This window comes from Mytilus galloprovincialis, chromosome 10 (assembly GCF_965363235.1).
Source record: "Mytilus galloprovincialis chromosome 10, xbMytGall1.hap1.1, whole genome shotgun sequence".
Classification (NCBI taxonomy): domain Eukaryota; kingdom Metazoa; phylum Mollusca; class Bivalvia; order Mytilida; family Mytilidae; genus Mytilus; species Mytilus galloprovincialis.
In genome coordinates, this window is record NC_134847.1 from 64,406,427 (window position 1) to 64,694,784 (window position 288,358).

Here is a 288,358-nt window from a genome sequence, read left to right on the forward strand (position 1 = left end):
GGTCATCTTACCTTGATTTTATTTTAAGTTTGGTCTTATTTGTGTAACCATAAGTATATTTTATGAATAGAATCATTGAAAAATGAACAATCTGCTTGTCAGTTGTCAATTGACCTTATAAATGGTTCAGTGATTAGTTTTTGTGTGGAGGTTAGTTTATTTTGCTACTTTGAGTAATGGGGAACTATATTAACAGTAAACAGATTTACTGTATGTCATAAATTTCTGTGTATCAGGTGTCGCCTTACCTTGAACTCTGTGATTTATGTCCAATTTACTGCTATGATCAGTTCTTCAGTTACTTGAAGATGAAGTTAAGATATATCTAGTATAAAAGTATAGCATTCCTGTCTGTCAAATAGGCTCAACTGACTCAATCTACGTTTTTATGGTTCATTCATCAATGATTTTTTATACCCCCGCTTTTAAAAAAGGGGGGGTATACTGTTTTACCTCTGTCTGTCAGTCCGTCCGTCAGTCCGTCCGTCCGTCCGTCCATCAGTCCGTCCGTCAGTCAGTCCGTCCCATGAAACTTTCGTCACATTTTTCTCAGGAACTACACATCCACCCTTTCTGTAATTTGGTATCAACATTTATATATGTCAGCCATACCGTGTGATGCGTTTTCAGATTCATCACTTGACAACTTCCTGTTTACCGAACACTTGTCTGATTTTACACATGATAGCCAAGTTGAAAATTTTCGTCACATTTTTCTCAGGAACTACAATACAAGGATTTCTGAAATTTGGTTTCAGGATTTATATAAGTCAGCTATACCGTGTGATGCGTTTTCAGATTCATCACTCTACAACTTCCTGTTTACCGAACACTTGTATGATTTTACACATGATAGCCAAGTTGAAAATTTTCGTCACATTTTTCTCAGGAACTACAATACAAGGATTTCTGAAATTTGGTTTCAGGATTTATATAAGTCAGCTATACCGTGTGATGCGTTTTCAGATTCATCACTCGACAACTTCCTGTTTACCGAACACTTGTATGATTTTACACATGATAACCAAGTTAAAAATTTTCGTCACATTTTTCTCAGGAACTACAATACAAGGATTTCTGAAATTTGGTTTCAGGATTTTTATAAGTCAGCTATACCGTGTGATGCGTTTTCAGATTCATCACTCGACAACTTCCTGTTTACCGAACACTTGCATATTTTTACACTATTAATATTATCCACTTGCGGCGGGGGTATCATCAGTGAGCAGTAGCTCGCAGTTTCACTTGTTTTTTATAATTTTAACAAGAATTTATCTGAATATTCTTCTCTTCACACAAGAATTGATTTCAACAAATATTGATGTCTGCAGAAGTTCATGTTTATTCATTGGCATGAATTAAAATGTTTTAAGTATTAAAGTTTAAACTGGAGGCAAAAGACTTCAGGATCAAGGCAGTGTTAAGAAACCTGTAATTCAGTGGTTGTCTTTGGTCAATGTCTGCCATATTTGTTTTTCATGTATTGTTTTGTCATAAATCAGTTCTGTTGTTTGAATTGTTCACATTTTGTTATGTTGGGCATTTTATTGTTGTCTATATGGTAATAATTAATTTTGGATGTTACATGTCTTCTGATTGGCTGACGTTATTTTGTTATCAGCCCATAAACATAATTTAGTCATGTGACTGTGACGTCATCAACATTTATTCATGGTTTTCTAAGGTTTAAATGGAATTGAGAATTAAATTATAAGAAATGACTTTAATATTTTTTCTGTCTATTCAAATAACATAAAAAATGTGGTGCACACTGTTAAAAAACTCGCTACGCGCGTTATTCAGTGTGCATCAAATTTTTTAAGTTATTTTTTCATAGACAGAAAAAATATTACAGTCATTCCTTAAAGGGTTTTACTCATTGCTGAAGGTGGTACAGTGATCTATTATTGCTGACATCCACACTATTTGGACATTGGTTTATAGTTATCTGATTGATACACATACTACATTTATTAAGGCTGTTACAATGTACATTAATGCATCTGCTTTATGGTGAATTAACACTTTGTGCAGCAACATTCATGACTTTAACACCATATATTATAGGTAAGTATTCTTATCAAATACATAATGCAATATATTAGTCATACATATCTAGAAAAAAAGAATAATATACCGATCTTCTATTGTTCTATAAACAGCTAAACTGATTCAATCTAGAAATGAGAGAATTATATTGTATTCTTCATTTGTTCTATAGGTAGCAAAACTGATTCAATTGAACCTTGCTTTATAACTTCCCAGACTCTATATAACATTCGGAATTGGTTTACCAGTAGTAACATTCTCAGAGGTTGACTAGACTTGGTTTGTCATATACATGTATGCAGATATTAAACTGATGTTTTAATGAACTACTGTTTAAGAAAAAATCATGGTTTGCAGGTCTTCTTCTCTTGAATGCATTTTTACTGGATTTCCTAAGAAAAATATTGGTTATTAATTTGATGATGTATGACAGATTGGTTGCTCGTAATCTCCCAAAAGTACAATAACTTGAAAATGCTTTGACAAACCCTTTTCAAATATAGATATGTTGTTTCCTTCCTGTGATAAAATGAAGGTCAAGTTTGATTTTCACGATTTAGCTTTAGCATTGTTGAGTTGTAGACCTTTAAGTTGCAAAAAGTGATCCCGTTTTGGGGTCCAGATTTGCAAATATTATTTTCATGCAGAAAAATATTGTTTTCTGTCAATCTGACAGTCTCTTCTTAACTGTGTTGTGACAAAGTTAAACTTTGTTTAAAGTATAACGAATGAAGTGTGACTGAATGGGCAACTAGAAATCTTGAATTTCAGTTTGAAGAAAAAAATTTGAACCATATGAAACAAATGTGATATGGCTCCACATATCAGGGAGTCACTCCGTATTTGGGTCATAAGGTCCCTTCAAGGTCAGCAACTAGAGAAAGCAAAGTTTATGGTTTCCAGATAGTATCTTTTGTAATGTACATCCAACTTTTACTGGAATGTGTTTTGTAATGACCTAAATGATGGATAAGTAACCCATAGATGTTGGTGTCAATAAGTCAAAGGTTGGGGTAACAACAGCCTCTTATTAACTCAAATATAAACATCCGTTTGTTCGTCCTTCTGTCCATCTGTGCTTCCGCCCGTTCATCCCACTTCAGGTTAAAGTTTTTGGTCAAGGTAGTTTTTGATGAAGTTGAAGTCCAATCAACTTGAAACTCAGTTCAAATGTGCCATACGATATGATCTTTCTAATTTTAATGCCAAATTAGTGTTTTGACTCCAATTTCATGGTTCACTGAACATTGAAAATGATAGTACAAGTTTCAGGTTAAAGTTTTTTTTTCAAGGTAGTTTTTGATGAAGTTAAAGTCACATCTACTTGAAACTTAGTACACATGTTCCCTATGATATGATCTTTCTAATTTTAATTCCAAATTCAAATTTTGACCCCAATTTTACAGTCCACTGAACATAGAAAATTATAGTGCGAGTGGGGCATCCGTGTACTATGGACACATTCTTGTCTATTCTCATATTGTGTCTATACTGCAATCTCTTTGAAGGTTATATTATCTCATGGGAGTTATTTCCCTTAATGGACAATTTTTCACTATTAAAAAGTTTGAGTTTTGCATGTAATCTTCAAAACTAAAAATAGCAATCAATAAAGGTTAAGGAGTAATGGTCAGTAATATGTTTGAAATAAGCTTATCTTTGAGTTGCAATTGCATGTTTGTACTCTTAAGTTGTACAATAACTATATCAAGAAGTCAATAACCATTTGTCTTTGAATAATCTAAAAGAAAGTATAAGCCAAATAATCGTCACCTAAATTATTTTAACATGTTTTCTTGTTTAACAATGGTTTTATGAAAAGTTAAAGTAATTAATTAGACGTCCTTTTGGATTTGTTGGCACAGTAAAGTGCGAACTCACAACGAAATTCTCTTAAAGTATAGTTTTTTATTCTAGATATAGCCATGCCATTTGGAAGCAAACAATGGAAGTTAATTACACACTAATCAGATTACAATTGAAAAATGAGAAACTGTTAGAGACGAGAATGTTGTTTGAATTTCCCTTGTGATCTGTGATACCATCAGTGGCTAAAGGCTTCTTCTTTTATCAATTTCTATGAAAAATGTTATTAGGATTGATATGTGTTAAAATATGTTTTTCTTTATTAAAACAGATCTTAATTAAAGCTCATCTGACTTATAAAGGTCAAGATTGAGCTCATATTCACATCACATGGCGTCTGCTATCTATTGTTGGCTGTCTTTGTCTTTTATTTTCTTCACATTTGCATTATCTATGAAATAAGAGACTAAATTTGAATCTATCTTTGCAGGATTATTGTGATCATTGTTTGAAAAATCCTTCATATTATATCTCATATCCTTTTGATGTAGGCTAAATTTAAGTGGCAAGAAATATTGAATTCTGATTTGGAAAGTGCATGCAACTACAGTAACATTTTTACAAAACTTTATAAAACTTTTAACTCTCACTTTGATAAATTTTCAGATTGTGCACTGATCAGTTAGCATACATGACTGCAATGATGTAACATAGGATCAACAACTCATAAAACTATTAAGATTGAGAAAGAGGAAACCCTTCCAAAATTTGTGAGAAACTTAGTGCTCCAAAAGCAGATTCAGTGGCAAGTTTTAGGAAAACCTTGACCTTAATAAATACTTTGCTATCTGTAACACCTCAGTTTATGTGTTATCTTAATGGAAAGGCATGTAGAATCTGCTATGTTATATCTGTCAATTAACGATTTAAGAAAATTAATGTTTTCATTACAGATTTGTAGTAATTAGTTTTTGACATGATGTAAATGTTGTATAATTATTGTTGACAATTTCAAATGGTTTCCTTTTACTCTAACCACTTAATAGCCGATTGAATGCAATGTATTGATAAAAATTGGTAGAAAATTAAATCAAACAAGAAATAATAATCACAATAGCCTTGTAAGAAATGTATTTTTGCCTTAATGTTCAATTATTTTTCTGAAAAAATATTATTTTATGTGATTTTAACTGATAACTCAGAAATTAAGTTAATCCAGAGTTCAGCTTTCATCTGTTACGTAATATATAATTTTCTTTTTTTCAGATACTTTCAAGAAACAGATTTTGGCATGGAGAAAAAGGATTGTACCATGTAAATAGATATCTCTTAAGGTTATTATAAGTTGATTGATTACATGATTGAATGATTATGTTTAGCTCCACTGTCAACATGGTTGACTATATCCTGGGGGCCAACTTTTATCGATGGAGTAATCTTGAAGGAAAACACAACCATCAACAGGAAAACTGCCATTTTAGTCATTATGTAAGAAGTTGAATTCACTTCTCATGTGAAGGCTACAACTCACTATCAATTGGCAGACTGACAGGCTAGTGATCACTATAGATGAATCCCTTAGACCACTCAGCATTTAGGCCCATAGTAATTTTAAGTACTAAGGGATATCATATGACAAAAAAGGGGTGCTAGGTAAACTTCTATAACACAGTGAAACAAAAAAATTATATGTAATGAATTTGTATTCTTGAAGGTATTTATACCCTTCATTATCTATTAGTAGGTATAAGATAGCAGTAAGCCAGTAAACTGTCAGATTTAAAGTAGTCTTTCTTAGCAGTGATTTATTAATTCACTTGTGTATTATATTATGTTTGCATTTTAACCTGTTAGGGTTTCATTTTTTGTAATCAAGTTTATCAATGTTTGCTTTATGGCCAGTGGCAAATACGTCATGCTTGTTCGTGATAAAATTATCAATGAACTGAAATAGCTGTTGGCTGGTCAAAATCCTGAACTGTAAGCATTATAATGGTCTATGTAAGATATTTAGTTTGTAGCATAAGCCAATAACTGGTCTAATTATCCATTAAATGAGGATAGAATTTATTTGATATAATGACTTTATAGTATACTAACAGAAGGTTAAAGGTTTTAAATTCTTATGTGCAAAATTGTTACTTTATTATTGAATAAATAACACACAATGATGAAAGAAATGGGTGTACATGGATTGTTATAAAAAGATGAAAGGTACACTGAATGATGGAAAATGTCTTCAGTTCTCAATGAATTTTTAAAAGTACAGTAGGAAAATATTTCAGTGTTCTTGTTGTATGCACCTTTAAATATATGGCTGAACATTAATTTAATGTACTTTGCAAAATTAGTTTCTATAATTGCTGCATAATAAGCCCATCATGATACATATGAACATTAAAACAAGGAGATTTGGTATGAACAATAAGCAACTATCTATAGACCAATGTGAAGTTTATTCTTGTTTGTCAATTCAGTTCTAAGATTAACAAAAGAAACCACTTGGAAATACCCTTAACATCTAATGAACCTAACTTTCAACGTTCCATGACAAAAAACGTGAAATCTAAATCTAAAGAGGCCCTTTATTACGACTCTAAGGATAACAGTATACTACATTTTCTTATTATAGAGAAAAGATTGCTATATCCTCGAATTATAAATGTTATAACAAGTCAAAAAATAAATAGCTTAGAGAATTCAAAGTATCGGTGTGTTTCTCCTTCTATATGTCACAATCATATAAGTAATCTTCTAGTACATTACAGTCATATAGCTGCAGGGTTCAGCAATAGGAAGAAAGTACATTTTAAATCAGCAATGAAGAAATTATTTCCATTCTTATTGCGTTGATAATATGAAGATTTAATGCAAGTCATTGACCTTATTATCCCATCTTGGGATCTGAATGATGTAATAGGTGTATTCAAATATGTACTTAAAATTGTAATTAAATTTCCTTTTCAAAACTTTTCAGTTACATTGACATCTTTAAACCAATTAGATAGAATTTGTTATATCAATTTGCCTATTGCCATTAATATTAAAGACAACCTATGCTTTTCTCCTTGTGTTGTAATTCTGTTATATTATTCTGAAATGTAATTTTGTTTAAGAGTTGATTTGGAAAATATTTTGCAAAATACATTTTTTCTAGAAGCTTGATATAAACTTAAACCAATAAATTTTGTAACTATTATATCCACCCACGTTAAAATGACAATAAGGATCAGTTACCAATTTAAGTTTTTTTTACTATTAACTTGAAAACTTTAATAGATAGATAGAAACAATAACAGCAGAAATGATATGCAGTAGAAAATTTATTAAAAAAGCTAAAAGGCTAAACCAATTTAATCAACTCTTTATTTGAGTTATTGCCCTTAAACAAATGACAATTTTTGTTGAATTTTATAACTTTCCAATTTTTTTAAAAACTGTAATACAGCAAAAATTATCAGCAATATTTGATCTTATCAAATGTCAAAGGAGTGCAACCATTATAAATATTTTCATAGGAGTTATTGCCCTTTTAAAAATGACATTTTTGTTAAGTTTTTAACTTTCCCATTAAAAAATGTAATAGATAGACAGAAAATTGTCCACAGCAAAAATTATCAGCAATATTAGATCTAATCAAATGTCTCAGGAGTGCAACCATTTAAAACATTTCTATATGAGTTATTACCCTTAAATGACATTTTTGTTGAATTTTATAACTTTCCTATTTTCTTGTAAACTTTAATAGCTAAAATGAAACAGTTTAGGCTAGTTTAAACAGCAAAATAATATCAGTATTACAAGATGTACAAAAATGTCATATGCTTGAAACCATTATAGATTAATAATAGGAGTTATCATGTCATTATATGACCATTTTGACAAATTTAAGTGTTTTTGTTTCAAAAAGAATTTACTATTTGACAAAATTACTGTGTCAGTTTTATATTGTTTGATGTACATTTTTGTAGATCTAGGTGCAAGGATCTATCTCTATATACAACTACAATACAGGTTTCTACTTTCTATGAGTTTTTGTTAGAACTATATCCGTTCTATCTCCACACTTCCCATTGAATGATGACATAGCTTCTTCAGTTTCTAAGGGGCCTTGGTGGCCCGAGTTGTCTAAGTAGTTACTACTGTAATCACTAGCCAGTCAACACTAAGGTTGTGAGTTCGAACCCCAATCGTGCAGGTGCACTCGACTCCAATCTTAAATTTGACCAGGATTGTCAGTTTTCCTATCGAAGGTCAGTGTTTTTCTCCCAGCATTCCTGCTTCCTCCACCAATAAAACTGACCGCCATGAAATAGCCTAAATGCGGTGCTTAAAAGTGGCATTAAAACACCAAAAATCTCTCAATCAATCTTCAACTTGCTGGACACTGGAAGTTCCGAGAACAATATTGATATTGTATTCTCCCTCCAATATCCTCAGATACTGTAACTTGACTGTTAAGTGTTCTCCCCCTATTGTAGTTATTTAAAATTCTATACCAATTGCAATTTTTTTTTATTCCAAACTATTACTGTAAACTGGTCAGAAATTTTAACATACTGCATTAGAAAGCCAGTCAAGTCATCAATGTGCAAGATGATAAAAAAAAATCATACGATCCTATAAGATTTATTATTCACTTTAAAAGTGTTTTAAAAATAATGTTAAAAATGTCTATACATCCTGTTGTCATATGTAAAGAGCCATATCAAAAGTGATAAGTAGTAAATCTTGAATTATTTAAAAATGTCCAAACTTAGCTTAAATACAATTTTGTGTTTAAAAAGTTCTCTACATTCATATGAATCAAATATTAGTTTGAATTAAAACAAATTCATTAAAATATGTGAAGTAACAAAATGTTTATAAAAATTAATACATTTATTTCAGAAATTGGTATTGGATGTTTGCCTCCTGGTATACTATGACTGAAATCAGGGACCTTCTTAAGGCAAGGAAGAGGATTAAGCTTTCTAAGTATGTAAAAACTACAGGATATTTAAAGCATATACTATTCAAATCTATGAGCTAAAAAATTAGAATAGAAATTGGAAATGTGTCACAGAGACAACAACCCAACCAAAGAGCTGAAAACAGCACCAATGAGTCTTCTTCACAGCGAGTTAACCAACACTCAAAGGCAGACTTCAGCTGGCCATAAACCAAATGTGAGTCTGTCTGTTATATATATATGTTTTTCATTCAATTATCTTGCTTTTGATTTAATGGATTTGTTTCTGGTAATTTTTTAGGTTATCTTTCAGCATAGGTCTTTGCTTTGCGGTGAAAATCCTGTTTGTTCATTTACTAGTATTTTGGTCTACAGTGCATGGTTGTTCCACTGGCACATATAATGGATAGTAGTTTGAAAATATAAACAAAAAGTTTTTGCAGAAAAGATATCTCAAAATTCACAGGAATTAGGTTTGTAATAAGAAGTTAACGAGTGTTTGATTGATTAATTGTTGCTCTAAGTATTTTAATGAACACCTTCAATTATGGTTGAGTTTATTTAGATGCATACCTGCCAACTGTCACTATTTGCGGGGGATTTCCCCCATGGAGGCTCCCAAGTGGAAATTTTGTAAGAGCAATTTTGTCCACTATTTTAAAGAAAACAATTAATTAACAATGGCTATGAGCTTGTTAAAGCATGAAGAAACCAAAAAAACACATTAAAATATATTTGAAGGCCCCCTTGAAGGTTTTGTAGGACTATAAGAATCATCTTTCATGTAAAACCCCCATGGGCATTTTGAAAAGTTGGCAGGTATGAGATGCTTAAGAGTTGTCTCCCTGGCACCAAGTCAGTTATATTTGATAAAAACAAATTAATATATGTCATATATGATTAATAGTATTGATGCTAAAGTTGAAGTTTTATATACTTTTATGCAAGGTTTAAGCATAACGATTTTGGTTTTCTGCAGGCTGAAAGAAAAAAGTTCAAATTAATTGGTTTGTACTTGGTTTTGTTGTCATTGATTTTCTTGGGGCTTTATTTGTCTGATTGGACATTTTCTTATTCATCCAATCAAGGAAATGTCTAAGGGGACACTTGTCTTTTGTCAAAAGGTGGACTTACGTTAAATAAAAAGAGTAATTTATGTCACTATTTTTCTGTTCTCCCATCACAATATGTAAAACAAGACTCGTAAAATATCAAAAAGTAATGGTGTTCTTCCTCCCATATTTAAACAAGGACATTTAGAAAGATCAGAATGATTAATACGGACATGTTAAATGAATTTACAGATACATCGATACACTATAAAAAAAGATAAATGGGGATTGGTTTGCTATGTAACCTTTTCTACTTTATATTATTGTAGAATAATGCTTTCAAGTTGTGTCTGTAAAGGAAATGAATTGTAGGGGTTGGTTCTGTTGTGACAATGATCATACATTTATTGTCACACGTAATGAGGTAAATTTAATGTTTCTTAAAGGCCATTATAAGTTGGTCCTCGAACGCAGTTTACACACTACTTATACAACAATAAAATAAAGACCTTTTTACTTTTATACATAGAAAGTACAAAAGGTTAAACAGTAAAATATGTAAATTGTCTGCTGATAATTTTATAACTTAGTTACAGAATTTGGTAGTTTATGCAATACTTTTCATGGTATTTATTTTCTTTCAAGGTTTGTGAATCTCACCAGGCATTCATAATTTCAGCACCAATAAAAACTGACTGCTACGAACTAGCACAATAGTGGTGAAACACTAATCAATCAATCAATCAATCATTATAATATATATTTTTTATAATTTTTTTTACAGTGTCCCGTGTTGTAGTGTCACTGTGTGGATAGCTGTTTTATTGCCATTTGTACCAGATATCCATTGAACAAGTCTTATGCAAGATATGTTAAGAAAGCTGAGATGCTACCATTTATCAGGTAAATATTGTGTGTCTTATTTTAACTATGTTTGAGGATGACATTTTACTTGGAAATTAGCCCTACCATTAACATTTCACAATCAATTTAAATGCACTTTACTTGGCTGTGAAACATGTAAAATGAAAACATTGATAATATAACTGCCTTTTCTACTGTGTACACCCAGAACAAAACCTCCAATGGAAATAATCATATATGCATGTACTGTTCAAGGCTCTCCTTTATAGCCAATTAATGTTTCAAACTTAGTCACAGTGCTGACATCAATAAAATTGTCCTCAATATCTAGAATTCTTTAAAAAGTTTAATACCTAAATATTAAAAAAAATATATAGATACAAATAATAAATAATTGTACATTCATTATTTAATATGAAAAAAAAAATGTATAGGTACAAAAAAATTGTACATTAATTATTTTATATTAATATAACTTTCAATGTATAAATTTATCAAAGGAAAGTATCAATGATCAAGATCACGTAGATATTTTATTCTCGTAAACACTTCATATTATTATGATATAAATATAAAAGCTAGTAATATCCTGACAGAAATTGATATTTTCTCAAGTTTGTAGATGATTTAGTTTCCAACTAATACAGTTGTATGTATATATATGGATGAGTGACTTATCTAATATCCTATCTCCTGTATTGTAATATACAAAAGATTAATCACTTCTTCTCTAGATACATTTCTTTGACCTATCATATTGGATTCTGGTCATCATAAAATCTTATATGATACATCTACGTAATTGTATATTCTGTAACAAGGTTTTACTTATTTAGGATAATACTATTGGAAGCTTCAATTTGAAATCGGCCAGTTAAAGGGGAAAGGATGTTTGACCGAGAAAAAAGAGAATAAACTTAGATATGTACCATAGGAGAAATGTCAATTTTAAAGGTCCAATGTTATAAGTAACAACAGTTTGAGTGTCTTTTTTTTTGGTGTTTAATGTGTATTAAAATCATATCGTAATTGATGTACATTGTATTTTAATCTCTTATCATGCATTCACAAGATTTCTACAAATTTTGTAATATGTGTGCTGTAGGCATTTTAACACAAAATTTACTTAATGTGTTCAATTAGATACATTGTACAAAACTGTGAAACATGATACCCACAGCAAAGAGGCTCACAGAACCTTCTTACATAACATAAAAGATTATACAATTCTTTAAATTAAGTTTAATAGTCTGCTTAATGATAAATCTGAATCAAATGAATAGTTGACTCAAGTTCAAAGCCTATGTCTGATTAGTTGGACCAAACAAGATAAATAGTGGGAGAATTAAGTTTTTAAAACTCACTCTACTAACTTTTTTGTTCCAAATCAGGTAAATATTTTACAAATTTTTCTCCTTTAAATAATTGTTCGTGAAAGCAGATCTTTGAATGTCTTTTCTCTTAAATGTACTCTGAACTTGTCTTACTTTGGGTTGAAATGGAGCTTGGAGGAAAGAAACTGTTATATTGTTGCTGATTGTAATGAGTGGCTATTCATCCAGTGCAAATTAGATGCATAGTCAGGAGGAAAACATGTTAAAATGATATGAATATGATTTTTTTTCAAAATAGTACATTGACCTTATGATTTTTTTCTTTCAGTGTTGGGTTACTGTGTCATTGACATTTACTCCACATTTAATCTTTTATTTATACCTAACTGCCTTATTTGTATCCTTCAATTTAACTCCCATTAACAATCAAGATATTATTCTTTGAACTATAGCAGGAGCTTAATATGTCACAGGATAACATTATAAGAAACTGATAGTATATTGACATTTCAAAAGAAATGAAGCTACTTACATAAAAAAGAACTAGGTCATAATGCTATTTCCAGAAAAACTTCTATTTTTTTCTTTTAGAATGTTAGATTTCTATTTAGTTTTTATAATGAATTCACAGCATGAGAAAACACCTTGATAGCTTACAGTAATATCTACATATTGTCAAATGAAGCAAATAATTGTCAAACTTCCAAAAACATCGTCATTTTAAACATTTTTTTCTTGTTGTTTATAAGTGTAACAGTACTGACAGGTACTAAAATAATGGTGTGTTTTATCATTGAGGTATTATCTAAAGATATTTTCATTTATTTAAAAATATTTGCATGGTCTTACTAATTCAAACAGAAGTTTTGCTGTACATTCATGGTAGGATCTCACCTCTTACACAATAGAAAATGGGTTCCATCCATGACCTAGTAAAACCAGTGTTGGACTACTGGGTATTTATAATTTGCTATTGAAGACAACAGCTAATAATTTTTAAAAGCTTTATGATTTCTTGTAGAGGTCCACACATATGATCTCTCAAAAGCCTTATGAGATATTGAGGTCCACAGCTATGATCTCTCAAAAGCCTTATGAGATATTGAGGTCCACAGCTATGATCTCTCAAAAGCCTTATGAGATATTGAGGTCCACAGCTATGATCTCTCAAAAGCCTTATGAGCTATTGAGGTCCACACATATGATCTCTCAAAAGCCTTATGAGATATTGAGGTCCACACATATGATCTCTCAAAAGCCTTATGAGATATTGAGGTCCACAGCTATGATCTCTCAAAATACTTATGAGATATTGAGGTCCACAGCTATGATCTCTCAAAAGCCTTATGAGATATTGAGGTCCACACATATGATCTCTCAAAAGCCTTATGAGATATTGAGGTCCACAGCTATGATCTCTTCAAAGCCTTATGAGATATTGAGGTCCACACATATGATCTCTCAAAAGCCTTATGAGATATTGAGGTCCACAGCTATGATCTCTCAAAAGCCTTATGAGATTTTGAGGTCCACACATATGATCTCTCAGAAGCCTTATGAGATATTGAGGTCCACAGCTATGATCTCTCAAAAGCCTTATGAGATATTGAGGTCCACACATGATCTCTCAAAAGCCTTATGAGATAGTGAGGTCCACAGCTATGATCTCTCAAAAGCCTAATGAGATATTGAGGTCCACAGCTATGATCTATCAGAAGCTAAATGAGGTATGGGTTCCACAGATTTGATCTCTCAAAAGCTTTATGGTGTATTTAGGTCCACAACTATGATCTCTCAAAAACTTCATGATGTTTTGAGGTCCAAAACTGTTATCTCAAAAGCGTTATTAGGTACTGAGGTCCAGAGCTATAATCTCTCAAAAGCTTTTTGAGGTATTGAGGTCCATAGCTTTGATTTTTTAAAAGTTTTTTTTTATGTATTGAGGTCCATAGCTATGATCTCTCAAAAGCTTTATAAGGTATTGAGGTCCACTGCTTTGATCTCTCAAAAGTCTTATGAGGTATTGAGTCCCACAGCTATATGCTCTCTTGAAAGCTTTATGAGGTACTGAGGTCCACAGCTATGCTCTTTTGAAAGCTTTATGAGGTTTTGAGGTCCACTGCTTTGATCTCTCAAAAGTCTTATGAGGTATTGAGGTCCACAGCTATGCTTTCTTGAAAGCTTTATAAGGTATTGAGGTCCACTGCTTTGATCTCTCTAAAGTCTTATGAGGTATTGAGGTCCACAGCTATGCTCTCTTGAAAGCTTTATGGGGTATTGAGGTCCACAGCTTTGATCTCTCTAAATCTTTATGAGGTATTGAGGTCCACAGCTTTGATCTCTCTAAATCTTTATGAGGTATTGAGGTCCACAGCTTTGATCTCATTGATTTATTATTGATGGTAGTATAGTACTAGTATTAGTCTACCACAGTAAAGTATACGACAATTTTTATCAAAGATAACTGGTTACATGCTTAAAAAGTTGCATTGTTTTAGTGTTATATAATATAAAACATTTTTTAGCTCACCTGGCCCAAAGGGCCAAGTGAGCTTTTCCCATCACTTGGTGTCCGGCGTCCGGCGTCCGGCGTCGGCGTCCGGCGTCGTCGTCCGGCGTCGTTAACTTTTACAAAAATCTCCTCCTCTGAAACTACTGGGTCAAATTTAACCAAACTTGGCCACAATTATCATTGGGGTATCTAGTTTAAAAAATATGTGGCTAAAAATAGAACATAGGGGTAAAATGCAGTTTTTGGCTTATAACTCAAAAACCAAAGCATTTAGAGCAAATCTGACATGGGGTAAAATTGTTTATCAGGTCAAAATCAATCTGCCCTGAAATTTTCAGATGGATCGAACAACCAATTGTTAGGTTGCTGCCCCTGAATTGGTAATTTTAAGGAAATTTTGCCGTTTTTGTTATTATCTTGAATATTATTATAGATAGAGATAAACTGTAAACAGCAATAATGTGCAGCAAAGTAAGACCTAAAAATAAGTCAAACATGACTAAAATGGTCAATTGACCCCCTAAGGAGTTATTGCCCTATAGATAGAGATAAACTGTAAACAGCAATAATGTACAGCAAAGTAAGACCTAAAAATAAGTCAACATGACTAAAATGGTCAATTGACCCCCTAAGGAGTTATTACCCTTTATAGTAAATTTTTAACAATTTCCATAAAATTTGTAAATTTTTACTAACATTTTCCACTGAAACTACTGGGCCAAGTTCATTATAGATAGAGATAATTGTAAGCAGCAAGACTGTTTAGTAAAGTAAGATGTACAAACACATCACCATCACCAAAACACAATTTTGTCATGAATCCATCTGCTTCCTTTGTTTAATATTCAAATAGACCAAGGTGAGCGACACAGGCTCTTTAGAGCCTCTAGTTTAATTTGCATTTCATGTTTCTGCAGATTGTTTGAAATTAACATTTCCTGAAATTGTTTAAATAAATCTTTGTTATTTTTTGTCCATTTATCAACGAATGCAATAATTAATACATGCAGCAATATCAGAATTTACAGTTTTGTGTTTGGTTCATCAAATAAATTTAACATCTGATTACACCTGGCTAAATAGGGGTGGGTGAGTTCAATCAAAAATGAATTACTGTCTTGATATATTTATTGTTCAAATTGCAATTTATGATAAATTCCACCGAGGAAGCTCATGAATAAAAGATCTATCTTCAGTAACATTGATTAAAATTTTGAAATTTTGAAATTATATTAGAAATTTCCTGACATGCAAACCATATTGTGATGTCTAAATGAATTAACATGATCTAAATAGTTTTTCATCCCATTTGGGATTTGTCTTTGAATTATTTCTTACTATGTCTGCACAATTGTATATTTTCATGATACATATGGGAAAAAGTTATTCAGAATAACTTGGCATTTTTTACCTTAGGCAGCAACCATGGTTTTTTTTTCTGTGCAAACTTTTTTTTTCGCCTGCGGCGAAAAACAATCTATTTTTTTCGCGACAAGTCGAAAACAATTTTTTTCTTTCAATTTTAGCATTACATATAGTGGCAGCTGAGGGTGAAACAAACATTTTTTTTTTCTCAGAATCAAAAACAAATTATTTTTTTCTCCAAAAACTGGAAACAAACTTTTTTTTCCAAAAAAAACCATAGCCCCCCCCAGAAAATCAAATGGTTGCTGCCTTAGATTTCCAATTTCAAAGTTGAATAAACTCTCTAGAGTGACTATCAGAAGCCAGGTAAACTCCCTTTGAAAAAGAAAAAAAAGATACCGTTTTTGTACCAGTATATAATTCAAAAGATATTTTCCTAGAAATTTTAAAGGGTTTGCCAAGTCTGTATACAAACTTATAGAAAATTTGGACTTTGTTTAACATTTAGTTCATTGTTAACCTAAGGTTTTACCAATGAAATCCACAAAACTTGATACCCATATATGATAATCCACAGTAGATATATATATCTCCTCCCATTGAGGCTTTCCAGGTAAAGTTAAAATGAATGTCACAGAAGGTGAGACATAGGGATGCTGACCTTGACCTCATCTCATGTATTTGTAATCAATGCAATGTAAAGTATTTGTAACTAATATAAAAAAGAAGATGTGGTATGATTGCCAATGAGACAACTATCCACAAAAGACCAAAATGACACAGAAATTAACAACTATAGGTCACCGTACGGCCTTCAACAATGAGCAAAGCCCATACCGCATAGTCAGGATGAAATATCATGCCTGCTTTTATAATAAGTAAAAGACTTTAGAATAAAGGTTCTACTACAAGTATAACATAAACTTATCAGTATCAATAATATGAAAAGATGAGGCATTTTCTCAGATACTATGAGAATTAGGTCAATACTATGGTGTAGGAAATGATTGTAAGGTGAACATGTCAGTCTGGCAGGGTTCATCTGACCTTAACTTCATGTTGATAGTTCATTGTTCAGTGTTAAATTATCAGGTCTGGTTTTTCAAATATCAATAACAATAGATTGACAAAAGCTGGTGTATAGAATAATCCATTTTATTTTCACGGTTCGTTGGTTAACTTTAAGGGTCTGTGAGGTTAGCTTTGTACGTTAGATACTATAAGCAATAACCCATCTATATTTTGTGTTTGGAATGATAATGTAAGGTGGTCATGTCCTTTCTGTAAGAGTCTACATGATCTGAATGAGACAAATAACCAGATTTGTACTAACAAGAGCAACACGACAGGTGCTACATGTGGACTTTTTCCAAATCACCAGAAATCACCCCCTTGTTTTTGGTTGGATGTGTTGCTTGGTCTTTGGTTTTCTTTGTTGTGTTTTGTGTACTGTTGTTTGTCTGTTTACGTTTTTAGCCATTGTGTGTTGTCAATTTATATTCAACTTATGAGTTCGAATGTCCCTTTGATATCTTCGACCTCTCTTTAACTAATTTTCAAACAAAGTTTTCCTTGCTATTTACAGAAATTATAAGCAATAGGTAAACTATATTTGGTGTATGAAATTAAAGTAAAGTGTCCGTCTGCAAGGATCATCTTCCCTTTACCTCATCTTTTCATATTATTGATATTGATAAGTTTATGTAATACTTGTAGTAGAACCTTTATTCTAAAGTCTTTTACTTATTATAATTAAAGCAGGCAAGATATTTCATCCTGTGACCTCTTGCATAAAATATACAGTGAACAATTACAGGTGACAAATACTTATGTAGGTTTTTGTAATTGGAAATCACTTTTGATTTGTACATATAATATGTTTCTCTATTTATGTGCAGATATCATCAGACAAGAGATTTGTATAATGAATTTATGAATACAATAATATCTAATAATATCTCTCGAGTCTATGGTAGATTCAATTATTAGTTAAAATAATTTATTTCCGTCTGGTCTGTACATATCATATTTTTATTAAATGTTCCTATATGTTTGTCACTATTAGTAATCTTTAAAAAATAGTCAAGAAATTATGACTCAATGTTTAAAATTGCTCTAAGGCTGATAAGAAAGTATCTAGAATGATATGATACTATTATTTGAACAAACACCCCAAAAAAGATAATTACATTTAATCAATTGATTGAAGAATAACATTGATGATGAGGAGAAAATGCAGGAAATGATTCCATACAAAAGGTAATATCTATGATCTTTTGTAATAAAAAATCAACTAAGAATTAAAATTAATTAAAACTACTATAAATTACCAACCATTCAATAAAGATATCAAAGTTTTTCACAAGTTATTATGAATGTCAACTGTTTTATTACATATTATTTCTATGTAGCAACAGCTGCCCCAGATTTTTCTCCTGGGTTTTACTTCATATTTACATTTTCTCCAATGATAAAGTGTAACATGTGCTAATAAGATGTTTTCAAATTAGCATACATATATTGGTTCAATTAGACAATCTTGTATCTAATGTCAAAATGAGAAATAAGCAAATACTTATGATATATTGAGAAAAGATTTGTATCAAAATTGTATAGGTTACTATCTGTTTTAGCAATCGACTGTAGATTGCAGTGAAGACGTTCCTCTGTGATACACTTACACAATAACACTTCTGTGTTTAGTAGGAAATAGAATGAATTCTGTGTTGATTTGTTTCTACGCTGGGACATTGTGGTGACATAATACAATCGGAGAATCTTCTGTCTCGTTTTCTAAGTTAAGAATTGGTTTGACTTACGAGTAGTAAGAGGATTACAATAAAAGTGACTATCAATAGTATTGATCTGATAGAGCTAAATGTCTACAAGACGTTCCTCATGTAGTGTATTACGATATTTCTTGGTTTCTTGGCGAGGAGAATGTTTTTAGTGTAAGAACAGAATTATTTTTTAGGTCAGTGGTCCCATCTGCTGTCAAAAGGAATCAAGGACTATTGATAGTAGGAATCATGGATCAGACCAATCATTAATCGGTGGGTTTTTAGTTAATGATGTCCTGTCACTGACGTTGATAAGCTTTGATTACAATACCTGAAGGATTAATACAATAAACATTCAATTGATCTGATTTCCTGAAAGGGTGAAAGGTAAGTCACTTTTAAAATAGTTTCTATTCAATATTAAAAAAATGGAATTTTTATTTAATGATTATTTATCAAATATTTGCTCATGTTATTTTTTAAATGAATGACATAAAATCAATGTGTTTAATTGTGGCTGAAGAGGAATGTGTGTAGGAAAAATGTGCAAATAATGTCATCTATTTAGGTTATTAATGGGATCAATCTTTATATCCTTTTCATTAAATCATTTTTTGTTCAGTTTTAATTGATTTAAGAAAGAATTTCTTATACTGATTATTTATCTTGTAATGTATGAAAATGAAAATTAATTTAAGTCTAATATTGAATCAAGGAGAAATTTGTCCAGAGTAAAGGTTGTTAAGTGTATGACAGAAAAAAAAAGTTTTTTAACGTGAAATATATTGAAAAACCCAATCTTTAAGACTGATATTTTGGAATTATTGATTCGTACATAAGAAATCGAAGCATTCTTAAAGAATAGAATACATTCAAATATTTTTAATCAATTTTATTCAAATAATTTTAAGTCTGAAACCATTAAGCAGTATGCTGTGATTTATGGTTTTGAAAATTAAATTATATCCTCTTAAGTTTTACCATAAAACAATGGAGAGTGGGAAAGAAAATAAATGTTGTATTGAATTTTGAATTAAAACAACAAGTCTGTTTATTGTTCTGGGTAAGTGATCTATCAATATTGGCAGAAAATAGCTTTTCTAAAGTGAACAAAGCAAATCAGATTTCTAATCAAACATTAGTTGTTATCAAGCAGCCATATTACCTTGCACTGGCTAGCATAGCACTTTGATACTTCAAGAGGAAGATATTACTTGTTAAATCAAAACTATAGTGATTAGTATTTGGTTTTGAAATATTAGATAATGCTAGATGTTTCCCATATTTTATCAACATGATGTATATTTTACAGTTTTAGAAGAAAAAAAGAGTTAATCAATGAATTAAAGATTTGATTTACATTAAAGGTTGTTTTCATTAGCTCATCTTGTATCATGGACAGAAAAGGTGTCTTATTTTTTTAATTTTTTTAATTCATATTTTTTTATTGTTAATATTCCCACACAAAAAATATGAAAATAAGGAGATGTGTGTTCAAATGAAGTGTATGCAAGCAGTTATAACAATTTACATATGTAGTGTATCATTCATAGGAATATAGAAATTAAGGTTAAATTTATTGTATAGAGCAAACATGAGGTGAAAGGTCAAAGTATCTTGCAAACTGAAAAACCATGAGGTCAATTCCAAGTGATACATGTTAATTGAACATGTGATTTCTCACAATTATTTATTATAGAAATTAGCATTTAGGCATTTAGTTTAGAATTGGTTACTAAATATCTTGAAATGTCAGTTAGATCAAAAAGGGCCTTTTTTTTACTATTGCAATTGTACCAGCTCTGCTCTCATTCAGTAATTATTTTTTTTATCGTCAAAAGGGGTAATTTTGGAGCTTTAGTTTTATTTTTGAAAGCATTTTTTTCCATTTTATCATTTAAAACAGTCGTTTGGCTAGATCTTAATACAGCTTGATATAGGATGAAATAGCTCAAGCCTCAGTTTGTAAGCATTTTTTTTTCATTACATCATAAGTTTAAGGATACTTAATATTGTTAATTTTTCTCCATTTGTACAGTTCATTGACTCCGAGTCTCAGTTAAGCTTTGATTGAACAATGGCCGTTGAATGTATCGTTTCACAAAAATTGTCATGATAGAGACATTGTATCTAGAAATTTACTTTAGATTGAACAATTTCTCTTTTCTCTGTCAATGGCATCATTTATAAGAACGATGATTTTGGATTATGTTGTTCCGTGAACCAAGAAAGTAATTACAGTATCTTCTGTAAGAGGAATGCCTTGAAGCGCTGGTGATCTGCTATTTCAATCGTTCATCGATTCAATCTTATCTACAGAATATTTTAGTTCTGCTTTCAGTTTGGATCTTTACATTTTTTTTTTAACAGAGTGCATAATTTTATTGAAGCTTTTAATGATTTTATTTGTCTTTATCACATTGAGATTTGAAGTCATCGTTTTTTACTAAATAATAGGTTCTTAAACTCAGCTTGCTTCTCATATTATTTTCTTCAAACTTTTAAAGACAGACAAATTTGATAAATGATTCTTATTTTATTCCAACATTGTTTGCCTTTATAAAAATATAATATATGCCAATACATATAATTAACATCACCAGGAGCTGTTAATTATGTGTATAGGCATATACTATATTTTTATGCTTTTACATTTTCCCCACTGAAACACATAATTAATAGGGTTTTTACTAATGAAAGCTCTATTCGGAGCTAATGTGTTTAGAGACCTCTTATGTCAGTACACCTTTCCTATATTACCTATCTGATTGTTTGCTTTTATACCTGAAAACATGGTCACCTTTTTTCAAACCAATATAATTGATAAAATTTCTTTCCTAAAACACTTTTAGATAGACAAGTGAAATTTTGAAGGAGTGTAAGCACTGAATGTAATTTCCTACTGATATTGATGATTTGGTCTTGTCCTTACAGTTTATTTGAACTAATTTCTGGACAAAAAAATTAAGCTATAGATATTACAAATCCACATTATCAAAATTTTGAAAAAATAGATATCTTTTCTGTAATTTTTAGAATGCTTGCAGTTCAGGTTTTTTTTTTTTTGGTGTTTCATTTTTTTTTGGGAGGGGGGGGGGGGCTAGTGTTTTATTATTATCAAATTATGAAAATATTAATACTTATAAGATTTATCTTGTAACTTCATACTGGTGTAAACATAACACCATGTCTCACAAAACAAATTTATGCAATAATACAATGTAAACTGTACAGACAGTGCATGTAAGAGGTAAAACTTTAATCCAATCATGTATCAAAGGTAAAATGATAAAATGATTGCCTTTTAATTTTTTATTCAAGATTTCCCAAAACATAAATTTACAGGGTTCATCCTGGATCAGCCCCTGACACACCCCTTTTTATACGACCGCAAAATTTGAAAAATTTTTCGTCGTATATTGCTATCACGTTGGCGTCGTCGTCGTCGTCGTCCGAATACTTTTAGTTTTCGCACTCTAACTTTAGTAAAAGTGAATAGAAATCTATGAAATTTTAACACAAGGTTTATGACCACAAAAGGAAGGTTGGGATTGATTTTGGGAGTTTTAGTCCCAACATTTTAGGAATTAGGGGCCAAAAAGGGCCCAAATAAGCATTTTCTTGGTTTTCGCACTATAACTTTAGTTTAAGTAAATAGAAATCTATGAAATTTTGACATAAGGTTTATGACCACAAAAGAAAGGTTGGGATTGATTTTGGGAGTTTTGGTTCCAACAGTTTAGGAATTAGGGGCCAAAAAAGGGCCCAAATAAGCATTATTCTTGGTTTTCGCACAATAACTTTAGTTTAAGTAAATAGAAATCAATGAAATTTAAACACAATGTTTATGACCACAAAAGGAAGGTTGGTATTGATTTTGGGAGTTTAGGTCCCAACAGTTTAGGAATTAGGGGCCAAAAAGGGACCCAAATAAGCATTTTTTTTGGTTTTCGCACCATAACTTTAGTATAAGTAAATAGAAATCTATGAAATTTAAACACAAGGTTTATGACCATAAAAGGAAGGTTTGGTTTGATTTTGGGAGTTTTGGTCCCAACAGTTTAGGAATAAAGGGCCCAAAGGGTCCAGATTTAAACTTTGTTTGATTTTATCAAAAATTGAATAATTGGGGTTCTTTGATATGCCGAATCTAACTGTGTATGTAGATTCTTAATTTTTGGTCCCGTTTTCAAATTGGTCTACGTTAAGGTCCAAAGGGTCCAAAATTAAACTTAGTTTGATTTTAACAAAAATTGAATCCTTGGGGTTCTTTGATATGCTGAATCTAAAAATGTACTTAGATTTTTTATTATTGGCCCAGTTTTCAAGTTGGTCCAAATCGGGGTCCAAAATTAAACTTTGTTTGATTTCATCAAAAATTGAATAATTGTGGTTCTTTGATATGCCAAATCTAACTGTGTATGTAGATTCTTAATTTTTGGTCCCGTTTTCAAATTGGTTTACATTAACGTCCAAAGGGTCCAAAATTAAACTAAGTTTGATTTTAACAAAAATTAAATTTTTGGGCTTATTTGATATGCTTTATCTAAATATGTACTTTGATTTTTGATTATGGGCCCAGTTTTCAAGTTGGTCCAAATCAGGATTCCATATCAAGTATTGTGCAATAGCAAGAAATTTTCAATTGCACAGTATTGCACAATAGCAAGAAATATCTAATTGCACAATATTGTGCAATAGCAATTAATTTTCAATTGGAGTTATCTTTCTTTGTATAGAATAGTAGTTGATAATATATGTTGGAAATTTACCAGACATGACTATGATGTCATTTTCTATTTTTATTTGCCAATAACTTTATGTAAATAACTTCATTGGAAATTTGCCAATATAAAATGTTGCTGATGAAGCTTTTTTTCCTTATCTTATCTAAAATGTTTTTAGATAATGTATGTTGGACATTTGCCAGACATGACTATGATGTCATTTTCTATTTTTATTTGCCAATAACTTTATGTAAATAACTTCATTGGAAATTTGCCAATATAAAATGTTGCTGATGAAGTTTTTTTTATTGTTTTATACAATAAACAATGTATATTCACTTTTACTACCAACCAATCTTTACCATTCAGTGATAACAAGCACTTTATTTTACATTTTAATATCTTATGATGTATTTAAAAGAGTAGTTATTGTTGCAAACTCCATTAGAAATTTGAATTGATATCAGTTTTGGAAAAAGGGAAACGGGGATGTGAAAAAAAAGGGGGGGGGTTTAATTTTTCTCATTTCAGATTTCATCAATAAAAAGAAAATTTCTTCAAACATTTTTTTGAGAGGATTAATATTCAACAGCATAGTGAATTGCTCAAAGGCAAAAAAAAAACTTTTAAGTTCATTAGACCACATTCATTCTGTGTCAGAAACCTATGCTGTGTCAACTATTTAATTTTAGATTTAAAAAGTTTGAAGAAATCTTTAATTGATTTGTAAAATTTTGACATTTGTTTTGTGTAAAAAAAAAACATATAATGTCAAAAATTTGATCACAATCCAAATTCAGAGCTGTATCACGCTTGAATGTTTTGTCCATACTTGCCCCAACTGTTCAGGGTTCGACCTCTGCGGTCGTATAAAGCTGCGCCCTGCGGAGCACCTGGTTAAAATATATTAAAGTGCAACAATATCAAATGCCATATAAACCATTTCATCTGCGTAATTTATTTATAATTATAATACAAAATAATCCCCTCTACCCTTTAAGCTGCAGATGACTGCATTATTACACATGTTACAGTAAATACAAAAACTCATTGTTCATACTGCAGTGATCTGCCATTTATTATACAGAGAAAATATGTTTAAAAATAGCAACAACAACAACATCATTTTCTTGTGGTTAATCATAAAGAAAATTGACAAGAAAAAATGCCTTGGTACACATCTGTCATCATAAGCTGTTTCCATACAGTTATGTACAGGTACTGGAGTTCATTTATTATACACAGTCGGTATCCTTTGCTCTGTTTTAAATAAATAATCAACATGCACAATATTACATAATTCAATCACAGATTCCCAACATCTGAAGGATACACCTGGGACAGGTGTCTTTTTGTTTTCCAGTTTGGTACACACATGAATATTAATCTTACTTCCCGTAGCTGGCTTAGGTTTGCTGAATGTTGCATATGTAAATTTTGATCAGATGGGTTTTGAATTAAGAATTCATTATATTTGCTTATCAACTTGACTTGTTTATTTGTTTTATAAATTAAATTCAATGAAATTCATGTACCTTCAAATTGAAGAGTTTTTAAATCAGAGCCGTGTAGTGATTGCATATCATACCTGTAGCCAGGGGGGTTCGGGGGGGGGGGGGGGATTCGACGAACCCCCCCTTGAAAACAAATAAGCCCTGTTAAAGTCAATGTTTTGTTCGAATTGTGACTGTTAAAGTCAATTTTGTGAGTCCAAATAACCCGCCCTTGGAAAGTCCTGGCTACGGGCCTGCATATGTCTGTCTGTTTGCTCATCATTCATCTGTCCATCAGAAATTCTGCAACTCCCCCTACAGCGGTGAATTTAGTTCACAGGTTAAACATGAACTTTGATATCTATTCTTATTCTTATTCAAATGGGGGGAGTGTTGATATTTTTCTCAAATTTTCGATCGACAAAATTTTTCTAGTTAACCTACTTTGGTCAATCCTTTTACTTTTGGTATATAATCAACTCCATTGGTTGTTCGTCCAATTGTGTAAAATTGTGAATATATCTTGATGGATTTTTTCCTTTACAGTGAATAATAATTATATTATTTGATTATGTTAGTCTCTGGACAGTTTCTTATGTATGTTTATTTACATTTGATGTTCATTTTAGTATATGCAGTTTGGCTGAGAATTGTGATGGATAAAGGTTCTTATTATATAAACTTAAGTTTACATCTATGTTATTTCTTTTGACTGCAGATAAACCAGTAAAGTCTCAGTATGGTAAAATATGATTGTTTTATAACTGATTGTTTGCCACTGAAGATGCAGGTTAAAATACAGACTCTCAAAATATAGGGAGAAAATCGGAATACTAGTAATAAGAAGTGTCATTTTTATGTCTGATATACATATCTGCATGATGTCTGATATACATATTTGCATGATGTCTGGTATACATATCTGCATGCAGATTTTTGTAAAATTTAAATGATTAAATTCACATTTTTTACCATTCTTTAAAAATCGAAAACTAAATGCACACAATAATTTCTGAATTGACATTACAAGTTCTCAACAGTTGAGGGAATGTGAAACTTATCCAACAAGTTACATAATTATAAATGTAATTATTACAAACAAATGTGGATACATGTGACTTTTGTGGTTTCAAGAGTTCTCTTACCTGTTTACGGGTAAAAAAGTGGCTTCTATGTTGGCCCTGATAGCGTTGCTAAGCAACTGAGGTAAAAGTTTGGCCCTCATTGGCTCTTGAAGTTAACAGTTGGGCCTTCTAGCAATGGGGGTAATAGTTGACCCTGGTTGCCCCACAGAGTCAACAGTTGGGCCTTGTAGCCATGGAAGTAATAGTTGGCCCTGGTTGCCCCACAGAGTCAACAGTTGAGCCTTGTAGCCATGGAGGTAATAGTTGGCCCTGGTTGCCCTACAGAGTCAACAGTTGGGCCTTGTCGCCATGGAAGTAATAGTTGGCCCTGGTTGCCCCACAGAGTCAACAGTTGTGCCTTGTAGTCATGGAGGTAATAGTTGGCCCTGGTTGCCCCACAGAGTCAACAGTTGTGCCTTGTAGCCATGGAGGTAATAGTTGACCCTGGTTACCCCACAGGGTCAACAGTTGGGCCTTGTAGCCATGGAGGTAATAGTTGACCCTGGTTGCCCCACAGAGTCAACAGTTGGGCCTTGGAGCCATGGAAGTAATAGTTGACCCTGGTTGCCCCACAGAGTCAACAGTTGGGCCTTGTAGCCATGGAGGTAATAGTTGACCCTGGTTGCCCCACAGAGTTAACAGTTTGACCTTGTAGCCATGGAGGTAATAGTTGACCCTGGTTGCCCCACAGAGTCAACAGTTGGGCCTTGTAGCCATGGAAGTAATAGTTGGCCCTGGTTGCCCCACAGAGTCAACAGTTGGGCCTTGTAGCCATGGAGGTAATAGTTGGCCCTGGTTGCCCCACAGAGTCAACAGTTGTGCCTTGTAGCCATGGAGGTAATAGTTGACCCTGGTTGCCCCACAGAGTCAACAGTTGGGCCTTGTAGCAATGGGGGTTATAGTTGACCCTGGTTGCCCCACAGAGTCAAGTTGTGCCTTGTAGCCATGGAAGTAATAGTTGGCCCTGGTTGCCCCACAGAGTTAACAGTTGTGCCTTGTAGCCATGGCGGTAATAGTTGACCCTGGTTACACCACATGGTCAACAGTTGGCCTTGTAGCCATGAAGATAACAAGTGTTGATATGTATACTCAAATAAAGTAAATGTGGGTCATGTGTCAATGTGACACCAACTGGACAACACAAAAAATACACAAAAGATAACAATTAAATTTACCCATTAACAAGTGTCTCCTTATTATTTCTTTACTGTATAAAAGAAATATTTCTGTAAGATGAGTTGGTTGTTGATATACTCAAAACCTGGGAATGGTTTTGCAACAAATGCTTGCTTTAAAGATCTGTTTTATACTACTATTATCAGCTTGTAAAATTGCAGAAAATGTTGTAGGGTAGTAAAATTTTAGTTGTAATAGATATTTTACCTTGAATATTATACTAATATGAAATATTGACCTTAACATATTTCATTTGAATATGATTTCCACTGAACATTATGAACAACTATATCATATTTTATATTAATACTGGTTTGCATTATTTATCATCAATGGGAAATGTTTGATTGAAATATTAGACATCTCCTTTGATTTCATGGAAATGGTAATATGTTCTATGGAGTATGTTATACAACTGATTTCCTTTGAAAAAAAAAATCCTTAAAGAAAGTATGTTTGTTAATGATAAATGGATTTGATTTTGAGCCTGACATACTGTACATATACATGTATATGCATGCCTATGGTCGAAGGCCATACATTGACCTCTAGATTTTTATATATTTTTTTTATGTCATTAGGTTGCTGTCATAAACTATACATTTATAGAACATTTCTTTTCTTTCTATTTGCCTATTTCCCACTCCATGATGTATTCCAGTAAGAAATTTGTTAGCTGTTTGATTCTAACCATGCAGTTGCAAAAAAGTCCCAAAGACAGTAAAGAGAAACTCATAAAGCTCGAAAGACCTTTTTTATCTTCTTAGTGGAAGAGGGATTTTTGTTTTAAGACAGCTGTTATAGTATTAAACGTAACACAAACATTCCCATATTTTTTTTTCATAAAAAACATAGTTGTTCTATCCCAAGGACCTAGCTTATGAGGATTTATCATACATGGCTTCATACATTAAATTCCAACACTGCAATTTTCTCCAACCCTATAAAAAAACTTGATTCTTTGGATGGTTCCTTAAAAGAAAACTGAAAGCATTTTGATAAATTAAGTTCAAATCTTTACAATGTGCTCAAATAAATTCCTGGGAAAGTATTTATATATCTGTTTTAAAAGTGAAATGTATTTTAGATAGAAGAAATGGACAAAATGTCTGATGGAAAATTTTAATGGCTTTTCACAGCATTAACATTTACAGTAAAAGCTATCAATCACATAATTTTATTGCTAGATTTATTTCTGTGAAAAACCTATTGTCTGTAAAGAATTTCTATTTTATCTGGTCTACTGTATTTAGTAAGTTTGGTTACCATACTGGTATCCATCAAGGGATTGTATAAGTGTTGATAAAGTTCTCAGCTGTGAAATTGATATTTTTTCCTGGTCATTCTACTTAAGATAGTTCTAAGGCTGTTAGACAAGGTTAATCGGCAGAAGAATTACATAGAAAACATACCCATTGATTGTAAACTCCCTCAAGACTATGTCCGAATAGAGGTGAGAAATCATTAAAATGTTTTCACTAGCAGTCATGTTGGGAATCCCAAAAGAACAATTTATATGTTGTTCACATGTTATTAAAATCTGTTCAAACATGTGTTTGACTACACACTGAAAAAATACATTTCATAACTTAGAATTTACATTATTATATGTCTTATTTCTTGACGAGTGTTATTTTATTTTTAGAATCATTGGCCAATGCTAAGTTTTTTTTACTGATAAGCTTCTGTTTTCTAAATAGTTGTCAATTTACTATATTTAATGTATGGAATAATTGTAAGGTAAACATTGTAGTCCAGCAGAGTTCACCTGACTTTGACCTCATTTTCATGGTTCATTGGTTAATGTTAAGTTTATGTAGTTAGATATGTTTCTAAGATACCATTAGTAAAAGGGTCATTATATTTGGTATGAAAAATCAAAATAATAAGTTTTGGCATGATTGCCACTAAGACAACTATCCAGATTTAGTGACCAAAGATAAATGGTTTTGGAAAAATTGAAGGTCACCATATAGCCTTCAACAATAAACAAAACACATTAATTTGAAATTATAAGATGTTGTATGAGACAATTGTTTTGCTTTTTGTTATGTGCTAGCTATAGGCTTGTCTTGAGAACGTCTGACGACTTTCTTTGATATTTATTTTGTGAGATATTGTGCAGGAGTATCCCATTTGGTATTCAGTGTACTAATATTCATTATGGGCATGATGTCTTTATTCTTCAGTACTTAGCCTTTAGAAACTACAGTCTGACATTATCATTTACATATGATGAATACAAAGATTAATTTTTTAATGCTTTGTTCTATGAAACCTATATGATATTGTTGATGTTTTACAATGTTCAAAGAAAGATCTTTCTTTTGTACATACTATCTCCTACAGGCTTGTTTTTCAATACATGTATCTTTATCTATAAGAAATTCGAATATAAACAAAATGTGTAAGCTGATATTACACTACAAATGTGATTTGAATTAATAATTGTAAAATAAAGAATTCTGGTTTATCATTAATACCAGCTAGCTATAGCTTTCAGTTATCTTATTTTAATCTGTTGTCGTACATGTGCGCTTTGATAAACTTTTGCAATATTAACCTCTTTCATCAGTTTTTGCCATCAGTTTGGGTCTTTCATCTGCTGTCCATTGTCTTTAGAGGTATCTTTTAAAAAAAAGTCCTCTGAAATTGCTCAATGGATTGAAACAAAAGTGTGTCTGCTTCTTCAATAAGATTTCTACTTTGAAAGTTATGATTTTTGCTCAGATTGATCAGCCATGTTCATATCTTGAAAAACTATAGCAATTAGTGAAATACAAACCAGGGTAAAAATCGCAAGCTTTATTAACCTTATATTTCAGAAAATTTTGAAAACTTTAGAGCTTTTTTGGAGTTATTGCCCCTGAAATGTTAATTTTTATAGTTCTTGCCTGTTGTTTGAAAACCTGAAGGCTCAGCTAGGATAAAAGCAGCAAACTAAAAAAAAAAAAAACATGGCAAGTTCTGTGAACCATGAAAAGATCTGAAAATTAGTTCAGGAGTTAATGGTCTGAGACCACAATTGTCGTCCCTTGATTTTCGTTGTTCACGAATATAGTCCCTGGTGTTGACAGTGGGTTACTTGCCATTATTTTTTTTACCCCTTCCAAATTTATTTTTCCATGTTTAATGCCTCAAATTGCCAGAAGTGGGGTGAAATTACACTGTAAAAAAATTTGGGTCCAGAATTTTAAAGGAAAGTAGTGATTTGGTCCAGTCGAAAAATGTTAAAAATTAGCACTTCAGAAGCTGTCAAAAGATTTCAAGATGCCCTAAACAAAAAATTGTCCATATTTTGAGTTAGAGCCGATGAAGTTTTCTATAATTTTGTCCCAAAAGTAGTACAACACACTGTAAAAATTTCATTGAGAAAGCGCAGGTGGGATTTTTTTAATTTTCATTTATGTTCTAAAAGAAATGCACTACGAAATAATTGTGGTCTTGGACCTATAATGCCTCTTGAAATTTTGAATGGTGTATTTTCTCATATAGGTACCATTTTATTGTGTCTGCATTATAATTCAATTAACTTAGGGTTGAAATCGAGCTTGATAAGGTTTTGTGTATTTTTTGGCAGAAATTGCTTTTTATTTCAATCTTAATATGGATTGATGGTAATGTATTTGTTGTAGAAAAAAAAGTTAAACTGATTTTCCACCAATCTGCTCCAGGGTCATTTTTCAAACTAACAAATGAGATTTTGAGTGATTTTAATCATCAAGTCCTGAAATTCATTTCATCAAAAGCTCTCCAAGGCATGATCCCATGAAAAATACAATATTTTAGTATGACTTTTATTTATTTTGTTTTTTTTTTGGCTTTGATCTTTCCGTTGATATAATTTGAGGCACTAAGGGGAAATAGCAATCTCATGAAAGGAACTTGCAATCTGAAAAAAAATGTCAATGTGTATTACAAATTTGATAAAAGATATGACGAAACATTGTTTAGAAACATATTTAAAAGCAATATTCGTTGTTTGAAAACTTGAGAATTTCTGAGGATCCTGGTGTTACCTCAGCTAGATCGTAATGTCAAATCCATTCACCATTCATCTTGTTAGTTTCATTTGGCCTGTCCAGTATTAATCTTACTCATGATCTAACTGTCCATGATACGTTAATTTAGAATGTCCAGTTAATTAAATAAAAACCAGTATTGAACCTATAGGTTCCTTTCATCGGACGGCCAAAATTGGATTATGAACGACTTTGCTTTCATAACCACATTTATTTTATGTGGTCAATTTTGTTCAGTTACATCAATAAGGTCCTGATATGAAGTCCTTAGGTCTATAATTAGGTATGAGTTTATTTGACTGGAAGATATCATAATAGATTCTAAGTATTGAAAAAATTGAAAAATTGACTGGATGTTTTTAGGGCCGGTAAAGTAATTTGATGTGTAAATAATTAAGGGAAGGAATGGGATTTAGTTCTATATTTTAAACATTCAGAAAGTTTTTACAAAGAAAAACCGCTAGGATACTTATCAAACTAGTTCTGTATTTTTGTAAATTCAGAAAGTTTTTACAAAGAAAAACCGCTAGGATACTTATCGAAAAACGGTAAATGTAAGCTAACATTTCAAATTCCTACTGCATTATTTGTATCCAGCATTTCCATTAATCCCATTTAGTTAGAAATACATAAATATTAAGATGTAGACAAATATCAATTAGTCTTCTAACTATAGATTACCATTACCTTCATTCCATGTTTCTATGATTAAATAGATGAAATTTTTTATTTGGTATAAAATTTTAAATTAATGATGCAGTAAGATGTACATGTATATGATTAGGCACTACAAAAATATTTATCAATATTAAAAAAATTGCACTATTTACAGTTTTATCAAATTTGGTCCAGATAATCTTAATGCAAAATAAAACAAAATGGCGTTTTAAAAAATAGGGGTCCATGCACTCGTTTTCAAATTAAATCAGTTTGAATGATAAAAATCAGTCGAAAAACGTTTTTTTTTCCCGATAAGTCACTGTTTGACGTCGCGAAAATAAAAATTTACGTTAGCAACGTCATTACCTCCCCTGTAACTGTATCGTATGCCCTTAAGACTTAAAAAGTTATCAATGGATATTGAAGAGTACATATTAGTCAACTGTAGTTGACCTTGCTGAAAGGGGTAAACTCTTCAAAATTTGTTAAAAAAAACAGCACTTAAAGCTCTCCTCATTGATAATTTTGATATTTGTTTAGGTATAAAATGTACTTGAAATATATTTCAGCTTTGTTTTAAATTAGCCAAATTGGTTTCTTTATGAAGGAGGAATTAAGCTGTCTAGGTGATAATTTTCTAATAAAAAAAATTTTAAATTTTATATGTGTGATGCCAAACAAAATAATTACAAAAGGAGGAGAGAAAACTCCTCATGCTGTTTTAAAAATTAATACCAAGCTAATTTAATGAAACTTAGATTTTTTTTAGCGGAAATTCATTTCAAAAGTAACTTTTTCATGTATAACTTTCTCCAAAAATAACCTTTCTTGTAACCACTAGTCAAAAATTGCCAAATTTTACATTAATTCTTACACTGTTACAAGGTAAACCCATCAAAACTCATTAATAAGGTCTAATAGAATTGGCAAAATTCATATTGGTGTGCCAATTAAATTAATTTTCTTATTTTGTTGATTAAATGGAGAAAATTAATATTAGTCGCTCAATGTAAATTAGATGGAATAAACATGTTTTAAATTAATAGTTAACAACAACCGTACCTCTTAGTTTTTCTGCTGATGATTTATATAATAGTTCTTTATTGAACAATTATCTATTAAGCAGGAAGAATATGAAAACAGAAATAAGACGATATTGAAAATTCTGATGAAATTGATTATTTTATATATGAACAGCTGACAAAAATACAGACATTGATGAATTCTATCTGTTTGTAAGAGTGTTTGAAAGCACTTGAGCTAATTGTAAAAAGAAAGATTGTAAAGGTTTACTATTGTTTACTACTAATTACCATTGCACATTGTTACAGTACTTACTATGTTTATATTGGATGTTGATGAAAATCCTTACAAATACTAATATATCCGATACTATATATCTTCGCTATTGTACAATTTTTCACCATTATTCAGCAATGGTGGTAAAATGTAGGTTTTTTGCAGTTATTTCCGATTAGCTAGCATTGCTTGTCTTCATAGTTGAATGTCGGTCAGTTTTTATATCAGTTAATTATCTGGTAAATTCAAAGGGAAAAAGATGAAAGGCTAACTTTAGACCATAAATAGTCAGTAGTTTTCATCATTTTAAAGAAATAAAAGGAGTAATACATCAAAGAGACAGAAACCCAAAGACAAAAATAAGCAAAAGACATCAAGCTGCAACATACAGTCTCAATCAATAGACAGGTGTCTTTCAATATGTGGACTTAAAATCTTCTTGAGTTTATAAAGGTAGTGAATACAATAAAAAAATCTTCTAACAAATGATCTGTATGACAAAAACATTTAAAATATTACAGAGAATGACTGCTAAGAAGACTCCTAAATTTGGACAGGTACATGAATGTGTGGCAGCGTTAAGCTTTTTTTTGTGATCTTCAACCTCTTGACAAGGTGAATAACAAACATGAGAATGTATAAATGAATATAAAATAAGATCAGAAAAAAAGTTCTGAATTGTAAAATAATGGTAAAATTGATGACAAAAAAAACAATTTCATCAACTAATTATATCTAATAAAGATAACTGACATTTTTGTTTACTCACTATTAAAAAAAAACATTATTTTAAAAGATAATTGTATAATAGATTTCAAATACAAAAAACAATCAATAAACTGTACCAAAAAGAATCCCTGCAGATTTGTTTATTGACTATTAAAAAAACTTGTTTACCAATCAACAAATTAATGTACCAAATGAGGAATTTGTCCATGGCAGTCTTTGTTAATAACTACTTGTTGTCCTATTAACATTACCACCTCACTGATCTGTGGTAGCATTGTTTGCCTTGAAACCTAGTGTTCTTGGGTTTGAACCCTGCCAGGTCACAAAAGAATTTAAAATTTAGTATTTGTTGCTTCTACAGTAAGCACACAGCATTTAGGAGTAAGGGAAATGATTGGTTGGCTCAGAGTCAGAATAATCCAACTCAGCATGTTGGTCTAGTACAAAGCAGGGTTAACATTCATATTATATTAACATATTCATGGCCTGCATATGCATTTTATTTCCCTCTAAACCTAAAACATATATCCCACCATCATCATCATCATCATTCTATAAAAAAAATGTGTTTTCTGCAGATCTTTGGGTGACATTAGTACAACTTTGAGCATGACATATATTCTAAAGCTAATTATAAAATAAAAAGATGTGGTATGATTGGCAATTAGACACCACTCCAACAGAGACCAAATGATACAGAAGTTAACAAAATTAGGTCACTGTTAGACTAAAGACTGAGTTGACCATTAGTTATATTTTTTAAGTTTCATTGTGTATTTGTGTTGTTGTCTTATTGACATATTTCTCACATGTTTTATTCACATATATATACCCTGTCACAATATTTCATGTTCAATTTGTTGCCTGTATCCTAATTATATTGTAATAATACAGTTATATATAACATGGCTGCAGCCTGTTGACTAGACTTTCACTGTCAGTCTTCATTAAAGCACCGTTATAAAGACTGGTATTGTGATAATGAGCCATGATGTAAAGCTAGTTATTAAGTTGGAGAAAAATCTCAATTCCAAAATTAGATACTGTACTTTGAATCTCCTTGTTTGTTTGTGAAAAAAATTGTTATTGTTTAAAGTGTACAATGAATTGTTATCTGATTTGATTTAAAATACTCTGAATTTGAAATGTTTGCATGCATTTGTTATTGAAATTGTTGAAAAACAAACAAAAAGGCTAGATTGATTATTGTGTTTTTAGGAGATGCTTAATATACAAATAATGCTATTGGTATTAAATTAATGCTAACCTATCCTGATGGAATTTTCACATTAATAAAAACATTGCAACTTTATCTTGATTTACAGTATAAACTAGTGGTACCTGCCATTCATAGATACATTTCTGACTAAATGTATAGAAAATATTTTCCATTGTCATCCCTGTACATCCAGAGGCAAATTAGTAAGGGGATGGGGATAGTGTGGGGGCAAGGTGTTCTGTAAGGCCCTTCTTTTTGTGGGAAAAATTTGGTTGATATATCATATATGACACTGAAGCATGGCTAGAGCGACCCCCTCTCATGCAGTCAGTGGGCCCCCTCTTGTTATCATTGTAATTATTGTTTTTACACCTGCACATGAAGTGCAAACTTCTAGGTAAAAAACCTACTCCAAGGCTGAGATTTCATATGATGACTATTATTGTTTAGGTTGCTTCATACAAGGAAGTTCTTCATGGTTGTCATAAATTCCTCTCTTTGTAATATTTGCTATCTCTATCATGATTTGGTGCAAACTTTTTGAATTTTTTAATCAATGAATGTGACATTATGACCTTTTGTTTGCTTAGGAACTGCAAATTGTTTTAATCACTTTTAAAGTTCATGTTACTTCCAGATCTTTTGTTTTACTTAAATTTTAGTCTCCTCAGTTTTTTTCTGTACAGTGTTTTTGCATAATAGACTAATGGTTTTTGTCCTGTGGGTATATTTCTTGTTTTATTAATTTTGTAGTGAAAATCACATGCATGTAAGTTAAAACTTACATTGACTATAAAAACCCATGTTTTATTTATAATTTCCTGAATGTAAATTTGATGGTTAACCAGTTATTTTTGCAAGGGTTCTTTTTATAATTAACAGAGTGACATGTTTTAGCCAGAGGGGAGCAATTAAAGTCTCTTAGGAGCCTCTAGTTTGTATTCAGATTTTGATTAAAACCTCGACAACTCCATGGAATATGCAAATAGGCACTGTGCATACTGTGTTTGCTCTGGGATAGTTACAAATCAATATAATTACATACATTCTTTTAATTCCAGATTACAGTCTGAGGTCATGTTGTGCTTTTGTATTTTCATTCATTTGCTTTTAATGCTTCAGTTATTCTTATGCATCAGTGTTATGAAAGTTGTCCTTATAGCATTGTATAGTGTTGATTATCAATATTTAGAGTAGAATAATACATAACAAACATTAAGCAAAAAAAAACCTAGTATTTTAAAGTGTAACAACAGCTGGTAGTCACTTGAAGTTTATAGCTTTGTTAAAGAAAGTTGTTTATTGATCAGTATTGAAATATGTTCTCATTGCCTGGTGAGAAACCTTCAATCAAGTTTGGCCTTCGTGTTTAAACATAGTTTGCCTAGTTATACAATGACTGAATTTCCGAAGCTTATCTACAGTTTCTTCGTTTTAATTTCACTTAATTAACTTGATAATAATTAATGAAGGAAATGATAAAGTCGTAAAATATTTGATTATAATTTGTGTTTTAGAAGTAGTGCTATGGATATGGTAGAGATCTAACTTTACGGACGTAAAACAGACATTGGGAGATATTCCTGGATGTTTTTACTTTTACTGTAAGTTCTCTTTATATTTAATACTTCCTATTAGATGCCATGCTATCTTATGTTTAATTTGTTTAAACCTTAATTACTTATTTACATGAATACTCATGAATGTTTGATATTTCCAACTTCATATACTGAACAACTGAAAATATTCACCATTATCATAATTTATTATAGTTTTAGTGTTATAAAAATCAAATGATTTGATTGCTTAAAGAAATAAATGAATGTGTTAAATAAATTTACACTAAGTTGTTGCCAATAAGGAATTTTAACTTCAGACTTAATTAAAAGAAGTTTTCCAATACTGAAAAAAAGTTTATTTAACCCATCAATGAAAAATATAGTACTGCTATGAAATTGAAATTTTCTACTTGTTAGCTAAATTGACATAGACTTTGAGCAAATAAAATTATATGTAAAGTATAAAAAGGAGGAAACTTTCATTGATGCACTTTTTAGATAACGAAGTGTTGTTGATAAGCTAGAGAGATAAGAGAATGCATAAAGAGTTGAAGACAGATCGAATTGTACTATTAGATCAGATTTTATAATAAACTTAATAAATTCATAAGTATACATTGATGAATGATAAAGATATAAAAATAATTGTGTTAACTACTAAAGATCTGTATTATTTCCAAAAAGATTTTAGATATATAAAATCAATATTAATTGCAAACATTTATCCTTTAAAAGAATAAATATGGTGAACAATGATATTAAAATGACAAGTGATTTGAAGTTTTTCAAGACTTTTTGACTGATATTGAGGTTTTTGTTTCCAATTCTTTTTTGCTTAGCGCACTGCTATTGCAAACACCTAGTAATTGAATTTGCTAAAACTCCTGTTCCCTTAAATTAGAAAAATTCAAGTAATGTCATATCTATCAAGAAAAACAGTGTCAGAACTTTGAAAAATAGATTTATTCCCAAATGAAGGTGACATTTTGGTGCGAATAAGAATCTGAATTGTAGACAAATTTGTCTGACTGCAGTCATATATTTCAATGAAATGAAATTTGTCTACTGTTTTTTTAGAAAATCATGTTATTTCTAATTCTTTTTTTCAACTTTGAACATTGAAAGACTAACACCATCATACGACAAAAGACTTTAAAGACAGTGTAATTGAATTTTACTATACAATTTACCTAAACACTTTCTCTCCAGAGGCAAATTTTACTAAAGTAAAAGTCTTTTAAGATATAATTATAAAACATAAATTTTGGCTTGTGATTGGATTATATTCATTACTGGATTTCCTCTGTGGTAGATTATCTCTTTTAGACTGAAGCCAGACCATAATTCCGATCGTAAAATCAGCATCAATTTGTTCCTTGTCTTATGCAGACCTTTAGTGTCTCTACAACAGTAACCATACAAGGAAATTACAAAGGACAAGATAAGCTCTTTATGATATATGTAATTAAATTTTCAGTAGATTTATGCTCCTCCTTTGGCTTTGACATAATAAAAATAAAAGCTAAAGTGATATTTATGTCCCATGGATTAATTGGATCCTGTCTATTCAGCCTGTTTATAGATTTCAATAGGATGGTCCTGTGGCATTGGAAAATTATCAGTGATCAATTTCCTTAAAAATCTTACCAGAAATTTTACTCGTAAGTTACGAACATTTCAGTATAATGACCAATTTTAGTCTAAATATTATTTGCTTAAATCAGCTTTTGGTTTTTTTTTAAATCCAGACTTAGGATTAGATGATATTTATTGTATGATTTATATTGCTACAGAATATTATATGCTTCTGAGCAATCTGAGGTCTGAATATACTATTAGCTAATTACGTGAGGGTTTGGCGCCATCTAACATTTTTTACCCTGCCTCTTAAATTTCTATTTGTGTCTGTCCTAAGTTAGGAGCCTGTAATTCAGTGGTTGTCATTGTATATCATGTTTGTTTTGTTTGTTTGTTTATTGTTTGCATTGTTTTTACATTTGTAATTTCTGGGCTATTTATAGCTTTTGACGCAGTATGGGTTTTTGCTCAATGTTGTAGGTCATATATATGATTACCTTTAGTTGTCAACTTCAACATCATTTGGTCTCTGATGGAGAATTGTCTCATTGGCAAGAATACAAAATCTTCTTTTTCTTTTATATTAGCTTTGAACTTTTAATTTCATGTCATATGAAGCATTTAATACTATCCTTATATTTCAGTATTTTATGGCAGTTTGAAAGAGTATAAGTGAATACATTATGGTAGCAAAACATATAAAATGGTATGTTGACCTCTTAGTGTTCTTGTCTGGTTTTTATCTCATCTGTGACAACAGTCCATTTTGAGGCCACTTTGTCAAAGTAAAAGAAGCTTTGATAGCCTGAATTTGTGCAAAATGATGGTTGAAAGATGATCTTTTGTACAATATGTGAATTTGATACCACATTTGGTCATGCAATTGTCAATGTAGAAGGTACCTATTGATTTTGAGGTCACTATGTCTATGCTCAAGGTCAGCGTAGAAAGAGGGATACTGAAATTGGTCTTAAATTTTGATTTCGGAACCATGTTAAACTTTCACCAAACTTACTTGAAAATAGCCCGTGGATAGGAAACCCTAATGTTTCAGTAAGTCAAAGGTGAAGGTTACAGTGTCTATGACTGAAACTTTGGGAAAAGTCTCATTTTAGGAAATAGTAAATGTCTGTTGAGATTAAGATTTTTTTCTGATTTTTGACGAATGATGCTGGTGAAAAAGGTCCTCATTGATTTTGAGGTCATTGCAGCAATTGATAGACTAAAAAGTAGGCAAAATGTTGGATTTCTTTTGAACCATGTGTCCAACCTTCTTTCAAATTTGATTATAAAGACATCTTTACTGAATTTTGGGGTCTAAAGGTAAAAGATCATAGTCTTACCAATGTTTTTGTAAAATCATATGCATTGGGGAAGACAATATCCTTTTGATCATTTTAGTTTTGAGGTCTTTTGTCTAAGAAAAAGTTCACAGTTTACAGCATCATATAAGAGCATGAAATTTGGAAAATTAATGTTTTGTAATGTAAAATATTTTGTCTGTTTCTTTTACTCAATCATTTCAACTAGGCTGAAATTTGAATTATTAAACAGCTACATACATGTACTTTAAAGTTCACTGGTATCAAAATTTAAATATCGGTTATAAAAAATGTGTTTTACAGAGTCCACTGAGTGAATATTATAAAGGTAGAAAATGAGTTGTTAGTTTATTCGATCTTCACTATTATATGCAATCTTTATGGTCAGAATATGCAAATTTTAATTGTAACAGTTGTGATTTGTAATAACAGAAAACTAATGTGTACTGTGTTCACTTGAAGCAGCTGCAGGTTAACAATTGAAGGGTAAGGAGAAGAAGATTTTATACTTTTTGTAAAAATTCTTGATTTACTGAATCATCCTTTTGTTATATATATAAGTTACTGTCAACATCATTTATATGCAGCTTAATACTGTCTAGGTACACACTGTGTAAATATTCTCTATCACATGTGTCTTCATGTTATTTTTTCTAAACTATAGACACCTTTGTGAAATTTATTTTTGTGTATAGATATAACCAACATGAAGACACAATTATAGAGGACACTCAAAAACACATTTCAAAAAGGAAGTTAATTAGGTCATTAGTTCTCTCGTTTGAATTGATTTCCATTTGTCATTTTCAGGACCTTTTATAGCAGACTAAATAGTAAGGGTTTTGCTCATGTTTTAAGGCCTTACAATGACCTGTAGTTGTTAATTTCAGTGTCATTTTGGTCTCTTGTGTAGAGTTGTCTCATTTGCAATCATTCCACATCATCTTTTTTATATAACAATTCATCACAAACACAAATACACATTTCATAGAGGTTTATGTTTCCTTTAAACTTTGGTATCTATTTATAAAAATGAACAAATAAGATAATACTATTGCAGGAAGCTTTATACATCTGAATTTTCCTAAGGGTACATTTTTTCTCTAATAAATTTCCTCTTAGTAATTCAGACATATTCCTCATTCTGACATAACCCATACAGCAACAAACGCAAGTAGCTGGAATCCTTATTTAATTCTGAGCTTGTCAAATTTAATTCTCACCAGACTTGCCATGGATTAATCTTGGCATGCCTGAAACCATTGACGATGTCAACACTGAGAAATGACAAATCGTTGATTTATAAACAGGTTTTATTGGCTCTCATCATTGATTTCAGTTTACATGATAAATTACTAATTGGCAGATTACATTAAGAAAGTGCCGAGAAGAGATAAGGAAATATTTAACTTCCAACTTCACTGTCATCATTTATTTTTTCTAAAATAAAAGAAATTACAGAACTTTGACTCCCATTATATTGGAATCATAGTTTTCTTTTTGAAAGTTTTACCAGAAACAATTGAAGTTATCTCCCCTTTTTTCATAGAAAGCACAAGAGGTTTAAATTGATATACATGTGTAATGAACAATCTTCTGAGTGTGAAAAATACATTTGTGTTTTGGTTTCCTTTTATCTTAAAAATGCTAGTCTCTTACACATATTTTCTTGAAATTGTTGGTTAGTCAATCTGAAAGAGGAACTTTAACCAATTAGCTGAATTTAGGCTTGAATATATTTACTTTAAAACACAGACAGCCTTCAACACTGAGCAAAACATAAATGCTACATAAGGCCATGGCAAGACAAAATGTTAAACAACTCCAGAGAGAGTAATTGCCAGATTTAATGCTAATAGCAACAAACCAAAAATAAATAAGGCAGACAGCAACCAACAACAAAGTTCCCTATTTGTTTGAAGATTTTAAATTTGTATGAAAGATTTGTTATACCAATTACACAGTCATGTTTTATACGAGAGAGAGTAATAGCCATTTGAAATGTAAAATAGTCTTGAAAATGCTGTTTCACCTATATGTTTATAGATATCATTGAAACTCATATAATATATAGAGGATATTTAAAAATTTATAAGTCAAGATATTAAAAATAAATTGATGCCACTTGATATATTTGTGACAGTTATGACCATTAGAAGCATGAGGCAAATTAATATAAGATCTGTGAGTTCTTATTTTTATGATTTGTTTGTGGATTTCATTGAAATTTATTAGAAAAATTTGAATATCAAACAACCCCTGGATTTTTAAATGAGCACATCTTTAAAGATTTTTATGAGAGTTATATATGCCCATTAGAAAAGTAAAATTCACATTGAATAGTTTAGTGGGCACTCTCAGGATAATATTTGTTGAAAGACTTCAATCAAATTGATATAAAGATTTTTCCTCAAGTTTGAAACTGATTTGATGCGGTACAATTTTCCTAGAAGTCTTTTAGCTCTCTGAATTGTAAAAAACATGGAAAATAATGGTTGTCACATATCATTTATTCTTTTGTTCATTGTTTTATATACTTGTGTTGTGATTTGCACTACTGTCACAGGAGACTGAGAATGTTCAGGAACCCTGTTAACATATGTAACCCTGCCACATTCTGTATGTGCCTGTCCCTAGTCAAGAGCCTGTAATTCTTTGTTTTTGTTTATAGTTTTGTTCATTAATCAGGCCTTTGACTTTTCAGGCCTTTTATAACTTGCTACATGGTGTTGTCTTGCTCATTGTTAAAGACTATACAGTGAGTTATAGTTACTTAGTTCTATATGTCATTTGGTGTCTGTTGGAACAAGTTGTCTCATTGGCAGTCATAGCACATCCTCATATTTTTAGATTTGTGTATGCATTTCAGTGAATTTTTGTTTCAAATATTGATATTATTAGTGTATTCTACTGTGGATTCATTATTATTCGTTGGATACCAATTCTCATGGGTTTCGTTGGTAGAAGTGAACCACAAACTTAAATGTTCAACACATAGCATATTTTCATTATGCTTTGTATGCAGAGATTGGCAAAACCACGAAATCAAGTACCCACGAATATACAAGTTTTCAGCAATCCACGAAAATAAATACCCATGAAAATAAATGAATCCACAGTAATTATGTTTGTAAATGATAATCCTTCAAAAAATTTCTATAACTTGTGGTTTTCCATTTGTATGTCCATCCAACATTTCTTAAAGGATGTGGGGTAAATTATGGTAACAGTATTACTGTCTATAGTTGAGAAATAAGTTTTGATTTTTATCAATTAAATTCATACTTTTTGCACACATACACATGTTAAGTTACTGGCAAGGGTAACATTGGCCTTCATTAAGGATACAATGGTAATAAAGCAGGATTTCTCAACTGGGATCAATCTAATAAAAAACTAAGGAAACAACCATTATGTTTATCAATAAAGAGGTTTTATTTCAAAATCACATGCAAATAGTCTGTTAGAAAAAACTGAACACTTGTACATTAAATTATTTTGACCTGTTGGAGCTCTATTTGAGGAGTTTTGCGGGAAAAAATATGGAAATTGGATATTTGATTTTTTTTATTGTGATAGATATATACTAATAATTCAGTCCTTGTTGTGCTACATTTAGAGCAGGAAATTTGTTAATGTTTATATATACATGTACATGCATAGCTTACTTAATGAACTTTAACAGTCAAAATGTTGTGTGATATACAAACTAGGAATTTGAGCCACTTTTCATGATTGATTGATTGATAGATTGTTGGTGTTTAAAGTCACATTCAACACTTTTGGCTATATCATGACACTCACATTTTATTGGTGGAGGAAGCTGGAGAACTCTGAAAGAACCATTAACATTTGTCAGGAAAACAGACATTCCTAGTCAATTGTAAGAATCTATCTCATGTGGGTTCCAACTCACAACCGCACTGTTAACAGGCTAGTGATAGAGAAGATGACCTACTTACACCACTCAGCCACCAAGCCCCCATTCAGTTTTCATATGAATGGCAGATATGTGTAAAGGTTTTGATATAAAGCAGCTTAGAAAAGGAAAGACATAAGCATGATTTTGTGTTACAAATGCAAATTCTTATAGTTTTACCTGAATATCAATATGACTGAATTTCAAACAAAATTTCTGATTTATCATACAGTAACAAAAATACCTGGTATTACAAATAAAAGAACTATGATCATTCTGTATGAAATTAATTATTTGTAAGCTGAAAATAATGTAATTTAGAATAAATAAGTTATACAACAGACTAATACTCAAGTTTAATGTTGTTTTGAGCTGCAGAGATTTCTGCTTGTGCCAAGAATCTGGAAGATACATCAAAATAGTATGCCATAACTACTTGGATGGCAAGGTTGTAGTTCAGCAGTATAAATTGTTCTCCTCTGTAATTAAACTGGCAATTTCATGCTCTGTGATGAGTCTTTGTGTAATACAAATTATTTGTTCTCTTATTCAGTCTTTTAGCTTTGATTACTTTCCTTATAAATATGATACCAGACTATTTTGTAAACCAATTGATTTATTTCTATAGTATGCAAATTCATCAAATCGTTTTTCAGCTTTTTCTTGCAATTGATCTTGAAGAATTTGATCATCTGAGATGAACATGTGTGATTGTAAAATTTGCGTTAATGTGATATGATGTTCGGATGTAGAAACTCTGTGTATTTCATTCTTAAACATGGATTATTTTGATTGACAACATAAAAACAATGGTGTAACATTTAAATTAGAATTTTAAGGTAATTTTATTCTCTTTTCCTATTTTGAAGAGCTATGACAATAAATCAAGTGACCATTTTTTGTATTTTATTGCCGATTTCTTGTACTAACTCTATAATTTACATTGTATTTTGCAGCTGAGGAACATTTGATCAATAAAATGTTGTAATTGGCATTTACTATTCAAAAAGCTTTTTCAACCATCACAAGAATCTAATCTTCAAGTTTCATAACTGAAGAATATAAAATGTCACTTGATTTAGGAGAGCAAATCTTTTATTGTTTGTCTTTAAATTTTAATGCATAAGCAGATACCTCAATGAAGTTGATACAGGTTTCAACAGCTATGGTTAAAAAGTGTCTCTCAAATTATAGCTTTATTCTAAGCTTAATTTGTGATGTTTTTTAAAAGATTTTAAAAGGAAGTTGGTAGCATACAAAAGAACTTCCTACGTTTCATGTAAGTTTTTTCGATTTTATGTGAATTTTGAATTTAGTTAAATATACTTACCTGTTACTTATACTATTGACTACATTTTAAGTTTAAGAATGCTCACATTGCAAAACTAGAGGCTCTAAAGAGCCTGTGTCGCTCACCTTGGTCTATGTGCATATTAAACAAAGGACAAAATTGTGTTTTGGTGATGGTGATGTGTTCATAGATATTTACCCACCCCTGTGATGCCATATTACTTTACTGAACACTCTTGCTGTTAACAATATATCTATCTATAATGCACTTTGCCCAATAGTTACAGAGAAAAACATTTTGTGAAAATTTATCAAAATTTACCAAATTATGAAAATTATTAAAATCTGACTATAAAGGGCAATAACTCCTAAAGGGGTCAATTGACTATTTTGCTCATTATGACTTGTTTGTAAATCTTACTTTGCTGTACATTATTGCTGTTTACAGTTTATCTCTATCTATAATAATATTGGAGATAATAACCAAAACAACAAAATTTCCTTAAAATTACCAATTCAGGGGCAGCAACCCAACAACCTGTTGTCCGATTCATCTGAAAATTTCAGGGCAGTTAGATCTTGACTTGATAAACAATGTAACCCATGTCAGATATGCTCTAAATGCTTTGGTTTCAGAGTTTTAAGCCAAAATCTACATTTTACCCCTATGTTCTATTTTTAGCCATGGCGGAATTTGGTTGGCAGGCCGGGTCACTGAACACATTTTTAAACTAGATACCCCAATGATGTTTTTGGCAAAGTTTGGTTAAATTTGACCTAGTAGTTGCTAAGGAGAAAATTTTTTGTAAAAGATTACAAAAATTTAAGAAAAAATGGTAAAATTGACAATATAGGGCAATAACTCCTTAAGGGGTCAACTGACCATATTGGTCATGTTGACTTATTTGTAGATCTTACTTTGCTGAACATTATTGCTGATTACTCTATCTATAATAATATTGGAGATAATATCCAAAATCAGCAAAATTTCCTTAAAATTACCAATTCAGGGCAGCAACCCAACAACAGGGTTGTCTGATTCATCTGAAAATTTCAGGACAGATAGATCTTGACTTGATAAACAATATTACCCTGTCAAATTTGCCCTAAATGCTTTGGTTTCAGAGTTATAAGCCAAAATCTACATTTTACCCCTATGTTCTATTTTTAGCCATGGCAGCCATCTTGGTTGGCTGGCCGGGTCACTGGACACATTTTTTGAACAAGATACCCCAATGATGATTGTGGCCAAGTTTGGTTAAATTTGGCCCTGTAGTTTCAGAGGAGAAGATTTTTGTCATTTGGATAGATGATCAAGATTTCAATTTTTTCATTTTATTTTTATGTTTGATGGGTTAATGAAATAACCTATTTTGAACCTAGAAGAAAGTTAAAATAATAGTGACGAGGAAGAAAATCACACAAAAAAAATAAATAATCTAAAATCTCTTATTATAAATGTTTTATTAATAAGAGAAAATGAATTTGAAATTTCTGAAAGGGTGTTCTTGTTGATATAACATAAATGTTTTCGATGTCAGAGTTTTTTGCTCTGGAAGTAAAGTTTGAATAAAGTCAACTACTTTTAAATATGACTGATTAAACACAGATGAATTTGGTTTGCATACAAAATTGTTGAAAAAGTTATAAGATTGAATTGCTTCTTTATTGTCTTTTTTTTCATTCACAAATCCACCATCAAAAGCATTGCATTCAACCTTCCTATGAACACTGTAAAATTCTTTTATTAACCAAAAAATTGAGGGGTCTGCGACATGCATAATAAATTATTTTTGTATTATGAGAATGTTATTTCAGACTGAAAAGATAAATGAGATAGATTTGACTGTGTGTGTTGTTCATACTGTTATAACTGACTATTTGGTAGGGACTTTGCTCATTGTTTAAGGCTGTACGGTGACCTATAGTTGTTAGTTTCTGTGTCATTTGGTCTCTTGTGTAGAGTTGTCTCATTGGCAATCATATACCTACATTTTCTTTTTTATAAATATGGTCTGTTTGTATAGTGTATTTTACTTCAATCAGAATCTTTAATAACATGGAGTTTTTTTTGCATGTTTACTAGATGGTGAAACTTTTGTTTATATAGTTATTAAATCTTATCAAAGTTGAAACAGAATATCAAATGAAAGTAAAACAATTTTTTACGGCCTTCTTGTAATAAAATCAACAGTATCAACTAATTTCAAAAGGAATATCATAAGATTTTCTTGAAATGCAATAATTGGCTAATGGCTATGACAAATGTCATTACATGTAATATAATCCCCTTCAACAATCTCATCCATGGTCAAGCATGAACTGACCAATATTTCTTAGACTTAGATTTTATCATAAACATTTGATAGACATTCATCAGACAAACTAGCACACCTTTTGAAAGAGTTCTATCATATAGGACTAACTGTGGGTTATCATTCCTGGATACATTGGTTTGTAGGTTTCGTGGGTATAAATAAACCTCAATAATGCTCAATATACATATACATTTTCTTTGGGCTTGTACTAAGCAAAATTTTCAAACCCATGAAATTAGATAACCACAAAAAATAAATGTATCAACATTATACATATATGTTGGTCTTCTTTGTGGCTATTTGAAGATAATATAAGCTTAATGTAGCATAAAGTCCCTGATTAACGTTTATATAACTACTTTTGAATAATTGTATTTGTTTGATTATATTTCCCTGATGTAATACATTAACTCTTTCAAATGTTGTTGTATTCTTTAATCAGATATTGGTAATGTTGTCATAATATAAGAAAATCACTAGATGCCAGGGATGAAAATACAAATTGTATGTGCTAATACAAGTTTATAGGAGAAATCTGCAGGGTGACTGCCAATGAACTGAAAGATTCTGCACCAATTATCAAGCAGGCATTCATAAACACAGTGTTTTAAGGATATATATATCCAGGGATTAGTAGATTTGATGTAAATATTTTATCATTTGATGCAAGCTAACTAACAGTTATTATCAATAAACACTAAAAAAACAGCTGGAGAATAGTAACTGTAAAGGCTAAGGCAAAGGAATTTCTATGTTATAAATAGACTAAAACTTTTTATATGAGAAGTGACCACATAATTAGCTGATTTGCAGAAATCAACATAAAAAAATAAGGGGGCATTAAGGGATGTATAAAAATTCAATGAGATAGCAACCCAACAAAATTTTATAAAACCATATATCTAGCTCAAAAGAATGACAAACATTTCATAGAAGAAAAGTCAATAAAAATCAGTTTAAAAGATTAAGCACTTGACTTAATAGTACAAATATATTTGTATCACAAAAAATGGAAGCGGCAACACTAAATGATATCATTCAAATGAAGCTCAGATGCAGTCATAGAAAGCAAGCTCACAGCTTCAACATAAAATAAGCCCACTGGATCATAGGCTTCTTGGTTGGGGCAAGGCAGAATGAATGAGATGGGTTATTTTACGAGTTTGTGAGCACTCAAACCTGGACAATGGTGTATCAAATACACAACATTAGAAAACACTACAATAAACATATTTATTTCACTCTTATATTTGCCTCATTACTTCCAAGTACAAATGTATATATAAAACCTCAATGTCAAGAAGAGTACAGATAAACGAAGATCATATGTCAATGACCAAGGTTAGGCCTATTTGGTGTACAGAATTTTAATTAAGTCTTTTGGTGTGTTTAGTGCGCATTTGTGTATAATGCGCACCCACTTTGTGGTCAAAGAAACGAGATAAAAAAAGTTTATTGGTCATTCTAAAATCATCAAATGAAACTTAGTAACTTAGGCAACTGTATAAAGCCAAAGGGCCAAGTGAGTTTTCCCCATCACTTTGCGTCCGTCGTCCATCGGCGTTAACTTTTAAAAAAATCTTCTCCTCTGAAACTATTATGCCAAATTTAAGCAAACTTGGCCACAATCATCATTTGGGTATTTAGTTTGAAAAATGTGTCTGGTGACCCGGCCAACCAACCAAGATGGCCACCATGGCTAAAAATAGAACGTAGGGCTAAATGTGTATTTTGGCTTATAACTCTGAAACTAAAGCATTTAGAGCAAAATCTGACATGGATAAAATTGTTTATCAGGTCAACATCTATCTGCCCTGAAATTTTCAGATGAATCAGACAATCGGTTGTTGGGTTGCTGCCCCTGAATTGGTAATTGTAAGGAAATTTTGCTGTTTTGGGTTATTATCTTGAATATTATTATAGATAAAGATAAACTGTAAACAGCAATAATGTTCAGCAAAGTAAGATCTACAAATATGTCAACATGACCAAAATAGTCAGTTGACCCCTTAAGGAGTTATTGCCCTTTATAGTCATTTTTTACCAATTTTTCGTAAATTTTTGTTATCTTTTACAAAAATCTTCTTCTCTGAAACTACTGGGCCAAATTTTACCAAACTTGGCCACAATCATCCTTGGGGTATCTAGTTTAAAAAATGTGTCTGATGGCCGCCATGGCTAAAAATAGAACACAGGGATAAAATGTATATTTTGACTTATATCTTTAAAACCAAAGCATTTAGAGCAAATCTGACATGGGGTTAAATTGTTGATCAGGTCAAGATCTATCTGCCCTGAAATTTTCAGACGAATTGGACAACCTGTTGTTGGGTTGCTGCCCTAAAATTGGTAATTTTAAGGAAATTTTGCAGTTTTTGTTTATTATCTTGAATACTATTATAGATAGAGATAAACTGTAAACAGCAATAATGTTCAGCAAAGTTAGATCTACAAATAAGTCAACATGACCAAAATTGTCAGATAACCCCTTAAGGAGTCAATATTGAACAACTTTTCGTCATTTTTATACGACTGCAAAATTTGAAAAATTTTTCGTCGTATATTGCTATCACGTTGGCGTCGTCGTCTGCGTCGTCGTCGTCGTCGTCGTCGTCGTCGTCGTCGTCGTCGTCGTCCGAATACTTTTAGTTTTCGCACTCTAACTTTAGTAAAAGTGAATGGAAATCTATGAAATTTTAACACAAGGTTTATGACCACAAAAGGAAGGTTGGTATTGATTTTGGGAGTTTTGGTCCCAACATTTTAGGAATTAGGGGCCAAAAAGGGCCCAAATAAGCATTTTCTTGGTTTTCGCACTATAACTTTAGTTTAAGTTAATAGAAATCTATGAAATTCTGACACAAGGTTTATGACCACAAAAGAACGGTTGGGATTGATTTTGGGAGTTTTGGTTTCAACAGTTTAGGAATTAGGGGCCAAAAAAGGGCCCAAATAAGCATTATTCTTGGTTTTCGCACAATAACTTTAGTTTAAGTAAATAGAAATCAATGAAATTTAAACACAATGTTAATGACTACAAAAGGAAGTTTGGTATTGATTTTGGGAGTTTAGGTCCCAACAGTTTAGGAATAAGGGGCTAAAAAGGGACCCAAATAAGCATTTTTCTTGGTTTTCGCACCATAACGTTAGTATAAGTAAATAGAAATCTATGAAATTTAAACACAAGGTTTATGACCATAAAAGGAAGGTTGGTATTGATTTTGGGAGTTTTGGTCCCAACAGAATAAGGGGCCCAAAGGGTCCAAAATTAAACTTTGTTTGATTTCATCAAAATTGAATAATTGGGGTTCTTTGATATGCCGAATCTAACTGTCATGACTGTGTATGTAGATTCTTAACTTTTGGTCCCGTTTTCAAATTGGTCTACATTAAGGTCCAAAGGGTCCAAAATTAAACTTAGTTTGATTTTGACAAAAAATGAATCAGTTAGGTTCTTTGATATGCTGAATCTAAAAATGTACTTAGATTCTTGATTATTGGCCCAGTTTTCAAGTTGGTCCAAATCGGGGTCCAAAATTAAACTTTGTTTGATTTCATCAAAAATTGAATAAATGGGGTTCTTTGATATACCAAATCTAACTGTGTATGTAGATTCTTCATTTTTGGTCCTGTTTTCAAATTGGTCTACACTAAAGTCCAAAGGGTCCAAAATTAAACTTAGTCTGATTTTAACAAAAATTGAAATCTTGGGGTTCTTTGATATGCTGAATCCAAAAATGTACTTAGATTTTTTATTATGGGCCCAGTTTTCAAGTTGGTCCAAATCAGGATCTAAAATTATTATATTAAGTATTGTGCAATAGCAAGTCTTTTCAATTGCACAGTATTGCGCAATGGCAAGAAATATCTAATTGCACAATATTGTGAAATAGCAAATTTTTTTTTAATTAGAGTTATCTTTCTTTGTCCAGAATAGTAAGCAAGAAATATCTAATTGCAAAATATTGTGCAATAGCAAGATTTTTTTTTAATTGGAGTTATCTTTCTTTGTCCAGAATCAACTTAAATCTTTGTTATATACAATATACAATGTATATTCACTTTTTACTACCAACTGATAAATTAAAATAATCTTTACCATTCAGTGATAACAAGCAGTTTTTTTACATCTTAATATTTTATGATGTATTTAAATGAGTAGTTATTGTTGCAAACTCCATTAGAAATTTTAATTGAGATTAGTTTTGGAATAAGGGAAAGGGAGATGTGATTAAAAAAATTGGGTTCAATTTTTCTCATTTGAAATTTCATAAATAAAAAAGAAAATTTCTTCAAACATTTTTTTGAGAGGATTAATATTCAACAGCATAGTGAATTGCTCTAAGAGAAAACAAAAATTTTAAGTTCATTAAAACACATTCATTCTGTGTCAGAAACCTATGCTGTGTCAACTATTTAATCACAATCCAAATTTAGAGCTGAATCCAGCTTGAATGTTGTGTCCATACTTGCCCCAACCGTTCAGGGTTCAACCTCTGCGGTCGTATAAAGCTACGCCCTGCGGAGCATCTGGTTGTAACTTGTACAAAAATCTTCTTTTCTAAAACTATGGGCCAAATTTAACCAAACTTGGCCACAATCATTACTAGGGTATTTATTTTAAGAAAGTGTCTAATGACCCCGCCTACCAACCAAGATGGCCGACATCAGTAAGTACAGTAACAGGTGAGTGACACAGGCTCTTGAGAGCCTCTAGTTTTTGTCTTCCAATAGTCTGCCTAGTGTTAGCTCTGAATGATCTGGAAGAATGGCTTTCTTTGTAGATTTAAAAAGCCAAATTAACAAAAATTTGAACATTCCTACATAATTCAAATATTTTATGCCTAATCTCTTAAACAAAGTTATCATTGTATTTTATAGGAGTATCAAACAGGTATCACATATGAGGCAGGACTTGATTTAGTACTTGATTTTGATGATGGGGTTCCTTGTGAAATTAAACATGTTTGAGTGCTCATAGGTTTTTCATTTTTAGCTATCATAGCTTTGTCAGTTTCTTTTCAACTTGTGAGTTTTAAATGTCCCTCAGGACCCTTGGTATCTTTTGCTGTTTTTTGACATTCCTTCATATTTAAAGTTTTTAATGATTGAGCCCAAACATAATGAGTATTGCAGCTTTTATGTTTTTAACTAAGGTAATTTGTGGTTACTTTTGTATCTGTTACAGGTTACATTGAATAGTTTTGGCCTATAACATGCATTCTGATGTAGATAAATGTAGAATGTTAAAGTAGTTTGTTTTGCAAATACCATTAAAGCAAAATTGCTGTCTACATTAATTAAGTTTATGATTATTTTTATTGATATCTATAATAAAATATCCATTTCAATAATGTTTTAAGTGTGCAGCATAATGAGTATGTATGTAATCTAACATAAATCATTCAGCTAAATTTTAGTAAACAGTTGTTTTTTGTACCTTAATTTTATTATTGCAATGAAGAGTAAACTTCTTCAAGCAAAATGAAATAAGTTCCCAGTAACCCTTACATTGAACTTCAGTGACTGACCTAAGGAGGGGCTCTCTCCAGTTACGCTTCAGTGATTCCCTATATAATCAACCAAATTTTTCCCACAACAGGGGGGTCCTGGGCCCTCCCAGGCTCACCTGGATCTGTAAAACTTGGTTGGTTGATAATATATTATAACTCCAGCTCCTGTGGAGAGAAGAGTAAACATTACATAATATACAGATATAACACATTCCCGCGTCTTTCTTTAAACTAAAAGTTAATTGTCTGTTGGCAAAACTTGAAATGTTAATGGTCTATTCCATGCGAGAATTTAAAATATTTAAGAAAACAAAACAAACGTCTAAATTTTTAACATTGTCAATTTGAATGTTCGGTTTCAATTTCATGGTCCTTTCCCAGTACTGAGAACTTTGATCAAGGGATGGAAATCAGCTCCTGCTTTAGTTAAACAATCCGATATCTGGCTGCTGGTTTTAATCCATGTGACTGTGATGTCACCAAGACTAACACTTTCTTTGATGCTAGCTAAATCTAAACACAACCGTTTCTCAGAAATAAGTTTTGTTGAGTGAATGTTTTGACACAGAGATTTGTTGTCTGTGAAACACTTGATTGGAATAGATTCTCCTGCATTTAATTTTATCATTTCTTGAAGAATGCTACTTACAAAATAGCAAGCATCTAGTCCATCATCAAGTGATAAAGCTTCCGCAGCTAGAGTACTTTTAACAACTCGTCTGATTTTCTTTGAAGACCAAGAAATTGGGCAATTTTTTCCATTTTGTCCGCGTAGAAATATCACATATCCACCGGCACTTGAAACACGATCAGATAAATTGGCATATGAGGCATCGGTATAGAGTATTAACTCAATGTTCTTTAGACTTTCTAAGTTTGGATATTTAATTCTGTATGAATTGTTTTTAGCTTTTCTGATTACTTTATTCAACTTTGATTGAGTCTTAGCTTCACTTACCTGTACAGAAGTAGAAAGATCCAAAACATCAAAGCACAAATCAGGTCTACTCTGTGTGGCAATCCAGTGTAACTGACCAACAATTTCTGGATATATACCATTCTTAATGTCAGCTCTATCAACTTGCTTCAGTTCATCTGTATAATCATGTTGTTGTAAGTATATATCATTGCCTTCATGTTGAATATTTAGACCTATATATCTGAAACTACTGTCTAGTTCTTTCCCACAATCAAATTTGTCCCTTAGTTGACATATAACCTGCTTTTTGAAATGTTCACTTCCTGCCCATAGAAAATCATCTACATGCATTAGGAAAAGTCCTTCAAGATTGTTGTTTTTGTGCCAATAAAATATGGCAGGATCAAGCTTAGACTGAATACACTCTAGTTGTAGAAGTTCTCTTTTAACACTAAGAAACCAGTTCCTAGAGGCATCAATAAGCCCATAAACACACTTGTTTAGTTTCCATGCTACTGGTTTATCAGAAGAAAGCTCTTTTGGAGGTTTTACAAAAATAATTCTGTCTACTTCTTTACCTTGTAAAAATGCTGCCTTTATATCTATTGAATGAATGTCAAACTCAGCAGTAGAAGCTATAGCTAAAAATAATCTTAGACTTTCTTTGTGTACGGTTGGTGAATCTGATTTTACTTCATTTTCTTCCTCAAACCCTCTCACTACCAACCTAGCTTTCACTTTTCTTTCTCCATTCATTTCTTTTTCTGTAATAACCCATCTTGTTGACATTAATTTTTGGCCTGAATATGGAATTTCATCATAAACTTTAAATGATTTCCAATTGTCCATTTCTAGCTGTTTAGCATGTTTCACTTGGTTCTCATTATGCCTAGATTGAGGAACAACAACTGCATTAACTTCATCTACATCTTGTTCTGTACGCCACTCTTGAACATCTTTAGCAAAATCTATGCCAACCTGAGCATCTTCATTTTCATCCTGAAGGTTCAAATAAGCCCATTTTTTTCCAGTTGATTTACCACCTTTACTCACAACCTTAGCTTTGACCCATGTGTCATTTTTTTTCATTTTGTATACTATATTTTCTCCAACATGTGGAATGTCTTTGGTTTTATTATCTTTTGGCCTTACAGGCTGTTCAAGGTTATCAAATGCTGCTCCAGGTGCAATATTTTGATCTACTTGTTCATTGTCATCATTTTGCATTTGAGGAAGTTGTATATTTTGCTGATGATCATTTTCATTTTGTACAGGTTCTTGTTCCTCTATATTCTGTTCCACATTTCTATTGTTGTTTTCCTCCTCCTCATCACTATCATAAATTGCAGTTTGATGAATTTTCTCTCTAACTGGTTGTACATTGTTTTTGTTTACATTTTGTTGCTTAGATGGGATATCATTAAACTCTGTTCCACATCTGATAAGCCTACATGGATGAACCCTGACATATATACTTCCATGCCTTACAAACACTACTTTGCCATCTTGACCAAGGACGGTTCCAGGTCCTTTCCACTTATTATCATCATCTCTTTTGTAATAAACTTTATCTCCATGCTGAAAACATTCACCAGAGGCTCTAATTTTATGACGTAGAGCCCTTCTTATTCTTTCTGATGACTCTGCTTGTATGAAAGCACGTCTACCAGAGTGCAATGCATTTAGATGATTGGCAAATGTCTGACTGACTGTATTGTGCTCCAAAGCAGGAGGTTTATCATTAAGCACATTTGGCAAGTTTGGGTTTGTTCCAAAAACAAGTTGATACGGGCTCCATCCATATACCATCGAGAGACTGTTTTTTGCATTCAAAGCCCATACTAAAGCTACTTCTAGATTTAGTTTTGGTTGATCTTCCAATATTTTTGCAACACAGTCATCAACTACAGCATGATTACATTCACAAATACCATTCTGCCAAGGACTATAAGTAGCAGTATTCATTACATCAATGTTTAGGTTAGCACACATATCACGGAAAATTTCATTTGCAAATTCACCACCATTGTCAGCTAGGAAACGCTTTGGAGGTCCCATTCCACTCCCTATCCACAGAGACATTATCTTGTCCGCTATGACATCTGGTATTTTCCTTTTGATAACTGTAGCCAGACTAAATCTTGTTGCAATATCAATTAAATGCAAAAAGTATGTGTTAGGTTTCCATTCTTTCAAATCAACAGCAACCACTTCATTGAACTCTGTGGCCAACGGAAGTGAGACCACTGGTCGAGCTGGAGTTTTCTTATATTTCTTGCAGACATCACAACCTTCTGTTATTTCATCTACACAATCTAAGTGTTCTTTGGTATAACCACCTGCATCTTTCAACAAAGTTTTCAGTCTTTTAGCTGATGGATGAGCAAACTGCTTATGTAGTTTTTCTATGATTTTGGTTTTGTCTTTGGTCATTTGTGTTGCTACAAGTGCAGCGGCTGTAACTTTAATATCAATTTTCAATTGCTCTATTGGTACACAATAATGCCCTGAAGATGTACACTGCAGTTGAACATCTTTTCCGAATATATTTGCACTATCATTTTCAAGATCTAGCTTCATTTTTGCTTTCTTCATGGAGTCCTTACTCAACAACAATGGTATATCGCTTGTTACAACATCTGCCTGAATTTCACATTCAACACCTGCAATAGCGCATGGAAAAGTTACCTTCTTTGTTGATTGCAGAACTGTACCTCCACCAAATTTGAAAAGAGTTTCACTTGGGTTTTCCACTACTTTTTCCCTTATAGAAGAGTCTAGGGAGTCTAAATAACACTTCATCCATGTTTCCCCTGCCACAGTGGAAGTACAAGCACTATCTAATATTGCTGAATTGGCAGATTCCGTCAAAAGAACAAGAGCTTCCTGTGACTTATTTCCAGTAAACAACACAGCTTTTTCAACACCTTGATTTGCCTTGGCCATATTTTCATAAGAGTGTGGGCATTGCTTTACTAAATGTCTAATTGAATCACAACTGAGACAACGTAGTGGCAAACCATCAGGTCCATTTGAATTGACAGATTTGTTGAATTTTGCTTTGTAATTAGAGTTGCTTTGTGGCCTATAATCACCTGCTCTATTTGAACTTTGATTCCCTCTGTATCCTCTACCTCGTCCAAAACGATTCCTTGAATAATTTACCTCTTCATCGGCCATACATGCTGATTCCACTTTAATTCTGTCTCCCATATCTTTGCTAGCTTGCTGTCCAAAAAACTTTTTAAGAGAAGTTGCCATCTGCTTGAAGAGTGATTCTACTTGCTCGTAATTGACACCGGTTAACACTAATTGTCGATCTTTCATTTCTAATTCTGAGTATTCTAACAATTTAAAGACTAAAACAGGCTGTGGCAGTTCCATTTTAAACTTTTTGGTTTTGTTATACAATTTCTCAAATTCTGTTACATACTCCTCCATTGAACTAACCTTACTACGCCTAAATCTATCAAATTCAGAATATGCTTCATAAGCCTCGCTTAGCTCATCTTTCTTGAAAATTTTGTCCATAAATTCAATGAGCTTATCTACTCCATCATCTGCATTTAAGGCTTCTAAACTTAAGTCGCTAAACACTTTATCTCGGATGGAATTTAGTCCTTCTTCAGGAAGTGACAACGCTATCGCTATACCCATCTTCTTTTTGTCTAGATCAGTCAAGGCCTTCCAAGCTTTAATTTCATCAATCCATCTGTTATAAGGCTTCTGTTCAGTAAATACAGGTGGTACTTTATAGTTGACTGATGCTGCCATTTTAACTCTACAGTACAATTCACTAATCTACAATTCACTACGCTAATCTTCAACTCACTTCGCTAATCTTCAATACACTTCGCTGATCTACAAAACACTTCGCTAATCTACAATACTGAATATTTAGTCTCTACGCTACAACAATGTTATTTCACTACAAAGTCAATTTCTAATCTGTTTTCTTCACAATTGGGTGGATCTCACACTCTGCTGCCATGTAAAACTTGGTTGGTTGATAATATATTATAACTCCAGCTCCTGTGGAGAGAAGAGTAAACATTACATAATATACAGATATAACAGGATCCGCCTATGAACTCCTATCCCTAAAGATTACTATAATAGGTATTTGTCAAACTGTATTACTTCTCTGTGTCTATTCAATAGATTATGTATGATATATTAACTGGCCACCTCACTTTTTCAACTTATAAAATGGGGTCTATACATTATGAATAAAATGAATGTGAATACTTCAATAGTTCAATAAGATAGCAACCTACAAAAAACAGGGCATGTCTAGAGTTTTGAGGAAAGAGGGAGCATTATATGGCATATTGTAAAAATGTCAACGATCTTTTCAAACATTTTTTTAATTATTATTATTAAAGGAGCAGTGTTAAACATCCTCTATGCCCCCTCCCCCCACACAAAAACCTTGACCTGAATCTGCCACTGACACAATATAAGAGGTTTTTTGTTTTATTTCTTTAAAGATGCAGACATGGTCAGGACATTAATATTATGGTAAATGACATATTTTCATGCATTTATTTGCATGTGATTACTCTGTCTGATTAAGTACATCCTTTTGTAACATTGCACCTTTAAAGCAAACATCCTCTGGTAAACATCTTGCTTCTATCTATACATCTCATAAATGTTTTTTTTATTAGAAAAGGAAAATTCAAAATTAAATTTTTAGACATTTGATACTTATATAAAGGTTTCAAACTTTTTATTTACAGTGACTTGACTGATAGTGTTGCTATCCAACAATTGCAATTCATTCAAAATTTTGACCAAATTGCAATTTGTTTTATTAAACCAAATTGTTCAACTGGTCAGAAATTTGAACAAATTGTTCAGTCAAAATGTGAAAGTGCAAGGTGATAAAATAAATCATACTTACAATCCTATAAGACTTTAACTCCACTGTGTTGATGTTATTTTTAAATTAGTTTATCAATCTGTATAGTTATATATAGCTATTACCATACTAAAGGTGAACTGTTTTATTTGTAATTGCTATAAAAATGTCCAAACTAAGCTTTTATATAGTTTTTCTTTCAAAATGTATTCTATATTCATAAGAATCACACAGTATATGAATAAAAACATCATATTCAGTAAAATAATTTGTAAAATTGCAATATATTTGTAGGAAGGGGAGATAATCTTTTTTGGTTTCAAAAAGTCTTTATTCAAAAGAATAGTATTTTAGGTTATTTCCCAAAGGAAACTTATCAATAGCATATTGTTATTTCACATATAGTTTACTGAATATATGATGTATTATTTTAAATGATATATGATTCTTATAAATATAAAATCCTTTTCGAAAGAAAAACTATATAAAAGCTTAGTTTGGACATTTTTATAGCAATTCAAAATAAAATAGTTGACCTTTAGTATGGTAATGGCTATAATATAACATATATGATATAATAATTATACCAATTGCAACTCATTCAAAATTTTGACCAAATTGCAATTTGTTTTATTAATCCAAATTGTTCAGCTGGTCAAAAATTTGAACAAATTGTTCAGTCAAAATGTGAAAGTGCAAGGTGATAAAATAAAATATACTTACAATCCTATAAGCCTTTAACTCTACTGTATTGATATATTATATCATATATGTTATATTATAGCCATTACCATACTAAAGGTCAACTATTTTATTTTGAATTGCTATAAAAATGTCCAAACTAAGCTTTTATATAGTTTTTCTTTCGAAAAGGATTTTATATTTATAAGAATCATATATCATTTAAAATAATACATCATATATTCAGTAAACTATATGTGAAATAACAATATGCTATTGATAAGTTTCCTTGGGAAAATAACCTAAAATACTATTCTTTTGAATAAAGACTTTTTGAAACCAAAAAAGATTATCTCCCCTTCCTACAAATATATTGCAATTTTACAAATTATTTTACTGAATATGATGTTTTTATTCATATACTGTGTGATTCTTATGAATATAGAATACATTTTGAAAGAAAAACTATATAAAAGCTTAGTTTGGACATTTTTATAGCAATTACAAATAAAACAGTTCACCTTTAGTATGGTAATAGCTATATATACCTATACAGATTGATAAACTAATTTAAAAATAACATCAACACAGTGGAGTTAAAGTCTTATAGGATTGTAAGTATGATTTATTTTATCACCTTGCACTTTCACATTTTGACTGAACAATTTGTTCAAATTTCTGACCAGTTGAACAATTTGGTTTAATAAAACAAATTGCAATTTGGTCAAAATTTTGAATGAATTGCAATTGTTGGATAGCAACACTATCAGTCAAGTCACTGTAAAAAAAAAAAAGAAATGACAAAATTTTTTTATATGAGTATTATTTTGAAATTGATCTCTAGAAAAAAAGAAATATTTTTAGTGTAACTTGGGAATATAGCATTTCATTAGACCAGATGTTTTTTTCTTTTTAATTTACAATATGCATATAATGAACATTTTTTAACACAAAATAATGAACTTAAAATATCACTGAAAAGAGTCCACTTATTTTTAATTAGGTATTTGTTCAGCCTTTTGCACTTATTTACCCTATGACATAAATAATTAATCACAAAATTTGTCACCAAATTGCAAAGAAAGGAAGTGAAAACGAGTTGTAAAATCTGAGCAATCAGTAGTATTTACCACAAAAAAGGCTGATTGATTTTTGAAAAGCATACAATAAATATTGCCATCAACTTCTGCAATATCCTTCATTATAAATCTGTTCAATCAAAAATATCTTTCAAAGGGAGAAAAAGGGAGTGTGGCAGGGTGCCCAGCCCCTCCATATGAAACTTCATACCAGGGCGGATCCAGTCATTTTCAAAAGGGAGGGTTCCAACCCAGGATAAAAGGGGGGATCTGTATCCAGGATAAAAGGGGGGATCTGTATCCAGGATAAAAGGGGGGGGGGGTTCAACTATATGTCTTTATTCAAATGTCCCCCTAAAAAGTGGGTTCCAAATCCTGGAAAGCTCCCCCTGGATCCCACCACTGGTTCTTATATGCGTAGACTCTTCACACGTTCCAATCTTAACACTGCCTAGTTTTAGGGCAAAGGCTCCCCCTCTTTTCAAAATCCTGGTTCTGCATCTGCCTCTTTATGCACTATAAATACCAGTCTGTACTTATCATCTCTAACACCTATATCAAAAGATATCTTAATATTGACAATTTCAAGTCCAACCTCCAGACTGTAGTGGGCAGCCTATATGATATGCTGCCCATGCTAGTAACGTTGACATGAATTTTATCCATAACAGTCTATGCTGAATGTGTTGTCATTTTGTCTCCCCTACATGTTTCTTATCACCCTCGACTGTAGGTCACAATGCAGTTTTCTACTGTATCCATTCAATAACTTAAGTCATGTATGGCTCACTATACAACAACAACACCATACTTTTTTTTTACCAATTATAGACCTACAAAGGATAAAAAGAACATATAATATATGATACATGTACAAACACCTAATCATTATTAGTTAGTAGTATAATGAGCTTTCAAAAGCTTTAATTCTCAGGATGGTGTTCCAAAGATGTTTACCATCCACACACTGTTTCTTAATTAAACTTTCAGTCTGTTAAACAGCCCCAATAGTTGTAGGTAAAAAACGTTCTGGCTGTTAATTTCAAATAAGAATTTGTAAACAACTATGTTAGATGCTTCATTAACTTGCATTGATTTTTTTTCAAGCCAAAAAATATCATAAAATCACTTAAGAATTCATGCATCTGTCTGCAATTAGTTTTTACTTGGTTTCAGTCTGACAACCTTGTCATGTGACTATGGTAAATGTCAGACAATACATAACTTGTATGGTGTCTTTACTATTGAACTAGAAATTGGCATACCAAAATCACTACTGGCTAGTTTTTGATAAAGTACAATATACCAGTAGTTAGATGACTATCCTAGAGGCATGTTTCATCAGAATGAATTAGGTGGCAGAAACCAGTTATTTTACAATAAATCTTTAGAATTTCATGGATTTATGATTTTATTTTCTTGAAAATTCATTCAAGCTTATATACAAATAAAATGTATGGTTTCAAGGAACTAAGATGTGTGTGCGTTTATTTAAATATGTAGGACTCTAAAGTGCGATGGGGACGCTAAAGTACGATGGTCACGCTAAAGTGCGATGGTCTACGCTAAAGTACGTGGTTCCATACGCTAAAGTCCGATGGTCCGGGAAAATATCGACGTAAAAACGTAGTTCGATAATGACGTTAACAGTTGCACTGTGCTTAAACGGCTGTGGGTAACTTAAGTTACCCACAGCCCAAGATGGCGGACTCTAAACTCGTTGATATTTAATTCATACAAAATGTACCTTTTGCGACGTTTTTCATGCAGAATGTAAATATTTATAGGATTATTGAATAAAGAAATGACTAACAATTACCATAAATTTGTTAATATAGAGTTCACTAAAGCGCAAGGTCAACTTTAAAAAATGCATAATATGTCCGTAACTTTTTTATCGAAACTAAGCAGACTGTCCGTAACTTTATTTTTAGATGTGGGTAACTTTTGATTTAAAATTTTAAGAATTATAATTTCAACAATTAGAAGACAATTAACATCATATTTGTAACCTTCGCGGCCGTTTATATTACTCATTCACCACCAAATGTGATTTTATTAACGCATCATACTTACACCACAGAAGTTTTATGTGGGGTTTGTGGTACTCCATCCTGGTTATGGTTTGAACTTTTATTTACTGATGTGCGTCTTATCGACGTTTTTCGCTTGTCAGACCAAGGCTTTTCCATATTCTTTAATGTTTTGAGTTTAATTATATGTTTGCGGTTTACCTTCACCTCTGTTTCTTTCTATGTGTATTTTGATGAATACTCTTTGACGAGGCTCGGTATTTATACATCCCACCAGTTAGTTATAGTGTTATGATTTTTTGAATATGTTTCCTAGTATGTTTTTTTTCTCTCTCTTTGTATGTTATCAGGGGTTGTTAGACTATTAAACTACCCTGTTGTCCTACGTAGTTATTTATATTTTTATATACTATGTCGAATTGTTACACTATGTTGACTGCTCTTTTCCTTTTATTGTCACTGACTTTTACATATGCAGCTAGCTGTAAAACTAGGTTTATTCATTTATACAAAATGTCCTTTTTTTTTTTTTTTTTTTAAAGTTTTCCCATTTACTGTAAATCTTGGCCAGGGTGCCGCAATATCACCGTGCGCAACGTCCCAGTGTGTCCAGATTGACACCCCTTTTATTTTACTGTCAATGCTGATGGGATTTGTTTGTGTGGGGATGAGAGAAAAGTGTTTTTGGCTTTTTCAAAAAGACGGGAAAAGTTTGTGCACTTAAGTCTCGTATAGTCTATCCACTGCATGCCTGGGCAATTTGGGTTCCCCTCCAAAATCCCGAATTCACGCTACCCTTGTCGTTGCTGGCAGAAAATCAGTAAGTGTATACATGCTACATGTATGTGTAAAAAATACTTGTGTAGTCTACTTGTTCAAAAATAAAAACGAACAATGATGTTTCAACAGTTTATCTGCTATGATCGGAAACAACCCTCCGAACTAGGCGATTCGGGTACCCCGACGTTATACAAAATGAGACCCGAGTTTTGCGGATTTATCGTGATTTTTTCATATTTTCCCAATTTTGTCTTCCATCGATACAATGAATTATATCATACTAGAAATCTACTTCGTTTTGTGAATATGTATTCGATGCAATCTCTATCATCAGTTTAAACATTACATCCGCGTATGTCGATTCTTTGAAAGTTACGGACATCTCTATTGGTATGATGAAAAAAGTTACGGACAAGTTGTTTTGAAGTTACGGACAGCCTAAGTGTTTTTTTAAATCGTGCTGTGATCGTTTATTTTGTAGAATTTAATCACCTTTCCAATTTAGGGGTTTCCCTAAACGATTAATACAACTTTTAAATTCAGTTGTTTAATTGATGCATTCGTGGTATTGTTATTCTATAGAAGAAAAGTATCTAACCGACGCAAGGCGGCTCCATCTTGGGCTGTGGGTAACTTAAGTTACCCACAGCCGTTTAAGCACAGTGAGTTGTTTATAAAAACTAAAAATGAACATACTGGAAAATATATTAGAAATATTTGATTAACAATTTTTACACCATATGTCCATGACAAGTAATCGAGTAATTGATTGAATTTAACCGTTTTTTTATCAGCTGAATCACAATGTTTATTTTTTATCGAGTGCTGGAAAAAAGACTTGTGTCCTACAGTCGACCGTTTTACTATATAAATACAAAACAGTATACGCATACTTATATCCTGCTTCTATTTGAAGCGAACGGATTGTAAAGCCTATCTCATATGTTATATCTTAGCATAATAGCTTTTGCAAAAAAACTTTTTAAACCTCTATGTTTTGATACTTCCAATCTTACCCTTTGGACCATCACACTTTAGCGTGAGACACCATCGTACTTTAGCGTAGACCATCGCACTTTAGCGTGACCATCGCACTTTAGAGTACCATCGCACTTTAGAGTCCTACAAATATATAGAAAACCTTTAAATTTGTGTGTCTGTCCAGCATTGAGATTTTAAAATTTATAAACGCATTGCAAATAAGGCAAAAATGTGATGCTCTGATACCAATCTAATTCTCACCTGCAGAATCATGCTTAAAGCCGACAAGAATTTTAGGCAAAATTCAAGAGAATAAGGATATTTAGTGAATTAGAGCCTTGTACAAACCTATCCTTCTTACCATCAAAATCTTAAGATATTTTTGTTTACAGAAAAATGATTTTTTTCCCCACTTTGATTGGATGCCGTCAAGTGAGGAGACCACAATTTTGACATCTGATTGGACCCATATGTGAAGGAAATCCCCAACCTTTGTATTCAACTACTTACTTGTGTAGTACACTAGCCTAGAATTTACATTCATTTATTTTTTCAGTCTACATGATGCAATTATATACCTCAATGCTTAACTATAACAAAATTTCTGCATGGGACACATGTTCTGGTACACCAAAACTGGTAGCTGCCACCTTAACTATTTATAAAATGGTTGATAAATTCAAGAGACTCCTTTTTTAATTGCTGTAAAACCTGAGTTTAGGAATATTTTCATTTTACTATTGTGCAAATTTACCACTAAGGTAAAATCAAATAGAATTGGATCATAGTTTGAACTCCTTTCCAAGGTGAAACCCTGAAAGGTTTTTATAATCCGCTCAAAGACGATGGGGAAAGTATGCATTTTATAATATTTACATCTGTATTTTCAAAAAAACACAATATTTTAGGTTGATTAATTTTTTTTTAACTTTGCCACATAAGGGGGAGAGAACTCAGAAAGTAAGGGAGGTAACTCAAATGAAGTAATTTTTCTAATATTAGAAAGTGTTGTGAATTTACTTATTTTAATATGTAGCAAGAAAACAAGTCCTGTAACCCATTTTTAGCTCACCTGGCCCGAAGGGCCAAGTGAGCTTTTCCCATCACTTTGCGTCCGTCGTCCGTCGTCGTCCGTCGTCGTCCGTCGTCGTTAATTTTTACAAAAATCTTCTCCTCTGAAACTGCTGGGCCAAATTAAACCAAACTTGGCCACAATCATCAATGGGGTATCTAGTTTAAAAAATGTGTGGCGTGACCCCGCCAACCAACCAAGATGGCCGCCATGGCTAAAAATAGAACATAGGGGTAAAATGCAGTTTTTGGCTTATAACTCAAAAACCAAAGCATTTTGAGCAAATCTGACATGAGGTAAAATTGTTTATCAGGTCAAGATCTATCTGCCCTGAAATTTTCAGATGAATCAGACAATCCGTTGTTGGGTTGCTGCCCCTGAATATGTAATTTTAAGGAAATTTTGCTGTTTTTGGTTATTATCTTGAATATCATTATAGATAAAGATAAACTGTAAACAGCAATAATGTTCAGCAAAGTAAGATTTACAAATAAGTCAACATGACTGAAATGGTCAATTGACCCCTTTAGGAGTTATTGCCCTTTATAGTCAATTTTTAACCATTTTTCGTAAATCTTAGTCATCTTTTAGAAAAATCTTCTCCTCTGAAACTACTGGGCCAAATTAAACCAAACATGGCCACAATCATCATTGGGGTATCTAGTTTGAAAAATGTGTCCGGTGACCCGGTCAACCGACCAAGATGGCCGCCATGGCTAAAAAAAGAACATGGGGGTAAAATGCAGTTTTTGGCCTATAACTCAAAAACCAAAGCATTTAGAGCAAATCTGACATGGGGAAAATTGTTCATCAGGTCAAAATCTATCTGCCCTGAAATTTTCAGATGAATCGGACAACCTGTTGTTGGGTTGCTGACCCTGAATTGGTAATTTTAAGGAAATTTTGCTGTTTTTGGTTATTATCTTGAATATTATATAAACTGTAAACAGCAATAATGTACAGCAAAGTAAGACCTAAAAAGAAGTCAACATGACCAAAATGGTCAATTGACCCCTAAGGAGTTATTGCCCTTTATATAGTCATTTTTTTTTTAACAATTTTCACAAAATTTGTAAAATTTTACTAACATTTTCCACTGTAACTACTGGGTCAAGTTCATTATAGATAGAGATAATTGTAGATAGAGATAATTGTAAGCAGCAAGAATGTTCAGTAAAGTAAGATCTACAAACACATCACCATCACCAAACCACAATTTTGTCTTGAATCCATCTGTGTCCTTTGTTTAGTATTCACATAGACCAAGGTGAGCGACACAGGCTCTTTAGAGCCTCTAGTTTTTCTTTTTCTTATCTGAAGTCATGTCATAAGATCTAGCTTCTCGCAATGTATCTTAAATTCTATTGCATAGTTTTCTTTTTCTCACTCATAAAAAGGATTCCCCATGCATAATTTTTACAAAATCTGACAAAAAATGAAGCATGAAAAAAAGTCCAGTAACCCATACTTTATCTTATATTTTCAAAAAAAAGCATAATAAAAACTTTATTTTGACAAATTATTAAAAAATTCTATGGATTTCAATTAAGACCCAATCAGGTCAATGGCACTAACTCCACTATTCCTGAATTAATTTTCTCCAAACTCAACATTATCGTGGGGGTTGGTAAAAGAAAGCTTCATTTTAAATTTTTTTTGGTTTGTCGTTCCAGAGTTATGGGACTTTGGTTGTCAGCTTTAAGTAAGTTTTCACGTTTTGTACTATAACTTGACCATGCTTGATTGATTTAGTGGAAACCCTACAGAATTGATGGAATTGGTGTAGATAACAAACTGTTTGAATTAATTAAAAAAAGTTCTGATATGTCATTCCAAAGTTATTGGACTTTGATTGTCAGATAAACAAACAATATTTTTTTAAATACCATGCTCTGGTTCTAGTATGCTTGGATAAAAAGAAACGATGTTATGGTTCTACTTTTAGGATGTGTCTGAGCTGTTATGTAAATGTTTTGCATGATAAGCAGACCTTTTGCCAAGTATGTAGTCGATGCCAGATCAGATGTCACATTTATTCTAACAGGACTGTTGATTTTGTCCTCTTGTGACCATTCAACCTTTGTACTTTAATCTAGTTGTACATCTTGTCTCAACTGACCTAACTTTTTTTTCTCCTCTCCTACACCATGTATTCCGATCTTATGATCATCATGAGTAAAACTGATTTGAATATCTATCGTGTATTACAATACACAGTGGGTGGTTAATTAAGCAAGTAAACTGTTGTTAGAATTGGTAATTAGGTTTTGCAATAATCGTATCCCAGACAAACTATGAATACTAAAGATGCACAGCCAAGTGGTAATAATTTGGTATAAATAGTTTGTAGAAATCAATTTCGCAAGAATAGAATAAAGAATCTCTGATATTATCACTTGTAAAAGTGTCAAGCATCATTGCTGCTGATTGTTTTGATAAGAATAAGTATAGACAGGACTAATTTGAACTCTTCACAATTGTTTTAATTAGGTTGAGGTTTGATGCAATATCTGTCAGTATTATATTATGGTAATTTTTCTGCACTAATGATTACTTATTACAGTCTTTTACCTTCTTTTGACTTATTGGAATGTTCAGATATTTCCTGTCTTTTTAAAAATATTAAACAGTTGATATATTTACTTTTATGATATGAACTGTTGGACTAGTATAATACTAAGTTCATTTAGGAAACGGATCCATCATAGCTTGTTTATTTCCTACTTCTACTGGTAGAAGATTATATCTTTTTGATTATTTTTAATCATTTATTGGTATTCATGATAAAGATTAGTTAAAAATAATATCACTTTGTAGGAATTGAAAAAATTAATGAACTTGAAGAAAAAAAAAAAAACTTTGAGGATAATTCAAAATCAAGAGTAAATAAGGTTGAGTTAAGAAATTTTTCCTTACTGCAAGTGATTTACAAATCTCTCTGATAGTATTTTTTTTATCAACAAGGAAAGATATAGACATGTTCCCAATATGAGCCATAGGCTATATGACCATTATCAACCATATTTGTATGTACCCATAAATATGATTATAGCAATCTGAAAATATGTGACACAGTTATTGTGTCACATCTATAGAATGTATCTGAAGTTTTTTTTTAATTTATGTTTTTTTTTAACTGCAATATGAAAATAAAGGGTCTCATCAGTACAACATCTATGCAAAATACCTTTACGAGGAAGTAAGTTCTATATTCTCTGCTTATACAGAAAAATGACTTGAGTGTGTAGTTAAAGTAATATATTTGGTTTAAGCTTGCTTACTAGCTGAACCTTGAAATCATTATGAGGTTAGGTATATTACTGTCCTTTAAGAGTAGACTAGACTGACAGATGACCAATCTATCTGTTTGTAGGACTAGCCTACTCCGAAATGAGGGTAGTCAACCTAACCCATGATTGAACGGTTCAGCTAGCAAGCAAAATAGCCAGAGATATTACCTTTACCTACACACTCAAGTCATTTTGCTGTAACATGTACAGTTGTTTAACATTTCTCAAGAAAACTATTAATTACCAAATACATTGTTACTGTCTATCCAATTATCCCTGAAAAAATCTGTATTCATTAAAAAACTGTTATAAACAAACAAAAGTTAAATGTTGTACTGTTACAATTATTAGATTATCCAAGGTGTAAATATTTATCCGTTTACTTAGAAGTAGTAAATAGAATAAAACTGTTTCAATTAGTTTGTAGACATTTTCTTTGTTATTTTCACGGAAACACTCTGAACTAGATGATGTCACCACTCAAATGAGTACTGTAAACCAACTTATTTTCCTGAGCGGTGCATTTTTTGCGACTTTCGCGAGTAGAAAAATAACGTGAGTTTGATTTGTCGCGAATATATATAACTTGGATCTTTCCTTATTTAGGTATCTCCAGTACATTAGAAAATCGCGAAATTAAATCCCCACGAGGTGGACTAGAAAGGGCTAAACGCGAAATAAAGTATCCGTGAAAAATTGACTGATGTGTTTTCTGTCATCATATGATCTCTTACAAAAACCTACTTTAGTAGACAAATTTCTGCACAAATGGACTATTCTTTATATTATAATTGTTTTATTTATCTAGAGCTGTTTTAATAAAATGTGTTAAAACTAAAATCTAGAGTCTGATAATGTACTCTGTCTGCAGTTTTATTTTAATTATTTCCCATTATAGTTTGAAATGAAACCACTTTAAATGGAGTGTTTTGTAGCACTTTTTGTGCTGACATGAATTGTCATTGATATGGTTATATTTATAAATTTACTGTTTACAAATTTTTGAATTTTTTGATATACTAAGACTTTTCTACCTCAGGCATAGATTACCTTAGCTGTATTTGGCAAAACTTTTAGGAATTTTGGTTCTCTATGCTCTCCAACCTTGTACTTTATTTGGCCTTTTTATAGCGAACCAAATGAAAGTTTACCACAGAGTCTTCTGCTCTTGACCAAGGTATTTAAACTTTTGCAAGTTTACATATGTACCATTGAATCAATACAATAGATATTGTTTTCTGCGTAGTTTATTCACTTGGACATTTAAATTTCTTTTAGGAAAAATCTATCACTCATTGATTAATTTACCTGGCCAAAAAAATATCTTCCTTGTTGATTGAAATACATGTATAAAATCACATAAACTGCATGTGATACAGTATTTATTCAATATCAATAATATATTTTCAATCAGTTCTGATTTATTATACTTTTTTGAATTTGAGCTTCACTGATGAGTCTTTTGTAGACGAAACGCGCGTCTGGCGTATATACTAAATTTAGTCCTGGTATCTATGATGAGTTTATTGTTAAGTTAACTTGACAATGAGTTGTCTCATTGGCAATCATACCACATCTTCTTTTTTATATTGTATTGAGTTGTATTTAAAGTTTACGAATGATAAATTATGATGAGTTTTTATGTGTTAGTGATATTTTGAACTGTGGAGAAAGCCTCTTCCTTGTATCCTGATTGGCTAAACATAGTGGTTGTCAGATCTATCATGCAGCTTCTTCCTGTTTCCTGATTGGTTGAACATAGAGGTTGTCAGATCTATCATGCAGCTTCTTCCTGTTTCCTGATTGGTTGAACATAGAGGTTGTCAGATCTATCATGCAGCTTCTTCCTGTTTCCTGATTGGTTGAACATAGAGGTTGTCAGATCTATCATGCAGCTTCTTCCTGTTTCCTGATTGGTTGAACATAGAGGTTGTCAGATCTATCATGCAGCTTCTTCCTGTTTCCTGATTGGTTGAACATAGAGGTTGTCAGATCTATCATGCAGCTTCTTCCTGTTTCCTGATTGGTTGAACATAGAGGTTGTCAGATCTATCATGCAGCTTCTTCCTGTTTCCTGATTGGTTGAACATAGAGGTTGTCAGATCTATCATGCAGCTTCTTCCTGTTTCCTGATTGGTTGAACATAGAGGTTGTCAGATCTATCATGCAGCTTCTTCCTGTTTCCTGATTGGTTGAACATAGACTAATGATAGAGGTTGTCAGATGTATCATGCAGCTTCTTCCTGTTTCCTGATTGGTTGAACATAGAGGTTGTCAGATGTATCATGCAGCTTCTTCCTGTTTCCTGATTGGTTGAACATAGAGGTTGTCAGATGTATCATGCAGCTTCTTCCTGTTTCTGATTGGTTGAACATAGAGGTTGTCAAATGTATCATGCACTTCTTCCTGTTTCCTGATTGGTTGAACATAGAGGTTGTCAGATGTATCATGCAGTTTCTTCCTGTTTCCTGATTGGTTGAACATAGAGGTTGTCAGATCTATCATGCAGCTTCTTCCTGTTTCCTGATTGGTTGAACATAGAGGTTGTCAGATGTATCATGCAGATTCTTCCTGTTTCCTGATTGGTTGAACATAGAGGTTGTCAGATCTATCTTGCAGCTTCTTCAGTCTTCATGTTTCCTGATTGGTTGAACATAGAGGTTGTCAGATCTATCATGCAGCTTCTTCCTGTTTCCTGATTGGTTTAACATAGAGGTTGTTAGATCTATCATACAGCTTCTTCCTGTTTCCTGATTGGTCGAACATAGAGGTTGTCTTCAGCTGCCCACTTAAACAAAAATCTGTACTAGTTCAGTGAAAATGAACTACACATTAAACTCCCAAGCATATAAATGAACTAAAAATTTCGTTTTTATAAAGCTCAGATTCCTTTTAATGTCTGGCTTTTTTTATATCAGCTGGTGCAGACATTTTTTTTTATCCTTGATATTACCTATTCTTCTTGTTTGTTCATAGTTTGAATGAGTTCCATGATGAACCTAGCTTCTATGATATTGCATGAAAGCTTTGTTGTTGCAGAAAGAAAAAATAATAATTTCTTTCTATAGATGTATTTTTAGGTTAAAGGAAAACTTTGTAAAAAAAATAAAAATTGATAGTCATTAAGATAGCACCTTACAAGTAGAATAATGAAAGGAGATTTTTTTGTTGTATGTTTCAGTATTATCTGAATTTAAGTCTTTCCAAAATTGGGTTTTTCCTTCACATATTTTCCTCTGCTTGTTACTTTGAATTTGAAATTAGCATCTAAAACCTGTTTCTGATATCATATTATTATTTCTGTAAAAGAGAACTTTTATGACTGACTTTCATTGGTAGAAACTTTATTAGCATAGCAGAATGAAATCAGCCATACTTAATGATAGTTTTGTTCTAAATAACTAGAATTTCTCTCACATAACTGCTTGACATTTGGAATAAAAACAAATCATATTATACATTTATGACAGTTGTGGAAACAAATCTTTTATGTAGAGCTGTCATTTAAGCATACTGTATAGCGGTTATTTCGGTTATTTCGTAAGTGTAAAATTTTGCGATATTCATTGAATAAGGTATACAAACTATTTTGGCTGTTATGATTTTGGCGGATTCAAAACTTTTATCAATACCTTTGCATGTGCCTTTTTAAATTGGTGGAATTTATTTTTGTGATTTTGTTCTCTCCGCGAAAATAAGTGCAAATTTGCAATCACAAAATATTATGCTCCGAATCAAACTAAGGAGTTTTGTGAAATATTGTTTTTGATGTAAAAATACATTATTGTTACTTGACTCTTAGTATAACATCCATGGTATAACATATTATATAAAAATTACATTATAAGTTGAGTTTTGTGAAATATTGTTTTTATTGAAAATACATTATCGAAACTTGACTTTTAGCATTATATGAAAATTACATTAAGTAGCATATGATTTATGACCCAAGAATTTGATGTGCTAAAGAGTCCCATGTGATCTAGTTGTGATTTTTAATTGGTTTATAAAGAATATTGAAATTCCATGCAGGAATGAAAGCTGACAATATCATTTGAATATTACAGTTCCCTTTTGATGTAGTCGTGTCTACCAAGCAGTTAATAGGGTTATAAATGGCTCATTTTTTAGTTGATGATACATTTGAGCTAGCTATCTCCACAGATGTAATAGCAATATTTATAGAAAGAAATTATTAGTTATGATCATTGCAAGAGAAAAATATGATTTTTAAATTATAAAAGGATTACGTTATTTTTCCGTACTAATGATCTATTTTTCATTTTCTAATTGAATTTATCTCACAGTGATTATATTTATGGTTCCACAGATGAGAATAAGAGTACTCATGAAAAATTAAAAGATGCAAGACTGATAAAAAGCTTTGTTCTTTGAAATAATAATTTTATTATAATTAAATTAGCATTGAAAATGTCATTAAGATTTATCAGTGAGCTGCACAAATGTGGAAAAATTAACTTTGCATTTTAATGTACTCTACAGACTGAAATGAAGAGATATTTGGCAATGTAAAACCGAATTTTGCGTGAAATAAGCAATTAATAATACAATTTGCGTGTTCTTTCCAATCTTAAACCTGCTTAATGGGCTTTGCTCATTGTTGAAGTTTGTACGGTGATTTATTATAGTTGTAACAGATCACATCAAAGACATCAAATAAGGTGATAAGTCGAGTATGCGGTCTATATAAGTATCTTTATTCTTCAAAATTACATTTAATTTTGGCTTCGTATACCATATCATAACAACCGTTCTCGATTATGATCTCTCTATAAAAATAATGATGCGTCTCCGAATATCAAATAAATTGCAATGAATAAAAACTAGACAACGTAACGTACGTCAAAAGCGAAACGTCATAAAACTTAAAAACGGGAAATATTATAATGTTCATGAGCGCAACGTTACATGTATGCGCAAATACCCAAAAATCGTATCTACAAGTATTATAAATAAAAGAAATAAATTCAGTAATAATAAATGAAGTAACCCAACAATTTGGAATTACATTTCAAATCTAACAATAGTTATTAATTTCTGTGTCATTTGGTCTCTTGTGGAGAGTTGTCTCATTGAGAATCATTCCACATCTTCTTATTTATATTAGTAACATATTTGGTTATTAGCTCATTCGGACAGTAATGTTTTGTAATAAACACATTTCCAATAGAAATAATAATAATAAAAAGTCAAAATTAAGACAATAAAAATCCAGAGGGAAAGCTTGATATGTTTTATTTTCAAGGATAAGGTTTATTTTATTGGAGAGTTAGACTGATGTCACAATAAACTCACACTTATTGTATTGGTTGCATTGCATTGTTTATTCATGATCATAGAATATAAAGGACAAGGTTCACTAATGGCACAAAATGGCCTAAAATATCAACTTTATCATAAAACGCCAAAAAGGTCTCAATTTGGTTCGTAAATGGGTCTATTTCAAAAGTATAAATGCTAATTATATCAGTTCTTTTCATAAGACTACAAGATATTCACCAAAGTAAGCCCATTTTGGACATTTTGTCAAAATATGATGATTTTGTGCATTTTTCAGACATAAAAGCTTTTGAAACACATTGGCCACCACCTACGATCCAGAATGTGTTGTAACCAAAAGATTCCAATTTTGATATAGATTTCATCAATATAAACACTTTTTGGATCGTAGATGGAGGCCAAGGTTAATTATGCCAAAAACAATTAAAATTATTGACAAAAAGTACCAAAATTGACCTTTTAATACAAATTGTACTCATTGAAGGGGTCATTGCTCCATAAATAGTAAAGGAAAGTGCCAGAAAAAAATATTTTTGTCTTAGTAGTATTATCACAAGTATTTCTATGTGACATTTGTAATTTTTTGCCCCAATTTTAAAAACATAAAAAAATCAGGGCCAATTTTAACCCTTCGTGAACCTTCTCCTTTATTAGTTTGTTTAAAGTTGAGAAGCCTAATTAGGTCAATTGTGTCATGCTGACATGATTTAAAAAAAAATGTAGTCTCAATACCTTAAGAGTTTTAGTTTAGCAGACTTGTAACAATGCTTGTACTAACCAGAAAGAAGTCCTAAAATTACATGATTTGAAACAATTAAAAAGAAAAAAAAAATAATGGCATCATCAGTGACAATACAATAAATGATATACAAGTTTGACGGACAGCAAACAATGAAGACCATTGAATTACATGCCTATGGCTTTGGACAAGCACATATAGAATGAAATGAAGTTAAACATGTATGTGAATACTCAACACCCACCTAGTAACCTAAGTCCTGAAGTATGAACGGAAATCTATTTTATCATTCATATAGTTATTTTATAATTAAGGCCACCTTCCAAAACTTACCTATATTTTCTAGGAAAGTAACTAGGCTTTAAACTTTAAAGGAACACTATATAGTTATTAGCCCATTTTAGCCTACTTTGCCGTGATTTAATTTTTCCTAATTTCAAATTTACCTCATGTATTTGAACAATGGAAGATCCAAATTTAATATGTTAGTGACAATTTATATTCTAGTTATTTATCTTTTCACAAAAGTTACGAAAATACATCGTTCACGAAAATTAGTTGGTTTACAGTAAACATGAATAGCTCTTCATGCATGTAAATAGCATTATACTAAAGTCTAAATAAAAACAGATCCATTCAAAGAAACAGATATTATTCAAAACTTGCCTATTTATCTGTTTTCCAACAAAGAATTATGAATAAAGGTATTGTGAAATATGAGTGTGATTACAGAAAATTAATACCAACATTTACAGTTGATTCTGGTCAATAGGAAGTTTTTCTAAAGCTGTTTAATTGATAGAACATTTCCTCACATCTTATAGCTTGGCTTTATGTCTCTGAAATTGATTTTTTTTTGTCAATTTCTTCTTTATTCTCACAAATATTAGAATGACAATAATCTACATGATAATTTTGTCGATGGTTCTGTTTGGATTCCTGAAATGACAACTGTGATAATTGCCTATCATATACAGCCTACCATAATTGGTAGTTAGACATATGAATATTTTGAGGAGTATATTGTTTAGTAATTATACTTATTGATTAACCCTTTAATGACTGATGTTGACTTGTAAATCCCTGTGACAAATGACAGAAGAGCGTTTGTTTGGAAGATCACTACTGTTTGGTATGTCTATTTGTTCATATGTTTTATTCCTTCATTAGGATAAATGGTTTTTTATATTCATTAATGGAATATTATGTGGAGTAGCATGTCTTAAGTAAATCTCTAATAGCTATTTCAGGTATGCAATTTAATTTGATGTAATGCTGAAAGGAATCATTTTATTTATAAGAAAGTATCTTAGATCAAAGCTTTTATCAATGTTTTTTAATTTGATTTTGTAGAGAAGCTTATGTGTAATTATTATCCATCAGCTAAAGACAGCTATGATGATTTTTTAAATAACTTTGTAATGTTTATCCAGTTGTTCTATTTTTAAATCAAGGAAATAAGCTTTAAAGTCAAAACTGTTGTATTACATCTAAGGCTTGTCTTTATTTATTTTTATTATTATTAATAATGCCTCTTTTTGAACCCCCTCTCAATGCATTTAGGTGGACATATAATTCATGGCATCTATCCAGTCTTGTAAGTGCTCTCACGTGAACAATTCTTGTCAGATTTTATGAAAGTTATATTAAAAGTTTATATCAGCAATGTCTCAGAAAAGTTCAAAAATCAATGATTCATCAATGCTAATTAACGATTTTTAAAAGAGAATTGCCCCTTGGAAAACTGCTTTGTTAGCGCTCTTACATGTACATTACCAATTCACTTTCATTTTTTCATGAAATTTATACCAAAAGGTTAGTCAGCAATTTGTCAGAAAATTGAAATCAATATAGGTCACCAATTTTTATAGAGATATACCCCTTGGAAATCTCAACTATATGGAAAAATTCAGTTTATAAATGTATTTAAAGTGTTCTTAATCCTTCATTTCTCTAAATTGTTAATAAATAGTATCAAGAACAAACAAGAAACAGAAATATTTATGTAGTTATTTTCCTTAAACAGAAAACATTATCTAAGGAGTTATTGCCCCTAAAATATTGTTTTTTCTTGTTGTTGTTGTTGTTTTTTTTTCAACCTTTTTTGGCATTCCTTGCAATTTTGTTTTGAAAAAAATATAGGAGATGGATTAAAAGTGTTGATTACAAACAGAATGTATCTACCCTGAAATTAGAGAAAAATTAGGGGGAAAAAAGGAAAGACAACCCAGTCCATAAATCACTACATAGATAACTTAAGATTGATCAAAAGAAAAGTCACTAAAAACCTGCTTACATTTTCTGTCCTGAAATATGTGGTGTATTTTTGTCAAAGAAGGTTCTTTTTAAATTTGATTAATAAAATCTTCTTCTGAATGTTTGAATTTGATGTTATATTATCATTAGTAATCAGTATATTGTAAGGCATAATTGTATAATGTTTAAAAGTAATATTTGGACTGAAATTCTCAATAAAAATCTTTTGTTTTGTTCAAACACTTTGACAGAAGATTTTAATAGAATTATTTAAAGTAAGAGTTAACAACTATTCTATTGAAGTTTATTCATGAGTGTTTACGGGATAAGTTAGTAAATAAAATATATTCCTCTTTTCACTTTAAACTAAATAAATAAAATGTTTGCTTTCCTAACTCAAATACGGAGACGAGGTTTTTCTCACAGATTATAACTTATACAAAGGAATTAGTAACTTTACCCCACACTCCAACCTGTAGCATACCATTCTGAAGTAGTATTTTTTTTACAATTAGACTCTTCTGATATATTATATAAGACATTTAAGGATATAAGTGTTTTGTGTGTTTAAGTGTTTTGTTTATCCTGTTTTACTTCTTTGAAGGTAGGACAATATTATTTCTATATATTAAGTAAGTCTTAGATTCTTTACTCAACAATTTGTTTTGGAATTTTTAAAATATGAAAAAAAACAAGGTTACATCTCCAATACATGCCTTGTCAAACTCAAATTAACACATTTCTATATTTTAGGTCAAATGGGAAATTTTGACTAAAACCTTTTTAAGCATACATTTTGAAATATTTAAACCATAATTAATGAACATAATTTAAGTTGATTTGACTTCAACTTTATCATTATCTACTGGAAGCTCAAAACTTTAGCCTACTTTGATAAATCAATACTTTAACCTGATCGGTGAATCATGAAATCTAGGTCAAAATCCTAATTTTGGTGTATATTTTAAACACCTGATTAAGAACACTTGCCCTGATTTTGCATGAAGTATATTCATGGACGTTAAGCAAACATCAATCAATCAATCAAATAAGCACCCTACCACATATTCTTAATTTATGTGTGTGTACTAAGTTTCAACTTCAAGTGACCAATATCCTTAATTTATGTGTGTGTACTAAGTTTCAAGTTCAAGTGACCAATATTCTTAATTTATGTGTGTGTACTAAGTTTCAAGTTCAAGTGACCAATATTCTTAATTTATGTGTGTGTACTAAGTTTCAAGTTCAAGTGACCAATATCCTTAATTTATGTGTGTGTACTAAGTTTCAAGTTCAAGTGACCAATATTCTTAATTTATGTGTGTGTACTAAGTTTCAAGTTCAAGTGACCAATATCCTTAATTTATGTGTGTGTACTAAGTTTCAAGTTCAAGTGACCAATATCCTTAATTTATGTGTGTGTACTAAGTTTCAAGTTCAAGTGACCAATATCCTTAATTTATGTGTGTGTACTAAGTTTCAACTTCAAGTGACCAATATCCTTAATTTATGTGTGTGTACTAAGTTTCAACTTCAAGTGACCAATATTCTTAATTTATGTGTGTGTACTAAGTTTCAAGTTCAAGTGACCAATATTCTTAATTTATGTGTGTGTACTAAGTTTCAAGTTCAAGTGACCAATATTCTTAATTTATGTGTGTGTACTAAGTTTCAAGTTCAAGTGACCAATATCCTTAATTTATGTGTGTGTACTAAGTTTCAAGTTCAAGTGACCAATATCCTTAATTTATGTGTGTGTACTAAGTTTCAAGTTCAAGTGACCAATATTCTTAATTTATGTGTGTGTACTAAGTTTCAAGTTCAAGTGACCAATATCCTTAATTTATGTGTGTGTACTAAGTTTCAAGTTCAAGTGACCAATATCCTTAATTTATGTGTGTGTACTAAGTTTCAAGTTCAAGTGACCAATATTCTTAATTTATGTGTGTGTACTAAGTTTCAAGTTCAAGTGACCAATATTCTTAATTTATGTGTGTGTACTAAGTTTCAACTTCAAGTGACCAATATCCTTAATTTATGTGTGTGTACTAAGTTTCAACTTCAAGTGACCAATATTCTTAATTTATGTGTGTGTACTAAGTTTCAAGTTCAAGTGACCAATATCCTTAATTTATGTGTGTGTACTAAGTTTCAACTTCAAGTGACCACAACTTCATGGTAAACTATCTTAAACAAATCTTTAACTTGATACAGGACAGATGGACAAACAGACAAACAAATGTTAGCACAGACTGGAAAACATAATGCCCCTCCTATTGTAGAAGTGGAATGAAAATAAAGATGGTGTCAAGCAAACTTGTTGTAAATTTAAATTTTTTATGAGATATTCAACATTTTTGCAATACACGAAGTACAAATGATTACAGGCAGGTTGTGAAATTTGTTTCTGACAGATCCTTAATTATAGTCCCTAGTAAATTCTGACAGGTCCTTAATTATAGTCCCTATTAAATTTCTACCATTTCGACATAACGTGTAGACATTTTCCAAAAGCCGTATGTTGACTTCTAGATGTCTGTTTGAGCTGTTGGGTTCCTATTTTATTGACATATAATACTCCTTTTATTCATAGTTTACATAAGAATTTAGTTACTGCATTTAGTTGGATGCAGTAGAATGTGTCCCGTGCTTGTAGTGTATGCCCTTATATTTTTCAGTTATTGGTTGTTTGCCTGTGAGAGAGCTTTCACATGTTTAATTATATAGATAAGACCGTTGGTTTTCCCATTTGAATGGTTTTACACTAGTAATTTTGGGGCCCTTTATAGCTTGTTGTTCGATGTGAGCCAAGGCTCCGTGTTGAAGGCCGTACATTGACCTATAATGGTTTTCCTTTTTACTTTTTTTTTAAAATTGTTATTTGGATGGAGAGTTGTCTCATTGGCACTTACACCACATCTTCCTATATCTATGGATAGAATTTTTACTTGAAAAAAGGGGGATGACCTAATTAATAAAATAATGGTCCACAGAACTCACATGTATGTTTATACCAAAGCTTCTCATTAATCCTAAACCCACATGTCAAGGTATAGAGCATGAGTTCTTTTTAATTAGTGAAACCCCCTAAAAAGGAAGTCTAATAGAAATAAAAAAGTGTATGATGACACTAATTACGGGAGAATCTTTAAAATTTTCATGTTAAATCATTTGCTTGATAAGGAAGTGTTGCAATAGATGAATCCTACCTAGGACAGATTTCATTCTTGACTGTGTAAACAAGATCAGTTCAGGCTACTATTAAATAGGAGAATCAGAATAGATCAGTACTGTGATACTATGATCGGTTCATGTAAGTCCAAGCTGCCATTATAAAGTGTATCAAATAGAAGGAACATTAGACAAATTGAATCAGTATAATACATGCATTAATTATGAGGCATAGCATATGACGAACATAGTTTGAAATTAAAACCTGGAGAAATGTTTGAATGAATGAATCATACTATTTGTTGATGACATGATGGTTGTCTTCTATAAAAATTTAACTACTTTCAATTTGAAATATATTATAGTAGGTATTGTATTGACATATACCATATTAGGAATGTTAGAAAACTGATGTTTTTGGTCTGTACGTCAGTTCATTTGTTCGTTTGTATATGTTCATCCGTCTGCCTGTCCCACTTCAGGTTAAAGTTTTTGGTCAAGGTAGTTTTTAATGAAGGTGTATTCCAATCAACTTGGAACATAGTAGACATGTTCCCTATGATATGATCTTTCTAATTATGCCAATGGACACATTCTTGTTTTATACATAATTTACATACATTGAAAATTCTGGATATATGTTAGTAGTTCTACAAGTTCCTCTAAATGGCTAGAAATAATTAAAGCAAAATAAATGAAACAGTTCCACGAAATCATTTGCAGTTTACATGTTGATTCAAATTTTGATCAGTTCACCTTTCCCATTAAATAACTACAATAGCTGTTGTTTTCTGAATAGCTTATTCACTTGGAGGCCTTTCAATGTCTTGGAAGAGAAATCTATCTCTCCTTGATTTATTTACCTGAAGAAAAAAAATTCTTCTAAGTAGATGAAAATACATGTATCAACTCACAAAACTGCATGTGATGATTTATTCAATATCAATAATTCTTTTTCAATCTATTCAAATAAAAACACTGATTCAAACATTTACAGTTGATTTCTGACAGAATTTTAACATTGTTCCTATTTTACTTCATACAAGTGAGTTGGCCAGTAAAGTCACCAGGGGTACGACCATTTAATATTCTCAATCCAGATTGAATACAAATCTCATTTAAACTTTTACCACGTGTGGACAATACCTCATCCATACTGTAACGTACAGGAAGGTTAAGATCTGGAGAAATTTTATCAAAAACTGGTATATTATCAAGTGATTCATCATTATTTATAAAGTTTATAGACCTGGGTACCAGTTCTAGCATTTAGATCCCCTGTTAATAGAATCTTTCCAGTATCAGAGTATTTGGAAATATCTTTCTCAATAATGTCAAAAATATCTTCCTGTAGAAATTTTGTATATGAAGAATTTTCTGGAGGATAATAGATATAACAAATAAAAATATCATCTTTCAATCCAAAAAAGTTACTGCATAATTGCAGCCATATGTAATCATTATTTACATGTTCCAAAACTTTTACACCTGGTCGTAACTCTGATTTAACAAATATTGAGATTCCTCCTGAACGTTTATAAGTGCCTTTAGATTTAGGTCTATTAAGATGAACTGGTGTAAAACCATCGAGTGAAAGGGATTCTTTTAGAGAACAATGAGTTTCAATTAAACAAATAATATCTTTATGACATATTTCATTTACAAATCTTGGGTCACTGTATTTGTCAAAGGCCCTTGTTTTTATGACCACTAGAACATACCCGCGAAATCACGGGCATATAAAGCTTGTGAACTGTTGTAGGATGATTTTTTGTTAAAGATATTATGTATGTAGAATTACATAAAAGGTATCTCCCTTTTTCCAAAGTCCGATATTTGTTTCCTTTCTGTTAAATTCAATTATATTCGTGTTTCTGGCCTACGACCACAATTATTTTTCTCCTTTGCTACTTTGCTTCTTTTGGTAAAAGTCAAATCAAATTAAAAATTTGCACCGTTTCAAACATGAAATAAATGTAACTGCTTATATATAGACCATTATAAGTCTATAAAATATGCTTCTATGACAATCCATCAGTGCTTTTTTGAGAGCCTTATTAACATGCCAATGGTAGGATTTGAATCATGTATAAATGACTAATACCGACTAAGGTTAATTTGAGGGGTTGTCGATCGGAAGGGTCCTGATCCCGAAATCCCGTGCTTAAAACCATGAAATCCCGAGCTGCAGAATTTAAGGAAATTCATATCCCGAAATCGAAAAATATATTCCCGGGTCCCGTAAGGATCAATCCCCTTATCCCGAGCTTAAAAACACCCGATCCCAACGCCCCGAAAAAGGTCCTGCATCCCTCTAGTCTCTACCTTACTTTCATTTTTGCCAAATCACTATTTTTCCTTTTAACAATAAATTTTTATGCCCCAATTATGGGCACTATGTTTTCTAGTCTGTGCATCCGTGTGTTCGGTCGTCCGTCTGTCTCGTATATCTGTCCCACTTCAGGTAAAAGTTTTTGGTCGAGGTAGTTTTAGATGAAGTTGAGCATGTTTAACTTATTTTAATATATATGCAAGTGGTATGACCCCGTAAGTAAACATTTCAAAGAAAACAGTAAACAGAATCAGGGACTTTCTATACTAAGTTAGTATATAGTCTAACATAGAAATGGTCTGACAGAATACAGAGAGTCTCTATATATTAAAGCAGTATAATCGTAGTTTACATGTAGATAAACCCGAAAAATATTTGTCCTCTCTAAGGAGGTTTAATAGTTGTGATTTTGGCGATCTAAACACCATGATATGGAGAACGCTCTACGATTGGTTGTACTTGTGTCACATGTTTTACTTATTTTAATATAAATGCAACTGGTATGAGCCCTTAAATAGTAAACATTAAAAAAAACAACAATAGACAGAATACAGAGTCTCTATATATTAAAGTAGTATAATCGTAGTTTACATGTAGATAAAGGCAAAAAATAATTGTCCTCTCTAAGGAGGTATAATAGTTGTGGTTCTTGCGATCTAAACACCACGATATGTAGAACGCTCTGATTGGCTTATCTATTTTTCATTTTTGTTATCTATCATACGATTGGTTGTATTTGTGCATGTTTCAAACCAGAAGTCTTAGCTATGACTAAAAGTCACTCTGATGACGGAATCATATCTGGACTCCTTTTTTGTCGTTTTTCTCCAAAAATAACTCAATCTGAATAATCATAAGAATGGATGACAAATGCGACTATGCATGTTACCTATAGGACAGAGAGGCATGATGATTAATTTATTGTGGAAGGAAGAGAAGCGACACACAAAATGAGGTCTTCTCGTTTAATAGTATAGATACTGTGGATTCATTTATTTTCATGGGTACCAATTTTCGTGGATTTTCATTGGTATTAGATTTTGTGGTTTTGTTAATCTCTAAATACAAAGCCTATGAAAAATGTGTACTTTATTGAACATTTGAATTAGTGGTTCACCTGCACCCACGAAAACCACAAAAATTGGTATCCACAGTAATCATTATCCTTTCAGTGCATGCAAGCTTTTTGCTTCAAAAAAGTTCTATAAAGATTTAACATTAAGCAAATGATAATATGACATTTAAAAGATTTTTGTCTGATTTTTTATGCTGCGTTTATTGAATGCTTTGCCCAAACAGACAGGATAAAAGATATATACTCCTTACTGCAGAGGCTGTCAGGTTTTCTTAGTAATCACAGAAAAAAATCTAATCTTTTATCTTACGAAAGTCAAGAAACGGAAATAAATGTCACAGTAGCAGTTAATCTGGGTAAAAATCTCTGTCACATGCTTATTTTACTGCAAAGTGTTAAATTAGAGGTAAATTGAGCAGGAAGATCCTATGACGAGCCTAGTCAACTGTCACCAACCAACCAATCAAAAGATCTCAATCTGTCACACACCAAACGCTTTCCTAATAGTAGTCAAAGATAAAAAAAAAATATGAAAGACAAAAAAATATAATTAAGATATAGTCTATAATTGATTATACAATTTCCATTATATTCTTGGGGTATTAAGATAGATTGTTATAGAGGTGCTAGAAGCTGATTATGACTTTATACATTTGTTATAAAGCAACATTATGGTTGTAGTTAGTTAGCTTTATTTCTACAGCAATTTGTCTTTATGTTTTTTTATTGATTTTTTTCTCCTAACTATCCTTGTTGACTCGTCACATTACTGACCAACAGTAGGTATTAACAAAGAAGAATGTAAAACATTGTCCGATAATTTGTTTTATCGATAAATTGCATGTTATGTGTCTCGGTAAGATCTTTTTAAGGAAAAATATATCTTGCACTTTAGTTCTGAAAATAGCGAAATATAACCTGTACTTTAGTTCTGATAATAGCAATCGTAGGAATTTAAATCGAAATTCAATATTAGTTTAAAAAGCAGAACCTTACATCATCTTTAATTTTCTTATGTAAAAAAGAGGATTTTTATTTAAATCTCAGAGGCATAAAATTCAAATTGAGCAAATTATTTTTGCTGTAGTCACCTTCATAAGATCAAGTTCTTTTTAAGTGCTTTATTGACAACTCCTTACTACAAATTAATTCAGATTAAGATATTAGTTTTATGTTTTGTACTGTTTCCAATTGCAAGGTGTGTAAATATTAATAATTTGTCCCAATTGCATTCTGTAAGTTGAAAAAAATGGGATGAAATTGGAAAATAAATGAGCATGTTATTTTTTCTCTTTTTTCCTTCTTTTTAAAAATTTAAGTTTTACATTTTTAATGAATCATTTATCTGTACTATTATAGAAACAACAACTATAACAAAATTGCAAATATAACACCTGAAATGGTAGAGATAAAGATACATTTTCTGCCAACTCTTGGACTACAAAATTACACAGTTTCGTGAATGAATTGTGATTTACTTTGGTTGTTAGCGAAACATTGTTATGATCTGTCTTTACGTAAGGGTAAATATTAATAATTATCGATCTGATATACTCTTTCTAATTAGAGTATCAGATTAAACTAATTACCAGCTAATCAAAAGGGAGATAATAGGCACGTCAATACCACTATATGACATGATTACTGTTCCAGCATATGACACAAAGGATTGTCAGATTAGGCTGTTATAATGGCTATTGATTGGTTGATGCCATTTGATACCTATATTAACCTAAGCAGGTGATTTCGTGAGGTGATTCTTATTAAAATCAGCAGATTATAGAGAATGAGCCCTTGGTCTAATATATTGTAATGAAAAAAGTTATGCTTGAATTATATGTATTTTTTTAATAAAATATTTCTATTAGTTAAAACTCAAGGAAAACAATCTTGATAATATGAAAGAGAGATATATTTTATGATAATAAGATGATATGATAAACCCCCTTTTAAAATGGCTGGACCCGCTCCTGTGAATCTATAAATTTATAGACCAAAAGTTAATACCATTAAACTACCTCAGTAGACAACTGTTGACAAGAATTCTTATCAAGTACTGGTGCATGCTGAAATATGTTGGTATATAACAGGGGCGGGTCTAGCCATTTTTAAAAGGGGGTTCCCAACTGAGGATAAAAGGGGGGTGTTCCAACTATATGTACTATATGTCCCCATTCAAATGCATTGATTGTTCAAAAGCTTCCAACCCGTAGAACCTTCCACCCCTACCCCTCCTGGATCTGCCACTATATAAATGGGATTGGGAGTTCAGGCGCATGAACATGTGTTAGTGTCTGGACAGGGTTTGGAGTATAAACTTATTAAGGTTTGGAGCTCAAACCTCCCCCTATTAAATCACTATCAGAATAACAAAATGGTACACAAGAAGCTACTTAAGTATGCCCTTCACTCATATTTTTTCAAGTTATTGACATAGATAAATTGAAAATTAGATTTACTGTGCTTATCCAGTGACCTTTGGGGTATTACAATAGCAATGGCCAAAACAGTTTCCCAAATTGCAGTTAGATTTCTTCTCCAACTAACTGATCAACTGGTAAAATATTTTAGCAGATTGCTCAAGTGTAATGTTGTTAGTATGAAGTGAGTGCTGTAAAATCAAAAGTAATACTTACCATCCAGATCCAGTTAGTTGATATCTTTGTCAATTGTTTCAAACACAAAAATGACTTACTATAGTATGAGTCACTGAATAAGAAGGTCTAATTTTGACATGGAAACTTCTATCATAAATAGATTTTATAAATAAATAGTTGAAAACATTGTTTTGTAAGTCTATAATTTATAGCTCCGTTTTCCAACAACATGTTAGTGCATAATTGTAATTTGGATTTTTTTTTCTAAAGCAATTACTTATCTGCTACCATTAAAGGGAAATAATTTACATTACTGAAAATCAGCAAAATGTTGTCACAATTTTTGTCTGACAAATATCAACTTTCCTCATTTAATTTGTTTGTAACATTACTTTTATGATTATTAAACTTTTATCCTCTGTTTTGAAAAGAAACAATGAAATTTATTTTTAAGTTGATTAAAATTTTGAAAAAAATTGTAGGCAAAATCAGAAGCCAGGTATCATTGATTAATTTTTTAGTGTACAATAACTCAATAAAAATTATTTCCCTTTAATGCCAGCAGATCAGTAATTTGTATAGAAAATATCATACGAATCATAATTACACAATAACTTTGTCTTAGAAGACAAAGCTATAAAATATACATCTACAAAAATGTTCCTTCATCCAAGCATATCTTGGATGTGCAGGATGAAGGTCATTCTTAGAATATGAGCCTGAGGCTCGAAAGTAATGAATTAGCTTAACTTCTCTATGAGGGGTGAAGCTTACATATAATATCTCTGTTTAAAGAAACAAACTATACCCATAGCTGGCCAGTGACCTTGACCCTAATATATAAGCACCTGTTCCATAATAACTTGTCATAATTTAAAGCAAGTTTGTGTCGACCAAATATAAAACCCAGTGGAAAAGGGTGGGTCTGACTGATAATCCCTAGGGTGGGAATTAATTACTTTCGAGCCTCAGGCTCATATTCTAAGAATGACCTTCATCCTGCACATCCAAGATATGCTTGGATGAAGGAACATTCTTATTCATATTTCGCCTTCGGTCTCAAGTAATGAATTAGCTTGTTTAAAGTGTAGACACAAACTAAAAACAATTTTTATATAAATGCCAACATTTAATAAAGGATAAAAATCACAATCACAGTAACTACAACTGAAGAAAAGCGTTTTAGTACTGATATTATTCACTTTCCTGTTATAGAACTTGTAAAAGGTTTGATCATATGTCCAGACAAAACTGTTGCCATAATGTCCTTAATAGAACATTCTGAAGCTAAATGCACCTATGAAGAGGTTCCTCTAAATAAGTTAACCTTAAAACCTCGGATAAAATTAGAACTCTCTCTAACTATCTAAACTTTACGAAAAGACTTAGATGAATTCTCTCACCTATTTTGTACACAAAACATGATAAATCATTGTCTTAACAACACAAAGTTTTGGTTTATCAAAACCTTTGATCACCTCGTTAGGTAAACTAACTAACAGATCTAGTATTTTTCAAAAACTCATGTATATGAAAAAATAAAGTGCCATGTCTCTGAATGAAGAAACATAGAATGTAAATCTACAGCTGATAAAGATAGTACTTTAAGGCAGCTGTAGTCAAGGCAAATAAAGACACAAGTATAAAAGACAGTCTTCAATGTTAAATTCTCCAATGAATATTAAGAACTTAAAAAAGATAGCACTAAATTCATCTCCCAAGTGAAAGAGTATCTAACTCTTCAATTGCAGATTCAGGTTTAAGCAACCTTCCACAAATACATGTAGTAAACAAACAAATTAAGTAACATCTATTTCTTAAAGGATAAAGTCTGTTTCAACATAGAACAAGGAAAATTCACATTAAACATGCTGAATATGAAAAGCTTGTGTTTTACAAAAAATTCAATAATCAATAACATCCTTTTTAGATGGTGATAAGGAATTGGTTCTCTTTGAACACACCAAATAATGAAATTTCTCAAAAAATATTGATAATGCTTGATTATAGATGCATGGTCTCCAAGATGAAGTGTAAATATATTTTACAAATGATTCTGAAATCTCCTGTTTATATTAAAGTGATTTCTGAGTATAATACACACGTTTTTACCCTACTGCACAATCAACCCTTCAGGTGTTGTTTCACTTATATTTTTTACAATATACAGTTGAATTAAGTCTCTTCCTGACAGAAAGACATTATCTTCAGTATGCAACATTGTTACTAATTTTTATGCTTAGCAGTTTAACTGGCAAATAAATTAAAATTGGTCTTAGCAAAGAAAACCAACTCTGAGCAGGCCAAAAAGGATAATCAAAAGAGCCTTCTGAACTTTATCACTAATAATTTTCATTAATAATTATCCCCAACAATGAAAAAGATGGGAAAATATAAGGTCTTAATTCTGACCATGAAAAATACAAACATCTCTGAAAGGAGCTTGTTGGTCAAAAGACAACGAAGTAATTCTCTACAGATTTGAAAATGAAAACGTGATAACAACAAAACAAATATATCTTCTTTCAATTGCCATCCTTTTGAATCTGTAAATTTTTTAACCATATGATAAGCATCAAAAATTTCTTACCAGGAATATAAAGAGCTGTGATAAAAATGTTCTTTCTTGAACACCAAGCCCAAATAATGAAATATTTGTAGTAAGCATGTTAAGTGACAACGAGGTTTTACCTCCTATTGCATAATAAAAGCTACTGAAAATGTATTTTCTGATTGTATAACTCTCTGTGACTAAAACTTTTTTCTCCAAAAGAAAAATATAGCCAACAATACTATGAAATCTATATGAAATGAGCGCATACTCTTAAAGAAGCTCCATCTACCAACAGAAACATTTTCTTCAAATTTGGATCCCAAATCCTTCTTATGAGGAATCTGGTCCAATCCAAAAACTTATTTGGATGGGTCTATAAATCAAATTTTTAATTTCTGATTTTAAAATGTTAAAAAAAAAAATTCACCTACATGTATTGATGAAAATAAATACTGTAACAACTCTACAGTGTTTCAACATTATTTCTCGCCATGTTTCTGCAATGTAACATTCCCACAGATACTGCATTAAAAGCATTCGTCACAAAACCAATATATGATGTAAATCATCTATAATACAGTTACACAATTCTATTTAAGAAGAATTTCCCAAGGGAGATAATATTACCATTTCTCATCTGTCAGAAAAAACTTAAAAAGCTCAGTATCAATAATGAGACAAAGGAAAACAATGTGCTTCCAAGAAATGAGTACCAACTTCTCAAAATTTCTTCCGAAGCACAGCTTATCAAGCATTTGCACCACTTCTTCTGTATTCACAATACAATCATCTAAACTCTGATCCATAATAAAAGAATCATCAATGTATAAACTATAGCATGTATATACTTCAAGTGACATTATTTCATAAATACATAGACAGGTTTTAAAACCTTAGTAAAAATTCTTGATACAGAAGCCAATCCAAAACAAAAACATAAATATCATATCAATGTCTTTTCCACATGAATCAGGAAAATGTGATATAATCATAAATGAAACTTAAATATGCATCTGTGTGATCTATAGATGTTAGCTCTCTCTCTATATATATATAGATATTTATCCTAAAAATTTAATTCTAAACAAAAGATAAATGGTCCTGCTCCAAATGCTGATTAGCAACAAGCTAAGTATGTTTGAATTTATCAAATAGATACAGGCCTTGAAGACCAATCTTTCTTAGGAACTAAGAAAATATAGGAAATAAACTGATTTTCCATTGATCGATCAACCTCTTAAATAGCTCCCTTAGCTATCAATTTTTGGACTTCTGAAATTAATTCATCCTTATGAAAGGTGAAATGTATTTAATTCAAAAATGATGAACCTTGTGGTACATCATTAAAAATAATTTTATAACCATTTCTTATTAAATCTAATATCAATAGATCATTAGTAACATTTTCCAAATCATAATATTTAAGTTATCTATACTGTATATATAGCAACTGGTTGAGAAATGTGACCTCTTCGAGATTCCCTGTTCCCTTTTGAAACCCTCTCCCTCTCAATGAAGGGAATTGCCTACTAGTATAGTCGCCCTGTTGACCAACAGAGCCTCTGCAGTTAAAAAACTGATATTGCCTTTCCCATAACAGCTGGGAGTAAATTAATTGCTAGACCTGGAACCTCTTCCAAGGAATCTAGAATTTGCTTCAGAATCTTTGTATAAACACTAAGTTTGCTTCATGCAATCATAACTAGAAACGTGATAAAGCAACTATCACAACAGAATTACAAATAAGTTTTATCATCTAAATATTTCTGAGCATCTCCTATGGGTCTAACCAGAAACCCATGGTCAAACAAACAAATAGAATTTTACAATAAAATCCTTGTACTATCAAGATCCAATGGCCCATTCTTACAACAAGAAATAGCCAACTCAACAATAGGGGTGATGATCAACCCCTTAATAAAGTATCTCTGGGTTTCCTGCATCTTTGAAACCACAGAGTGGGCCTGTCTAGGCAGTGCCATTTCGATTTTTTATTTATCCTCGACACACTAGGATTGTCACAGTTCTCAGTGTGATAGTATTACCTCTATGAACTTTATATTTTCCTGATTTTATATTTGCTGACATGGTAGTAATATTTACAATTTTGGGATTTTCAAAGCAAAATCATGATTAAACTGTTCAACAAACAGGATGAGATAATGGACCATTAATCTCACTAATAGAAGCCTTAAAGGCTTCTGAAAACCTTAATGCAGGATCAAAAGATGAATCAAATTCAACTCCGACTGGACTATCATCAGCCATGGCACAAACTCCAAAAGGAGGTACATACACAGTATCATTTCAGTAGTTCAGATCAAAATATAGAACTAAATCTTCATTAAAGTAAGCCTCTAATGGCAAAAATCAAATATAGCAGCAGGTTTCTCTACAAACTCTGCTCGAGTTGAAGGCAGTAAAACTGTCTCAAACCTCATGATTCATACAGGTTCTTTAATACATTAATAATAATGAGTCAATGTATCAATATACATGCCTATCTTAAAACTCAACAGCACTTTCGTGAGAAACATTCACAAATCAAGTAGATTTTGAAGCTATACAAGTAGCACTAGATTTAAAAACTTACTTTTTACAGGTTCTGTTGCTTTGTCAATTATTTCCAATTGCCATGCCATTATGATCTTTTATAAAACTACTAGGTTTTATAACTGTTTAAGAAGAGGATTTATTCAAAATACCTCTTGTTTTCCTATTAAATTTATCATCTTTAATTTCTAAAACATCATTCTAAACATCTTGCAAAAACAATACATTTGCATAAACAAATTCAGCCATTGTAATACAAAAATGTGTACCTGTGCAGGTAAAACACGTGTAAATTGTGAAGAGTACTCACGACCTTCAGGTGAATAGAAATACTTTTAAATATCTACCTGTTTAACAAACAGGAGTATGAATTAAGTAACAAATGTGCCGTACATCGTAGTGTACTAAGGCAAAAACTTAATGAATATATAAAATTGTCATACATCGTAGACAATAAAATATTTAATTAATTTCCATGAACACTTGTCATACATCGTAGACAAGAAATTTTTAAATTCATTTCCATCAACACTTGTCATACATCGTAGACAATTGAGGAAGTATTATTTCTAAATAACAAAATAACATTAGAACTTGTCGTACATCGTAGACAAGTTAATGTAACTTTAGTAACTCTCTCCCAAATTTAAGATAAAAATAAAATAACTAAAAAGAATTCAAGTGAAGTGTTCACTTCACCCCTCTAGAAAAATAATGACAAGTTATTATGGAACAGGTGCTTATATATTAGGGTCAAGGTCACTGGCCAGCTATGGGTATAGTTTGTTTCTTTAAACAGAGATATTATATGTAAGCTTCACCCCTCATAGAGAAGTTAAGCTAATTCATTACTTGAGACCGAAGGCGAAATATGAATAAGAACAATGGTTTGAACTATTTATTTATAAAATCTATTTATGATAGAAGTTTCCATGTCAAAATTAGACCTTCTTATTCAGTGACTCATACTATAGTAAGTCATTTTTGTGTTTGAAACAAATGACAAAGATATCAACTAACTGGATCTGGATGGTAAGTATTACTTTTGATTTCATGCACTCACTTCATACTAACAACATTTCACTTGAGCAATCTGCTAAAAAATGTTACCAGTTGATCAGTTAGTTGGAGAAGAAATCTAACTGCAATTTGGTAAACTGTTTTGGCCATTGCTATTGTGATACCCCAAAGGTCACTGGATAAGCACTGTAATACATATAAAAAAGTTTACATGATAACTAATTATGATGCTCTTATTGAAAGGACATTGAAAATTTCATTTGCAATTAAGATCAAAGAATTCATCATACTCATATTTAATATTTATCAATGATTTTTCTTTAATTTATATGTAAGAGAACACCTGATCTTCTCTCTGATTATATCATAAATATTCACCAGGTATGACAAAATACCTGTTCTTTTGGAATTATCTTCTATGACTTAATTATACCTTTTTCCCCCTGAAAAGTTATATTTCATTAGTTATCCCATTATTTGATTATCATGGGAAATAAAACCATACCTAGTTTTATTGAAGTATGACGAAAAAATTGAATAATTGCCACAATAGATGAAATTAAAATCTATTCTTCGATATTTCTTATATATTTATCATTTCAAACATTTAATGGATATAAAGTGCAAATTAGGATGCCAAACTATTTGTTTGCTGACATTTAAAATGAATTAAAATATATTTAAGGGCGACAAAGGATTCATTTACACGAATTTTACAGGTTTTCACCTGACTATATAAACATCCTTGGACTTTTTTGTCTGTGATAGGAAAGTAATAAGTAATTTGTAAATATTGAGTAAGGACAGACACGGAGAATAATGTGAACTTGCAATGTTGAGTGCAAATTTATGGTAAGAAAATGACTACTTATTAACTAACGTGGGAGATCAAGACACGAAACCTTTGTAAATTGAAGATCTAATTTAGGAATAATCATTATATAACGTGTGACTCAGTGTCATCCTATATAGAGAATGAATACTTAAAAATATGTAAAAATAACAGTGGAAGCCAGGTTGTAAATTGTTTTGCATTTTTACTTGCAATTAGAATTTAAGAGATTAAATAGATGGTCAAATGAAAAGTTTACAGCTGAATTATAGGTGAAATACACTAAATTTCTTGTTGATTTAAAAATTCTTTTATTTTTCACTTTATTTTGTTTCACTTTGATTCATTTTTATATATTTTTTGTTCTAATGGTACAATCAAGTAATAAATTCAGAAATTATTTTGAGGTTTTTATTTGAATGTGAATAAAGTGACTGGATGAGTATTGCAATAATAAAATAACTTGCATTCTGATTTCTGATAATTTGATATCTGATTATGATAAATGTATGCAATTTTCCTGAAATCTCAAAAATTAATCTCACATTTTAGTCCATTTCAAAAATTGCAATAATAAATGCATGCAATAATTTCTGTACAAGAAGTAGTTTAAGTAACTAACAACTAGTAACTGTTCTCTCTGCATGATTATAAAATGAGGACACATAAAATTGAGAAGGAAATGGGGAATGTGTCAAAGCGACAACAACAAGACCATAGAGTAGACAACAGCCGAAGGCCACCAATGAGTCTTCACTGTTGCGAAAAACTATGGGTGGAGGCGTCCCTCAGCTGGCCCCTTAAAAAATATGTATACGAGTAAGGGCAGTGATAGACTATTTAGATTAGTATACCTTGTTAATTTGATTCATTATTAACTCCAATTACAGTGAACAATGTCAGACCCTAATGTTTTCTTTCATTTTGGTTCTACAGTACAGGACTAAATTATGGTAGACTTCAACCTGATTTTCCTTTTCAAGCATTCGTTGTTTCAACATGTTTTTTTGGAACATGAGAACATTTGATATTGTTAAAGAAAAGATAATTGCAAAATAGAAATATGCATTCCAATTCAATGATTATCTTAGGTTGTATGATCATGTTTTCATCTTTTAAACCTTTTAAACATATTTAAATGGTGTAAATTGTCTTTTACATAGGCTTGCAACTATTTATATTTTTTTCTTTTTTTTACTGCTATCTTTTAACTGAAAGTCATTCCTAATTTTCTTAAAGAAGACAATATAACATTTGAAGCAAACTTAATGCTATATTGATGATATATCTTTAACATTTAAAAACCTGAAATCTATTCTTGTCCAATTGATCATGTCAAAGTTTCTAAAAATGTAACAAAAAACAACTTAACATCTTGTTTCCAGTTGCATTTTCTAGCATTTATTTTTAAAATATTAATTTCAAAATTAATAGTTAATTGAGCCAGGTTCTGCTTAGCATTGTTATAGCAGTAAAATATATAACTCTTGGCACATCCTATCAAAAGAAGCAATATAAAAGGGTCATTAATTGATGGAAAAAAATATCATAAGTAAGTGTTATATACCAGAGAGTATTGAAACCATCTATCACTACTCTGGATGTAGTTTATGTATTAGCAACACATATTATAGGGGAGAAATATTATTTCATGCTATACTTTTATAACTTGTTTACCTAAACTGGTACCTAATTTTTCAGGAAAGGATGTTACCAAGGGAGACATGTTGGTTGCTTTGGATGTTGTACTTGACAACGATTTATTTATCACAGACAGGAGGTCAAGGTGAGACATTTTGTATATTCATTTCAATTCAGTGTTGCAGCATGGTGTCCTAATTTTTACATATGTCTCAATTAACAACTTTAAGATATAAGTTCAAATCTACAACTTTTAAAGACATACATTCAAATTGACAACTTTGAGACAATGTTCAAACTGAGAACCCAGTTCTTATTGTGATGTGAAAAAGACTGATGAGAGAGATAACATTAAAAAACTGGAGAAGATACAATTATAGCGTCAAAATCTGCACATGCTAAAGTGTCTTTGTTCTTGATGTGAATGTCTGTAGCTTGAAATGTGTGAATGTCATGTGCTTGAAATGTGTGAATGTCATGTGCTTGAAATTTTTAGTCATGTCCTTGAAATGTGTGAATGTCATGTGCTTGAAATTTTTAGTCATGTCCTTGAAATGTGTGAATGTCATGTGGTGCTTGAAATGTGTGAATGTCATGTGCTTGAAATGTGTGAATTTCATGTGGTGCTTGAAATGTTTGAATTTCATGTGGTGCTTGAAATGTGTGAATGTCATGTGTTTCATATGTGTACGGTAAATGTCATGTGCTTGAAATGTGTGAATGTCATGTGCTTGAAATATGTGAATGTCATGTGCTTAAATCAACATTTGTTTCTTGTATTCTAACATGTCTTAATAATGATTATACATGTTTTGTTAACATGTTGAAACTGAAACACAAAACTTAAGCAGAAATTGTTTAGTGATTTGAAAGCAGTATCATGTAACATCAGAATCAATTGTATAAAATGAAGAAGTTAATTTCAAAGAGAATAATAGCTCATATCAATTTTAAATAACTGTTATATAATATTGGATAATAATTGATTATGGATATTTATATTAATAATTCATGTTTTCAACATATAATTTTTTTTTTCAAATATTTTTTCCCCCGATGTTTATAGATATATGAAGATGTGGTATGAGTGCCAATTAGACATTACTCTCCATCCAAGTCACAATTTATAAAAGTAAACCATAATAGGTCGAGGTACGGTCTTCAACATGGAGCCTTGGCTCACACCAACAGCAAGCTATAAAGGGTCCCACAAAATTACTAGTGTAAAACCGTTCAAACGGGAAAACCAACGGTCTAATCTATATAAAAATAACAAGAAACGAGAAACACTTATGAACCACATAAACAAACGACAACTTCTGAACATCAGATTATAAACTTTTAATGTTTGCAACAAGTACACACAATGAATAATACTGTTGATTTTTTGGTGGATGGATATAAAAAAAAATCTATTTTTGGGTTACTCTAATATAAATTGGAATCATATGACCAAATCAGGTGATTCATCCTGTAACCAATAAAAGAAATGTATTTTATGAATAGAGAACATACTGTTAATATTAATCATATCTAGCAATATGACTGAATCCATGAATTTATCTTACAGGAGTTACTGCCCTTAGGCAATTATTTAATAAGTTGACTGGATATGCTTCAAACTGTCCTTAAATGGGAAGTGTAACACAACTCCTTCTAACATAAACGCAGTTGACAAGATTATTCTTTTAATTATTTTTTAAGCACACAAGAAACACAAAGTATGGATTCCCAACCTATATATTGTTGACCCAGAGAGATTAGAAATATTTTCAAGATTTTGTTTAATTTCTTATATCGCTAGTATGCCAAGTATCAGTTGATTACATAGACATTCAATAGGATAGAATCGTAGGTGTAATTTGTCCCTGGTAGATTAATTCTTTATTTATAGATTTTTAAATTACCAAGTATGGTCTTCTTCATCTTTAAGATTGTCAGAATAAAATCCTATTTATAGTAGTTTACAAATTTTCCAATATGTCTTTTGGACCTTTGTGCACTGTTTGTGGTTGTCAGACTTTCTGTTTTAATGTATATATTTTGTAGCATTAACGATACAGACAGTCTTTACACAAATGATACAGACAGTCTTTATACAAATGAAAGAGTACGTTTGGTATACATCCATGATATATTGTAATAATTTCACTGATGGTTCTAACATCTTTATTCTTTTATACCAGCATACCATTAAAAACCAATGTCTCTGTGAACTATATTTCATGCTTCATTAATTAGTTCTTAAGACTAAAACTTGTAAAATCTACAGGATACATAAATTTTAAATTAGCCTGAAGTTAATTTCTTAAATGATGAATTAATATGTAGTGTACTTAGACAAGTAAAACATTTTGAAGAACTGTAAGATTTGATTTTTTATCATCAAATTTTTTAGCTTTCCTGTGAAGTCCATTTTGATGACGTCACAAAAATAGGAACCATTCCTGATGAAGTTACATAAAGGAAGAACACATCTTTTTGCAGAGCATTGGGGAAAAAAAGATTAAGTTTGTCTACATTTTCGTCTAAAAATCATAAAAGAAACGCATTCTTACACCAAAATCTCCTGCAATATGATATTTATACACTCTCGACATTTAAATTCTAAATATATAATACCCTCGCATTTAACTGGACCGAATGGAGACATATCATATTGCACTTGATGCAGTGGAAGAATCTATTTGTAGCTGTTACAGGTTTTAGGCAAAATTAACTGCTGCATAATGTTTGATTTAAACTAAAAATTCACATAATGATTTTACTTTGATGTTTGGTTTGGACTTGTTTTACATCCTACAGTAAGTACAAAAAAAAAAAATATGAAGATATTTTGATGATGTAATAGTTTGCTCAGATTTAAGTTTAATATGCAAGTTTTATAGAGTTAACATGATTGGAAATCTGAATATAAATAAACTAATACCTAATACTTACAAAATTGAGTTTACGACCCTCATTTTGAGTGCAGTGTTAAAGTCACATTTTAAATGACAGGAGATTGCTGCATTCATAAATCACTGAGAAAAAAAAGAGAAAATGATTCTAATTCAATTGAAACTTCCATCGCTAGGTTTTAGCAATACCATCAATTCAAAATCCAATTTACACTTTCATTTTACAAGAAAGTTTTTAAATTGATGCTTCAGGATTTCTACCATATTTGTTACTGGAGAAATTATTGTAGAAAATTAGCACCTTAGCCTCATGCTGCAATGTCTCTAAGCTTCGATACCGGCAGTTAATTCATCATTTATACCATTAGGATGTCACTGTGTTCGACAAAGGTTTCAGTGAAACGGAAATAGTCCCATTCTTTTCATCTTAACATTTTCTAGGATTAAGTAAAGTGGAAATTTCCCTGTGGAGTGTATTGTATTTGTATTGGGTATATATCAATGTCTCCCGTCTCACATACTGATGATATAATTGTACCTTTAAGTAATGGTCAGTCAAAAGAAAAAAATAAGCTCATAACCTTTATAGAACTTTAACAAATTATCTCCCTTTTTCAGATTAATTATTGCAGCATTAAGACATGGGTTAGAAATTGATCTGTTTTTTTATATTATCTGACAAGTTGAATTTGAAAATTTGATGGTTCTCTAAGGAAAATCTTAGACTAGTATATATATCACTTGTCATGACATTCAGTAGTACTTGTAACAGGATCAAAAGGTAAATTGAAATGAATTATACCTTCACATACGTAACTTGCTATAACTTGACATACAGTATCTACATTTCCCAGGTGTATTGTTTTTGCAGTATCTCATTTCAGACTCAGGACACAAGGAAAATTGTTATTATATAAAGCACTAGACCTTCACTTTCATAGCACAAGGAATACACTTATTTTAAGCACAAGCCATGCAAATAGGTTTGGCACAAAATGCATGTTGTCTGTTCTATGGTCAGGTTGTTGTCTCTTTGAAACATTCCCCATTTCCTTTCTCAATTTTATTAAGTACAAGTCATTTACATATTTCAAGCCTTTACTCATTTTAACCACATTGACACATTCTTAGGACAATATTAACACACAAATTAAGCCCAAGATACCAAATATTAAGCACAAGACAAACAAACAAATAAAGCCCAAGATGCCTACACATTAAGCACAAACATAAGAATTTTACACATTTCAAAACCTGAAGGCATTTACTCATATAGAAGCACACAACATTCCCACATTTTAAGTACAAGTCATTTACACATATAAAGCCGAAGACACTCACAAATATCAGGCAATGACATTCTTACATTTTTAGCACTAGAAATACCCTCTTGTTAGCGCAAGCAGACATTAACCATTTGTTAAGCATAAGATATGCAAACATTATTTTGCACATGACATTCCCCTCTTTCAAGCACACTAGAACACACCTGCGAAATCGGGGGCATTCAGAGCGTGGTTGAAAGTATGTAAACTGTTGTAGGAAGAATTTTGTAAAAGATTTTGTGACTGAAAAATTTAAGGAAAGGTATCAAAAGTCATAGGTGCTTGGGGATAGGACAATTGTTATTGTCCCCCTCCTCCTTTTTTTTCTCCAATTTCCCAATTTTTTTGTTTTCTATTAATTTCAATATTAGTCCGGCGGCTACAAGCATATTTCAGACGAATTGTGCACATCCTGCTACAAGCATGAAATTTGGCATAGACCTTCCTCAACTATTACTCTTTTATTTCAGATAGGGAGGCATTTGAAAAAAATGTCTCACTTCCGGTAAAATCCAAAATGGCGGACGTCATACTTAAATCAGTCCAATATCGAAGGCTAGCGTGTAAACATGTGTTATTATCATGCTACTATCATAATATTTGGTACAGACCTTTGTTTTTTTACTACTTTTGGATAAATTAAATAGATTAGGTGTCTTCAGAAACCCCACTTCCGGTTAAAATCCAACATGCCGGACATTGTACTTAAATAAGCCTATTTTTTAGATTGGGTAATTGAAATGTGTTTTAACGTATTGCTACTATCATTACATTGTGTAGGAACCTTTCTTTGGTGCTTCTGATGAATACAATGTATAAGACATACGTCTTTAAAACCCTTACTTCCGGTAATATCCAAAATGGCGGACATAGAAATATCAATTTTTTTTTCAAATTTTCAACTTTTTTCAAAATGTAAAGAAAATGATTTTATTTTGTGCTGGTCATTAAACTTTTGGCTTAAAGTTATCCCCAAAACCACTTATTCTAGCATGTTGTAAATGTTTAGATATAAAGTTCACACTTCCGGTAAAATATGACGTAAATTTCAAAGATGAGTCCTCAATCTATTTCTTCGTATAGAGTTTTGGATAGATTGATTAAAACAAAATAAAATCACTATAGTACTAAAAAATATTTAAAATTACTACTATTTGGCCAAGAATACATGTTTATTCACAGTCACCACCACATGCACAAAAGGCAGTACAAGGGAGACCCGATTTTTCACATTAAAAATAACTGCGGCATCCTTTCTTACATCCATAATGTACAAGCTTCTGAAAAAATGATGAGGTTTCAGAAAGAGTTTTTGTTAAAAGAGACCCTCTTTGTCCCTTCGCAATCCATTAGTGACTAAACTAGGTAGCATAAGAGTCATTCCCAAGTTCGTCTCACATGTTTATTCACAGTCACCATGACATGCATACATCGCAGTGCACGGGATACCCGATTTTCCACATTAAAAATGACCGCGGTATCCTTTCTTACATCCACAATGTACAAGCTTCTGACAAAATGATGAGGCCTCAAAAAGAGTTTTTAAAAAGTTATCCTCTTTATCCCCGCCTGGAGTTGGTAGCATAAGAGCCAATCCCAAGCTCGTCTCCCTAAACACCTACCTAAGTATATTGCATGATTTACATGCTTGAAAAGACAAGACCAATATGAGGGAATAGCCTCAAAAAGCCTTCCCTTTTGCGCAAATAGTTATTTTCTTGCTTCGTTAACCATGTTATACCCATCTGTTAAGTTTGTGTGATCTTGCAGTAAAACCCCGGTGTTTTAGTCTGATTAATCATCATTCTTTTTGTTAAAGTCACATCTTCAAATGCAATCAATGTCTCCCACATAGTCTTTTTTTCCCTTTCAAGCAAAGAGAGAACCATATCACAACAGGTAAAGGCATGGATAACAATAAGATCACTCAGATCACTCATTGCCTAGTGCATTTGAAAGGCCATTGAGAGATATTAATCCAAAGTCTTTTGCCCTCCCAAACACAATCCATAGTTCGTCTACCCCTATGTGACGGAATAGCGAAACAGTAGTGACAGCATCATCATTAACGACTGTTCGAATCATGACTCGTTTAAGTTCGTGTTTCACTGCATCAGACACATGCACCATGATTTTAGTGTCTGCCTCTAATTGTGAACTTGGTGCTGAACTTGAAATACATCACGTGGTGAATAAGATAGAATATCCTGACCATTTGTTGCTATAACTACCATACGCATCCAGGACTTCATCCACTCGTATTTCAGTTTCAAGGTATTTTATTAAGGTAAGGACATAATACCCAATCAGCATACTCGTTAGGCCGCACTTCACAATCGTAGAGCTGATTTCCAACATTTAAAAGACTGTGGTATTGTTTCTCACATCCATAAATTCCAAAAACACATATTTTCTTGCCTTGTTAACCCAATCTGTTTCTTTTTTTCGATCTTACAACAAAACCACGTATCGTTTTCAATGACATTAAACTAATCAAATCCATCTGGTGATGTTGGCTGGTCAATCATCATTCTAAATGCTATAGTCACATCTTCAAACTCTATTAATGTCACCAACGCAGTTCCTTTTCCAGCAAACGTGTTATCTTTTAATGCCTAGTGCATTTGAAAGGTCATTGATTGATATATATCTTATACTTTTTCCCCTTCCAAATGCAAACCAAAGTTTGTCTGCCCCTATGTCACGGAATAGCGAAACAGCAATGACATCAGTATCGACTGTTTGAGTCAAGACTCAGTTAAGTCTGTGTTTCACTGCATCAGACACATCGATCTTGATTCTAGTGTCAGCCTCTTCGTGTAAACATGGTGCTAAACTTGAAACATCATCAAGTGGTGGATAACACTGAACATCCTGAGCATTTGTTGCTTCAACAACCTTGTACTCAAAATTGTATTGAAAAAGCTGCTGTGAATGAAAACTTAAAAGTTCTTTCTTACTGTCGTCATCTCTCAGAAAACTTTGCCAATTTTGAGGATGTTTTTAATCCTGGATTCGTCTGTGTATTCCCTTTCCCCTAAATGTTGCTCTTGCTTCTTTTGGCAGCTTTCAAACTACCAGTATTGTCTATGTTCACAACCGACACTACATCCACTGTTGTTACAGTTTCAAGGTGTTTCCTAACGAGTATGATGATTGGGTATTATGTCCTTACCTTAATAGCACCATGTTCACATAAAGAGACTGACACTTAAATCATGGTGCATGTGTCTGATGCAGTGAAACACGAACTTAAACGAGTCATGATTAACATTCACTGATGATGCTGTCAATACTATTTCGCTATTCCGTGACATAGGGGCAGACAAACTATGGATTGTGTTTGGGGAGGCAAAAATCTTTGGATTAATATCTATCAATGGCCTTTCAAATGCACTAGGCAATGAGTGATCTCGCACACTTATTTCTGACCCATACCTTTACCGGTTGTGATACGGTTCTCTCTTTGCTTGAAAAGGAAAAAAAGACTGCGTGGGAGACATTGATGGTATTTGAAGATGTGACTTTAACATAAAGAATGATGATTGATCAGCCTAAATCACCGGGGTTTTACTGTAAGATCGCACAAACTTATCAGATGGAGCTAACATGATTAACGAAGCAAGAAAGTCATTTTTTGCACAAAAGGGAAAGCTCATTATAAGTGAGGCTATTCCCACGACTTGGTCTAGTCTTTTCAAGCATGTAAATCATGCAATATACTAATGCAGGTGTTTAGTGAGACGAACTTGGGAATGACTCTTATGGTACCTAGTCTAGTCACTAATGGATTGCGAAGGGACAAAGAGGGTCTCTTTTAACAAAAACTCTTTCTGAAACCTCATCATTTTTTCAGAAGCTTGTACATTATGGATGTAAGAAAGGATGCCGCGGTTATTTTTAATGTGGAAAATCGGGTCTCCCGTGCACTGCCTTTTGTGCATGTGGTAGTGACTGTGAGAATAAACATGTATTCTTGGCCAAATAGTAGTAATTTTTTTAGTACTATAGTGATTTTATTTTGTTTTAATCAATCTATCCAAAACTCTACATCGAAGAAATAGATTGAGGACTCATCTTTGATATTTACGTCATATTTTTACCGGAAGTGTCAACTTTATATCTAAACATTTACAACATGCTAGAATAAGTGGTTTTGGGGATAACTTTAAGCCAAAAGATTAATGACCAGCACAAAATAAAATAATTTTCTTTACATTTTGAAAAAAGTTGAAAATTTGAAAAAAAAATTGATATTTCTATGTCCGCCATTTTGGATATTACCGGAAGTGAGGGTTTTTAAGACATATGTCTTATATATTGTATCCACCAGAGGCACCAAAGAAAGGTTCCTACACAATTTAATGGTAGTAGCAATACGTTAAAACACATTTCAATTACCCTCCCTAAAAAATAAGATTATTTAAGTACAATGTCCGCCATGTTGGATTTTAACCGGAAGTGGGGTTTCTGAAGACATCTAATCTATTTAATTTATCCAAAAGTAGTAAAAATCAAAGGTCTGTACCAAATATTATGATAGTACCATGATAAGAACACATTTTTACACGCTATCCTTCGATATTGGGCTGATTTAAGTATGATGTCCGCCATTTTGGATTTGACCGGAAGTAAGACATTTTTTTCAAATGCCTCCCTATCTGAAATAAAAGAGTAATAGTTGAGGAAGGTCTATGCCAAATTTCATGCTTGTAGCAGGATGTGCACAATTTTTCACAAAGCCGCCGGACTATATGGACATACATTTAGTATATTATGAACATGCATTACTATAAATAAAGGGTATTTGCTCTTTACTATCAATTCTCAGTTTATAAATCAATGATTTTTTGTAAAAGATTTTATGACTGGATAACTTCAGAAAAGGTATCAAGTCATAGGCACTTTGGGACAGGACAATTGTTTTTCTTGCCCGGCTCCTCCTTCTCTCCAATGTTCCCACTTTTTTTTTTTTTTTATCAATTTCACTAACACCGGACTAATTTTAGCGCTTATCGTTATATTATGTTCATCATCATTCCTATAACAGGGGTCTCTGACATATTTATTTTTTTTTGGGGGGGGGGGGAGTCGATCCCGGATCCCACTTACACTATGTACGTAAGCCATTCTTTTTTGTAATTTCCCTAGTCCAAATAATCATGACGTCTCAGTGGCAAGGCTATTTTAATTTTTTTTCTGGGACACCTTCCTACGACCCAGAAAAAAAATTAAAATAGCCTTGCCAGACGCTTATCTGTATATTATGTTCATTCATTCCTATGGCAGGGGTCTCTGACTCATTGGGGGGGGGGGGGGGGGGCATCCCGGATCCCACTTACACTATGTACGTAAGCCATTCTCCTTTCTTGTAATTTCCCTAGTCCAAATAATTATGACGTCTGGCAAGGCTATTTTAATTTTTTTCTGGGACGCCTTCCTACGACCCAGAAAATAATTAAAATAGACTTGCCAAATGTCATATTATGTCTATAATTTCCCATGTCCCGCTAGACTTCATTTACCGTTTTCACGGCACGATACTTTGACTTTCACGTGTTACGCTGTAACTGCCGCGGATAATTAACTTGAAAATGATAGCAGATAGCAAATACACTTTAGTCGTATTTACTTTGAAATGATAGCAGATAGCAAATACACTTTAGTCGTATTTACTTTGAAATGAAAGCAGATAGCAAATACACTTTATTCGTAGCATATGTATGTTCACTGTAAACAGAAAACGCCATCCGGAAGTCTGGTCTGACTTAAAATTTTGTCCAAAGACGGAAACAATATCCGGATGCCTTTTTGCTTGTTTTTCTTCCAAAATAGCTCAATCTGTATAATCTTAAGAATGGATGACAAATGCAACTATGCACTGTACCTATAGGACACAGAGGCATGATGATTAATTTATTGTGGAAAGAAGAGAAGCGACACAAAAAATGAGGTCTTCTCGTTTGATAGTATAGGTGCAAGTGGTATGACCCCTTAAATAGTAAACATTTCATAGAAAACAGTAGACAGAATCAGGGACTTTCTATACTAACATAGAAAGTCCCTGACAGAATACAGAGAGTCTCTAGCTATATATTGAAGTAGTATAATCGTAGTTTACATGTAGATAAACGCCAAAAATAATTCTACTCTCTAAGGAGGTATAATAATTGTGGTTCTTGCTATCTAAACACCATGATATGGAGAACGCTCGGAATGGATTATTTATTTTTCATTTTTGTTATCTATCATACGATTGGTTGTACTTGTGTCACATGTTTTACAAATTTTAATATATATATGCAACTGGTATGACCCCTTAGATAGTAAACGTTAACATTTCAAAGAAAACAGTAGACAGAATACAGAGAGTCTCTATATATATTGAAGTAGTATAATCGTAGTTTCCATGTAGATAAACGCGAAAAATAATTGTCTTCTATAAGGAGGTATAATAGTTGTGGTTCTTGCGATCTAAACACCATGATATTGAGAACACTCTGATTGGCTTATTTATTTTTCATTTTTGTTATCTATCATATTATTGGTTGTTTCAAACCGGAAGTCTTATCTATGACTAAAATTCAGTCTAATGACGGAATCATATCCGGACTCCTTTTTTGTCGTTTTTCTCCCAAAATAACTCAATCTGAATAATCATAAGAATGGATGACAAATGCCACTATGCATGTTACCTATAGGACACAGAGGCATGATGATTGATTTATTGTGGAAGGAAGAGAAGCGACACACAAAATGAGGTCTTCTCGTTTAATAGTATAGAAGATATTTGCACATTTCAAGCAAAAGACATTTACATATTACAAATATAAGACATTATATGTCTGAAAGTTTGCAAATAATGGGACACATGTCTTCAAGTTGTGAATAATAGGACTTGTGTCTTAAAGTTACAAATAACGGGACTTTATATGTCTTAATGTTGTTAATTATTTGACACATGACTTAAAGGACTGGACACAGAAAATATCGTTCACATTCAGATGGTCCAGTACAAACACCCCAACTTTGATAAATCTAGTCAAATCTCTCACAAAGAAAAGTATTCTCTTAAATAATTCAAAAATTCTCTGCATTCCCTTCGTTTGTAATAAAAACTCCACAAATCTCTAGTGATTTGCATGATGTTCTATAGAGAGCAGAAATCAGAATGCATGACATCTCTTTTAGAGCTTAGTAAATGTTTTAACGCCTGAGTCAGGTAACATTACGAGCATTCAATCCAATATCTGTTTACCTGTTAATTAAATGATAAACCAATACCCTTCACACCTGACCGTTATTTGATTGTGCCAGAAATCAGGATAGAGCTGCCGTCAGCTTCCTACTCTAATTATTATCCTTACCTGCCAGCAGCATACTGAAGTATTATAGAATCATTAGTATGCATATCATTAATATTGATAGTTTATTGAAAAGCAGACAGGCTACGGAAAGGAATAGTAATTGTGTTTTATTTTAAAAAACAAACTATTCTCCCTCAGGCAGGCATCTCGTACCATTGATAATGTACTTGGTTGATATTTTCAGCTATAAGGAAATTCTACTTATGGTTGAGAAGACAATGTTTTGTTACTTAAAGATAAAGCAATGTGTACAAGCATCTCTTCTCTATTAAGCCAAGGGTTATAAACCTATTTTGATATTTTACAATTGATTTAACAATTGACTTAAAAAAAATTGAAATCATCAGTTTTTAGTAAACATTTCCATTCTCAATTTTATTTTATGAACTGACATTGTATGAAAAATATCAGAAAATTTACATAGCAGTAATGCAACAATATGAACAAATATATATATGGCCATTTAAATATAGATGTCTGCTTAAGTGTTTTTCATACCTAGCAGGCCCCCTGAGTCTTAGGTCTGTCAGCAAGCCCCCCTTATGAAAAGTTCTGGGCCGCCACTTTAAAGTACCATAAAATAAAGGTAATTTTTCCCAAATATTGTTAATATGATTTGAAAATAAAATGGTTTATGTCCTCATCTATCAAATTTGATCTACCCTAAAAAAAAAATCTTTGTCTAATTAAAGATCATGAACTGACAAAAAGTGCTAGCTACTTAGATTGAAATTGTTTGCTTTTTTAGCTCACCTGGCCCAAAGGGCCAAGTGAGCTTTTCCCATCACTTGGCGTCCGTCGTCGTCGTCCGTCGTCGTCGTCCGTCGTCGTTAACTTTTACAAAAATCTTCTCCTCTGAAACTACTGGGCCAAATTTAACCAAACTTGGCCACAATCATCATTGGGGTATCTAGTTTAAAAAATGTGTGGCGTGACCCGGCAAACCAACCAAGATGGCCGCCATGGCTAAAAATAGAACATAGGGGTAAAATGCAGTTTTTGGCTTATAACTCAAAAACCAAAGCATTTAGAGCAAATCTGACATGGGGTAGAATTGTTTATCAGGTCAAAATCTATCTGCCTGGAAATTTTCAGATGAATCGGACAACTCGTTGTTAGGTTGCTGCCCCTGAATTGGTAATTTTAAGGAAATTTTGCTGTTTTTGGTTATTATCTTGAATATTATTATAGATAGAGATAAACTGTAAATAGCAATAATGTTCAGCAAAGTAAGATTTACAAATAAGTCAACATGACCAAAATGGTCAGTTGACCCTTTTAAGAGTTATTGCCCTTTATAGTCAATTTTTAACCATTTTTCGTAAATCTTGGTAATCTTTTAGAAAAATCTTCTCCTCTGAAACTATTATGCCAAATTAAACCAAACTTGGCCACAATCATCATTTGGGGTATCTAGTTTAAAAAAATGTGTGACGTGACCCGGCAAACCAACCAAGATGGCCGCCATGGCTAAAAATAGAACATAGGGGTAAAATGCAGTTTTTGGTTTATAACTCAAAAACCAAAGCATTTAGAGCAAATCTGACGTGGGTTAAATTGTTTATCAGGTCAAGATCTATCAACCCTGAAATTTTCAGATGAATCAGACAACCCCTTGTTAGGTTGCTGCCCCTGAATTGGTAATTTTAAGGAAATTTTGCTGTTTTTAGTTATTATCTTGAATATTATTATAGATAGAGATAAATTGTAAATAGCAATAATGTTCAGCAAAGTAAGATTTACAAATAAGTCAACATGACCAAATGGTCAGTTGACCCCTTTAGGAGTTATTGCCCTTTATAGTCAATTTTTAACCATTTTTCGTAAATCTTAGTAATCTTTTAGAAAAATCTTCTCCTCTGAAACTCCTGGGCCAAATTAAACCAAACTTGGCCACAATCATCATTGGGGTATCTAGTTTAAAAATGTGTCCAGTGACTCGGCCAACCAACCAAGATGGCTGCCATGGCTAAAAATAGAACATAGGGGTAAAATGCAGTTTTTGGCTTATAACTCAAAAACCAAAGCATTTAGAGCAAATTTGACAGGAGATGAAATTGTTTATTAGGTGAAGATCTGTCTGCCCTAAAATTTTAAGATGAATCGGATAATTGATTGTTAGGTTGCTGCCCCTGAATTGGTAATTTTAAGGAAATTTTGCCGTTTTTTTGTTATTATTTTGAATATTATTATAGTTAGAGATAAACTGTAAACAGCAATAATGTACAGCAAAGTAAGACCTAAAAATAAGTCAACGTGACCAAAATGGTCAATTGACCCCCTAAGGAGTTATTGCCCTTTATAGTCAATTTTTAACAATTTTGATAAAATTTGTAAATTTTCACTAGCATTTTCACTGAAACTACTGGGCCAAGTTCATTAAAGATAGAGATTGTTGTAAGCAGCAAGAATGTTTAGTAAAGTAAGATCTACAAACACATCACCATCACCAAAACACAATTTTGTCATGTGTCCTTTGTTTATTATTCACATACACCAAGGTGAGCGACACAGGCTCTTTAGAGCCTCTAGTTTTTTTTTTACTTTCCTTCAAAAAACAAGATACATATTTTTACTGTCCCTCAAAAAACAAAGTATTATTAAAGTCTTCCCATAGAGTTTTTTTTTAATAGCATGTTTTTGTTAAGACCACTATGAGATCATTGATCCAAAAACATTGTTTTGAATGGATTTAAAAGTTACTGTTTCTTAATATGTATTGCAATAAAAATTCTGCCCAATTGCAATTTGTTTCATTATATCAAAATGTTTACTAGTCAGAAATTATAACCAAATTGCTGTGGTAGAGAGTCTGTGTCACTGTGGTCATATTGTCTAAGTTAGTTGATTAGATGAAAAAAGAAAAAGTTAATACAATCTTAAAGATTATATTTCCATTTCATCTCTACTTTTATAGTATGGCGTACTAGAAACTTATATGCAATAGTCCTAGTAGTTTTTACTGTAATGAATTGCAATATGTAGAGTGATTCCCCAAGTGAAACACTGACTGTCAAGTCTCAGTAATTGATATTTGAATAGACATGTTAGCTATCTTTATCACTTTCTTTGATTGAAATTTTACAGGAATGATGTTAGATTCTTATTGAAATCGGTTATTTTATGTCGGTGTAGCTTATTGAAATCCGTTATTTTATGTCGGTGAACTCCAACCACCATTCATGGAGCATTCTGTCACAATCGACACCACAAAAGATATTATTTGATATACCGGTAAAAACAAAATGTTGTATGATTGCCAGTAAGACAACTGGATTCCTTGAAAACCAAAGGACAAAATGTAAATGATGACAGGTCACTATACAACTTTGAGCATGGACCATACTGTATAGTAAGCTATAAAAGGCCCACTCCCAGGGATACATATGAATGGTTGGTTCTTTATAAAACTTTGAGTGGCTTTTTATTAGGCTCTAGTCATGCTTCAGTGATTTCCTATATAATCAACTAAATTTTTCCCACAAAAGGGGGGGGATAACCCCCAGGGCCCACCTGGATCCGCCTACAGAATTTGATGCCAACCTGCATTTTAAGATGTCTGATAATATGGAATGTAGTTTATTATGGTCAGGGTTCTATTCTTGAAGGTACTTTCTGAATTCTTTTACCATTATTTTAATGCTGTATTCACACAACATATTTGGCCTATCAGTCTTCCCTACACAGCTCAAAATAAAATCCCTTATTATGGTTTTCTAATATCAAAAGTGTTGACCTGGCTTTGATTATCAGATTTGTCTGATATTGTTGTTAAAATAAGCTCATATTTTATGATATTATTATGGAAAAAAACTGAACAACTGTGAAGAAATTATCGTTTTTTATATGAATCAGATGAAGTATTATAGTAGCTTAGTTTGATCAATCTTCCTGAACATTTATATAATATTTGCCACTGGATATTTAGTGAACATAATCAGTTAATTGTATAATGAAGAAAGATGGATAATATTAAGTTATTATGATAAATCTTCAAATAAAAAAAATGAAAAGATTGGAAAAACCTCCAACAAATCCTTAAATGAAGCTGTTTGAGATGATTTTCAAAGATACATATTTTTGTAATGTGATTCCATTGCTGAATATTGTAAATCTAAAAGTATTTTATATTACTGGAAATAGTGATAAATAATACTGTGTAGGAGTGTTTCAAAGTGGGAAAATGATATCCTGGAATAGTGATGTAACAGGGAAAACGATACCTTCAGAATGAAAATAGGAAATATCAGTAGAAAGTTATAATTTGTATGAAATAATACCATGAAGAGTCTTAAGGACAATGTAAAACAATATTCCTGTCAAACTGTAATGACAAAGAAAAATAATATTGGATGTCATTTTCATGGGACAATGTAAAATAATACTTTATGTCAAACTATAAGAACAACTTAAAATATCATATCACTATCTAAAAAATATTCTCTTTGGTGTGGAAGTGTACTGTAGGTTGTGTCACATGATTTTACATCATAACTCTTTGTTTTAATATCAAGATGTCAACTGTTATTTCAATTGTAAAGCCAAGATGGTAGTAATAGTAAAAGTGAAAAAATTTCAGATAGTATTTCATGATCACATATCAATATATAATATTCTGGAAATTCCTTTATTATTATGCAATGTTTGTAATAAAATGTAAAAAGTATAAAATGCATTTTTTGAAATGTTAAGACAAAGGATTTTCAATAGAGACATATATACTGTATTTATATGTCTCTGGTTTCAAAGATTAAGACAATGGTTTATTATACAAAAATTGCATTTGAAATAGACATATATTTCTATTCTTATACACTGTCAATTGATGAATAAACATCTTTTTAGCATTTTTTATCCTTCAAATAGTCAGTAAATGCACAATAAATATACTTTTGACCCATTCATAAGACTACACATTATTAAGTTGCAGATCGAGGATTTAAAAAGGTGGGCAGGCATGACAATCATCTTTAGGAGTCTCTTGTAAAAAGGCTGTGCGTTTGGTCTACTCTTCTTTCTCTCACATGAAAAGTGTTAATGTATTTTAGGTAGAAGGAAAATCATTACCTTTAGAGCAAGAGGGTATCAGTCTTTTATGATTTGTACAGAAAGAATTCAGTACTCCTTGTTAGAGTGATGGTTGTTCATTATAGTTATAGTGGTTTATAGCCATCATCTATTTCAATTGACACTATTCAGGTATTCTTAATGGTTTCCTCCTTTACAGACTTTTCTTCTGTTTTATTCTTGAAGAATGGTTTCTAGTCCAGTCATTCTATCCAAAATATGACCAAACCTCAAACTAATTGCAACAGAATGTTCTTCTAGTTTTCTAAGCTGGTTTAGGTGTACTGTTGAACATGAAAAAAATCGAGAATGTTTGGATGAAGAGAAATTGTTAATTTTGGGTGAAAACCTTGATTTTTGGTGAAAAATCGCTGAAAACTGAAAATTTGCTGTGACTCAAAAACAAAAATAGCAACTTGCATAATTTTTAATGAAGTCAATAGATCTTATTACAGTAATGATTTATTTAAACGTTGATGAACTGCAAAGATCAGGAAATTGAAAATTTTGGGTGAAAACCTTGGATTTTGATGAAAAATCGCTGAAAACTGGAAATTTGCCGTGACTAAAAAACAAAAATAGCAACGGAAATTGTTAAGAAAGTCAATAGATCTTATTACAGTAATGATTTATTTAAACGTTGATGAACTGCAAAGATCAGGAAATTGAAAATTTTGGGTGAAAACCTTGGATTTTGATGAAAAATCGCCGAAAACTGGAAATTTGTTGTGACTAAAATATGAAAATAGCAACGTACACAATTTTTAATCAAGACAATAGATCTTATAACCATTAATAAAAAAAAAATAAACTATGATGACTTTTGAAGTATAAGAAGTGATAATTTTGGGTGAAAATGTTAGTATTTTTGATAAAAACTGGGAATTTATGTTTTCTAAATAAAAATCAAATTATATCATAAGTTTTCAAATTAATTTTATATATATACGTTAAGTGTTAGATGGATCAAATAATGACCAATTCGTAAATTCAATAGATCTTATAACAACAATAAAAAACGATTGACCGGTATGATACTTTTGTTTTAAACCAAAATATTTACTTTATATGATAACAAAAACATGCAATTGTTTTACCGAAACCCCTTAATTATGCTTATTATGTTTTTTGCGTATTCTACATAAATTTTTTGAAGTTGATTGTCACTTAATCGTCCATGTCAACTGTTTTGCTCCAATTTGTACAACCAGTTCCTTTACATTCGCCACAAGCTATTGAACATTCAAGTCCATTTTTTCTACAAGTACATCTTTTAGTGTCACAGTTTGTCTTACAATTGCATCGAATAATGTTCAGCAATTTAGAGGGAGCTGCATCCATTGTACACTTAAGTGGAACAAGGTTTCCATTAGCGACTTTCCAACCCCATTCACACGGATTTAGATTGTCCTTGTTTATCCACATTTTCATTTGATGATACACCCTCTGGCTATGAAATGAAGCCGCATTTGATGTTGGCGGCAAAGTATGAATTTGAACGCATGTTTTGTTTGTCAATACTCTTGCAGCAAACTTCCTGTAACGAAGAACATTCAGTCCTTCATATGGAGCACGATTATATAAAGAGGAAATAATGTTTTCACCAGCAGAAATAACATCATCCTTTGCGTTAGCATTGCATAGTAACTGTGCCTGAGTCTTAACAAAGTCATTCTCTCCAAATTTCTTTAGGGTCGCTGCCTTACTGACACCGAACATTCTTGAAGTTGTGTCACAACCACTGATAGCATGAATTAAAGGTAACAGTGTACATAGCTCATCACCAAGCAGCAATTTGGTCTTCAAAATATCCCATATTTTAATATGTGTGTTTACTTTTGGCACATTGCCGGATTTGAATATCAGTGAATTTGATGTAACGTCCGCATGATGAAGGAGTAGTACCAGAAGATCAGTGTCCTCTCCAAGCAAAACAGTTGGTTTTGTTTTCGCTGATTCGATTGCAGTAAGTGCTATCAAAACATCAGCATCGGCATCTGTGTGTTTAGTTTCGATTCCCTTTTCTGCCATCTTTGCACTCAAGAGATTAATAAAGTTTTGCTTATTTTCAATATTTGCTAGAAATATTTCTTTTTTAGATTTGAAAGGAGTTTTATCTGTGAATGAAACTTTTGTGCCTATGATTCCTTTGGTGCGCCGCTGGTCAGTGGCATCTTTAGTATCTGGACCCGAAGCATATCCATCAAATACAACTATAGCTTTATTGTATTTCCGTTCTACGCTGTCAATGTACCTTTGACAAATTTCACCGAAAGAAAGTCCGCTTTGCCAGTGTATACGATGGAGAAGAGAGCCGCCATCAATAACATACTGAGTTTCGTCGTTTTCGCTCATTTCGAATGCGCAACAATCGCCCTTTCCCCAAATAGCATCTGCAAGACTAGACTTTTGTGCTGTTCGCATGAGACCATTTGGATCAAACATTGAGCTGGGATGACTACAGAGTTCATAGGTGAATATTTCGGACTGATCTTCATATATGCCATTTGATGCAGCAAGAAAGCGCTGGAAGAGAAGCTGTGAATCAACAATAATGACATTATCATCAACTTTGATAGCCGATTTTGCACTTAAGATAGTGGCCTGTTCTTTCCTTTTAAATGAAAATTCATCTATTTTTTTTCCGTCCATGGACTTCAGTATTTTAATGCCTAATTCCTTCGAATTATCAACACTGACAATTTGTCCGCCGAGACCCCTGTTTCTATGTTTCGCAAACTCGTTCCTTTACAAAAGGATTTCTGCTAATAAGAAACGTTAAAAATGTTTTCACATCTTGACAGTCTCTAGATCTCCTTGACTCCCCACCTTCTTTATGTTGGTCACTTGTTCCATAATTGACTCCAGTAAACTCTTGCAAAGCATTGTTCATTTCCGCGCAGTCTGGCATAGATAAAATCCATTGGGCTCGCTGACCTTCTGACATACCTCTTCCTCGAGTCATACCGCCTGTCATCTTTAAGCTTCTCATTAAAACCTGTTCTATGACCAAATCAGAAGAAAGACCTGCCCAGAATTTATCACTCCTTCTTATAACATGATGGCCTGATTGTAGAAAAGCTAATACTTCAGGATGGGTTGTTTTCAAGTTCTCCATTTGTTGTAAGTATACCCGTGATGATTTGACATACAGATTGTGTCCCGAAGCTGGAAGATACGGAAGCATGTCCTTGACTGTTTGTAAATGTAGTTCCCAGTTACCAGTCCTTTCAGCTTTGATGAATCTACGGAGAATATCTATCATATCCATATATTGGAACCATAGTTGTGAAGTACGAAAACTTTTGTGTGTCTCCCGAAAGTTATCTATCCTAGATTTAATTTGATCTATTAAAACATTGCCGCAAGCTTTTTCGACGGATATGTCCCCTTTCAGTAGTTCATCCAACATCGCATCTGCTTCATGCAATTCATCCGAAAAGTCCTCAGCGTTAATATCGGTATTGTCGATATTTATGTAATTTGCTGGATTAATATCATTGGTACCAGTCTCATTTTCGATTTCATCTGGAAGTGGTATGCCGTATATGTGTGACAAGATTATTGACGTGAGAGCTGTATCTATCAAAAAATGTGCTCTTACTGCTCGTGCAATAGCCTTTCCGCTAGTCATATGAGTTACTGCATTTGGTGCATACACTGTTTCAAGTAGCTCAGTAATTCCTGATCCTTCCATCAAGTGACCAATACCGCCTAAAAAACTCATTTCTAAATGAAAGCCTCCAAGTCTCAAGATAACTGACTTTAAAGGACTGTTCAATGGTTCATCTTTAATTATGTTCATTGCCTTTCAATAGAGGGGTTGATCAAATGTCAAAATAGGTACACAATGTTGAGCCTTTGCGTGCTTGCCTATGAAGTTAAGTGTTGAATTTATATATGTCAGATCACTAGGATTCATGTCTATCATTGGCAAAAAAACAACAGATGATTTTCCTGGGTAGTCACCGTCCATCACTTTGTGCATAATTGCTGACCAACTGGGTCGGTTGCATGTCAAAGGCCAGCATACTTTTGACAGAATGTCTAACTTCCACGTTGTATCGATCATATTTGGCCCATAATTCATGGCTGCGAACTCTGCCTGTAACGATTGTTTAGATTGCATTTTATAATATTCTATGTTAATTTTTGCTAGGTCAGAGACTTCCTTTAGTGTGGGAGACAGCCTAGGGACAGCTTTGTCAAGTCTGAATCCCGGAGTGACAGCTGCAATCATGCCCATACCATGAAATGTTCCATGACCATCTAAAGTTCTCAGATTATGGTCTACGTTATCAGCTATGTACTGAACGAAAGTGCCATTCCCAAACTGTGTGTTGGTTCTTTCATGAGCAGCAGCAGCAGCATTAAGTTCAAATCGTTGAACCTCTGTGTAGGAAGAAGCGAAACCAAGAGTGTTCAAAGTGTCCAATAAAAATCTTGATCCAAAGTGATGGTGCATTTGTACACTGAGGGCAATTTGTAGTGGTGCAATAAGTGTTCTTGGTCGGGAAGCCTGAATAATAGCTTGACCAACAGATGCAACTTTAACAGAAGAGTCGTTTTGACTAAATAATGCACGTAGTAATGTTTGTAACGAATCTGGGACAAATATAATGTTTTGCTCTGAGTTTATTTCAACAGAAGACGGATATACAGCTTTTGAATCTTTAAGACTCATAATATCAGCTTTTATTAACTTAGCTGCTGTTTCTATCATCGATAGCTTTTCCTCTTCTGGACTCTTAGATGATGGCCTTCTGTAAAATTCGTTCAGAATAGATGATACTGTTCTCCTGAATGTGACTATATTCGGCTTTCCGTTTACTTCCGTGATGATGATATCGGATCCAAAATAAGTTTGCAGTCTCTTTTTCATGTGCACCACACTATACGCCTTATCTCCACAAATGTCTTCCATAGCCTGAACAAGATCGCTTACGGATGCAAGTTCGTCTTGTGTTTCTTCTAATTGTCTAACTATTTGCAGGAAAGCTTTCTCTGATGAATCTTCTTTTGGTCGTCCTGGTGTCGTTCGTTTGACCTCTTTGTTTGCTTGCTTCGAGACGGGGATTTGCTTACCAGTTCTAAAATTAACACTACATGTTTGGTGGTATATTGCGTCTGCCGCGTGCAAATCTGATGGTGCAATGTTGAGCCTCCTCAAAACGATTTCGGACCATTCATCATTTCTTTCTTTGCAGATGTTTCTAAGGGTGTTAGAAAAATCTGTTGTCCTGACAGGAAACACGTCAATTCCCCTTTTGCTCTCTGAAAATTTTGCGAAATATCCACAAAATAACAGTTCTTCTGGAACTCAAAATCAGGAATAGAAGATCGTAAGTCATGAGTTGGCTCGGTTATCAATACATCCTTTTCTCGCATGTCCTTCTTGATTGAGTTAGCATTAATGTAATCACGTCGACATTTCTGATGAACTTTTTGTCCTGGAGTTGTGACAATTGTATCATTTCTGGTTTGACTGGTCCTATTAACCGTGTTACATCCTTTTTCTCTTAGTTGTGCTATTTCTTCACCATTTTTTAGAGACACCCGACAAAAAACACAAGCATCCATTATTACCTAAAAAAAAAAAAGATAAAACTGTTAAGATGAGATTCAATTATTTTGATTTTGCTTTTATATTATTTTTATCATATAAGATTTGTTTTGAATACAATATTAAAAAAGATATATGTTGACTTATAAACAATAAATTATTCCGATGTAGTATCTGTTCTCAGTTGAATTGTATAATGGTATTTTTGTTGAATTCTAATTTCCCTCTATTAGTTGATTAATAAATATTCATTTTTTATCATTTGATTTTTTTTGAAATTGTCTCATCCTGTCCTCCCTATTTTTTTTTCATTTTTATCCTAGCCTCCATACTAACATGAAAAATTAAATGGTAGCTCCATAACACAATTTGTCTGCATGGATTTTGTATTTGATTATCGGTACAACTTCATTTTTCCATGAATTAAATTTAGTTAGATTGTAACCTTTTTGGCACAATCGGCGTTCCATAGTTTTTTTTTCGTCAGCAACTCCTGGCATTAAGAATAAAATTTCCTGTTTACGGGACTATTTAATGTATGTAATGTATATAATGTAGTCAAAATATAAAAAACAGAGCTGTTTTGTATGTGATTTCTGGTTTAGAAACCTCGGCAAACCGAAATGAGCTCATTTCTGCCGCGTACTACATTTTGACGTTTCCCGTGTATCTACGCCTTTCAAAAACATCCAAAATACCTTGCATGGTAGCGTTAACTCTTAAGAATGTTAAATACGTATAAAACTTTTATATATAAGTTTTATATTAACTTACCAGAATGAAAAGGATGGAACCAAGATGCGTCGTCTGCAGTTGACCATTACGAGTTGTCTCCCATATCGTCATTCTTAATCTACGGACGCCATATCTTTCCATAATATCTGAAGTAAAATCTAGATTTTTTTTTGGCCAAAATTTACGACTTTCCCCTATTTCGATTTTTCTCGATTTTTGATATGTTTCTTATACGTTATATTTCTCACGAATTCCACAAAAAACATTTCTGTTGCAATTAGTTTGAGGTATAACCATAGAATGACTGGACTATTCCTCATTAACAGACTTTTCTTCTGTTTTATGTGTCTATTTGCGTTGACACTATTTAGGTTTGAATATTGCTGTCCTCTTTAACAGACTTGTCTTCTGCTTTATGTGTCATTAAATTGACACTACATTTAGGTATTCTTAAAGTTAAACAGACGTTTTATGTGTCTATTAATTAGTCTACCTATTTAGGAGTTTCCACCTGTCAATTTAACGAACTAAAGACGACAATTCTTTCCCGAACACAAACTGTCTGATGTCAGTATTTGTAGGGTTGCTTCTAACTAAAAATTGTATTTATTGTCTTTTTAAGTAAACTGTAATAAAATAATGGATTCATTGTTTTTAAATCAGCCGTATTTGTCAGGGATTTTAAGAAAGCAGAGTTTTCAGACATTTTAAATGACAGGATGTTTTCTTGTGTCTAATCTTAATGGACTCCTCCCACCAGTGCTGTCCTGACAATTCTAAGAACATTTGTAACAAGATCATTGGAATGTTAACTGAACTATCTCTCTTTAAAATAATTATAGTAAAATGCTGATAAGTCGAAAAGGAATGGTGAAAGTCAGTAGAGTTGTCAGAAGTTAATCATATCAATGTACAAACAAATTATTCTTTGGGGGACCAAATCCTTCCAACAACACAAAAGTAATGTTTTCTGCACACAAGAGAAGTAAACAACGAAAATTATCTTAATGAAAGTTTATTAGTGGCAAATGGTATAATGATTAAGTCCCCTGAGAGTTGTAATATTATTAGAATTCATTAAAAAGGTATAGAAAGGCATAAAACTTGTTGAATTTGTTCAGGTTTATGACAGAATAAACACTGAGCTTAGTTTAACATAAGCAATAAATGAAAATGTAAGTGTCAGGCTCAGTATAAAAAAAATGAAAGAAATATAAGGTTTGATCTTCCCACCTATACATGCAATAGTTTATATAGGAAACACATGAGGGATATAGTTGTCTTTTGATCTTTATTTTACTTCAACCCAATTTGCCCACTTGATTTCAATTATTATTTTTTCAAGGAGTTACTAGTCATTGGTCAGATTTCACTTGAAATAGCGAATACAAATAATTTTTTGTCAAATGACTGTTTAATTTCAATCTCCATAATTTAGTATGTACAAGAAGGCATTCACAAAATTATGAATTTTCATGTGAAATAGTACATTTTAATTGGATAATTAGTTATCTTCAAAGAAGTTTGTGAACTATTTTTGTCAACTATTATATTATTATTATTTTCTGTTTGCTATGAATTATTGTTTGAATTACTTCATGGTTTTTGGACAAAATTTATATCATTTAGGTAATAGCTGCAGAACCTAACTTATAGGTCTTTATGATATTTTTTTACTATTTGCGGACCATAAATAGTCGAGAAATATCCTCAGAGCTACAGTTCCGCAGCTACATTAAGGTATGCTGTGTATGTTGTTGTTTCACTGTTTTATAAGTTTTTAACATGTGCTTATAAGGGAAACAGAAAAATTGACATCAATCTATATCAGATGACAGGAAGAATTTTCATAGATGATCCTTTTCTTTCCCAAGCTATTCCCAAGATATTTTTAACTAAATGATGAAAGTGAGGATGATAAACTACAATGTTCATTATGCTAACATCAGAACACAGAGGTCATACATGCTAACATCATAATCCACAGAGGTCATAATGATTAATTCAATCTTTTAACTTAGCTATAGAGAATCAACACACAAGAACAAGTCTCTTCATATACAATTATACTCACTCTGACTCATTCCCTATTTGTTTTTTGTTTTTGAAAAATTACTGGTAGGCTCAAGGTAAAACAGTTGTTTTTGAAATAAATCATGTTGCCAATGGTTCCTATTTTGTGCTCTTTACATTTTATCAGTACATTGTATTTAAATGATAGAGTTATACTCTCTGATTCCCATTTTTTTTTTAAATTTTAATTTTAAAAAATTTGCTGGTTGGCTCATGGAAATACAGTTGTTTCTGAAATAATTCGTGTAGCTCAGTTTCTGTTTTGCTCTTTACATTTTATCAATGCTAATCATCCAATCATGTACATTAAATTGTTCAAATGAAAATAAAAAATTGACGTTAAATTGTTATCATATTCCTGGAGAAGAAATCTGAAAGTGCAGATGACATTAATCTATCAACTCAACCAGTGCTCCAGGGTAGCTAACCATTTACTCCATCTTCATGTCAATATTGATGGTTCATTCTTTATTCATGCTCTTAAATTATAAGTGGAAAAGTGGTAAAATTGATATAATTTACTACACGATTTGTCCCTGGGTGTTAGTTAACAGCCTCTTTATTACTTTTTAGGTTGTAGGAATAATTTAGTTCTTCATTATATGTCTTATTTTTAGTGTACTTTTAATAAATAAAACTGTCTATAAATTTTCCATACTTTTATGGTCTTTAACAAATTATACCAAAGAAATTCTTCTTCAAAGCAAAATAATATTGACCTATATTCGATAAATTTTTGTAATTGATGTTTTTGACTTTTTTCCAAAGATAGTATCGGCCAATTTTCTTAAGATTAATCAAGCTTGAAAAATATCATAAATAAATAGATGAATTATTGGAAAATATTGTCAGTTTTATTAATGCAATTGGATATTAATGAATATTAGAGAACCATTATTTTATTTTCCCTTATCTTCCCTTATTGTCAAATATATATTTAATCAGAATTGGAACAGAAGTGAAATATAAAATTGCTGACATAAGTATTGGTGAAGTTTCTCCTGTTAATTTTATCTGCTAGAAAATTGATATATATAAATTGTGTAAAAAAATGTTATCTCAAGTTAGACAATGCATTTGTATATTTAATTTATAAAGTTCCGTCCTATCAAAATCTACCTTATTCTTCCTGAAGATCAAAGTTTTTGCAACAAACTGCTATATGATAACAAATTTCAGCAGCTGACAATTTTTTCAAAAGTTTCTGTAAAATCAAAATTGAATTGGACATTTGCGAAGGATGAAGGACCATAGCTATAACTTTCACTTTTGTTTTCAGACTGTAGATACATATTCAACTTTTCCTTAACAACAACTGTCAGCCTGGAATATTTGTAACGAATGAACGACCTTAGCTATATCAGTTTCACTTTTGTTTTCAGACTGTAGATACATATTCAACAATTCCTTACTTCCAACTGTCAGCCTGGAATATTTGTAAAGGATGAACGACCTTAGCTATATCTTTCACTTTTTTTTCAGACTGTAGATACATATTCAACAATTCCTTACTAACGACTGTCAGCCCTGGAATATTTGGCACGCCTGGCTTTGGATCACGTAAATATCCAGTCGGCAGAAGATGTCACTATATTTTTATTGGAAAGCCTGATGAACGGGTAGAAATGAAGTTTACCAAGTTTAATGTTCAAGGAGTAGCACCACTGTAAGTAATTTATGTGAGATATGATTAGCCTTTTCAGAATCTAAAGGGCTATGGGTAATTTGATTGTTTATACACTAAAAATGAAAAGAATGTCACGTCATTGGTTAAACTTCCATTGTATGGGACGCTTTTAATCAATCACAAAGTTTTAGTGTACACTTTTGGAAATATTACCCAGAATGCATTAGATTCTGAAACAATGAATTAAGGTAGTTATCAGCATGAGAAAATTCTCTTTGCTCATTTTAAAAGAAACTTAAAGGAGATTAAGCGGTAGTCTGCTAAATGTACAAATAAGAAAAGTATTTGGATTACATTCTTGTACATGCATTATAGATGTTTTTTATAAGTACTTTAAATATTTTATTTCTTAGTTTTATTATTCCTTTCTGACTTCAAAAACAGTTGTTATTGTCTAGACAAGTCTAGGAAATGATATTATCAACTGGTTGTGCTGAGCCTGAACCAGACATCTAAAGTGGGTTTGCTTTTCTAAAATAAACATTAAATATTCTTAATCTGTGTGCATTTTCAAAGCAAACTTGCCAATTTCCTACATATAGTAACCAAAAGAGATTAACTTAAGTGGCTTTAACATCAAGCATTTATCAGTTATAAGGAGAGAATTAACAGTGGAAACAAAACAGTGAAGAGAGCACATAATAATGTTATATTTATTTAATGTCATCTTCTATGCTGTACGTTTTGTTTTTTTTAATAATTTTTGGGGTGTTTTTTTTTTATAAGATACATTTCAATGTTTCGCTATGAGCATGCTTTGCAACCACATGATCTCTTTGAGGTCAGGAAACCATAGACTTATTTCGGATCTTCAGATTCTTTTAAGTCATTATTTATATCTCTGTTAAGTATTCAACTTAAAATTGGTAATAAATTAGTTGTATTTTACCAAAGAAAATTCAAGATTGCACCAACACCATGTTTAATTGCAGAATCTCAACACAAAAACCGAAGCCAATTGAATCATTTGATTTCCATCAGATAACATTTCACTGGGACTGTTTGATATGTAAATTTGTCTAGCTTTCAGGTCCCTGGAGACCAGATTCATTACAAAATAACATATAAAGTTAACAATATTTTATGAACAAATATCCCTTTCAATTTTTGGTGTCTGTAAAATATCCCTGAGGAATTGCTGGTAATGGGTGTGAAATATTGTAACTGTTTTGATACACAACACATGTCCCATTAAATAATTTGATTAAAATAGTAAGATTGTGGTATATTCCTGGAGTAATTTATTACGAAATCAATTATATTTTGTCACTTTTTAATATCTTTGGTAATATTAGATAACATTATCAGATTTCATACCAAACATTTGTAGTTGTTCTCCGACGTTTTCACAAATTGACAGATTTCTGCAATTATTGTATTGATTCATTGGACATGAGCTAGTGTAATTTGGCGGACCAGAATCGTCAGAGGAGCTTTGTAGTAGATAATATACTAATGGAATCCCCTTGTTTTTTTAACTAAACTCATGATAAAAGACAAAAAAAATAGTTTTTGAGATTAAAGACAAAGCCTAAATGAAATTGTTTATTGTATTAAGATAGGGACAGATTTGACATAAAAGAAATGTTTTGTTTGAAGTCGAATTATTGACTAGCGGAAATAGTTATTCAACAAGTAGTTGTCAGTTTTTGCACATTAATGTTACTAAATGTTGCAGTAAAATATATCCTTAAAAGCAAAATAATCTAATGCATTGCGTATCAAAAACAATTGTAAAAATAAAGTTACACAACACTTAGAACATTAAATTGATATATTGGTTTCATCCAAAATGGCTCTGCTTTACAGAATAAAACTGAGTTATGGGTTTGTTCTTAGTAACAAACTTATGTAAAATGTTATATTTAATTTGTTTGACCCATTATAATTAGTGTTATCTCTTTGGTTATGTTTTTCCTAATTATGAAGTATTGCAATATTTCATTTTCAATATGATTAGATGAAGCAGGCTAAGTGGGGGCTCTGTTGCAATCACCTTGTCTTTTCATCTATCCATTTGTCCAACAAAACTTTAGTCACACTTTTCCCACAAGTTACTGAACAGATTTTCTTCATATTTGGTCAACAGTGTCGTTATCCCTGTTGAATTATAGAAAGTAGACTACATATCAATTTTTGTAACCTAGTTATTAAAAATTATTTCTAGAACTTAATTTCAATCCAAATATTTATAACAAATCACTTAAAATATCAATAGATTTCGAGAGTTTTAAAAGCTTAACCACTCTCCCTTTTCGTCTCATCTTTCAAATCAATTTGATTTTTTTAGCTAAAAAAGTAGACATCAAATATTATACAGAAAAATTGTTAATTGTGAACTGAATCACAACCTAACCAATACATAGAGATTAAACATCAAAACCAGAGTTATCTACCTTGAAATTGCAATAATTGACATGCATGAAGAGCAAAGTTAATATTTACTTTGATAAATATTTTTTGGCTGTTAATGTTGTATAATATTTCTTTGGTAAGTTAGTACTGAAGTCTGATTCATCAAATATTGCTTAGTCATGCAGTACTGTAATTCGATATGTTAAATATGTTATGATCTAAAATCAGTTTTTACACCAAATAAGAGTAGAATAATAAAATGTACCTATGCTATACTATTTCAATATATGTTTTTTTTTAAATTTGAAGCATATATATATATATATATAAATATAAAACAACTGGATGAAATAAAAAAAAAAAAATTTTGTTAGTTTTAACCCTCAGAGGACCTCAGAAGACCTTAAATAAAATCTTAAAACTTTTATTAAAATTATGCAAATTTTGCTCATTAGCTAGTTTTGTGTTTGCCTTGTCTCTTTTTTGATATATTGATATCTTCACTTTGTCTTCTTTTTTAAAATCATATATATTTTTTGCCTTTTTTGAAGCTGACTTTGTATTTATGAAGATAAACTGTTTTTATAGCATGATAGAAAGACGTAATTTGATTTCATACACTCCAATAATATGGGTGAATTTTAATAAATGTAATGTTGTCTCTTTGAATTAATCTACTCCCAAGTTCTATAGAATAGCTAATTTACTTTCAACTTTCTGGAGACTATTTTAAATGCTTTCACAGAAGACATGATGTTCTCTGTCAGTATCAACAAATATTTCTACTTCAAGGAATAACAGAAAATATGTTTAAATCAAGGATCCATAAAGAGAGAGACTTAAAAAAGTCTCGTTTTCAGAAGCATAGATATTTTGTTCTTATCAGTCTGATGTTATCATCCCTCCAGAAATTTATCTCAAGAATTTATATATTTAGAAAATACAACATCCTTTGTCACACGGAAGTTATTTTAGCTTTAAGGATTCAGAAAGAACCTAACAAGAATGCCCTTAGGGCAAAATGACTACAATTGAGATATATGACGTGACTTTTAACTGCCGTGTTTGGATAAACTTAGTTCTAATTACATCTCTTTCGCTCTAACCTTTTCACCACAAATGAATGACAAAAATCAATTTTATTATTTCCTTTCTTCATGATGGCACTTCTTGGAATTTTAAATCGCTGAAATTATTTGAATTTGATTGTTCGATGACATGAAAGTGTAAGAAGACTAAAATGCACTTATTCCGTATTGTAAAGTTTGTATTGTGATAAATACTTAGTGTCTCAATCTCTCAATCTCTTCCATTACATTTCGATGTTTGATGCATTTTATTCCTATTTGTTTAGAAATGGAAGACTTTGAAATGTCAGCTTTTTCAATTTTTATTGCTATTTCCCGTAGAGAAATGATTGTTTTTTAAGTGATAAAAGTCAGAAACTCCTAAATCTTAAAGAAATATATTTAAAGAGGATTAAATGGTTTTTCATGATTTAATTTTTTTTTGATTTGTACAAAAGTTTATAGTTCTAGACGGCTTATTGTAAGCAATAAAAATCTTCCATTCTAATATGAAATTAGAGTATATTTTCTATGCCTTAAGGTCATTTGATTTGTTCTAGTGAGGGTCATTTGTGGTTTTTATCTGGTGAGAGTCTGATAAAGGTTTTCCTGGTAAGGTCATTCATGTTGGGTTTTTTTTAAGGTGAGGGTAATTTTTGGTTTGGGTCGTGGGGTATTCATGAATAAGGCAGCCATCTAACAACATGGGGAAAAGTATAGTTCAACATGACTAAAAGGATAATATTTGGGTAAATTTGATATAGACATTACTGAATACTTTCAATGTTAATTAACCTAAAGGATTAAAAATTTTCCAACTGGAAACTATTCTATAGTCTTTAATAATAAAGCATGGTATTCAAGGTCATTTAATAAATGCAAAGATAAAACCAAAGACCACAAGAGAACTATTGATGATAAATTGCAAACAATATATAATAGAATTTAAATTTTTGAAAAATGGCAAGTTTTAAACCAGTTTTTTTTCATAACAAATGACTGGTCCCTTTAATGTCATTGCATTTATATTTGTTTATTTATTTGTGTTATCAACATTAAAGGGACATCTGTGAGCCATCCAGTCATCTGTTATGACAAAAAGCTATAATACATATTAACATATACATGTATTTGTTAAGGTAAATTAATAAAATATTAAAGGGTGATCTGTGATTAAAGCCACAGTAGTCAAACAAGCAGTACCCACATTTTACAAGGAAACTTAGGAGGCGATAGAGAAATTACAAAAACATTCAGAATTATTTCAAACTAATTTTCATTTATTTTAAACAGTCCTCTCTCTCGAAAAATAGAAAAATTTAACATTAAAGGATGTAAACAGGAATTTTAAAAAATACCACACCATAGGACAGTCCACATAAACCACCAACACCCTACTTCCCTGGAAAAAACAGACATACAAACAACAACAATCAACATTGAACAACACATGGTGCAGAAGTCCTTTGCCCTAAATTTTGAATGAAGCAAATTCAAATAAAATTTAGCAATGATTATTGAAAGGTAATGTACCATAAAGAATAATTCTAAAAGATTTCCAGGCAGGCCCACCTCAATGTTTTATAAAAACTGCTCAGATTAATGATGAAGAATCAACAGAAATTTCCAAACATCTGATATTACAGCCAAACCTAAAGATATGTTAATCAAAATAAACTCAGGACAAGATTAAGTATTTACAACAGCATGCTTTAGTTTTTTGTTAATGCAAGAAGAATGTGTTTCAATTATGAATTAAGTAACAGATGTAAAATCATTTATTAATTGGTGGGTGATTTTGTAAAAAATGAAAGACAAATTGTTTTAGCCTGTTGGAGACATATTTTTTTGGCAGGTTCAGTGCAAATGAGAGAATGTTAGCAGGTATGACATAGTTAAGGAGATGTTTTTTTTCTCTGCAACTCACACACAAAATTCTTACAAGAAGTCCTGCATGAGACTATGATTAATCTAACTTCTCAATTTGGTATATATATGTATCGATAAAAAGCAAGCTTTCAGTTTGAGAAATTGTTTCAAACTCATAAATCAGCTTGTCTAAAAGATTTTAAAACCCATTAGTTCTAGGCAACCAAATACTAATATTATTGAGTATTGGACTGAAAAATAAAGATTGAGAGCAAAATATACACTTTGGTGCACAGGTTAATTATAAGAAGTAATCCATTATTTTCAGTCTCAGTTTCTGTCTAGGAAGTAAAACGAATTTACCTATCAGTCTTCATCTGCTTCCCAATGTCAAAAATGTAAGATTTGAGATAGTTATCTCCCTTCATTGTAGAAAATCAATATAGTTGTCTCCTCTTGGTATGTGACTTTTAATCTCATTTAATTTTCTCCATTGAAATAGATATGTTTATAGAAAAAAAAGAGAGAGAAAAGCTTCTTGATTTGTATTTGATAAAGGTCAAATAAGGGTATTTGATACATGTTGAAGGTCATACAATTGCTTACCTCCACTTCATTTGAACTTTGGTGGATAGATGTCTCATTGGCAATCATACCACGTCTACTTATCTTGATAGAAACAGTTTAAGAGCCTTAAATTTAATATTGAATTTTTTAGGAATAAACCAAGATCAAGATGGATACCATTGCTAAAAATAGGAAAATGCAATGGAACCAATTTTGATTTCCTAGAGTGTGTTGTAGATTATTTTGTCTAATGATCTCTCTGTGCTACAGGCTTCATTATTACCATGCATATATTGGGATACCATATCAGTATAATAATTGTTCATTTCTCTGAAGTAATGCAAATAATTTCATTCTGAAAGTAGGATGAATATGTTTGGATAATGTTTCATTGACTTATATTGACATTAGCTGTAAGCATGAAGACAGGACAACATGACAGACATGCTGACTAGTGTTGACATATGTATATGAAAAGATTTCTTTTGGATACAATTTGAAGACTGAAATGAATAAAAGAAAATGCCTATGACAAAGTATTTTTCATATGTATGGTGTCTTAATTGCAATAGCAAAAGTTTTAGTTTTTGAATTTTTTACTTTTAAGGTAATAAAATTCTACTCAACTGTATGGATGAATATTTGGCACTGTTTTCAAATATTATGGGTAGTTGTTTTTTTTTTTCTTATTTGCTGAATTACATGGAAGTAAAAACTCCAAAGTAGCTGTAGAACTCAGTTTAACAATTTGATGATCAGCACTTTTAAAGTGATGTAATATGATAGATGACAGTTTTAAAGTAATGTAGACACCTTGGAGTCGCAGGTTTCATAACATTTTTGCCTATTGAAATGAATTTATTTATTTCTAATTTGAGAAAGTATTACATGTAAATCTTGTTTTCAGTAGACAGTAAATCATGAGATTAAATTGAAGAAAATTTTATGAGATCTTAATCTCTAAAGGAAATTAATCCTGGAAAAGTCTATTATCTTTTGAACATTGATGCAGATTACAACGACATAAATATTCCTTGTTAGTTTCTAAGGTTTCCTTTCCAGGGAATAACTACCATGTTCTCGAGTGTCAAGATTTCTTCTTAGGTCTGATAGAACATGGCCTTTCAATAACGTTTTTGGATTGTATGACATTGCATCAATGAACGTTTTTGCCTGTAAATAAAAAAATGCTTTCAGCTTCATGATATATAAGATTGATAAAGCCAAAAAAATCTGAGATGCTTTAGGCTAAACCGAATCAGTTTTATTTGACAGTGACGGTCAATTAATTAAAAATTTCATTTGTATGGCTGTCCATCCTTGATTGATTTATAAATATATTTTTGTCTCTATGTCTTGACTTGATTTTATTTACCAGGAAAGCTATAACTGGAGGCTACTATCCAGACAATATAAGTTTTTTTCTTGATGCATATTGGTATTTTATAATTAAATATTATACAGAAGTTATAGCCAATAGCTGAAACATGCAGACAAATAATATTTGACAGAAAGAAGATAAAACGTCTTTCGCAAAAACTTTTCACATCATTGTCGTCATAGAAAAATCTTTACATGTTAATCTCCTTTATAGAAGAAGGGGGATGGGTGAAAAATCTATTTAAAGTGCATATTGATACTGATAATTAAATGTCAAGTATAGTTAGTAACAAAGACTCTGATTTGGAACCAGATTGATACATTTGACATACATTCTGTCAGACTCAGAAGTCAACCAATCAAAATACTGAATTTGTGGTTTCAAGCACAAATTTTGTTCTCCGAGTATTGAGTATAGTTTTATGACCAAGAGTCCGGTGTATTTGCTGATAGTGCACTTTGGGTCTGATAGTTTAAAATCAGCAGTACCCACTTAGAGGTAGTCAAAAATATATTATATGATTGATTTGATATATTAAATTGCTTTTGTCTAGCCTGCAACATAAGTGACAGACAGTATACAAGACATCAGGTTTACAATCTGGCGGCAGCAAAGGTGTACACTATTTGTTTAAAGCTTTACATTTTAGAAGGTAGAAGACCTGGATGCTTCATACCTTGTGAACAGAAAAACATGTTAAGATTTTTCTGTCTCTCATATGCCCTTTGTCCTTGACCTCATTTTCATGGTTTTGTGACTACATAAAAAAAAGTATATTTTTTTTGTCAAGTGAACTACTCCCTTATTATGAGTAATAGGATAACAAAATTTGGTATATGGATTCCTTGCAACATCTACATATCCATCAAGTAGGGTTCATCTAACCTTGACCTCATTTCTTGGATCAGTTATCAAGGTTAAAGTTACATGGTTTAGTCCATATCTCAGATACTATAAGCATCAGGCAATTGACCTTGACCTCGATTGTGTGATTGTACAATGTTATGTTTTAGTGGTTTGGTCTATTTTTTTCAAGTTACTATAAGGGATAGGGCCAGTATATTTAGTGTTTGGAATGATTGTAAGGTGTACATGTCTGTCTGTTAGGTTTCATCTGACCTTGAATTCGTTTTCATGGGACATTGGACAATGTACACTTTATGTGATTTGGACTATTTCTCAGTTATTATTTAAGCATTAGGTCAATTGTGTTTGGAGTATAGAATGATTGAAAGGTGTACATGATTATCTGACAGAGTTCTTATGACCCTGACCTCATTTTTATAAATACTTTGGTCGATGTTATGATTTTGTGGTTTGATTTGTTTCTCAGCTATTATTAGGGATCAGACCCCCATATTTGGTGTATGGAATGATTGTAAGGTGTTTTGTTTATTAGCATGGTTCATCCAACTATGACCACATTTTCATAGAACATTGATATTGTTAAGGCAATGTGAAACTTGTAGCAAAACCTTCATAATACAAACTTTCAACATGAAAAACAGGTGAGACATTTCATTGTGTGCACTCTTGTGAATGTCAAAACTGAGTTTAGCCAGTAATGCAACATTTAAGGATAAGATGTGTAGGGTGATCAGAGTTCTTAGATGACCTCCATTTATGATGATCCGTATTGGGACAATGTAAAAGTTCTGTCAATAGATTTATTAACAAAAAAGTTTTACGTATGACCTTCAAGTTATGGATGAGTAAAAAGATGTTCCCTTTAATCATGGCCAATTTGCACCAAACACAGCTAGCATTATCTCAAGGGTATCTTGATGGCAGAATTGTAAAAAATAATATTACATGTCCATCTGAGAACATGTATATCACTGAACTAGTATATATTTGTTTAGAGGCCAGTTGAAGGACGCCTCTGGGTGCGGGAATTTCTCGCTACATTGAAGACCTGTTGGTGACCTTCTGCTGTTGTTTTTTTCTATGGTCGGGTTGTTGTCTCTTTGGCACATTCCCCATTTCCACTCTCAATTTTATATATATAGTTTAATATCACTGGTACTTATATTGTCAATATTATGGTAACGATGTCATCTGCCCAATACAGAACATTAATGCTTCATGTTAATTTGTCATAACTAACTAAATTTTCTCTTTTTCTTCAAATCTTACAGAGAAATATATAAATATTATTTTCTTGCTTAAAAATTGTAAAATCGTGTCCAGATTTGACAGTTATGCTTCTGTGATTATTTCCTAGAATTATTTACGTTTCATGAATATAGTTTTCAGTTAGAATATAACATGTTTATATTGATTCCATATTCATTATAAAGCCTGATTAGTTGTTTGAGAACCCAGCAAGTGTCAGACTGGCCTCCTAGTGTTAAATAACATTCATTATATTTCCTACAAATGCAAGACAAAAATAAATATGGTAATAAAGCCTAGTGTTGGAACAAGGGCATTGAGAACAGAAGTAATTAGGATATACGTTAGCAATTATTTGTTGATAAAGGAACAGTCATACTAATTAGGCTATATAAAGCAATTCCTTGTTGATACAGGAACAGTCACACTACTTAGGCTAGGTAGAGGCAATTGGTTGTTGATAAAGGAACAGTCACACTACTAAGGCTAGGTAGAGGCAATTGTTTGTTGATAACTTAACAGTCACACTAATTAGGCTAAGTGTAGGCAATTGATTGTTGATACAGTATTAGTCACACTAATTAGGCTAAGTGTAGGCAATTGATTGTTGATACAGGATCAGTCACACTAATTAGGCTAAGTGTAGGCAATTGATTGTTGATACAGTATTAGTCACACTAATTAGGCTAAGTGTAGGCAATTGAATTTTGATAAAGGAACAGTCACACTACTTAGGCTAGGTAGTCGAGTCAATTGATTGTTGAACAGACAGACTGAGAACAGAAGTAATTAGACAACACATAAGCAATTGTTTATTGATACAGGAACTGTCATACTAATTAGGCTAACTGAAGACAATTGATTGTTGATACAGGATCAGTCAAACTTATTAGGCTAGATATAAGCAATTGTTTGTTGATAAAGAAACAGTCACACTAATAAGCCTCTTTGAAGGCGCTAGATTGTTGATATTTGAACAGACAGACTGAGTACAGAAGAACTTAGGATTAGTCACACTTATTGGGCTAGGTTAAGGTGTAAGCAAATGTATTTAGTCAGAAATATTTAAATTAACTGTAATTAATTGTGTATTTGTTTGAGGATTTGCATACACACTGAATTCAGACAAACAGTTGTTGGGCAAGATACAGGCATTTTTATGTTGAAATTGAAAAGACACTCGGAAAACAAAATAAAAATGTTGATATACTAAGAACAAAATTATTTTGCTAAGAGTGGTTGCAAATAAGGCTATGTGAAGGCAAATGTTTTTGGAATTGATTCAGACATACTGAGGCCAGGCAAAATTTTATAAGGCAATTGTCTGTTTTCAGTAATGCAAGATGTTTCTGGTTATTTTGTTTGCCAACTGAATATCAAATAAAGCAATGTTTATAGACATTTTTCACTTTCACATTTAATTATTTTTAGTCTCATATGGAAACCATCTGTGAAATTATACTTTTGGTGCAGTTTTATAAGGTTTATTTACCGAATGATTAATTGAATAAAAAAATGTTAAATAGAGAGAATGTTATCCTGTGTCGTCAGAGCTTATATCTATGATTTGATCAGACTTGTTAGAAATACAGTCTTTTCCAAGGATTTCTATTTGATTAGGTGATATTTTTCGTCGACATATTGGCTGCTTCTATTACGTTTGTTCTGAACAGCCCTTCCATTACAAATAAGACTACAAATTGAATATTTTATTTACTTTTTTGTCATGTGCAATCCTAATTAATTTTGTATCTGATTTTGCTAGTATTTATCGAATATGTTACATAAGAAATGTCTTAAATGTGAAATTCAGCAAACATTTATCAAGTTTTTGCGCTTAAGCTTCATTGGTTGTGATATATTTCCATGGAAATTGTACGAATTATTTTTAAAGTGTCTTGTAATTTTTAGATTAGGTTAAAATACCATTAAGGAAGACATTCTCTGAAATGCTGTGAAATGAAGATGTCTTCAGACTTAAATCAATAATTGAAGGGGTTTAGAAACAAAATCTGGTTAAAAGAAATGTTCCTCTAATATGAAATGATTTTATTTTGTAAAAACATAGTTTCTTTTGTAATGTGGTGTTAATCAAATTTATTCTTTAAAATTGATCATCATTTTCAATTTGTACATGTGATAATTCTAACACAACTAATAGCGCTGCCATGGAACATTTCTAAATTAGTTTGACAGAAAGTTTTTTGTATATTTGAAGGTTGCCTATGAACAATTGATTAAGTATTTCATCCTGTTCAAGGAAATTTTGAAAACAAATATCTGTATTGGGAACAATTTTAAAGGGGGCAAAATCAAAACCAGAAAATGGTATGAATATATTTTGTTTTCAAAATCTATAAATGAAAAAAATAAGTAGAGTGGGGTGCTCATTTTCGCCATAACTTTCCATGTTTTCTGCAGTTTATGTTCAGGTCTTTATGATTTTGAAGTAAACTGATATTTTAATATATTGATTACATCAAAAGCAACTTATTCTTAGCTTGCAAACCTATTTCTTTGAAAAAAAATTATCTGAGAAATTAGATTAAAGGCTATTTGAAATGTCCTGATGTTTTGAAAAAAGGGGACACATATCGGCCGTTTTTACGCATCTATTTATTGCGAACCCTATGATAGTTTTCCATAGATTCACCTGCAAGTTACCTGTCGATTTAAACTTTTGTAAGTTCTATTGTCCCATCTAACAAATACAACAGGTATTAATCTCTGTGTAGATCATTCACCAGGACCTTTAAATTTCTTCTAGGAGAAATCTATCACTCATTGATTAATTTACCTGACCAAAAAAGTATCTGTTTTTTTATTGAAATACTTCTATAAACTCACATAAACTGTAAGCAATATTGCATTTATTCAATATATCATTAATATATTTTCAATCTGTTCAATATGAAATCTGATTTAATAATAAAAAGTTTATTTTAGACACATTTTTTAGTATTTTCCAATGTTTTTGTTGTTGTTAATTTATAGAATATGTTTATGAAGACCTTAATTTAAAAATAATAATATTCAAATTTTTATTTATCAAACACACAAAAATATTTATTGAATATTTGATCAGAAATCAACTTTTAATTTTTAAATCATTATTAATATTGGTCCTTTGAGGTAAGTGCCCTAATTTGGTCTAAGTTTCAAAAATAATCTTATTTGGTATAAAAATATAATTTACCGGCATATTTCTTCCATTTCAGCCATCCTTTGAAGTTTTTACATCTCAAAATCATAAAACGACGAAATTGTGTCCCCGGCAAATATGAGCTCCCCACTCTAGGGACAGAGAAAATATTCTTCCTTGCTTGTCAGTCTGTTTTCTCTAATTTTCTTATGTTAAATGAATCAAGCATAACTTCGGATTATTTTGATATTTTCTTTCTATTGTTAGCTAAATTATAAAACATGAGCACATGGACCCCCATTTTTGTGTATTGAAATCACATATGTACCAACATTAGAATTTATTTTCTATAAGCATTTGCATTGGCAAGAAAATTGTCTACAGCTTTTAATAACCAATAATTGTATGGATCTGCACATTTTATCACGTTAAACTTTCATTGTTTTATACATTAAGAAACACTTTCCAATAAACAGGGAAATTTATCTTTCCGCTTAAAGGTTAGATTTTGGAAAAATGGAAAATTTCAAACTGAAATATCTCAAAATTAGGGGATGCAGGTATATTTATAAAAATTGACTTAGTGATAATAAAAATTTGGCAATTCTATGTGGTATGCTTTTAACTTAAGAATTACTTTCAATCAATACTATTATTACACAACTGGTTGTTGGAACTTCAGAGAATTTATAGTTTGGAAAGTCATCTTTCTTTCTCCCTTAATAACCTCTTAGCAGACATGATTGCCTGAATAAGAATTAGAATTAAAATCCTAATTAAGAAGGTGCCAAGGTTATTTATTTTTTGTCTCTTAAGGGAGAGAAACTAACAATATATTATTGAATGTAAAGAAGTGAAACATTCCTCAGAGGAACAATAAAACAGTACAAGTTATCCTTAATTTTATTTTACTACCATCTTTTTCTACTTTAATCTAATGATCATGAAATTTAATCTTTTTCAGATGTCAATTTGATTATCTAGATATTTATGCAGAAGTAAGTGATATGACGCAACCCCACATTGACACGCCCCTCCTAGGAAGATTCTGTGGGGAAGGTACTGATCGTCTGCCTAATCTCATCATCTCTACATCAAACATCATTATTTTGGACTTTTACTCTGACTTTGATAAAGCTGATGATGGATTTGAAGGACGATATAGGTTTATAAATGATTGTAAGTTTACAAGAAATATTTCAAGTAATTTGCAAATGACCAATATTGTTTCACTCAGTTAGCATATTGCCAACACTATTTTACCAATCTATCTTTATGCCATACATTTTTCACAAAACTGGCATATATGACAAACAGTATTTCACCTAATTTGCATATGACCAACACTATTTCACCGAACTAGCATATGACAAAGGCAATTTCCTCTAATTTGCATAGCATATGACAAACACTAATTCACCTAATTAGCATATGACAAACACTAATTCACCTAATTAGCATATGACAAACACTAATTCACCTAATTGGCATATGACAAACACTCATTCACCTAACTAGCATATGACAAAATATTCACCTAACTAGAAGATGACAAACATTTTTCACCAAACTAGCATATGACAAAAAAAAATCACCAAACTAGCGTATGACAAATGTTGTTCACCAAACTAGCATATGACAAACAGTTTTCACCAAACTAGCATATGACAAACATTTTTCACCAAACTACTATATGACAAACATTTTCACCAAACTAGCATATGACAAATATTGTTCACATAACTAGCATATGACCAATACTATTTAACCTAACTAGTATATGACAAATATTGTTCACCTAACTAGCATATGACAAACACTTATTCACCTAACAAGCATATGACAAACACTTATTCACCTAACTAGCATATGACAAACACTTATTCACCTAACTAGCATATGACAAACACTTATTCACCTAACTAGCATATGACAAACACTTATTCACCTAACTAGCATATGACAAAATATTCACCTAACTAGCATATGACAAACACTTATTCACATAACTAGCATATGAAAAAATATTCACCTAACTAGCATATGACAAACACTTTTTCACCTAACTAGCATATGACAAACACTTATTCACCTAACTAGCATATGACAAAATATTCACCTAACTAGCATATGACAAACACTTATTCATGTAACTAGCATATGACAAACACTTATTCACCTAACTAGCATATGACAAACACTTATTCACCTAACTAGCATATGACAAACACTTATTCACCTAACTAGCATATGACAAACACTTATTCACCTAACTAGCATATGTCAAACAACGTTTCACCAAACTAGCATAAGACTAATACTTTTTAGCATATGACAAATATTGTTCACCTTACTAGCATATGACAAACACTGCTTTACTTAATGCTTTCGCTCCCAATCCCAGCTGTAGGCATGATGGCGACAACCATTCTTTGATGGCACGTATGACCCTCCATACTTTTTTTAACTGCCCCAGCTGAACTGTCATGATAGCAGGGACTTCAACCAAGCAGTTCATGGTCCACAAACTCTTCTCAGATGTCTGTTTAAGAAATTATGGCACTTTAAAAGCTGTTTAAGAGTTCAAAATCGGAAAAACATGAAAAGTAGCCAAAATCAGGTGGGGGTGGGCATCTTTTGATGGTCACTATGTAACTGGTAGTCACTGTAGGTATAAACTATTATCATAAATGCATGCATATGTGGTATAGGAACACAAAGAGGTATAATATGGCCAATAGGAATCTAGTCTGTAAAATCTAGATCACTGTTTTGTCAAAAATCTTTAAAAAATGGACATTTAGGCAGACCTGACTTGACAATAATAATTCCCTTAGCAAGACACTTTAGTCCCATATACTCCCAGTCAACATGAATGGACTGCTGTAACAATAGGGTAATACTTGAATGACAAAGAAACAGTCTGGTCAATGTTCACCTCTCAAGGTCGTTTTAAAATGAAAAAAATAGACTGAAAATGACCATTTTTCAGTGGGGTGGGTTCAAACCCACCAGAAAATATTCCTAAAACGTTGCATGTTCTAGTAATGTAATCGATCTATATAATGCCCAAGTATACAAGTGACACGTCACAAAGTCTTGACTTTACAATATAAGACCTAAGTGACGTTCCCACGTTGTGTTCGCGCCATATTTACAACATTCTGGGGGCCGCAAAAAGTTAAAATTCTATATGAAATACAATCTCAAATTTGAATAAGAAATTTCAAATTAATCATATTTACGCTTGAAAATTAAAGTCTCTTTGTATAGAAAATAATAACTGTCTCTGTATAGTGGTATTAAAATTTGACACTTTTTTAAACACTTCAATTACGATTCACAGTTTATATAAAAAGGGGTAGTTAACAGTTCACATCCGTTCTTTATCATCTCAATTTGATTGTAGATTCATCCTCACCAATTTTTAATCTTGCGTGAAGTCTTGGACGGTCGCTTGTCTTGTACTGTACTTTTGTTCACACGCATCTTCTTTTTTTCTAACTCGGTGGTGTGGTATGTATTGTTTTGTTTTTCTGTTACTTCCCTCGTTATCAATTCTTCCAACGAAACTTCTTTGCTCTTTGTTCTTTATTGTATTGTCATAAGCTTTCGCGATACTTGTTTCCTTTAACGGACCGGATAGAAGGTAGCCTAGATTTGATTTTACTGCTGTAGGTCCATGTCCGCAGATGATTTTGTCTCCAACAAACTGCCAATAGTAATCTGCTCCTATCAAAACGTCAATTTCGAATATACTTTCGTCTGTGATCGGATTAGCCAGATTTAATCCTTGTAAATACATGTACTTGTTTTCAGTCAAGTCTAAATTGCGGATATTATTTTTTAACGGAACGGCTATTTTCGGTACGATAAGTACATCCATTGGTATTTTCTGTTTCGTCTCTGTCTCGACCAGTAATGTACCTTTACCTAGGTGCTGTATAGTATTGCCAGTGTCTCCAAAGCATGATAGTTGTATAGTTTCTGTGTTGTCAACTTTTAATTTTAGTTTCATAGCAAGATCTTCTGTTATGAACAAACGTTGCGCACCTTCATCAAAAAGTATACTTGCATCGATACCTATATGATCGGACCAAACGGGTGCAACTGCTGTTTTTAATAATACGGTAGAATGTTCCTTATGCGATGTGTGAAGAAATTTTGTGTCGTCTTCTGTTTTTCTCTCATTATCATTCACAATGTTAACGTTTAAGAATTGTGTTGATTCAGTAAAATGCTCGTGTTCATGTTCGTCATTTCCGGTACGATTTGCGATTTGATTCGTGTAAATTCCACTTTGGACATAATTACTTCTGTTATCAACCATTGATTCATAGCATATGCTAGTATGATGTTTTCAATACATGAAGTTGGAATAAAAGGTGGTGCTTCATAATTTAATGTTTGTTATGATGAAGTAGACTGCTGATTTTTATGATTTATCAAATTGTCTAAACTGTGTATGAATATACGCAAGTGTTTTAGTTTAGTTTCTAAATCTAAAGTATACTCATCTGTGATGAGAATTTCTTCTTCAATATCCTCTGCATCGATTGCACTTATAATTTGTTGATTTAAATCTTCCAAAAGTTTCTTCTTTTGTTCCACACTTTCGAATGTTGCTAGAAGATCTACCCTGGCTAACTCCGCTTCATTTTTCCGTAAATGTCTTGTAACTACACTTCTGTTCAATTTCCTAATCGATTTCAAATTATTCAAATTAAGGAATAAAACGTTGCATGTTCTAATAATGTAATCGATCTATATAATGCCCAAGTATACAAAATACACGTCACAAAGTCTTGACGTTACAATATAAGACCTAAGTGACGTTCCCGCATTGTGTTCGCGCCTTATTTACAACAATTCCACCTCCCACCCCACGCCATCCGCCCCAAAATCTCAATATATAGTTAAATAGATGAGCATCAGTTACACCATCAGGAGTCTGCTAACTTGCATATAATTTGCATATGATTGCAAATTTTTCGAAAATACCTTATTTTCCAGAAATCTCTTGGGGTTGAATGAGTTAACAAGCATATGAAAAACACTATTTCACCTAACTAGCATATGACAAATTTTCTTCACCTAACAAGCATATGACAAACATTGTTGACCTAACTAGCATATTACATACACTATTTCACCTAACAAGCATATGACATACACTATTTCACCTAACAAGCATATGACAAACATTGTTGACCTAACAAGCATATGACATACACTATTTCACCTAACAAGCATATGACAAACATTGTTGACCTAACTAGCATATTACATACACTATTTCACCTAACTAGCATATTACATACACTATTTCACCTAACTAGCATATTACATACACTATTTCACCTAACAAGCATATGACAAACATTGTTGACCTAACTAGCATATTACACACACTATTTCACCTAACAAGCATATGACATACACTATTTCACCTAACAAGCATATGACAAACATTGTTGACCTAACTAGCATATTACATACACTATTTCACCTAACAAGCATATGACATACACTATTTCACCTAACAAGCATATGACAAACATTGTTGACCTAACTAGCATATTACATACACTATTTCACCTAACAAGCATATGACATACACTATTTCACCTAACAAGCATATGACAAACATTGTTGACCTAACTAGCATATTACATACACTATTTCACCTAACAAGCATATGACATACACTATTTCACCTAACAAGCATATGACAAACATTGTTGACCTAACTAGCATATGACATACACTATTTCACCTAACAAGCATATGACAAACATTGTTGACCTAACTAGCATATTACATACACTATTTCACCTAACTAGCATATTACATACACTATTTCACCTAACTAGCATATTACATACACTATTTCACCTAACTAGCATATTACATACACTATTTCACCTAACAAGCATATGACAAACATTGTTGACCTAACTAGCATATTACACACACTATTTCACCTAACAAGCATATGACATACACTATTTCACCTAACAAGCATATGACAAACATTGTTGACCTAACTAGCATATTACATACACTATTTCACCTAACAAGCATATGACATACACTATTTCACCTAACAAGCATATGACAAACATTGTTGACCTAACTAGCATATTACATACACTATTTCACCTAACAAGCATATGACATACACTATTTCACCTAACAAGCATATGACAAACATTGTTGACCTAACTAGCATATTACATACACTATTTCACCTAACAAGCATATGACATACACTATTTCACCTAACAAGCATATGACAAACATTGTTGACCTAACAAGCATATGACATACACTATTTCACCTAACAAGCATATGACAAACATTGTTGACCTAACTAGCATATTACATACACTATTTCACCTAACTAGCATATTACATACACTATTTCACCTAACAAGCATATTACATACACTATTTCACCTAACAAGCATATGACAAACATTGTTGACCTAACTAGCATATTACATACACTATTTCACCTAACAAGCATATGACATACACTATTTCACCTAACAAGCATATGACAAACATTGTTGACCTAACAAGCATATGACATACACTATTTCACCTAACAAGCATATGACAAACATTGTTGACCTAACTAGCATATTACATACACTATTTCACCTAACTAGCATATTACATACACTATTTCACCTAACAAGCATATGACAAACATTGTTGACCTAACAAGCATATGACATACACTATTTCACCTAACAAGCATATGACAAACATTGTTGACCTAACAAGCATATTACATACACTATTTCACCTAACAAGCATATGACAAACATTGTTCACCTAACTAGCATATTACATACACTATTTCACCTAACTAGCATATTACATACACTATTTCACCTAACAAGCATAACACAAATATAATATTGTTCACCTTACTAGCATATGATAAACACTGTTTTATTTAACAAGTATATGAAAATTTTCTTCATCTTACTAGCATATGACAAACATTGTTCACCTAACTAGCATATGACAAACACTGATTTACCTAACAAGCAAAAAGCCATTGTGGATTATAGTCCTGCCAATTACTAACTGCATTATCTACAAATATTTATTGATTTCAGCCAAATAATTATTTTTTGCTTTTGATTTTAGCTATATATAATTTTGGACAAAAGAAGAACCTTTGTGATTTTGTGATAAACAGTACAGAACAACGATTAGGTTACATTGTATCGCCAACGTACCCAGGAATGTATCCAGACAATCTTCATTGTAGTTATACTCTTGTAGGCAAGATAGGACAGAGGATCAGAATCAAATTTCTAGATTTTTCACTTTTCCAAGGTGGAGATTAGTAAGTACTGGCCAAGATTTGTGGAATTATTATTTTCGTGGTTACATGTACCACTTATTGTGGATTACGGAAAATTTTCATAAATATTTGACTGTGAGGTGTTTGCCAAAGTCTGCACATAAGCCAATAGAAAATGTGTACTTTGCTGAATATTAAAATTAACCAGTACACCCATGAAATACTAGAAAATTAGTATACATGTATAATGAACACACAGTATCGGAATATTGTCTTATTCCTATTTTCTTGCAAATAGAAAAGTACTGTAGATTCCTTTGTTATCATTGATGAAAAAAAATATGGTGACATTAATGGTTTAAACATAATCTAAAAATTGTAAAATGTTGAATATTTTGTGATCATTTACCATATAAAATCCATGAAATATAAAAAAAAATGAGATGTGGCATGATTGCCAATGAGACACTACTATCAACCAGTGTTCAAATGACGAAGATATAAGCATTTATAGGTCACTGAATGGCATTTAACATTGAGAAAGACTGATACCATTAAGTATTAGTTTATCACAGTATATTCAGATAGATGTAGAAGCTTTTCATCAATGTAAATATCTCAGAGAGAAAAAGTATAATACAGGTCAACTTAGTCAAACGGTTCCTTGTCTGTCACTAGATATTTCTATTTTTAGTTACCCTAACAAATTTTATCAGTTCTGAGTTAATTATACCCCCGCTTTAAAAAAGGGGGGGTATACTGTTTTACCTCTGTCTGTCCGTCCGTCAGTTCGTCCATCAGTCCGTCCATCAGTCCGTCAGTCCGTCAGTCCGTCAGTCCGTCCGTCAGTCAGTCCGTCCCATGAAACTTTCGTCACATTTTTCTCAGGAACTACACATCCACCCTTTCTGTAATTTGGTATCAACATTTATATATGTCAGCCATACCGTGTGATGCGTTTTCAGATTCATCACTTGACAACTTCCTGTTTACCGAACACTTGTCTGATTTTACACATGATAGCCAAGTTGAAAATTTTCGTCACATTTTTCTCAGGAACTACAATACAAGGATTTCTGAAATTTGGTTTCAGGATTTATATAAGTCAGCTATACCGTGTGATGCGTTTTCAGATTCATCACTCGACAACTTCCTGTTTACCGAACACTTGTATGATTTTACACATGATAGCCAAGTTGAAAATTTTCGTCACATTTTTCTCAGGAACTACAATACAAGGATTTCTGAAATTTGGTTTCAGGATTTATATAAGTCAGCTATACCGTGTGATGCGTTTTCAGATTCATCACTCGACAACTTCCTGTTTACCGAACACTTGTATGATTTTACACATGATAGCCAAGTTGAAAATTTTCGTCACATTTTTCTCAGGAACTACAATACAATGATTTCTGAAATTTGGTTTCAGGATTTATATAAGTCAGCTATACCGTGTGATGCGTTTTCAGATTCATCACTCGACAACTTCCTGTTTACCGAACACTTGCATATTTTTACACTATTAATATTATCCACTTGCGGCGGGGGTATCATCAGTGAGCAGTAGCTCGCAGTTTCACTTGTTATCACTTTTTCACTTCTTCTTGAATGAGCAACAGAAAGGATGCAACTATTGGAGCAGAAACTGCTAACCGTTATTGAGCATCCTTAGTTCCTGGTCTTTAATTATTAGTTTTCTGAATGTTGTCTGGTTGCTCATTATTGTTTGGTTGGTGTCTTTTTTCAGCTTTTGGTCTTTAATTGTACCCTTACTATCTATTTTTTTTAAAGCAATTGAATTGATTGAACAATGTTGGTTAATTTTTTATAGTACAACTGCCAATTTAACAGACTAATTTTCATCAGAAAAATAATTAAATTTGTATCTTTTCCATCTAGATAAGGGATGATACAATTTGTGCCTACAGTAAATAGGACTTTTATATAAAAAAAATCTGTGTGACTGATATTTCACTTTTGCATCAAACGAAAGATATCTTTTACTAGAAAAAAAAGCATATTATAAATGTCAGTTCGTTATTATCTATCATGCTACACAAGACGTGACATTTAATGTCCCTAAATCATTCACTTTATCATGTGATTAAACCTAATACACACAAACTTCAAACGATTTTTGATCTGAAAATTAACAATTAAAATAGTTCCAGCGTTGCACAACAGGCACTAATGATGCAATAATGTCCTTATAAGGGAGGAAATTTTGACTTCATTATCTCATGCTAATGACATTAAACATACAAACTGAAGATTATTTTATGAAAGACAATGTAGAGGTGGTTAAATTACGATCATAAACCTTTCACAGATTGTTGAGTTCTTCATTAGGGGAAAACGCAAAAAAAAAAGACTAAATCTGAAACTGCATGTAATGCATATGGCTTTAAATTGGTAATTCAAATAGATGTTAAAGAACTTGTACTAAACAATCAATGGGTTCTAATAGCTTTTATACATGCAATACTGAGAAAATAATATCATTGTACAATTAAGTGACAATTTGTAAATTGGTTTGGTTGTACTTATAGTTTAAATAGTTATGTTATTTATGTTTTAGTACTAATTAGGGAATCTTATTTGTAAGCCAAGTTAATGGTTTATTGTGGAATGGATTGTGTCAGTGTCAATATGAAAATTAAACATTTATAACATTCCTTTCATTGTAATGAAGAATTTGACATTCTCACAGACTGACCAATTTTTTAAAAGTATAGAAAATATTATTACTATTTTAAAATACCTAGTACCTCCAAATGAGGATGGACATCAGTGGCCAAGTGGTCTTAGTACTTCATCTACAGTCATCACCAGCCTGTCAATCATTGGTGCCTCCATAATCATATCAACACAAACACTTACGACTTCTCATCGTCTATGTGGCTCATTGTGTGTCATGCTGTCTTGAATAAAAAACGTGATAAGTCAGTTGCTGAACCTATGTTTAGTGCTGAAACGCCAAAAAAAAAAAGAATGATAAGTCTGTAACCATTCTACACCATGAACTAGTGAAGCAAATTTGCAAAACACAAAACTGTTAGTTATGTGTTCATCCTCACGTGTTTTGGAAGCTTTATTGGTATTCAACAATTCTTGACAAAGACCTTTTGGAGCAAAATATTGGACTTCCAATTTTTTGTCTTTTAGATTTTTTCATCGTTTATGTTCTTTTAAGTTTTGAGGGGATCACTTACCGGTATATAGTTTTCATTTTACTTTTGACCTGACCAGTTCTTATTTTTGTGTACAAACAATGCTAGTTTAATAGAGCAACTTTTAAAATTTTTTAATGAGTACTAAAAAGAATCCTTAAATAAAAAATATTTTCTGAAATTCTTTCTATAGTGGTTTTCATGATGCAGATATTATTTTTTTTATTTTTTCCTATTTTTGTTACAGCTGTCCAATTGATTATGTGTTGATCCATGATGGAGGGAGTTCAAAGGGAGAAGAAATAGGAAGATTTTGTGGAAATTATAAAGATGTTGTGATTTATTCCTCGGAAAATTACTTATCGATAATATTTAGAACTCAGAGTGGGAGAATAGACTCACTCAATGCTGATAATTTAGAAGGAGACGCTGACTTTTTATATAATAGAAGAGGCTTCAATATTTCTTTTGAATTCAGTGACAAGTTTGTAAAACCAGGTAAGAATAACTTCTGATGTTCCAATCTATTATCAATGCCTCCTGCCAACCACTAAATATGTGTTTACTGGACACGTGACATGTTTTTAATGTAACATTTATATTATTTCTGAGTCTTATTTTCTGAACAGCAGATCATGTTTTTGAATACTTTACTACAATGCTGTCTGGTATAATTCATGCGTTTCAGACAGAATTCCTATATGAAACTTTTTTAAGAAACGCAAACACAATGTGTTCCAGTTCTGCAGGTGTCTAATAATTTTTTAAATAAAATGTGATGCTTGCTAATAGAGCAGTCATTTTTTTTTTAAATTGTATTGCATATCGAAATGCATTTTTTTAAACATTTTATTGACCTCTATTTTGTCATCAGTAACAACAAATTTTTAAATTTGAAAAGCTTAGGTTGAACGGTTCATGAGTAAATACACAGACACGACTGGAAACACCATTTTCAATCTTTCAAGAGCCATAACTCCTAAATGGTAAAAGTCAAAATCATCATTATTGAACTTGACCTCCATTATGTTATCAGGAACAACTTATTCAAATTTTAAAAGCTTTGGTTGAACAGTTCATGAGTAAATGCACGGACACGACTGAAAACACCATTTTTCAATCTTTCAAGAACCATAACTCCGTAACGGTAAAAGTCAAAATCGTCATTATTTAAATTGACCTCCATTTTGTTGTCAGTAACAACATATCAAAATTTTAAAAGCTTTGGTAGAATGGTTGATGAGTAAATGCACACACAACATTTGGCTGCCGCCCGCCTGACCAACTGGCCGCCAGCTGTACATCCCCAAATCAATAACTGACATTTTTGTCATAAAAATCCGGTTAAAAATTCTAAATCATATACGATTGTCTGTTTTATTATTTCAGCCTTTTCAAGAACTGGTGGTGACCACATTCAACATATTAAAGGAACAGGTAAACATATACACATAAAGTGCTTTAAGGAATTGATACAAAGGCTGACTACAACTTACATAAAAAACGATGTACAAATCAGTTATTTATATATGGCCTTGTTTATCCAAGGTAACATTTGTTAGGATTTTTATCATTTTACACATTTATAAATCTTCAAACTGCATACCTTTTTTTTGGAGGAACCAAAGTAACCCTGGTAGACTACCAACATTTTTTAAATAGTTAGGAGCAAATACTGATAGATTTTAAAGTACACATATCATTTTTAGCTACCAGCATAAGAAAAAACACTGACATCGGCTGTATGGTACAAAATAAAGAGATGTGGAATAATTACAAACTATGAGACTATTATCCAAGAGACACTAAATGAGAGAATTAAAGCAGCTATAGGTCACTGTACAACCTTCAATTAATTACTGACAAATACCAGTACTTTAATGTATACAAAGTGATTAAGCCTCATTTACCAACCACGCTGATGATAGGTTATACCCAAACTCATTCAATTGAAAACTTTTCTCTAACTAATCTGTTTTAATATCAAAATCTGGTAGTCATTATAATAAACATTGCTCATGTAAAACAGCCTAGTATAAGCAAGCTTACCTTAAAGTTCAATAGCTGATATGTATGTTTTTTAAGCTTGTCATAAAATTAGAAATTAGAAAAAAAGAATTAACAAATAGCAAGAAAACCTATTATAGTAATACTTCTTTGACTTATATGTAAGTCCCCTGTACACTAGTTAAATTGTTATTCATACCACCAAGACCTACAGAGTTACATTAACTCTAAGGTGGTAAATCTGTTAGCTTACAGAAAGTAGATTTGATAGAATTTCATGAATGGTTATCTTATATGAGCTTGTTATACTAATTATTAAACTAGATGACTTCCTTCAATACAACCTTTTCTTATAATTTACAGCCTGTGATGTTAGAATCAGTAGTAGGAAACGTTCCTTCGGTACATTGACTTCACCTGGTTACCCTTCAGATGTACCTCCAAATGTTACCTGTAATTATTACCTAGATGGTATGAGAAACAGGAAAGTTCTAGAAAAAGTATCGATATCTTTTAAAGATTTTGAAGTTCCTGGTCAAATGCCATAGTAAGTATTCAATTGTGTGGACAATATTTTTCTATATTCATGATTTCTAGACTTTTGTCAAAGTTTAGAATCCACGTGTTGATATAATCTATTGATAGAATGTAAAAACTAAATAGTCATTATTAAGTTTGAAATATGTAAAAGTAAACTGAAATTAAACAGAGTAAAAGGAATGGGAGAAGAAAACGATAAAAGATGCTAAGGGCAGAGGCAATAAGGGGTCTACTGATAATAGACAGCAGCAGGGAAAAGAGTAAAATGATGGAAAAAACAAAACTTTAAAAAAAAATGTTACACAAAACCCCAAAAAACTAAGCTACATTACTCCACCAAAAATCTAGAGGTAAACTCAAGGGTGAGCAGTTCCTTCTCCTAATGTAAGACTCATATGTTGCACTTGCAAGAAAAATATAGTAGTATAAATGTTGTCAGAAATAATCAGGATTAGATTAATACTATGTAATTCTGTGTGTGTCTATATTGTAATCATTTGTATATGCACATGTTTGTGCCCAATATACTTATAAATCTATATCTTGTACTCTATTGGAGCTGTTATGAAGGTTATTTAGAAGTCAACCTTAAAGGCACTCTAGGAGTTGGTGCTTTTGATGAGAGATTCTGTGGGTCCTTACTGCCTCCTAATCTTACAAGTGAAGATTCCCGAATGATTTTAACCCTTGACACACATAAATCTAGGAGCAGTCGAGGGTTTTCTTCCACATATCAGTTTATTACAGGTATTTATTTATCTTTGTTTTATCAGTAACTATGTTCTGCAAAAACTGTGTGACTGTATGCTTGTATATATTTGTTGAAAATTTTAATGAATCACAATTAAATTTTGCTTTGATCTGTTTACCTCCTGTAAAGTTACCTTATAAAATTATTTGTGGGAACTTAAAATTTCTTTTTTAACAACATTTATGTAAATAGTATAGTAATATTTGAATATCATAAGAATGTGTTACCATGATATGAGTGTTTACTTATGTCACCATCAACCAATCAAAATCCAGGAAACCTATATAAGGTGTAATTATTCTTTCAAAATCTTTTGCGTTTGCTGTACCATTTTACTATATTATAAACAGTGTACTCTATGTTATACACACTTTTATTGTACCATTATTGTTTCAAATTCTTCACTGAGTGTGCACAAATGGGAGGGTTACGTGGAAAACCTGTTTGTAATTTTTTTTTATGGATTGTCAGAGTTTTAAAGTCATGCTAAACCTCTGGTTATATATAATACATTTCAGGAAATATGCAGCGCACTGCTGACACTGTTGTCATTAAAAAAGGGAAGTGGTGTCCTATAATGTTGTTTGTCAGAATAAATGTTGCCAGAAATATTCAGTGAAAAATATTTTTACATTTGTTCTATTTATTTAGATAACTATAAGTATTGCACAGTTAAGGCCTGTTTAACTGATTTTGATATTTGCCTGCTGCTCTTGATGAAGATTATGTATGGCCTGTTTTGTGCTATCAAGGAGGGCAATATTCAGTAAATTTTAAGGATCTGGTAGTTTCTTATAACATTTCAGAATGAGTGCCTGTTAACATCTTTTGGTTTAATGTCCCTAAAATGAAAATTTCAAGATACAGCTTAGAAAAATGATTTTTAGTTTTCAGTGCATTTCTCCCTTTTGGGATTTTACACAAACAATGATAAATATGATTATTTGATTGATTGATTGATTGGATTTCAGTACAATGTGCATTGTACACGTTTGCAGGTTTGATTTAACCTTACATTCAGATTCTAAGAGCCATATGTGGTACAAAATGCACTTATATAAGAAAACCAATCACTTTCAAAAATAAATATCTACACCTGTTGATAATCATTCAGAATCATCATTTTAAAACTTTAAAAGACTTGCAGAGAGACCTGGTGTATTTCTGTAGGCACTATTGAAGTGAACTGCACATAAGTTTAAACAAATTAAAACTGAAGTTAGATTAAGATATTAAAAATGAACGGCACTGTACATAAATATTTCTGCATTTTCAAATAACCCAAGCGTGAAGCTGTAATCACCAGTAAGACAGTTCAAAAATCAGTTACTGATTTTGTTTAAATGGGCTTTAACTGGATTTTCTAAATAAAATACATTTTTTACAATTTAAAAATATGCTAATTGGCACCAGCTTTCTTTTCTATCACTGCATATTTCTTGAATGTTTTGAAATGTAAACTATTTGCTTGTGTCTGTCTAGCTTATTAGTTACTTTTTCATTTGGGAAAATGGGACTTTTTTCTTTATGAATAATGTGAACTATATTTAATACTCTGTAGTAGTTATTACAGCGACAATATTTACAGAGAATAATACAATAACAAAGTTATTTTATGTATTTAATTTAGCTTACAAATATTATTTAGTGCATACATTGTGTTGTTTTATGTGTAGTGTAACTGCCAGTATTGACAGAAAAATATTGTGAAATTTTAGGTGATAAAAAGGTTGTGTTTGTGGCATTCAGATTTTCCAAACCTTTGGTTACTAGCATACCTGATGATGGTTGTTCAAGAAATATATTCCATACAAACAGAAATCAGTATCATACATTGGTCTTGTTTTTCAGCACATGAATAACTTATATACCACTTACTGTGAATTCAGAAATTATTGCATGCATTTATTATTGCGATTTTGTCATTTTAGACTTAAACGCGATTTTAATTTTTACGATTTTGAGAAAAATCCTGTTAAATTCATATAAAATATTTCAAAATGCGAGTTTTCATTATTGTGTTTACAACTCAGTTGCATTTTTCGCAATAATGAAAAACCTCATATTTAAAATTTCTGAATTTACACTAATAAATAGAATGTTTTAAAAATACTGTGTGTACAACTTTTTATTTTTTTTTTCCTTACAGATTTTGGAATATCTGGTCATAGTCCAGAAGATGGGAAATGTATATTTCTGTATATCAGTAGAAACTATAAAGAGGGAACATTTAATTCACCCTATTATCCTCAAGAGTATCCAGACAATACAAAATGTGAATACATATTCCGTCCTGCTGTATCTGAAAGACTTCTTATTTCATTCCATGCCTTTGATTTGGGAAAAACCAGGGGGCCGTAAGTTTCTTAAGACTTAATTTCTCTGTGCAAAATTACAACTTATATTGGTGATGTAAGATACCAGAGAGACATTCTGGGATAATCTATTATAGATGCACAAAACAAAAGTTTTGATGTTTTCATGTCTCAGATTAATTTTCGAGGTTAATAACTATAAAGAATTATACTTATTATTACTACAGATTCATTATTTCAGTGGGTACACATTTTTGTTGATTCCATAAAACTTGCATTTTCGTATGAAATAGTAATGAAACAAGTGCAGGATATTACTACTAAAAAATGCTTTAATTTAAACATGAACGATTTAAAAATGAATTTGTATTTCTTCAACAATCTTGGTTTATTAATTTTTTACTAGGTGTCATAGTTCAGACAATATTTTGGTAGACCAGCATGATTTAAAGGGGAATTATACAAGGATAAACACATACTGTGGTACACAATTTCCTGGTCCAATAGTTGGGGCATTAGGACAAGAAGTGAGAGTAGTCTTCAATAGCAGAATTGGAAGTAGACATGCAGGATTTCAAGCAAAATTTGAATTTTTGAATACCAGATTGAGAAGTAAGTGATTAAAAATAGTTAGATATTAAATGTTTTAATTCAAGAAATGGTAATTTTCAATGATTTATGGTCTTTTTAAATGTGAAACTTTGCGAAATAGGAACTTTCCTTATATCTATACACTTCCAAACTTGAAACTATAATTAACATTGATATTTGAAATGCGAATATTTTCAATACCTTGACAAGTTGTCACCATTTTATACAAAATGAAAGAATTGCTTACAAATACATTTGATAACAGTGCAATCTGCACCATCCGCCACAACCAAAAATATTTGACACAAGAGCTAACTGCACTACCTCTACAAGTGAAAGTTTTGTACATCAAGGCAAACAGCAACAACCAACACTAATAGTATTGGACAATTGAGAAAAATGCACCAACCATCAAACAGATATATATATATATATATTGGCCACCAGAGCAAATGCACTAATCACCACCTAAAATATTGAACATTTGAGTAAACAGCATCAAACCAACACAACCAAAAATAGTAAATACCAAAGCTAAGTGCACAAAGAGACCAAAAGTAGTAAATACCAAAGCTAAGTGCACAAAGAGACCAAAAATAGTAAATACCAAAGCTAAGTGCACAAAGAGACCAAAAATAGTAAATACCAAAGTTTAAAGTGCACAAAGAGACCAAAAATAGTAAATACCAAAGCTAAGTGCACAAAGAGACCAAAAATAGTAAATACCAAAGCTAAGTGCACAAAGAGACCAAAAATGTAGACATCAGAGCAAACTTAACCAAGCACTACCAATAATAAATGGAAAGAAATTCAAGATTTTTTCAGCAGTCTGAAATTATCAAAATACATTCAGCAGATTAATTTTTGAATATGATTACTTTTCAGAATGTGGTGAGAATATTACATCATTTGGAGGAGGAGGTTTGATAAAGAGTCCAGGTTCACCAGAGAAATACAAAAGCTACTCATTTTGTCAGTGGATAATTAAAGCCAGTCATAGAAAGAACAATATATTAGTTATATTTGAAGACTTCCATGTAGAGGGAAAAGGTGATCACATTTATTTAGTTTAACAACACTGTATTGGATTGTCTTCAAGTGTATTTTTTGACAATTTATATAAAACAAGTTTTTTTTTTATATGTAACATAAAGACCTGATTTGGTGAACCTATAAATTGAAATAAGATAGATAATTAAAAATAAGAAGATGTGGTATGATTTCCAATGAGACAACTCTCCACAAGAGACCAAAATGACACAGAAATTAACAACTATAGGTCACCGTACAGCCTTCAACAATTATAGAGCATGTACAAAAATAAGAATATCATCCTTTTATGATAATGAAACTAGGATGTAAACAACTTCAGGTCACCATATGACCTTCAGTGATTAGCAAAACCCATGCAATATGGTAACCTTAGGATGTTCCCACTATATTGTAATGTCAAAGAACTTCAACTAAAAGCTTGATTTACTTTGCATATCCTTAAGGTTTGTCGATAATTGTATTAAATGTAACTTTTACTTGATCACTTTTATTTGGATAATTGGATTGGACATAACCTTAAATCAAAAACTTTTTATCAATTATATGAGATGTAGCATTAAATCGTCATTTAAAAAAAATAACTATAAAAGATGTACCGGTAACCTTAAATCGACCAATTTCTTTATTGATAATTCTATTACATTTACAAAATTCTTACTAACTGATAAACCGATATAATAGTCCAGCTCTTAGTTAGTGAAATCTTATAAGTATGAATCAAGTGCAGTGTAATAAAGGTTATACTTACAATCCCTTTTAGATTTGAATTCTACATCTGTCATTGTGTACAGATGATTTGATTTGAATTGATTTCTATGTTATAATGCCACTTTTAAGCACCACTTTAGGGCTATTTTGTGGCTGCTAGTTTATATTGGTGGAGGAAGCCAGATCAGTGCCCTGAGAAAACCACAAACCTTTAATAGGAAAACTATTAGTTCTAGTCAATTAAGATTGGAGTTGTGTGCACCTGCACTAGGGGTATTCAAAGTCACAACATCAGTGTTGACTGGCTAGTGTTTACAGTAGTAACTTCTTAGACCACTCACCCACTGAGGCCCCCTTATGTAAAGATGTAATTCTTTATATATATTTCAATGGTAACATAAGCCAAATTTTTTACATGTTGCCATATGAATTCATTTAAAAAAAAAAGAAAAGCTGATGAACTAATTAAATTGTATCCCATGGCTAGAGGAAGGTTGCTTGTGTAATGCAAGTATAGTGGAAAACAATCGTATTATCCTGTACTGATAATTCACTTCCTTTTTCCCAAGAAAGGTTTGAAAATTGAAAACCTAATTATTATCAGGCACACTAAGAATAAAAGAATTTTTACTTGAATATGAAGTATCTATCATAAATACATTGTAAAAGTTATTAAATCCTGTAATTAGTGTCTGCGACATATAAAACAAGATTTTTATTGATTTGAATATCAACTTCATTCGCTCCTCATGACTATAAGTTAGATTTGATTGGTTCTAAGCTCACACAGTTTGTTAAGTGTTTGCGACGTGTTGCATTCAATATTTTTCTTTTTTTCTTCCCTTCTGGATTCATTATTATTTGTGAGATATCATATTTCATGGATTTTGTGGTACAGCAGAACAACAAATTTAAATGTTCAAAGAAGTATAAATACACCTTATCGCTAATCCCGGCTGACCCGTCCGCTTGAACTTTTGACGCATTCAACAATCACTTTTCCATTGTGGCGTCAGATGTTTTGTTTTGTGATGTCAAAATTTTACGGGAACCTGTGTGATATCCAGTAATGGCGGACAAATAGCGATAAGGTGTATTGTCTATTGTGGATTCATTATTATTTGTTGGATACCAATTTTTGTGGGTTTCATGCATACAAGTGAACCACAAATTCAAATGTTAAACAAATAACAAATTTTCTATAAGTTTTGTATACAGAGATTGGCAAAACCCTGAAAACAAATATCCTCAAAAATGCAAGTTTTTCCTCAATCCATGAAAGTTGATATCAACGAAAATTAATGAATCCACAGTTCTTGTTTATATACAGACTTCGTCAAAAATCATGAAATCAAATACTTGCAAAAAATACAAGTTTTCATCAATCCATGAAAATTGGTACCCACGAAAAATAAATGAATGGACAGTAACAATATTTGATGATTTACAGAACAAGAAGGTGCTGGCTGTAAGAATGCTGTAATGAGAGTTTACCAAGATCTACATCAACCAGGGAAAGAATTATGTGGAAAACAGGAAAACCAGTTCTTTCTGTCAATTGGGGAATATCTTAAATTAGAGTAAGATTTGTATTAAAGGTAGTTTATTGTTGCTTATAATAAAAAATGAGAATGGTAATTAATGGGGAATGTGTGAAAGAGACAACAACATGACCAAAGAGTAGAAAACCGCAGAAGGCCATCGATGTGTCTTCAACATAGTTACAAATTCTGCACCAAGAGCCGGCTTCACTGGCCCTTAAACAAAAATGTGTACTAGTTCAGTGAAAATGGACGCCACACTAAACTCCAAAACGTATTAATGAACTAAAATTTTAAGAAAACATACAAGACTAACAAAGGCCAGAGACTCCCGACTTGGGACAGGGACAAAAATGTATATTCATCTGTTGTTTTTAACTAGACATTTTCTATTGAAAGATCTACATGTATAGCCACTCATGTCTTCATTGAATAAGTAAAAATTTAGATTTTTATGAATTTATTAGTCATTTTGTAAACAATCTTCTGGACATTAAAATGACTTTGTGATGGCAAAAAATATGATATTTTGAACAAGTTTTTGTCCAGCCTGAGACTTTTGTCGCAGATAAGCTCAATAGGGATAGTGATCAGGCAGCGGCATTAACTAACTTCTCCATATGCTTTATATTTTAGAAGGTGGAAGACCTGGATGCTTCATACTTTGTATATAAATGCCATATGTTACTAAGTTTCCATCTGTTATATGTCCATTGTCATTGACCTCATTTTCTAGGTTAATTGACTACTTGAAAAAAAGTTAAGATTTTTTGTAATGTTTATTTCTCTTTTATTATGAGTAATAGGATAACTATATTTGGTATATGCGTACCTTGCAAGGTACTCATGCCTGTCAGACAGTTTTCACTTGACCTCGACCTCATTTCATGGATCAGTGAATAAAGTTAAATTTTGGTGGTCAAGTCCATATATCAGACACTGGTACTATAAGCAATAGGTCTAGTATATTTGGTGTATGGAAGGATTTCAAGGTGTACATGTCCAACTGGCGGATGTCATCTGACCTTGACCTCATTTTCATGGTTCATTAGTCAAGGTTTAATTTTCTTGGTTAAGTCTGTTTCTTAGAAACTATAAGCAATAGGTCAACTATATGTAGTGCATTTAATGATTTTAAGGTGGAAATGTTTTTTTCGATTGGTTTATAAGACCTTAACCTCATTTTTTTGGCTCATGTTAAGTTTGTGTTATAGTTGTAGCAAAGTTTTATATTAAGAGCTAACAGCATAATATCAATGGTTAGTAAAGAAGGCAAGGCTTTTCGGCATGTGCTCTTTGTATATATTTAAAACCTCCTTTATAGAGTGTCCACCATTACTATCCATGAGACATAGAATTTCATTAATCTATGGATAGAAATATATTCATTTACAAATATCCAGTTAAAATTTGAATATATGCATACATAGCACGACTACGGTACTAAGGTTTGTAAATGAGATTATTTTTTTTTCAGATTTGTTACGTCAAGTAGAGCATTAGGTGCTAAAGGATTCAAAATAACCTGGACAGAAGTTCATCAAACAAATCCTCTGACAGGTTAGATATACCTTTTGATTATTTTTATTCCATTTATGACATAGAATATAAAGCAAATATAAATATATTGCTTTTCAAGGTCTTACTTGATAGGCATATTTGAAAGCTGCGGTTACACAAGTCATCCTTGAAAGACTTACACATTGAAAAAAATGATTGTTCTTCACAAGGTTAATATACACTAGAAAACATGTTCCCATTAGAGTAAGTGCACAAGTTCATTTCTGACTATATTATTCTGGGACAGAAGGTTACACAAGCATATTCTTGGATAACTTTCATGTTGAAAAATAACAGTTGTTTCTAGCAAGGTCATTATGAAAAAACATATTCATATTATAGTTAATGCAAAGCTTAAACAAGTGTGACACATATCATCATTAGACCACTCACACACTTAAAAAATAATAATAGTTCATTACAAGGTTAATACAAACCAGAAAATATGTTCATACGAAAATAAAAAATGTTTAAAATTGAGAATGGAAATGGGGAATGTGTCAAAGAGACAACAACCAGACCAAAGATTGGAAAACAGGCGAAGGCCACCAATGGGCCATCAATACAGCGAGAAAATCACACATTCTTAGGCGTTTCTCAGCTGGCCCCTAAACAAAAGTATGTACTAAATCAGTGATAATTGAATGTTTTAATTGTAGGAAGTCAGACATCTTCTGGTAAAAATGGTTGTCGAGGTTTTACATGTAAAATAACCAAGTACTGTATAGATGAATCACTGAAGTGTAACGGACTACCTAACTGTGGAGATAGTGATAGGTCAGATGAAGAAGAGGGATGTAAGTGTATACATGTATTAAACCATTATTAATTTGATTCTAGTACTTAGTCTAAAACTAAAAAAAGTAAAATCAAAGTTTTAATTGTTGCAGTGTGGAGGGAAATGTACTAGCTGTTTTCCTATGATTTTGTTGTACATGTATAAAGAGGACATAATATCATTAGTTACAATATTCATACTGAAAAGTTTTATGACTGCAAACCCAGGTCATTATTGTTGTTCTAAGTATAGGAATTGGAGAATGCTTTTGGTTTCTTGTACAGGTTTAATAACATATATATTTGTCTTACTTTCAAGTGACATACTGCATGTTTTATATCTAGATCAAGCTGAGGACACCCATTCCATTTCCCTTAGTTATTTCAATGTCTAGGCTAACAGATTTGATTAACCAGTTTCATGAATTAAGCAAAACTATTGACTACTTTTACTGGGTACATGATAGTTGATTTGCATGATAATAGGTTGTAAATGACTGCTAGTTTATTTAAGTGATTTTTTTTCTTATTTTATTCCCGTAGGTTAGGGAAAACAAAGTTGTAGAATGAAATGCATCTTGGATAAACAAAATATAACTGTGATAAAAATATAGTTTTATACATTATTTTTTTGAATATAATTTTCAATTTGAGTGACGGATTTTAGTTTTGACAAACTGTTTCTTATACATCAGAAAAAGATATCATACTATCATAGTGTGTTTGATAAGTTGGTCAACTCATTCAAAAAGTAGTTGTCTTTTCTCACAAATAGCAACTGGTAAAATATTACAACTGGGATATTTTGGTGATACATGTAACAATATTCATCTGACTTCAGGGTGTTGTGGGATTTGATCCAAGCCTAAAAATATGTTATGCTTTCTACTAAGATTACAGCAATCTATAACAGCACCAACAATTTGATGATTCATGCACAGATATTTTTTTTCTTCAAATTTTAAGAGAATTCTTCAGACAGTCAAAAACTGCAAGCTCCCTAAATACTAACAAGCGTTTTTGGGGATTCAGTGTACAACAGATGTGCGCTTGAGATATATGACAATAGAAACATCATATATTAAAGAGTTTACCAACTAGTACAAATATAATGATAGTATCTACTTTTACTGTTGTATGTATATATTTTTTCCTTATTTTATTGATAGTACCCATTTACCATTTATTTACATTTTTGTATCTCTCTCTCTCATTCAGGTGGTACAGGGAGAGTTTCTTACTCTCTTTACCTTACTTTACTATTTCTGATAAGTACTCAGTTATGACAGGTAAGATGGAATGATCCAAGATGCATGACAATAGGAAATGCAATATATCTTCAATTTGTTTTATGCATTCTTTCCATTCCATCCTCCAATAAACTTTTGTCTACTCGATACCAAGATTTTTAATTTTTTTTTAATGAAAGAGCATAGTGTTTGACCCATCAATTATTTTTTTTTAAATCCAATGAATAATTTTTATCAAATACATTATAAAGTGATATAAACAAATAGCAGTAACAGTAGTTGTATATTTTTGTAATGGAAAGTTTGCTCAAATCTATCAGACTAACTGCTGGCATGGGCCTCTAAATAATAATGAATGATATCAATAAATTAATAGGTCCAACAATAGACCCTGTAACAGGGCAACTAGGTATGTATATATAGGAATGGTAGTACTAACAATTTACCATCAGTAAAGTACTAACAGTAATAACTTATCATGAATCAGTACTAATCATATTGAAATCTATAATACTAATTCTGAACCACTTTGGTATTGATTTAGTTAAATATTCAGAGTGATTGTAGAAGAATTTTTGCACCAATAATAACTCAAATATGCTGTTTAATGCGAGCTTAAATGTTGAAGATGCTACTTTGACCTTTAATGGTTTACTTTTACAAATTGTGACTTGGATGGAGATTTGTCAAATTGGCACTCATACCACATCTTCTTATATCTTTTTACAATTTTTTACAAAATCCATAAACAAGAACCCTTCACTTTTGATGATTTTTAGATCCGTCATTCCAAAATTATGGGGCTTCATTCATAAAGACCTTGACAATATAGTTTATATATAACTCCATCGTAACTCAAGTAAGCTCTTAGGAATCCTTCCAATGTATTTTTCATAATTGAAATCTTACTTATACTTTACCCATTTTTATTATGAATAAGTTAAATATGTCTAGAGATTGTAGAAGACTCCTTTTTCTTGCTTTTGAACAATTTTCGTCACAACAACAGCTTTCTTTTCAAAACTATCTTTAAAGGGAGAGATGTCAAAAGTTTGCTTCAAACACATGCGTCGCAAAGATGTAAATAAATTCTGTATGTGACATTTATAGCGGAAGCCATTTGACCATATCATTTTGTGAAACAATTCAATCAACACCTTTATTAATTAGTCCTTTGTTGTCGATAGCTATAAAATGCAATCAGCTGATTATTGATTTTCTGTCTAAATCTTAATGAGGTCAAGGTGAATTCTGAGTATTGTCTGATCAGGTAAAGTTCGAGAAACTCGAAAAAAAGTAAATAACAAGATGGAGGAAAATAAATCGGTTTATATATTTCTTTCGCCAAATTCTTTCGCAAATGACGAATTTTTATCGCCACAATTATTATTTTTTCGCAAATTGCAAAAATGGCGACCGCCAGCGGAAACCCTGGTAGGAGTGTTTTTGCAGTCTGTATACGTTATGTCAACATGCATGTCATGATAATTCAAATATGGTAAAAGGACACACATTCCAGAGATTTAGGACTTTTAAGCCTATTGATATAGTTTATGTCGATGGTCACTCAAGTGTCCTCTCTGGAATCATTCTTATAATTTATACATAATGCAGGGTTATTTATTTAGTATTAGGCATTCTTTATTGTAAATCAAACGTCTAAAACTAGACAACTTTTGAATGTTTGGTTATCAATTAGTTAGCATTCAGCAAATCACATGACATTTTTTCATTTTCACAACAATTAGATAGCTCCCTTTTAGTTTTGACAATTTTTGGACGTCAATGATAAAGTAAGCTGAGAATGCATGCTTTCTTGACACAGCTGTAATAAATAAAAACATTTGTTTTGAATCAAGTATCTGTCTAAATTTTTCCAAGGCATGTATTGCAGTGTATTTATTCATTTTTGTAATGAATGTAAAACAGTTTTGTTGAAGCCAGTAGATACAATTGTGTTTTGTGAATTGGTTATTACTAGTGTCAATTCCAGCACTGAAAAAAAAATATCATGAAGAAATAACTTTACATAAACATTTTATAACATTTTGTGTATCATTTTAATCATGGACTAACATTTACCGAAACACTCACTTAGTATTTACTTATTTTGTATATATAGCTATTACTATAAGCACATATATTTTTATATGATATTTAATAAAATTAGTAGGAACTTAAGTTTCACTGAAAAGTAAGTTAATTAATGAATAGATTATTTGTATGGAATTAAATTCATGCTTAAAAAAGTCTTTTTAAGTAAATGTTTCTTTGTTTTTAAGAGTGCAGTAATTAAAGAGTCATTTCTGAAATTTATTGAAATCTTCACCAACAAAATCTTAAATAAAAGATTTGCAGGGTATGATAAAAATTTCTCAGGAATAAGAAGAATACCGAAGTTCAATAACACTGAGATTTTAACTATCCATCTATTATCAATGTTGTAATAGAGTTAGTTGGTTACAATCTCATTAAAGGGGGATAACCCTCAGATAAAAGGCAGCCAAAAATTACAATAATCTGTTTATTGCTTTTTTCATTTTTTCCTTTGCAACATTGTTCGGTTTATGATGTCAAAACATTCTCATTCTACTAGACTGAGGAAAAACATTCTAAGATATATAACTTAAGATGGAAAATTGTCTTACACAAAAAAAGTATTAAGTATGAGATATTGATCAATTGTTGGTAGTTTATGTACAAATTGGTAAAGGAACATTCATGCATCTATCTGTTCACCAATTTGTTTTTGTAAGTTGTCATGTAAATGTTGAAATCAAATTTCCTCATGCATGACAGCTTGAATCAGGTAACTGTCATTCAGTTTTTCTGAAAAGTTCTTTATGTAAGTTACTCTAGAAAAGTTAGGCTTTCAAGTAAATTGCTTACCTGGCCCAAGGACACAGTTATCGTCCTTTGGTTTTCGTTGTCTACGAATATCGTCCCTAGTGTAAACAGTGTATAACTTGCATGTTTTATTTGATACACTTTCCCAATTTATTTCTTGATATTAAATGCATGAAATATAAAGTAGGGGGATGTAAGTACATGTCAAAAAAATTTGGGTGCTGAATCTTTATGTTAAGTAGTAAATTGGTCCAGTTCTAAAAGGTAAAATTTTATCACGTCTGAAGCTGTCAAACTGAATTTTACACCTACTTAACACAGAATTGTCAATATTTTGAGTTAGAGCTGGTAGAAGTTTCTATAATTTTGATATTATTTGTCTCACTGGTAGTACAATACACTGTAAAAATCTTTTTGAGAAAGAGCAGATGCGATTTTTTTAATTTGAATTTATTGTCTAAAAGAAATGCACTACGAAATAACTGTGTTCTCGGGTCACCTGACCTGGCATTTCACACAAAAATTCACAACTAAAATTGATCACAATTATACTGATTGGTCAGGACTAATCCAAACAATTTTAGTTGTCAAATATTTTTTAAAACACAGACCAGATAATCAAATTATGACGTTAGTGGTTGTAATGTCTGAATTTCTATCTTTTGTTCTTTTTTTATTTCTATGTAAAATTGATTATGATGACATATTCAGATATGTAATTTTTTAGTAGCTTTTGAAGTCTTTGAATTCTATTTTCAGGTCCTCAACCCGGCAAATTTGAAGTACTTCACATAGCTGTTGGTGCATCCATATCGTCATTTTTCTGTGTCATACTTGTAGTTTGTGGATTTTATCATAGAAAAAGATTCAGAAATAATCCTAAACCACCCGACAACGATCAAGTAGAAGTACGTTACGTAGCAGCTTCATCATCTAATAACACAGCTGATAGACTCTTAGCCGTCGACCATGCTGGGGAAAACGGCTCACATAAATCATCTCATATCTCAGTGCATAATGCCACACCAAAACTGCCAAACCGAACACCAAATCAGGTGCCAAAACATATAAAAAACCCTTCGATTGAGAAAATTAGTCAGTGTTCATCACAATCATCATATTCGCCTTCATTAACTTCAAATCAGTCTCCAAAAATAGCATCTATTCCACGGACTAGTCGGACGCCACGAATACAGAAAGTCTCTATTGTATAGTGCTAGGAAATTTATTTAATTTTTCATTTTGTATATTCATTTCATTAAGCTTTTGTGTTCTGTAAATATTGTAGGTAATTATGATGGATATATGTGTATGTTTGTGTTCCAATCTAATTAGAATTAATTTTCCGCACTTGGTCCTCATTTTCAATCGGTTTATGTCACTTGTGTGAGCTCCCATGCACGACATACAGACAAACAAATTCAAATCCATAAGAAGCAAAGTGCAAAGACCTAATTTTAATCAGATTGTTTGTGTACTAAAATGGAATGAGTGTAAATATTGTAGGTATAATGAAGGATATATGTGTATGTTTGTGTGCAGGAGAGGATATTATCAATTTTAGTGTAAATAATTTAGGTAATTTTATTTGATGTATATGTATGCCTGTAGCCTTTGTAAGCCTCCTATTTTTTTTCTATACAACTGCTATGCAGTGGTGGTCAATAAATCAATAGGACTTAGTGAGATTATGATACATTTTATTTGTTTCAAGAAAATATATTTAAGGGTACGTAGGAGCATTTAAAATCTTGAACTTATTGATAAGTTCCAGTAATAATTTAGATTGAAAAAATTATATTTTAGAATTGAATAATATTGCATTATGGGAGAAACATGTTATTCACAGTATGACTTGATGAATAGAATTCAATGAAACCATATAAGGAACAAATTATCATTGTGAAAAATATTATTGATTTTTTATTGTAAATGCATGAGAGTTTTATATATTCAGTTTTACAAATTAACTTCTGGTAATGAAAAATTCAAATTTTCATGACACTTTATGAGTTTCCCAAATTTGGAGGCAAAAGTGAATACCATATGTGACATTATAGTATTTGCTATGATCTGATGAAGGGAAACCTTAAATTGGTTCCAAAGAAATAATAAAGGTATATATGAAAATCTCATCTTTCAAGTTGATTGTGACCTTTGCAGGTATATTTTAATATATCCATGGACTTGATAGACACCTTCTTCACAAGAGGTGTATAAACTTAATATTTTGCGATATACATGTATATATGATTGAATGGTTCGGTAGTGTGCAGGGTACAAGATTTAAGATAAGGAAACAAAAGGCCCATAATTTTATATTTTTAATGCTACTTTTTCAGTTTATCTGTACAAGAACATAGTGGTTAGAATTTCTTTATCCCTTTTAGAGACCTGCAGTTTACAATATAAGGATTTCAAAATTCCCTGACCTCTTTTTTATTGTTATATTACTTTTATCCTCTTTTAACCCTATCAAGAACACAAGTGATCAAGAATAACAGCAACATTTGGTTTCTTAATAAAATATAGACATAGATTTTATACGAAACTATGGAATAGAATATCATTAGGTAAACATTTGTTTTGTCTTCATACATATATTTGGTCTACTGTGTAAACCTTTTCCTACGTCTACCTCTGAAGGTGTGAGTCTATCATATTTTTTTTCCATTGGGGAGTAACCATTTAACTTCAAGTGGAGGGAGATGGGTTATGGTTATTTCTGAGTCCGAATTTTTACCCCTGTGCAATGCACTAGAGAGTATTGGCAAAAATCTGGATCCAGATAAAAAAAATTCTCATCTTCAGGACCAGAATATTTTTTACCTCTAAATTGGGATTCTGAGGGGAAAAAAAACATAAAACATAACCAACAAACCCCCCTTGATGTTAAATGTTTGTTCCCTTAGTAATGTTCATTTTTGGCTACTTATTGGGCTTCTGTAGGACCCACTTTGGGGTCAAGGTCATGTTTAGAACTGTCAATGGTCACAATGTCATGTTTAGAACTGCCAAAGGTCACAAAGTCATGTTTAAAGCTGCCACAGGTCACCAGGTCATTTTTAAGCAGAATATACAGTTTAAATCTAATCTGATTATTTGATTTAACATTTTTAAAAGTCACAGGCCCTTTTAACTATGACCTCATGTTGCGAGGTCTCCCACCATGCCCTCTGACCCGACCCCTCTGGTCACAGATGTTAGAGTTAAATCAATGCTTCTAAATAGTCGTCTTATTGACATTAAATTCATAAAAAGATCTTGGGTATTCATAAACAAGGCAGCAGCCCAACACCACTGGAAAATCCAAAATTACATTATCCATTTCTAACTCTTTATTTCTTCATTTCACTCAATTCTTCGGATTAAGATATTTAAAATTTACTGAATCTTTGAAACAATTAAATGGTAGGTGTAAATCATTTTCATAGATGAATCTAACGAAAATTGTACTTTTATCACTTGTTTTGGATTAACAATTTTTACTTTTAATCACTTAAAGACTGTTCTGCCATCACTTCCAAGGCTTTGTTTGGCTATAGGGGCCAAGAGTGTTTGTTAAAGATAAATCCTGACTTACTGTATAGATCTTTTATCCTCAAACTTTTCAGCAGAATAGATGAAAAATGTACATTGACTTACACATTGCAGGTTGGGTGTGGGGAGGTTGTTTGGCTATTGTAGAACTTAATTGAAAAAATCTTGAATTTGAACTAAAAGATAATGAACTATGTTAAATACATCTTCTCCTTCATCTCAAAGGGATTTTATATAAGATTTTCCTAAAACTAGTATTTGAAAAGAAAAAGAAAACATATTTCAACTTTCTACTGTTGGCAAATATTTTGGTGTCACAAAAGTCAAAAGCCCTTGATTTGCCTCTGCATTATAGTCACACTTTTCCGCAGAACTTTAAATAACAGGAAATAATGTATACATAAAGGTATAACATTGGTAATATGATTTATAATGATATATGCCAGTTATTGTGATATTTGCACTGTGTATATGCATCAATGTTTTTGAAAAAAATTGAAAACCATAGATTGTTAAAAACAATGAGATTAAATATGTTTTATAAAATCTTGTTGTTTTCTATTGATTCACATATTACAACTCAACATTATCAAGCTGTAGACCAAATATAAAACCATTTGCTTCCATAGAAGGATGGACTGGTGAAAGGACTAGACCTGCTTAGGTTGGTCCCCTCCGTAAAACATTCTCAGTATGCCTTCAGAATATACAAATTTGTCAAGAATTTCAATAACGGCCGGGAAACAGATTAAGACCTGCTTTGCTGATAAAAACAATTTCTAAGGTCACACTGCCTGAATGACAATTACTGTGGATTCATTATTATTCATTGGATACCAATTTCTGTGGGTACAGGTGAATCAATAGGCTTTGTATACAGAGATGGGCAAAACCATGAAATAAAATATCAACTAAAATGTAAGTTTTCAGCAATCCACGAAAATTGATACCCACGAAAATAAATGAATTCACATTACTTCTTATAAACATACCATGCACCAAATGCAGTTTACCTATTGCTTATTATATCAGAGAAAGTGACCTTATCTTGAAAACTTAACATTGAGCAATGAACCTTAAAAATAAGGTCAGGGTTAAATAAACCCTGCCTGGCAAACAAGTACATGTTACAACAAAACATACACTTAATGAGTTGACCACTTCTAGTATCAGAACAAGAGTGCACAGGCTAAAATGTCTTGCCTGCTGTACTTATCAAAATTCAATTTATTTAAAAGTCTGTGAAAGATTACATGTTTAACATAAACTTAACATAGTCAAGATCCATGATATGAGGTCAAGGTCAGATGAACCTTTTAGACAGAAATAGACAATTTATGTTTATACCAGTAGTCAAAATGCATTTAATCTACTGCCTACAGTATCTGAGAATCAGATCTAATTACAATAAAAACTGAACATTGACCAATGAACCATAGAAAATAGTTCAAAGACATAAAAACCCTGCTTAACAACTTGTACACAATGCAATTATTCCATACATCAAATATAGTTGACCTACTGCAGATAGTATCTGAAAACTATGGATACCTAACATTGACCAATAAATCATGACAATCAGTCATGCTTCAGTAATTCCCTATATTATCAACCAAATTTTTCCCACGAAAGGGGGGGCCCTGGCCCCCCATGGATCCGCCTATGAACATGAACCCCACTAAAATCTGGGGGTGATCTAAGGTGCCTTGGAAGGGTAAGCAGATCCTGCTCCACATGTGGCACACACCCTGTTGCTCATGTTATTACAAACCCAGTAAATAGTCTAATACAGTAGGTCACATTTGAGAAAAGGGAAAGGGATTATGACATAAAGAACTTATCTAATATCATCTGTGAAATGGATATTCCATAATGGTCAACCAACTCATAACGGTGTGTGTATAAAGGGATGATTTCAAATTCACCATTAGTAATAATAGATAAAACAACAGCAGTCACAGACACTGCTAATGTTATCTCCATTTATTCTAGCTTTTATCTCTGTTATCTAAAGAATAACAAAATTTCATCAATCTGTAACCCTATTCAAGCATAAAGAAAGAATAGTTGTGTATAAATATTTTATTTTTTCGTCAATATAAAACAACTTTTATACTGTATGGCTGCTAACAAGAGTGCTAAATGCTGACATTATATACACATATAAATGTGAATTCTAGTTTAATACATTGCTTCCATCACCTTATTATGCCAAGTCTTTTCTTGAAAAACAAAAAAAAAATATTAGCTTTATATCACCCAAGTCAATCAAAATCAAAATGTTGGAGAAATACATGTAGCATGAAAACTTAAATAAATATCATTTGAGAATTCATCAGTACTACTTCTTATGTCTTATGTCCAGGAAAATTTGTTATACACAACTAGTTATTTATCAATTTTGTAAATAGGTAACAAAAAATACCCATTTGAAGTCTGAGAAGATAAGAAATAAAACCCTAAGGTAAACCTATGACAGCTAAAGAAACAAATAAAAAATGTCCTAACTAAATTGCAAAAACAAGTTACAAATAAAACTTCAGTATTAGTGATACAAGTATTCAATTATACAAATCTTGTTAAGTTATGTGACAATATTAGTCCATGAATTCAAACTATAAATATAAAATCAAACTGAAAATGAGAGATATGCATTACTTGTTTACAATGAGATAATGTGCAATCACAATCTTCTAAGAACTAATATGAAAAGTAACATAGTTGGCACAAATTAAAAAAGTAAACTGAACAGGGATAAGACCTTTGATAATTTACGGATTTAAGGAAAATTAAAAAATTCTTGGGGTATATGAAGAAAATCTAAATATAAATTCACAACCAAATTGCTAAAAAGAAAATATTAAAATCTTTATTGCTATATTTATTAACCATTACTATTTGTGAGGTTCAAAACAATTTTCATTCCACTTACAAGATTTTTTCCTGGAATGCAACTTAATGAAGTTTGAATAAAGAAATCAAACCATCAACAGAAAAACATGAGTCTCAATTGAAAGCATAATTCCAAGAAATACACAAATAATTTCATTTTATTTCCAAATGGCACCTGATGTCTTACACAGATGTACACAGCTATATAATAATGTTCAGAACCCTGCAACCTTGAAACACTTTGATACTTTAGCTGCTGTAGTTTACTAATGTCTGGTTCACATAAATTATTTAAACTTTTTGGATCCAGCTACAAAAACTGATGGGGAAATTCCAGTGTCTCCTTTCACATATCTAAAGAACATGGCACTTCCTCTGTGTGACAGACCCTGTATATATACAATTGATTAACTAAAGCAAACTCAGTCATTTTTTTTTTATATTTACATCTATTATAAGCATCAATACATGATTAATGGGCCAAGTTTTTTTAAGTTGGCATAACCCTTCAGTGTAAAAATTGCTTCTGTGAGCACAGCTGGATACGACCACTGAACAGTCGGGGCAGAATGGGACACAATATTAGCACTTGATACTGGTCTGAATTTGGATTGTAATTAAATATTTGACACATAATAGGTTCTCTGTGTCATTTTGGTCTTTTGTGGAAAGTTGTCTCATTGGCAATCATACCACATCTTCTTTTTTATATTCCCACACAGAATAACTGTAGTCAAAGAACTTAGAATTGGTTATGTGATTGGAATTTATATTAATTTCTTTGCTTTTGTGCAATACACTTTGTTGTTGCAAATTGATTCCCTTTGTGGTATGGAACTACTAAAATGCATATTTGGGCACTTTTTTTGGGGCCTAATTTCTAACTGTTGGGACCATAACCCTCATAACCAATCCCAACCTTCCTTTTAAGGTTATATTGTGTATAAATTTCATGGATTTCCACGACATGGACAACAACGACGACTACAACATGATACTATTATATGACTGCAAAAAATTTTTGCGGTTGTATAATAAAAATAAAATAAAAAAGATGTGAAATCCCAGTCGGCCTGTTTGCCATTGTCAACATAAAATTTTTATTCTATTATATGAAATTAAACAGACCTAGAAATATCTAATTGCACAAGTTTGATATCTATGTATGTCTATATAGCTTATATGACCATCAGAGGTCTTTGGAGGTCAACTCGATAGTTAATCAAGACTAACATAAACACGAAACAAAGCTACATATTCTCCAGCTCATGCCCTGTAAATTATTTATTTTAGACTTTTTATATTTTGGATAACTGTTTTACATGGTTATAAATCAAATATGAGAATTAGAGTCAAATCTGAGAACATGAATTTGACAGTTAGTGCCCCTATAATGATTTTTTTTTCATGTTGTTCACACATTTTTTCTCATTAATCTTTTCCTAGAGCAAAATCTAACTCTTACCCTTCCTCTGAGACTTAGCATGCAATCAACCCATGATGTGTAGTTATCCATGAATGGGTAACGGCTAACTACCAAACTGAAATATAGATACACAATATATATCCCAATACATGTAAACAATATAATACAAATGATGTACAGATAGAAAAAAAATATTTAGCCACTTTGATAATATCTACATTGTCCAATATAATCTTTCATAAATACTGATTAAAGCTATCCAAACTTAAAACTTTTAGAAAAGTTAGCCACCATATGACATTCTCATTTAATATCAATGAAATCCAAGCACAATTGATAGTATGTTGCATGCTTTAAACACCTTTTCCTCAGCTAATTCATATTTTCATCAGTCACATACCATGAATTCATTCTTATTCATAGTGTACCAACTTTTGTGGATTAGGAAGGTTTTTCTTTAGGCCAAATGAAAATATATGTGTGGTTCCAGTTACCCTACCTACCCTACTTTTTAGTCTCTTAAATAGACTACCATAAAAAAAATTTGCCATTTTTCATAAAGCACTGTTAAAGTCAGAATGTTGCTCTTATACACTCAATGTAAAAATAAAACATAAAATAAAAAAAAATCCCTACCTACCTACCCTATTTTTTTAAAGATGTAACTGGAACCACACATACTTTTTTATTTGGCCTTAGGCATGTGTAGAGGCTTTGACAAATCCATTTAATTACAATTTTTCCTCAATCCAATAAATATAAATGAATACATCTATCTAGGATTAGACTTTTGTTACAACGATCTCCTTAGCAGTATTTCATAATTGATTGCCTGATTGATGTTTAATGCCACTCTCCGCTTAATACGTTATGTCATGGTGGTCAATTTTTATTACTGGACAAAGCCCTAGTGTACAGAGAGAACCACTTGGTTCCATTTGGAGGAAAACAGGCAATACAAGTTGATTAAGATTAGAGTAAAACACACTTGCCATATGCAGGGTTCTAACTCACAATCTTAGTGTTAACAAGATAGATAAAACCATAAGGTTCCTCTTTGAATTGTTTGACACTAGTCATTTTTTGGCCCTTTAAAGCTTGCTGTTCGGTGAGAACCAAGACTTCAAGTTTAAGGCCATACTTTGACCTATAATTGTGAGTAGTACTACCAGTGTTATTTATAAATCTTACCCTGCTTTATTGACAGCCATCACATTACTAGCTAATTGAAACGGATATGTAAACTGACCAAAAAGTAACTGAAAAAATACAAGTAGGAAATAACAATACATCAAGTTTTAATATTATTTCTTTCTAATTCACAAAAAAAGTTCAATAAGAGTATACAAAATGTTTTTTTGTGCCATTTTATTATGATTGTGACTGCTTTCCATATTACGTGCCATTTTATTATGATTGTGACTGCTTTCCATATTACGTGCCATTTTATTATGATTGTTACTGCTTTACATATTACGTGCCATTTTATTATGATTGTGACTGCTTTCCATATTACCACTTGTGTCTTTTTTACCCTTGACATTCGAATTTCAGTACATGAGCAATAACCACAAAGATGACTAAAAAATAACTTCTACTTGAGATAGACAATAAAATAGAACTGTCTGTTAGAGTCACTGTTCTATTGTTTAAATTCTTAAAGAATCACAATATGTTATAAAGTAATGTAAGTATTATGGTCAGCTGAAGTATGGCAGGAAACTGATGAAGGATAAGAAATATGTATTTATCAATTTCAATCATACTTTTGTTTACTCATCAGTTGATAAAAAATAAAAATAAATCAGTAGATATTTCTTTGCTAAGATATTTTAATAAATTCCAAAAAAAAACTTTCATCAGTTTTTAACATTTATGATTCAAGTTTCTTGCAAATGCTACTGTGTTGTGTATAAGAATGTATCTATTGTTTTGTTGTTCTATGTTTCTGTGTTTACCAGTTCTCTAAGTTTGTATTGTCATCTGGATATCCAGCTCTTGACCTTTGAGCTGCCTAGGATAGAAATCGACCTTATGCAAATGAATATCAATACATGTATCTGTTAACTTATTTCAGGTAGATAAATCTCTATATAAAGTCTGTAATTATTTGAAAATTTAGTTATTTTTCTTCCGCTTATTCTTCTTCTTCTTTCAGTACAGAGTCGGACTCTTCTTGAGTGTATATAAATGACTATTGCTAGTTTAAACATGAGGCCTTCCCTCCTCAATTAATAAAAACAACCGTAACTTTTTACAGGAAAATTATTTACAAATAAAACTATGTACATTGTTATAAGAACCCTATTAAAATAAACCAAAATTCATTTTTTATTAGATATTTGAATGTTCCAAAATCCACCAAAGGCTTATACATATACTTATACATATATGTGTTTATTAATTAACTACACTGTTATTGGACTTAATATGATGAAAACTGCCTATGCAATATAATGTGTAAACTAGGCCAATACAGAATAACTCGGCCAATACAGATTTTTTTCTGTATTGGCCGAGTTATTCTATATTGGCCGAGTTGACACAAGTGCAGGAATTCGGAACGTCTCTAGATTTTACATCGAAAGTCACGATAAACACAGACTGAAAGTAAACAGTTGTTTTGAAGACGCAGTTGTCATTTAGTGATCTTAAACATGCTGAAAATGTCAGTATGGCATACATTTCAGGCGAAAGACGGTCACATTCATTTAAAAGGTATTTTGAAAGCAGACGATAGAACTATTTCAGGTTTGGGGAACGAGTAGATTATCACAAAGTTCATTTCTTGACGACCTCATAATTTCACGATTGTACACATCGATTTTTAATTAGTTTCTGCATAACACATGCAATGGCAGTACCTTTCCAATTACTATTTATGTGTTGCGTCTTAATTTAAGTTGTAACACTTTATAGTGACTGAAAAGGGTAGAAAAATTCATCAGATGAGAAAATGCTGAAGACACCTGGAAACAGCACCAGATCATTATGTATTGCATCAAATACAAAGAAACAAACTGAGATTTGGATAGTTCCACTTCAAGGTAAAAATATTTATCTCTTGAAATGATATTAAGAAAATATTGTAACACTGTAGTTAATTAATAAAGATATTATTACGTGTATTTCTGTATTGGCCTTGTTATTGGTCCTCGGCCAGCTGTATTGGCCTTCGGCTTCGCCTTAGGCCAATACAGCAAGCCTCAGACCAATAACAAGGCCAATACAGAAATACTTACGTAATAATATCATATTATGAACTTGCATATTAAGGTTGATTTCTATGTTACGTAGCTCATTTGTTGCTTTGGTAATCTTCTTCTAAGATACATATGATTTGATAGCAATATATAGTCAAAAACCTGCACAAGTAAGAACACTTGATAGCACACTTAAAAGCAATACTTACCCCAAACCCAGCACCACAGTATGTCTGTAATTCCTGAAACAAAAGATATAAAATCATTTATACAATATGGAAGTAAAGAAAGTAACCTCATCTTACTTGTTACTTTGTCACAAACAGCTATATTAAATTAAGATATTCCTATGTAAAACATGATAAATCATGAAATTTTAAAGAATTAAGTTAATAGAAAATACTGACTTAAGTGTAACTTTTCTGGCATCTAAGTCTGCGCATTTATTGTTTTCTTTATAACACCCAGACCTACAACTGATTCTTGAAATCTTAATCTAACCAGGTGCTCCGCAGGGCACAGCTTTATACGACTGCAGTGGTGGAACCCTGAACAGTTGGAGCAAATTTGGTCACAATATTCAAGCTTGATACTGTCTGAATTTGGATTATAATCAAATTTTTGACATAGTATAGGTTTTTGTCACAATATAAATGTGATCAAAGATCTAACAAATCTATTGCACAATACTGTGCAACTGAAGATTTTTTCTCTAAACTTTTGAAAAGTGGCAATGTAAGGGAGGTAATCAAGTAATCAAACATATATCTAACAGTATTCTTTAAATTTTAATTGCATCACCTTCTTCACACTGCTTTTAAATTGTCTAAATTGTTCTTTAACCAGAAAAACTCTCTTTTCTCCCTTTTTTGCCCGGAATCGCTTAATGATTTGAGCCATAACCCCCCATAACCATCCCTTTGTAGTATGGAAACTTGTAGTATAATTTCAGGGAGATTTATACACTTAAACACAAGTTATTGACTGAAAACTACAAAAATGCTTATTTGGGCCCCTTTTTTGACCCCTCATTTATTGAAACCCCCCTCCCACCTTGGAGCAAGAACCCCGAAACTCAATTCCAGTCTTTCCTTTGTAGTTAGAAACCTTGTAGCATAATTTCAGAGAGATCCATTTACTTAAACCCAATATTATTGCCTGTAATCTAGAAAAATGCTTCTTTTTGACCCCTTATTCCTTAATGTTCAGGGATATTAACCCCAAACTAAATCAAAGCCTTCCCTTCATTATATTGAACCTTGTGGTACAATGTCAGAGGGATCCATACAGTTATACATAAGTTATTGTCCCTAAACTACAAAAATGCTTGTTTTTGGCCCCTTTTTGGCCCTTAATTCATAGACTGTTTAACCCATAACCCTTAAAATAAATCTCAACCTTCTACTATATGGTATGAACATTGTGGTACAATCCAAAATCCATCCCAACCTTCCTTTTGTGGTTACAAAGATTGTGTTCAAATTTTATTGATTTCTATTTACTTATACTAAAGTTATTATCCGGAAACTATCCGTCTTTGGACGACGACGACGACGACATGATACCAATATATGACTAAAAGAAATTTAATTTTTGCGGTCGTATAAAAATTAGTATTTGAAATGACTAGACTTGAGACTGTAATCTTTGGATCATTTCTAATAATTGTTTTATCTAGTAACATAAAAAGTTAGTATTGTAAGAATTAAGTAACTAAATAACAGCTTTATTTCACTCTTTAACCATTTATTTAAAGGTTGTAGGCAGGATTTTTTCAGCTTTTTCTAATTCCTTTTTTTAACCCTATATGTAACTTGATGTTCTTACCTTGTCTTCTACAAAATATTTGTTGAAAAGTTGTGAAACGAAATTGGAAACAAATATTAATAACATTTCTCCTATTACTCTGGGGGCCAAACCACTGAAACATAAAACATGTAACAATTAATTATAGAAGCCTTCATGTGTCCCTTTTCGTCTTGAATCTTGATACAACGAAGATTGATCATTGGATGCAAATAGTTTCCAGTGAGCAAATTGCAGAAACATGGGATCTCTATTTTCACCAAAACGAACACTAATAATATTAAGCCAATAGTGTTTATTATTAAATTCCTTTTAAGAGTTTTTTTATTCATAATCAAAATACCCATTCAACTTCTTTTGAAATACTGTTCTCATTTAATGATAAATTCTGCTTTTTACAGCATATCTAAAAAAAATATATACTTACGCAAAGAAACCAAATATTCCATCATTATGATAAATCTCTGTTACTGATGAAAATATTGAACTGAAAAATATAAGATAATGATATGTTTAGAAATATTTGTGAGCATCTATTTCTTTGCATACCATTGTAAAATTCTTTACTGTACTTAAATTTCATGATCAGTCCTAGACTTCAACCAAAACAAAAAATTCAAACAATAGATAAATATTGCCAATAAGGGAGATAATCCTTGAATTCACATTGAAGTGTACTAAAAATTCAAATAACAAATAATCTTGGGTTGTTTTTTGTAAGTGTTGCTTTTGCTTGTGGGGGGTAAGTTTAAGAAGACTTTTGAAATAGACCAATATAAGAACCAAGATTTGTTTCAGAAATTACAAACATGCTGTTGTGCTGACTTTGGGGTAGTATTGCTTTTAAGAACCAAGTCTTTTTTGATATTTTAAGATAAAGTTGAAATTCAAGGCCAAATTATCAATTCCTTATATAACAAATGTACAATAACTCATAAAAATTCTATAGAAATAGGATGTTACATGTGCTGAAAATTGTTGTACAACTTTTTTAATTTTTCATTAATATCCTTTCAGCTGTTAAGGAGGAGATGCAATACTGAAGTGTGAGTTTGATTATCTCCCCTGAAGAACAGGAATTATATTTGTTTTCAATAGGAGTTGCACTTACAAAGAATATGCAAGGACAAAATGATTTTTATATACAACCCTTAAACTTGTACAAATAAATAAAATGATGTCACCAAACTCTTTTTCTTGCTACATAAGTAAAAGGGACATTTTACATAATTATCAAATTAAATGATCTCCCTTGATAAATAACAATTTAATGGATGATAAATTATCTGAGATCATCCTTGGTTTTTGGTGTGGTTCATGCTGCTCAGTTTTATTTTCTGTGTAAAGTTTTAAGAACTGTTTATTGTAAATAAATCTGTCCATTTAATATCTTCAGATTTTTCTCTAATCATTGTACATGCAAAATTGTATTCATACATACATGATTTTATAGTTTTGACAAATTCTGCATTCAAGCTTTTGGAAAATTAAACTAAGTTTTCAAAACACTTAAATTTGTGGTCAACTCATATCCATAAAATCCATAAACATTGGTTACCCAGGAAAAATAGTGGTTACATAGTATCTATATCGAACAACAACTTCTTGTTATGCTTACTTGTATTCTGTCTCTCCACCTACAAATTGTGCCATCTGTCTGATCATAATAACTGCAATACAAAACATCACAGACATGTTATTATTTAAAGTTCAATCTAAAGGTTATGTATTTCAACAAAACAATTCCTTAACAGATAGAGCAACACCTCAAAAACTTTCAATATTTGATATCTTCTACATAATTGTTGTACGGTAATTTACTCATGATAGCCTTCCATCACTTGCTGTACATACTCTTTGATAAGCAAAAACATATTTATAGATGAAATTTTTTACCACAGAAGTTACAGTACAAATACACTTTGTTTTAATTACATTTTCGTGTTTGAATGAAACTACTGTTAATTAAGCTGATAATCAATCTTTCAACATTTCACTGTTTTCTTCATGAGTATTGTTTAAATTTTTATCTATCTATTAATCTTTTAAAAAAAAATATCCTATGAACTAAATTAGAAAATGACCACTTAAAATTGTCATTAATGTTTACCGTGTAAAGGTTGACTTGCTAGTACACCACAACATTTGGCTAATACTTCTTCTGTTGTCTGCAAAGAGTAAATAATTTGTAATATTAAACAGGTGCTTAAAAGAGTTATTGGATCATAACCTTTTGCCACAATAAAACATCATTCATTCCAATTAGATGCTGTGGTCATGATTTTATTATACATGGAGCTGACCATGCTCAGGTCTACTTTCTGTTTTGAGAACCTTTCAGGATCCTCTTGTTTTATTGTAATGGAACACACCTTAAAAAATTTGAAGTCTGAAATTTCATTTACTTGTGTTATAATTAACAGAACAGAAAGTACAACGATGATGCTGGAAGTGTTTAACAACCTTGACTGGCTATACATCCCTTGCCCAGTCAGTAAGTAGAATGAAGTGTTGTCAGATCCTTATAAGCAAATATTTGTGGTTGTTTTTGGCTTTACTACCTTGATTTAACTCATCTAAATTAAATATATCAATAAAAGATACCATCAAATAATATTCCAAAGAAGAATCACTTCCAAGAATTATTCCATTAACAATTTTTCCAAGCAGATTTCCTGCTCATTCCAATTTTTAGTAATGTAATTCCAATTTTTAGTAATGTAATTCCAATTTTTAGTAATGTACATTTTGTAACTGCCATGTTGTTTAACAGCTGAAGTTTTAAACCACAATATGTTTAGGGAAACACAAATGAAAGACTTCCCCAACAGATTTATTACCGCAAACCCTTTACATTGTTGTTTAGAAAAAAACTCAACTAATTACAACAAACCTGTTTGAAAAATGTTTTGCACCACACTATAAGTTCATCATTTGCTTCTTCTGTTGGTTCTGACTTGGCTCCCAGTCTTTGGCCTTTAACTGCCTGTAAAATAAACCCAGATCATGTTATAAAGAATCAGAAAAGCAAAGTATCTCTGGATCTAATTCTGTTAAACATGCCACGACCCTTAATATTAGGTTGTATCATTACATATGAACCAACCTTCCAAGATTGCAAAAAGATCTGTCTTATATTAGTGGAAGGCATGTTATAAAGATAAGGGCAATACATTATTAATAAAGGCTAGCAGATAATCTAGTTTTTCAAAACTTCAAGAAATAGCACATTATATATTCATTTTTCTACTGTTTTGTAATTCATTTACATCCATAGTTCAGCAAATCTGTTTCCTTATAAAAAATTAACATCTCAGAATTCACAGCAGAAAGGTGCATGTGTGTCTTTCATTGGTCATTGCCAAAGGTAATTATTATTTACAGGATTACACTTTTTCATGATTTTTTATTTTAGTCTCTTGTGTATATTTCGGAGCTAAGTATGACATCCATTATCATCTCAATTTTATTTTTGTTATGAACCATTGTAAATCTCTAACTTGTATACTTGTTGATTACTAAACTTTCTCAGTTTGGACCATTTTTAAGTTCTACTGTGCTTACCTTGAGTACAATTTTATCAACATAATTTCCTACAAAACCACTTAAAATTCTTGGTCCAACACCTCTATATAAACCAAGAAAGCCATCTGTTTTGTAAATATGTTTAACTACAAATAGATACAATGTACATTACTCAATAAAAATATATTAAACAAAAACTCATTTATTTCAATGAAAATAAAAATTTCATTTCAGAGCAATGTCCATTATAAGATTTTGTTGTACAAATTTGCTCTTATTGACATTATCAAGTTGATCTTGACAATTTGATCATTTTAACTTTGAAAGAATTTCTCTATCTTTAAAATAATTTCTCTATCTCTATCTATAAAAGGTTTTCTATAAGTAGACAACACTTGCACTTTAACCCCTATATTTTAATTTTAGAGTCGATGGCCATGTTTTGCAGCAAGTTGAATCATCGAACACATTTTTTAAAACTATATACCCAAGGATGATTTTGATCAACTTTGGTTCGAATTGGCTCTGTTATTTTTGAGAAGATTTGTTTAACGTTAAAAAGTGAGACACCAAGTGTTGAAAAATGGTCAAACTCCAAGTCCTGTCCTACCATAATAATTGTCAAATCAAACTTTTAGTATAGCATGGTCAACTCACAAGATTACAATGACAAACAATCCTACAAAATATACAAGCTTTCTGTCAAATGGACTTTGAATATTGTTGTGTTTCACACAAATGGATGAACAAATGTATTTATATACATATATATACTTATCATTTTTTTTTAATATGCCTCATAAATGGAAATCCAAATTTAACAAAACTTACTATATTTAAAAATATTTGGATAACAAAACTTTTCTTTCCCAAGCCCAAACCATGTTTTAGTCAATCCTGGGTCTAATGGTTCATGTCCAAGCTGAAAAATATAAAATAACAAAAATAAATGAGATTTACAAATTTTTTGGAAAGGAATATGACATTTTTAATGCAATTAATGGATTAAACATGTTCTAATTGCAACTTTTCTCACATTCCAATGAAGTAACAAACTTATTTTGTCAAAAGTTAGAATGATTTGGGCCATAAAAAAGAATGTGTTTGTTTGCCCTAACCCTACCTACCCAGAAAATAGCTGCCTACTCAAAATCTTTTATTGCCTTGTTTAGAAAAAGTTTTTTTCTTAATCAGATTTACTTGACAAAAAAACATCCCACACTTCCATTTGTCTTTTTTCAAAAAAAAAAAAATTGCCTACCTACCTACCCACTGTCTCTACCTTTGGGTAGGGTTTGGGCAAACCAAAATGTTTTAAGTGTGGCCTTGATATACGCTCTTGAATAACAAGTACAAAAAGTAATAAAATATTGTCTTTATGAAATAACATGCAACCTACTGTTAAATCAATGGTTTAAACTGTTTTCTAAACAAAATAAATCGTGAAGTCTTCGATTTCTTTTACGTTTAAAAATTAAAATTGCTATTTAGTCGACTTGATTTAAAAAAAAAATAACTGATGACATTAAGTCAAAAGCAACTGAAAGCCAGTATAGTGAACAACAGGCCTGAGGGAAACTAGATAATATCTAGTATTGTCAAGCAAAGCATAGTGACAGATGGTTAAGCAACTTTATAATCCTGTTCCCTCCTAGTGTGAGCCCTGCTATCCAAATGTAAACATGTGGTACAAACAAGTCTGACAAAATCATGACAAAAGATCCTTAATAGATCATAGCGATGTGTTATACATGGCTTATAGTTTTGAACAAGCAAAAATCATTCAGAAAACGACTTTAAATGAAGTCTAACAGTGAGTATAACCAGTTGAATTTTGTTAATTAATAAAGGCAACAGTAGTATACCGCTGTTCAAAACTCATAAATTCATGGACAAAAAACAAAATCGGGGTAACAAACTAAAACCGAGGGAAACGCATTAAATATAAGAGGAGAACAACGACACAACACTAAAATGTAACACACACAGAAACAGACCAAGCATCAGACAAAATCCCACGAGAATAACAAATATAACATCAAAACCAAATACATGAATTTGGGATAGATCATTGTTAATGGTGAAATTTGTTCACATGGTGCCAAAGGGAAATAACTCTTACTCATATCAAGGCAATGGCTACAAGTGATAAATAAAATGAAAGTAAATGTACAGGAGACTATTAAAATACAATAGGAGGGAACATAGTTTTAAAGTGGTTGCCTACATATTTTAGGAATACATCATTGGCACTATATATACTTTACAGTTGCCCTTTTTTAAATCTAAACTAGGATTTGATTTTGACAATTTTAGTGCTAGGTCGAATATTTAATATTCATATTGTCTTCATATACAACATCCAATATTTCAAGTATCGCAAGAGTTATAGTTTCTCAGAAAAAGATGTTTTTGTTGGAGGCTCATTGTTATGATTCGTATGATAAACTATTAAAGTGAAAGTACAAAAAATGTACGTGTATAGAGGCCGGTATAAGAGATAAGATAATACAGAGGGCATGCGACTAGAGCGGTTGACTGGATTGTCAGATACAGTATATTTCATCGTCACTTTATTCTCCCTTGTTATGGATTCTTCCTCTATCTTTTAAATACCTGTATTAAAACTTTGGCGTATCCTATTGGGTGAAAAACTGCGGTTAAACCAGCAGAAGCAACATATTGTGCAGCCATTTTTCTTTCTTGCTTATGGATACGAAAATTCCCGAGAAGTCGGAAAGTCACAGAAAGAGTTGTCCCCCTTTGGGTCTTCTCAAAGGTTAAAAAATATTCAGATAATCACATCTGGGCCATAATATAAAAGTCCAAGGTCACATATCATTAATATCTCTGGATTTATATTGGTACCTTTTATACTTATGTATATATCGGTTTACAATCTATATGCGTGTCTGACATTGCCCTAGGTCATGTTTTCACTGCCGACTGTTATAATGACGTTTTACACTAAATCCATTGGATGTTGGAAGTGTACTTGTTGATATTTTAGTCTAAGACACATTATATTTTTATACCCCACGCAACACAGTTGCGGAGGATATGATATTTTTTACCCGTCCGTCCGTCCGTCAGTCCGTCGGTCCGTCAGTCCTGTTTCTTGTCATCGCAACTCCTCTCAAACCACACAACAGAATTTCATAAAACCTTTTTTGATAATAAGGATAATAAAATTGAGAATGGAAATGGGGAATGTGCCAAAGAGACAACAACTCGACCATAGAAAAAAACAACAGCAGAAGGTCACCAACAGGTCTTCAATGTAGCGAAAAATTCCCCAGGAGGCGTCCTTCTGCTGGCCCCTAAACAAATATATACTAGTTCAGTGATAATGAACGCCATACTAATTTCCAAATTGTACACAAGAAACTAAAATTAAAATAATACAAGACTAACAAAGGCCAGAGGCTCCTGACTTGGGACAGGCGCAAAAATGCGGCGGGGTTAAACATGTTTGTGAGATCTCTGGATACAGCATATTTCATCGAATGAAATATATACTATGTAGATGTGGAAATAGACAGGGAATTACGATTCATTTTTTTTTCTAGGAGTTACGCCTCTTTGAACTTATTTGCTTCAATATACTGCAACAGTTTGTCATCGCAACTGTACTCTCAGATTTGTGCGTATATGGTCTTTTTTGTTGATGGGATGTATATAGAATCATTTTCATAACAGCGTGGACAAGACTATTTCAGGTTATCAATTGACTGGGTTAGATTAGCCGGTAAACGTTCGCCTGTAAATTATGCCCAGTTGTCATGTCGTACGTGTCAGAGACATTTAAACTGTGTGGTAGCCAAAGGTTCTAAACGCCTAAATCAAATAAAACGAATAAAGATCAGAGGACTACCCCTTGTGTGTTGATTTGAATGATGAATATTAAACTTTCATTTTTTTTCTTTTCGTGCACCTGTATGTACTTTTCTGTTTTATTTGTCTAACCCTATTGGGACATCTGACAGACTTAATGAGCGTAAAACCACTGTTATCAATAGCCGATGACAAACAAGTTAAAGGGAAATGGTTCAGTATTATCACCAACATAAGTTTTGCGGTTGTTCACGCTGTTATGAAAATAATTTTTATACCCTGCCACGTCCGGTCCGTTGTGTTTTCCAACGGTTAGATGTGTTCTGCTTTGTATAGATACCCGTTTCAAGTACATTTTTATAGTTATATCATAGATGGGAATTACAATCAGTACGGGGTTTGCGCATGGTCGAAGGCTGTACGGTGACTTAATTATAATGTAAACTTCTATGTCATTTGGTTTCAGATGTTTCTACTGAAGATGTTTCATTTGCAATCATACCACATCTACTTATTTTTATAAGTGTTTCTTTGAATCGTGGCCATTCCAATTAAAGCAATGCCTGTAAATTGTTCATGAAAACCAACCAAAGAGTCGTACGAAAGAAACCTGCAGATTTCAATCCTTCCATCGATTACACTCGTAGAATGCGCTCAATTGCCTTGGGGACCTTTTAAACTAGACAAAGTTATGCCCCGCACTCCACTCTGAAGTAGCTATAATATAACAAAGTCAATGTAGGACTTTCTTTGAGATATAAATGTGTCTGGGAGACACAACTCAGCGGCCCCCGCCGAGATGCAAAAAGTGTTATTTTAAAACAACTAAAAACGATGATTAACATATATTTTTTTTCTAGTTATGTAATCTATAATTTGAAATTTAAACAGACCTAGAAAATCCAATTCCACGAGTTCGCTTTCTATTTATATATATATTTATGTTTTTGCAGCACAAGTACCATCCTAATGAGGCTAGAACTATAACCTCTTTTGACCAATTTAGGAATTATATAAATTCTTCTGACATCAGACTCGGACTTCTCTTGAACTGAATTTTAATGTGCGTATTGTTATGCGTTTACTTTTCTACATTGGCTAGAGGTATAGGGGGAGGTTTGAGATCTCACAAACATGTTTAACCCCGCCGCATTTTTGCGCCTGTCCCAAGTCAGGAGCCTCTGGCCTTTGTTAGTCTTGTATTATTTTTGATTTTAGTTTCTTGTGTACAATTAGGAAATTAGTATGGCGTTCATTATCACTTAACTAGCATATATTTGTTTAGGGGCCAGCTGAAGGACGCCTCCGGGTCCGGGAATTTCTCGCTACATTGAAGAACTGTTGGTGACCTTCTGCTGTTGTTTTTTTCTATGGTCGGGTTGTTGTCTCTTTGGCATATTCCCCATTTCCATTCTCAATTTTATCCTGGTGTGTAAGTCAAAAATGCAACTGCAGTTCATGCCGTTTCCATCCAGTGCTTTCTGAAAGCTGAAATTTCTTTCTTTCTTTTTATCTAAGAATTATTTAAGGCAATTTGCTCTGATTTTTAATTCATTATTATATATACCTGCTATTAGATGCCAGTGCCAGGGGCGGATCCAGCCATTTAAAAAAGGGGGGTTCCCAACCCAGGATAAAAAGGGGGTTCCAGCTATATATCCCCATTCAAATGCATTGATCGGCCAACAAAAAAGGGGGGATATCCAACCCCCGGAACCCCCTGGATCCGCCAATGAGTGCTTAATTACTTTATTAATTTTCAGACACGTAAAATATGTATGCTTTTTAGTTGGTTAGTATTTTCATTACTTGGCCGTCGTCCGTCGTCGTCGTCGTCCGTTAACTTTTACAAAAATCTTCTCCTTCTTCACTACTGGGCCAAATTTAACCAACTTGGCCATAATCATCATTGGGGTATCTAGTTTTAAAAATGTGTCCAACGACCCTGCCTGTTAACCAACATGACCGCCATAGCCAAAAAAAAAGAGCAAAGGGGGTAAATGCAGTTTTTGGCTTTTATCTCTGAAACTTAAGCATTCGGCCGTACAGTAAATTTGACATGAAGTAATAATGTTCATCGGGTTAAGATCTATATGCCCTGATATTTTCAGACGAATAAGGTTATTATCTTGAATATTATTATAGATAGAGACAAACTGTAAGCATGCAGCAATAATGTTAAGCAAAGTAAAACCTACAAATAAAATGTGTCCGATGAATTGGCCCGCCAACCAACATGACCAAAAATGTTCATCAGGCTAAGATCTATCTGCCCCGAAAATTTCAAACCAATCAGATAACCCGTTGCTGCTGTCCCTGAATTTGTAATTTGAAGGAAATTTTGCAGTTTTTGGTTATTATTTTGAATATTATTATAGATACTGATAGAGATAAACTGTAAACAGTAATAATGTTCAGCAAAGCAAGATCTACAAATAAGTCAACAATGTTAATGGACCCCTTAAGGAGTTATTCCCTTAATATTCAATTTTTAACAATATTTGGTAAATTTTTGTAATCTGATAATCCATCCAACAACCATGACCGCCATGGCTAAATGAATAGACTTACTTACTTATCCTCTTCATCCCAGTGGGATTAAGGCCACAACAAACTGCCTTTACATCTCTCTGTCCTTAGCCATGTACTGGGCTTGGTCCCAGGTGTAACCCATTGCTTCTAATTCTGTTGTAACAGTTCTTCGCCAGGTGATTCTAGGTCTTACTGGATTCCTTTTTCCTGATGGTGCCCAATATAGAGCTGCTTTAAGTGTGCGGTGTTGTGGCATTCTCAATACATGACCTAACCATATAAATCTTCATTGTTTAATTTCTGTTGTTATGTTCTTAGCATTACATTTCTCCAAAAGGCTCTTGTTGCTGATCTTATTTAGCCACAATATTCTGTTGATATTTCTTAGGCAGCTAGTATATAGAATGCATCTACTTTTTGAAGGTCACTTACCAGAACATGCCAAGTTTCTGAACGATACAGTAGGACAGATTTTACATTGCTGTTCGCAGTTTGGTCCTTAAACTGTACTGGTTGGACTTCCAGATTGTATGAAGTCTTGCAAATGTTGCACGTGTCTTAGATAGTCTTGCCTTTATGTCCTTCCCTTGTACCATTATCTTTAATTATGATGCTTCCAAGGTAAGTGAAATCTTCAACACTGTGCACTGGCAGGTAATTGGTTGTTATTGGTGTTGTATTTCTGGTATTTATTGACATTACCTTTGTCTTCTTGGCATTGACATTCAAGTCTTCTCTTGGAGGTGTTCACTTGTTGTTGATAATATGGCAATGTCATCAGCTAAATCAAGGTCTTCTAGCTGGTTAAACATGGTCCACTGGATACCCCTTTTCTTGTCTGATTTTGTATGTCTTTGTATCCAGTCAATGGCCAATAAAAATAGAATTGGAGACATAATACATCACTGTCTTACACCAGATTTAAGTTCAAATGAGTCTGATATAGAGCTATCAAGGATGACACTGCATTTAAAGCGGCTGTAGAAGGCTTTTATCAGCATCAAAATTTTTGGTGGAATTCCATATGATTTCACAATTTTCCTAAGAGTTTCTCTATGTATACTGTCAACGGCCTTTTTGAAGTCAATGAAATTAAGGAAGAGTGGTGTGTTCCATTCAATGAATTGCTCAATGATGTTCCTCAGAGTAAAAATTTGGTCTCCTCTGCCTCTTCTAAAGCCTGCTTGTTCTTCTCTAAGCTTTTGATCCACAATTTAATCAATTCTTTTTAAAAGGTTACAATATCAACTACAAGTAACATACAGAGCAAAAGACAAAGAAGTTAAAAGAAGTGCTACAAAAGATAAAAGACAATATCTGGAGGACCTAGCAAAAGAAGCAGAAAAGACAGCCATCCTTGGAGAGTTGAGTACAGTTTACAAAATCACCAAACAACTCTGTGGAACATCAAATGCACAGACAGCACATGTAAACGACAAAAATTGCAAAGCATTGAAAACAGAAAGGGAACAAGCAGAAAGGTGGGTCCAACATTTGAAAGAGGTATTAAACTGCCCTGAGTCTGATGTCATAGCTACCCCTGAACCATCAGAAGATGATTTAAACATCAACACAGAACCACCAACTATAGAAGAAGTAAGAAATACTATTAAATCATTGAAGACAGGGAAGGCACCAGGCATTGATTCCGATCCACGCAGATATGTTAAAGACAGACTTAGATACATCATCCAAAGTACTCCACAATCTTTTCCTTGTCATTACATCAGACTGGAGCAAAGGCCTGATTGTGAAATTACCAAAGAAAGGCAATCTACGCAACTGTGACAACTGGAGAGGGATTACATTACTTTTTGTCCCTAGTAAGGTATTTTGCAAAATTCTTCTAAAAAGAATTGATAAAAAAAGGAATAGAAGATAAGGGTTAACTATAGATGTCAAAGGGAAAATGGTTTAAAAAACAACAAAAAGACAATTTAAACGGTCACGACTTGAACACGGTAAAATGATGCAAAGGGGTCTTCGGTAACTATTGTAAGTCTACACTAGGATAACCTGCTTTTGATTTAATTACTGGGTCAAATTAAACCATACTTGGTCTTAATCATTATTGGGGTATCTTATACTATTTATTATGATTTAAACTTAATGTACATGATTTCCAAAACCATATAGATACAGGAGAGTGACACAGGCTCTCTAGAACCTCTAGTTATGATATTCACGAGTCCAGTGATATTAATTTTCAAAAACAGATGCGTAAAAATTTTATGCTTTTAAGATTGTAAGTACTTGTATGATATTCGAGTGCTGGTTCAACCATGCACTGCACATAGAGGTTTTTTGCAAAATGAGAATTGACCTTGGAGGCTCATAAAAATTAATTTACTTTCATTATATTTGCATGCTTTTTTATTTTATTTATTAGTATTTGTATGAAGCTGCATGATTTGTTATGTGATAGTCGGTTAAAGAGCTCACCATAGCTCATATTTTGTTTGTTACTATGTATAATTATATATGCCGACCTTTAATAAAAATTTCTTACTTCGTTGCTTATTTTGTGTTTGTTCCTTCTATTTCAGTGCTTTTTGCGTTTTAACTGCGTATAAGTGTGTCTTAATCTGCTGTGAGTGCTCGCTCGTAACATGAAATCACGATTTCATATTGTAGTCTTTTTTGGGGGGTATATACATATCTAACAACTGTCGAAACCTATGCCGTATGTTTAATAGATAGAAGAAGATGTGGTATGAGTGCCAATCAGACAACTCTCCTTCAAGTCACAATTTGTAAAAGTAAACCGTTAAAGGTCAATGTACGGCCTTCAACACGATGATTCATGATATACTTTGCTTTGATTATGTAGTTCTTGTGTGCTTGGTACCGTAGGTTTGTTTTGCTTTAAACGAACATGTTTAAAACGCTTTGTTTGTATTAATAATTATTAAACTGGAGAATAGAATGGGCAATGTGTCAAAGAGACAACAACCCGACCAAAGAGTAAAAATACAACAGCCGATAGCCACTAATGGGTCTGCAACATAGCGTGAAAATCCCGCAACAGGAGGCGAAATTCAGCTAGCCCCTAAACCAGCGAAAAATGGACGTCATACTAAACTCCAGTAAACATACAATTCGTAAGGGTCTCGTAGAACCCAGTGTCTCGCCTAGTTTATAAATCTAATAAATGTTTTAAAGAAATTTAACTGTATACAGACTGTATGTAATGTTAACATGAAGAAAAACTAAGTCCATATATATAAGTTAAATTTTACATTAACCACCGAGTGAATGTAAGGTTAACTGGAGTCCATTTAAAAAAAACCCAAATAAACAGGGTTTTTTTTTTTTTACAAAATTTACTTCTGGATAATATCTTATGATGTTAAACAAGCTTCTTTTGAAGAAATCCAGGATAGTAAAAGAAAGTTATTAAAATTCGAATAAAAAACGTTAACCTTAGAGTGAATTTTATGTCAACTGGCAGAAAAAACTAAGTTCTTTCACGAGTAAAATACGAAAAAAAGGATTATTCTTGTTTCAAAGTATACTTCTGCGTATACTATCTTATGATCTTAAACAAGCTTCTGTCCAAGTTTGGTAGAAATTCAGGATAGTTTAAGTAAGTTATTAAAATACAAAAACTTTGACCACAGAGTGGATGTTCATGCATGTACACCGACGACGCCGACGACGCCGACGACGGAATGTGGGATCACTATGTCTGGTTTTTTTTTCGACAAAAGTCTAAGGCTCGACAATAAATGGACTAAAATTTAAAAAAAAACACAAGACTTACAATGGCCAACTGCTCTATAGAACTTATATAAAGATAAGTTGTAGTATCATTGGCAATGAGACAACGCCCCACCCGAGACCAAATGACGAAGAAGTTAGCAATTAATGGTTAACCGTATGACCCTCAACAATGAACAAAAGCCATACCGCATAACAATTTTTAAAAAGGCTCAATCGATACAAAGCAAAAAAATAACTATAAAAAAAAACCTCACAAAGTACATATCTGATAGTTCCAGAAGTTACTGAAAGCTAGTTCAAAGTCACTAACGACTTATAAAAAAAAATCATGTTTCTAAGACAATAATAGATTCGCCTTTCACTATGAATGGTTGTATCCATGTGCATATGTATGGGGAAGGGTTTCCTCAAACGATCCCATATAATTATAAGAAGATGTGGTATGATTGCCCTACTGGCCATGCATGACAAGACATCCCTCCACCAGAGACCCAATGACATTGGAGGTTAGCAACTATATTTAAAGTCACAGTCTTCAACAATGATTAAAATTCAAACAACACAGAAAGCATGATAAAACGCTATACGAAATGACAACTGGAAAAAAAAATCAAACGAGAAACCTAACGTCCAGATTGATGTATAAAACAAGTTGCTTTTTTTTTTTTAAAAGAAAAGCAATACATGAACCTAAGACTGCTGACTGCCGGGTCACCAAAAGATAGTTGCTGAAATTGTGTTTGCTCTTGAATTGAAATAATTGACTGTGAATAGAAGAAGCCAGTTGAAAGGATATATTTACAGCTTCTGTTTGAAGAGTTATTTTAAAGCTCGACTATCATATTTATTACTTGGTAATGTACATATTTTTTCCGATTATAACCCTTTGGCAAATCCCAATTTCTACTAACCGGATGACTTATGTAAATTGCACAAACCTATCGATATATATTTTTTTTGCACTCAGTTTGCTTTATAATCTGGAATTCTGGATGCATTTATTTTATCTATCATATCATTATATTTTGTTTCCTACATGAATGCCTTTATATTCTTAACTCGTATTTGAAGCTGTCTTTACTCATGGTAGTCGTTGTATGTGGTAAAACCTGTGGCATGCAATTGATTGGGACCTTTTATGAAGAGACTTATTTTGGTCTCATAAAACATCTCAAATTTTAAGGATTTCCTGATTTTACTTAAATCAATTCAAACATTCTACAGGGAAACTTAGTTTTGCCGAAGAATTTCTTAATTCAGAAGTTTATGAATACCTGAACACACTTTTAAAATAACCAATTTATATTAAAAGGTATGTAGATATAAAAAGATACCAGAATTAAAATGATATACGCCAGACACGAGTTAAATCTACAAAAAAGCATCAGTGACGCTCGAATGAAAAAAGTTAAAAGGCTAAAAAAAATTACGAAGTTACGGAATCTATTCCTTGGGTAGACAATCCTTAGCTTTTCGAAAAGGTCAAAGTCTATAATAGGACAGTGACTCAAAATAGAAACAAAAGAAAACAACTCGAGGTCAGAATACCGTTAGTAATGATGAAAGTCACATGTAAAGCTCTTTCTGCCGTGTCCTGAATTTAGATAACAAAAACGAAAATAAGCTTTCACTAGTGAATTTAATTGTATTGCATGCAAATGGTATTTTAGCGCACGAAATAGTAAATAGAAAGCATCTCACTGATACTCAGGAAAAGAATACGCATTTTCGTCAGAACATATCTTAATCTAACAGTTGAATTCGAATGTCAAACGGCCTTCATTAAATGTTTTGACTCCGGATTCATTGACATTTTACCCGGGATTTTTTAGAACGCAAACCGATAGTGTGCTTTTGAAATGTGATCTGTAATGTGAATGAATCAAGACTTGTAGGATAGTTGGTCAACACAATGAATACAATTTTCAAAACCGTACCATAGTACAAATATGTAGATGCTATAACTATTAAAACAAACAAACAAAAATTGAATTCAAATTTTATAATAAACTAACGTTTCTGTTAGTAATTTTTTTTTTGAATATATATAAAATGTAAAGTAGTGATGAGGTCCAGCTGAAAAAGGTCAAAAATTAGCACTTCGGAAGCTGTCAAAAGATTTCAAGACCCCCTTAATATAAAATTGTCCATATTTTGAGTTAGAGCTGATGAAGTTTTCTATAATTTTGATATAATTTGTCCCAAAAGTAGTACAAGAAAGCGCAGGTGGGATTTTTTTTATTTTCATTTATTGTCTAAAAGAAATGCACTACGAAATAACTGTGTACTCGGACCTAAGATCAATAAACACGAACGTCAAGTATTTACGGATAGACATTTTATTTATCGAATGAATCTGCATGTATTTTTTAATTCTAACATTCCACTTTATGAATATATTACTATACAAAATATAAGCAAAGACTTCTAAATCCATACTAAAACAGTATAAAATAATCAACATTATGGTTGTAATTAAATTTTGTTGTGATTATTGTAAATTATTGTTACAGTTGTTGTGAGTTTAAAATCATGCTTTATGAATTGAAAACACTCAAGTATTTTTATTCACGACCGTTTAAAATTTATAAATATTAATCTTACTTTCCGTTTGATGGATATATTACAATACAAAAAAATAAATAATAATTTCTCATAAAACCTAAATACTAAAATGGTATGAAATAATTAACGTAGAAATATAATGATTATTGTTTAAAACAATTTTTTTTTTGTATGATGCAATAATTTATTTAGATTTATTTTTTATGTTTCCTTTACAAATGAATATTTAAAAATACCAAAGCAGAGTATCTTGTCCTATAAAATACTTATTTCTATATTGCAACTCTGAAAATATTCTGATTTCAATCATTGTTAGTTTCTTCAGAAACATAAATACAGTATATATTTTGTATCTATTTCTTTGATTCCTCTTGAATTAAATATTTTTTGATAAGAATATTATCTTTCTGTTTTCCGATCTAATATTAATATTTGAACCAGAATGTTCTCTCCCATAAGTCTATGATGTAATACACAGTATCCCGAGGTTAAATCTTCAAACATAATTAGTTTACATGTTATCGAGACAACAGACAATACCACGTTATAATTGACCCAGATACACACTGTGTACAATGGTCGTTTTAAAACAAATATAATTGCGTCGTCAAGGGCCATCAAGGGACCATAGCAAAGACGTAAACAACTAAACTGGTCCGCCGTTCTATCTATAGCTTCAGTGTAGCGATAAGTGAACACAACAGGGATCCAGTTTAGATAACAACCTGTTAAGACTGTATAAATGACAGACAAGTTGCTTTCTTTAAAAAAAGAAATGCAATCGTAAACCCAAATGCTTGTTTGGCATTATATATATATTAGATAATTGTTTAATAAAGATGTATTGTCTTATATTACTTTTGTTGTGCATAAGAATTAGAAACTGACATTGCCTGTTTAGTGGTTTAAATAATGTAATACCGGCTTCACACATCAACGTATAGATCCGACGTACGTCGGCCGAGGTAAAAAAAATCATGCACGCTACCAAAACGCTAGTAATTTTGATGCATTCAACCTGTCAATCATATCTGTATCGTGTGCACAACGAGCTTAAAGCGTGTATTGGGTGTGCGTAAAGCGTACCTTAGCGTTTCTCCTGGTCTTCCTACATTCCCAATTGCAGGTCTGTCTATATGTGAATGTTTGTCAATAAGTCTGTCACATTCGCCCGTCTGTTTACATGTTTACCAGTCCGTCTATGTCCACTGGTTCGTCTACATGTTCACTAGCTTTGAAATAGCTTTCGGTAAGTGCGATTATTTCAGTAATTTGTGTCTATTGTTTTTATGTAAGTGATTATTGTGCACCATACCCATAATTTTAGGGACGCGAATTGCAACTGATATTTTACAGTTTTTTCTTGCGATGTGTTGTCCTTAAGGTTTGGTTCATTTGGGAGGGTTGGGTTTATGGCCACCACATTGTTTATGTGCCAATGTCCATTCTAAAGCCAGAAACATGTAGTACAGTGGTTGTTGTTCATAATTCATGTCGGTCAAGTTGATTTCGTAAATTATTTTGTTATTAATAAGGCTGTTTAGTTTTGTTTGATTTTTGTTTTTAAATCTTAATGGTCGGGGCATTTAATAGCCGACTAAATAGTAGTTTTTTTTTCATTTTTGGAGGCCGCTCGGTGGCCTTTAAAGACTTACTACCACGTCATTGTAACTCTGGTTGGTATTTGTATCATTAGTGCTGGACCATGGTCGATCCTATATGCACCTTTGAGGCAGGCGGGATATTTTTGTAGATCTTGTACAGCTCAAACTAATGTGAGTAGTTCCTGTACTTCTATGTCTAGTCCCATGTTGCATGGTTAGAGAGGGTGTAATATCTTCTGTAGGTTTGATGAAGTTTCACCCGTATCGGACTTCTTTTCCTAAATGAAAGCTTTAAGGCGACGAGTATTTTTGTATGCAATGTGCCCTTAACGTGTCTAAAACTTATCTGTAGCGTTTTCAACGCTCGTGTAGCGTGTATATTATGTGCGTGCAGTTTACAGGTACATGTATATACGTTTGACAAACGCTTGAGCTGAATGATTTTTTTTATGTTCCATTAAAATTTTCCTGAAGTAAAAGCGTTCACCAAGCGTATACCTTTGCATTTCGACGTACTTCAAACTTATGGAACGCGTGTTTAAACGCTTGCGTAAAGTTCCTCTGGTGAGCAACTAAGTTACGCATACGATGATACGGACTTTGTTAATTTTCTTTTTTAACTGATTGTTTTACATTGTCATTTCGGGGCCTTTTATAGCCGACTATGCGGTACGTGCTTTGCCTGTTGTTGAAGGCCGTACGGTGACCCATAGTTTGTATTTCTGTGTTATTTTGGTTTCTTGCAGATAGTTGTCTCATTGACACCAAACCCGATATCTTCTTTTTTTATATTCGATATCTTATCACCGACCTGGTTAAGTCTGCTAAAAATGCATGCATGATTCATTTTTAGGTTATCAGTCGTAATTAAAGTGGCACATTTAATTCGTTGTTTCATTGCTTGAAGTATCATTTCTTACATCTGCATGGTCAAATGTGTATTTTTTTTAAATAAATTTTAGATTTAGATTTCAGTCACGGTTATTTTTTCCCCCTTCATATTGAATATCTATACTTATCAGTCGCATTTTAATGACGAAAAGGATTCAGAGGTTATTAAAAAAAGTAAATAATGTTGCAATATTTAAACAAAGAAAATAACTTTAAATTTGCAATATTAATGAAAATAAATACGGACATAACTTTCATAATTAATTTTAACGTTATTTTCAATAAACGATTTTTTTTTAAATCCTTGTTTTTACACCTATTTGAGGCACGTATTTATGATTATATTTCCATGTCCTTGGTCTATCCTAGACGTAAAATTTCAAAAAGTGCTAATACTTTTTTTAAAGATATTATTTTTAATTGTTCTCGTTCAAAATATTTTATTTTTTCATATTCAATATCTATTTAATTTTATTTTTAATAACCATTTTTTTTTTATTATTAAAGTTGCAATATTTAACCAAAAAAAATAATTGTAATTTAATCATATGCAAGAAAGACTTCCCTTTAATTTCAGTATAAAAAAATAAATAGCTTGCTTTTTACAACATGTACATCTTCACTAAACGTAAAATCTAAAATAAAATGCTACTAAAACTCTTTCTAAAGATTTTATTTTTAATTATTCTCGTTCAGAATATAAAGCGCATTGTTTGCATGAAATCTTATCTCATATCTAAACACAGCTGGTTACATCGTTTGACTAATTAAAATACTACGCATGTAGGTTAATATTAGCAGCTTGTAATCGTGTGCAAGAAAATATTATATCATAATAAATTTCAGATCATACGTAAAATATCTCTATAGCAACTTAAGATGCTAATGCATATTCAACAGATTTGTAAGCTATTGCGCATGCATTTGAAAGGTGGTCATAGCTATTGCGCATGTATTTGAAAGGTGGTCATAGAAAGACCAGAAGTGTTCCGACTAACATCCGGTGTTCCGAAAGACTACATCACTCGTCCAATATATACTGCGTAAACCCTCAGGGGTTTACGCAAAAACTTTCGAGACGTTCCGAGAATTTTATTCTGACTTCCGGCCGAGAGATATCGAGTGGCCCATAGACACATCCAAAACTCGCCAATATATAAGCATGAACCCCTCAGGGGGTTCATGCAAAAATAAACGAAAGCAAGAATTTGTATACAAATCGTTGATGTGTCACAAATACATGCCAAGAAATTGCCTCCGTTGAAATTCTGCAAACACCCCATAGAGCAAATTACATGGATGATTAATATTGACCATTTGGTATATGGCCGTGTTCTAAGCCAGGGCCGTAACTGCCTATGAGGCAGGGGAGGCAACTGCCTCCCTGAATTTTCGACACCAAAATATTTTTTTTGAAGTAATAAAATGAAATATTGACAATATGTACACGAAGAACTTGAATCTATATTATAAACAACACAAGTTTACAGTTTTAACAGTGTTTTGTGCTTGTTTCGGCTTTCAGGCTTTTGTGTCTGGGCGTCATTGGTGGATCTTGTGTGGATATGGTGCACTTCTGGCGTATTAGAATGTTCAACTTGTTGCCTTTTGTTGGCTGTTGTTCGTGTGTTTCTTTGTCAATTGTATTCTCCAATTTATTTATATTGTAGTCCTGTAGTGTTGAGTTGTCATCTTGATGTTATATTTCACATGGCTATAGAAGGGGAGGTTTGGCGTGCCGCAAGGCCGGGTTCAACCCGCCATTTTTTTCTTTGGGAATGTCCTGTGTCGGGTCGGGAATGTGGCCATTGTTATATTATAGTTCGTTTCTGTGTGTGTTGCATTTTGGCGTTGCGTCGTTTGTTTTCTCTTGTTTTTGAATGTAGATTCACATTGCGATAGGACGTGTCGCGGTGCTTGTCTATCCCAAATTCATGTGTTTGGTTTTGATGTTGTATTTGTTATTCTCGTAGGATTTTGTCTGTTGCTTGGTCCGTTTCTGTGTGTGTTACATTGTAGTGTTGTGTCGTTGTTCTCCTCTTATATTTAATGCGTTTCCCTCAGTTTTGGTTTGTTACCCCGATTTTGTTTTTTGTCCATGGATTTATGAGTTTGAACATCGGTATACTACTGTTGCCTTTATTTATCATGATACATGATATATCTGTCTTTTTCCGGATTTTTTACCGAAAGTGAACCGTTTCAGTTTTTTATTTTACGTGTTGCCGTCCGTCTGTTATTTAGTATTCGTACGACAATTTTGAATAAAACTTAACTATTCACATTTATTTAAGGGGCTCCATTAAGCAGAGGAAGTTCCCTTTGTATTGTGAATCTTTTATGATATTGGAAATTCGTTTCCGTCTGAATCAGCTGTTGTGTCATTTTTTTAACGTCTCCCGGCCGATCGTACGAGAACATTATGGTCAATGCCTTAGTAGTTAAACACTCCTATTTGTTGAAGCAGAGACTTTCTAAACTAAGTATATACTAGTTTAGAAAGTCCCTGGTTGTAGTTATATACATGTCTGTTCAGCTTTCAACAATATTAAAATTCAAGGTCCTCGACAAAAAAATATCTTGCTTTCTATGATCTTGCTTTATATGGGTTTTTTTTTTTAACTTAAGAGTTTGATTTCTAACAAAAATATCTTTAAATACAGATAATAATTGTTTGTATAAAAAATTGCTTCAAGGATCCAGCAATACTGATGTTTCTTAAAGTAAGGAAATCGAAGGAAAACGGGTGATTTTTAGCCATATTGAGAACAAAATCCGCGGTCACAATGTATTTAATGTTAATAATTATAGGTCTTCATAATAATTACGACCTTCAAGACGGAGCCTTGGCTTACCCCGAACAGCAATCTCAGTTGGTTTTGCATAAAAATTGCTTCCAGGTTCAAGCAATACTGATGTTTCTTAAAGTAAGTAAATCGAAGGAAAACGGGTCATTTTTAACCATTTTACCTCGAGAAAAAAATCGGCGGGGGCTGCGCCCCCAACCCCCTCTATCTAAGGGGCCTCAATCGGTGGCCCCAAACCCCTGCCTCCCCTGAATTCGAACCCTAGTTACGGCCCTGTAAGCGACACGTACATGAAGGTCATAAATTAATTTCTTGAATGAAATCAAATCTTTAGCTACTAATGACTGCCGTAGGAGGTCGACCGGAATTTTTAGCGAGGATTTCTTGGCATGTGATAAACAAAAACAAACGACAACCACTGAATTACATGATCCTGACCTGGGAAATGCACACGATACAGAATGTAGCGTGTTTAAACATGTGTGCGGGTGCGCCAACCTCCCCCTAACCTAGAACATGATTTAACAGCACTTCATAAGAAAAAAAAATATATAGTTGAAATGGGCTGAACTCGTCAGATCGATACGCAGCCAAAAAAAAAAAAAAAAAAAAAAAAAAAAAAAAAAAAAAAAAAAAAAAAAAAAATAACGCAAACAAACCAAAAACATACAGGTTACAAAGAATTTATCTATGTAAGGGTACTTGTAGTTATTGAAACTACTTTAAAGCAAACAACAACTAATTAAAAACCAAAATTACAATCAGTACACATCCAACTTTCATCGGATTTAGCGTAAACATTTCCATAAACAGTCAGAGAAAATTGTTTTGGACTTTTAGTTGTAATTGCCGATTTTTTTGTAGTAATTATTAGTGTCACCCCAATAAGCAGTTCATTGTAAAATGGGTACGAACATGCTATCCAAACAAAATTTAGCTAATCTAATCTATGTACATTAATAACTTAAATTAGATTTAATTAACGGTAAAAAGAAAAGAATGAATACTTCTTAGAACAGAAACGTCATGCCCCTCCAACGCATCAAATTTTTTCCTCAACTTTGTTTATCGTTTATATATAGCTAAATCTATTTTAAAATTTAAACAAAACTTGAAAATCTAATTAAATGAGTAAGCTATCAAAAATATAAGTATATTTATGTTTATATCACCTATATGAACATCAGAGGTATCGGGGTCAACTCGATAGCCAAGTTAATTAAATGGCGTCTAGACTAAATTAAACACGGAAACGAAGCTACATATTATTGAGCCCACATATTTTTATTTTATACTTTTCATAATTTGGATTGATGTTTAACATGGTTATAAATCAAATATGAGAATTTGCGTCAAATCGATGAACATGAATTTGACAGCTAGTGCCCCTGTAAATGTCATAATAAAAGTAAATAAATTGCATGATTTACATTTAAGACATAAGACATAAAGCTTTATTTAGAGTCGGTATAAGCAAGCAATTACAAACATAAGCTCTGAAGAGCTTTTAAAACCGACATAACAACAAGTAAAACAAAACATACATATCGAGTCATGCACACAAAATTAAACATATAAAGCAAGAGTTCATGCAGCACAAAAGTTCTTTAAGCATCTTATAAGTTCAACACATACTGATACATGCAATTATGAGATAAAAACACAAAAGCACAAATAAAATGGTTTGCACATAAAAAGCACATTAAAAGCACATAAAGGTTCTAAAATTAGCACAAAGCAGCTGAAGCACTATAGTAAAGATAACAAAATATATTTGCCATGCTGAAAATAAAGCAACAAACCAAAAAATAATGAACCGAGATTAACTGGTTTTGCAGGCAAAGCATTGGCATGAGCTGCCACACCAAGAATTTATCAAGTTCTTGAATTGATTTAAAGATGATTGCTTACGAAGCTCATCTGGCAGCTCATTCCAAAGCCTAGCACCTGCATACCTGAAAGATTGTAGGCCATATGCAGTTGTTCTTACATGTGGTAGATCTGCTGTATTCTGGTATCTGAAAGAGTAAGTGTTTTCCTTTAAGTGAATCAAATCATGGAGATATACAGGACAATCTTTATTTATAATTTTGAAAACTTCAATCGCCAAAGATCGCATTCTTCTTATCTTTAAAGATGGTAATTTTGATTTGCAGAGTAGATCTTCATAACTTGCTGAATGGTCTTCATAGATAAACCTTAGTGCTCTCTCTTGAATTTTCTCTATCTTTTTTGTATTTACCTCCCCACAAAAGTGCCAAACTAGTGGGCAGTAATTAAAATTGGACATTATGAAAGAATAATAAATTGTTAATTTTCCGAGTTTAGTCAGGTGTTTACCTAATCTTTTTAATACATTTAATTGTTTGGATGCTTTTTTACATATTATAGAGACATGTTCATTGAAATTTAGTTTAAAATCTATTGTTACACCTAGAAGTTTAACGTTATCTTCACACTCTATTTCATTACCTTCTAATTTAAATTTTAGGTTTTTGTCTTTAGTTTTTTTACCAGTGGCGGATCCAGAAATTTTCATAAGTGGGGGCCCACTGACTGACCTAAGAGGGTGCCCGCTCCAGTCACGCTTCAGTGATTCCCTATATAAGCAACCAAATTTTTTCCCAAACGGGGGGGGGGGGGCCGGGCTCCCTGCCCCCCCCCCCCCCTAAATCCGCCCCTGTTTACCTACAGCTATTGCTTGAAATTTTTCTGGATTTGCTTTCATTTCATTTATTGAGAACCAGTTTATCAAAATTTTACTTTCATCTTCTAAAGTTTTAATTAATTTATCAAAATCGTTATCTGCGTATGAAAGGGTGTTATCATCTGCATAATTATAGAGTTCACTTTTATGAATAAAATAGAAAATGTCATTTAAAAAAATTTAAATAATGTTGGCCCTAATATTGACTCTTGTGGCACCCCTTTAAACATTGCTTGCCAATAGCTTGAATTAGTACCTACTTTAACACACTGTTTTCTATTAGTTAAATAGCTTTCCAAAAGTTTAAGAGATGAGGCGGAAACACCATAGGATTTTAATTTTAGTAGGAGGAGGTCATGGGGTAGGCAGTCAAAAGCCTTGGACAAGTCCATTAATATAGCTGCTACATATTTATTCTGATCTAAAGCCTTTTTCCAATCTTCAATTATTTTTAATAAAGCGGTTTGGCATCCATATCCTTTTCGAAAAGCTGACAGAAAATGTGGAAAAATGAATTAAAATATTCAACAAGTTGATTTTCTACAGACCTCTCAAAAAGTTTTGAAATCATGGTTTAGTGTGCATAATTATATGTCTCTGGTCACAGGTGATTCTTGCTTCAATAATCCAAATTTACGGTACACCAATGATTTGTATATTACTGTATAGGCTGTACAAATTCCTACATCATTTGCAATACGGTACATACGATACCAGAGGGGTTCATTTATAACTTTTGACACTTACCCCATTGTCAGATGACCAATCATGTGACCATTACAAAATAAATAGGAGAAATATTCCGAATGGACTTATGAGCAGGAAAAATGTATTTGGTTGTATTTATTGTTGTTTTATTAAATAATTATTTAGTTGAAAGTTGTGAATTCAACGGTGTTAACTTTACAAAACTCGACAGGTAAGTTGTTTTTCTCTGTTGTGTTTAATTTTATTGTTTTGTCGTCTGCAATGTGTTTTATTTAGTAGATGAAGCTAAGATTTGGTAGTTGTTTGGATATATGGTTATACTGCTTATTTTATGAATTGATTTCGCAGGACCTGTTGACCGAAACTCAGCTATGACGTTCAACAGAAACAAACATGTGTTTAACATTTTGTATTGGAGTGATTCACTATAAATAAATGAGTACAAAATAATAAAGGAGATGCTGCCATGCATGTGTCAATGTGACAGATAATGATGCACCAGAGATATAATGATGTGTAAACAATTATAGTCTCACTTCGGCATTCAACAATGAGAGAAACTCATATAGTATAGTTTACTGTTAGAGACATAAAAGATGTGAAACCATTCAAACAGGAAAACTGACAACCTGATTTATAAGAACAAAATCTAAGAAAAATAAATACTTGTATGGCAGTATCAAATGTTAGACGACCACTAGATTACAGTCTTCTGACTTGGGACAGGCATTTAAAGAAAGTGGCAGCTTAAACAAGTTTATAAGAGCTTAACCGTTCCATAATCTGAGACAGTGGTGTTATGGCTTAACTTAAAAGAATAAACTGTTAAAATCAGTTGCCCCAATAGTTGGTAACTAAATAGATTGGTATGAAGCACCAAAAATCAAAGTAACATAAAACAATAAATATAAAGCACTAGAATAAAAGTATACTCAAAATTACTGAAAGTTAGTCCAAATCGTGGAATTAAAACTTATGAAGAAATTATATATGTTTACTCAGACAAAAGTATCAATCAGTACACATTTATTTGGATTTAGTGTAAAGATGTCATAAACAAAAATATGAAAATAGAGTTTTTAAAACATGACATACATAACCATTATTTTGAAAGACTGAACTGTTGTTCTATTTATTCACTTGTCAAATGGATGTAGCCTAAGGTTAACTTCTTAAACTATACTCACTAAACTTTTTCATGTAGGTGTTAATATGTACACATTAACGAGGCCCCTCATGGGGGGGTCCTAGTAATCACATAATCACCATTTTTTTGCCAATATAATCACATAATCATTAAATATTTGCTTATCTTTAGTAATCAAATAATCATAAACTAAAAATACAGTCCTAGGTAATCAAATAATCATGAAATATTTGGCTTAATAATCAAATAATCATTAAAAAAACGGCCAAGTAATCACATAATCAAAAACCCCATGAGGGCCCTCATTAACTATGAAAAACTTGAAATCACTTACTATTATAAGTTATATGGTTCACTACTGACCCCCTACGGATCCATAGAGGGTTAGTAAAATCCATAGGGGGTGAGGCCGGAGGCCGAGTCCCCTATGAATTTTATTCACCCTCTATGGATCCGTAGGGGGTCAGTAGTTAACCGTATAACGAATTTATCGGACGCTGGACTTTTTCTGCGGCGTTTTGTTGAAAAATAAACAATGAAACACAACAACATTAATAGATGACGTCGCCATTAACGCGTCATGAACCCCATATGAAACTTACTAACCCCATACGGTCTCAGAGATGGGTCCGATTACTTTCAATGTAATTGATTAAATTACAATTACTTTGTCATTTGTACGATTAAATTAAATTAATGATTACATCATTTCTGAAAGTGTCTGATTAAATTAATGATTACATTGGCAAAGTAATCATGATTACATCTGATTACAATGAATTTAAAAATATAACCGATTTGAATGATGTGAATGAATTAACGTTTAAAAACAACTATAGTACTTTTTAGAAAGGATTTTGTTTTATATATTATAAAATGATAACTTCAAACTTCATCTATTTAATAAACCACAAAAGTTCACGACATACATACATGAACATTGAATCACTGGTTACACTTTGCCATCATTGATATCTGAATTATTTAGCTTCAATTGAATATAGCTTTATAAAGAGTTTGCTGTTTGTCTACTGACTTCTTACAGACTTTATATGTATTTCAAGGTGCAGTGTATGGAAGTTAAAATATGGATGAAATAAAGTTACCAGATGAAAACTATGTCAAATTTTAATAGAATTGTTTTATCAAATTGTAAACCAAATTAAAGCATTCATGTCCAGTCCAAGAATTTAAAAAAAAAATGATTATTTTAAACAAGATATTTGTCCAACTTTTGATTTAGTTTGTGCCAATTAGACAAATTTTCACATATCTGGTTAATCTTTTATCATATATATTGTCCTACAGCTATATTCAATTAAAAATTGCAATAAAAACAAACCTTAATTGGTTTCCTACCAGTCAATTCAAAGTTGACAAAAATCATAATATTAACAAAAGATTATAATTTAGGGTTTCAGAAAAGTATAAGATAATTATTACTTAAATATAATAGTTTTTATCAAATATATATATGAACATCTTTAAATTGTGAATAAATGTACAATAACTTTTACTAAGGCAGGAGACATAAAATTGTAAGGCTATTGATGACTGTTCAACACAGTACTAATAAGTTTATTTTTTACTGAAGTATACACATCAATTAAAATGCTATAGAGTAAACCAAACTATATTAACATGTTGAATATTTATTAAATAAGAATTACATTTATTGACCATAAACACAGTTCAAGTTTTTTTCCCATTGTAATCAGAATGTAATCAAAAAGTAATCAGAATTACAGGGTATTTTGAAAAGTAATTGATTAAATTAAATTACATGTAATCAGATTTTTGGCTGATTAATGATTACTATGATTACTTGAAAAATTGTAATCAATTACAGCTGATTAACGATTACAATTACAATTACCCCAAGTCTGTACGGTCTCATAGGGGGTCACCACATGACGGCATTTAACCAATCACAACGTGATAATTCATCTGTGGTCCGATAAAACATGTTAGAGTACATATGAAGCATGTCTTTAAGTTAGTCAATTTGCTACCTAGTTTGGCAGTTAGTTATTAGGTTATATAACTGATACATAATATTATAGTTGTGTGATTGACCAGGGTTCTCACTAAGACGAGTCCCTGAGTCCTGGACTCATGAAAATCTGTCTGGACTCACCAATTTTAAAACTGGTGAGTCCAAAGATGCATCAAGATTGAAATATTTGTTATAAACTGAACACACGTATCATCATTTGATAGCCATTTGATAGCAACAGTTTAAAAGTAACCTGAATTTAATGTCATTTCATTGCTCTATAAGGTCTAGGAGACTAAAACTATAAATTATATTGCAAAAAAATTTCTTCTTACTATTGGACTCACCATGGACAAAAATGACGAGTCTTTGGACTCGCCTTCAAAAATCCTTAGTGAGAACCCTGATTGACAACTGTTATATGTTTCCTTGTTTTCAAAATTCCAATAGGGAACATACTTTTTATAATTGTATAAATAAACCAATTTTTCAAGACGTTTCGGCCATTGGCCTTCTTCAGTTCTTTATTTTTCCTTTCAACTACATGGTTGACATTTCTTTTTCCAAGATGTTATATGTTTAACAAAAAATCAAAAACAAGGTGGAGCCTTATAATTTGAATGTCCCAGCCTCCTGAATTTAAAAAAGGGAGCAATTTTAAAAATTGTTGAGCTCTTAATATCTGTACTGCTTTGTGTTGCATTTATTCTCTTGTCATTAATGACCTAAAAGTTAATGTTTTTGTCCATTCATTATTAAGCTTTTGAAAAGTAAAACAAACTTAATATACAAGCTTTTTTATTTTTCATTCTAGTTTTGGTCAATGGAAGTCAGCTTCAGATGATAGAAACACCTCGTACATGATTAAACTATGTAACAGTTTGTCAACGAGTGACAGCATTCCTGGTTGTCATAGTAACACGCACATATGTATGACACGAAAGAATGATCCAAAATTTACCAAACCATTGTCGACTGGTAACTCAACAGAGTCTGGTAAACCGAACAATGCCAAACATAATGTTACTGGAGAAGTTTGGTTTATTGCAGCGGGAGATCCTTGTCCTGACGATCCAACTGAAAACCTTACGTCAATTATAAATTTTAGATGTGGGCTTACAATGGTAAGAAATGTGGGAATCCAGAAAAATATCTACTTTGTTTTTATATAACTACAAAATGTACCTTAGCAAAAGCAATATCTGTTCTAAAAATTTATCTTTGGTCCAGTCTTTGACTAATTAATCCAAACAAAATTTGATTTGTCAAGAAGAAATTTACAAAATTTATAGTGTAATTATTAACTGTTGTTTCTGTATGACCATGCCATGACCTTGAAATCTGGTGGACACCTTGCAGTTGATCTGAAAGTTGTTAAGCTCATCTAAATCATAAGTCCCAGAGTTATATATTACTATTTAAGTTAAAAAAAAGCATCTTGTTGTAAGAAGGAAAACTTTCAAAAACCAAAACACTGCAATCCAATTTAATTTGTAATACTATGTACATTTGATTACTGTTCAGATATTTATATGAAATCAATTTTGACGAAATTAAATACAGAAATAATATATTTCTTTTGAGAATTTCCATAACAGGATGTACTTTATAATGTAATTTTTTTCTTCACAATATTGATTTCTACGCTTTTAATTTAAATATTGCATTTATCAGGTAGCATGTATTACAACTGTTAGTAATTAAAATAGGAAGAAATACTATTTTAAAAATGCTGTACATGTATATTGTAATACCTAAATGTAACATTTCAGGAAGAAGTCTATGTATGCACATGACAAAGATTTAAATAATTAATCACTTGCTTTTAAAAATTTTCATTGATTTTTCAGATCAATATTACATTAGAAATATTTCAAAGATTTGATTAAATGATTATGAATAGTACATGCAGCATTGTCTGCACTAAGCACATGAAGCAAAAGTTGCATGCAATTTACGATTGTGTTGATTGCTCTTTGGTATATTTAATTATGCAAATAGAATGAATACATAAGTAACGATCTACATGTCATGTGAAACCAATTTTTAGAATGTGTTCAGAATCATTGCATTATCTTTACATTTTGAATGTTAAAGCTATAGTTCTTTAAGTCAGGAGGTTAAGGTTAAGTTGCCATAATGTTTTCAACCTATCAATTTGTAATCAAAATGTTTACAATGGGCAGGTATAAATTTATTACTTCAAGAAGTAAACAGATTGTAGTTTAAACATATATATTTATTTATAGTGGATTGGGAAACAAGTTTTGCAACTTATATTAATCCCTTTCCACTTTGTGTGTGCGTGTAGCGGCATTAGCCTACTCTTTTTCGAAATCTACACGGGTGTCTTTTACGTGCAAGAGATATGGCTCTCTCTTACTCTCTTAATTAGGGTTAGCCCTTTATCGTCCCCTTCCAATGGACTATCATCGATTCCTAAAGACCATACTTGCAAATGGTGTCAAGGGAGAGCCAAAAATTCAATCCCTGAAATTTTCATCCCTGATTGGGAACTGAACCAGGTACCTTTGTGTTAGTAGTCTGATGCACTAACCACAACACCAAGGCTCTTTGTAGCATCCAAGATTATCTCTTTCTAGTGTTACTAAAGAGGTTATTAAAAATATAAAGAAAATTGCTTTATTTAGAAAAAATGATATAAATATAAAAAGATGTGGTATGAATGCCAATGTGACAACTCTCCATCCAAGTCACAATAGCACAAAGTAAACCATTATAGGTCAAAGTACGGCCTTCAAGACATCGCCTTGGCTCACACCGAACAGCAAGCTATAAATGGCCCAAAAAATGACTTGTAAAACCATGCAAACAGGAAATCCAACGGTATAATCTACATAAAAAATAGAGAAACACTTATGAACCACATCAACAAATGACATCCACTGAACAACAGGTTCCTGACAAATGCAGCAGGTTTAAATGTTTTAGTCCACATCATTAAGAGTCTCTAATTTATCATGTTGAATTACTGTGATACATAGTTGTTCTGATGTTTTTACAGGGATCTCCAGTGTTTGTAGAATATTCCTCATGTACAAGTTACTTTGAGTGGCAGACTGTGTTTGTTTGTAAGGATGTCCTTAAAACAGCTGTAAAGGAAGTTCCATGTTATGTTTATGATGATGACAATGAGAAATATGACTTGACACAGCTGATAAAACCAGAGAGTGGCTATCTGGTGGATTCTACTGAAGGATGGGACTTCTATATAAACGTCTGTCGCGATATCACTGCTGGTACTGTACTAAATATTATACTTTGATACATTGAACATGTTAAACAAAAGTTTTCTTGGAAGCTTATGTTGTAAAATTAAGGAAATTCAATTTGAAGAAATCATCCAGATATGAAATTCAAATGTCCCTTATTCTAACACATTTCAATTGTTGTATTCGATAAAATTTCTGATGAAATTGACGAATCTTTTTAAAACCCATCTGACCCAGAAATAAGTAAATTCAAGAAAAAATAGGAAATATTTTATAACCTCATGCCAAGCTTTCTGACTGATATAATCATGATAAAGTCTTTTTTATGGGAGGATCAGAGATGTAATATTTTGTGAATACAATGTATAAATTCTTCAATTCATTGTTATACTGATTTCAAATGTGTTGAAATAATGGAATAAATAGATCAAATTGAAGTACATGCAAACATTGTAAAGTTATATAGTATATATTGGTAGTTGCACTGAAATAAGTTATGATAAATTAGTATGATTTTTTTTTTTACAATTTGGGGATTTTTCTTTTCAGGAGCAGCAACAGCCAAATGCCCAAAAGGATCAGGTGCATGTCGTATCCATGGAGATACAGTGAATGACATGGGTCAGCCAGACCAAAAGTTAAAACGAAACATTAATGGAAATCTAGAATTACGTTATTCATCTCAACAGAATGTGACAGGATGTACAGTACACCCTTCTACTGCCATAGAATTTATATGTCCTAAAAAGGGAGGAGTAAGATACATATGTTTAGATTGTTGTAAAGGAACATAATCTAATTTAAGAGTAGATTCTTCTTACCATTAACATACTCAGGGTATTATTGATATTCAATGATTTAATGAAAATGAGAGCTCCTTAATATATTGCTTATAGAAAAATGTAATCCCTGTTTTGAAATGTATAATCTTAATCTTCTGAAAACCAGTATTGTCAATAAAATGAAAAATATTTTCAATTATTTAGGATCACAGCAAAAGTCACCATTACTGTTCAAACATATTCTGATTTCTAAATAAGTGTTATTTCCCAGTTTTAAACAGGTACTAAATTCAATTGAAAACATGTTAACTGAACTGAATGAATGTCAAAATTAATATTGCACAAGAACTAAAAATATTTTATTTTTTTCCAGAGTAAAGATCCTATTTTGATCTCTGATTTCAACTGCCAGTATAAAATAGAATGGTATACAGAACATGCATGCAAAGAGTCTTTTATAACCAGTAAAACTTGTAGAATTACACAGGAGGATAGAAATATAGATATTAACCTTTCACCTCTGACCCATGACAAAGGTAATTTTTTCATGGTTAATTTGATAGCCAAAGAATTCTTTTTATTTTGGACGGAGGAGTCTTTTCTCAACTATTATTACTTACAGTACAATGTTGGCAATTTAAAATACAGGTTTAAATAGTTATCCTAGGTACCAGGCTTATAATTTTATACGCCAGATGCGTGTTTTGTCTTTATAAGACTTATCAGAGACGCTCAGATCAAAATAGTTAGAAAGCCAAACAAGTATAAAGTTGAAGAACATTGATCACAAAATCATGTATGAAAATCTATTATTTTCTCAATCATTAAGGATTGTTTGTATTATTTTGCAGCGAGTAACCATCCATATGAAGCCAAAACAATGCTAAAAAATCAGTATTGGATTAATGTTTGTGAAGATATAGGGATTCAGTGTCCAGATAGTGATCATGTTAAAGGTGTGGCTGCTTGCCAGACTTATTTTGAATCAACAGAGGCACATGTGTTAGGAAAGACGGATAAAATGTTGTTAAGGTGAGAATTAGCAGGTGTTAAAGATTTTGGTTAAGGTATCTTACCATGAAATTTTGAACTTGTCATATATGTTTGGAGTACTAGTATTGTACTCAGACTCACTATTACTCAATCAAATACTTGATTTGGTATTTTGAGCACAACTTTTAAATTCTGAGTGCGGAGTAAAGTACAAATAATAACATGAGTGGGGCATTCTATAGACACAAATTCTTTTAGTAACAATATTCGATTTAATACCCAAATATATTTGAATACAGAAATAAATTAAGGAGTAAATAGCTAAGAATATTTAGTATCAAATCTTTTCTTACAAGATTTTTTTTTTCTGTAGGTATGCGGATGGAGACTTGACCTTGACCTACAGAGGTGGTGAAACATGTAATCATTCTCATTTCAAGAGGGCAACTGTCATTAACTTCATATGCAATGCAACAGCAGGTATATCAATGAACTTATGATTTTATCCTTTATTTAAATACAGTGATGCATGGTAGTAATTTAGATGAACTTAAAAAAAGGGATGGTTGTCATGAGACAACAATGTCTTTAAAAGTTACACATTTTTTACATTCTGTTCATTTCCCAATTTACCTTTAATTCTTGACCAGTTGTCTTGTAACGATCTGGATACAAATTGTGATCTGTGATAATTTATGTTTGATTAGTAGTGAATGACAGCATTGTAAGAATGACATCTTTTAATTGACTACTCTCAGATATGTATTGGCAATTAAATGTGTAAATTGTATTGTTGAATTTCAATAATTTCTACATAATTTAGTTGACTCCCATCTTGTGTTTATGTATGATAACTGAAGCATATCATTGAAAACTTTCAAGCAACTTTTATCTTTGTTTGAATATCTGTCAATGAGAAAAATATTAGAACTGATGGAAAGAAAGAAAATCCATATCTAAAGAATAGTAACAGCTTTTAGTTTTAAGTCTGCATGTAATATGTTTGTCCAAATGCACAAAAAATCCACTTGATGACATAAACACCCTCTGGAAAGTTACAAAACAACATTTTGATTTTGGGGGATTTTATTTAAGAAGTTAAAAATTTTGTAGATGAAGTAACTAACTGTGAATTCCCTTATACATGAATTCATGGGATACCAAATTTTGTGGATTTTGCTGATATAGGTAGTATCAACAGAGTACAAATAATTATTTGCAAAACCATGAAGTCAAATATTCACAAAAAAGCAATTGTTCATCAATCCAGGAAAATTGGTACCAGAACTTGACCTTTTTGATACTGCGTTAAGCAGTTATCAAAGATTTTGGTTATATTTAAAAGTAACTATTTAAAGTAAAATACCTTAATTAATGTTTTATAGATCATAATGGAAGTGGATGGCCAAAGTTTGATTATGAATATGAGTGTACATACTACTTCAAGTGGGAAACAAAGTATGCTTGTTTAAATCATCCTGTGGATGCTGAGTGCCGTGTCAACTACAATGGAAAGAGATTTGACCTTTCACCCTTAGTCAGACACTCTGGTCTGTATATGCCAAAGAAGTTTTATTTATTTGGACTTAAGGTCTAAGATAAAGCAATATTGAAAGTATGTGGGGTATACATATATAAGACAGAAAGCCAAGAACACAAAAAATAAACTACATCTAGGAAACACATACACATACTCTTTAACATAATAGAAAAGTGTCTTTATCATATGTCAAGCTCGATAGTTATGACTTATTTTAAAAATGACTATTTAAAATATCTGCTTTTTAAACATTAAGAAACAATAACAAGAATGTTCTGTTTTTCGTAAGTTTTGGAAGAGACCACTTTTATCTGTATTTCACACACAAAATTCACACCTTTTATTCAAAGTCCATTGATGACCTTTTTGTATAAGGGGTAAAATGACTGAACATATTCAGACATTTTAGTTTAAATGAAGGGAAAGGCTATACTTTAGTTACAATAACTTGTCCAATTTATTTGTTTGACATTATAACAATGAAATGTAATAAGCTTATCTTTTTTTATAGGTATGAATTGGGAAGTTTTGGATGTGGATAGAAACAATAAAAAGAACAGATATTTTATAAACATGTGTAATGATTTGTTATTGACCGGTGATGCTGCAAGATGTCATCCAGATACTTCTGTGTGTTTGATAGGTTAGTACTTGTTACATTTTATTAAATAGTGAGCAATAGTTCTACTAATAAAATTGGGAACGGAAATGGGGAATGTGTCAAAGCGACAACAACCCGACCATAGAGCAGACAACAGCCGAAGGCCACCAATGGGTAACTCTTTATTCAATAGGTTTAGTGTTTTTTATATGTTTGATTATAAATAAATGTAATAATAGATAACAAATTCTTTATTATATACCTCTGATGTGCAGTGCATTATATATAGCACAATAATTTAAAAGAGATTGGAAGTATACAACCGCCTTCTCTGCTAAGAGGGTGGTATCTAGGAGTAAGAGCAAACAATGGTTAGCTTGTAGTCAGAAAAATGTGTTCAGGTGGGGTGACATGTTTTCCTGTAGACTGTTATGTTGTGAGTTAGCATATTACAAATCTGGCTCGACATTTCATTCTTATACAAAGCAGGATTAATATTCCTTTTACATTTACATACTGTCTACCTAAAAATGCATTAATTTTCCTCTGGACATTAAGCAGCCATCCATCCATCATCATTTGAATTATACATCAATGAGACAGCAATTAGTCTATTATTTATTTCTTAATGTAATCATTACCTCATAGTATTGGACTTTCTTTACAATTAAACATCACACATGTATTAAATCTATGATTATGTATTATAGTAAATTTTCTTTTTAGATGATAAGAGTAATGTACACAACCTTGGATCTTATACACAGAACCCTGCCTATGATAATTCTACTGGAACTGATTTACTGCAGATAACATTTACAAATGGTGATCCATGCCAGGCTGGGAATAAAAAGAAGAAGTCAATTGTCACTTTTGTGTGTAAACCAGGTAAGACACTGGTACCCTGTTTATGATAATTCTACTTGGACTGATTTACTTCAGGTAGAATTTATTAATGAATATGAGGAAGAGTTCAATTGTCACATTTTGAAAATAAGTTAAAATGCTGGTACCTGGTAATTGACCATTCAACTTACCAGCAGATGACATTACTTTAAATAACAATTGCTTATGGTCTCCAGTACATTACTGGTAATGTCATTAAGAATATGAATAAATTATGTTTGGAATACACCTGTAAGATAGTAAACAGTTTAAAAAAAAAACACACACAAAAAAATCCAAAAAGTTGTCAATTTTGAAAAACAACACTTGTGTTAAGGAATATTACTAATTAGGGGTTTCATCCCTAATTCCTGAGAAATATATGCTGAATCTCATATTCCTGTGAAAGAATGTGACTGTTCCCACATCACGATGGAATTAAAAATACAGAATTCCCATTGATTTCAGTGTTTTCCCTAGGATATTTAAGCATAGCGGTACCGCTACGCATCAATTTCGACCGCCATGCTTTCATCATTGCCGCTATGCATCCCGCTATGTGTGAAAATCGTAGCTGTGTAAAATCTTTATTATCGATATTTTGAAAGTGAAGTGACAAGTAACAAATATCCACAGGCGATTGTTAAAAGCTCATCCGACTGATGATTGGATGCATCACGTAGCGCGTGCTGGGGTTTTACAATCTTCTTAATTAGTTTGTTATACTTCTAGACTTCAGTTATATGATAGAAGTTGCCAGATAGCATAAATAAATAGTCGAATTAATCTCCAATGCTCAAGTACATTCTGTGAAGAAAAAAATAATAAAAAAAGTTTTAACCTTTTCTGTAAATTGACTTTTACCTGTGTTGTGGCTACCTTTTAAAACAGGTTTTTGACATAGTTGTTTAACAGGGATCTTTAAAATGTATAATTTTGGTCAGGTTAGTTTACAAAAATTAACGTAATTTCACCGAGAATAAACAACGTATATTTTTTTAAAATAATTTTCGCAGTTACTTCAACAGTTTACAGAAGGTCATAGAACATTGATGAACTATTTTTTGATTGGTCATAACAAAAAGATATTTTTAGATTAGTCGCGGTTGATTGATTTTATCAAAGAATACACATCACCGGGCCGAGTAAAAGAAGGTCTTTATATATGTATAATTTATAAGATTTGATAATTTACGGAATAACTGGTTTTTTTTAATAAACTTGTGTTGTTCTATTTTTATTTCAATGGGTCACAAGCTAATTAGCGGCCCCATTTACCGTTTTTAAACAAGTGTTCACAAGTGGGGCTAAATTTCTTTCACTTCGGCAAGATAGGCATTTTGCAATTATGAATCGTTATAAATAAATCAAAGAGGGGTGTATTGAAATCGATAGTTAATTTTCATGAAATAAAATGTCAGCTTTACCTTAGCTTCCAAATAGGTAATTGCCAAAATTGTCATCCGTCGTATGTCAGGTATAAGTATGTGACGACTTCTGTAATGAACGCAAATATACTTTATTTTATTATTTCCTGTATTAAAAACGCCTGAAGTAATGATGACACTCAAAGTTGTATTTAACAACTTGCTGTTGATGATGAAACCATTCTATCTGCAAATTTCGAAGAACAATCACCATTTCAACAACCATGTCAAAGCAACCATCAAAGAAACGTCGTATTACTGGCCCGACTTTTCTGACAAGTTGATTAGAGAAGTCTACTCCTTTGTCAAATTGTAGTCAGACAGATCATGAAAATCATCACCTTGAGCAAAGCCCTGAAGTTGAAATTCAACCTTCTCCAGTTTGAACAGAGTGAAAACACCCTTGAGACACAGACTATGCCAAAAAGTGCTGAATAATGCATATATCAGTTGAAGGACCAAAGGAGGAAGCTTTTGATTTTGACAAATGTGTGGTGACCTTTGGAAAGTTAAAACAGAGGAAAATATCCACAAAATAATGTGTACCTGGGTAAATGGCTTTTAATATATACATTATGTAGTGTAAATAGTTCTGAAAAAAAGAAGCGTCACACGCCGTGTTGCAAGTTAACCATGGACCCACCATGCATAAGAAATTTTCTAGGGAAGACACTGGATTTAGCTGGCTATTTCTGAATTTTTGGAAATTGGTTATTTTTTTCAGGTGATTTAGAAAGTGGACCTGTATTTATTCGTAGCTCATTAGATGAGTGTATATATGAATTTGAATGGTATACCGCCTCAGCTTGTATACAGTTACATTCCACAGGGGACCAGTGTAGAGTTTTTGACAAACAAGCAGGTAAAGAAATAGTGCATAAAAAAAAAATAGATATGTGATTCAAATTATATACTTTGGGAAAATTTTGTTTCTGAATTCATTATTGTTTTTATATTCTTAACATATGAAAAACACTTTAAGGAATCTAGTGAGGAGAAATTTCTATATATGTCTAAGCAGTTTCAAGATGGCTTACGATCACAGCAAAATACACAGTCTTTGATAGAATCATAATTTGAATGATGAAAGTTCATACTATACCACTTCATTATCAATTACCTCATTTATGTGTGCCTTAATGAAATCATTTACCAGATAGAGGGGATTGTATGTATACCTGCACTATTAAAGTTCATCAAGCGTGTTCTTGATTGTCACTATGCAGGTTAATCAGCTTGGAATAATTATTGTTCCATAGGTATTTAATCACAATTCCCTAATCACAGCGACACTGATAATCAATTATAGAAATTTTATTTACCAAACAATTCATGCAATATAGCATCATATTTTTTCAACCCCTTACTCACCTTGGGAAGGAAATGATAAAAGCACGAATGATGTTCACTAAAACCCATAGGGATAGTGATCCGGCGGCGGTGTTAGCTAACTTCTTAAAAGCTTTATATTTTAGAAGGTGGAAGACCTGGATGCTTCATACTTTGTATATAGATGCCTCATGTTACGAAGTTTCCGTCAGTTACATGTCCAATGTCCTTGACCTCATTTTCATGGTTCAGTGACCACTTGAAAAAAAAGTTCAGATTTTTTGTAATGTTGAATTCTCTCTTATTATAAGTAATAGGATAACTATATTTGATATGTGCATACCTTGAAAGGTTCTCATGTCTGTCAGACAGTTTTCACTTGACCTCGACCTCATTTCATGGATCAGTGAACAAGGTTAAGTTTTGGTGGTCAAGTCCATATCTCAGATACTACAAGCAATAGGGCAAGTATATTCGGTGTATGGAAGGACTGTAAGGTGTACATGTCCAACTGGCAGGTGTCATCTGACCTTGACCTCATTTTCATGGTTCAGTGGTTATAGTTAAATTTTTGTGTTTTGGTCTGTTTTTCTCATACTATATGCAATAGGTCTACTATATTCGTTGTATGGAATGATTGTAAGGTGTACCTACCTAGCGAGCAGATGTCATGTGACCTTGACCTCATTTTCATGGTTCAGTGGTCAAAGTTAAGTTTTTGAGTTTTGGTCTTTTTATCTAATACTATATGCCATAGGTCATCAATATTTGGTGTATGGAAATATTTTATGATCTGTATGTCAGTCGTGCAGGTTTTATTTGACCGTGACCTCATTTTCACGGTTCATTGCACAGTGTTAAGTTTTTTGTGTTTTGGTCTATTTTTCTTAAACTATAAGTAATAGGTCAACTATATATGTTGTATAGAAGCATTGTTAGCTGTACATGTCTGCCTGGCATGGTTCATCTGACCTTGACCTCATTTTCAAGGTTCATTGGTCTTTGTTTAGTTATCTTGGTTAATAAGTTTATGTGACAGTTGTATTAAAGCTTTATACTTAGGACTATCAACATAATATAAATGATTAGTATAGAAGGCGAGACATTTCAGCGTGTGCACTCTTGTTTTACAGAAATATTACAAACTCACAATGATGAACTTTATTGGAAAAGAAAAAAATGTTTTAATTTTTGATTAATATAATCAACCAAAAAATTGCTACATCATCCTTTCTATTTTAATTTCTTGTACATTTATTCTCTTAGGCATAAACTTTGATCTCAGCAAACTGACCAAGCCGAGCAAAGACTATTACAATGTAACCACTGACAAATACTTCTATCTGATGAATGTGTGCGATAAAGTTGATGGTGTTCAATCATGTGGAACAACGTCTAATCCAGGTGTATGTCAGGTCAGCAAGGCTAGTAATGGGTAAGTGACTGTTCGTTTGATCGTTTTCAAAAGGATCAGTCAAAACAATGTATGATTTATATAAGTGCTTGAGATATTATATGAATCAGTCTATTAGAAATAATTATGATATCAGTTTGAATGCAAACATTGTATAGATAAGCTTATTGGGAATAAGCTCAATAATCAATGTACCTATGATTTTTTTTATAAAAATATCAAACTAGTTAGCTATCTGACTATATGTGTAGTCTGCTCTGGGAATATTAATTTTCTGCATTTAGAATTTAAAGGCATTAAGTTTGAAAAAAATATAAAAAATAATCTGTCATATTAAAAAATTGGAAAGTGGAAAATAAACCTCATTAGTTGCAATATATTTGCTTCTGTATGTTATTCCCTTGTAATTTTTTCGCATGTAAACAGTAAAAGAATATTCCTTTTTCAGAAATTCTTTCAATATAGGACAAACCACAGGAAAACTGAATTATTATGATGGTATGATAAATTTAACATACACTAATGGAGATGCATATCATGTGACCCCAGTCCACAACCGTACAACAGAAATAGCGTTTCTATGCGACAGAGGTGCAGGAATTGGCCATCCAGAATTTATTGAAGAAAAAGATTACTATTATAACTTTAAATGGTTCACATCATATGCCTGTCCCAACCCACCAATCGAATGTACTGTTACAGATTCGTTATCCAATAAACAGTATGATTTGTCAAGGTAAGAATGTTAGACAATCTAAATGTTCAGTATTTGGATTTATAGTAGATGAGTTTGTTGATTTGCAAAGATTTGTTTAGAGGTCTTTCCAGCATCAGACTTTATGACTGTTTTTTATACGACCGCAAAAATTGAAAATTTTTTGGTCGTATATTGGTATGATGTTGGCGTCGTCGTCTGCGTCGTCGTCGTCCGAATACTTTTAGTTTTCGCACTCTAACGTTAGTAAAAAAGAATAGAAATCTATGAAATTTTAACACAAGGTTTATGACCACAAAAGGAAGGTTGGGATTGATTTTGGGAGTTTTGGTTCCAACAGTTTAGGAATATGGGGCCAAAAAGGGCCCAAATAAGCATTTTCTTGGTTTTCGCACTATAACTTTAGTTTAAGTAGATAGAAATCTATGAAATTTTGACACAAGGTTTATGACCACAAAAGGAAGGTTGGGATTGATTTTGGGAGTTTTGGTTCCAACAGTTTAGGAATATGGGGCCAAAAAAGGGCCCAAATAAGCATTATTCTTGGTTTTCGCACAATAACTTTAGTATAAGTAAATAGAAATCAATGAAATTTAAACACAAGGTTTATGACCACAAAAGGAAGGTTGAGATTGATTTTGGGAGTTTTGGTCCCAACATTTTAGGAATTAGGGGCCAAAAAGGGGCCCAAATAAGCATTATTCTTGGTTTTCGCACCATAACTTTAGTATAAGTAAATAGAAATCTATGAAATTTAAACACAAGGTTTATAACCATAAAAAGAAGGTTGGCTTTGATTTTGGGAGTTTTGGTCCCAACAGTTTAGGAATAAGGGGTCCAAAGGGTCCATAATTGAACTAAGTTTGATTTTAATAAAAATTGAATCCTTGGGGTTCTTTGATATGCTGAATCTAAAAATGTACTTAGATTTTTGATTATTGGCCCAGTTTTCAAGTTGGTCCAAATCGGGGTCCAAAATTAAACTTTGTTTGATTTCATCAAAAATTGAATAATTGGGGTTCTTTGATATGCCAAATCTAACTGTGTATGTAGATTCTTAATTTTTGGTCCCGTTTTCAAATTGGTCTACATTAAAGTCCAAAGGGTCCAATATTAAACTAAGTTTGATTTTAACAAAAATTGAATTCTTGGGCTTTTTATACGCCCGTTTTTTAGACGGGACGTATTATGGTATACCGTTGTCCGTCCGTCTGTCTGTCCGTCCGTCGTCCACACTTAGGACAATAACTCAAAAACACTTTCACCAATTTCCATGAAACTTAAGTGAATTGTTTATATCTATTGACGTAAGCTCCCTTTCATTTTTTTTCTAATTTCAGATTTTAAGTTTTGGATTTATGGGGCTTTAGTCATAAAAAAGGGGGGATTTTCAACACTTGGACAATAACTCAAAAAGGCTTTCACCAATGTCCATGAAACTGTGGTGAATTGTTTATATCTATTGATGTAACAAATAATACTTAATAAAATCTGATGAAAACATAAAATTTGTAAAATCTTTAGTTCAATTTAAAACATTAAATTTCTTGTAAAAAATAGGTTCCATGAATGTCATACGTTTGTACTATTATTGAATGGTTGCAAGGATGAAAGCACATTAGCAGTCCCTGAGATACTAACTGTTCCCTGAGGCATATATCATTTTATGATAACATTTTTACTATCTAAGCTATGGATAAAAATCAAATACTGTTTTTGCATATAGGATGTTTTACTCTTGTTAAAATTGGTTGCAATTGAAATCACAAATAATACCTTAGCATTGCAGCTTTTTCATAGAGTTCGGTTTCGGTGGAAGTGTTGAGCACAATAAAAAATGTTATAAAACATAACTAGTCTACAATAGCACATAATAAGTGAACAAGTGACAACATGAAAATCCTAACATGTGACTAAATATTCCTTAAATGTTAAAGGGTGTCATTTTATGAAAAAAATAAGGAAATCAAGTCTCCTAAACATTTATCAGTATGATCATCTTGTGAATATTCTAAACAAAAAAAGGTAATAATCATTATCCACCATATTAAGCACCATTTGAACAACTTTTGCATACATCTTTGTATAATTTAGTATGGATTCCTTACTGTGTTCAACAGAATCTAACTATGAGCAATATACCCCAAGAAAATTACCTTCTTTCAAACTACTATAAAATTTGGAAATCAGCCATAGAATTACTAAAACCCATAATCATATATCACTTTCCTTATATTGCATTGAAGACTTCTATGTTATATGCCAATGTTAATGATATTTGTTTTTTATGCTAAATATTGAAAAGCTGAACTAGGTTTAATCATCAGTGTCTTCTTCACTGTAATCACTGTCCTCATCATCAGAAAAATTCTCATTTTCATTCTCAGAAGAGGCCTCCTCATCATCAATGAAATCTTTATCTTCATCATCAATGAAATCCTTACTTTCTTCACCTACTTCCTCATTTAGATCATAACTTTCAGTAGAGTCACTTTCACCATCTTCACTTTCCCTGTTATCTTCTTGCTGCTCCTCATTGTCATTGTAGTCTTTTTTGCCATTTTTATACGCCCGTCCTCAATGAAATCCTTACTTTCATCACCTACTTCCTCAATTAGATCATAACTTTCAGTAGAGTCACTTTCACCATCTTCACTTTCCCTGTTATCTTCTTGCTGCTCCTCATTGTCATTGTAGTCTTTTTTGCCATTTTTATACGCCCGTCGTCTTTCAAACAACGGGCGTATTATGCGCTAAAGCGCAGCCCTTTATTGTAAGATTCTCATAGCTAAATATTTGTTTAGTGTTTTATTTTTTTGTGGGCTGTTGATTGTCATTCTGACTAGTTACGTTTATTTATGATGCCATGTCTTTTTACAAAGAAATAACATTTGTCACATTTCCATGGTTACAAAGCAACAAGATTTTATTTTGAAATTTTATGATTTCATTTAGGGATAAAAGAAGATTAGACAGCATAATCTCAACAAAGATCAAACGATTTCACACGTGGTTATCTTGTATGCACTTTCTTGACCCAAAAGTGGAATGAAAAATGGTTATATCAGTTTTTCTGGACTGGCACTTTTGATTTGATATAACATTGAAAAGTAAATTCTAATCTTTTTTTAAACAGCTTATCAAAATCTGGAGACCAAGGTAATTGGGAGATATTAGATGACCACAATCCTAACCATAAAACCAAGTACTACATAAATGTATGTAGACCTGTCAATCAAGTCGGGATAGGTAAAGGATGTGCGACCTTTGCTGCCGCCTGTCAATCAAAGTTTGATCAAAATGGACTGGTAAGAATGAAAGTTTAGATATGATATAAAATGTAACATTATTACTCCTCTGATTTCAATGTACTTTAATTTCACAAACATTTGCCAATATAATAAAAAGAATAACTAATCACAGAATTCAAATATTGAAAAAAACTTGTGACTTTTTTTAGTCAATGATAATGCTAGCAGTTGGTTAGAATAACCAGATCAGTTTAAATATGCAGATAATAAAAGAAGTCTTGAACTTTGAATGATTATCGTTCATTTAGCAGTTATAGACATTATATGAAATTACTTTGATTTCTGTACAGGAAGTGATAGATGCTTCCTATGCTGATCGAGGGGAAATAACTAAAGGTCCACAGATTGAGGGTAATGGAAGACTGTATCTCCAATATAAAACACAGTCCAAACTGTGCACAGAGGATAATGGACAAAAGTCACCATTCATAACTACTATTCATTTTGTCTGTACAAAAGGAGCATTGGTATGTTATTAAATATTTCTATTTAATTATATGCTAGTTGTAAATATTCATTAAATACTTTTAATAAAATATTCTTCAATCTTACCAAAAAAGTCAATAATAAAAAAAAAAATCTTGGTCAATAGTTTTATTGTACTTGCTTACTTTGAGATGACATAGTAAACTTTTTTGAAATGTTTCAATGAAAGATACATGTGCTCATTTTAGATAAATATTCATCAACTCGTATGTGCTGAATTTTTCCAAGTTGATAAAAGTGCTCTTACTATAAAAAGGATGAAGGATGTGTAGAAATAAAAATATAAAATCTTTGTTTGAAGGTTGTCTCTTTAGCAGTCATGCATATCTCCTTATAGAGTATTTATAACTCACACAAATTAAATCTTTTACATTGTTGTAAATATGTATATTAATTCATAAGATTTATATATTTCAGACAAGAGGCCCCAATATTCCTATTCAGATAGGTAATTGTGAGCAGTCTATTATCTGGGAGACAGAAGCAGCCTGTCCACTAGCAATAGCAGAGACAGATACCTGTACAGTGAAAGATCCTAATTCAGACTACATGTATAACTTAAATCCTCTTAAAAAGAAGGGAGACATCGACTACTACAAAGTTATGAATGTTGCAAATGGGAAAACAACAACTTATAGGGTATAGACATTATTGCTTAGTATTATAATTATAGAAAGCCTTATATTTTATCTTAGGAGAAGACAATCTTAGTTGGACTTACTTGTGTCTAATCCTTTTTGTGATAATTTGCAAATAAGATATGTTTAAACTAATAGTTAACCTAAAGAAGGCTTGCTCTTTTCTCATTTTAATTGTTTCACATTTTCTCATTCCTGGGGCTATTATAGCTTACCGAATGGTACTGATTTTGCTCATTGTTGAAGGCTGATCAGTGACATATAGTGGCTTACATCCACATCCTATGGCCTCTGATGGATAACTGTTTCACTGACAATCATATTATATTAAGATGATCCCATTTCAGTGATACATACAGCATATTTGTATAACAAGATAAGTTGATTAATACCATAAATGAGCATTACTTTTTAGAACATTTATCAAATTGTTGAAATGTAAGATGGTTTTTAGTCCAAGCATCACCCATTAAATAAGTCTGTTAAAATCTGTGAACTTTTTAATTCTGGGCAGACACCTATAGATTCAACAATCTGGACAATATAGATTATATACATACATTTCTTATGATTTTTAGCATTTTAGACCTGTGATGAACCTTTTTTGCATGTATTTTTTTCAGATAAATGTATGTGGAGAAATTTCTACAACCAATTGTGCAAAGACAATGAATTTCTCATCTACAATGTGTGAAGAAAAGACTGGAGGCATTAAACAAGGAATAGCCAATATGCATAATTATAAACTGTATTTCTCTGATGATGGACAACTGACTCTTAATTATTATGGAGCAAGAAATGGCACAACAGGTATCAAAAGACTATATATAACCCATCTTGTCAATATAAAGGGTAGTAAAATTCATCCTTACAGAATCTTAATGTGGTACATAACACTACAGGGAGATAACTCTGTAAAAATTAGCTTAAAATTTGAATCGCATTCTATTGTTAAGGAAATATTAGGCTTATCAATGATCAAAATTTGTGTTTGTCAAACTGCTAAATATCCAATGAAAATTTGAAAGTGTTTTTTTCAAAGGGTAAAAGCAAATATTTTGTCAAAATTTAAATTAACCAAGCCAAATTGATTATAGTCAAGGTGTTTGGTACCCCATTAAGGATAGTAGGCAGTTACACTTTCTGTTGATCCAAATGAAAGTAGAATTATTTTTTTATACAGAAACCCAACAACACAAATGCCATCTTGGTATTTTAAATGGAGTGTTTAAGAAAATTTACCAATCAACGTATTAAAATTGTTTGACTGTTTATATTGAATGCTTACCTTAATCATGTCTGATTTAAAAGAATAACAATAATTATTTCTGATTTAAGGTAAAGTGACAGAGGTAATTATCCTGTTTCTATGTAAACAAGATATAGAATATGGAGTACCTATATTTGAAAAGAAAGAGGAGGAGAAATATTTCTTCAAATTTGAAACTGCTCTTGCATGCAGTCCACAGCCTGTTGATTGTGTAGCTCAGGATAGTTCTGGACACCAGTATGACTTGTCTAATCTAGCTAGAATACATGACTGGAAGGTACCAGATCCAAGACCAGGTCACACAGATCTGTCCTATTATATCAATGTTTGTCGACCAATTAACACAATACAGGGAACTTCATGTCCAGGTAATTTTCTTTAATATTTTCCAGTTTGTATGATGCTTTATAAAATATCTTTCATGAAGCAGCATAATAGTTGTACATCAGAAATCAGTTTTATATTCTATGCAATCTACATTTTACTCTTTGTCTTTGCTTTAATTACTGTTGCAACTATTTTATTTGGTTTTTCAAGCCAATTTGGAAATTTGTTTTTCTCTGCATTTTTGAAATAATAGCAATTTATGAAAGTTTAAAAACATTATATGAAAGGTAAATTAGATAAAGGTTTTGTAGATTGATATTCAGTTTTGATAGTTTTGGGTTTTAGTTTGAAAACAAGCTCAAAATCTAAGAAAGATAAACAAATAATATTGTAAATTTTTGTTTTTGCATTTATAATACACACTTTTATTGTATAATCAAACTAAAATCATGCTTTAAATCATGTTTATTTTAGGAGGTCCAGTTGGTGGATGTCAAGTATCAACACATGGTGGGTCTTTTAACATGGGATACATACAGTCTAAACCAGTAGTAGTTGGCGATGGTACTTTGGTGATTCGGTACAGAAATGGAGATGTTTGTCATGCTGGTACAAAAAGACAAGCACATAGAAGTACTAGGATAACATTCATGTGTTCATTAGTAGAGGTTGGTGTGACATTTTCTACTTATGCTCACTATATTTGCAAAGAAAATGTAAATATTCAATCATACAATCATTGACTGTCAGTTCTTGCAAAATGTTTTTAAATACATGTTCTATTTTTAGATCAAACTTTTCTAAAAAAAAATGAAGCCAGAATGAGCACAGATGTTTCTTAAAAATTAAAAATAAATCCATAATGCCAGAATTCTTTACTCCCTAAGCTAACCTTTATGTTTGGCTACAAGAGCTTGATCTCTATATTTGTTTTCACAAGATTAAAACTCATAGGCATCAAAAAGCTGCAGTTAAAATACATAATATATCCAATGCTTGGTAGATCTTGAACCATTTAATTCTATGGTTATATGCAAATGATTGATGTCACCTTATAGCACAATTTAAAAAGAACCATTCAATGTATCGGAAACTTCTCTTTGCCTTTAAATATTGACTATGATCCAGTAGGATATTATGATGTTATATGATTTATGAAATACTTATGATGAGTATTCACAGATGTACATTCTAAATTTTAGCATGACCCTGTTTTTGAAGGCGAGACAGAGGAATGTGAATACATTTTCCATTGGATGACACCAAGTGCATGTAAACAAAATGTAAGGAAAATTCTACTATTTGATATGCACTGGTTTTAGATAATATAGGCCATTCAAATTAAGTATTTCTTATTATGTTTTTATATGACTGCAAACAGTAGTAGTTTTCAAACAATAACTTGTGTTTAAGTGTATGAATCTCTCTGAAATTGTACCACAAGTTTCCATACCATGAAGGGATGGTTAGTATTGACTTTGGGGTGTTATGGCTCAAATGTTTTGGAATGAGGGGCAAAAAAAGGGGGAAACTATGTTTTTGGTCAATGGACAATTAAGACAATTTAAAAGCAGTGTAAGGGAGGTAATTCAGAAACATTTAACATACAATGTTAGGTATCTTCGAATTTACCTCCCTTACCTTACTTGTAAATTTTGTATAATAAAATGTCAGGTTTTGGACTAATTGCAAAAAAAAAAGGGTTGGTGATAGTAGTTTTCAAATTTTTTTTCCCAAATTTCTCAAATTCCAAATTTTTGAAAAGTTTGAAGAAGAAATCTTTAATTGCACAATATTGCGCAATAGATTTGTAGGATCTTGACATTTGTTTTGTGTCAGAAACCCATATTATGTCAAAATTTGAACACAATCCAAATTCAGAGCTGTATCAATCTTGAATGTTGTGTCCATACTTGCCCCAACTGTTCAGGGTTCAACCTCTGCGGTTGTATAAAGCTGCGCCCTGTGAAGCACCAGTTTTAATTTTATTTATGATTTAATAAAGAGTTTAATTTTTATGCCCCACCTACGATAGTAGAGGGGCATTATGTTTTCTGGTCTGTGCGTCCGTCCGTTCGTTCGTCCGTTCGTCCGTCTGTACCGCTTCAGGTTAAAGTTTTTGGTCGAGGTAGTTTTTGATGAAGTTGAAGTCCAATCGACTTCAAACTTGGTACACATGTTCCCTATGATATGATCTTTCTAATTTTAATGCCAAATTAGAGATTTTACCCCAATTTCACGGTCCACTGAACATAGAAAATGATAGTGCGAGTGGGGCATTCGTGTACTGAGGACACATTCTTGTTCAATATATTTCTATTTTCAACTAATTAAAGTTATTTGAAATGAATTGACAAACTTGAATCTTAAAAACAGGTCATTTTAATTTTTCACTTTTAAAGTGGCTTCGAAAATGTAGTATTAGTAATTGAATAAGATAGCTATATATAAAAAATCATAGTATAATTGTTTTTTAAAAATATGTTTAACAGATTTTTAAAGTTGATGATTAAAAGATGTAACATTGATATAATGTAGTAAAAGCATTAATTTTTTTTTCAATTTTCAGCCATCAAAAATAGGAAAGGACTGTAAAGTTGTTGACACATTGTACAACTATGAGTTTGATCTGAATATCCTGAAGAAAGATACAGATTATAATGTGACAGCTGGAGAATTCTCCTACTTACTAAATATCTGTCAGGGGGTAAAGACAGCAAACACTGGTTGTGGATCTAATACAGCTGTTTGTCAAACTAAACCAGCAGATAAAACTTTCCATAAAGATTCAGGTAGGTTTTAGGTTTCCAAGTGTTGCATTATATGCTAAATACTGTATTCATTGCTCTCAAATTTCTGAAGTTCGAATGAAGAGACTGTCATTCATGTCAAGTAACACATTATACCGGCTTGGTACGAAAAAAATCAACTCTACAATTTATTGGAGCTAATACTGAACTAGTTCCTGGAAGTTGGTACAATTTTCAAAAAAAAACCAAGGAAAGATAAAAAGGCTACATAGTGCTGAATAAATTGGTAATAAACATTTGATTTATTTGCTCTGCTCAACAATATTTGATAATTATTACTGACTAATATGGTAAAAATTATGATTGATAATTATTCCTTATTTACCTTCAGGTAATGTGAATGCTGGGTTGGTGTATGATGAAGGGGAGATTACTCTTACATACAATGAGGGAGAGCCATGCCATAGTGGTAAATTCAAAAGGAAAACAATCATTACTTTCTCATGTGACCAGTCTGTTACTGGAAGAGATGGACCACATTTTATCAATGAAACATCTGATTGTATCTATCAGTTTATATGGCCAACCAGATATGCCTGTCCTCCATTTAGAACTGGAGAATGTACAGCACAGGATTCAGTTTCTGGGAAGACTTTTGACCTTTCAACTCTAGCTATGACAGACAACAATTATGAGTATATTGATTACACCAAAAAGAAGAAGTACATCTTTAATGTCTGCAGAAGTCTAGTGCATAAGAAAGGTAAACAAAAGTTTTTGTAGTATTTGAAACCAATGATTTGTTATAGTACATCTACAGATACTCAGATAAACTGCAAGCGTAACTTTTTATTTTGTTGTGAGTAATAGCTCATACTCAAAGAATTCTCAATCACTACCTAGATAAGCAACAGCAATAAACAAGCTGTTCCTTCAATATATAGTTATTTACTGGTATACTTTCTCCTGAAGATGAATCCAATTTATGAAGACCAATATACAAGGTCAGATTTTAAAATTTGAATAAGTAGAAATCTCTGTTGGCTTTTTATTTATGATTTTAAAGAAATATGCCCCTAGCTTTTAGGCCAAAATATTAAACAACAATCTGCTATCCCTGTAACAGCAGCAGTCTTCTTGGGAAATACATTATCTTTTCTATGACAATTATGACATCTGATGCATGTAAAGTACTACAATAATAATGTTTAAAATTACAGGTCAGATCTGTCCATTTAATTCAGCAGCATGTGAAATTGATTATCAAAGTACAAATAATACGTAAGTATTATAACTTATTCTTTTTAAAAGGCCTATTTGTGTATTTTTCGTCAAAATATAAATTTTTCATATATGTCTTTATCAAGGCTTAGATATGCTTCAACTAGAAAAGGTAGTCCAGGAGCAATGCCATTATAATACCTGACAATTCTATATGAAAATACATAGAGTTTGTGGATTTTTCAAATGAATTGCAGACTTGAAAAAACTGAGAAAATGCAAGAACCAACTACATCCATTAATCAAAATTGTTTTCTGAACAACATGTCTCTTCTACATATTAAATTGGTTCAAGCATGTGCTCAATATTCCAAACCCCTAAATCTATTATGTGTCAAAACCACTAAATAGCTATGACAGACAACAATAGGCCTATTTGTGTATTTTTCGTCAAAATATAAATTTTTCATATATGTCTTTATCAAGGCTTAGATATGCTTCAACTAGAAAAGGTAGTCCAGGAGCAATGCCATTATAATACCTGACAATTCTATATGAAAATACATAGAGTTTGTGGATTTTTCAAATGAATTGCAGACTTGAAAAAACTGAGAAAATGCAAGAACCAACTACATCCATTAATCAAAATTGTTTTCTGAACAACATGTCTCTTCTACATATTAAATTGGTTCAAGCATGTGCTCAATATTCCAAACCCCTAAATCTATTATGTGTCAAAACCACTAAATAGCTATGACAGACAACAATAGGCCTATTTGTGTATTTTTCGTCAAAATATAAATTTTTCATATATGTCTTTATCAAGGCTTAGATATGCTTCAACTAGAAAAGGTAGTCCAGGAGCAATGCCATTATAATACCTGACAATTCTATATGAAAATACATAGAGTTTGTGGATTTTTCAAATGAATTGCAGACTTGAAAAAACTGAGAAAATGCAAGAACCAACTACATCCATAAATCAAAATTGTTTTCTGAACAACATGTCTCTTCTACATATTAAATTGGTTCAAGCATGTGCTCAATATTCCAAACCCCTAAATCTATTATGTGTCAAAACCACCACTTAAAACTTCAATCCTTTTGAAACACTTCACATATCCTGTACATACCTTAGATCATTAGAACTTTTATTTTATAAGATAAACTTTGTTGTATTATGGAGACTGTATATAAAACTAAAGTACTGCCTTATTACAGCTAATTTCCTGATGCATGTAAAACAAAACTTTGGTTAGCTTGCTTGCTTTGTTTGTATATTGTACAATCAGTAGAATAACACCCAATTAAATTCAAATATTATGATATATACAGGTAAAACTATGCCTATATAAATTGTTTAAAGATGTCAATCTTATTTACAAAGCTTGAATAAACAGTTATACAAACAAAGCAAGCAAGCCAACCAAAGTTTTGTTCTACATGCATTAGGAAATTAGCTGTAACTCTGAGTCTAGTTAGTTATTTGATCCATAATGGTCAACAGATCAATTTGATAGGGCTTTAAGACTTGCTAAGCCATTGCAAAATTGATAAGCTGTATTTGCTCTAAAATTTACTGTTTACTCACTTGAGGATGGTGATTAATCCATTGAATACCAGTTTGTACCAGGAATAAAAAATGACAGCCATGTTATTGTAGGAAAATTGGGTAAATTCCAGGATGAAAAGATTTAGAGTAAACTTGTAACTAATGGTTATGATAATGACTTTGAGGCCATTGGAATTATATTTACAGATATCACAACCTTGGGGAAGTCAATGCACAACAGGTTTTAGTGGATAATGGCAAAGTGGAGTTATTCTACACCAATGGAGAATTGTGTGAGGATGGCAAAACTAAAGTGTCAACCCGAGTTATATTCTACTGTAGTCAGTCAGTTAAGGTGAGTATAGCCATACTAAAGTGTCAACACAGGGCTTGATATGGGTCGAGGGCTGATACCAGGGCCACTATGGAAAATGCCATGTCATAATAAAATTGAGAATGGAAATGGGGAATGTGTCAAAGAGACAACAACCCGACCAAATAAAAAACAACAGCAGAGGGTCACCAACAGGTCTTCAATGTAGCGCGAAATTCCCGCACCCGGAGGCGTCATAATCTCTATTTATCACATATTTTCATACTGGAGAAAAAAGAATGGATATATCAGATCATGTATTTAAAATATTTTCAACAAAAATTCAAAACAAATTTGATGAAAATATAAAAAAAAGTATGTTTTTGATTGACAGGTTAGTGAAAGTCAAATTTGGGTTTTCAAGGTCTGATATAGATATTGGCCCTGATGGCAAATAGCCACCCTTATAAATTGTTTTTGAATGACCGGTTACTGGAAGTCAAATTTGAGGGCATGATATGGGTTTTCATTGGCTGATATTGATATTTGGTTTTATTCAGGACTCACATCCTGGTGGACATTTTAGAGTTGGCTGTGAACACCATTTTGTATGGTCTACAGAAGCTGGATGTCCTATCACAGAAACAGTGGGAAACAATTGTACTGTTACCAACCCAGAAACAGGTCAGTTAAATCTTTCTGTCATGCCAGATGAGATTTTTTGTCCTTACAACTTCATTTATGTTTTAAAAATTTCAGAAGATATCATTCATGGTCTGTTTTTGGATAAATGTTTTTGAAGACAAGTCATAGGCATGTTATTTCAGAGACAAATCTTTTTGCACAGACATATTTAAAAGAAAGAAGAGTGAGACTACAGATCTATGTCAGTTTCTCAAAAAAAAAGAACACCTTGATTTTTAACCGGATTTTTGTGACAAAAATGTCGGTTATTGATTTGGGGATGTACGGCGGGCGGGCGGTCGGGCAGTCGGGCGGGCGGGCGGGCGGCAATCAAATGTTGTCCGTGCATTAACTCATGAACCGTTCAACCAAAGCTTTGAAAATTTTAATATGTTGTTACTGACAACTAAATGAAGGTCAAGTTCAATAATGGCGATTTTGACTTTTACCGTTCAGGAGTTATGGTTCTTGAAAGATTGAAAAATGAAGTTTCCAGTCGTGTCCGTGCATTTACGCATGAACTGTTCTACCAAAGCTTCCCAAATTTTAATATGTTGTTACTGATGACAAAATGGAGGTCAAGTTCAATAATGACGATTTTGACTTTTACCGTTCAGGAGTTATGGTTCTTGAAAGATTGAAAAATGGAGTTTCCAGTCGTGCCCGTGCATTTACGCATGAACTGTTCTACCAAAGCTTCCCAAATTTTAATATGTTGTTACTGATGACAAAATAGAGGTCAACTTAAATAAAGACGATTTTGACTTTTACCGTTCAGGAGTTATGGTTCTTGAAAGATTGAAAAATGGTGTTTCCAGTCGTGTCCGTGCATTTTCTCATGAACCATTCAACCAAAGCTTTTGAAATTTTTATATGTTGTTACTGATGGCAAAATAGAGGTCAAGTTCAATAATGACGATTTTGACTTTTACCATTCAGGAGTTATGGTTCTTGAAAGATTGTAAAATGGCGTTTCCATTCAAGTTGTTGCATTTACTCATGAACCATTCAATCTAAGCTTTTCAAATTTTAATATGTTGATACTGATGACAAAATGGAGGTCAAATTTGATATTGACGATTTTCACTTTCACCATTCATCAGTAATGGTTCTTGTGATATTGCCAGGACACAAATAAATATTAATAAATCCGGTTTGCTGTCGTTGTGACAGCCTCTTGTTTAAAACCGTTTCAGTTTTGTTCACCTTTCGTTTATGTTGTGGACATTTCATACCGTAGCTGACTTTAAGATGTGTATTAAAATTAGATCATACAATTAAAATAAACCACTAAAGTTTGCTATTATTACACATGTAGATATAGTATTGACTAAATAAGAACTAAAAAGTAAATATCAGTTGGTATTGTCAATCCTCATTTGATTGGCACGAAGTATGAAATACAACTAACATAATGACACAATTGCTAAGAGTACTCACATTTTCATAACTGATACAATTAATATATTGATCATGTACTCCTTGACCTAAGTATTTAAAAACCACTTCAAAGTGACAAAAATATCAAAAAATAGATTTTTTTTTTTGTCATCTAGGGAATTTTGAATTGATGGCGGATCTTTTATGCTCTTTGGTGAATTGTTTATAACAATTCCAAGCTTATATGTAAGACCGTATAGAACTCAACATATTGTTTAGACACTAGTCTTTTATTGTAGACCATTTGTTAATCTATGATTGAGTTGCTGTCAATTTACATTTAATCCAGTTGTCCTTATATTTATATTTGCCAGTGCATACACTTACAAGTAAAAATGCAACATTCATCATGTACCGTGTATCATGTCAACAACAACCATATATAGTAGAATAAAATCTACAACTTAATGTTAGTTTATGTCGAGCCTGCAACTTTTGTTGCAGAAAGCTTGACATAGGGATAGTGATCCAGCGGCGGCGGCAGCGGTGTTAGCTAACTTCTTGAAAGCTTTATATTTTAGAGGGTGGAAGACATGGATGCTTCATACTTTGTATATAGATGCCTTATGTCCAATGTCCTTGACCTCATTTTCATGGTTCAGCGACCACTTGAAAAAAAATGTCAGTTTTTTTGTAATGTTGAATTCTCTCTTATTATAAATAATAGGATAACTATATTTGGTATATGCATATCTTGCAAGGTCCTCATACCCGTCAGACAGTTTTCATTTGACCTCGACCTCATTTCATGGATCAGTGAACAAGGTTAAGTTTTGGTGGTATATTCAGTGTATGGAAGGACTGTAAGGTGTACATGTCCAAATAACAACAACAACAACAACAACAACAATACTTTATTTTAAGAGGGTTACACAGTTAGCTATATAACTAATCTTCCCTGAGGCCCTCGTAATGAAAAATCAAACAAAACACAAACATATACTAGTACATTGCATACATACATTAGCATAAAAAGTCAAGTGTGATAATAATGTTCAATACAACTTGATAAAATGTGATGAAAAAATAAACATGATGACATGATCAGTTTTTTATATTATTTATACAGTTAGGTTGATTTCAATACTTGATCTGCTATTTTGTATTTGAAAGAATTAATATTTGTAATATTTCTTAACGGTATTGGCAAATTATTCCACAAGTATGGTCCAGAATACATAAAAGATTTTTTGAATAATTCTGTTTTTGGTTTAGGGAGTATGAGGTTTCCTTGAACAGCATTTCTCAAGGGGTACGGATTTCTGTCTGAAACATAATGAAACTTGTTAGTAAGATATGATGGGGCATCATTATTAATACACTTAAATGTCATCACTAACTTATGATATTTTATTCTCTGTTCAACTGTCATCCAGTTTAAGTGTTTGAATAAGGGTGCAGAAGGAGCGAATGGGTCTGTTTCTAGTATTAATCTAGCAGCCCTCTTTTGTAATTTTAATATCCTTTTTAAACCCTCACTGCTACAACTACTCCACACTATACAACAATAATCAATAAGTGGCAAGATATAACCATTATAGAATAATTTTCTGCAGTCTAGATTTAGAAATTTTTTAATCTTTAATAGTAGATATAGTCTAGATGATATTTTTGAGCAGATCAAGTCAGTTTGGGTTGTCCATGTGAGGGAAGGGTCAATTTTAATGCCTAAAAGACTTTCGCATGTGGAAGATTGTATCACTTGATTGTTAATAGTTAAACAACTCTCATTGTAATGTGGCATTGCTCTTTGCTTCGTTCCAATAATCATATATTTTGTTTTATTTTTATTGATGAACATATTGTTATCATTGCACCATGCCTCTACACCATGTAAATCTTCTTGTACCTTTGACTGAAGAGTTTGATAACAATTACCAGAAAGATGTAAGGTTGAATCATCGGCATATAAATCAGTGCAACAATTTTTCATATAAATAGGAAGGTCGTTGATGTATAATATAAACAGAAGGGGGCCTAATATGGAGCCTTGGGGAACACCATACTTGAGATGAAGTTTTTCAGAATGAGCATTACCAATTTGTACTTGTTGAGTTCTTTCATTCAAATACGATTGAAAAAAAGAAACAGCAGTATTATCAAATCCATAAATTTCAAGTTTTTTTACAGAGGATATCATGATCTACTACATCAAAAGCTTTCTTAAAATCCAACAGGACTGCTATGGCAGGTGTCATCAGACCTTGACCTCATTTTCATGGTTCAGTGGTTATAGTTAAGTTTTTGTGTTTTGGTCTGTTTTTCTCATACTTTATGCAATAGGTCTACAATATTTGTTGTATGAAATGATTGTAAGGTGTACATGTCTAGCGGGCAGATGTCATCTGACCTTAACCTCATTTTCATGGTTCAGTGGTCAAATTATTTAATACTATATGAAAAAGGTCAACAATATTTGATGTATGGAAATATTTTATGATCTATGTGTCTATCGCACAGGTTTTATTTGACCTTGACCTCATTTTCAGGGTTCATTGCTCAGTGTTAAGTTTTTGTGTTTAGGTCTATTTTTCTTAAACTATAAGCAATAGGTCAACTATATTTCTTGTATGAAAGCATTGTTAGCTGTACATGCCTGCCTGGCATGGTTCATCTGACCTTGACCTCATTTTCATGGTTCATTGGTCTTTGTTTAGATATCTTGGTTAATGTTAAGTTTATTTGACAGTTGTAATAAAGCTTTATATTTAGGACTATCAACATAATATCAATGATAAGTAAAGAAGGCAAGACACTTCAGCGTGTGCACTCTTGTATTAAATATAATATCATATTTGGAATAATTTTACAGGTCATGTCTTCAATTTGAATGGTTTATCAAAGAAAGGTTTCTCAATAGAAGACAAGAGAGGCCATACATTTGATCTACAGATCTGTAAGGCTTTACAGACTTCCGACTGTGTCGGGACCTCTGGTAAGGTTTTAGACTTGAAAAGTAAATATTGATAAAGTACAATATCAGTACTATAAAAATTGAAAATAAATTCACTGAAAATAAGAAAAAAGTTTCATTATTTTTTGAAAATAAAAAAGGTAAAAAAAGAATTTAAAAGCAAGTGTTTCTCACTAAGCTCTCTTCGCAAGAAGTCAGTGTAGCTGAATGATAACAAAATTTCTTAAGCCTTTGAAAGCGTCAACTCAAGTTTATAAATAGTTTTAAAGATTGATAAATTTTGATATAGGTAAAATATCTACATATGAGTAAAATTGCCATCACAGGTCACTTAGCACCTGAGACATTAACAGCTACCTTTGTGGTAAAAGGCTGAAATGACTGACTAGGCCACCCTACTCCTACTACTACTAGTTTAAGTTTGAATCATCTTATTGGAGGTTATTTAAAATGATTTGTTGTGCAGGCTTAAATTGATAAGTATCTGTTTATATATTTGTATGGATTATAGTTATTATCATAACCTATTACTTTTATAACAGGTGCTTGTCAGAAAGAAAAGTTAGGATTGAAGAGAAAATGGAATGCTGGGAATGCTAACAGTCAGCTGGTGTTAGATGATGGAATCTTGATGCTAAATTATACTGGGGGAACTTCCTGTCATCACAATACATTCCAGAGGAATACAGTTATTAACTTTGTGTGTTCTAAAGATGCAGGACAGGGAACACCAGTGTTTGTTGATGAATCTGATGATTGTACATATTTTATTCACTGGAAAACTGAACTAGCTTGTGAAGAAAAGGTTTGAATTATAATGTTGTCTATGTTTTTGTAATTTAATGGTGATCAAGTGTGAAATAAAATTGAGAATGGAAATGTGGAATGTGACACAGAGACAACAACCCACCCAAAGAGGGGAATACTTCTTTCGGAGGGGAGGAGAAATGTGGAATGTTTCACAGAGACAACAACCCGACCATAGAGCAGAATACTTCTTACAGAGGGGAGGAGAAATGGATGATTTCTATCTCCATTGTGTTGTTTCATAAGTTTCCTTGCAAATATTGTCAAGTTCAAAATTGTGGGGAAAAAATAAGGAAGTATATAGTTTAAACAGTCTTTCCAACCACTGTCCTGTTCTGTTGACTAGAAGACTATTGTGGATTCATCATTATTTGTTGGATACCAATTTTCGTGGTTTTTGTGGGTACAGGTGAACCACCAATTCAAATGTTCAAAGAATATCATATTTTTGATAGGCTTTGTATACAGAGATTGGCAAAACCACAAAATCAAATATCCACGAATATGCAAGTTTTAAGCAATCCACGAAATTGATACCCACAAAAATAAATGAATCCACAGTAATTATTATTATTATATACGGTATCTTTAATATTTTGCTTCTAATGGTCATAGCTAGGAGTATCATTAATGTTATGAAAGCAACCTTGAATATTAAAATCTGTTATTGTGAATCTAACAAATACAACAGCTATTGTTCTCTGTTTAGTTTATTCAATGGGGCCTTTAAATTTCTTGCAAGAGAAATCTATCACTCACTGATTAATTTACCTGAATAAAAAATTGAACTGTCAATGATGGAAATACATGTACAAATAAGTAATTATGAAACTGCATGTGATGTTGTATTTATTCAATCAATAACACATTTTCAATTTGTTTGATATAAACACTGATTTAAAAATTAAAAGTTGATTTCTGATCAAATTTCAACATTTTACCTATTGAAATTTTCTTTTTTTTAGTCTGTTCATAAGTAAAAACTTGAAATGATAATGTTTATATAAAGGTCTTCATAAATGTATTCTTTATAACTGAACAACCTCAAAAAACATGCAAATTCTTTAAAACATAAATGCATGCAGTAGCAGTAGTAAAAAAAAATCAGAAATTAACTTTTTATAATTAAATCAGTGCTTATATTGAACAGATTGAAAATATATTATTGATATTGAATAAATACTGTATCACATGCAGTTTATGTGAGTTTATTCATGTATTTCAGTGAACAAAGAAGATATTTTCTGGTCAGGCAAATTAATCAATGAATAGTGATAGATTTCTCTTGGAAGAAATTTAAAGGTCCCATCAAATAAACTATACAGAGAACAATACCTGTTGTATTTGTTCAATGGGACAATAGAACTTACAAAAGTTTGAATGGACAGGTAACTTGCAGGTGAATCTATGGAAAACTATGATAGGGTTCGCAATAATATTATTTTAATATTCTGAAGTCAGCATATAACATTCTGTTTGTTTTTACTGCTAAAGTCATCATTGGAAGAATTAGACTGAGGTATGTTTTAAGAAATGGCTGTCATGATTTCAGAGATTTTCAGATTCATTGAAATAAAATATAAAATTTATTGCAGATACTTTGCACAGCTGATATAGGAAAGGACAAAACCTTGGACTTAAGTCCTTTAATTAAGAGATCTGGACACCATTTGGTCTTACCATCTTCATCACAGACCACAAATGAGACATTTTATATCAATGTGTGTGAACCTTTAAACCCAATCTATAATACATTGTGTCCACCAGGAGCAAGTGCTTGTTCTGTCAAAGCAGGGAGTAAACCTATTGTAAGTAGTAGCTGTATTTTCTGTCTTTATAGATAAATATTGTAAATTGAAAAAATATTGCTAGGTCTTTATGTAATGCAAACAATACACTTGATCAATATTGTATTGATAAGAATGCACATTCTGATATCTGATGCTTCTATTTGCATGCAGCTTTTCTGGAAATCGCATTTAATCTCACATTTTAATCTATTCATTTAAAATTGTAATAATTAATGTGCATAATAATTTCTAAAGTTACAGTATATGCGTGTGATTTAAACTTTTCAATAATTTAATACATCTATTGGAATTAAGAAGACTTTACACAATCGTAAGTATTTTGATATCATTAGAAAGTCAAGAATTAAGAATAATGTACATTTTAATAGATTTGTTGGTAGAAAACATACATATAAAGTTCATTGTTTTATTCTTCTTGATATGAAATTCTTCTCCTTGTGATTTAGTTTCAATGATAATAAATATTCAAATAACTACTCTAATGTTGGCTGTAGTTGAAAAAACTATAACATTTCTTTGAAAGTTCTTAACATGTTGTCTGTAAGTCACTTGGCAAATGACATTGTAAAAATTCATTTAAAAAAATACTAAAGATGGAATGTGTACAATTCCAGATATTTTTTTTTTTCACGGCTCGTCCTGAAAACAGAAAAAATACATACATAAAGCGCACCTGAGTATAACACGCAGGTACAATGACAGAGAAAAAAACCTGCAGCTTATTTAACGATTTTAACGGTACTATAAACTGTGTTTATGTGTGTTGTAGAGCTTGGGTAAATTAAAAGCCAGACCATATAACGACACAAAGACTGGAAAAATAACATTAGTATATATACATGGTAATAAATGTCCTTCAAATGATAAGCAGAATGCATCAACTAGGATTGTATTCAACTGTAAACCAGGTCCTGAACAGGTAATGCATATTGTATTCAAATATGTGTTTATATAATCTGAAATATAATAGACACTTAGAGTTGTAAAGATTGTAGTACAATTGTAACAAAAATTTATGAAACATAAAAATAAGAAGATTGCCAATGACACCACTCTCATCTAGAGACATGATGTAGAAGATAACAACTATAGATCACTTTAAGGCCTTCAACAACAAGCAAAACACATACTGCATAGCAAGCTGGTATTATTGTTCATTTCAATTGTACAAACAGACAAAAACACCATGTTGAAGCCTAACAATAATTATTCATCATAAATCTTTTTTTTTTATATTTCATGCTCTTTAGTACTTAATTACAATTCTTTTTAAAAGAATTAGACAAATGCAGTCATAAATTGAAAGAAGTAATGAAATTCTGAATATAATGTTCATTATGTAGAAATTGTGTGTAATAATACCATGAACTTCATTTAGTCTCATTCTAAGAATTGATACTGCTGAAAGCAGAAAATCATGATATTTTTTGGCATATTTAGGTACATGTACATATTTTAAACATCAATGCATTATTTTTATAATGGATGATACTATTTAATCTTACAGGGTGAACCACGTCTTGAGTCTGTCTCAGTAGATTGTGTTTATAATTTTGTATGGGATACTAATGTTGTATGTCTTTAATCTTACAGGGTGAACCACGTCTTGAGTCTGTCTCAGCTGATTGTGTTTATAATTTTGTATGGGATACTAATGTTGTATGTCTTTAATCTTACAGGGTGAACCACGTCTTGAGTCTGTCTCAGTAGATTGTGTTTATAATTTTGTATGGGATACTAATGTTGTATGTCTTTAATCTTACAGGGTGAACCACGTCTTGAGTCTGTCTCAGCAGATTGTGTTTATAACTTTGTATGGGATACTAATGTTGTATGTCTTTAATCTTACAGGGTGAACCACGTCTTGAGTCTGTCTCAGCAGATTGTGTTTATAATTTTGTATGGGATACTAATGTTGTATGTCTTTAATCTTACAGGGTGAACCACGTCTTGAATCTGTCTCAGCAGATTGTGTTTATAATTTTGTATGGGATACTAATGTTGTATGTCTTTAATCTTACAGGGTGAACCACGTCTTGAGTCTGTCTCAGCAGATTGTGTTTATAATTTTGTATGGGATACTAATGTTGTATGTCTTTAATCTTACAGGGTGAACCACGTCTTGAATCTGTCTCAGCAGATTGTGTTTATAACTTTGTATGGGATACTAATGTTGTATGTCTTTAATTTTACAGGGTGAACCACGTCTTGAGTCTGTCTCAGCAGATTGTGTTTATAACTTTGTATGGGATACTAATGTTGTATGTCTTTAATCTTACAGGGTGAACCACGTCTTGAATCTGTCTCAGCAGATTGTGTTTATAACTTTGTATGGGATACTAATGTTGTATGTCTTTAATCTTACAGGGTGAACCACGTGTTGAGTCTGTTTCAGCAGATTGTGTTTATAATTTTGTATGGGATACTAATGTTGTATGTCTTTAATCTTACAGGGTGAACCACGTCTTGAGTCTGTCTCAGCAGATTGTGTTTATAATTTTGTATGGGATACTAATGTTGTATGTCTTTAATCTTACAGGGTGAACCACGTCTTGAGTCTGTCTCAGCAGATTGTGTTTATAATTTTGTATGGGATACTAATGTTGTATGTCTTTAATCTTACAGGGTGAACCACGTCTTGAGTCTGTCTCAGCTGATTGTGTTTATAATTTTGTATGGGATACTAATGTTGTATGTCTTTAATCTTACAGGGTGAACCACGTCTTGAGTCTGTCTCAGCAGATTGTGTTTATAATTTTGTATGGGATACTAATGTTGTATGTCTTTAATCTTACAGGGTGAACCACGTCTTGAGTCTGTCTCAGCAGATTGTGTTTATAATTTTGTATGGGATACTAATGTTGTATGTCTTTAATCTTACAGGGTGAACCACGTCTTGAGTCTGTCTCAGCTGATTGTGTTTATAATTTTGTATGGGATACTAATGTTGTATGTCTTTAATCTTACAGGGTGAACCACGTCTTGAGTCTGTCTCAGCAGATTGTGTTTATAATTTTGTATGGGATACTAATGTTGTATGTCTTTAATCTTACAGGGTGAACCACGTCTTGAGTCTGTCTCAGCAGATTGTGTTTATAATTTTGTATGGGATACTAATGTTGTATGTCTTTAATCTTACAGGGTGAACCACGTCTTGAGTCTGTCTCAGCAGATTGTGTTTATAATTTTGTATGGGATACTAATGTTGTATGTCTTTAATCTTACAGTGTGAACCACGTCTTGAGTCTGTCTCAGCAGATTGTGTTTATAATTTTGTATGGGATACTAATGTTGTATGTCTTTAATCTTACAGGGTGAACCACGTCTTGAGTCTGTCTCAGCTGATTGTGTTTATAATTTTGTATGGGATACTAATGTTGTATGTCTTTAATCTTACAGGGTGAACCACGTCTTGAGTCTGTCTCAGCTGATTGTGTTTATAATTTTGTATGGGATACTAATGTTGTATGTCTTTAATCTTACAGGGTGAACCACGTCTTGAGTCTGTCTCAGTAGATTGTGTTTATAATTTTGTATGGGATACTAATGTTGTATGTCTTTAATCTTACAGGGTGAACCACGTCTTGAGTCTGTCTCAGCAGATTGTGTTTATAACTTTGTATGGGATACTAATGTTGTATGTCTTTAATCTTACAGGGTGAACCACGTCTTGAGTCTGTCTCAGCAGATTGTGTTTATAATTTTGTATGGGATACTAATGTTGTATGTCTTTAATCTTACAGGGTGAACCACGTCTTGAATCTGTCTCAGCAGATTGTGTTTATAATTTTGTATGGGATACTAATGTTGTATGTCTTTAATCTTACAGGATGAACCACGTCTTGAGTCTGTCTCAGCAGATTGTGTTTATAATTTTGTATGGGATACTAATGTTGTATGTCTTTAATCTTACAGGGTGAACCATGTCTTGAATCTGTCTCAGCAGATTGTGTTTATAACTTTGTATGGGATACTAATGTTGTATGTCTTTAATTTTACAGGGTGAACCACGTCTTGAGTCTGTCTCAGCAGATTGTGTTTATAACTTTGTATGGGATACTAATGTTGTATGTCTTTAATCTTACAGGGTGAACCACGTCTTGAATCTGTCTCAGCAGATTGTGTTTATAATTTTGTATGGGATACTAATGTTGTATGTCTTTAATCTTACAGGGTGAACCACGTCTTGAGTCTGTCTCAGCAGATTGTGTTTATAATTTTGTATGGGATACTAATGTTGTATGTCTTTAATCTTACAGGGTGAACCACGTCTTGAGTCTGTCTCAGCAGATTGTGTTTATAATTTTGTATGGGATACTAATGTTGTATGTCTTTAATCTTACAGGGTGAACCACGTCTTGAGTCTGTCTCAGCTGATTGTGTTTATAATTTTGTATGGGATACTAATGTTGTATGTCTTTAATCTTACAGGGTGAACCACGTCTTGAGTCTGTCTCAGCAGATTGTGTTTATAATTTTGTATGGGATACTAATGTTGTATGTCTTTAATCTTACAGGGTGAACCACGTCTTGAGTCTGTCTCAGCAGATTGTGTTTATAATTTTGTATGGGATACTAATGTTGTATGTCTTTAATCTTACAGGGTGAACCACGTCTTGAGTCTGTCTCAGCTGATTGTGTTTATAATTTTGTATGGGATACTAATGTTGTATGTCTTTAATCTTACAGGGTGAACCACGTCTTGAGTCTGTCTCAGCAGATTGTGTTTATAATTTTGTATGGGATACTAATGTTGTATGTCTTTAATCTTACAGGGTGAACCACGTCTTGAGTCTGTCTCAGCAGATTGTGTTTATAATTTTGTATGGGATACTAATGTTGTATGTCTTTAATCTTACAGGGTGAACCACGTCTTGAGTCTGTCTCAGCAGATTGTGTTTATAATTTTGTATGGGATACTAATGTTGTATGTCTTTAATCTTACAGGGTGAACCACGTCTTGAGTCTGTCTCAGCAGATTGTGTTTATAATTTTGTATGGGATACTAATGTTGTATGTCTTTAATCTTACAGGGTGAACCACGTCTTGAGTCTGTCTCAGCTGATTGTGTTTATAATTTTGTATGGGATACTAATGTTGTATGTCTTTAATCTTACAGGGTGAACCACGTCTTGAGTCTGTCTCAGCAGATTGTGTTTATAATTTTGTATGGGATACTAATGTTGTATGTCTTAAATCTTACAGGGTGAACCACGTCTTGAGTCTGTCTCAGCTGATTGTGTTTATAATTTTGTATGGGATACTAATGTTGTATGTCTTTAATCTTACAGGGTGAACCACGTCTTGAGTCTGTCTCAGCTGATTGTGTTTATAATTTTGTATGGGATACTAATGTTGTATGTCTTTAATCTTACAGGGTGAACCACGTCTTGAGTCTGTCTCAGCAGATTGCGTTTATAATTTTGTATGGGATACTAATGTTGTATGTCTTTAATCTTACAGGGTGAACCACGTCTTGAGTCTGTCTCAGCAGATTGCGTTTATAATTTTGTATGGGATACTAATGTTGTATGTCTTTAATCTTACAGGGTGAACCACGTCTTGAGTCTGTCTCAGCTGATTGTGTTTATAATTTTGTATGGGATACTAATGTTGTATGTCTTTAATCTTACAGGGTGAACCACGTCTTGAGTCTGTCTCAGCTGATTGTGTTTATAATTTTGTATGGGATACTAATGTTGTATGTCTTTAATCTTACAGGGTGAACCACGTCTTGAGTCTGTCTCAGCTGATTGTGTTTATAATTTTGTATGGGATACTAATGTTGTATGTCTTTAATCTTACAGGGTGAACCACGTCTTGAGTCTGTCTCAGCTGATTGTGTTTATAATTTTGTATGGGATACTAATGTTGTATGTCTTTAATCTTACAGGGTGAACCACGTCTTGAGTCTGTCTCAGCAGATTGTGTTTATAATTTTGTATGGGATACTAATGTTGTATGTCTTTAATCTTACAGGGTGAACCACGTCTTGAGTCTGTCTCAGCTGATTGTGTTTATAATTTTGTATGGGATACTAATGTTGTATGTCTTTAATCTTACAGGGTGAACCACGTCTTGAGTCTGTCTCAGCAGATTGTGTTTATAATTTTGTATGGGATACTAATGTTGTATGTCTTTAATCTTACAGGGTGAACCACGTCTTGAGTCTGTCTCAGCAGATTGTGTTTAAATTTTGTATGGGATACTAATGTTGTATGTCTTTAATCTTACAGGGTGAACCACGTCTTGAGTCTGTCTCAGCAGATTGTGTTTATAATTTTGTATGGGATACTAATGTTGTATGTCTTTAATCTTACAGGGTGAACCACGTCTTGAGTCTGTCTCAGCAGATTGTGTTTATAATTTTGTATGGGATACTAATGTTGTATGTCTTTAATCTTACAGGGTGAACCACGTCTTGAGTCTGTCTCAGCAGATTGTGTTTAAATTTTGTATGGGATACTAATGTTGTATGTCTTTAATCTTACAGGGTGAACCACGTCTTGAGTCTGTCTCAGCAGATTGTGTTTATAATTTTGTATGGGATACTAATGTTGTATGTCTTTAATCTTACAGGGTGAACCACGTCTTGAGTCTGTCTCAGCAGATTGTGTTTATAATTTTGTATGGGATACTAATGTTGTATGTCTTTAATCTTACAGGGTGAACCACGTCTTGAGTCTGTCTCAGCTGATTGTGTTTATAATTTTGTATGGGATACTAATGTTGTATGTCTTTAATCTTACAGGGTGAACCACGTCTTGAGTCTGTCTCAGCTGATTGTGTTTATAATTTTGTATGGGATACTAATGTTGTATGTCTTTAATCTTACAGGGTGAACCACGTCTTGAGTCTGTCTCAGCAGATTGTGTTTATAATTTTGTATGGGATACTAATGTTGTATGTCTTTAATCTTACAGGGTGAACCACGTCTTGAGTCTGTCTCAGCAGATTGTGTTTATAATTTTGTATGGGATACTAATGTTGTATGTCTTTAATCTTACAGGGTGAACCACATCTTGATTCTGTCTCAGCAGATTGTGTTTATAATTTTGTATGGGATACTAATGTTGTATGTCTTTAATCTTACAGGGTGAACCACGTCTGGAGTCTGTCTCAGCAGATTGTGTTTATAATTTTGTATGGGATACTAATGTTGTATGTCTTTAATCTTACAGGGTGAACCACGTCTGGAGTCTGTCTCAGCAGATTGTGTTTATAATTTTGTATGGGATACTAATGTTGTATGTCTTTAATCTTACAGGGTGAACCACGTCTGGAGTCTGTCTCAGCTGATTGTGTTTATAATTTTGTATGGGATACTAATGTTGTATGTCTTTAATCTTACAGGGTGAACCACATCTTGAGTCTGTCTCAGCTGATTGTGTTTATAATTTTGTATGGGATACTAATGTTGTATGTCTTTAATCTTACAGGGTGAACCACGTCTTGAGTCTGTCTCAGCTGATTGTGTTTATAATTTTGTATGGGATACTAATGTTGTATGTCTTTAATCTTACAGGGTGAACCACGTCTTGAGTCTGTCTCAGCTGATTGTGTTTATAATTTTGTATGGGATACTAATGTTGTATGTCTTTAATCTTACAGGGTGAACCACGTCTTGAGTCTGTCTCAGCAGATTGTGTTTATAATTTTGTATGGGATACTAATGTTGTATGTCTTTAATCTTACAGGGTGAACCACGTCTTGAGTCTGTCTCAGCTGATTGTGTTTATAATTTTGTATGGGATACTAATGTTGTATGTCTTTAATCTTACAGGGTGAACCACGTCTTGAGTCTGTCTCAGCTGATTGTGTTTATAATTTTGTATGGGATACTAATGTTGTATGTCAAGAAAGTGACATACAAGTGCCAGTGTCCTTAAAAGATTGTGTCTACAAAGATGATTCTGGACTATATATAGACCTGAAGGAACTGAAGACTGATACTCCTATTGAAGTATGTTATAGATAAGATAATAGAATGATCTTGATGAGGCTTTACATGCTTGGATGTTATCCAATCAAATTCAATTTATTTGAATAAAAAAATTGTTTTCACTAAACCAATGATCTTGATTTTGCTAATTCATTCGTATTTTTTTTTTAAAGACCCCTTTTTGTACTGTGGGATTGCCTGTGATTAACAGATGTTTGGTTTAAATATGATGAACTAATGAAGAATATTTACTGATTTTCCTTATACATATATTCCATTTAGACAGATTGCTGGATTACACAATTCTTTTTAGACAGGTGTTAGTATACTAGAAATTATTAAAAGTTTTCAATGTTTCTCTTTTCCCAATATAATGATCTTCAAGTAAAATCAAAACCCTTTTTGATATATTTATAATAAATTTGCCTTAGAAACAACTTTAAAAAAATATTTAATTTGCATTAATGTTGTGTTGGTGTCTTGTAAAGATGTGTTATGAAAAATCAATGTGAGGGCTTAAAAGTCAAACCTATTTGATTTGCTAATGCAATATTCACTGTGGTCAAACATTTAACTTAAAACAGTGAAACCCTTACAGTCATGTGTGACAGCAAACTCAAGATTAATGAATAAGCATTCTGCATTATTCACTCAGGTACAAAACACAGAAAATGGGAAGACAGTGAAATACTTGATGAATATTTGTGACAAAGTAAAAACATCAACCCCTGGCTGTGGTTCTACATCTATATGTAAAGTTGATGGGGCCAAAGGGTTCCAATATGGCAGTGTTGGCAGTGGGACTTTTACAAAACTTGATGGAGATCTACAAATGTACTTTAGAAATGGAGATACTTGTCAAGGTAGTTTTATTTTGTTGAAGAAAATCTGAAAATCTATTAAGGAAAACTTGATCTTGTGACTCTATTTTACCTTCTTGATCTGTGAAATGTAAGAAATTTTGGACCAATAAACGTTACTTAATTTTTTGTCCTATTTCCTGTTTATTTTAATGATTTTAAAAGTCACTGTGTTGTAATTTTTCGTGCATTACTTTGAAATAATTTGGACGTGTATCAAAAACAATATATGGTTATTGCTTAAAACTTTCTCAGAAACTATTTATGATTATTGCATAAAACTTCCACACAAGACTTCAGGCGTATCATGCGCTCATGGCCCAGCTGTTTATTTAATTTTAGACTAAAATATGATTTTATTTTTTTGCGATTTTGATGAAAAATCCTGTTTAATTATATATAAAATTTCAAAATGAGAGTTTTAATTATTGCAATTATAACCCTGTCACATTTTTGGCTATAATAAAAACAACGTAATTATTTCTGAATTGACAGTATAACATACTCATATTTATTACTCATATAGACTGATTCATATTTGATATAGGTAATACAAAAAGTTCTGGAATGATTCAGTTTAAGTGTGATCCAGATGTACCCATAGGAAAACCAGAAATTTCATTTGTAAGTTATTATGTCAAATCTGTCTTTTTATTTAAAGGAAATTGGTTATGGTTTATATTATTCAAAAATCTTTGTGTTCCCATATGATGGTAACATTTAGTATTACAAATTTTATTATTTGAAATAAAAGAATTGAGTTTATTAATGGCAAAAACCATATTTGTTAAAAAAAAAAACAACAACAAAAAACATAAAGTGTCAATTTTTTCAAAATTTATTTGTTAGAATTGGGAAAGGTAAGTATGCTGTTTTTTGTTGCTTTTTGCATGTTGACTGACATCTCTACTAAAGAAACAACTTAGTAAATGCATAGAAGTCAAGATTGCATTTTGAACTGTTTGTAGATTAAACCTTGTCAAGCAGCCTTTACATGGAATACCAGACAGGTATGTCCTAATGTGGCTGATAGTTGTTCTCTTAGTTATGGCGGCCATATTTATGACCTGAATATCCTGTCCAGTACAACAAAATCCTGGCAAGCAAAAGATTCTGCAGGGAACCAGTAAGTTAGAAAATAAAGTTGTTCTATACAGTCAATGAACAAAAAAGAATTGAAAAATAAAGCATTTAATTAAACTTTTTAACAATGTCTTGCTTTTGTACTTTTTAAGGTTAACCTCTTGTAAAAATGACCAAAAACTAAACATTTTAAAGCCAGGGATGTAGATATATCTGAACAAGTTAGGAGCTATATGATGTAAAAGAATTTATGAAGAATAGCCAAATTAAATGAAATTATGAATGAAGTGAATTACACATATTTGTGTTATAATTGCTTTTGATATTCTTTGCATTATTGAACCAGCATAAACAAAAGTTGTACAGCCATTCTGTTCTGTATCATATTTATGTAATGATAGTAAACTGAATTTTGATGTAACTAAAACATGTTGACTTTTTCAGATATTGGCTGAATATATGTGAGGGAGTTCATAGCAACCTGAAATCAGAAAGCTGCCCAGCTACAGCAGCAGGCTGTAGAAAAACAAAATCTGGTATAATAGATACATTGGGACTGATTTCTACACAGAAACTCACAATGGATGGTAAATATTCAAATAGAACATATTTATAAAAGCTATACAATGTTTCAACTGTTGCAAGTTATAGTTTTTGAATTACTTTGATAATTGTGTATTATTGTATTCTAGAAAAAAATGAGGGAAGTATTTTCCCCCTTCTCCAAAAATGTAGTACACATAACTTCATAATTAAATCAATTATCAAGAATTACATTTTAAAATATAATATATATATTTTTCCTTGTTCATGAAATCTGATCATGAGTGCTTAAGAAGTTACAGATATGTTATCTTGGCAAAGTTTTGTCATGGCAGTAGTAGTGATTTAGAAAAGTCTCTCTTTAAGAAGGTTGGCTTAGATGTCAACACGTCAAAATTACAAAAAAGCAAATAAACAGTTAATGAAGCATCAGCTACCATTCAAAGCCAAAATGTATAATTGCACATAAACAAAAACTCATTAAGTATTCATTAGATGTTTTAACTCCTATTTTTAGCTGATGGTAAAACATTAGTATTGGAATACTCACATGGAAATTCAGCTTGTTCACATGCCAAAAGAAGAAGTGACAACCTTCTGGCTAAAGTTGTCATTAAATTTGAATGTGGGAATACAGTGGGAGGTCCTGTATATGTACCTGGGTAAGTCACTTGATATATATATCACCTCCATGCTTTCTTTAGATTTTAATTAAGAACCAAATTGTTATGATTTAATGCATACATGTATGACATGTTCCTCATCTATTCATATATCATGAACAAATGATGTTTTCTCATAAAAAAATTAAATTTTGTGTGTGTAATGCAAACTGGAATATTTTAAAACTTGATATTTGTGACAGTAAAATCATGATTTATGTGTGCAAGCATTCAAATTTACTACAGGTATTCTGATTCAAAAGGCAAGATCTTATTTAATTATTGATTTCATCAATCCCAAATTTAGAAGTAAAGGCAGTGTTACATTTTTAGAATACAAATTTGATAATAAAAATGATTTTATTTTGTAGAAGTGACAGCAATAGTTGTGTGTTTGAATTTAAATGGAAATCTCATGTGGCATGTAGAGTCGAAAGGTAATATATGTAATTGTTTATTAATGTAATTTATTTGTTGTTGAATTATTTCTCCTTTCCAACTCCCTGAACAATGTGTTGGAATCAGTGTGTCTGTATTGATGATTTGGGTTTTGATAGCATATTAAAAAAAGGATAATGAAATTAGGAAGACATATTTCATTGTCATTAGCTTGAAATCGGGAGGACAGAGGTTGCTGTCATTAACATGAAATTAGGAAGACATATTTCACTGTCATTAACATGAAATTGGGAGGACAAATTTCACTGTCATTAACATGAAATTAAAAGAACAGATTTCACTGTCATTAACATAAAGAGGACAAATTTCACTGTCATTAACATGAAATTAAAAGAACAGATTTCACTGTCATTAACATGATATTGGAAGGACAGATTTCACTGTCCTTAACATGAAATTGGAAGGACAGATTTCACTGTCATTAACATGAAATCAGGAGGATAGAGTTCACTGTCATTAAAATGAAATTGGGATGACAGATTTCACTGTCATTAACATGAAATCGGGAGGACAGAGTTCACTGTCATTAACATGAAATCAGGAGGATAGAGTTCACTGTCATTAAAATGAAAGTGGGAGGACAGATTTCACTGTCATTAACATAAAATCGGGAGAACAGAGTTCACTGTCATTCACATGAAATCGGGAGGACAGAGTTCACTGTCATTAACATGAAATTGGGAGGACAGATTTCACTGTCATTAACATGAAATCAGGAGGATAGAGTTCACTGTCATTAAAATGAAATTGGGATGACAGATTTCACTGTCATTAACATGAAATCGGGAGGACAGAGTTCACTGTCATTAACATGAAATCAGGAGGATAGAGTTCACTGTCATTAAAATGAAATTGGGAGGACAGATTTCACTGTCATTAACATAAAATCGGGAGAACAGAGTTCACTGTCATTCACATGAAATCGGGAGGACAGAGTTCACTGTCATTAACATGAAATAGGGAGGACAGAGTTCACTGTCATTAACATGAAATTGGAAGGACAGATTTTACTGTCATTAACATAAAATCAGGAGGACAGATTTCACTGTCATTAACATGAAATCGGGAGAACAAATTTCACTGTCATTAACATGAAATTGTGAGGACAGAGTTCACTGTCATTAACATGAAATTAAAAGAACAGATTTCACTGTCATTAACATAAAGAGGACAAATTTCACTGTCATTAACATGAAATTAAAAGAACAGATTTCACTGTCATTAACATGATATTGGAAGGACAGATTTCACTGTCCTTAACATGAAATTGGGAGGACAGATTTCACTGTCATTAACATGAAATCAGGAGGATAGAGTTCACTGTCATTAAAATGAAATTGGGATGACAGATTTCACTGTCATTAACATGAAATCGGGAGGACAGAGTTCACTGTCATTAACATGAAATCAGGAGGATAGAGTTCACTGTCATTAAAATGAAAGTGGGAGGACAGATTTCACTGTCATTAACATAAAATCGGGAGAACAGAGTTCACTGTCATTCACATGAAATCGGGAGGACAGAGTTCACTGTCATTAACATGAAATAGGGAGGACAGAGTTCACTGTCATTAACATGAAATTGTGAGGACAGAGTTCACTGTCATTAACATGAAATTGGGAGGATAGAGTTCACTGTCATTAACATGAAATAGGGAGGACAGATTTCACTGTCATTAACATGAAATCAGGAGGACAGAGTTCACTGTCATTAACATGAAATTGGGAGGACAGATTTCACTGTCATTAACATGAAATTGGGGTGGCAGAGTTCATTGTCATTAACATGAAATTGGGAGGACTGAGTTCACTGTCATTAACATGAAATCGGGAGGGCAGAGTTAACTGTCATTAACATGAAATCGGGAGGACAGTTTTCACTGTCATTAACATGAAATCAGGAGGACAGATTTCACTGTCATTAACATGAAATTGGGAGGACAGGTTTCACTGTTAGTAACAACAATTAAGGTTCAGAGTATACTGTGGATTCATTATTATTCATTTGATACCAATTTTTGTAGATTTTGTGGCTGCACGGTAAACCACGAAATTCAGTATTCAACGAAGTTTAAATTTTCTATAGGTTTGTATGCAAACTTTTGTAAAACCATGTAAAACCATGAAATTAGATATCCACGAAAAAAATACAAGTTGTCTGTAATCCCCCAAAATTGGTACCCAAGAAAATGAATGAATACACAGTAACTGAAAGTTTAAAGAATATTTTATGTATTTCTTAAAATTTGATTATTGTTTTTATATATAAATATATATTGTTTACATTTTCAGAGAAGAAATTGGAGTAACAAAAAATAATACTATTACTGATCCAAGATCTGGTGGAATAATTCATTTGGATAAACTGACACTCAGGTAAGAATTCTTATACAGTAAAATAATTCGATTATGCAAGCACCTGTAGTTCTAACATGATTTTAAGATATTGCTTAAAGCAATATGGATTATATGAGTTAATGTCTATCACTTTCAAACTATTTTTAATGTCCTGCACATTTCAATGCCCCCTCCATAGCAGAGGGGCATTAAGTTTTACCCTTGTCTGTCTGTACATACGTTTGTCCATCTGTATCTCAAAGTTGGTTTCCGCTCTCTTACTTTAGTTTGCTTCAACCAGATGTAATAAAACTAATACAAAATGCTTATTACCTAAAAAGAACAGATCAAGTTTAAATTTTGGTGGCGTCACTTTAAGCATTCTAGAGTTATGCCTCTTTACAAATGGAAATATTGCTTAATTTTTTGTTTCTGTTCTTTTACTTTAGATTGCCTCAACCAAATAATATGAAACTTATACACAATGCTTATTTTCACAAGAAAACAGATCAAATTTAAATGTTGGTTGAGTTGAGTCACTTTAACTACAGTTAAGCCCCTTTTCAGTGGAGAAATTGCTGAAATTTTATTCCTGTTCTTTAACTTTAGTTTGCCTCAACCAAATGTTATAAACCTTATCATAAAATAATTACTACAAAACACAGATCAAGTTTAAATTTTGGTGTCACTTTAACTGTCCTAAAGTTATGCCCCTTTACACATGAAAAAAATTGCAGAATTTTTTGTTTCCTTTCTCTAACTTTAGTTTGCCTCAACCGAATGTTATGAAACTTATACACAATACTTATTACCACAAAAAATTTCCATCATATTTTTCTCAGAAACTACAACTATGTTTCATGTTGGCATGCATTAAATCTTGTTTACCAAATATTTTTTGTATATTATTCTAACATTCTAGCTCACAGTTCTACTTATTACATATGTAATGAAATCTAAATAGATTTTGGGGTACTAAACGCTTTAACTACCACTTGGTGAAGTATTATAATTGTAAATATATATATATATTAAGATGTGGTATGAGTGCCAATGAGACAATTCTCCATCCAAGTTACATATTATAAGGGTAAACCATTATAGGTCAAAGTACAGTCTTCAACACGGAGCCTTGGCTCACACTGAACAGCAAGCTATAAAGGGACCCAAAATTGACTAGTGTATAACCATGAATGATTCATATTGGAAAACCAAAGGTCTAGTCTATTTAAAAAACGAGAAACACATCAACAAACAACAACTACTGAACATCAGATTCCTGACTTAGGACACGTGCAAACAATTGCAGTGGGTTCAAACATTTTAATGGTACCAAACCTTCACCCATATCTGAAACAATAGTGTAACATCACAACATACCGTAGAAAGACACACTATAAAATATCAATTAAAATGGCTTAACTCAATCAACAGACATATAAACACAAGCTATTGCTAACTAACCAAACCAACAAAACACCTTTTACTAGCTGTATTATATTGATATTTCCTATTATTATTAGATCGTACACTTTATCAGAAGGGAAGTCAACATACTACATAGACACTTCAGGACAAGCCAATGGTTGTAATGGTGCTGTTGTTTGTAAACATGTAGCTAACGTTGAGGGAGGAATGAATATCGGCCAACTCAATAACAGAAAGTTTTATATTGAAGGTAATATAAAGTTTATCTATATGACTTGTAGAAAAATTTTCATAAAAGTGTCCATCATATCCTGTATTTCACATAATGTATTTATGGATAAGTTTTTTCAGAATAGGTTTATAATTTTAGTTAAAAAAAAATGAATAAATGATGAAGCATATTAGAACCGCATTTTTTTAAAGGACCTAACAACAGTCTTGAATTTTAAGGTCAAGGTCAAGATGCTGAATTGATATCAGGGAGTCAGTAATACTGTAAAACAGTGTAACCTGTGTTATCTGACACACTGGGGAACCAGAATAAAATGTCAGATTAAGCAGGGTGTCGGAATACTCAGGTTTTTCTGCATGATGGGCATATTTTGGGACCAAGAAAATGTGTCAAAAGCAGGATGTTGGAATACTCAGGTGTCGGATAAGGCAGGTTGCACTGTAGTTATATTTGCTTTTATTCCCTAGTTCTTATCGTTAACTTGAACGTGTATGATGGCACATTAGAAATTGAGAATTTGTTTAGTAACAACTTTTATTTGTTTCTATTGTTCAGCTAACAGGATATATCTTGATATTGTTGGTTGTATAATGTTATCACTTTTTCTTATGATCTTGACTTCATTTACAGGGTTCAATTGTCATTGTCAAATCATGGTTTGGTCTTTTTCTCAGATATCATCAGCATCAAGGCAACAATATTTGGTGAATGCAATGATTGCTATATATAAATACCCATCTTAATCTGACTTCATTAATATGGTTCATTTAGTCATAGATATGCTTATATTATGATATTTTTTAATGAGATTTATATTATTATGTTACAGATGATGTTTTACAAGCTGAATACTCGTCAGATCAAGAATGTGAACATGATAAAAGTAAAAAATCTAAAAGTATCATACAGTTCCATTGTAATTCTAAAGAGGTAAACATCTTTTTACAAATGCATTTAACTATAACTACAAAGCAGTAATCCTGTAAGAAAATAAAAAAAAAATATATTGAAGTTAGTCACTGTACATGACAGCCTTCACGAATAACTTTTGAGTCCACAAATCCGAAAGCTCAATTTAAAAAAAAAATAAGTTGGATTCTGTTGGCTTGTAGAGAAAAATTTTACAAGCCTGAAATCAATTTTACAAGCCTGGGCCATAGGACTTGTGGTTAAGCTTGAAGACTGACATGAGACATTGGTGTTGTGTTTTGTCTTAAGATACAAATACTAAAGGGTAGTAAATATTATTTGTATTATGATATAAACATTGCTATATTTCATTTATTTACAGGCTTTCAACACAAAAGGGATTCAAAAGTAGTAGTGATCAAGTAATTGTGGGCTAGTTACTAAATTTAATTGAAAACAGAAACATAAAAAATGAATGAAAAATGTAGCATGTGTCCATTGATCTAAATTTGTGGTTAAAAACGCATTGTGTATAGGTTTCATAACATTTGGTTGAGGCAAACTTAAGTTAGAGATTGGAAACAAATTTTGGGGTGTAAGTATGAATGAACATACAGCTGGATGGAAAAGGGTAACTCTTTTTAAATGCCCTTCCTGTAACAGTTAATGCAAAAAAGCTATGAAAATTGATAGCCCTGTTCCTTTGCTTTTTGTAAGTTTTTTTGTTGTGCATTTACTGATTTTGTGTCATGTCTTTGTTTTTATATTTAAATTATAAGTCTGCTAGATTGTTACACAATTGAAGTGCAGAGGACATTGAGTTGGTAAAAAAAGGTTTAAAAGGTTGCTGTGTTCACATTATTTGAATACCAAGCACTGAATTTATTATTTTTCTTTATTTCAGTCTATTCCATACCTCCTGTCAGAATCAAGAGATTGTGTTTATCTGTTTATATGGGAAACACCTCATACATGCATCACTCCTCAAGTGTAAGATTATCTCAATGTATATCATAAAAAAACATCTCATCTTATACTACATTAATCACTGCACTTTACCAAGTTATGCCTTAAACAATGTATCAAACTCTTGAGATCAAACTGATAAAATTTATTTTACCATAATTCAGGAGCGAATTTGAATACAGTAAAAGTGATTGTTATTTACCAGCTTCAGATACACTGCAGATACTCTGCTTATCAATTGTATTCTACAAATGAATAATCTCAGTCCTTTAAAGTTTGTTTTTAAATATAAAATGAGGAGATGTGGGATGATTGCCAATGAGATAACTATAAATAAATAATTTTTTTACGCAAATCACATTCAATAGAATAAAAGACACAAAAAGACAAAATGCGAAACAAACACATAAAAAGCAACTGCCTTATTTATGACAAAACATTAAACATTTTAACATTAGGAAAAAAAAAATTTAACCTATCATAATTTTTTAAAATGCCACAATTCAACTCAACATCATTTTTATTGTAGTGTTATCCAGACACCTGCATCAACTGGTTCTAACACAGGAAATAATGCTGCCCAAGCGAATAATAATAAAAAAGATGAATCGGGGTCAGGAAAAATTGGTATAATAGTTGCTGTATTCTCAGTAGCTATTCTTGTGTGTGTTTTATTGATCATATTCCATAAAGCAGAAAGAAGGTAAGTTATGACCAAACCAACAATTAGTTTAGCAGACCTTATAAAAGGTATCATCTTTCCATACTTTCCTTACAAGGATTTAAAAAATAAGTGTAATTACCATTTATATGAACTTTCAAATTATAAACCATAAGAATCGTATACTGGGATTCAATCATTTTTGTGGAATGCAAAAAAAAAATATTTTCATGGATATTTGATTTCATGGTTTTGACACAATCTGTTTAACCCTTTCCTCCATAATGACGCTTTTTGATGCACCCCTTTACTCCATAATGACGCCTGTATAGTACCTCAGTTGAAACTCTTTGACTACAAAATTTCTGCATCAGACTTAAAAAAATTTGTATCCAATATGAAAAGGATATTCATGAGAATAATTGACTTGAATTTCATTGATGAAATATTCATTTTCACAATGCACTAATACTTTAAACCTGATAAATTTTTTTTATAAAAAAATCCTATGCGAATCAAGTATGTGAGAAAAAAAAATCTATGGAGGAAAGGGTTAACCCATTAGAAAATGTGAACTTAATGGACATTTAATTTGGTGGTTTACCTCCTAGGAAAACTTAATGGACATTTAATTTGGTGGTTTACCTCCTAGGAAAACCATGCAAATAAGTTAAAATAATGAATCAACAGTAATAAGATTTTATTAAGAAGAGGATATTTTCATCTAGATAATTTTTAAACAAAAGATTTTACTCTCTACCTTACAGATCAGCATTCAAAGCAAAGATTACAAGTATTTTTAGTCGAGATGGAAGAGAGAGAACTCTATATAATAGTGTAAGTACATATGAATTCAGAGGTATAATATTTTCTTATCAAAGCATAAAATCTTCACCATTTTCTACAGTAAATAAACACTGCCTCTGTGGTATTGAGATAGTATGTTTGCCTCCAGTTTGGGAGGTTGTGGGTTCCATCCTTGAATGAAACTACCAAAGTCTTGAAAATGTACTTGCTGCTAAAAGTTTAGATAATACTGGTAGTTAGGTTAGTATCCATGATGTCTTAATTAAAATATAAACCTCAAAATACAGATCAAGTTTGAAATTGGGTGGCATCGTTTTTACCATTCTTGAGTTATGCCCCCTTTATAAATGGAAAAATTGCTGAAGTTTTCGTTTCAGTTCTCCAACTTTAGTTTGCCTCAACCAAATATTGTGAAACATGTACACTATGCTTATTACCACAAAATACAGATCAAGTTTGAATTTTGGTGGTGTCACTTTCACCCTTTTAGAGTTATGCCCTTTTCAAGCAGAACAATTACTGAATTAGTAGACCTCTTTCTGAAAAGCCTTTGTATGCATACTTTTAGGGATTATTTTACAAAAATGGAAAACAAACATTGAATAGTGAAGTCTACATAAATGGACACAGAGTGAGAAAATATGAGGTGAATGGTCCTTCCCCCTTTCTACAATATAAAAATCCATTATTTTCCCAAATACACCACAACTGTAATCGCTTTTTATTTTATTTATTTCACATATATATCACTTCAAGATATCTCTTATCACATATTTAGCATATCTTGCTTACAACCCTTTCAGAGCTTCACAATAATGATGCATTATTATCTATTTTTATGAGTTAAACATCATTTTTCATATTACTTTATAGTTTACTTGGGTAGCCTACGTCTACAATGATCATCTTATCTTAATTAGATTTTTCTTTAAAAAAATATTGAAACTGTTATGGAAGTAAAAATTGATTAAACAACCACTAATGTAGGTTATAATGATATGTAGGCTGATAACCAATAAAACATGGAGATAAAACTTAAGTTAAAGTTAAAAAAGTCTGAATTGTAGGTCATTGTTACCTATTTATAATAGGAGACTATTTTTTCTCTCCAAAATATATTCATTTACCAAGATTTTTATTGTGCTTTATTAAATAACTGAAAACTGGTATGGGACATAAAAACATAAACTAGGTAAGAATATTTATGAGGGTGATTCCCATTTTTTAGGAACAGTGTAAGAATGCACCTAGGAGAGTAGAACTGTGGGTTTCGTCCATTCTTTTATTTGATTTACTATACATATATCAGGTTCACACCAATAGTATGGGTATATGGAAAGTTGGATAAAATCTTACGTACTCCAATATACTGTCCAATGCCTTTTATTGACAATACCTGGGTTTTCATGCACAGATTCAGATGGAGGCGCACTTTGCCAGTCCCCCCATAAAAATTAAAAATAATGTCATTAATATGTAAAATTACAGCCATTTTGGGGTCAAAATATGGTCTTTTGACATTAATCCTGACTCTTTGCCTAGTTTTAATTACCGTTGTCTTAACTATAGTCTTTTATTGAAAACTTTATTTCAGTTACCAAGTACCGAAGATGAAAATGAAAATAACAATGATGAAGTTGTTTTATTAACATGTTTTTTTAAATCCTCATTCTCAGGAGCACCCCTCCCCTAAAAATCATGGATCCCCGTCGGATTTTAACTATCTTTAATATAGTCTTTTATTGAAAACTTTATTTCAGTTACCAAGTGCTGACGATGAAGATGAGAACAATGATGATGATGAAGTTGTTTTATTAACACATGAAGAACAGATGTCCAGTAGAATAGAATCAGCAGACGGACAAACACATGATTTAACAGATGATGTTAAAATATTAAATCCTTTCGCAGATGCTGAAGGAGGTTACCATGACGATAGTGACGAAGATCTGTTAGCATGATCTCTATTTGTTATTGTATTTAATTGTTTAAATGTGGTGTCCAATGTTTATAAAATGTGATTGTTTATTTCCATAAAAGATATTTCTTCTTTTTTGGATAAATTTGTGTTAACTGTGATACAAAGATGATTATTTAAATACAATGTAACCTGTGTCATCTGACACCTGAGTATTCCAACATCCAGCTTTAACCGACACATTTAAATGGTCCAAAAATATGTCTTTCCATGCAGAAAAAACCTGAGTATTTTGTCTACCTGTTTAATCCGATATTTTTTCCTGGTCCCCCAAGTGTGTCGGATTACACAGGTTACACTGTAGTATATATTGGGGAAAAATATGTGGTCATTCTAATACAAAAACCTTATACATGTAACCATTGTAAAATATCTACAGTATTTCATCAGATCTGTTCAATTATTTTTGTTATATAAGCAGAAATTGGTTCATTTACAATGAGACACTTTTTGTTTCCTTTTTTTTATTGAAAAATTAAGGAAATATATATTAAGAGTTTTCAGGTAGATAAGAAACTTTCACAAAATCTTGCTTACATTATTATGTTGTATTTTATTGATCTGAATAATTTTTTAAGGTGAACATAGTCTTTGTTATATTTATTTAGATTTGGGAATGGGGTATGCGAATTTGGGAACAAAATGGTTTCAATTTTCTGTCTTTCTTATAATCAACATATTGTTTGCTTGTTGTAACATATTTAATTAATGTCAATTACATCAAATTGTCTTTCATTTCTGCCGATTGGCCATTTATTCCACAATGATTAGCTTTAAAATCTGACTGTATGAAGTGCACAAGTATTTTTATGACTTGATTCAGTAGAAGATGAAAAGTACAGCTTATTAAATCGCAGCTCTTCATCTTTACAGTTGTTTAAAGGTATTAAATGATTAGCCAAAGAATTAACCCATGACATCAAAATTAATGTAGCCCCTAGCTTATAATTATAATTAGATATAAGTTAAGTTTTTTTTAACAATATTAGTTAATTATGACAGATCAATTGATATTTTTCTTTAAATTTATGAATTACCCTTCTAGAATTTGGTTGTAGAGGTTGAGGTACAACGAAATTCTCATAAGTTCTTCACACAAACCCTGTATTTATTGATATTCTTGTTCTTCATAATTCCTCTTATCATTTTCAATATATAATCTTATTATTTTAATTCATTGAAATGGCTCAGAATGTTACAGGATTTGTGATAGGAATTACAAGTTATTGAAATAAGAATTTTATATGGATATTGCATTACTACTCTTAATTTAGCACTGTTTATTTCAAAAGCAATACTTTTAAAACTGTTTTCCCACAGTGTACTTATAAGAAAATCTTGAACTGTTGGATGATTTAGATTTAGATTTACCATAGGTTGGTTCATATGGTATTGTATCTCAATCTCTTAATTCACATTTCTCCTCATAAACTTTAAACACATTCCAGTTGTTAATGTATGAATTTATTCTCCAATTAAAAATGAGTAAAATTAAGTTAAAATTTACAAATTAATGCTCCTTTATAGTATATATAACAAATCTCCAACAACTATGATATCTAATATTGTTCATGCCTTTATTTACTGCTCTGAATATCAGTATATAAAATGTAACTTAAAGTGCTATATTTTGTCCAGTTGTATTTTTTTTTGCTTTATGTTTATCATAACTTCTACATTTAGCTTCTGAAATTAAGTATATCATTCTAACAAGAATTACTATTGTTTTTTATAGGCTGTTAACCTTTTCATACACAAAAGTAATCACTGCCAAATAAATTGTTTGTTCATAATTTTAAGAAACAGGTTGAATCTTGATAATCTTTATTTTCTTGTATTACAGTAAATCTACCTACAACTGAAACATTTACCTTATCACATGTCAGAAGTGTTCATATAATAGCATTTTGTCAACCTTTACATTGCATATCCAAGTATCTATGTTTTATTATTCATTGATTTCTGTAATGGCTTCTTAACTCATGTTTAGAAAAATCCCTATTATTGCGAACCCTATCGTAGTTTTCCATAGATTCACCTGCAAGTTACCTGTCCATTTAAACTTTTGGCAGTTCTATTGTCCCATCTAACAAATACAACAGGTATTGTTCTCTGTGTAGTTTATTCACTCAGACCTTTAAATTTCTTCTAGGAGAAATATATCACTCATTGATTAATCTACCTGAGTAAAAAATTGAACTGTCAATGAAGAAAAAATACTTATACCAATACTAAGTAAGGACTCACAAAACTGCATGTGGTGTTGTATTTATTCGATACCTGGAGTAACTCGTTTTTAATGTGTTCAATATTACATTTGTAATACTGATTCAAAAATTAAAAGTTGATTTCTGATCAAATATTCAATATTTTTGTGTGTTTGATAAATAAAAAATTGAATATTATTATTTTTAAATTAAGGTCTTCATAAACATAAGTCCAACAAAAACATGTAAATTCATGAAATTCATTGGAAAATACTAAAAAATGTGTCTGAAATAAACTTTTTAGTATTAAACCAGATTTTATATTGAACAGATTGAAAATATATTAATGATAATATTGAATAAATACAATATTGCATACAGTTTATGTGAGTTATTAGAAGTATTTCAATAAAAAAGAAGATAATTTTTTGGTCAGGTAAATTAATCAATGAGTGATATATTTCTCCTAGAAGAAATTTAAAGGTCCCAGTGAATAAACTACACAGAGAACAATACCTGTTGTATTTGTTAGATGGGACAATAGAACTGCCAAAAGTTTAAATCGACAGGTAACTTGCAGGTGAATCTATGGAAAACTAAGATAGGGTTCGCAATAAATCATTCCATCATACTTAATAATACCAAATGTAAAACTAGAGGCTCTGAGATGGGTTTTTTTTACTTAACATTGACGTCACAAAATTCAAGTAATGTAGAAGTTATTTTGCTTTGGATGCCTCTTATAGAAAGCCATGACTTTATGAACTTGTATTACTAATACATATACGATATATGTACATTGTCGGAAAATATCAAATTTATTTGTACGAGCTTTAGAAACATGATGAAAAGCGAGGCTGTGCCAAGCTTTTCTCCTGTTTTGTAGCAAGTACAAATAAATTTTATATTTTCAGACAATGTACATATATTATTTTTATCGCAATTTACACCCGGTTCTTAAGGTTAGCTGTTCAAATCGAAATCATTGCTTTTGATTTTTCAAAGAAATCGACATAGTTGAAATGCGGACCGCGAAGAGGACCCCAAAATGAACTGTTACACAGAAAGAAAAATCTGTCTTTCTGCTTGTTCAAAGTCAAAGCGGGTAACAGTAGACTTTATTTGTACATGTACAAATAAATTTAACATTTATTCATATACCTGTTATTTGTACAATATAAGGCTGATTGCAGGATAAAGACAAATATCAGTATGTGTCAGATGTGATTATTTGTTAGTTAATGTTGTCAATAAGTTAAAGCATAATCATGTTTTTATCAATGCAGATCATATCATATGAACAAATGTTGAGGGTAGATGATTTATTTTGTTTCTGTTAATTAATGGTGAAACATTTTGTTGAATGTACAATTAAGCTGCTGATTATGAACTTGAGCTTGAATGAGAGGATCAAATAAATTTATTTTTTGAAACATTCATGTGCATTATTATTATTTTGCCTAATCTTCCATTCTAAATTTTATAGAGAACTCCATTGAACTCTGGAATCCATTTATATTTGTAATGATCAGGCTATTTAGAACCAATGTTTAGATAATGTTTACTCTTTTTTAAGAGCAGAACTTTTCAATGCAGTATGAACTGTCCATGTTTTCATTGATGCACTACTATTCCTGTAAAAAAGATACTTTGTGTCGTCTTGTCAAAGTGGAAAAAAGAGTGCACACGCTAAAAAGTCTGGCCTTCTTTACTAACCATTGATTTTATGTTGATAGTCCTAACTTAAAAGTTTAACTACAAGTATCATATAATCTAAACATGATCCAAAAATATGTAGTCAAGGTCAGATAAACCAAATGAGAAAACAATATACAAAACATAGTTGACCTATTGCTTATAGTTTCTAAGAAATAGACTTTACACAGAAAACTTAACATTGACTAATGAACCAAGAAAATGAGGCCAAGGTCAGATGAATCATGCCTGACAGACATGTACACCTTACAATCCTTCTATATATTAAATATAGTTGCCTTATTGCTTATAGTCTAAGAAACAAACTTAACCATGAAAACTTAGCATTGACCGATGAACCATGAAAATGAGTTCAAGGGCTGATGATACCTGCCAGACAGATATATACACCTTACAATCCTTCTATACAATAAATATAGTTGACCTATTGCATATAGGATAAGACCAAACTCAAAAACTTGAGGTCACGGTCAGATGAATCATCATAGACGGACATGTTCACCTTACAATCAATCTATGCATTAAATATAGTTTACCTATTGCTTATTAATATCTAAGAAACAAACTTGACCATGAAAACTAAACATTGACCAATGAACTGTGAAAAAAGGGTCAGGGTCAAATAAAACCTGTGAGACTGATATGTACATCTTGAAATATTTCCATACACCAAATTTATTGCATATAGTATTAGAAAAAAGACCAAAACCTTAAAAACAACTTTGACCACTGAACCATGAAAATGAGGTCATGGTCAGAGGACACCTGCCAGTTGGACATGTACACCTTACAATCATTCCATATACCAAATATAGAAGACCTATTGCTTATTGTATCTGAGATATGGACTTGACCACGAAAACTTACCTTGGTTACTGATCCATGAAATGGAGTCAAGGTCAGATGAAATCTGTTGATGGGCAAGAGGACCTTGCAGGGTATGCACAAACTAAATATAGTTATCCAATTACTCAAAATAACAAAGAAACTAACATTACAAAAAATCTTTTTTTTTCAAATAGGCACTGAACCATGAAAATGAGGACAATGGACATATGACAAATGGAAACTTTGTAACATAAGGCATCTAAATACAAAGTATGAAGCATCCAGGTCTTCCATCTTCTAAAATATAAAGTTTTTAAAAGGGTATATTAACTAAGGCTGTTACCACCGCCACTGGATCACTATTCCTATGTAAAGTTTCTGCTACAAAATTTGCAGACTCTACAGAAACCCTTAAGGGTGCTGATTCCTGGCCACAGTATATATGATATTTGGTATGCAGATTTATCAATGTTTGTATTGGCAAATTTCATTTGCAAAGAGATTTATTGGCTCTGAACCTTCATTAGTCTATTGAATTTTAAATTTTGCTTAGTTTATGGGTTTCACATCTCATTGCCATGCAGATTATAAGGCTCTGTCCCCTCAGTCACTGTTGACTTTGAATGTTTTACATACTAGTTAACATGTTAAATGGATTACATCAGTTCATTTTAAATGAAGATAATTTGTATGCATTTGTATTAGAAATCACATTTCCATGGAGATTATAAGCCCGCTCCTCTATTTGATAATGTTTGCTAATTGAAGTTTCTATCCATCTTTTTAAACACCAAAAATTGGTAAAAACTGTCAACAAAGGGCAATATCTCTAATAATGTATGGACTGATGATTTTCCCTGTTTGACCTTTTTGTAGAACTTGTCTAACTGATCAATTTTGCAATATAAAGTTTTCTCTTTATCTGTCATAGTTTTCAAGATTATAGGCAAAAACAGGGAAAAAAAATTTGTCTATTAAAAACAATAACTCCTATTAGATGTTGTCTATCAGTTTTTAGGTATATTAACATAGGAAGAGCTCAACATTCTGAAAATTTTTGCTCCACTAGATTTTTATCTATTCATAATCGTTTTCACAATACTGTTCATTTAGAAATTATTGTGAAGTTTTTATTAATGCGAATAACACGACTGAATGAGTATCGCAACAATAAAAACTAGCATTCTGATATATGATACAAACAGATGTGTGCAGATTTTCCTGAAATCGCAAAAATTAATCTTGAATTTCAGTCCTTTCTTCCAAATTCACAATAATAAATGCACACAATAATTTCTGAATTTACAGAAAGACAAAACTTGCATTTTACCCCTATAATCTATTTTTAGCCATGTTTGGTTAAATTTGGCTCAGTAGTTAACAGAGGAGAACATTTTTATAAGACCACAAAAATTTTAATTTTTTGGTCGTATATTGCTATCACGTTGGCGGCGTCTTTGTCGTCCTCGTCGTCCGAATACTTTTAGTTTTCGCACTCTAACTTTAGTAAAAGTGAATAGAAATCAATGAAATTTTAACACAAGGTTTAAGACCACTAAAGGAAGGTTGGGATTGATTTTGGGAGTTTTGGTCCCAACATTTTAGGAATTAGGGGCCAAAAAGGGCCCAAATAAGCATTTTCTTGGTTTTCGCACTATAACTTTAGTTTAAGTGAATAGAAATCTATGAAATTTTGACACAAGGTTTATGACCACAAAAGGAAGGTTGGGATTGATTTTGGGAGTTTTGGTTCCAACAGTTCAGGAATTAAGGGCCAAAAAAGGGCCCAAATAAGCATTATTCTTGGTTTTCGCACAATAACTTTAGTATAAGTAAATAGAAATCAATGAAATTTTAAAACAAGGTTTATGACCATAAAAGGAAGGTTGGGATTAATTTTTGGAGTTGAGGTCACAACAGTTTAGGAATTAGGGGCCAAAAAGGGGCCCAAATAAGCATTATTTTTGGTTTTTGCACCATAACTTTAGTATAAGTAAATAGAAATCTATGAAATTTACACACAAGGTTTATGACCATAAAAGGAAGGTTGGGTTTGATTTTGGGAGTTTTGGTCCTAACAGTTTAGGAATAAGGGGCCCAAAGGGTCCAAAATTGAACTTTGTGTGATTTCATCAAAAATTGAATAATTGGGGTTCTTTGATATGCCAAATCTAACTATGTATGTAGATTCTTAATTTTTGGTCCCGTTTTCAAATTGGTCTACATTAAGGTCCAAAGGGTCCAAAATTAAACTAAGTTTGATTTTAACAAAAATTAATTTCTTGGGCTTATTTGATATGATTTATCTAAATATGTACTTTGATTTTTGATTACGGGCCCAGTTTTCAAGTTGGTCCAAATCAGGATTCCATATCAAGTATTGTGCAATAGCAAGAAATTTTCAATTGCACAGTATTGCACAATAGCAAGAAATATCTAATTGCACAATATTGTGCAATAGCAATTAATTTTCAATTGGAGTTATCTTTCTTTGTATAGAATAGTAGTTGATAATATATGTTGGAAATTTGCCAGACATGACTATGATGTCATTTTCTATTTTTATTTGCCAATAACTTTATGTAAATAACTTCATTGGAAATTTGCCAATATAAAATGTTGCTGATGAAGCTTTTTTTCCTTATCTTATCTAAAATGTTTTTAGATAATGTATGTTGGACATTTGCCAGACATGACTATGATGTCATTTTCTATTTTTATTTGCCAATAACTTTATGTAAATAACTTCATTGGAAATTTGCCAATATAAAATGTTGCTGATGAAGTGTTTTTTATTGTTTTATACAATAAACAATGTATATTCACTTTTACTACCAACCAATCTTTACCATTCAGTGATAACAAGCACTTTATTTTACATTTTAATATTTTATGATGTATTTAAAAGAGTAGTTATTGTTGCAAACTCCATTAGAAATTTGAATTGATATCAGTTTTGGAAAAAGGGAAATGGAAATGTGAAAAAAGGGGGGGGGGGAGGTTTAAATTTTTCTCATTTCAGATTTCATAAATAAAAAGAAAATTTCTTCAAACATTTTTTTGAGAGGATTACTATTCAACAGCATAGTGAATTGCTCAAAGGCAAAAATAAACTTTTAAGTTCATTAGACCACATTCATTCTGTGTCAGAAACCTATGCTGTGTCAACTATTTAATTTTAGATTTAAAAAGTTTGAAGAAGAAATCTTTGATTTGTAAAATCTTATCATTTGTTTTGTGTAAAAAAAAACCATGTAATGTCAAAAATTTGATCACAATCCAAATTCAGAGCTGTATCACGCTTGAATGTTTTGTCCATACTTGCCCCAAATGTTCAGGGTTCGACCTCTGCGGTCGTATAAAGCTGCGCCCTGCGGAGCACCTGGTTGTAAAAGTTAACTATGAAGGACAACAATGATGATAGATGCTAAGTGATGGGAAAAGCTTACTTGGCCCTTCTGGCTAGATGAGCTTTAAATGAAAGCTACCTAAGGTTTCTTTACCTTGTTTTAATATCACATTTATTTGATGACAACACATGTATAATACGGTATATTTTAATATAAAATATATCTTAGACATTCAATATCAATAATATTTTGATATATAAAAAAAAATAAAATCTAAAGTTTAGTTCATAAAATTTGCAGTAGCCACAGCCTATGGAAATGAATAGCTCCTTTATCCACAGGGAGGTGTATTCTCTTTATCTGAAAAAAGAATGAATAAGAGGAACATTATCATTAGAAATAATTCAGTATTCAATACGGCAGGTGTAAAATTGAATATTTTTAGCTACTTCCCTTTAATATCTATATCTTTATAAACTTTTCAGCCATGTAGAAAAAAAATCTAATAAGAAATTTTAATTAAGGATGAATACAAACATACATAATTGTAATATTCTCTATAAAATATAGTGGTGGACAACATTTAAAACCAACTATGACAACAACAATTCTACTGAAATTGCTTTTTTGCCTTTTTTCATTTAATTCTTCAAAACTGCCATTTTGATTTGGACAACATGTAAAACCAACTATGACAACAACAATTCTACTGAAATTGCTTTTTTGCCTTTTTTCATTAAATTCTTCAAAACTGCCATTTTGATTCAGTCAGTAAATTGTGGCGGATAAAAAAAGTCATTTAAATATCTCTCTTTCTTAAACCACAGTTTGATCATTCTTGGTCCTCAAAGAGAAAGTATGTCTATGTATTGTAATAAAGCATTGCATTTTTTGGGGTTAAAATATCAATGCACCATCGAAGATCAATCATTGATTTAACATTTATCTCCACGTTAATTTTTGGCCAATTTTGTGCTAAATTGTACCTTCTCCTTTTAAACTAGTTTTATACAAAGATATAATCCATTGAAGAGTTAATAAACAAACCTGGTTTATTGCACATCACAGCTGAATGTTCTATCAAGTCATCAGTTTTTTTTCTGCACTTTTCAATGTCAAAATGACACCCCTTTATTCTCTTGTCCTGTGTTAAAATCTGCCTTCATCCCTAACAATGACATAATCTACAAACAAATTATTAAGCTTATTATATCAAAGATTAAAGAATGCTTCAAAAAGGACATTCAGAGAATTAAAAATATTTTCAAGTACATAAATAATCAATAAACAATCAAGAGACAACAACCCGACCACAAGGCATAAAACAGCTAATGGCCACCAATATATATAAAGTATAGCTGTAACATAAGCTGTCTACATTCTACAACATATAAACAAAATTTGAGAAATTTGAAGAATACACTCACCAAAAGAAACATTTCACCAGTTTTGTATGAAAAGTTTTTAAGAAAAAAAATTGTAGGTAATTTTTTGTGAATGATTTATGACCTTCTTGTGTGTAGGAAACCACAAATTTAAGCAATTTTTTTTCAAACCACAAAAATTGAAACCAATAAAAATCCAAAGTAAATAAAAGGATATTACCTACCTGTTTAAACTTTGCCCTGATGTTCTCCAGTTTGTCAAACAGTAAGTTATTTGTTGGATCTTCCAAAGTTAACTCTGTGATTAATTTTAGAAGTGTCTCTGTTACTTTAAAAGCCCTAAATATAACACTATGTAATTAAAAGATGCCAACATCTTCACCAGAATGTATACAGTTTTAAATATTGCAGTACTAGAACACTTGTTAAAGATAATTTGTTTTGTTGGTTTTTCTTGAAAGTACAAGCAGTTGGTTATTTATGAATTCCCTGGCAAAACATGCAAACAGATTTTTGACAATGAATAACAATATCAATTTAATATATTCTTCAATGCTACAATAACTCCTGTAGATAATGTTCACCTTTGATTGGATTTTTGTTAAGTGGTTACTGAGAGGCTGCAGATAAGATCCAAATTTTTCCAATTAATTTCTTTTTTTCACATTTCCATACCGATTGTGAAACAATTGTTCTCCTCATTAGTGAATTAACTGTTCTCAGCTAACTGTTACACAATTGGTCACAATTTTTAATTTATGACATCAAATTTTATGAATTTCCTATTGTGACGTCATGAAAAAAAGGCGACCATGCCTGATGATGTCACATATAAAGAACACAACTTTCTACAAATCTTTGAAAAGGACAGATGAAAATCATACAGAAACAGACCATGACAGACACAAAGTGATAGCAAAAACTCAAATTTCTTTGGAAAGGTGAGCTAAAACAATCTTTCTGAGAAGAAATTGTTAAAAATTGACTTTAAAGGGGTCAACCAAAAATTTTGGTCATGTTGACATATTTGTAGATTTTACTAATTAATGATTATGGCCAAGTTTGTTTAAATTTGGCCAAGTAGTTTCAGAGGAGAAGATTTTTGTAAAAGTTAACAATGCTGGACACCAGGTGATGACAAAAGCTCACTTGGCCTTTTAAAAGGTGATTATTGAAATAAGAATGATAGAAAAAAACTACTAAAAGTACTTTTTCATTGACACATGTACCGGTACTTGATTTCATATGAATGTTTATACAAGGTATTTAGAAAGTTACAAGATACAAACCTCTGTTTGCTGTCATCATCCTGTATTTTAATTTGAAGTTCTTCAATGAAACCATGATAAAATCCAACCTACAAAAAACAAAGATATTGAAATGCTTATCCAAAACCTTTTACAACCAATAATGTCATAACTGATATATATATATGTTCCTTTATTTTCTTTTATCATTGATTCTAAATGCATTATTTATATATGTATAAAGTTAAATTTCAGTCATGTACAGATTGCATTTTACTTGATAACAACTTTTTAAAAGTAAATAAGATATGACTTTTTTGTACCTCTGATGCAATAGAAGATCCCTTTTCCCAACCTAGTCTGTATCCTTCATCATATCCAGATTGTTTTCCTGCTTCAAATCCAGCTTCATAACCCTGCGACTGAGATCTGAAAACAAAATTTTGAAAATTTATATGTATCTTTTTTGGAAGAAATGTGTCCGAAAGTGACACTATGATTTTTGCAGGTTCTACTGTCTGATGGTATGAGGATAGCAGATGGGATTGCTACAATTTGATGTACTATTTTGTGGAACATTATCAATCTTGTGCGTAATCTTCTTTCCCGTAGTGTGAGCCAGTTTAGTGAGTTTATCATGTCTGTAGGACTGCTGATGTTATGGTATCTGTTACAGACATATCTGGCAGCTCGTCTTTGGACCATCTCAATTTTAGAGGTTTGTTCAACTGTGTGAGAGTTCCATACTAAACATGAATATTCAAGCTTAGGATGAACTAGTGCCAGATATGCCTGGGTTTTGATGTTCTGGCATGATGTTTTTAAATTTCTTTTTAAGAAGCCCAAAGATTTGTTACCATTATCTATGATGTTGTCTGTATGTTTTGACCATTTTAAGGTTTATGAACCCTTCTGTAGCCATTTTTGTACGAATTTTTCAAACTTCAATTGTATCAAAACTACAAATATAATGAATAATAGGGATAGGCCATTTTGTACATATTCCAAGGGGAAACTTGATGCAAATCATAGTTATTTATTGTTTCATTGCATTTAATTGAAAAAGAGTATTTTGTGGCAAATAAATCAAGATTTTTATAGAAAATCCACAGCTTTTAATACAAAGATTTTTGTTATAAAATTTGAAATATAGATTACTCACTTGCTTTTATATGATGTGCTAGTGTTTATTTTTTACAAAAAGTTGTAAACAGCCTGTAAATTCCAAAATACCTCATGCTGAGTCACTAAAGTCGAGCGCACCCTAAAAGGTGTACTTGATTTGGTCCATATTTTAATTTGTTTTAACCAATAGCTACATTAATAAACTCGTTTTAAGGAAATCAATGCTAGCACTGCATGCAATAATCTTATATCTATCAGTCATGAAATTGCCAAATATGAGGGTACTAGGATAAATGCTGTGGATTTTCTATAAAATTTCCATATGTTTAGCATTGAATTAACACAAGGGTACATAATCCTTAAGTTTGCTTGCAGTGTAATGCCCAGATATTTAGCTGAAGTGACTAGTTCAAGTTTGTGATTGTGCAGGATATAGTCATGTTTAAACTGTTTTTTTTTCTTTTGGGATATTGTAAGGACTGTGCATTTGTCTGGATGTAAAGCCATCAACCAGTCTTGCTCCCACCTAGCAGCTGCATTTCGTCTAACAGGTCAGGAATAACCACCAATTGGTGGATTATACCTCAATTGACGTATAATCCACCAATTGACATATAATGGTATAGACCAATTGGTGTATAATTCTTTGTTTTTCAAAACAAATTATTCCAACAAAATGGAGCATTGTTTTCTTAAAACCATATTATGGTATGAAAACTTGTCAAACATTACTAGTTTAGTATTGTAACATAACATATTGCATTTAATCAATAATCATATTTGAAGTTTCTTCTATTGTTATCTTGTCAATTCTTGATTGGCAAATTTACCTGTAATCACCTGTCAATGGACATCATTACTGCACAGGGGCTTGTTACAAATGCCGTACGAACCCCTAAAAAAACACTTTCTTAGGGGTTCGTATGGATAGTAAACCCGGCAATTGTAACAAGCCCCTGTGCGTCAATTGAGGTATAATCCACCAATTGGTGGTTATTCCTGACCTGTCTAATGCATAGTAATTTCATTGAAAGAATAAAAATGGATTATTGTAAAAGATAAAAGATGTTTCATCAGGTCAAAGAAAAAATAACTCAATGACAGTCGAACTCCACAAAAGGCACAAATTATATCAATACAAAAGACATTATTTTGAGTATGGATAACATTTCTTGGATTTAATATGATTGTATGGCTTGAAATATGACAATAAAAATTGATAGAGGGATCAATAGAGGGTAATTACTTTTCTTCACCCATTATAATATCATGAAATATATCATCTTCTGTATTGTTTGCCATTCTTAAATAATGAGAATGCAAAACACTGTAAATCAAAGTGAAAGTGAAAGAAAAGATTATCTCCCTTTGACTTACATCATTGAAAAGTTCAGAACAAAAAAAGGTATCAGGAAAGTTTTGATGTTCAAACTGTTATAAATTTCCGTTCATAATGACTTTGTTTGTTGTTTAAAGTAATTGGTAATTCATTCACTTACTTGTGAATGATCAATATTAAAATTAATTTCCGTTTTTTATTGATAGAAGGGGCAAGCATTTCTTCGAGAAAAAATGAGTGAAAAGGAAAAAACGATAGAGAAAACAGAAACAAAGGAAGAATCCAGCAAAAAAGCTGAAAAGGAGCCAGAGAATGTAATGAAACAGATGATTTAGTGTCTTTAAATAACATTTATACTTTAGTCTTTACTAAATAGCATTATCAGGCTGTGTTACACTAGATGTAAAAAGGACCATGTTGTTGCAAGACATGAGGGTCGAAACAGGGGGTTCTATAAGCATAAAGCATAAAAGATTTATTTAAAGTCGGGTATGCATATACCAATACAACATAGTCGGGTATGCATATACCAATACAACATAGTCGGGTATGCATATACCAATACAACATAGCTATTTAGAGTTTTTGACTGCCATACATATATGTGATAAGCACAGCCACAAGATATAAAACACATAAAACAGTTAGCACATCATGCAAAGCATGCATACTGGTATCAAGTATAGATACCTTTATGATAAATAACGGAAAACAAAATCATGACAAATGACGTTAAACAGTTATTTTTTGTGCATAATGATAAAATGCACATTTTCTTGATGACGATAATACAATATTGGCTGATTTTGAAGCATTATGTTTGAAAAGTTGTATTTGTATTGTCTTATCACAGGAATCAGAAATTCTATCAATAAAAGTCAGTAAATAATAAAGTCAATGAGAAGCTCTACTATGATAAATCGACTGTGTTATATACAGACTTTTATTGGTAGAATTTCTAATTCCTGTGGTCTGATCATGATGAGACAGTATAAAAGCTCAATAGAGCTGATGTTTTTTCTGTATTCTGACATTCATCTGACATTAACTATAGCTTTTGAACTGAACATTTATTTATTTTTCCAAATATAAGGGTTATGGATAATTAATTGAGACCACTAAAGAATCATGATAAAGATATTTAGACAAATCCCAATAGAATTTTAACAATTTGAAGCTTGCAGTAGCCAAAAAAAAAAGGCTGTTTTGTGTCTGACCCTGAGTTAGACAATTCCTACCCACAGACATGTGCCTGTGTGAATTTTAAACCACAGGGGCTCTTCATAAAAATCGTTAGACTAGAATTGGTCCTTAAATGAAAGTGAAATATTGATGATTTACAAGTATTTTTACTCATAAGAATTTTTGTGAAATGAGTCACAGTACCTTAATAATTTTATTATTCACAATTCATTTAATAAAAGTTTTAAAATTTAATTGACAAATTTTTTTTTGTTCATACAGCATGTACAGTACCACAACAAAACTTTAAACCTGTTGATGGCACCCAACATTTATAAACCTGAACACCAAGATAACCTCTACAGACATAGAAAAGTCTGATACCTGGACTGTTAACACTGCAAACAAATTCTCATATATATATTTATAGCAAATATTGTTCATTAATTTTAATCATCTTTACTATCATACTATACATACAGTTACTTTTGGATAGATAAAAAATTTAAAAGTGACAAGATACAAATCCAAATCCCTTCGAAAATTACACAATTAACAATGATTAATTTCAATCAGGAACTACAAACAAAAGATTCCTGAAAATCGTTATCAGGCTTCATGTCAGCTTGTTTTACTGTGAGACATGGTTTAAGATTCATCAGTTCACTCAACAATCTCTAGTATTTAGAATATTTTAATATATGCTCTTAACGTCTTAATGGCCTTATATTTGAAAACGTCATTGGATTTATATATGAAACTGAACCTCATATAATTTGCTATCTGCAGTTTTCATATGCACATGCTAGACGAAGTAATGTGTTTTCAGATTCATTTTTCTTCAGCTTCCTGTTTGCCAAATACTTAAAGCAGGGTTAGTATTAGTGAGTAATAGCTTGTGAGTTTAACCTGCTTTAATTGTGAATATTAACTTATGCACATATATTTTTAAAGGTTCACTCTGCCAACAAGTGGGAAGAAGTAGATTTGGGAGATAATGACAGGAAGAATAAATTCCTTCGTTTGATGGGTGCTGCAAAGGTACAGATGTTTATGTTAATTGTACATTAAGGATCTATAAATATCAAAATGGTAGTGTCATATCATGTTTTCACAATTTTTTTTCATCACATGTCTACTCAACACGCAAAATGAGCTTTTGTAATAAATAAATGGCTTTCTAAGAATGTTAAAAAAAAATTGGGGGAGGGACAATTTCAATTTGTTCAAATCACATAACCAATTCAAGTTCTTTGACTACAGTTATTGTGTGTCAGAAACCTGTTTTGTGTCAAATATTAATTACAATCTAAATTCAGACCTCTATCAAGTGAGAATATTGTGTCCATTTTTGCCCCAACTGTTGGACCTCTGTGGTCAAATCCAGCTGTGCTCAGTGAAGCAATATATATATAAACAAGTCTTAATTGAAAACAACGTTCAAACCTATGATTGCATTGGATAAAAACCTTAATTTTTATACGTGTGCATGTAAAACAAATTTTGTTGTAGAGGGGTCTCAAAGCAGCACAAACAACATTTTCAAAAAGACCAAAAAAGTGAAAAATTATATTTTAACAAAACGCATTTGATATATTTTCAGAAAGAACACCATGGACAATTTGTTATTGGTGAGGAGAAAATGCATCAACATGAAAGGGAAAGTATGTACATGTTTTGCAACTGCATTTTTTTATGCCAGTATAGCAAAGTCAACATATTAACATGAATTAAATGGCAAAAATAAAAAAAAAACAAAAAACAAAGTTTCAAAATTTAATAAAAGTATTGAATTCGTTCCAAGTTTGTATTTTAAGATTATTTTTTTTAAAATCCATAAGACAGCAACCGAGCAACACATACAAAGTAAAAGAAAATCTACAGGTTAACATATGGTCTTCAACAAGCTGGCTAATTTTGTCTAATATGATGTCAAAGTGTTATCACCTGGAATCAAGACATGTCAAAGATTTAATGTAACAAAGACTAACAGAGATCGACTATTCTAATGAGTAAAAAGATATTGCAAGGGAATTCAACATCATGGTCCTTCGTTCATTAAAACGAACTTATGCATATTACTGAAGTTATCAAGATGATTTTTTATGCCCCATCTACGATAGTAGAGGGGCATTATGTTTTCTGGTCTGTTCGTCCCTCTTCAGGTTACAGTTTTTGGTCAATAGTACACATATGCCCTATGATATGATCTTTCTAATTTTAATGCCAAACTAGAGTTTTGACCCCAATTTCATAGTCCACTGAACATAGAAAATGATAGTGCAAGTTTCAGGTTAAAGTTTTTGATGAAGTTGAAGTCCAATCAACTTTAAACTTAGTACACATGTTCCCTTTGATATGATATTTCAAATTTTAATGCCAAATTAGAGTTTTGACCCCAATGTCATAGTCCACTGAACACAGAAAATGATAGTGCAAGTTTCAGGTTAAAGTTTTTGGTTGAGGTGGTTTTTGATGAAGTTGAAGTCCAATCAATTGAAACTTGGTATACATGTTCCTTATGATATTATCTTTCTAATTTAAATCCAAATTAGAGTTTTTATCCCGATTTCACGGTCCAAGAAACATAGAAAATGAGTGCTAGTGGGACATCCGTGTATTATGGACACATTCTTGTTCTTAAATATTTTATGAAATTTTTATGCCCCATCTACGATAGTAGAGGGCCTTATGTTTTCTGGTCTGTGCATCTGTTCGTTCGTTCCTTCTTCCATCTGTTCGTCAGTCTGTCCCACTTCAGGTTAAAGTTTACGGTCAAGGTAGCTTTTGATGAAGTTGAAGTCCAATCAACTTGAAACTTAGTACACATGTCCCCTGTCATATGATCTTTCTAATTTTAATGCCAAATTAAGAGTTTTTACCCCATTTCATAGTCCACTGAACATAGAAAATGATAGTGCGAGTGGGGCATCTGTGTACTGTGGACACATTCTTGTTTTTTATGCATGTTAAGATTTTATGCATAATATGAATACAAAAAGTTCTGAAAAAAACAATGTTATGTACAATAAGACTTCCAAATACAAAATAAAACCATCTTGAATACAAACTTTAAACGAATTTAATACTTTTATTGAATTTTGAAGCTCTGTTTTGGGGTTTTTTATTTTCATTTTTGCCATTTCTTGATTGGAGAATGATTTTATAGATTATGACAACATTTTTACTGTTTTGGCAATGTCTAATTTATATAAATGTACAATAATTTTCCTGTCTTATTTATCCTTAATCTATTTTGATGTGGACTTATCATTGCTTTTGACTCCTAATAATTTAGTTAGTAGATAGTCTGATACTCTTGTCCCCCCTCAAGTATTATATACATGTAGTCTGTAGGATATAAATATAAAATAAAGTAGTCCATCTTTATAAGTAAACAATACATTTCCTACTTATTCTTTAAATGTATAATTCAGTTTATGTATTTTGACAGGCCCAGAGAGAGACGTGGAAGAAAAGTTAGAAGAACAGTTCAACAAAGGATTAGAACATAAGCTGTTAGCTGGTCCTAAAGCACATATAGGCCTAGGATTTCATGAAGATCCAAAGAAAAAGTCTTTTAATTCTGAGGAGGGAAAAGATGAAACCAAAGAAGGGGACAAGGAAAAAACTGACGAAAAAGTGGCAGAAAAACATAAACTAGACGATAAATCTGATTCTAATGTCCCAGTGAAAAAGAAAATGATGTGCAATTTTGTAAAAGCTAGTGATTCATGATAAGTAACATGAAAGATAAAAATCATTTTATTTCTTGAATGTAAGTTTCAGGGTGAATGTTGTCAAAATTCCATCATTTTAATAAAGTTCATAATGTAAGTTTTAACACAAGAATTTTTCTTTAGAAATCTTTTGACTATTAACTATTATTCTCATCTCCTTGCTAATGAGACAACTCTTCACAATAGACCAAACTGAACACAGAAATTAACAATTATATGTTTTCAACAATGAGCAAACCCCCCATACCTTGTAGTCAGCTATAAAAGGCCCTGAAATGACAAATGTAAAACAAGGAGAAAACTACTGGCCTAATTAATAAAAAAAAAAGGCGGGATATTTGTTTGCTATCATGATATACGAAAGATTTTAATCTTTGATTACATTAGACCAGATGTGACTAATTTAAAAGAGATAAACAGACTTAAAACTAGAGGTGAAATTAATTGAAATTAATACAAAGATGGAAATGTTGAGATCTTTGACTATTGAAAAAAGAGGCATGTAAAATTGTAAATAAAAGTGGCTCTGGCAAGCAGAAATATGGAAATAATATTGGACAATGTAGAAAACAAGACCAAAAATGCCATCTGGATCTGCATCACATGTTACTGTTTCAAAGAAAAGACTTCAGTCAAGTTCAGTGCCATAAAAATCTAAAGTGTTAGAATTTTATTCTTTAACTTTAGATTGTTTGATTTTGCACATGCTGAAAAGTTCCACGAGCTTTACAATATTATTACTTTGAATTTATGTTGCAAATCTGTTATCTGTAATCGTCCATACATCCCAAAGTTGATTTTCGTTCTCTAACTTTAGTTTGCTTCAACCAAATATCATGAAACTTACACAAAATGCTTATTACCACAAAACACAGATCAAGTATGGATTTTGGTGGCATCACCTGTACCATTTTTGAGTTATGCCCCTTTACAAATGAAAAATTAAGAATCTAATATCTGTTCTAAAAATATCAAATGTGTAATTGTTAAAATTAATTTTTGAAATTGAATCTATCTTCCTTTGTCCATAATTGTAGTTGATCCAAAATTGAAATTATCTTCCTTTGTCCATAATTGTAGTTGATCCAACTACAATTATGGACAAAGGAAGATAGCTCCCAATTTTAAAAATTAATTTGAACAATTACATCAACTACAACCACTGCTTTTTACAATGCAATTTTTCACTAAAAAAATTAAAACAATCTTTACCCTTCGGTGCTTACAAGCACTTTGATTACAGTTCTTCAGTTTTGTCCCTTTATATCGTAATCTTATATGATGTATTGTTTCCATTCTCTAACTTAAGTTGGTCTCAACTAAATTTAATGAAATGTATATACAAATCTATAATGCTTATTACCACTTAACTCAGTTTAACTTTGGGAAGCGAGACTTTTGCAGTTCTTAAGTTATGTCTTTTCATAATGTTATATGCTAGGGGGTGCATCTTCAGTGTCCCTATGGACACATTCCCCATTTATTCTACAAGTATCCCTGAAACTTGAAATGATCAATTATCCATGTAAATGAGTTCTAGGTCAAACTAACCCTGCCATACAGGTATGTGTACCTTACAATCATACATTGCACTTTGTATAGAGTTCCTACTGCTTATATTGTTGGAGAAACTGACTTTACTGCTAAATAATTGAATATTGACTTACGGAACAAAAAAAATAAGGTCAAAGACAGATAAACTCTGCAAGGCAAGATGTGCACAAAGCAATTATTCCATATAAATGTTAACAGAGAGCCATATATATCTCTTGCATGTAAAAGACACCCTTGTAGATTTTGAAAAAGAGCAGGCTAATATTGCTACAAAACAGCACACGTAAAGTGGAAAGGGATTGATATAAGTTGCAATAACTTGTTTCCAAATCCACTATAAAGGAATCTGTTTAAACTTATCCGACAAATCCTGCCTGACAGGGATATACACTTTACCATCATCCAATACACCTTATGTAGTTGACTTGTTGTTAACAGTGTCTAAGAAACTGAAAAATCTTCAAGTTTTAAACATTGACCAATGAACTTTGATATTCAGATCAAGGTCTGGTGAACATTGTCTGATGAACATGTAGAACAGCAATTAATAAAGGGCCCAAAAATGACTAGTGTAAAACCATTCAAACAGGAAAACCACAGGGTCTGCTTACCCTTCTGTAGCACCTGATAGCATCCATGGTTTTTGGTGTGGTTTGTGTTTCTCAGTCTAGTTTTGGGATTATTTTTCATGGTATTTTACGTTTTTTTGGATTTGTGAGATTTTTTATTATCTTTGATGTCTTCTACTTCTTTTTTGTTCTATGGTATGTTTATATTGTGTATCAAAACAAGTTTCATTAATTAATACCAGGTCAATTTGTTGAAAAATGAATTTTTCTACAAGTTGATCAAATTCCTTTCGATCTTACAGCCTGACATTTTTAAGATCATGGACAAAACTTGATACTGAAAAATATTAGGCAACGTCATGCATCAGTGCAGCAATGTCACATGTTCATGCCCATTTGTGTCAATGTATCCATGAAATACACCTGACTTCATTCATACAACCTTACAGGTTGCACTTTGTAAATATAGCTGTTTCTCACACCTCACCTTTTTGGGGAGATCTTGAATATTCATAGAAAATTGACTTTGTTTACATACTTGTTCCCAGTTATGCTCTCTGTTTTCCATCTCACAGAGACATAACTTGGGAATGTTACCAGTAAATATACATGTGCATATTGAATTACATTGAAATCTGTGGTAACCTTTCATACGAGGTAGGGGTAGTTAAGAAAATTAGTGTTAGTCTTAACTCTGAGAAGTTCAGGGCATATAAACATTGAAAATATGCCGCACAGCCCTATATTTTGACCTTTGAAAAAATTGTAGTGCATATGAACTTTCTATTCTAGGATAAGATTTTTTTCAAAACTTCATAGTAAATGTGGTACAGTTTTAGCCGTAAAAGGAGTTCCTATGGGAAATTGCATTGTAAATATTTACAGAAATGCAACCTACAACTATCAATGTTTTCAATGCATAATATAGTTTTCTTTCTATATGTATTTCATTTGATCCCATATTCTCAACAAGAAAATATATATTGGTAAGACAAATTCCATGTAAAAAGAATACTGGCATTTTTTTTTTTTATAGAAGCTTAGTTCGACTGAAATACAGATCCTGCGTCCATGCTTTGCTCATAAGGACTTGAAATCTGAATACTCTGGTTTTTGTAAATTAGTACACACTTAAAAAATTTGAAGGCTGCAATTTTATTGGCTGATGTAATAATTATCTGAAAAGAAAGTAAACCAGAGGGTTTTCAGATTCTTGTAAGCAAAGGTAGGACACAGAATCTGTATTTTAATTAGATTGCAGCCTCTAGATATTATCTTATGATCATAAACAAGCTTCTGGCCAAGTTTGGTAGAAATCTTGGAAAGTTTAAGAAAGTTTTTAAAATTTAAAAAAACTTGAACCACAGAGTGAATATTTGTGGATGCTGCTGACGACAATGACCAAATGTAGGATCGCTATGTTTTGCTTTTGCAACTTATATCGCAGGCTCAACAAAAATGCAAATGCCGTTATATATGCCCTTATGTTTCAATCTAGGTAAAAAACAGAAATAAAACAATGTAAAATTCAAATATTTATTAGATAACTTGGAATGCATCTTATTCTAGCTTCAACAAGATGAAGTACTTCAATATGGATTATAACAATCTTCACACACAAAAAGAAACCAGACAAGAAAAAAATAGTTCATCCTGAGATTTGGTGCCAGTGAAAAGTCGTAACATGTATTATGTTAGTTTATTGTTGTATGTAGGGCACAATATTGGCGGAGTTCATGGCAGCAGTAACTTACAAATTTTTATACAGTATATTGCATAATCATAAACTTTCTGTCTGGTTAAAGAAAACCATAACATCTTACATGCAATACCCTTTCAAGGATTTAATTCTGTTATGAATATTCTGAGTGAAATGAAACTTGATCTATTACAAGGTGGATCAATTAAATTAGTTTTAAGTATGACATTTTATAACAAGCAAAAATTGGTTACTAATATAAAGATGATCTTGGTCAGTAACTCCTCTTAAGCAGACTATACATAGAATTATCTAAATGTCTCAATATTATATATCGAAAAAGTGCAAAAATCTTTTCCAATGAAAATTCTAAGACTAAAATGAAATATGTTATGAAGTTTGAATGTTTTTAAATTAAAAGGCTCCATACCATGAAATTTAATCCATATTACAACTTGCTACCAAAAAAAGGGTTGGTATCTGTTATTCAAATTATAAGCAACTACTTTAATATTGGTAAGATTTCAGTGCAAAATTCAAATAGAATGAATCAGAGACTTATAAATTTATGATAAATTAAAGAATGGGCATCGCTAGCCATGGACAAATCACACCTGTTTAATATTAAAGGTGGTTCATCAGAACACGATTCTATTGTAATCTTCAATTTTGTAATACAGATTTAAAATTAAGATGCAGTCTAACATGTCAATTTTAACTCAATCTTTTTAAACATTAATCATTTATTTATAATTCTACTATATAATATATATGTTTGCATATTTTGTGTTAGAGCTATTCAATGGTTTTGCATATTTTAATCTTTTGGTTGTTGCATATAGTTTTAAGGTTAATTTGTAAGGATAACAATGCCAGAAAGTTAAAAAGATAATAAATGACCAAATAAATATTTCAAGTTGTGGTCTGTTCATTTGGGGAAAATGTATTTTTTTATGATATAAAATAAGGAAATGAGGTATGCTTGGCAACAAGACAAACTATACACCATAACCAAAAAATGTGCAAATAAATATCTACACTGACACATATTGTGCAGTCTAATTTCATGATCTAATTGATTTTTTTTGTTCATGGTCTTGAATCTATATTTTCATTTTCTTCATACAGAATACAGAAAAAAATAATCTCATATTCATATGGAAAAAATAATTGGAAAATATGAAAATACACAGTTTTTATAAAGACTGAAAATTTCTCCAGTTTACAAAGTTTTATATAAAGATATCATCTTCTGATGAATCATAGTGAATGATAGTAAACTGTTGCTGACACTTACAGTAGCCAAAATAAGGCTTTTGACATCTGAAGGTAAAAGGCATAACTTCCAAGTGAAAAAAGTAATAAATTCTGCAATAACAACAAATACAGATGAACGAATCATTATAATGTACATTTATTTTGTAAGTTTAGTTTAATTTTGTAAAGAAGTTGCAGAATAGCATAAAATTTGACACAGATTACCTCTATGTATGGTCACATATTCCCATAATGATAACACAATGACAAAGTCTGGTCAGAATTAAACAGAAATATAATCACATACAGCTAGGTCATTCACTTCCACTTACAATTTTCATGTAAAAATAGACATTAAAAACAATAAAATCATATATATATATTAATTTTTGTATCTGGACTTTGACTGATCACTGGCTTCACAGATCTTTCAATAAAAAACAAAAACTTCTATAAATAATAAAACATTAATGTTTAGTTATCTACAACAGGATATGATCACAATAATTTATTATATTTACAGAGGCATTTTATGCACATAGGAAACACATACTATCACATGAAAACTATATTGGCACCTAAATTAATCTGATAATGATCTGAACACCCTGGTGAAATGGTACATCGTTCTGATAAAATGATGTCTTGGCTAACATGCACCTTGGTGAAATGGTACATCGTTCTGAAAAATGATGTCTTGGCTAATGTGCACCCTGGTGAAATGGTACATCGTACTGAAAAAATGATGTCTTGGCTAACATGCACCTTGGTGAAATGGTACATCGTTCTGATAAAATGAAGTCTTGGCTATCGTGCACCCTGGTGAAATGGTACATCGATCTGATAAAATGATGTCTTGGCTAACATGCACCATAGTGATTGTACATTATTGATAAAATGACTAAAGTCTTCTTTGTAATTAGATTCATATTCATTTTGACACACGTTTTTGAAATTTTCATATAGCGAGTTTAGGAATGTTGTCCAAGTTGTTTGATTTTTTAAACATGTATACAACAAATATCTCTTTAAAGTGAATGGCATGTTGTTGAATTTTTTTATCATGACACATTAGAAACATCACATTGAATGTGTAATTTAAAGAAAATAATAATAAAACAAAACAGGAAGTAAAATTTCTTTAGGGGAGATGACTTGTGCACATTCAACAAAGTTTATAAAAATATTAATCCCTTAATATTCTGTTTTTGTTTTTCTTGGTTTTTCTTCCTCATTCAGAGATTGGCAAAAAACTGTTAATAACTGTTTCTGTCACACTTCAAAATCAGAAACTTCATAGTTAGCTATATATTTCAAGTTATTTCTAGTTAATTGTGTGAGTCTAAAAAACTGAATATATATATACAATATACAAAAGCATTCCACCTGGACTTTTATTTTGCTTAAAAATCTACCATTTCATCTCAACTCCTACAGTAGCAGAAAACAGATACTGTGATTTCATTATATTGGTAGGTACCAATTTTTGTGGATATTTGATTGCACAAAATATTCAAAATTTGCATTTAAGCCAAAGTAATATTGTACTTAGTTGAAAATTTAAATACATCCACAAAATTAGAAGCCGAAGAAATAATGATGAATCCACAGTAAGTTAAAAAGTAACATTCAAATGACTTGAAATGATTAAATGGTACACTATTCACAAAACATCATTAACAAAATATCCCACGACCAATATCTTGTAAATATTGGTCTTTAAACAGGCAAGATTTCAAACAAAATCATTTATACAACATACCTCACGCATATACATTTGCAACCATTCATATTAACAAAATAAATTTTAACGTTTTAAATAATTTCCCATGTTTATTTCTTGGACATTTTTTTCTATTCTGTGGAATGTATCTTATATTGAATGCATAAAAATATAACATCTGCAACTATATAACAGAAACATCACACCAAAAAAATGTAAATGTTGAACGGAATTCTTTTCCTGAAAATTTTTGCTTCAAAACACACATTTGAAAAATTTCACTTAAAAACTTAAAATAATCAGAATAAACAAATTCTCTAGCTGTTGAAAAAAAAATCAATTCAGATGAAAAATAAATTGGATTGGCAAACAAAGCATAAAGTTTAATAAGGAAAACCATTAATTGACAACAAAAATAAAACTAAATAATTGAAAACAGCACTAAAAATGAATTTGTAATTGTATAAAGGCACAAATATCCAGAAGTAAATGCCCAGAATTTGGCACAACAACATTTGAGCACAAAATTGTAAAGCATTTTATCATCAGCAGTATTATATACAGTTGACAAATGATTTACAACTAGTCAAAAATACACCATTTTCTCTATTGATTTCAAACACTTGAGAACTAGAAGCCAATTGTTGGCTAGTAAGTATGCTGGAAAAATGATACAAATATTTTATTTCATTTAGGATGCTACCTGCAGTTATCAAAATTCAACCTTATTTTAAATCTAAAAGCAATGTGAAAATATTGTTTTTTAATAAATAAATAAATAAATAAATGATCATAGCATACCAAAGATTTATCAATATTTTCAATTCTTAATTATCAAAATAAGAATGTCTTGATACAGCCTTCTCTTTATGAAGTTATTTGACTAAGTGTAAATGGTTTGTTATCACTGTCAACTGTATAGTCAGCAGTGAAATAAATCTTTATATTCAAATATTAATGGACAATTAAAATTGTTTGAATTGTCACTCCAGATAAGGAACAATTTCAATGGCAACTCAGGGAGTCAAAATGTTAATCACATGTATTAATCATCTGCATATAAAGTAAAAACTTTCCTTTGGATTAAAGTTTTGTGACTGATGTAAAAGTTTTGCAATTCCTTTTCTTGAATAATTTTTGAAACAATTGCATATTTCATCGATTTTTACAAAATTTGTTAAATATAATACAGCATTTACTGTAAATTCAGAAATTATTGCGAGGTTTTTATTATTGCGAAAAATGCAACGAGTTGTAAGCACAATAATTTAAAACTCGCATTTTGAAATATTTTATATGAATTTAACAGGATTTTTCTCAAAATCGTAAAAAATAAAATCGCATTTCAGTCTTAAATGATAAATTCGCAATAATAAATGCATGCAATAATTTCTGAATTTACAGTAATTGGAATTCCACTGCATAATAAATATGTATAACATGTAGATATAATGTACAGCAGTTATAAGTTTAAACAAAAATAAATAAGGCAAACATAATGAAAGGATTTGAAATGATTGATATATCGTTTAAAGAAACAAAAACAAACGAAGCATTTTATAGAACTTAGAAGGATGATATCTTTTTTGTTGATTCATATATAGACATGCTTGTGAGGAAAGTATTTTTCACATTACAGCTGAATTTAAAATTTGAAGCTCATTATTTCAAATGTTTAAAAAATTTAACTATAGAAGGTTGGTCAGTGTTTTTCAAAGAGATGTTTAAATGTCTTTTTTTTATTTGATATACTCAGACATAATAAACATATTTTTCATACAAACAGAATGGCAAAATCTGAAAACTGCAAATAAATTTGATATCATAATTTAAATTCAATTACTAGAATGGTAGAAAAATGAAGCAACACAAACCCAATCAATTGGTCAGAAAAAGTATAAATAAGTGCAGAATAAAAGAAACATAAACAATTTTGTTCACTTCATAATATATTCTTATCAAATTTCAAACCTATAATATTTGACAATTAATGTGAACATCATATACAACTCCATATGCCTGCCTTCCACTTCCATTCTTTTTTCTTTTGTTAAAAATGGTTGTTACATAACATAGAATCACAGCTAGATGCCAATACTAGTAGTGTGTGCAGTGTCTGCCGATGTTCTGGCCATCTTTTTATACCTTGTCACATATTTAACAATCTTTACGTCATGTCTTTTTCTTCGCCGCTGTAGATTTACCAGTAGAAAGAAGATTCGTTGTTGGTCTGGTATTGTTATTAAGAGTTTTTAAATTATTTGCTTTGGGAGCAGGTGATTTTGAAACAGTTCGTTGACCAGGCGTACTTAGTCTTTGTGATTTTTCAGCAGTGGAACTTTTAGTTGAATTCTGTGAACTCTGCAATTGTAAAAAGAATCAACTCTGTGACACTAATATATTCATTTCACATTAATACATACAGGTGAATGGCTATTTAACATCCAGTGACAAATTAAATGTATATACAGTACAAGAAATGTTAAGGCAATATAAATTTGAACCATGCTTTGGACATGACCAATCAGTGAGTCATATTTTTTACTTGCTAGTTCACAAAGTAACAGTCTGTATAAAGACATGTCACCCTACTAGGCAATTAATACAATTCCAAACTCACTTTGCTTTTAACTCCATAATGCATTGTGCTAGGGATCATGTACATACATTATTCATGTTTTTAAAAAAATCTGTCCAACAGCAGCAACATTAAATTATCTCCCTTGAAATTGAAGCAATCACTATAGATTCCTGATATTCATGATACCAGGGATAGGGTCCAGTACTTTTAAACATAATTAATTAAATTAATGATACAATATATAATAGCTATATACATAAATCAACTTACCCCTGATTTACCACCAGAACCAGGCTTTTTTCCCTCAGCTGAATTTTTCCTTGATTCTCTTTCCTAAAAATAAAATATTTAAATGCAATGTATGTCTATTAGTTTGTATCCACTGAAAAATTCAGAAATACTTCTCAAATATTCTTAAATTCTCCTAGAATTCTTCTGAGAAAAATCTCGAACAGATATATAGAACACTGCTATTCATGTAAAATAATGAAAAAAATAAGAATTTGTCAATCTGAAGTTTAAACTTACTATTTTTAAAGAGGTTTCTCAATGAGCATACCCTAAGGCTTAGTATAACAATATTTCTTGTAGTCAATTAAAATAGGTTCTTTTTTACAGAATTTATAAAATGTTTGTAGAATAGATTCAGTCGACCAGAAAATGAAATGGCCTTAAAAGTGTATATAAAATCCTTGATTACAAGTTAATATGAACTATAAATTGAAAATATTAAACATGAAATCAAGTTGAAACATATTCAGAAATAAGTGAAGAAAAAAACTAGTTGCAAGTTAGTGTTTATGTAAATAACAACTTAAATATTCATATACCGATGTTTCTTTTTCTGGAGTTGGTTCTTCTAACAAAGAATTTGGATCTTCACCATTTTCAACATCCCCATTTATTGCACTTTTTTGTCCCTCCTCTTCTAATCTGAATTGCTTCATCAAATCTAAAACATTTCTACTTTCTCTTTGAATACCCTGTAAAACAATGTAATTCATTTAAATGATTTTTATTCACTTTGTATGATATTGCCACTAATGAAAATATTGCTTAATTTTTTGTTTTTTTCTTCTTCCATGTTCACAAAAGTAATGTCAGGAATATGAAGAAAAAAAACACAACCAAACAAACATAGAATGATACCCTGAGTCAAGATATTTAATATGCTATAGTTAGCTTATTTGATTGATCATTCTCACAAGGTGTCAGGAAACACTTATATGACATGGTGCACTCCAGTCTATGCTCTTGTGTGCATTGTGGAGATGCAGTACATAACAATTATGTCAGGTCAGGTTTGACTAAAAAAGGGAGTAAACCCTATACCTCCTGCATTTGACTCTTCAGACAGATTGTCAAAAACACCCAAGGAATCATGCAAGAACATTATGTAACCAAGTAAAATGTTGCACAACAGATGTTTAAATTGTACTGATATTAAATCTTTTACATGGTTATATGAGTGATATATTACTTACAGTTATCCATGCATGATGTAGGACTTCACTGGCTGATGACCTATGGGCTGGATCTGTCCTCAACATCAATTCTATGCATTTCTTGGCTGAAATATATAAATATTATAAAATCTCTCTTAATGTCGATCTACTTCTATATATACCTTTAACAAAATAATTCAGAATGTGCCCATGGCACGCAGATGCCACTTGCATATCATATAAAATTATAAAGGGACATAACTCATAAACTGGCATAAATATTGTTATCTAATACAATTTCTTAGGGCTTTTCTATTTAAACATATATGGTACACCTTAATGAAACTTTAGAAAATAAAGTAATCTCCCATAGAAGAAAAGTTATAGATCTGTATACATTTTAAACCTGTGTAACATAATATTTCACATTCACCTATTGCGAAAAATCAATGTTGCCTTCATTGGTTCCCATGTTAGTTAAGGGAGGTTATCATATCCCCTAGTTAAGCTTGTAAATGGTTGATAACTATTTTTCCCATAACCTTACCATCTTCAGATATTGTATTCCATACTGGATTTGTTGTATAATCAATTTCTCCCTTTTTTATGATTTCATACAATTCTTCTTCAGTGTTTGCCTTGAATGGAGGTGAACCACATAATCTGAAAAGACCACATATTCTTAAAATGTATCATTAACATAGAAAATGAATGACTTTTCATTATAAAGTATGTCAAAAAAAAGGCATCCTTTAAATTTATCAACAGCAATAAACATATTCAGATTCAAGACAGGCAGGTCATCACTTGTCTCATTTAAGGCATGGCAATAATAGTAAATACTGCTTATGAGTAAGTATTAAGAATGTGTACTAACTGATTACGACCAGTAATATCAGAACTATAAATGGTGCCTGTTAAAACATTTAAACACCCTGCAATTGTTTGCACCTGTCTCAAGTGAGGAACCTGTTCCGTTGGTTTCCTGTTTAAATGGTTTTACACTAGTTATTGTAGGGGCCATTTATAGTTTCCTGTAAGGTGTGAGCCAAGGCTCCTTGTTGAAGGCCGTACTTTAACCTATAATGGTTTATTTTTTACTAATTTTGACTTGGATGGAGAGTTGTCTCTTTTGGCTTTTATACCATATCTTCTTTTATCTATAAAATAGATGTTAAATATATTTTATTATTACTTACAATGAATACATGATGACACCCATGGCCCAAACATCACATTGTTGACTGTAAGCTTTATTGTCTATTATTTCGGGAGCTAAAATGTTAAATTGGTATTATATGTTAATATATTTAGTAATGAAAACACCATTAGCGCTAAAAAAATAATAGAAATAACTTTTGTACCTTTTGTTACTTTTGAACTTACAAGTTGACTTACATCTCCAAAATAGACTTTATATTTCTCTATCCTTGTTGCTATGGTTTTGTTATTTACTAATTATATTTAAGACAGTTTCCCTACAAAAACTACTGTGTATACATGTACATTCTGTGCAGGAATACAATACTAAGAAAATTATTGCTTGTTTGATTTGGTTTTGATGCTCCTTTATTGGCCTTTAAACATTAAAACAATTTATGCAGTAAGTTTTTTCTGGTGTAGAAAACAAGTGCTGGTGGTAGCATACAGCCCAATGGAAGCAACTTACATTTTTTTTACAAACCACTAGATCATTTATAGAGTTGTACCTTTGACAAATGACCAATTAGTCTAGCACAACAGAAATTTTTGCACAATAATAAGAAATATATCAAAGATGGATTTCCCTTTCTGAATGAAAATGATTATCTTGTGGGTATTTTGCCCTTGGAAAGAGATAAAATCAATAAAAACTATTCAACTACCACTTTACAAGTGTGCTCCATCTTAGAGGGATCCTAATGTTTTTCGCTCTTTTAAAAACACCCTTTATTTAATACATAAAATTAAGTATTCACATTGCAAGGATACAGCTTTTTCTACATGTAAATAGAAGTTGTTTCCCTTTGCATAAAAATTCCACAAGTAAAAGCTTGAACTAAATTGACAAATCTTGAATTTGGTATATTAATAAATATACTAATGTAAGAATTTTGTTATTTTTGTCTTTAAAAACTTACACATATAAATAGGAGTTCCACAAAAATCTTGCATCATATTATCATGACCAACTCCACCTTTTACTACTGACAAACCAAAATCTGTAACCTGAAATTAAAAATTATAAAGTTACTTCTATGAGGTTCAAAGGTGAATCCTTAGATTAAACTTGGTTCTAATAATTCAAATAGCAAAATATGTTGTGGTCCAAGTTGATTGGTTTATCATTTTTAATTTTGGGTGATTATTCACCAAAATGCTCTATTTGGTGCCCCCCATCCCCAAAATACCCTGTTTTTGGTCAAAAGCTTGCCAAGGAAGTGTTGCACTGTTTTATAATATGCTGATACTGTAAACAAAATGATTTTCAGGAGTGCTATATTTCCGTGACTAGAAAAATAACACCAATATAAATTGTTGCCAATATGTGAATCTTGGATTTTTCTTAACTATCTACATCAAGTAAATTTTTGAATTGCGACATTAAATCGACAGAAAATGGGTTAGAAAGGGAAATAAAGTATTCACAAAAATAAGTTTGTTTACAGTATCAATAATCAATTAACCACACACCTCCTCAAAATGAGACATTTTCAAAAGAAATGAAGCAGCAAATTATAAATACCTGAAGATGAAAAGAGTATTTATTGATCTAACACGGAATAATGAGAATATATGTGGTAAATAACGACAATAGGAAGATCTAAGTAACAAATGAATGGTGTATTGATTAATGGCTGGGGGAGGACTTCCTTACTTTTTTGTTCATTATCAGGTTTAATACACTTTAGAAGCATAACCACCTTGTTATAAATATTAATCCATGAAACACCCATTTGCACAGGAACTTGATCTTATAGAAAGCTTTCAGGGATGCAAATCTTTGATACAAACTATTCAATTTAATACAAATTCAGAACTTATTTAAGTTCAGTCCATAATGAATATATCTAAAATTATCATATTAATACTATGAACTAATTATTGACTGTCATCATCCTATTCAAATGTTCATTCAATATTACATATAAATGGAAACAAAACTGTCTTTAAAATATCCTTGTAAAAATTATCAATATCTAGTTAACCGAACAAACTCCAATAAAAATATTAATTAAGTTTTATATGATCTGACAAAGAACCTATCTGTAAACTCATCAATATTGCACTGATGCACAACCATTAATTATATACAATTCGACAAGCCCCTGCGTCATCTGAATTGAATATATTGGTAAATATGAACAAACTATTGTTTTCTTCATTGTGTTTCAAGGAGTGAAAAGATTTCATTAATCGGAATTTCTAGTACATTTTGCGCCATTTAACCTTATACTTTCTATTATTGAACCACCAACGCTGCTGAGAAATGTCCATGTCATTATTATTTGTATCTAGATTATTGACATCTATTATGGTAAAGTTTTTAAAATCATGGAAAGAATTTTTTTATTATTATTTTTTCTTCATGTGAGCTGCATTGGATAAAAATCAATATTGTGCAAATGAATATCTGCCATGATAAATGAACCTGTTAACTTATTTTTTTTTTCTTTTCCTGAAACATGTCATGCATTTATTGAATTTTATTAAAATAGACATAGATGATATTTTTACAAGTCAATTCTTCAATCCTGGAAAATTCTTTAGGCCAATAAAACATTTTTCTGTTATCTGCATCCCAACCAATTCTTTAATAGTCTTGTCTTCTCCTAACACATTAAATGAATATTTTTTGTTTTATTCAATTTGATTCTATAAGCGATTCCATATATAGTCTATTTTGAATAGGTTTCATAACTAATATTCCTGGTGAATGTTTGTCTGTGCTTGGTTTTTTCTCCTTACTCTTAACCATGTTTTCATATAGATATTTATTTTGGAACAACTTTACAGAGTTAGACAGATCTCTAGTAAAAGTTTACAAGTACAGGTAAATCTTATTAGCATCTCTAGTTATTTTACATTGTTAACTACTTCAACGACAGGCTTTCCATAATAGAGTGGTAAAATACTAATATTTTTTTCAAATTACCGGCTTTGTACTATTTTTGCAAAGGGGAAACAACTTCTTGATAGAACTAAAATGTAAATGTCCTACCTATATAGTTCTTTCCCTTTGCAAAAAAAAAATGATATTTAGAGATGAAGTAGGTTTTTGAAAACATCTCTTGTCATTAATATCATTAGTTATCAAAAGTTGCCCAGCATTTCCCATGATATTCTGCAGGTGAACGTAGTTTCTAGTTTGAAAACTAACATGACTTTAGAGATCTCTTAATACACCAAGAAACATAAATGCAAGCATTTGAGAGAGATTGAGAGTCAAGAAGGTAATATATTCCCCTAAACTCTTCTCTCGAATTTACCATAACCAGTCTATGGGTCAAAATGACATGTATAAAAACATGTTCATGCAATTTCAAATGCATTGAGTGTACAAGCTTCAATACATGATATTCTGCGTTTAATAATTTTAGATTGCTTGGTTAGTACAGTTTTTTAGCATTAAACATTAATTTTTAACGTAATAGAGACTTTTTCTTTTGTTCGAACAGGATAAAACCTTCAGACTCCTTCTAATTCATTTCAAATTACATGATTTTAACATTTATTCCCTTCAGTAATGATTATTTCATCTTAGCAGTAATCTTGCCTGACCAAAATGCTTAATTACACCCTTACATCTGAAATCGGAGCAATAAACAGTTTCATCTAATTAATATGGACGCCTTACAAATTGTTTCATGTTAATATGGAAGTTTTATAGGTATTGATGCCAATATCATCATGCAATAAAAAGTAGGCTGATCATTAGGCTTGAAGAATCAATATCCCTTGATATCTGTTTACACCTCTTAACAACATTAATTATTCAAGGATTCTCACCTTTATGTGAAGTTTATCTGCAGGATCCTTCGGGTTTTGACTAAGAAGAATGTTTTCTAATTTTAAATCTCTATGAACTATATCTGAAATGTAAGAATAAAACATATTATAAAGTAAAGAATCGGCTT

At 31.7% G+C, this 288,358-nt stretch overlaps 6 protein-coding genes and 1 pseudogene across 18 annotated transcripts in view; 3 read left to right on the forward strand and 4 right to left on the reverse strand.

Annotated features, from left to right (window-relative positions):
* The first annotated feature begins 10,652 nt into the window (after nt 1–10,652).
* Nucleotides 10,653–164,164, forward strand: LOC143048112 (dorsal-ventral patterning tolloid-like protein 1). Of its 11 annotated transcripts, XM_076221579.1 has the most exons (19): nt 10,653–10,761; nt 18,908–19,100; nt 36,680–36,766; nt 94,492–94,576; nt 120,944–121,127; nt 134,609–134,823; nt 140,809–141,010; nt 144,386–144,636; nt 145,528–145,575; nt 146,509–146,692; nt 147,245–147,432; nt 149,586–149,793; nt 150,158–150,363; nt 151,228–151,392; nt 153,554–153,683; nt 155,122–155,204; nt 155,864–156,001; nt 157,608–157,640; nt 160,838–164,164. In XM_076221579.1, exons 4-19 carry the CDS (start codon nt 94,498–94,500, stop codon nt 161,290–161,292), a joined length of 2,769 nt encoding a protein of 922 aa, XP_076077694.1. In that variant the 5' UTR covers nt 10,653–10,761; nt 18,908–19,100; nt 36,680–36,766; nt 94,492–94,497; the 3' UTR covers nt 161,293–164,164. The 11 variants fall into 11 exon arrangements, with proteins under 11 accessions (XP_076077694.1, XP_076077695.1, XP_076077693.1 ...); XM_076221578.1 differs by lacking the exon at nt 10,653–10,761 and having other exon boundaries at nt 18,568–19,100; XM_076221580.1 differs by lacking the exons at nt 10,653–10,761; nt 36,680–36,766 and having other exon boundaries at nt 18,567–19,100.
* On the reverse strand, nt 113,814–115,012 carry LOC143048801 (uncharacterized; annotated as a pseudogene).
* A 2,486-nt stretch (nt 164,165–166,650) lies between the features above and the next one.
* On the reverse strand, nt 166,651–179,218 carry LOC143048114 (mitochondrial carrier homolog 2-like). Its single transcript, XM_076221589.1, has 12 exons — nt 179,087–179,218; nt 177,302–177,392; nt 176,510–176,616; nt 175,839–175,931; nt 175,056–175,113; nt 174,564–174,615; nt 173,373–173,432; nt 172,967–173,060; nt 171,349–171,381; nt 169,128–169,195; nt 167,976–168,051; nt 166,651–166,899 (listed from the first exon to the last, which is right to left on the reverse strand). The coding sequence occupies exons 1-12, from the start codon at nt 179,162–179,164 to the stop codon at nt 166,798–166,800; spliced, it is 912 nt and encodes a 303-aa protein (XP_076077704.1). The 5' UTR covers nt 179,165–179,218; the 3' UTR covers nt 166,651–166,797.
* Nucleotides 179,219–197,933: 18,715 nt separating this feature from the next.
* LOC143048115 (cation-independent mannose-6-phosphate receptor-like) lies at nt 197,934–254,683 on the forward strand. Its single transcript, XM_076221590.1, has 43 exons — nt 197,934–198,052; nt 201,799–202,108; nt 204,010–204,244; nt 204,767–204,972; nt 205,373–205,535; nt 205,851–206,031; nt 206,366–206,472; nt 207,378–207,542; nt 208,044–208,175; nt 208,860–209,021; nt 211,170–211,307; nt 213,041–213,209; nt 213,637–213,924; nt 217,040–217,211; nt 217,505–217,681; nt 218,118–218,339; nt 218,962–219,148; nt 219,677–219,976; nt 220,410–220,603; nt 221,138–221,218; nt 222,505–222,727; nt 223,077–223,448; nt 223,906–223,966; nt 225,666–225,813; nt 226,332–226,455; nt 230,708–230,830; nt 231,352–231,614; nt 233,212–233,424; nt 234,197–234,346; nt 241,211–241,390; nt 242,025–242,232; nt 242,777–242,853; nt 243,198–243,355; nt 243,757–243,899; nt 244,373–244,517; nt 244,889–244,954; nt 247,269–247,352; nt 248,837–248,991; nt 249,803–249,903; nt 250,787–250,872; nt 251,378–251,551; nt 252,277–252,346; nt 254,077–254,683. Exons 1-43 carry the CDS (start codon nt 197,961–197,963, stop codon nt 254,275–254,277), a joined length of 7,206 nt encoding a protein of 2,401 aa, XP_076077705.1. The 5' UTR covers nt 197,934–197,960; the 3' UTR covers nt 254,278–254,683.
* Nucleotides 254,684–263,442: 8,759 nt separating this feature from the next.
* Nucleotides 263,443–267,519, reverse strand: LOC143048117 (protein LTO1 homolog). Its single transcript, XM_076221592.1, has 5 exons — nt 267,399–267,519; nt 265,351–265,456; nt 265,070–265,137; nt 264,005–264,119; nt 263,443–263,579 (listed from the first exon to the last, which is right to left on the reverse strand). Exons 1-5 carry the CDS (start codon nt 267,452–267,454, stop codon nt 263,511–263,513), a joined length of 414 nt encoding a protein of 137 aa, XP_076077707.1. The 5' UTR covers nt 267,455–267,519; the 3' UTR covers nt 263,443–263,510.
* A 129-nt stretch (nt 267,520–267,648) lies between these two features.
* Nucleotides 267,649–272,525, forward strand: LOC143048116 (small acidic protein-like). Its single transcript, XM_076221591.1, has 4 exons — nt 267,649–267,805; nt 269,628–269,714; nt 270,277–270,337; nt 272,128–272,525. Exons 1-4 carry the CDS (start codon nt 267,725–267,727, stop codon nt 272,409–272,411), a joined length of 513 nt encoding a protein of 170 aa, XP_076077706.1. The 5' UTR covers nt 267,649–267,724; the 3' UTR covers nt 272,412–272,525.
* Nucleotides 272,526–276,058: 3,533 nt separating this feature from the next.
* The window catches only part of LOC143048119 (serine/threonine-protein kinase 33-like), a 37,307-nt gene continuing 25,007 nt past the window's right edge, over nt 276,059–288,358 (reverse strand). For all 3 annotated transcript variants that reach the window (XM_076221595.1, XM_076221593.1, XM_076221594.1), the window contains exons 5-12: nt 288,231–288,313; nt 285,362–285,449; nt 284,441–284,516; nt 283,789–283,904; nt 283,281–283,366; nt 282,627–282,779; nt 282,067–282,129; nt 276,059–281,576 (exon numbers count right to left, since the gene is read on the reverse strand). In XM_076221595.1, the coding sequence (XP_076077710.1) occupies nt 281,388–281,576; nt 282,067–282,129; nt 282,627–282,779; nt 283,281–283,366; nt 283,789–283,904; nt 284,441–284,516; nt 285,362–285,449; nt 288,231–288,313 (854 nt within the window). In that variant the 3' untranslated portion in view covers nt 276,059–281,387. The remainder of the gene's footprint in view (nt 281,577–282,066; nt 282,130–282,626; nt 282,780–283,280; nt 283,367–283,788; nt 283,905–284,440; nt 284,517–285,361; nt 285,450–288,230; nt 288,314–288,358) is intronic.

Excerpts from the sequence above, each read along its gene's own strand:
- LOC143048115 (XM_076221590.1), top strand. The coding sequence starts at position 197,961 with ATGTATTTGGTTGTATTTATTGTTGTTTTATTAAATAATTATTTAGTT. Across the intron at positions 206,032-206,365 it reads ACGGATAAAATGTTGTTAAG|GTATGCGGATGGAGACTTGA; the intron begins GTGAGAATTAGC and ends TTTTTTCTGTAG. Across the intron at positions 222,728-223,076 it reads AACTTTCCATAAAGATTCAG|GTAATGTGAATGCTGGGTTG; the intron begins GTAGGTTTTAGG and ends ATTTACCTTCAG.
- LOC143048116 (XM_076221591.1), top strand. The coding sequence starts at position 267,725 with ATGAGTGAAAAGGAAAAAACGATAGAGAAAACAGAAACAAAGGAAGAA. Across the intron at positions 269,715-270,276 it reads GTTTGATGGGTGCTGCAAAG|AAAGAACACCATGGACAATT; the intron begins GTACAGATGTTT and ends ATATATTTTCAG. Across the intron at positions 270,338-272,127 it reads GCATCAACATGAAAGGGAAA|GCCCAGAGAGAGACGTGGAA; the intron begins GTATGTACATGT and ends GTATTTTGACAG.
- LOC143048112 (XM_076221577.1), top strand. Across the intron at positions 134,824-140,808 it reads ATATAGGTTTATAAATGATT|CTATATATAATTTTGGACAA; the intron begins GTAAGTTTACAA and ends TTTTGATTTTAG. Across the intron at positions 157,641-160,837 it reads CCCTGTAACAGGGCAACTAG|GTCCTCAACCCGGCAAATTT; the intron begins GTATGTATATAT and ends TTCTATTTTCAG.
- LOC143048117 (XM_076221592.1), bottom strand. The coding sequence starts at position 267,454 with ATGGCAAACAATACAGAAGATGATATATTTCATGATATTATAATGGGT. Across the intron at positions 265,457-267,398 it reads ATTATAATGGGTGAAGAAAA|ATCTCAGTCGCAGGGTTATG; the intron begins GTAATTACCCTC and ends TTTTGTTTTCAG. Across the intron at positions 265,138-265,350 it reads GATCTTCTATTGCATCAGAG|GTTGGATTTTATCATGGTTT; the intron begins GTACAAAAAAGT and ends TGTTTTTTGTAG.
- LOC143048114 (XM_076221589.1), bottom strand. The coding sequence starts at position 179,164 with ATGGCTGCACAATATGTTGCTTCTGCTGGTTTAACCGCAGTTTTTCAC. Across the intron at positions 173,433-174,563 it reads GGTGGAGAGACAGAATACAA|TTCAATATTTTCATCAGTAA; the intron begins GTAAGCATAACA and ends TATATTTTTCAG. Across the intron at positions 166,900-167,975 it reads TGCTAAGTCTCAGAGGAAGG|GGTCTGTCACACAGAGGAAG; the intron begins GTAAGAGTTAGA and ends GTATATATACAG.